The 286,883-nt window shown below is 36.3% G+C and overlaps 1 protein-coding gene and 1 pseudogene across 14 annotated transcripts, besides 7 other annotated features; both read left to right on the top strand.

Annotated features, from left to right (window-relative positions):
• LOC202319 (peptidylprolyl isomerase A like 4G pseudogene) lies at positions 16,958 to 17,699 on the top strand (annotated as a pseudogene).
• Positions 49,809 to 230,397, top strand: PARP8 (poly(ADP-ribose) polymerase family member 8). Of its 14 annotated transcripts, none has more exons than XM_011543634.3 (28): positions 50,515 to 51,064; positions 51,949 to 52,003; positions 128,614 to 129,054; positions 134,029 to 134,066; positions 140,997 to 141,093; positions 143,521 to 143,610; positions 144,170 to 144,240; positions 145,699 to 145,776; positions 147,026 to 147,120; positions 161,947 to 162,007; positions 162,438 to 162,528; positions 172,401 to 172,467; positions 178,085 to 178,210; positions 178,731 to 179,295; positions 180,860 to 180,910; positions 181,016 to 181,111; positions 199,310 to 199,402; positions 205,091 to 205,216; positions 206,213 to 206,278; positions 208,786 to 208,853; positions 210,633 to 210,681; positions 211,822 to 211,934; positions 212,190 to 212,262; positions 213,770 to 213,839; positions 216,659 to 216,732; positions 217,857 to 217,926; positions 218,809 to 218,893; positions 225,844 to 230,397. In XM_011543634.3, the coding sequence occupies exons 5-28, from the start codon at positions 141,090 to 141,092 to the stop codon at positions 225,944 to 225,946; spliced, it is 2,385 nt and encodes a 794-aa protein (XP_011541936.1). In that variant the 5' UTR covers positions 50,515 to 51,064; positions 51,949 to 52,003; positions 128,614 to 129,054; positions 134,029 to 134,066; positions 140,997 to 141,089; the 3' UTR covers positions 225,947 to 230,397. The 14 variants fall into 14 exon arrangements, with proteins under 14 accessions (NP_001171526.1, XP_047273661.1, XP_011541933.1 ...); XM_047417707.1 differs by lacking the exon at positions 50,515 to 51,064 and adding an exon at positions 51,292 to 51,479; NM_001178055.2 differs by lacking the exons at positions 128,614 to 129,054; positions 140,997 to 141,093 and adding an exon at positions 49,809 to 49,947 and having other exon boundaries at positions 50,963 to 51,064.
• Positions 50,358 to 50,507: a silencer, noted in NCBI's record as "silent region_16000". NCBI's record gives its function as "represses an Ori minimal core promoter by ATAC-STARR-seq in GM12878 lymphoblastoid cells {active_cell/tissue: GM12878}" and the evidence as "EXISTENCE:reporter gene assay evidence [ECO:0000049][PMID:35858748]".
• Positions 50,558 to 50,617: a silencer, noted in NCBI's record as "silent region_16001". NCBI's record gives its function as "represses an Ori minimal core promoter by ATAC-STARR-seq in GM12878 lymphoblastoid cells {active_cell/tissue: GM12878}" and the evidence as "EXISTENCE:reporter gene assay evidence [ECO:0000049][PMID:35858748]".
• Positions 50,790 to 51,702: an enhancer, noted in NCBI's record as "NANOG-H3K27ac-H3K4me1 hESC enhancer chr5:49962746-49963658 (GRCh37/hg19 assembly coordinates)". NCBI's record gives its function as "activates a minimal SCP1, AML or CMV promoter by ChIP-STARR-seq in naive H9 embryonic stem cells {active_cell/tissue: H9 hESC(naive)}" and the evidence as "EXISTENCE:reporter gene assay evidence [ECO:0000049][PMID:30033119]".
• Positions 50,790 to 52,337: a biological region, named in NCBI's record as "CDK7 strongly-dependent group 2 enhancer GRCh37_chr5:49963094-49964293".
• Positions 51,138 to 52,337: an enhancer, noted in NCBI's record as "CDK7 strongly-dependent group 2 enhancer chr5:49963094-49964293 (GRCh37/hg19 assembly coordinates)". NCBI's record gives its function as "activates an origin of replication core promoter dependent on BRD2, BRD4, P300/CBP, MED14 and CDK7 cofactors, with strong dependence on CDK7, by STARR-seq in HCT116 cells {active_cell/tissue: HCT116}" and the evidence as "EXISTENCE:reporter gene assay evidence [ECO:0000049][PMID:35650434]".
• Positions 51,310 to 51,639: a silencer, noted in NCBI's record as "silent region_16002". NCBI's record gives its function as "represses an Ori minimal core promoter by ATAC-STARR-seq in GM12878 lymphoblastoid cells {active_cell/tissue: GM12878}" and the evidence as "EXISTENCE:reporter gene assay evidence [ECO:0000049][PMID:35858748]".
• Positions 95,107 to 95,456: an enhancer, noted in NCBI's record as "active region_22543". NCBI's record gives its function as "activates an Ori minimal core promoter by ATAC-STARR-seq in GM12878 lymphoblastoid cells {active_cell/tissue: GM12878}" and the evidence as "EXISTENCE:reporter gene assay evidence [ECO:0000049][PMID:35858748]".
• Positions 230,398 to 286,883: the final 56,486 nt, after the last annotated feature.

Raw genomic sequence — 286,883 nt, forward strand, 5'->3', positions numbered from 1 at the left:
TTTCATCTGCCTGAGTCTGTGCAACAATATGAAATTATAATTTTACTATGCACCTAAAGTTTCCTCAATATATTGAATTATTACAGAATTTGATGAGTCAAATTTTGTAAATTCAGTTACCTTTTTCCACTACTCTAGGACTCATATACTATCTGGCCTAAGGGTTAAAGGTCCACAATTGAATGAGCCAAACTTGTTAATTTGAGGGTAAAGCATGTCAAGAAATCTGGCCTTAATGTCCAATGAACTTATATCATATTAAGTAGCTGGATAGAAACATGCATTCCAAAGTGGATACTATTTATCACGCTCAGTGCTCTATTCTTGAGAGTAAATCCCATGATAGGGTGGATGCTTTAATTGTGTAGTAAATAGTATTAGGTGTAATATCAAAACCACTAAGGGAACACTGATGATGTGAATAGGAACACTACCTGTGGATCTGGGAATTTTCTATAGAAATCCTATCTCTTTCAATTGCCTGTTTAGTGGGCAAGTTGTTTCAGTTCCTATAATATCTAAATTGGAGAAAATCACACCACCTACTTCTTCAGGTGTTATGATAATTATGAGTGATGACATCTTTTTAAGTGCTTAACACAATTCCTCACACATAGAAAGCAATAATAAACATTGGCTAGCATTGTAAGGATGTTTATTGTCTTCTAATGTGTTTTCATACGTTTTCTCTCTGGGATCTTGAGTGAAACATGTGGATCTAGAACAAGAACAAAATGATATTACCTTAATGATCTTTATGTATTTACACTCAAGGTGTCTTAAAATATTTTGCTGGCCAACAAAAGACACCTCCTATTCTAACTGGGCATTGTCCTTTTCTTTAAACTATGCAGACAAACAATATTATAAAGTGAGAACATCAGCATAAAAAACATAAACATAAATCTTAATAGTGAGTTCATGAAAATTCTTACTGACGAAATGGCAGTGTCACAGACTGAATGTTTATGTCCCCCCGAATTTGTATATTGAAATCCTAACCCCCAGGGTATTCGTGTTAGGAGGTAGAGCCTTGGGGAGGTGATTAGGTCATGAGGACAAGATTCTCGTGAATGGGATTTGTGCCCTTATAAAAGAGATCCCAGAGAGCTCATTGGCCCCTTCCAAAGTATGGGGATATAGCAGGAAGTTGCCATCTATGAGCCAGAAGGGTGGACCTCACCCCAGATGATAAATGTGCCTTGATATTGGACTTCCCAGCCTGCATAACTGTAAGAAATTTCTGTTGTTTATAAGTTACTCAGCTTATGGTATTTTGTTACAGTAGCCTACACAGACTAAGACGAGTAGCATTTTGAGGATTGAAATTTCTTCATAAATGAATACAGTATGCCCTGTTAAACCATATTCTCAGCTAACCCCATTTACTCACTGTTCCTCTTTATTTTAGTTTCACATTTTTGCTATTTATCTCTGTAATTTTATTCATTCTTCACAATTTGCCATTCTTATACTTCGAATCATGTTATCAGTTTAAAATACCTCCATCAAATGATAGTCTGCATTTGTTTATCCTTGGCTGATTCAAAACACTTGGCATAATTTCCTTTAAATCATCTTCCTCCCATCTCACAACACTGTATTATTTTCAATTAATTTCCAATAAACTCTTAATTGTCCATGCTCTGTCAGAGTTGGCAGAGTTAATCCCTGTTTAAGCTGATAGGTTCAACTTCTTCAACAAACAAATCTTTCATGAAAGCTGCTGACAAGCCAGAGTATTAATTAAATCTAGTTTTGTTGCTTCTCACTTTCCTTTATCTTTCTCTCTTGTTCTTTGGGAAACAGTCACAGAGTTCTGGTGCTAATAAATACTATAAAAAGTAGGGAATACAGTCTAACGAAGCAGAATATTCTCTTTAAAGTTGATGTGGTGCTTTTTGTGCACCAAGCATTGGCTCAAACGCCCAAAAATTAGGCAGCAAAACTTCCTAAGCTCATCTTCAACCATAAGGCAGAAAAGCCAAATGTATCTGAAAATATAATATCACTGGTACCTTATACCAGCACTAAGAATAAGAAAACCCTGGAAAGTGGCTCGAGTACAATATTTTTCTATTGGAATTAATTTTTCAAAATGGAAAGGACTTCATTGTTATTTTTATTATAAAATTAGTATATGTTTATTATTAAAAATAAGTACAAAAATATCTAAAAGAAAAAGGGAAAAACTACCAGCAGTTCCACATTCCAGAGATCATCACTGTTAGCATTTAGGTATACAAATATCCAAACACTTTTCCTATCAATACAATTAATTTTTAAATTTGATCATTATGCAATGTACACATGCACTAAAACATCACACTGCACCCCATAAACACGTGCAATTATTATGTCAATTAAAAACAAAATAAAAACATTTTACAAAAAATCATGTTATTTTTAATAACTTGTTTTTCTAATTGTATATATCACAAAATAAATGTCTTTACATGACATTTATTTTATGATAATAACTAATTTATTCATTTAAACAGCAAGGTACATTTCATTCTACAGATATACTATATAATATTTACTCTGATCTCTGGATGAGAATTTATGTTGCCTGTAAATATTGTATCACAAACATAAGAATATTCTCTAAAAGGTTTTTTTCCTGTATTATTATTCGGGTAGAAAAATTACTAGAAATAGAATAACTGGGTCAAAGATTAAAAACAATTTAAACTTCAATATATAGAATCAAATTATTCTCCAAAATGTCGTACTGTACGGTATTTGAATTTTGATTTTTTTCTCCATTTTCCCTACTGCCAATAACTTTAATCTTTGTCGATCGATGAGACAAAAAAGACAAATAATGCAATACTATACATAGGGAGATTAATAGGTAGAAAAAGAAATGCAAATGGCCAGGATTAACAGAAGATGTTCAACATCAATCCAATCAAAGTAATGAGTCTTTAAAATGCAATAGCAGTCAATGTTAGCAAGATTGTAGGTATTAGACATTCTCATAGGAATATAAACTAGGGCCATGTTTTAGGATCATATTAGGTCACAGCAATTAAAAAATGTTAAATTCATATGCTCTATAGCAACTTCGCGGGTTGGAATTTATCACATGGAGAATCTTGTAAAATACATAAACCAAGATATGTTATTAATGTTATTCGTAGCCTATTGTTTAAATAAAAAATATATTTACACAATACAGTTTTTAAAAGTAAGAATATCTTGAAGGTAAATTAGTAAACAAAAATAGAAAGCCTAGGCCAGGCGAGACTTTATCTCATGCTTGTAATCCCAACACTTTTGTAGACTGAGGCGGGAGGATTGCTTGAGCCCAGAAGTCTGAGACCAACCTGGACAACACAGTGAGACCTCGTCTCTAGAAAAAAAAAAAATACAAAGCGTAGTTCTGAACATCATTTTGTGTAATACTAAAAGATAAAATTTTATTTTCTAACTTGTTTAAGATCTATATTCTATGTGGGGGATGTGTATTAAGGTCATTTTTAAAAAGATACTCAAGAAATTGTCAACAGTGATTATCTTAAGGAGAGATTCTAGATGTCTGGGGGTAAGAAACTAGAGGAAGGAGAATTTTATATTTCATTTTTACCTTTATTTAATTTTTTGATTTTCTTACTGGGTGCATGAATTATATTTTATGTCAGCATGTTTTATCAGATAAATAAAATTATGAGCTATTTCTGTTTCCTCTCATTTGTTTTATGTTTAAATAAAGGAAAATGAGGTATGTCTTTTTAAAATTTGATAATCTTGAGTCCATGATTATTATGAAAGCCCTCTGTTATCTGTTTACTTCCTTTCACAATGACTGTTTATGTTGTAGAATCATTAATTTCTCAAGACAAATGTCTTAGAAGGTAGATACAAAACATGGTATACATTTTTTGATTCAAGCTAATTTCATGTTATGAACAAAATTACATAATGTAATTTCTAAGACCTTTCTGTGATCTATCAATCCACTAGGTTAAATAGCAGAAATCACTTCCAAAACAAATCCTTTTGCAGTCAGCAAAATGAAACAATTATGTGAATAAGTTTTTCCACTTGGCCTATTTTTCTGTCCATGGTTATTAATCAGTCTCACTGACTACATTTTCCATTTTACATCCCCTTTCAGGCACTACTCCAGGTGGCCAAGCATATCACATTATGTAAATTAAATAAAACAAAATCTTTTCCCATCGAGCAAATGGATATACTTCACCTCTAATGCTTCCAGTCTTTCTCAGATCATTCAAAAAGCGTGATATCGTTTCCATAAAAGGATGTTCATCCCATTTGACTAACTGGAATTTCTTTAAGTAAAATTTTACTCCAGCTAATCTTTACCAAATAGCTGAATTAATTCAAGTTGACACCCTGTTATCTACCAGCTCTTCCAGCCCTTTTGCTTGATTGTTTTGTCATTTTGCCTTTTCTTCTCTTCTAAAGTGTGAGTATGGAGATTGACCCTTCTGAAACAGCTGTGTCACATCATGATCCTTGAGGATACCAGCTCTTAACTGGCTGCATATCAAAATCACTGTTTTCTTTTACCAATACACTAGACACACTCAAGCAGAGATTTTGGATTCTGATTTAATTGACACAGAGTAGGGCCTGGGCATTTTTAAAGCTCACCACATGATTCTATTGTGCCTCATCTATCCTAGCCCTTAAGCAGGACCAAACATTTCTTCTAACTTAATTATTATTCTCTTAAACGTAGTCCAATTCCTTACAACTGATAGATTTCTATATGCTCATCTGCCTTGAGTGATGACAATTGAATGGTTTGGCTCTGTGTCCACACCCAATCTCATCTTGTAGCTCCCATAATTCCCACATGTTGTGGGAGGGGCCCAGTGGGAGATAATTGAATCATGAGGATGGGTCTTTCCTGTGCTGTTCTTGTGTTAGTGAGTAAGTCTCATGAGATCTGATCATTTTTAAAATGGAAGCTTCCCTGCACAAGCTCTCTCTTTGCCTGCTGCCATCCATGTAAGATGTAACTTGCTCCTCTTTGTCCTCCACCATGATTGTAAGGCCTCCCCACCCATGTGGAATTGTACGTCCATTAAACCTCTTTCTTTTGTAAATTGCCCAGTCTCAGGTATGTCTTTATCAGCAGCATGAAAACAGATGAATACAACAATACTGTAACAAATCTACTCACATCTGTACTCTTTATAGGAATTGCAGTGCTAAAACATTAGTGGGTCTTAATTCTAAGAGAGTTAAAAAATATTAATGCTTGTCCCACCCCTAAAGTCTAGGGTGTGACCTGAGCATTAGGTTATTTTAAACTTTTCTCAGGTAATAAACATGTGCAGCCAAGGTTTAGAACCACTCTATGGGGCCAAGATATGTAAGAAAATTCAAATCCTTTAGCTGGGCATGGTGGCACGCACCTGTAGCCCCAGGTACTCTGGAAGCTGAGGTGGGAGGATTGCTTGAGCCCAGGAGAGAGAGGCTGCATTAAGCTATGATCACATCACTGCACTCTAGCCTGGGTGACAAAGCGAGATCATCTCAAAAAAAAAAAAGGAGAAAGGAAGAAGAGGAAGGAAGGAAGGAAGGAAGGAAGGAAGGAAGGAAGGGAGGGAGGGAGAGAGAGAGAAAGAGAGAAAGAAGAAAGAAAGAAAGAAAGAAAGAAAGAAGAAAGAAAGAAAGAAAGAAAGAAAGAAAGAAAGAAAGAAAGAAAGGGAAAGAAAGAGAGAGAAGAGAAAACAAGAGAGAGGAACAAAGAAAGAGAGAAAGAAGGAAAGAAAAGAAAAAGGAAGGAAGGAAAGGAAGAAAGAAAAAAGAAAGAAAGAAAAAAGAGAAAGAAGAAGAAAAAGAGAAAGAAGAGAGAAAAAGAAAGAAAGAAAAGAAAGAAAGAAAGAAAGAAAGAAAGAAAGAAAGAAAGAAAAAAAAAGAAAAGAAAGAAAGAAAGAAGGAAAAGGAGAGAGAAAATTGAAGTCCTGCCTTGTCAAATGTACTACTCCATTTTCCCTAAGGGATCCCAAGGGAAACTTAACTACAGGATAAAGACAGACAAAAGGACATAAATTACAACTCTAGGTGCACATATTATTTTGTTTCTGAAATTGGTTTTAAAATATCTATGTCAGAGTTCATTTCTAGAACTTTATCTCTAGAAAACATATTTTCACTTCTCAATACAGGAAAATGGAGATTGGAAAAATGAGGTTGGAAAATGATTTCCATGCTTATCTCTCAGCTTCTTTTTTCAACTTCCCTTTTTTCATCTCCATATCTTCACTGATACCTAAGAATCTCTGTTACATCACAGTCTTCAAGAGCTTTGATCGCAGCGAATTAGTTAAGACATTAGCTTTCAAAAGCATATGATATTCTCTCACAAGCATGTGTCTACTTTTAATAGGGCAAGCTATGTAAAGATTTTAAATCTCATTCCAGAGATACCACATCTACTCTACCTATTTATGAGAACAGTCATGTCTCTAGACCAAGATAGAAATTCATAGTTAGGAAATAAATCCCTGTAGGGTTTTCCCACAGTCCCAATATGTCCCCTACTATCCTGATTTTAGCAACAAAAATTCCCCATCCAGAAAATCCTTCATTCCTAAGTTGAAAGATTGGTCACCCTATTTCTATCTGTGTCTCTTTCTTTCATAATTGGCTCATAATCATAGCAGTCACAATTTTGAAACATTTTATTTTACTGAATTACTCATTGCTGTTTTCTCATTTTTTAAATAATAAACACTTCTTAAGAAACATTGGAAATATACCGAAAATAGTAAACAATAAAACAGAAACCATTGGCAGAAACAGTCACTATTAAAATCTTACTATACTCCCTTCCAATGTTATTTCTGTTAATGCAAATTTAAAAATCAGAGATTCGCCTCTGTGAACTAGATTTCTTTTTACCTTTAGATATTATTTGACAAATATATAGCTCAATCATCTATCCAAACTTCTCTTTTACAGACTCCATGCCAATTAACCTTCTCCTATGAAACTATCATTTCTTCACATAGGATAAATATGGTTATTGACACACAAGCTTTCTTAGTTGCATTGCGATCCAGATGTGCATCCCTAAATTTATACCACTTGGATTTAGAACGATCATTAATAAAGAGGCTTGGTCTTATCTCTTGCAATTTGCTTCTTCCTTCTTAAATTCAGTTCTTGTAATGTAACTATAATTTTGGGGTATCTTTTTGCCTCATATTCAAATTCTCTTTCAAACTGAGGTACATTTCTATATTTCTGTATTTGTATATTGTATATAATAGTATAGAAAACAATAATGAGATTACAGTGTTTGTAGAAGTTTTGAAGTATAAATATTTAATATATAAATATATTAAATATGTATAAAATATCTGATTAGTAATAAGATAATAATGTATCTACCTCCAAGTTTTAAAACTAGGACTTTGAAATATCAGCAAAGTCCACCTGCTTTGACCAGCATCTCTTCTCCCTGCCTGCTTTAATCATGTCTTGGGTCCTGATAAATTTGCCCCCACATCCCTCCCAAATTACTCTCCAACTCTGTTCTATGTTTCAGGAAAATAACATTTATTTTCCAGTCTCCTTTGCCCTCCATTTTCCCAGTAAGCTATCCAGTGAGAGATGCCGTAAAAGCCTGCCTCTTCTCTGTAGGGCTACTTCCCACCAGATAGCCCCTCCCGCTATGGACCCAATTCCCATTATCTCTAGCAACCTGCCTGAAGTTCTGGCCTCTTGGCTCTGGTAACAGCACCTTCTCCCATTATCGTTCTAGTCCTAGGGGCAGTACTGGTTTCTTGCTCTTGAGCTGCTGACTCACCAAGCCTGATTTGGCTTCCATCACTTGTGTAATCAGTCACCTGTATTAAATCAACTCTGCTTGAAAGTCCAAGAATAGTTTCTGATTTATAAGCAAACACTGAAAGCTCTTCTATTTCTTGTTTGTTAAGCAAGATTTGTCAAAGTTAAATTTTTATTTTATTGAATTCACTTTTTGCCTCTCCTACAATGATGATTTGCTTTTCCTCCTTTAACTTGTTAATGTGATGAATTATACATAGATTTTTTTCTATTGTTAGAAATCCTTGCATTCATGGAATAAACACAATTTTCATACTATATTATCTTTTTTATAGGTTTCTAAACTTAATTTTATAACTTTTAATTTAAAATGTTTGCCATTAGGTTCATGAGGAAAGTTGGCGTCTAATCTTCCTGTCTTACACATTTCTCGTATAACATTGGTATCAAGATTGTATTGGCCTCATAAAATGAACTAACAAATGGACCTTTTTTTATTCTGGAGTTGTTCTTATAAAATGGAAATAATCCATTTCTTGAAAATATTTGATAGAACTCACCAGTAAAAATGTCTGGGCCTGCTGGTTCTCTTCTTCTAAGAAGAATTTGGAACTTATAATTAAAGCTCTTTAATGTGTTAGAAAACTTTCCAGGTTTCCTTGAACATGAATAAATTCCAATGATGAAAACCCCTCAGATATTAAATATAACCTTAAATATAACCTTTCCCCAATTCAATTTTTCTTTTGCAGATCTGATTAGATACTCTAATTTTTCAACCTCTATTTCACATATCAATTTTCCTTTCCTCCTCTGTACTGTCTTCAGCATAATTTTTTTAGTCTAACTTCCAACTCACTTATTTTCTTTTTGGTTCTATCCAATATTGTGTTTAACCTGTCCATTTAGTTTTTAATTTTCATTATATTTTTTATTTCTAAAAGATCTCTTAAATTCAGTTTCAATCTGCTTAATATAAGATACACACACTGTCTCAATTTATATTCCTGGCACACCTCATTGATTTTTTAAACATATTAAACATAGCTTTTATAGTAATATAATCATTCTAATATCTGAAATCTTTATGGGCATAATTCTCTTTCTGCTCATGATGTTTATTTCCTCATGAGTTTTCTAAGAGTCTTAGTTTTTTCTCATTTTGGATGAAATTTTACCTGTGGCCATTCTTTGAGACGTGGGGTGAATGTGGGTTTCTCCAAAGACACTTTGCCTTCGTCTTGTGTTTGGAGGTAATACCAACATGGGATAATGATAAAATAAATTATCAGTTTGATGTGCGGGTTTTTTTTTTTAATTACACTTACAGTGAAAATTTAAACCACAAATTCATGTGAAGATGGCCTTGTAATTTTTCCTCTAAATAGCACCGAGTTTGAGGCAGGAAAATTTCCTGGTTGTCTCCCCCTGAGGAACAGGTTTTTATCTAGTTTATCCTTTCACTGAAATTATAGTCCTTCGTATCTCTGGCTTTCAGGAGTTTTCTCCTGTAAGACTGTTATACTGGGCAGGCACTAGGTTTTGTCTCACACTTTCCCATATTCCAGGTGGTCATAAAAATTGAAGCTCAGGGTACTAGGGCCAGGACTGTCCTTATGGAAGCCTCTGGTTTGGGGGTCTGCATACCTCTCTGGATTTATGTATTCTCCTTATGCTTGGCCTATGTGGTTCACCTTAATTTCTATTCAAGTCAGTAATATACTTTTGAAAAATGACATGTACATTTTATCTGGTATTTGCAGATTTTATATAGCAGGATAGTGATTCAGCAAATCTAGTCTACCACAACGCTAGGAATAGAATTCCCCTAATTTTTTAAAACATTATATCAAATCATGTTTATTGCCATTAATAGTCTTATAAGTGTGATTTTAAGTAAATGCATTTTGTTATAACTCGTTGTGATTGTATATTTAACTAATTCACCCCTACCTCATGTTTTTTGGGAGTGAAGGTTGTACTCAACTCACTATATTAAGTAATACTACAGTAAATATCAATCTATACATGCATTAATAATGATTTCCAAGAAAGTAGTGAAACATGGTCATAATCATCTTTGAGGCTGATGGTATATATTTTCAAATTGCATCTCAGAAATAATGATACCAATGTGTGCTCTAATCAGCCGCATATGAAAGTGTCGTCTTTCTGTTCTCCAACCAATACAACTACCACTGTTTTTGTACCTACAAATCTGGCAAAGATGTGAGAAGGCATCTTATTGTTTCAATTTGTATTTCTTTGGTGACCAATGTACTAAATTGCTCTTTTCCTATTTATCATCCTTTTCAAACAAAATGTAAACCATTTTTTAAATTTTTTTATATTAATGCAAATCCTAAATCACTACTTTATTTATTCAATTTCCTAAGCAGAATTATATGTTGTCCCATTTATACATTTTATATTAGATCATTCTGCCTTACATTTATATGCTAAAAACTGCCAGAATTATATAATAATTATGAACAGTTGATTATAAATAATGTCTTTATTAGGATATTTCTCCATAAATCTAAATTTCATCAATCTTTCTTTAAATATCTCTACACAATTTCCTCTTGTATTATATTACTAATTGCAGATACACTTCTTTTTGCTATTTCTATTAATTCTTTCCTATTCCTATTGTCTGTTAGTCTCCCATTCTTCTCCCATAAAATAAATAAAAATTTTACTATCAGATTCTGTGATATATTACTTCTTATTCCCAGCCTTCAACATTTTAAGAATTCAGATTGACCTTTTCTCCCATTATTTCAAGTTATCAGCATGTCAATACTTGGGAAATCTCATCAAGTGTTTAACAGTGCATACCTTACTGACTCATTATTTATTTCAGTTTAATCTTTCTTATTTTCATTCAATATTTTTCTCAGTAATATGACTTTTTCAAGCTTTTTATTTTCTAATGCATTTCTCCAAATAGCAGCCATAACCCTTATATGCCCTCTTTCAATGACAGCAACAAAAGTGTGCTAGGCTTCTTGGAAGAAAATAATTATACCAATTTAAGAAGGAGAAAATTGATGTACTGATAAACAAATGGGCATCTTAGGATCATGTTTCTCACAAGTAAAGCAGTTCCAGAAATTCCTAGGACCCTAATGGGTTTTATTGTAAATAGGTTAAACATATCACGTAAAAAATTGTTTTCTACAGTTCTCTAATATTGCTTACAATTGTCCACGTTTCCATGTTTATAAACTTGCCTTTTTTTTTTTTTAATGGAGTTTTGCTGTTGTTGCCCAGGCTGGAGTGCAATGGCGTGATCTTGGCTCACTGCAACCTCCACCTACCAGGTTCAAGCAATTCTTCTGCCTCAGCTTTCTGAGTAGCTGGGATTATAGGTGTGTGCCACCACACCTGGCTAATTTTTTGTATTTTTAGTAGAGACGGGGTTTCACCATGTTGGGCAGGCTGGTCTCGAACTCCTGACCTCAGGTGATCCACCCGCCTTGGCCTCCCAAAGTGCTGGGATTACAGGCGTGAGCCACTGCACCCAGCCTTATACTTGCCCACTTTTTAATTCTAAGAACTTGCTACTCAATGGAGGATCCTGGGACCAATACCATCAGCATGACTTGAGGACTTGTTTGAAAGCAGACTCAGAATCTGCAATTTATCAGGATCCCCAGGTAATTTGTATGTGCAGTCTAGTTTGGTAGATCTGCTCTGGCAGACTGGAAGACTCTTCTATCTGCCTCATGTAAGGTGCAGGTGACATAATTAGGTAATCAAGCAAAAGATCACATTTTTTAATAAGAAAGAGACACTGGCTATTATTTTGAGTGGCAAAACAGGTTATTCAGTCCCAGTTTAAAATGGAAATGACAGAGACCAAGATCAAGATTTCTAATTTGAGATGTGCCTGTGATGCAATTACATTTGCTGAATGAAACTGCTTCAGTAATTAGATGCAGGTTTCTTCTCTCTTCTTTTTGAGATGTAGAGAGGACACAATAGGCTCATGGAACTTAAAGAACTCGACACCAGCTAACAAAACATGCTATCCAGCTTCTTTCATTTCACCATATTGCTTTCTTGAAAACATAGTACAGTGCCAGTTTAGCATTGAAAAAAATCAGTTCTCCTAATTCTAAAAAGAGGAGACAGCCAGGCGTGGTGGGTCACTAAAAATACAAAAAATTAGCTGGGCATGGTGGTGCATGCCTGTAATCCCAGCTACTTGGGAGGCTGAGGCAAAAGAATCACTTAAACCCGGGAGGCGAAGGTTGCAGTGTGCTCAGATAGCACCATTGCACTCCCGCCTGGGCAACAAGAGTGAAACTCCATCTCAAGAAAAAAAAAAGAAACAGAGAGAGAGAGACAAACTGTAATTTCATTTCAGAAGTTTTATAGGGTACTATTTCCAGTTCTTTTTTTCTTACTCCATTGAAGTGTAATTAGCAGTATGTGAAAATTTCCACTTTATCCTCAATCAGTAGCCTCTCCTTCCAATTAGCATATTTTTTCTATTAATTTTGTAAAGTGGGATTCTTGTTTTACACATACCCCTGGAAAGTATACTTAAACTGTGAGACCCTGGGATTTTATATTTCCAAATAGAAGATACCATCCTCTTGTATCACAAAATGTACTTAAGATGGTTTGGATTATATTTAAATATTCTTGAATGAAATAGACTTAGTGATTGAAGCCAATTATTATATTTTTCCACACCAAAATAAATGCAATAGGAAAAGATGACAGTACTATCTAGTATTCCTGCTTCAATATTGCACAAATTAGAAACATACATATTCTGTTATGTTATAGGGTCTAGGGCTTTCGGAGGACAAGGCTGCAGTCAGCTGAGATCGTGCCACTGCACTCCAGCCTGGGCGACAGAGTGAGACCCTTTCTCAATAATAGTAATAAAAGTAAAAAGAAATATAATATTTAATCAATATATGCACACACATGGGTTTATCATGACACACATGACATTTGTGTACAGTGAAAAAAAATGAGTAAATCTAGAAACCTGTATTGCCTCAATAGCTAGCTGAGTACTTCAATATGCATGTTTATTTCAACAATTTTGTGTTAAGCTTCAGTGGTAAGTAAGCAGAGTACACTGACCATAATGAATACTTCTTTTGATGAGGGTTATCACTACACAATTAAAATATGATATAGTTGGCTGGGCACGTTGGCTCACACCTATAATCCCAGCACTTTGGGAGGCCGAGGCAGGTGGATCTCCTGAGGATGGGTGTTCCAGACCAGCCTGACCAACATGGAGAAACCCCGTCTCTATTAAAAATACAAAATTAACCAGGCGTGGTGGCACATGCCTGTAATCCCAGCTACTCAGGACACTGAGGCAAGAGAATCACTTGAGCCCGGGAGGCAGAGGTTGTGGTGAGCTGAAATAGTGCCATTGCACTCCAACCTGGGCAACAAGAGCAAAACTCCATCTCAAAAAAAATAATAATAAATATATATATATTATATATAATAAATATATCATATATATGATATAGTTTAGAGTTAAATACTGACTGCTCTCGGGAACTTTGAGGTATTCTGAGGGATATAAATAACATGAAGAGAATAGCACATTGGCTTGCAGCAGATTAGAGTCTGTTACCTGCGTGAATACTTGTTTTTCATGAACTATGAGGATCCCCTTAGCTTTTGAACCACTTCTACTTGTGTTTAAATTTACCCTTTAATTTTGGGGTTTGCTGCCCTTCTGTTCCGCTTGAGTCTGGCTTTTCCTACTCTGACTCACTTTGATTCTTGACCTCTGAATCTTATTCCTATTTTACAATAAACACATGTGGCACATATGCCAATGAGTAGAGTGGAAGAGAGAAAAATTGCCAAGGAACTGTGTTTAATTTTGTTCCTTTCGCAAACCAGATACCATAACAGAAAAATTTTAGGAATATGTGCATGTTCAGTAGCCTTCAATGCAATTACAGTCATTATTACAAAGTGTTGGATAATCAATATTTTTTAAAGATTCACTAGTCCCTTCTCATAATTTTAGAACTTTGGGAAGTAACAATACAAATGTATTTTTAGCTGTGTCCTTTAATCTTTTACTGTTTCCTCTATGTGTGGTGTTTGGTTTGTGTGTGTGTGATAATTATTATAAAGATCAGAGGCTAACAGAGGTGTTTATCACAAACTTTTAAGATTTTTATTTTTATTTTTTAATTCTTTTTAAGAGACAGAGTCTCACTGCGTCACTCAGGCTGGATGCAGTGGTGCCAACTTAGCTCACTGCAACCTCCGCCTTCAAGGTTCAAGCGATTCTGCTGCCTCAGCCTCCCAAGTAGCTGGGACTACCGGAGGGCGCCACCATGCCCCACTAATTTTTGTATTTTTAGTAGAGACGGGGTTTCATCATGTTGGCCAAGCTGGTCTTGAACTCCTGACCTCATGATCCGCCCGCCTCAGCTTCCCTAAGTTCTGGGATTACAAGCGTGAGCCACCGCGCTCAGCTGCATGACCTTTTAACTTGCCTCATACACTCAATATACTCAAGGTATACCTTCCAAAGTGAAAAATTATGGCACGTTGCAGTCCTGACCACTAATTGAGAACTTTGATGCATTGGATTTTGGAGACCTCATTTTATCACCTGGTCCTTTTACTTTATGACTTGTCATGCTGCCATCTTTTGATGGGATTGAGATCAAGATAATAATTCCCAACTGGTCAGGAATATTGTGCCCCTTTGTTTTTATATCCAGATGCAATAGAGCCTCTGACACACCACTACTATGGTTCTTAGGATTTGGAACAAAATGCTTCTTTCTTTGACAAAATAAATGTTTTCTTTAAAGAATTCTTGATTGATCCTGGACCATTGTAGAAACTGAAGTCTTACCAATGCAAAAAAATATGACAACATGAGCTGCTTATCATGAAATAAGTGTTTTCCAGTTAACTATCCTGCTTCATCCGCAGGTAGGAATAATAGAATCTATACCTATGTCTTCATGGGAATTTCTCTATGGCCAGTTGATTAGTGAGGGAAAAATTGAGCCTGATTTACAGAAGTCGCTGTACAACATCACAGCAACAGCCAAAAGTAGATTGCTTAGGCATTATAACCTACTTGAATGCAATTTTAAAAGAAATTCAGCCTATGTAATCAGTTGTCCACGATGTCTAGAAGGAGAGATATTACTGATTTATATGTGGCAGCTAAAAATTTGTCTAGGTAATTAGGGACTTGGGGCCAGGACTGGTGGCTCACACTTGTAATCCCAGAACTTTGGGAGGACAAGACAGGCGGATTGTCTGAGGTCAGGAGTTCGAAACCAGCCTGGCTAACATGGTGAAACTCCATCTTTACTAAAAATACAAAAATTAGCCAGGTGTGGTGGTGTGTGCCTGTAGTCCCAGCTACTCGAGAGGCTGAGGCGGGAGAATCTCTTGAATCCAGGAGGCAGAAGTTGCAGTGAGCCAAGATTGCACCACTGCACTCCAGCCTGGGCAACAAAGCGAAACTCCGTCTCAAAAAAAAAAAAAAAAAGATAATTAGGGACTTGGAAGGACAAAGATTGAAGGATTGGTGACAATGAGTTTTGGGGAAAAATACGTAGATGAACTACAGAAAATGAGCCAGAGTGTAAGAATATTTGTGCTTAATATGAATACTCACCAAACTATCATCAGGAAGGTTATCAAATAAATATGAAGGTATGAAACAACTTCTTTCACCAGGCACTACATTGCTTGCTCAGAAGGCTAATAAACAGCAACATTGGTGGTAGCAGTAGAGAATACATATAGGTTTAGCAACATGTTGGACTTTACCACTGTCCCTTACCAAAGCCTATTTAGCTGTCAAGACTATTAGGTGTCCAACACACAAGCAACAAGGACCAAGGCTAAGCACAAAATAACATATCCTGGGTGAAAAAAACAGTCACCTTTTGTCAGACTTGTTGATTTTACTGGAGCTCCTCTATGATAAAGGCAACAAGGAATGTTGTAAATGGAATCTAGCTTTATATCCTTGAATTACATTTGCTTGACCTGACATCATGTTTCTCTGATCACCACTCTCCGTGGGTACATTGAATGCTTTATACATACTGCCATAATATCCTGTTCTACATCCTTCTATTCAAAGAACTTGTTGTATAACAAATGAGTAGATATTCACTGCACTCACCTGGTCCACCATTTATCCTATCACTAACCAAAATTATTATTATTATAGAATGGCGAATATTTTATTAAAGACTCAATCACAGTGCCAGCTGGAGACAATGGCTTATAAGGTTGTACTCATGCCAGAGGATGTGGTGGTGTATCCTCTGAACTAGTAACTAAGTATAAGCTTGTCTGGTGTCTCCCATATAAAAAATACAACAATCTTTGATCTTTGTTATGAATGTTGAAGTGACTCCTTTTGTCATTACATCTAATGATCCACTCCAAATATTTGTCTCTTGTCTCTGAGATTCTAGGTTTTTGCAGAATTAGTACCCAAGGGGAGAGTCTCAACAGTATTTCATTTTACGATCCATCCTTTGTTAGAGGATGAAAGACTTCTAACTGGCCTTTTAGGTTGCCTGAGACCTTTAGACAAACAGTCAAAAATTTAAAATTTAAAATGTGGCACACTGTTGCATGGGGTAGTAAATCTTGACCTTAAAACTGGTATTTGTAAGAAAAACAGAAAGAATTCAGGGATCCCCTTTGATGGCTCTTAATTCTATACAGTCCTATAAATATTCATGAAGACTAGCCAGGCGTGGTGGTGCACACCTGTAATTCCAGCTACTCCAGAGGCTGAGGAAGAGAATGACTTGAACCTGGGAGGCGGAGGTTGCAGTGAGCTGAGATCATGCCACTTCACTCCAGCCTGGGTGACAGAGCAAGACTCTGTCTCAAAAAAAAAAAAAAAAAAAAGAAAAAATTAATGAAGACTAATTGCCAAAACTTGGAAGCAACCAAGATGTCCTTCAATAGGTGATTACATAAGCAAACTGTGGTATATTCATACAGTGGAATATTATTCAGTGCTAAAAGGAAAAAACTATCAAGCCACAAAAAGATACAGAAAAAACAAATATATTTTGCTAAGTGAAAGAAGCCAGTCTGAAAAGGGTACATACTGTGATTTCAACTATATGACATTCTGCAAAAGGCCAAACTATAAAGACAGTAAAAAGATCAGTGGTTATCTTTGCAGATGCCACCGTCGCTGGGAGCCCTGTACTATCAGCCATGGTCAAACCCATCGTGTTTTTTGACATCGCCGTCGACGCCAAGCCCTCGGGCCGCATCTCCATCAAACTGTTTGCAGACAAGATTCCAAAGACAGCAGAAAAGTTTCATGCTCTGAGCACTGGAGAGAAAGGATTTTGTTATAAGGGTTCCTGCTTTCACAGAATTATTCCAAGGTTTATGTGTCGGGGTGGTGACTTCACACACCATAATGGCACTGGTGGAGAAATTTCATGATGAGAACCTCATCCGAAAGCATACAGGTTCTGGCATCTTGTCCATGGCAAATGCTGGACCCAACACAAATGGTTCCCAGTTTTTCATCTGCACTGCCAAGACTGAGTGTTTGGATGGCAAGCATGTGGCCTTTGGCAAGGTGAAAGAACACATGAATATTGTGGAAGCCATGGAGCACTTTGGGTACAGGAATGGCAAGACCAGCAAGAAGATCACTATTGCTGACTGTGGACAATTCTAATGAGTTTGACTTGTGTTTTATTTTAACCACCAGACCCATTCCTTATGTAGCTCAGGAGAGCACCCCTCCACCACATTTGCTTGCAATATCCTAGAATCTTTGTGCTCTTGCTGCAGTTCCCTTTGGGTTCCATGTTTCCCTTGTTCCCTTCCGTACTAGCTGGATTGCAGAGTTGAGTTAAGTTTATGATTATGAAATAAAAACCAAGTAACAACAACAAAAAAAAAAAGATCAGTGGTTGCCAGGGGTTTGGGGATGGGTAGGGAGATAAATAGTTCTGAAACAGGCGATTTTTAGGGGATTGAACATAGTTTGGTAATAATGTAATGATGGGTACATGACATTATGCATTTTGCAAAACTCATAGGCCTGTACCACACAAAGAGTGAACCCTAATGTAAACTGGGGGTGGGATGAAGGTGAGAGTATGTGAGAACTCTGTACTTTCTGCTCGATCTTTCCGTAAAGCTAAAACAGCTCAAAAAATAAAGTCTATTATTTTTTTAAATGAAAGAAATTAACAATGACCATAGCACGCTCACACAAATAGATTATCGAGGACATTTCTCTGTCAGGAATGAATATTGGGTCATCTCACAAGGTAAAACCCTGACTAGCAGAGGTGTTAGCTGAGGGCACATGGCTGTAGATGCCAACAGTGACCTGATGGCCACTTGCAGAAGGGAGAGCCTTGACATCCAAACACATTGTTTCTCTTGTATTGTCCTGTGCATACTTATGTATCTTAACAAGTTTCCTTCTTTCCTCTTCATTTATCCCTCTTTTTAAAACAGGGCTTATTGAGGGTGATTAACTTAATTTTTAAATGATATGTGGCAGAATGTCAAGAGAGTATAGTGGAGAACTTCGTAAGGAATGGACATAACCCAGAATTCTTAGACTCAGAGTACATGCTGTGATTGAGAATTTTTTATTGTTTCATTGTTCAAGAGATTGTAGGTACATGTTCAATTATTAGAGAAATAGTTGCACTCTGTTAGAAGGTAGCTTGGGTCTTTTGTGTTTACTTTCAAAAGGGAAAGTTTATATTGATATTGAACAAGTTAAAGCATGCATATTTATTATTTGATGTTTGTTTCTGTGTTTGAGGAATTCCTCAGCCTATCAGTTTTGACGAAAACAAGAAACCACCTCCTGCTTTAGAAGCTAAAATGCCAAATGCTTGCTTTCTCAGCCTCCTTTGCAGCTAGGCTACAAGCATATGATTTAGGTTTTGCCAATCTGTTTGCCAGTGCTGAATTTCGACTTTGGAATTAATAAAAAAAGAAGCAGATTCAGTTATGCTTTCTCTTGTTTCTGGTGGAGGCCATGTAGCAGCTGCTACAATATCTGTTGCATAGGGAACAAGTGGGAGTGGTGCTGGTGGCTTTGCAGTTAGCCTAGGATTGAGCAATTGCTGCAACTGTTGCTCTCTGCAGCTTCAGCGTTACTTCTTACTGGTGGTGACAGTGGTTTCCTCCCTGGATGAGTTCTACAGCATGGTTTGGGGTACATTTCCTGGCTGCCTAGCTTTGATCTGGCTTTCTAGCCTTCTCAACAGTTCTACAAGTTCCCCACTATTTCTGTGGTAAACCTATTTATTGTTAATGTCAGCCATAATTGGCTTCTGTGGTTTATATTTTTTAAAATTCCAAGATATACAAATGTAACAGATAGCTCAACAAACATATGTCTTTTTAAATTAAGATATATTCTGTGTCACATGAAGTACAATGGACAAAATTCAACAAATTGAATTGCGCTAAAGACCAAAGATATATTAAGCCTGGCTAGTCTTAAAAATGTAACTGGATACAGCCAGGCATGGTGGCTCATGCCTATAATCCCAGCACTTTGGGATCCTGAGGCGGGCAGATCACCTGAAGTCAGGAGTTTGAGACCAGCCTGGCCAGCATGGTGAAACCCCATCTCTACTAAAAATACAAAAATTAGCTGGGCGTGGTGGTATGCCCCTGTAATCCCAGCTACTCAGGAGGCTGAGGCAGGAGAATAACTTGAACCTGGGAGGCAGAGGTTGCAGTGAGCCGAGATCATGCCAATGCACTCCAGCCTTGGCAACAGAGGGAGAATTTGTTTCAAAATAAAAAAATAAAAATGTAACTGGATAGACCTCAGGTTCTTGAATAAGCAGAAAATAATTTAGGTAAAAACCAAATAATAAACCAACATTCTAAGAGGTTTAGTATTTGGAGGCCCAAATGTCTTAGCTAAAAGTGTTCATTCTAAACTCACAGGAAAAGTGAAATATGAAAATATATAGAAAAATCTTAGGCAGTATTTTTCAATTTTAAGCAACAACTATTTACAGGTTTTTCAATAGGCATTACATTAAAAATGAAATATATAGTTAATAAATATGAAAACTGTGGATATAATCAACACATTTATTTTACTTCTTGAAGTGTTAACATGTGCTGTCTCAAATATCAACAGTGTACACGTGGGAAAAAACATTTTACATAGATTTTCTGCTACAGAAAACAGCCTCTCATTAGATATCCCAAGTTTTTTCATTTGGAACACACGCCCATTCCCCAGTATACTAGGGGTAATAATAATTTATAAAGTTTAATTACTTTTTACTACTAGAAAACTAATTTTATGTTTGGCACAAATTTCTGAAATGACATTCCACTGCAAAGAATAATACCTATATATGGCCAGAATTACTTTTTTTCTGTAACATTAAGATAATACTGGTCAGCCTGAGCAACAAAGTGAGACCTCATCTCTACAAAAAATAAATAAATTAGATGGGTGTGGTGGTGATGAGGGTCTGTAGTCCCAGATACTCAAGAGGCTGAGGTGGGAGGATCCCTTGAGCCTAGGAGGTCGCAGTTGCAGTGAACTATGATCACACCACTGCCCTCCAGCCTGGGTAACAGAGCAAGATCCTGTCTCCAAAAAAAAAAAAAAAAAAAAAAAAGATAATATTGGTATAATTCAGGGTTTTTGCCTCAATCCCCATGCTTCTTCATTTGACCCTCCCTGACTCCCTGATGAATTTTAGTTTGAAGTTTTGCTCTAGTCCAGAAGTTAATTTAAAACATCTTAATAAAATTTCCACCTGCCTAGATATTTCTTGTTTGTTACACTTTAGTCCATGATTTCTACTGCCATTTACATTACCCCAAAAATATGACCTGCTGAATTTCTGCTGTCATGAATTGACTAACATATTTTGGGCCTAAAACCTTTACATTTAGAATCTTTTTGTTTGGTATTTGAAAATAATGTATGTCCTCCATTTATTGGTCAAAAGCAGTGCCTATTTATTTCTACGTTTAATCAGAGAGACTTTGTAATAGTTATTTAATATTATTTATGTTCATTCATTTGTTGTATATAATGAGGTTAATTGCTATGATATTTTTATGTCGTTAATATAATAAAAAATATGTCATCTTTTCTCTTCCAATGAGTCTTTGGGTTATTAATTTTTAACTCAGGTATCAAGCTTGTAAAATGTTTAATGGCTTATAATAATGTCTAACACATAGTATCCACTGAGTTCTGGTAACTCCAGTTTATCAAATTCTCTTTTTTTATACCATTCTCCAAATGCAATGCTATTTGGTTTTATTTTTATTTTTTAAAAATGTGCTGCCTGATTTGAGTCTCTAAAAGTGTGAAATGTTCAGTATTTTCCAAATGTATTTGAACATGGAGTGTTATATTTACTAAAAAGTTAACAAGCAAGTATTCCCCTAAACACTCTAGCAAATACTACTAGTACAGACAAATTACGATCTAACATTATAGTACATTTTAATTTATTAGGTTAATTTTGGTTGCAAACAATAAAAAGCAAAATTCAAACTGGCTTGTATAATAGATTTTGAACAATAGTATAGGCTCAAGATAGTTTAATGCAGAAGTTCAATAATGACACAAAATAAATGTTTCTTGTCTTCCCTGTTTCTTCACTCTACCTTAAGTGGTATAGATTGAATGTATCCCCCCAAAATTTGTATATTTAAATCTAATCCCTAGTGTGATGATGATATTTGGCAGTGGGTCTTCGGGGGGTGATTAGGTCATGAGGACAGAGCCCTCATGAATGGGATTATTGCTCTTATAAAAGAGACCTTAGAGAACTTCCTTGTCCCTTCCACCATGTGAGGACACAGCAAAAAGACAGCGGTCTATGAAACAGGAAACAAGTCCTCACTAGACCCTGAATCTGTTGACAACTAGATCTTGGACTTCCTGGCCTCTAGAACTGTAAGAAATAAATTTATGTTGTTCATAAACCATCCAGGCTGTGATATTCTGGTATAGCAATCTGAAAGGACTAAGACATTAGGTCTCAGTTTTATTCTATGGCTTAAAATATCATGTCATGAGTAGACAACTTCCAATCCTAGTACCTTGTGCTTCCTCTGCTGCATTTGGAAAGAAGGCATTTCCCCCTTCAATCGTGGAATGAAAAAGGTGTACTTCATTCTGATTTGATTAGCAGAAGGCATATGCTCTTTCATGCACCAATTACAATGACCAAGAATTGGGCATGGGACTCATGTCACTTAAACATTGTGAAGCTGAGAAATTCATTATTTGGTTAGGAGTGTGTGAGATCAGGGAACACTGAATGCTTGAGGTACCACCACGATGTCCACTGCAGGTATTTCCATTTCAGTAAACATTTCCATTAAGATAATGCTAGAACAAAATCAGAGGAGTAGATCTTGGTGTCCCCAACTTTTGTTGACCTAACAAAGTGAAGTTGCTTCAACTGGACACTTCTGAACCACATTTATGCCCATATGTTCAGTCCAAATTTATTATAAGCAATTTTCAGGTCCATATGTTTAGGATATTTCATTTGTTTGGTTATGCATTATATGTATACATGTTTTTAACATACACACACCTCTACATATATTTTGCAGGCCTTTACACAAAAGTGTTTTCCCTAAAGGGAGAAGAGAAAAGTTGAATGCAGAAGTAAAAAAAAAAAAATTCATTTGCATTTGTAGTATTTGTATCTAAATATTTTATATTACAGACGTATTAAGATTTTTATCATTTTAAACACTACTTTAAAACAGGGAGATGGTTTACCTTCAAAAAATTTAGCTCTCAACTCAAAGTTATCAAAGTATATCCTAGATGTAGTTTGCTTGTCAGGCTTCTACATGAAAATTTAAAAGGCTCCTGCATTTCAGAATGAGCCTAACATATGTAATTGCACTCATCCACTATGTCTACATTGCCAACCAAATACTGACAGAGAGAGCTATAGAGTGCCATAGAGAGCTGGCAGCTTTTCTGTTTGCATTAGCTTCTACTTTCTTCTTCATCTTTCCTCTATGTCTGACACATTTCATGTTACTGTTTTTAAATGTTCCCTTAACTACAGAGCTAATGTGCTTATATCTGTCAGGGGTCTCATGTGAACCTCTAAATATTTAAAGATTCATTAGCTCCCTGGAGGGCCACCATGATTTCCAAAACAAGTCACAATACCTAAAGATCTAATTGTACAATTTCCCTCAGAAATAGCCTTGAGGAAGAAGTCACATCACTCAGCAATGAGTATTACAATTATTCACAGCAGTTTTCATGGTACTATATAACATCCAATTTACAGAATTAAAGGTAATGTAATTTGAAAGAAAAATACCTGGTTTTAAGGAATGAATGGCCATGTCAACTATTGGAAGCATCTTTGAATTGGAGCCTCTATGTTCAGGTTTCACCAGGTTTATGTTTTTAATTAATATCCTATTCAGCTTTCTGTAATTTCCACTGAGGTTTTCTAGAACAAGACAAGTCAGAAATTGATCTTTAATTATAAGCTAAGAGCAAACTGCCAAAGAACTGAGACAAATTTTGAAGAAAGAGGTCTATCAGGACTAACTATTTTAAGAGAATAAAGACTAATCAGACACACACACATATGCACAAAAAGAGGGAGAGAGAGCACAAAAATCCTACGAAATACATTTTAAAAAATTAATTTTTTTAAGAAGAAGCATTTGATCTGCCAAAGGGAAAACTTAGCAGTTTGGAGATCTGACAGTGCTAATCTCAGGGCAAGAAAATAACAAAATAAGACACCAAAGAATTACCTAAACTGTGAAAGATGAAGTTTTCAGAGTTCTAACAGAGAATTGGGATACTAAAGTACAAAGTTTAAGAGGTGTAATATATTAATGTTTAATTTATATCCCAAATACTTAAAAACTATGTTTCATTGTTATACATATTTATTTTATTATAAAGATAATGAATGCAGTAGGGTTAGATTTAAATAACTCATTGGTTTTAAAATGAGAAACGAAGGTCTGGCTTTTTACTACCTACAGTCTTACCATCAAAGTTAGCTATTGTTAATAATTTCTTGTCCATTCTTGTATGTGTTATGGTTTCTTTCTTAGAAAGAAGTACACTATACTAGTATACATACTATTTATTCGTGAACTTTGCATTTGTCATGTAATCATATGTCTTAGTGGTCATTTCATAATAGATGTCTCTCTTTCCCATGCTGTCAGTGGTGACTGCATGAGGCATTGTACAGACGTACCAGTAATTACTTACTCTGTGTCATATTGATGGTTATTCAGATTGTTTTCACTTTGCCCTTGCAGACAACACTGCAATGAACATCCTTATTCATGTATTATCCCAAATACATCACAGTGATTGCTGTCTGAGAGAAATATACATTGTTGATTTTATTTTTTTACTTTTTATAATTTCAACTTTTGATTTTAGATACAGTGGGTACATGTGCAGGTTTGTTACATGGGTATGTTGTGTAATGCTGAGGTTTGCTGCATGATTGATCCGATCACCCAGGTACTAGGCATAGTAGTTGTTTTTCAACCTTTACCCCCTCCCTCCTTCTACCCTCGAGTAGTCCCCAGTTTCTATTGTTCCCATCTTTGTGTCCATGTGTACTCAATGTTTAGCTCCTGCTTATAAGTGAGAATATGTGGTATTTGGTTTTCTATTCCTGTGTTAATTCGCTTAGCATAATGGCGTTGAGTTGCATCCATGTTGCTGTAAAGGACATAATTTTATTCTTTTTTATGGCTGCAAAGTATTCCATGGCATATATGTAACACATTTTCTTTACCCAATCTACCATTGATGGACACCTAGGTTGATTCCATGTCTTAGCGATTGTGAATTACACTGCTGATTTTAATAGAAACCACTAATTTTTACGCCAAAAAAATCATCAATGTGCACCTGCTCCAAGGCTGTGTGAGCATAGCCCTTTTTCTTGGGATGTCAACAACACTGGGTTTTATCAAAATATAAGTTTTGCCAATTTATTAGTTAAAAAATGCTAACTCAATGCTATTTGGATTTGAACTACCACTGGTGCTGAGCATCTTTTTACATATTCACTGGCAATCTATTTATCTTTCTCTGTTGTTTATCTTTTTCTGTGTAATAATTTTCCTTATCTTCCACTCTTTTAAATATTAAGTTTTCACTGTTTTCTTAATAATTTTTAAGTTTAAAAAGTGACCTTTTGGCTGGGTGCAGTGGCTCACGCCTGTAATCCCAACACTTTGGGAGGCCGAAGCAGGTAGATCACAAGGTCAGGAGATCGAGACCATCCTGTCCAACATGGTGAAACCCCGTCTCTACTAAAAATACAAAAATTGGCTGGGGTGGTGGCACATGCCTGTAATCCCAGCTACTCGGGAGGCTGAGGCAGAAGAATCACTTGAACCAGGGAGTTGGAGGTTGTAATGAGCCGAGACCATGCCACTGTGCTCCAGCCTGGCGACAGAGCGAGACTCGGTCTCAAATAAAAAAAGAAGTGACCATTTTATCTGCTGCATATAATTCTAATGTTATTTCTCAATTCGTTTATCTTTTAACAATGATAATATATAATGTCTTGCTATTTAGAAAGATTTTTAAAAGTATTTTACATAAACAAATTTTATTCTTTGCCATTAATACTTGTAGGTTTGGGATTTTCAGGACCTCCTCAAAGGCCACCTACAGGAAATGCTCTTCAAAGACATTTCACGTTTTCACCACTTGATTATGGAGCAAAGACTAACACTGGCAATGCTTTGAAGTACTTGAGTCAAATGGGTCTCTCACATGGTCATTACTATACTCACTCTCAGGCTCTAATGCAAGTTGTTTCCTTAGGCCAACTACTCTTGCTTTCCTTTAATAGACCTATTCCTCCTGGGCTGTCTGAAACTAACATTTCATTGTAAATAAAGTCCTGCAAATCCTTGGTATCTCAAAGAACCCTCCTTCCATTTAGTTTTAGGAGAACTCTCTTCCTAAAACTCTATTCTTTTCCCTGGAGTCCAGATCCCCATTCCTTGCAACAAATGAACTCTTGATTTGAGCACTGAAGGGAGATAATTGGAAGTTTGACTTTGTGTTCTAGGTTTTCCCTGCCAATATATGCAGCATCTTTAAAACTAATCAGGCTGAGGCAGGAGAACTGCTTGAACCCAGGAGGAGGAGGTTGCAGTGAGCCGAAATTGCGCCATTGAACTCCAGCCTGGGTGACAGAGCAAGGCTCCACCTCAAAAAAAAAAAAAAAAAAAAAAAAAAAAAACAGCAAAAAGAAACTAATTAGGTTCAAGAAGTTCGAATGAATTCAACTTAGACAAGCTCTTAAGCAGACATGTTGGAAGTTTCAAAAAAGACAGTTTGGGAAAATATTTTTATTAAAAAAAAAAACAGTCCTGCAGTTGGGTGTCAACTCTCATCACTCTACTGAAACTGCTGCAGCCGAGGTTACTAGTTATTTAATTAACAAAAGCAATAGATTTTGTTTTTTTAAATTGTCATTATACTGTACTATTTTGTGACATTGTTTTATTGATAAGTCTTTCTCGAAAATGTGTCCTTTTAGTTTTTTTCAAAACATGACTTTCTCCTTGATGTCCTCCTATTTCTCTCATTATTTCACCTTTACATTCTCTGCTAACACCTTTCACCTTACCAAACCTTAATTAAATGTGTGTGCGTCCCAGTGTCCCATTCTTGGCTCTCTTCCCTTCCCTCTTACTGATCATTATTGTATTCTGTGATCTCACTAATTCTCTTGGCTTTAATAATAACCAGATGACTCCAGAAAACTATTCAAAATTCCGGACCTATGGAGACTTTGCACCCAGATATGTACCAACAACTCAACCTCAGTTATCTCTAATATTATCTCATTAAGTGCTCTCTAACAATAGAATGACTCCTCCTTCTGGGTTTCCTCTGCATGAACGGCACCACCATTCAGTGGCCCATGACAAATGTGGACCTCATTTGGAACTTCTCCCTTTCCCTCATGTTTCATTTTCTCTTGGCTAAAGAGTTATTAGATTCTTCATTTTTAACTTTTCTCTAGCCTATCTTCAATTTTATAGTGGACAGTTATGTATACCCTATATCCCAGGAGAGAAGGGATATCTTCTGCTACGCCCCTACTATGAACTAGCATATCCTTTGAGTCCTTTCTTTGTATGAAGCACTGGGGAAATTTAATCAACTTCATAATCACTTACAATCCTCATGGCAATTTTATGAGATAAGTTCTATTTATTATCCCTATCTTAAGGATGAGGAAACTGTGGTTTAAAGAGCTTAAGTAATTTGGGAAAATCATAAAAGAAGCAGTGAAGACAGAATTCAAATCTAGGCAACCTGAAATCTGAGCCTGAGCACTTTGCCACCCTAATAACTATCTCCCTTTGAGAGTTGTATTACAATGTTGACAACATTTAGCAACCCTTATTCCCCTCCCCACCCCCATCTCTCTCCAAGAAATCTGCTGTGAGGTAGAGAATGTGTTGATTTCCTCTGCAGTTTTTAGTGCATAGTGTAGGGCTTAGAAAGGAGAAAATGATGAAAAATGTTTACTAAAATAATTGTTTTTCCTTGATAGTTGTTATAACCATCTAATTGTGAGTGCTTAACAATTACGATAAAGGAGAATGGAAATCACAGATCTTTTCACAGAATTTTTTTTTTTTTTTTTTTTTTGAGACAGAGTCTAGCTCTGTCACCCAGGCTGGAGTGCAGTGGTGCGATCTCAGCTCACTGCAACCTCCACCTCCTGGGTTTAATCACTTGCCTTGGCCTCCTGAGTAGCTGAGATTACAGGCGTGCATCACCATGCCTGGCTAATTTTTGTATTTTTGGTAGAGATGGGGTTTCACCACATTGGCCAGGCTGGTCTCAAACTCCTGACCTCCAGTGATCCACCCATCTTAGCCTCCCAAAGTGCTGGGATTACAGGCTTGAGCCACCGCGCCAGGCCTTTCTCAGAGAATTTATAGTTTACTTGGAAATGTAAACTATATATACTTAAACTGAGGGATATTTACAAAAGAACTTTCTACTTAACCCCCAAGAAGCTGTATTAATAACAAAGCAAATCAAGCTTGTTCACAGGCAACTGAATGGAATGAATGGTTTTGATTGACCTTGCCAGTTATATTTCTAACAAGAGAAAATTCAATGCGAGCCTCAGATTTGGAAACAAGATATTACAGACAGGAAAATTTAGGATTAAGGTCAGATTTGGTGCAACTATGCCAGATACAGAAAAGGCAAATTTTCAGCTCAATCCCCAGCTAAGTACAAGTTCAGCGGCGAAGGCATGAGAAAATGAGCCATTATAATAAGTCTGAAATAAGTTTATGATTCCACTTCAATATGGGCATGCAATATATTCTAACATTTAATCCCTGGAAAAAATGATGACATCACACTGAAATCTTGACTCATAAGAGAACTTTTTTATACTGTTCCCTAAGTCAGTTTATTTCTACTTCATTCTTGTGTTAAGGGCAGGCTCAATTCTCACTCATTCAAAAACGATATCACCTGAAGCTTTTCTTTAAGTCTTGTTTTCTCTGCGGTGAGAAAATTAATCAAGGGGTTAAAATGTATATTAAATTATATATGTATTATATATAAAAGTTATGTAATATAGATCAGGGAAGAATATATTGCATATGTTACAGGCAGAATTGTGTCCTTTCCCCCAAATTCATATGCTGTACCCTGCCCCCTGCCACCTCAGTATATCAGAAGGTGGCTATATTTGGAGATAGAGACTTTTAAGAGGTAACTAATGTAAAACGAGGTCACATGTGTGTGTCCTAATCCAATATCACTGGTGTCCTTGTTTGAAGAGGAAATTTAGGTACAGACATACATGTGCACAGAAAAAAGACCATGAGAAGACAACATGAGAAAATGACTATCTAAAAGCCAAGGAGAAAAATTTCAGAATAAAATTAACACATCTGATGCCTTGACCTCACACTTCTAGCCTCCAGAAAATAAATTTCCGTTGTTTAACTCATCCAGTCTGCAGTAATTGTTATAACAACCCTAGCAAAGTAATATAGGAAGTATATATATATTACATATGCATACACACATAGTCGTGAGTGTATATATATATAAAATATATATTTATAATATATAATATAAATATAAATATATATAATATATATAATATATACTATATAAAATATATTATATATTATTTTATATATTACATATACACACAAATATGTGTATATGTTTATATTATATATTTATATTATTATATTTATATATAATTATATATAATTATATATTTATATATAATTATATATAATTATATATTTATATATAATTATATATAATTATATATTTATATATAATTATATATAATTATATATTTATATATAATTATATATAATTATATATTTATATATAATTATATATAAATATATAATTATATATAAATATATAATTATATATAATTATATATAATTATATATAAATATATAATTATATATAATTATATATAAATATAATAATATATAATTATATATAAATATAATAATATGTAATATATATAATATATACTATATATAATATATATATAAAAAATTATATATTATATATAATTATATATACTTATATATTTATATATATGTATATTTATATATAATTATATATAATTATATAATTATATATGTATATTTATATATAATTATATATATTTATATTTTTATATAATTATATAATTATATATGTATATTTATATATATATAAATTTATATATATATATATAATTATATATTTATATATGTATATTTATATATAATTATATATTTATATATGTACATTTATATATAATTATATATTTATTTATAATTGTGTATAATTATATATAATTATATATTTATATATAATTATATAATTATATAATTATATATAATTATATATTTATATATGTACATGTATATATAATTATATATTTATATATAATTGTGTATAATTATATAATTATATATAATTGTATATTTTTATATAATTATATAATTATATATAATTGTATATTTTTATATAATTATATAATTATATATAATTGTATATTTATATATAATTGTATAATTATATATAATTGCATATTTATATATAATTGTATAATTATATATAATTGTATATTTATATATAATTGTATATTTATACATAATTGTATATTTATACATAATTGTATATTTATATATAATTGTATATTTATATATAATTGTATATTTATATATAATTATATATTTATAATTATATATATAATTGCATATTTATAATTATATATAATTTTATATTTATAATTATATATAATTGTATATTTATATATAATATATTATATATTTTATATTACATGAATGTAAATATATATTATATAATATATATTGTATTATATTATATATTTATTATATATTATATAATATATAATATATATAATACACTCTATATAATATAGTATTATATATTATATATTATACACATTATATATAATATATTATTATATATTATATATTATATATTATATATTTGTATATATATAAATGTAGGGAATGATATAGTAGTAACATTTTCAGAACTAGGGCCTTTAAGACTGAGGAAATACTCCAAGCTCTGAGCAAACTCAATAAGTATAAATCCATATGTAGACATACCACAGTACAATGCAAGATACTAAAGACTAATACAATATTTTCAATCAACCAGAGATGAGAGGCAGATTACCTGCAAAGGAAGGACAATTACATTATCACAGACTTCTCTTCATCAATAATGAGAACAGACAATACAGGAATAACATCTCCCAAGTTATGAGAGGAATAACAGATGACATGAAATTCTACAACCAAATAAAGCATAATTCAATGGGCAGCAGTTAACAGAATTAAGCTGTTTCCGGACGTCTATGGAGAGATTTAACTCAAAGATGTCACTGTAAATTTGATTTTTGAGATGTAGTAATGGATACTTGGTAAGGTTGTTGAATTAAACGATCTTCAAAGCTTAGGTCATGTATCTTCATTAAGCACATGGTGCTTTGCATTTACTAAAGAAGGGCTTCTGCTTTCTCTCCAAATAAATCATTGCGACCTTACCACCCGAAGTGTAAAAACCTCCTTTATTTCTATTCCCGGTCTCTAGTCCCTGCTTATATGTATGCATAAATGCATGACACCGTGCTTCTCTTTTAATTATTTATTTCTAGAGATCATGTCTTTGAAAATAATTATATTCCCAGCAACTATTTAGAGTGGTACTAATTTAACTTGGTTCATGGTGTAAACTGCATAGCAGTTATTTGATTGGCCCATTCCTTTATAAAATATTTTATGCTTGGATGATGAACTCCACATAAATTCAGCCAGGAGAATGCTTTCCTTGGCAATCTTTGGGAGATTACAAATGTTACTTTTTTGTTGTTGTTGTTGTTTTGTTTTTTATGAGATGGAGTCTCGCTCTGTCACCCAGGCTGGAGTCCAGTGGCGCGATCTCGGCTCACTGCAAGCTCCAACTCCCGGGTTCACACCATTCTCCTGCCTCAGCCTCCCGAGTAGCTGGGACTACAGGCACCCACCACCACGCCCGGCTAATTTTTTTGTATTTTAGTAGAGACAGGGTTTCACTGTGTTAGCCAGGATGGTCTCGATCTCCTGACCTCATGATCTGCCTGCCTCGGCCTCCCAAAGTGCTGGGATTACAGGCGTGAGCCACCATGCCCGGCCTACAAATGTTAGTATTAACTCCTCCTTCTGCTAAGAAATAAACCAAAATAAAATTATTCACAAATATAACTGTTTTGATCATGCTTTCAGATGATATGTAAGGTAGCCCACAGAAGGTAAATAATATTCAGGGGAAACAAATTATTACTTAAGAATGGGTGCTGAGAAAAAGAAATATGTGAAGCGTGAGGAAGGAAGTATGTGAAAAAAGCTAGGGCACAGTTGTGGCTTATATTTTTGTTAAAATCTGCCTGTTAAGACTTCCTGATTAGGTAATGGGAATGATACAGTAAAATATTCTTCCTCAGAGTGTCTCACACCATTGTGATAACTTACTACATAAAAGTACAAGTTACATTATATAAAAAGACAGAATGGCCTTGCTTGGTGGCTCACGCCTATAATCCCACCACTTTGGAGGCCAAGGCAGGTGATCATCTGAGATCAGGAGTTCGGGACCAGCCTGGCCAAAATGATGAAACCCTGTCTCTACTAAAAATACAAAAAATTAGCCAGGCGTGGTGGCAGGCACATGTAATCCCGGCTACTCAAGAGGCAGAGGCAGGAGAATCGCTTGAACCTGGGAGACGGAGGTTGCAGTGAACTGAGATCGTGCCACTGCACTCTAGCCTGGGCAACAAGAGTGGAAACTCCATCTCAAAAAAAAAAAAGACAGAATGACTCCAAGAAACTGAGGTTTCTAGATGAGGGTTACACAATGTGGATCTAAAAGCAGCAGGGAAAGGAAAAGGATTTGGGCCTAGAATGTGGGGAAATTTTAGATGCTGCAGAAAGCCTTCTGGTGTCTTCTAGAATGGCTGGATTTTGGTTAAGACAAAGAAGAAGTAACTTTTCTTTTCATGGAGAACAGTAGCATACAGGAGTGTGGATAGTTTGATCATTTAAGGCAGGGATGTGAGGCTTGATGGAATATGTTGATAACAAAGATTCTTTGCTTGGCCAACTTTAGTCAGGCTTCTAAATCTTCAGCTAGGCTAAACTGTGCACTTCCTCGCAAAATCCAGCTTTAGCAAAGAACACTGCCAAGTTTACCAAAGAACCCCTCATTCTCAATATCTGATCAGGTTCTTCATTCTTCACCATTCTGCAGGTGATGTCTGATCACTCTGGCCAGTCTTCAGCAAGAATTCTTTTAGGTCAGTGTAGACAGAATCTCCCTTACTCCTGATGTTTCCTCTTAGTGATTTTCCATTCACTGACCCCTGCGTTGCTCCTGGGCTATAAATTCCCACTTGCCCATGCTGTGTTGAGAGTTAAGCTCATCTCTCTCCCCAGCTCCAAGACTGTGTTGCAGTGGTTCCTATATCTATGGTGATGGTCCTGAATAAAATTTTCTTTACTGTGCATTTAAAGTATCACTGAATAATTTTTTCTTTAACAACTATGGTGTTGAAACTCAAATAGGACAGATTCATCACTGGATCCTGGGCCTCTCACTCAGGACCCTAAATACATGCCTTTGAAGCCTTTGTTGTCATTTCTGACTGATTAGGGATCCACTGGTGAATCAGATTCCTGAGCCATTGCTCCAGACAAAAGCCCTTTGATGGCCAAGGACAGATTTTGAATCTTAAGGGATGAGTATTCTCTCTGAAGCTGGGGTACAGCCCCACGCTTCTTTTGAAAGGAATCCTCTGGGCAGGAAGGTCTTCGTGTGGGCTTCTTGTTCTGAGTGGGCAATTCTCTGAGTCCCTAGACTAGAAGTCTCTTCTTTCTGGCTTCCTTTTTCTGAGTGAGGGGTTATTCCCTGATTCCCTGGCCTATAAATTGTTCTTCCCGGCTCTCTATAAAACCTCTCTGCTCTTTCTCTTCTCTCTATTGGATCCTGCTTCTCCCATGGGAACTCTGTCACCTGAAACCCCTCTTCTCAAGTCTCTGCTGACTATTTCTCTGTCCACTCTTGCCAGACCCGTTTCTTTTCTGCTGAACTTCAGGACTCCTATCCTACCCTCCTTTGAGGGGGCTCTCAAGGGACTAAGAGGCCCCTCAAAAACAAGCACCTGGGGCTGATAATAGGAGAAAAAAAGAAACTATTTGGAAACTGAGAAAGCAAAAAAAAAAATCTTAAAAAACCTCCTCCACAAATATTGGTAAAAAGCTTTAGCCTTTGTTAGGTAGGTCAACTCAACTTATCCCTTTTTCCTCAGAAGCACAATTTGGATAACAATATAAAGTGGAGATAAACCAGCAAGTTTGTATTTTTGTATTACTCTGTTTTACTGCCTCATGGTTAAATTTTTTTTTTTTTTTTTTTGAGACAGAGTCTCACTTCGTTGCTCAGGCTGGAGTGCAGCGGGGCAATCTCGGCTTACTGCAACCTCCACCTCCTGGGTTCAAGTGTTTCTTGTGCCTCAGCTGGGCACCACCACGCCCCACGCCCAGCTAATTTTCATATTTTTAGTAGAGACGGGGTTATGCCATGTTGGCCAGGCTGGCCTCAAACTCCTGACCTCAGGTGATCCACCCACCTCAGCCTCCCAAAGTGCTGGGATTACAGGCATGAGCCACTGCACCTGGCCTGGTTAAAATTTTTTAAATGAAAAGTCCTAAGATCTGGTTACATCAGTCTATACGTTTGTGTATGTGTACGTGTGTGTCTATGTTATTGTGTTACGTATATGTGATATTTTTCTACCTCCGATGTTATTACCAAACTAAAATACCCAAATTGGCTAGGGATAAATAAACACTCAAACAAATAAGAATGTATAAAATTTTCAGAAAAGTAGAAACTGACTCAATATTTTTAAGTTCACATAATCTGGGGTATTCCTTAGTAAATAAAAGCTAGTTTAAAAAATATTGGTAAAATAAAAATAGAAACATTTTCAGAATTGTCAGCATACACTTATTTTACCTGGCTTTGCTGATTAGACAAGTTTGTGTTGTTACTGTTAGATGTTTAAGGCCATAAAACCATAAATTCAACCTAAGAACAGAATATATAGTAAAAGTAAATTGCTTAATTGCCTGGTGTATGTCTGCTGCAAAAGTAAATAAGAAAACATGTCCAGAAGGATTGTGAAAATCTTATCTTGTATGGTCTAAGCTGACTGAGATTGGATAGATTTATTTATGAGGTTTTATTATAACTTAGTTTTAGTAATACATTTATTCAAAAGTAGAATTTGATCTTCTCCATTAAAACGGTAGTTTTCTTGGAATGTTGGTCTGAGAATGTAAAGGGTATTTTTTTCCTCTTAAGTAATTGGCCTCAGAAACACAGACTCTGTTTCATCAAGATAATTTCCTGAGTTTCATGTTGTTTTATTAGGTTTTTGGTTACTTAAGAAAAGTGAGTCTTCTCAATATTAAAGGAGCTAAGTCCTTGTTCACAACTATGTAATCTGAATTTGCCTTTAAAATCTTTTAATGGAGCTTTTATTAAATAGATAACTATGGTCATATTTAATTGTTTTAAATGTTTTAAACTTTTTGACATTTTTGACAATCTTCCCAAAATCACATTCTAAATTAAGTCTTTTTGACCTCAAATTAACTTAAGATTCTCCATATTGGACCCTCAGAAAGCCACAGAGAATATTTTTTGTATGAAAGAGACATTAATAATAATAATAAATAAATAAATAATAAAAGAGACATTAAACTAATTAGATTTATTTAATATGTTAAATTATAAGTGTAGCAGTCAAATAATAAGTGATGCTAAGCCATCTTTAAGTATATTTATGGATATATTATTAAGTGTACAAAAATTGTATGAGATTCCTAGAAATCTAGTATGTTATCAGTCATAATTTTGGTTATTCTGTTAAAATGCTGTATGCCATGCTAACCAAATTTTCTTATAAATTGCATCATTGTAATGAACTCTCATTAGATTTTTTAACCATGGACATTTTAAGTCCTTGTCATCTGTAGACAGTTATTGTTTTAATTTAATTGTTCTCTAAAAGCATTTGAAATTAGCCACAGTCCAAAATGGCTTCTTCTTCAAGGAGATTTATGGAAAATAGTCTTATGAGTATTCTGGAATACAGGTTTCTGAACAACTTTGACATCATACCATTGGACTGGTAAGAATTTCCAGAACTCTAATAAAACTGATGGGTTCATGTAACTACTAACCCAAGATCAAGCAAAACAAGATTTAATTACATGGTACTGAATGAACTGATGAGAATAATTTTTAAAATGACTTTTTGTTTGTAACATTGCTTGTTCTTTAAATGTTTTGTTTTCCAGATTTGAGAAAACTTTTTTTTAAGCTATCTCTAGCTTACACCAATTCAGTAAAGAATACTTTTGTACAAAATGGAAACATTTACTTTTTCTCTCTAACTTATCCCTCCAGAATTTGGAAACTATTTGTGAATATTCTTATTTTTATGGCAATGTATTTATTTGCACAAGTTTAATAAGAATCTGTTGTCTTTGTAACAGGACAAACTGGAAACACAGGTTATATCACCAAGGCTTTGACTGAAACATCATGTTTTCAGATATGACCAGAAGGCTTTATGGGACTAAGGTTGACTTTATGGAACCAATAAAGTACCATCTTGGAAAAACTGGCTCTAGGGTTCCCAGACTTACAGGTGAGTAAAGAATATCACTTCTTGGCAGGTCTGGAAACCTTGGGGTATTTTAGGGACCTCAAGAAGAGAGTAATTTATCTAAATCTGTAAATGTAACAGGTGCAGACTAATGACAAGTTTTGGGCTTATATCCCAGCCTCAAGTGGCTTTTAAAAGTTTAATCTGACTGGAGACAGTGGCTCATGCCTGTAATCCCAGCACTTTGGGAGGCCAAGTCAGATGGATGAGGAGGTCAGGAGTTCAAGACCAGCCTGACCAATATGGTGAAAACCCTGTCTCTACTAAAAATACAAAAAATGAGCCAGGCGTAGTGGCACGCATCTATAATCCCAGCTACTCGGGAGGCTGAGCAGAAGAATCGCTTGAAACCAGGAGGCGGAGGCTGCAGTGAGCCAAGATCGCACCACTGTACTCCAGCCTGAGAGACAGAGGGAGACTCTGTCTAAAAAAACAAAAACAAAAAGTTTAATCTGAGATTTCTTATCTGACAAACGCAACCTTTAAAAGAGCCTAAATGGTCAATCACTACTCTTACTGCACTTGTGTACATAACCAGTACAAGTTTAATGAGATTAAACTTATTTAGCAAACAAATCAATCTGACTTTGATTATCTTTGACAGAAATGAGAGTGAATATAGAGATAAAAGTTATGTTTTGGGAGAAAACTGCAGTGCACCCAATATTAGATTCTAGCCCTGTTTTTTTTTTTTTCCTGAGGTTTTATTATCTACCTGCAATCTGCAATAGATCCTCGATTTTTCTAGTTTACTACAATAGCTACAACACTCCAAATTAATATTTCATTTTTTTCCTGCTATTCTGGCTTGGAATCACTAAAATTATAAACTTTTCTTTTCTTGAAGTCCTTCAAACTGAAACTGGATGACTTGACATAAGCTTCAGAAAAATTACCACAACAGCTTGTGTGTGGCCCATCTTTATGGCTTTCAAACTGCAAACTAATCCAATGCCTCTTCTCACTCCAACTGAAGATACTACAAGCCCAGCATCTAGAAATTTTACTGATCAGCTGCCCTCTGGACTCAGAAACTGTCTTTATAATTCGTTCCAACTATTAATCTTTTTTAATTTTATTTTTATAGAAACTAAACTTCCCACATTGAAGGCCTGATAGCTCACACTATCCAGGAAATATCCTCTGCTACCAAGTCCCAACAGATGATTCAACTGGTCCTTAATGAATAAAAGGTGATCAAACAAGAAAAGAGACTTATATTGTTTGAAGGAAAGATGAATGTCTCTACTTTCCTTAAACAAGAAGTAGTACTAACAAAGATTCCTTGCTTGGCCAAACTTTAGTCAGGTGTCTATCTTCCTTGCAAAATCCAACTTTAACAAAGAACTTTTCTGAGTCAGTTTAGCAAGAACCCCCCATCTCCAATATCTGATCATCCTCCATATCTGATCAGGCTTCTCATCCTTTTATCATACCCCAGGTGATGTCTGATGACCCAGGCCTATCTTCAGCAAGAATCCTATTAGGTTGGTTTAGCCAGAATCTCCCTCTTCCTCCTGATTCTCTTGGTAATTTTCTATCCATTGACCCCTACACTGCTCCTTGATTATAAATTCCCACTTGCCCATGCCATATTTGGAGTTGAGCCCAATATCTCTCTTCAATGCAAGACGCCATTGCCATGGTCCCTATACCTATGGCAATGGTCCTGAATAAAGTTTTCCTTACTGTCTTAGTCTGTTATGTGTTGCTATAAAGAAATACATGATGCTGAGTAACTTATAAATAAAAGAGGTTTTTTTTGCTTATAGTTCTGCAGGCTGCACAAGAAGCATGGCCCAAGCATCTGCTTCTGGTGAAAGCCTCACGTGCTGCTGCATTCATGGTGGAAGGTGAAGGGGAGCTGCAGTGTGCAGATATCACATGGTGAAAGAGGAAGCAAGAAAGAGAAAGGGGGGAGGGGCCAGGTTCCTTTTAACAACCTGCTATTGTGGGAACTAATAGAGTGAGAACTCACTCTCCATCTCCGTCCAGAGAGTACATTACTCTACTCATGAGGGATCCACCCCCAAGACTCAAACGTCTCTCATTGGGGCCCACCTCCAACATTAGGGATAAAATTTCAACATGAGGTTTGGAGGGGACAAACATCCAAACTACAGCACTTACTATGCTTTTTTTTTTTTTTTTGAAACAGTCTTGCTTTGTTGCCCAGGCTGGAGTGGAGTGGCGTGATCTTGGCTCACTGCAACCTCTGTCTCCTGGGTTCAAGCAATTCTCCTGCCTCAGCCTCCTGAGTAGCTGGGATTACAGGCACATGCCACCATGCCTGGCTAATTTTTGTATTTTTGTAGAGATGGGGTTTCACCATGTTGGCCAGGCTGGTCTTGAATTCCTGACCTCATGTGATCCGCCTGCCTCGGCCTCCCAAAGTGCTGGGATTACAGCTGTGAGCCACCGCACCCAGCCTGTTTTGTAAATTCTTGAAGTATTTTGATTTGCACAAATTTGCCTATGACAGTTTCTTTCATGGATCACTCACTTTCATAAGAAGGAAGAAGAAAAATACATTTTTAATGGGTTTAAATTCACCAGGTTTTCCTACAAATGTTTTTCCATGGTAGTAACTAGGGATAGAAATATTCATTCCAATTCCTGGTTCTATTACTTTTTTTTTGTTAGTAATCTATAAGAAGTTTAAACAGATAGAGAAATTATTTTAAACACAGATTCCCCATGTGGGGCAGTCAAAAGGCCAAAGACCCAAGAGAAGAGAGCCAGATTCAAGGCAACTGAGATTAGCAACTGGGGAAAGAGAAGGCACTTTAACTGCTGTAATGTCAAGTAAGAAGTTTTCAAGAGCCCGTATACTGATAACACTTCAGGCTTTCATAAAAGCAAAACTCTAAATGGAAAACAACAAAGTGACTTTGAAAAGAGTGCTCCAATGCAGTTCCTTAATTCATCCAACTTGCATGTGCTGCTGTTGCTTTTACCATTTTATGAGTTACCATCTCAACAATCCTGGGAAGAACACTGCTCCTTTTGCAAACAGGTGAGGCACATCCTGTTCAAAAGCATTATAACTTTCTTTCTTTCTCTCTCTCTCCTTCCTTCTTTTCTTTCCTTCTTCCCTTCCCTTCCTTTTCTTTTCTTTCTTTCTTTTCTTTCTTTTTTCTTTTCTTTCTTTCTCTTTCTTTCTTTCTTTCTTTCTTTCTCTCTCTTTCTTTCTTGCCTTCTCTCTCTCTTCTTTCTCCTTCCCTCCCTCCTTCCTTCTTCCCTCCCTCCCTCCCTGGACTGACTTGACTTTCTTTCTTTCTCCCTTTTTCTTTTTCTTTTTTTTCTTTCTTTCTCTTTCCTTCCTTTCTCTCTCTTTCTTTCTTTCTCATTTTCTTTCCGTCTTTCTCTTTCTTTTCCTTCCTTCCTTCCTCCCCTCTCTCGCTCCCTGGACTTACTTTACTTTCTTTCTCCTTCCTTCTTCTTTTTCTCTCTTTTCTTTCCCTCCCTCTCTCCCTCCTCCCCTCCCTTCCTTCCTTCCTTTTTTCCTTCTTTCCTTCCTCCCTTCTCTCTTTCATGAATAAACTTTTCTCTATATATATTCATAGATTTGGAAGCAATGTGAAAATCTATTTGGTTCATGCCTCTGGTATTAAGCAGGACCACAGCTAAAATAACCTAGACAGAAAAGAAAAAATATGGCTAGGGCTGCCAACCTTTTTGTTGGAAGCTTGCTAATGTCAACATTACGGAGGCTGGTGTGCCAGGTGGTATGAGGAAATAGACTTGTACTATATAAAATATATGAGCTACTGGCACAGATTTAAAGTGGTGCTGCTGTTGTGGCCACACCTGGCCCTGATGGAATCAAGCTTAGATTGGGCCTGGCGTAGTTCTAGGGTAAACTATAGGATAAGATTGATTTGCTAGGACAGGTAATAACTTCCCTAGAACTGCAAGCATTTAATATAAAGTGACTATGCCACCTTCTGCCAAGTTTGCCATGCAAAACTATTGTTGAAGAATGCTAGCCAGCAGATATTCATCAAGTCATGTCATGCCTTCCCTTTCAAAATCTTTCAGTGGCTGAGAAATTTGGATTACTGTGCTTAATTTTTTTTTTCTTTTGAGACAGAGTCTCGCTCTGTCTCTCAGGCTGGAGTGCAGAGGCGCGATCTCAGTTTACTGGAACCTCTGCCTCCTAGGTTCAAGTGATTCTCCTGCCTCAGCCTCCCAAGTAGCTGGGACTACAGGCGCACCACCATATCCAGCTACTTTTTGTATTTTAAGTAGAGACGGGTTTTCGCCATGTTAGCCAGGCTTGTCTCGAACTCCTGACCTCAGGTGATCCACTTGCCTCGGCCTCCCAAAGTGCTAGGATTACAGGGGTGAGCCACTGTGCCCAGCCTGTGCTTAACACTGTCCCTTCATGATTTGATTTCCAGGTACCCTTACAGCAATATTCCTGTCGCCTTCATGCTTTTATATGGTGGCATGGCAAATATTTAATGGTCAGCTCTCTGGCAACAGAACAGAAGCCTTGCTTTGTACCGGCTCCAATTTCTGTGGTGTAAATACTCCCACCATGGCTGACATCCGCCTACCAATGTGAAATCCCTGAGTGTGAAGTTGGGAAGAGAAGTGCACAAGTGTTCTTGCAAGTTTATGTGAGCCAGCTCCAGCGCACCACTGTCTCTATGCCTCCCCACTACCTAGAATGTTCTTTACTTTCTCCACACCTAAATGTTCTTTACTTTCTCCACACCTACTCTTCCTTCCATACTCAGCAACTCTGACACCCTCAAACCTCCATCCCCAATTCAATCTGAGTTCTACGCCTCTTGTCTGTGTTCTATTTTGCACCTTGGAAGGTTTTGATCTTTCTTTCTTTTAACAAGTACGTATTGGGTGCTCTCTGTGTTTCACACATTAGCTTACGTCTGGGAGAAACACTGTTGAAGAGAGCAAATTACTCAGGCTTCAGGCACATTTGCTTAGCCTCTTACAAAGGCAGACAAGCAGTAAATGTGGTAAGTGCTATAACTGGGCTAAGAACAGAGGACGGGCACCGACATGGAGCATAGCCTGCAACTATAATTATTGCACTGAGAGAGTAAAATTAGAAGAAATCCAAACTGTGAGGAACAAAATCATCCTTTTTTTTAAATATGATTCACCCTCAAAAAGATGAGTGGCTATGCCAGATCCAGCCTAGGGAAATGCAGTGAATTGGTGTAGCAAAGGACTTTTAATCAGACTAGCAGTAGACCAATGAGAGATATTGCCTTCACCTTTCCCACGTGCTTCTCAACACAGAAATAGGTACTTGACTTGGGCTCAGCAAATCTTACTACCTCATCCACTTGGCAACAGTGCTTGTCCCAAAGATAGGCCCTTGATCCAAAGTGGGTAGCGAATGGTATCATTTTTATCCTGAGATTAATATTTAGAGTATGGAGAAAAAAAAGTTATCCTTCCCCCGCTGAGTTTACTAAACTGGAATGTCACAGATTTGGGATTACCAAATGACAATTTTCTCTGTTACTTAAAAGAAACTGCTGGCCAGGCAGGGTGGCTCACGCCTGTAATCCCAGCACTTTGGGAGGCCGAGGCGGGTGGATCACAAGATCAAGAGATTGAGATCATCCTGCCCAACACGGTGAAACCCCGTCTCTACTAACAATACAAAAATTAGCTGGGCATGGTGGCACGTGCCTGTACTCCCAGCTACTCGGGAGGCTGAGGCAGGAGAATCGCTTGAACCCAGGAGGTAGAGGTAGCAGTCAGCCGAGATTGTGCCATTGCACTCCAACCTGGTGACAGAGCAAGGCTCCATCTCAAAAAAAAAAAAAAAAAAAAAAAAAAGAAAGAAAAAAAAGAAAAAAGAAAACAAACTGCCAAACAGAAATGGAAAAGAGAAAAGTTCTGGTTGAGTTCCCCGTTCAATTGCCTGAGTCCCTGGGTCCTCCAGCTCTTGCTTTGTCTGCTAGGCCATCCAAGCATGCTTTACCATTGTACATTGTATCAGTCAAGAAACTGTATCTTGTCTTTGTTGGTTTGAGTTACAGTTATGTCATGCAACCAAATGTTTTCTGACAAATGCAGTGACCCTGGATGAGGCCTCAAGGAGGCAAGACTGGATTGTGACTGCCAATAAGAAAATGTACCCCTGGGAGGCACTTGTTCTGCTATTCCTTCAAGCTTCTCTCTCTGCCTTAAATCTGTCTGCATTCCCAGATGTCACCAAGCCCATGGGGCTTACAAATAGAAATAAGAGGAAGTCCCTATGCAGGGACTTACCATTTACTTGAAACAAATGAATCCAAAAAACGTGATAGAAAACTACCAGCTAAACTGGGGAAACAAAGGAGGAATTAGTCAATTGTATAGAAGGGTCAGGAGAGAATAAAAGTGGCTCCTTAATAATAATTAATTCTTTTTATTTATTTATTTATTTATTTTTTGAGACAGAGTCTCGCTCTGTCACCCAGGCTGGAGTGCAGTGGCACAGTCTTGGCTCACTGCAAGCTCCACTTCCCGGGTTCACTCCATTCTCTTGCCTCAGCCTCCCGGGTAGCTGGGACTACAGGCACCTGCCACCATGACCGGCTAATTTTTTGTATTTTTAGTAGAGACGGGGTTTCACCGTGTTAGCCAGGATGGTCTCGATCTCCTGACCTTGTGATCCGCCTGCCTCGGCCTCCCAAAGTGCTGGGCTTACAGGCGTGAGCCACCGTGCCTGGTCAATAATAATTAATTCTTATTAAGCAACTTAGATATTTCTTTTTGCCTGTGTTTATCTCATTTAATTCTCTTCTACAACTATAAAGAGATAGAAGCCTTTGTTCTCCTCATTCTTCAGATGAGAAAACTGAGATTTTATGTATTAAGAAATTGTGTAGCTTGCCCAAGTTCACATATCTAGGAGTTGCAGTCCATTTTACTCCAGTAAAAGTCAGAAGTTGAGTCTGTTTTACTCCAAATCCCAGTCTCCACAAGCCTTCTTGAGATAAGTGTTAAAATTGTTTGACACTTAATATCACAAAGAAAAATAATACAGAAGTTTCTACCTGAATTTTAAAAATATATTTTTGAAATTACATGGAATCCTGTTCCTAAGTAAGCACTGCAAAAATCAACCAACCAACTAAACAAACTCAAATGTTTAGTCAATTAAAACTTTGTGGGGCCAGGCACAGAGGCTCACACCTATAATTCCAGCCCTTTGGGAAGCAAAGGCAGGAGGATCACTTGAGCCCAGGAGTTTGAGAACAGCCTGGGCAACATAGTTGCACCCTGTCTCTACAAAAATTTTTTTTTTAAACTGGGCGTGGTGGCCTGTGCCTGTAGCTGTTTGGGAGGCTGAGGTGGGAAGATGACTTGAACCCAGGAGATAGAGGCTGCAGTGAGCCATGATTGTGCCACTGCACTCCAGCCTGGGTGACAGTATGAGACCCTGTCTCAAAAAGCAAAAACAAAAACAACATTTTGAAATGTCATAGTAGGCATATTACAGGCTTAAAATTATTAAGAGAGAAATTTATTTAACTTTATTTAATCTATTTTCCTCCAAACTTACTTGGACCTAGATCTGTTTTGGGAGAAAACCTCATTACATAATATGAAATTAATATACTATAAAACACTCTTGGGGAAATGCTTCTCTTTTGTAAAGAAAGCATGAAACTTTGAAAGTGAGTGCAAATTAAAATCAATCAATGCATGTATACTGTGTGCCTCCAACCTACTAAGCGTTGTTCTATGGGCTATTTAGGGGCAGTGAAAACGAAGTAGCAGGCAGAATTCAAGTCTCAAGTAATTTAAAAACTACAGCAATAAAAGACAATAATTAAGACCCCCTCTTGTGCATTACAGATGCTCCTCAACTTATGATAGGGTCATGTCCCAGTAAACTCATCATAAGTTGAAAATATCAAAAGGAGAAAATGCATTTAAAATACAAACGTACTGAGCATCATTGTTTAGCCTAGCCTACCTTAAATGTGCTCAGAATACTTCCATTTGCCTATAGTTGGGCAAAATCATCTAATACAAAGCCTATTTTATAATTAAGTGTTGAATATATCATGTAATTTTTGAATACTGTACTGAAAATGAAAAACAGAATGATTGTATGGGCACTTGAAGTAAGGTTTCCACTGAATGTGTATTGCTTTGACACCACTGTAAAGTTATAAAATCTAAAGTCGAGCTATCATAAGTTGGGGACCATTCGTGTGTTAAGATAGTCTCTATGGTAGCCTCTTCCATGGTTACAAAGATCAATAAAAACAGTTCCTGCATGCAAGGAACTTATAGTCTAGAAATGGGGAGTTCAAGGATGAGGGAAGATTAGCGAGTTGGAAAAATCAAGACAGATTTTTTTGAATAAGGTAGCATTTGGTCTGGAGTTGGCTTAAAAATTTTTTTTCTTTTCTTTCTTTTCTTTTCTTTTTCTTTCTTTTTTCTTTATTTTTATTTTTTAAGATGGAGTCTCCCTCTGTCACCCAGGCTGGAGTGCAATGGCGTGATCTCGGTTCACTGCAAACTCCGTCTCCCGGGTTCAAGTGATTCTCCTGCCTCAGCCTCCTGAGTAACTGGGACTACAGGGGCACACCACCATGCCCAGCTAATTTTTGTATTTTTAGTAAAGACGGGGTTTCGTCATGTTGACCAGGCTGGTCTCGAACTCCTGCAACTCAGGTAATTTGCCTGCCTCGGCCTCCCAAAGTGTATTTTTTTAAATTTTCTAACAAATAAAAATTTAAGGCTTTTGTGTAAGTAAAGAGTATCTATAACAGAAAATGAATTGCTATCTAGAATATATAAAAACTTCCTACAAATAAATAATACAAACAAAAAAATTCAATTAAAAAATAGAGGAAATGACAGGCAATCATACAGAGACTATACAAACTGTCAATAAACACTTGAAAAAATGCTCAATATCATTAATAATCAGGGAATTACAGACAAAAACAAGATGAATACTTTACACCTAGCTGGTTGAAAAAAAATTAAAGACGAATGGTATATACTGTTGGGAATGTTGCAGGGAATTAGGTATTCTCAAAAACAGTGGAGTATAAAATGATAAAGTAAATTTGAGAGCAATTTGCTTGTATCTATCAAATTTTTAAATTTGCCAGTTCCCTGTGAGCCAGCCAGTTCCCTGTGAGCCAGTCAATTCACTTCCCAAAGAAACTGCTGAAACTGTGCATAAAGTTGTGCATTTGTTGTAAATTGTTTTAATCACAAAACATTTTGCAAAAGCCAACATGATTGCAGAAGTACGGTTAACACTTATTATACTGCATTCATTCAATATCATTCTCTGCAGTGGCTAAACAGAATGAGCTAGATCTCTTTCCATGACAAAGAAAAAAAGCTCTTCAAGACAAGTAGAAAAATTAAGTTGTGGCCAGGCGCGGTGGCTCATGCCTGTAATCCCAGCACTTTGGGAGGCCGAGCGGGATGGATCATGAGGTCAGGAGATGGAGATCATCCTGGCAAACATGGTGAAACCCCGTCTCTACTAAAATGCAAAAAACTAGCCAGGTGTGGTGGTGCACGCCTGTAGTACCAGCTACTTGGGAGGCTGAGGCAAGGGAATTGCTTGAACCCGAGAGGTGGAGGTTGCAGTGAGCTGAGATCATGCCACTGCACTCCAGCCTGGCAACACAGCAAAACTCCATCTCAAAAAAAAAAAAAAATCAAGTTGTAAAACAATATATATTATGTAGTTCCATTAAATTATTATTATTATTTTTTGAGACAGAGTCACTGTGTCACCCAGGCTGGAGTGCAGTGGCCTGACCTTGGCTCACTGCAACCTTTGCTTCCTGGGTTCAAGCAATTCTTAGGTCCCAGCCTCCTGAGTAGCTGGGACTACAGGTATATGCCACCACACCTGGCTAATTTTTGTATTTTTAGTAGAAACGAGGTTTCGCCACGTTACCCAGGCTGGTCTCGCACTCCTCACCTCAAGCAATCCACCCACCTTGGCCTCCCAAAGTGCTGGGATTATAGGCATGAGCTACTGTGCCCAACCTAAATTAAAATTTATATGTATAAATCTGTCAACATATGTACATCTGTGTGAAGATATGAGAATGCAGTAATGCAAGACATTCCCACAAAGTTATTAACACTAGTTACCTCTGGGACGAAGAGTGAAATTAGGGGTCAGGATAGGTAAGAATTTTCACATTTTACTTTATGTACTAATATATGTCTTAAATCATTTGCGCTGAGAATATATTCATATAGTATTTATGTACTTTCTAAGAAAAAGAAAAAGAGGTATTCAAAAGAAGGAATTAATATGAATGAATACAAGCTAAGAATGAGTTTGTTTGCATGGCACAGTGAGGCATCTCATCTAATTATGGTCTAGAATGCTTCTAGGTAGAAAGGGGAATTAAAATTTTACAGGAAAAATGGATCTAAATTAAAGTGAAATTTGGAACTAGAAAGAAGAGTTAAGGTTTCATCCTGTAGCTTTAGTATTACCTAGGTTAGTTAAGATGCTAGAAAGGGCCATAAAACCTCAACACCACCCCTGTGCCGTCACATTTGACCTTAGTAACCTAACGGGGGGTATGGTAAGAACCAAAATGTGACAAATCCACAAAACATCACCTAAAGTTCTCCTTCAGCTTGTCAAGTTTATTCAAAGTTGACTTTGGTTTTTTACAGTAGACCTATCAGAAGAGGTCAGAAAAGTAGGATTAGTTTCCAAAGGCAGCTTTTTCTTTTCTTTTTTAAGAAACAGGGTCTCCCTCTGTCATCTCAACTAGAGTGCAGTGGTATAGTTACAGTACACTGCAGCCTCAAACTCCTGTGCTCAAGAGATCCTCCCAAGTAGCTAGCACTACAGGTATTCACCCACATGCCCAGCTAATTTTTATTTTATTTTTTGTAGAGACAGGGGTCTTGCAATATTGCCAAGGCTGGTTTTGAACTCCTGACCTCAAGCAACCCTCCCACCTCAACCTCCCAAAGTGCTGGGATTACAGGCATGAGCCACCACACCAGCCAAGCAGCTTTATAAGGAAAGAATTGCACACGTCCCTCTACTTAGAAGAAGGTAGTTGGGCCCTTAGCAGGCATTTTGAATTTTACGGATTTCTTTCCATTACAGAACCACCGCAAGCAGAAGCTATATCAATCTCATAATTAGAAAGAACTTTTCAGATCATCTTCCTTCCAGTGGCTCTCCATTTTTCTCAGATGAAATCCCACTTCCTCACCTTTGTTTAAAGGCCCTTTGTGGTGTCTTCTCACAGCAATGCCTCGGCCCCTACCTTGTCCCTCCTTCACTGATTCTGCCACAAAAGCAAACTGTCCCAGTGCTGTTTCCACATCCCAGCAAGGATGGTAGGCATTCCCATGGGCATTTACCACTGATGACACTATCATGCATATGGCAAAGAAGGCTGTTCCCCTCTTTGCTAATCCTGCCTCCTATCCTCTTCTTAATAACCATGGAATAGCAGAGGTCAGGCTTGTACTTTTCTTAAGACTGTACTAATGGCTGGGTCATTTGGGAAAGGAAGTTGAATGCAAGAAAGGGAAATATAACTGCCACTAGCAGAGGCTATTTTGAGAGTCCACAGGCTTCAGCCCTCCTCAAAATCCATCATAGGGCTTCTTGTCGGCTTCACTCCTGGCCTGCAGCCATTGGCGGGGCGGTTTACTTCCTCGTGTGGCTTCTGTACATATTTATTCCTTTAAGTTCAATTCAATTGCTGAAAGGTTTCAAGAGAGAAAAAAACTTCTTGTAGTCCATGTCTCACCTTAGATGAATTAACCCCTTTGAGCCTGTTTCCTCTTTTGTAAAATGAGAAAAATAACAGCTAGTATATACGGGTTATTGTGAATATTAAATGAGTAACTATATGTAAAGCTTTTAGAACAGTTTCTACCAGTTCTGGATAAATGTTAATGAATTCTGGATAAGTTCTGGATAAATATTAAGTTCTGGATAAATGTTAGTTATTAATACCCACATCACATTATTGAACTTAATGCCGCATGTCCATTACCTTATACTTCCGCAGTTGGGCCTTTTGGCACAGGCAAAAAATTTATATTTTTCACTAATAAATTATATCTGGTGGCTTTGAATCATTATTCTAAACCGGTGGAATTTTTTCAGTAGAGTCTATCATCCAACATGTAGATTATTATCTTCAATTTAGTTTGGGATACCACCTGAGTTCTCCCTCACTGTAAATATTGATTTTATTTATTTAACAAATTGGTGAAGGGCCTCTTATGTGCCACGTTCCTGAATGCATGTGTGTGTATGTTGTATACTCATGAGTGTTTAAGGAGAGATAGAACTGTTTCATCTCAAAGGCGCATATAGTTTTTGATAAGGGAAGTATGTTGAGCACACATAATATAAACATTTAAATATTCGGAGATGGGGCAAGGTAAAGAAAGGATCCTGGATATGGGCTGACTTACTTTGAGCAAAGTGCTCCATAAGGATCTAGCCTGGAAGATCCTTGGAAGGATCTACGTTGGTATAGTTTTTAATTAGAGAAATTTATCTTGCAGAAATACATACTAGATAGGTTTTTATTTTTTAATCTTACTCCTTCAAATGTACAAATATTTATTAAATACATCACACCTTAAGGGCATGAACAGGGTGAGGTTAGCTTTGTTTAACCAAAACAGGGCAGCCCATGAAGCTTAAAAAAAAATCAAATATAGGACAAGTCACAAGAAGGCCTATTTTAAGGAGTGAGTAGTAAACTAAGAGCTCATCCAGACAAAAAAATATTTGGTAGCTTTAAAACTATTTCACATTTATTTGTAGTAAGGGTTCTACTTGGAAGATGCAAGCCTTGTGGCTAGATAACTATAAAATAAATTCTTGTGAGTTAATAGACTTTCAGCCTTTCAGAGAAATTAAAGCACATAATGGAAGAAGAAATACTCATGATTCTCAGTGGTGATGTGGAAGAGAAGAGAGCATTTTTGGCAGCCAAAGGGCCTACACAAAGCAACATATCCAGGAAGGACAAAGGGCTTGAACCTGTCCTACCCTAAACAGGAAGCATTTCAGGAGAGGACTGAGCAGGAGATATAGACTGTTGTGACTGTGGCTTTACTACATCAAAGGCTGCAGTGGATCTCAATAATGCAGAATGTTTCCTTTTGTAACTCATAGTGAATATGACTGGACAAGGAAATTATTTTGTAATTTGTTTCCTGAAAGATAAAGGAGTTAGAACATAGGATCTTTCATTGATTCTACAGAATCTTAAGACTCCTTCAGGGATGGCAGTCATTCCTACCGTGCTGAACATCATGTTGTCACGGTCAGAATCAGAACTAAATTGATTAAGGGTCTGAAACAGTTTGGCAACTCTTGGGCACTTATGCTGATAAGAAAAGTGATGAGACAGGGTAATGAAAAGAGGCTGCAAGAAATGACCATTCGTGCATTCAGCCAACATTTAGGCCACCCTCCTGTATTCCAGGCACTGTACATGGCACTGAGTATGCAAAGCAAAAGGAGTCATGGTCTACTGGCGGGAGCCTTCTCAGTGGAGAAAAGATCAACAAGAAAAGTGCCTGCTGGAGACCTCTCCTAGGGCATAAACCAATATAGAGGTGGGGCAGCTACGTCAGCCTGGGGTGTCCTTAGGCAGAACAGAAAGTGAGAATCAGAGCAGTATCTCATTTCTGAACACCTGGATTGTAGCTTTCCCTTGACTGTCAAAGGAGGTGGTTTTAAAAATCAAGCCAAACAGGTTTCCATCTTTTAGGAAGACCCTGGAACGTGCCAGTTGATTCTGACCATTTCTCATGAACAGAAACACCTAGGAAGGGAGAACTGGTGAGTTTCAAGAGGAGGAAGTCCCTCAAAAGGGGCTGTGTTTCGTAAACGGCGCCCCAAAAGGGCTGAACTACTTCGATCTGGAGGAAAAAGACTCAGGCACTGAGGGAAGGGGAGGGTGCACGTCTGGAGTAATTTTAAGGCCTTTTCCGTGTTATGTGATGTGGCAATAAGGAAAGATTTGTTCGTTTTATTATTTTTTTAATTTTTAAAGATTTTCTTTTCCCCCCTTTTCCCCCTCCCAGCCACTCCGGTTTGGGTTTGCCACAAGACTATAATTCCTTTAGAAAGTGGAGTCGAATTCATAAAAGTGATGGGGGGAGGGGCGCGGAGAGGGAAGGCTGGGAGCCCCAGGGAGTCTTCACGACCGCTCAGCTCCCGGCGCGAGTGGAGGTCGGTGTGGGGAGAAGCGGCTCCCGCCCGGGATGGCTAATACTCTGCGAGCCCCGGCAGCCCGCGGCCGGCGGGGTGACTAGGCGGCGGGCGCGGAGGGTCTGCGGCGGGCGGGCGGCGCTGCAGCAGCCTGGGCACGGCTGCCGCCGCCCGCGGGCGCGAGTGTGCGCGGGTGTGGAAGGCCGGCGTGCGAGCCGTGAGGGGTGTGCGCGCGTGAGCCGGAGCGGGGCTCGCCCCTCGCCGGCGCCCGCCGCCCAGCCGGTGATTGCTCTCTGGCTGTCCCCGGCACCTCGGCCCCCACGGCCGTTGGTCCGGGCGGGTGAGGGAGAAAGTGAGACTTGGTGTCATCACCATCCATTGTCAGAAGGGGAGGAAATTGGAATCCAGCAGCGGCGAGCAGCAGCTGGGCGGTCACATCTGGGAATGCAAAGCCGACCTCCCCCTCCTCCTCCTCCTCCCCCTCCTCCTCCTCCTCTTCTCTCACCCAGGATCACTTCCGAAACCACTTCGCCTTCAGCCCCTGCCTCGGCCAGAGGTTTCATTTTTAACTGAATATTTACGAAAGCTGGAAGCGTGCGAGGGGGGTGGGGTGGGGTGGAAATAGCGGCTGCTTCTTTTCCAGGGATTTATTTAATGGGGATGTGTTCAAGGCAAGAGCGAATTCAGAAGGATATCGACGTCGTGATCCAGAAGTCCAGAGCTGAGAAGGACTGCCTGTTTGCAGGTGAGTTCTTGCTTTTCCAGAACCTCGGACCCAGCGCCCCCTTCCCAGTTTTCTGACCGCGACGTCTGTGGCTGGGGGTGGGGTGGAGGGTTGCACGTCCCCATTCTGGGGTTCATTTGGCAACAGCTGCTGCAACGAGCGCGGGAGCCAAAAGGGGGAGGGGGCGCCAGCCTCTCCCCTTCCCCTCCCCCACCGCCAAGTCTGAGGCAGCCACCAGCTTTGAGGGCAGAGCCCGCGTGGCCGGAGCGGGGGTCTAGGCGAAGGGGCAGTGCGTGGTATTTCCAGCCCCGCGTAGTGCCCGAAGCCTCCAAGCACGCTTCCTGGGTTCCAGCAGCGGCGGCAGAGCGGGGTTGGTTTGCGCAATGGGCTGAGCGGCGGCGGCCGGGAATGGAGCCTGCTGCGCTGCGCTGCGCTTGTAAGCTGCGCCCGGCGCCGAGGACCCCCGGGGGGCAGCGCTCGGCCCATCTCCGGCCCCTTCGGCTCCCTCTAGTCCCCTCCGACTGGCAAAGAGAAGGGATTCCTCGGATTCCCAAGGCACCCAGCGCCCCTGCCTGGGGGTCGCCTTTCGTCCATTTTGCTCCCCCGGGATTTTGCTTTCGCTACCGCGAGCCCGGCTGAGGCTGCTTCCGGCCTCCCCTATCGGGAAATTCCCGCTGTTGCCATGGCACCCGGCACTTGTTGCGGGGGGCGGCCTCCCGCTGCACCCAGTCGGGGGCGCGCCGCATCCCCTCGGACGCGGCGCAGAGGGACCTCGCCGCCCTCTAGCCCTTGCCTTCTGCCCGGCCAGGCCTCCCCTGACACCACCGAATGTGGGGCTCAAGTCCTGATCGGGGTTAAAACAAATCCACTCCAGGGGTAGCTTTTGACGGGACTTTCTGTTTCAGATTTCAGATACTCTGACTCCACCTTTACTTTTACCTACGTTGGCGGCCCCAGAAGGTATTTATGTGTATAGAGTTGCTTCATTTCCTGTTCACACTCTTGTGTTTCCTTTGTTCTTAGCGTGTTCCGTGTTCGGGTATTTTGGTTGCTTGTTTGTTTGATTATTGTGGCTTTTCTTTACCTGCTACCCAAGCCTGACGTCCCTCGGTTTTAAATAGCAGGAGGAGGGGAATCAATGTTTGATTCAGGTGTTTCGAGGACCACGCCACAGGCAATGAGCAGAACTCTTCATGTTGAAACTGTTCTGCTACAGTACTAGATTGCTCTCAGGCGATTTGGGGTTGATACAGGCACGCCGGTGCAAAACTGGAATACTGGATATGAAGTGAAATGTATAAAAGACATAAAATGTCACAAAATAGTTTGATCAGAAGTGTTGATTTTCCTGGTGAGTTGGGGCTGCGTGTTTCCATGTTTTCTGAAGGTTTACATAAACATGCAGCCTGCCAATTCTCTGTACATTTTTTTTTCAATGAGTGGTATTTCGGTTTTCACGTATAGAAATTGGAGACTTATATGTAGCTGGAGTGGATGACTTCTTTCTTTTGGGGGAAGAATGAGAGATGCACATTTCGTTAGTAAATTGTGAACAACTTGAAACAAACCCAAATCCAATTTTGAATTTAGGAAGTAGAGTTAAAATGAAAGGTAGCCATTCAAATACTATGCCTTGCTACCTTCACTTGTTGAGTTAGGATTTTCTTCCTTTTAGCCCTTTAGGGACACAGTAGTTTAAAAGAGCAGTAGCCACATATGAGAAGTACCAGATTTAGCTTAGAGGGAATTCCTTAGACCAGCCCTGCTGTTAGGACTTGACATTCAATATTGTTTGATCACATTCCAAAATATATCTTAGCTAATGGAAACATTTATAAACATATAAATTGCAAAAGAAGCTTTCTTGTGTACATACATTTTTAAAAGCTTGAAATTGATGTGAACTTTTAAAAACACGTAGGATCTGTATTACATTATACATCTCAAAACATTTAAAGTGAATATCATTCCAGTATATGCAATATACCTAAGCCCCAGAATTAGCACATTGATTTACTAGTTGAAAATATAACAGTGAATCACCAAACTTAAGTGTATACTTTTTGGGAGAGAATGAAATTACAGTATTTCTTAATTTACTGTAATGTCATCTTTGTAATTATGAATTAATAATTCAATGAGAGGAGACTTGGTTGATTAAATTAACGCTGGTCCTACACATTATATCTAAAGGATCTTCGTATATGACTAATATCCTCTTGGATTATTTTAACAGTTAAAATATACAAAGTGGCCCATTAAAAACAGAGTTGACTTTTCACTATTGCTGTTTTTCTGGTGAGACATGTGGACAGGAAGGACAGGTGGGCTTTTCAAGTAACTAGCTTTCTGATTTTTAATAAGATACCTCAGTTCTTTTGGCCTCAGTTTACTTATCTGTACAATCAAAGGGTAAATCATATGCTTAATCACTAAGATCTGTTAGATACTGCAGTTAAGATTCTTTATCAGCAAATTATTGGACTCTAGTGTTAACATAGCTAGAGGTGGAAAAGGGAGCAAGGCCAGGTGTTGGGATGAATAATTAAGCGAGATAACATCAGTTTTCACCATAGGAAGAAGTACCATGGTTGCTCTTAAAGTAAGAGATGTTTCCTATTTTATGTAATTTTATTAAAGGATAGTGTTTTCTTTTGTCACTGATTTAAATGTACCTGGCTGTTTCTCAGCCATTTGGCTAAGATCGAGCACAAGTGTACCTGAGCCTTTTATATCTAATCTAATGTAGACCAGCCTGTTAAAAGAGAAAGACAATTGGTTAAACTGCTGATGTGTTGCTTTGTCTTCTCAAAAGCTTGTTCTAAAATACAATATGTAAAAAGTTGTTACAGTGTAGTAACCGTAGATAATCCCTTTATGATTTGTACCTAATGGCGAATACCTTTTATTTTCTGAAAATAACGTATTTGTTTTCATTACCGACATTATAAACCAATATTTATTAATCTATTTCTTATCCTGACATTTCAGTCAGACTCTTAAAATAATCTTGCTGTGTTTTGATTTAATGTGCTTATCAACTTGTAATATTGAATTAATAGTATCATTTTAGGTGAACTAGACTTTATTGAAGGAGGTGGGAGCCTTATGGAGAGAGAGTATATGATTATCTCTATTTGTATTTAACTACCATTTCATCTAACCATTAAGAACATATTTCAAGAATAATTTTAATTCAAGTTGTAGATAAAACTTACTATACCGTTTTCTTTTTGATGCTTTCCAAGAATGAGATACATGGTATTTTAAAGACAAAGATTGATCTTACATGTTACTATTAAAAAAAAATAATAATTTTGTTCTACATTTATACTTTTAATTTTTCTGTGGATAATAAGAAATGCCAAGAGGCGATTGTGTCCATGCTGGCAAGTGGCCTAATAAATTGTCCTTTTATTTGGTGGTCCTCAGAGTGGCAGTTAACATCTTGCTATTCTGCCTTGTGGACTTGAGGTGGAAAGGTTCATGGAATTATATCCTTGCTTTTGGATGTGCAAACTGAGGCTCAGAGAGTTTAAGACACATAGTCACTTTCATCAATTAAATGTTGAAGCTGCCATGTAAACCTGTTCCATCACACTCCTGAGACCTCCTTCTTCTCCATTAGTGTTTTCAAGCTTTTTGAGCATGCAGACACTTTACCATCAAAAAATTATGTAGAGACATAATTGAGAGTTACAGTTTAAAGAAAAACAAGGTGTAATTATTTGGTTATAAGTAGCATTTACATATGCTTGAAAACTTGTGCTATATATACGGTAAGATTAATTTATTCTAGCAATGATCTTGATAATCCCCCTGATTCCCAGACTCCTTGGAATAGCTCCACAGCTATCAGTGGTTCTGCCACAGGTTCAGAGCCTTCCCAGTACTGCCTTCTTATTTGAGAGGTGTGCTAAGAACTATAAAGCAGAGGCTTCAATTGTACACAATTTGGAAGTTTAGGCAAAAGTCATTTCTTCCCTATACTTTGTCATACTTATCTTCTGTCTCTTTCTGTTTTACTGATTAGCAATAAACTCCTTAAAACCCAAAGGTTTGGGCTTCTGTTCCTTTCACTTGCAGTCAGACATGGAGTTAGTGGTAGAAGGAACAGAAGGGGTAACCTGCATGGTGACAGCTACTGAGGGGATGGATAGGAAAGCAGGCTGAGTCCCTGGGGCCAGTGGTTACCAAAGCCAAGGAGAGAGCAAGTGGAGCCCAGTGGGCCTGGCCATGGACTGCTCTGGAATTCCGAGTGTGAACTTTCAGCCAGGAATGTATTGTGAAAGTATAACTCTGAGGTTTTAAAAGTACACAAATAAGAATTGTGTTTTGTAAAAAAAAAAAATAAAAAAAAAGTTAGAAGAAGAAATACGCCAAAAAGAAGAAAGTAAAAAATACATGACTTCTGTCTTCTGTTAACATATTAAAATTTATTCTTTTAGATTTTTATGTGTCTATATACATATAAAATATATATGCATCCCCAAATTGTATTAATACTCTTTTGAGACCTCACATTTTTTTCACCCAAGAATATAACATTAATTTCTTTCCTTTAGAAAAGACATGAGACTAAAGAATGTTTATTAAGTTGAGAGTTTCCCAATTAAGGAGTATGACTCTGTATAATAATAAAGCTAATGTTTTATTAGAAATTATAATAAAATTAGAAATTTAATATTTGGCAGGATGTGTGTTGCCTGCATATGTACACCCTTTATTATATGACTGGACACTCTTTTGTGTGGTCATGGATATATTGGCATCTTTTGAAGTGTATCCTTTTTGTTTCAGGAGCTTCCGTCTAGATAAATAGCACGCGTGACACTAATAATAGTAATGGAATATTCCTTAAAGCACAGGCTCCTTCCTCTTTCTCCTGAGCCTTTGCACATGCTGCCTGGAAAACTCACCCACAACCTGCTTTCCATCCTCTCCTTTGGCTCATCCCTGCTCAGCCCTCTTTGTTAAGATATTTGCTAAGCCAGATTCTCTGAGAAGCCTTTCCTGGCATCTTCGTCTGTATGATTCTGCTAGGTGTTTCTAAAACCATGTCGTTACAGTATATTGTAATCGCCCATTTATGTCTGTTTGACTGTGAGCCTCTTGGAGATGGGAATTCTCTCCTATGCGTTGCAGTTTCCCCAGCCCCTAGCACACTGTCTAGCCCAGTATTCTTCTAAGTAAGTAGGTGTTGAATGACTTACAAAATGAATGCTAAAAGACCTGGCAGACAAGAAGGAATTTCCTGGCCTAAATGACCAGATGTGGAGAAGATACTCAGACACTTCAGGGTCCCCAATCTGGTGATGTCACTTGCAGTGGAATTTCATACGAATCCAGTGTGACAGAAGTTGCCTAGTCAAGTTATAAGTCCACTTCTCTGGGTCACATGTGCAAATACTTTTAGGGGACAGATAATGCAATATTTAAGATACTAGGGCGTGATGAGGACTGTGACACAGTGGAGAGTTTGGACTCCAAGGGTAATTAATTCAGTTGAAAAAATCAACAGCACTCTGTTGATCAAGCAAACTTTCTAGGGGCCCTAATCCACCTGGGCCCGCAGTGTGTAATTCCATAACTCATGGGATGCCATCAGGAGAGACAATCTACTTGATTGCTAAAGGGCCTTTGTTTTCTTTGGAGTTCCCCAGAAAGGAGAAGTGTATGTGTGTGCAGGGGTGAGGAGGGGGAGGGTGAAGAAGCAATGCTATCCCCTTAAAAAGGTTTGTCAATTTTCATTATGAAAGATCAGACGTGCCCACTCCAGAAATCTTGGCATATACAGTTACTTTGAAGCCATTCAGTGTTCTTCAAGATGTCACAATGAAAACAGTGATGATTTTTTAAATAAAAAATTAACATATTTCTCTTGGCAATGGGACTTTCTCACCATACTTTTATGTTATATCACTTATTATATATTCAAAATATTGATTTTTTAAAAGTGTGTTCCTTGGAGTCCTGGGAACCTGCCTCAGGAGCTGGGGTGGCTGTGGGGAGGGAGTGTGAAGGGAGCTGAATGAGTTAGTGAGAATCTGGGTCTTCATATCTTTTTTAAAATTGCAGCTGCTTTTTTCTGTTCTGTATAACAACTCTTTTTGAAAACAGTTTCATTGTTGAGTTTTAAAACCACTGACCTAAAATAACCACCAATTTAACATAAGTATAACTTTATTGAGTTTTTTTGTATTAAAATTTAAACTCCATTTTCTTCATGGATTAAGGTGATCCTATAGTGATATTTATTAAGCATCGTCTCTGCTGTTCTCTTTGCTTGCCTTGCTTTATCCCGTGTTTCCAAAAAACACAAATAAGTATTTTGTCAGCTGTTTTACGTTTTATAGCAGGAAAAACAGAGGCTTGGGTGATTTAAGTAAGTTACAGTTAGTAAGAGCCATAGGATACATTTCAGTGTAAGTCAATGTTTATGTAAGACTTAAGGGACATTGGTTGAATTGGCATGGCTAGAATAGTTGGGAATGTTTGGGAATGGGGAGAGATTGCTAATGGGATGTCTGCCAGGGGCAATACTGAAAATCTGCTGGTTGGCAAAGGTAGTGCCTGAGCCCAGTGCTAACCATAATAGTTGGAAAATTATGTACGTTGGCTGTGGAATCCTTATGCAAACATTTGGCAAATCCATGTAAATTTCCCATCATTTCTCTCTGCAGCATTTTTAAAAAGACATATAGCTGAAATTTTATCAATCCTAAAAATATTTTGTAATTATCTGCCCAGATTTGCATTTGGGTAGATTGTGCTGTAGAAGATATATCTTGCTTTAAGATAGCTGCCACTGATTATTTTAGTCTATTTTAATCAACTTATTGCCTTGTAATCTTTCCTTTTTCATTCTCTAAATTTCTGAAATTCCATCTTTCGTGTTCCCCAGGAAAGACTAGTAAGATGTGTTTTTATTAACAAGACTTACTATCCTCATTTCACCATGACATAAGTTGGGCTTTCTGTTCCAATTTATCCTACTTGAATGGTGGACACTTCCACCTGAGTATTTGTCATTTTCACCTCAACCCCAGCACATTAAAACAATCCCTTCTTAGCTCTTTAAAAGAAGCTTCTGTCTCCAGCCTTTTCCTAGTCAGTATCACATCTTTTGAGCCCGGTATGGGGATTACAGTTTCAGATTTCACCTCAAGTCTTCCTCTTCTGGTTCCTGAAGCTCTGCCAACCTCTACTTTGAAACACTGTTGGCCTCTTCATCCCATCCCATGTCAACATTTAGCCCATGCCCTGTTGGCTTTGACTTAGATCAATCGCCTTAACCTAGTGTCTTAAAATTCTTGATTTTGAGTTTCTTATCCATCCAGTTTATTTACACCTGAACTCTTTAAGCATGAAATTAATCATTCATCTGTTCAGAAGCCTTCAAATGTGACCACAGCTTTTTCCATATAGACCTGAAACTTAACATTCTTGGCCTTTGAGAGCTGCCTTCCCTATCCACTGATACATGTTTCTCATGCTTCCTAACATCTACATGCTTCTGTTTGCTTAGTGACCACCCCCCGCCCACTCATCAACAGTTTGTATTAATTTAGTGTAAAGCTGTGTAAAGTTTATTGATTGATAACATCTGTGTCAAGATCATGGTTTTTATCACAAAGAGCAGTTCATTGTATTTTTTCCTTGCCCACGAATGACATCTCTGTTCATTAGAATACATAACGTTTTACGCATAGGAGGATAGAGTGAGAATATGAGTAGAACAAAGTAAGAATAAGAGGAGAGGATAGTGAAATTTGAGGATAGGATGAGAATGTAAATAGATTTATGTCCATCCATTACAAGATTAATAACCACAATGACAAAAGTCTTGAATGTTATTTATTTGCATATGAGTGATATTTCAGTTTGTGGCTGATACCCTCTTGGTATTAAATGGAAGATGACAAATCATTCAATATTAATTTTAGAGGGAGACATCTATTGAAACCTTTGTGCAGTCAGGTCAAGTTTCTGTGTACAAAAATTAGCAGAGAGGTTGCTGCTGGTTGACTTCCCCTAGGATGGTGTCTTTCTGAACATTTTGAAATGTAGATTGAAAAGGTGGATTTGTCAACTAACTCTGAAGTGCTGTAGTTATTTGTGTTTTCATCATTGTTTTATTGTTTATTTTATTTTTGAGATGGAGTTTTCGCTCTTGTTGCCCAGGCTGGAGTGCAGTGGCCTGATCTTGGCTCGCTGCAACCTCCGCCCCCCGGGTTCAAACGATTCTCCCGTCTCAGTCTCTCAAGTAACTGGGATTACAGGCACACACCACCACGGCCGGCTAATTTTTTTGTATTCTTAGTCGAGACGGGAATTCACCATATTGGCCAGGTTGGTCTCGAACTCAGGTGACCTCAGGTGATCTGCCCGCCTCGGCCTCCCAAAGTGTTGGGATTACGGGCGTGAGCCAGCCATGGCGCCCGGCCTGTTTTATTGTTTAAAAAACAAGTACAGGTTGTTATTATCCAAGAATTGTTGATAGAATATATACTGTATTTGAAGTGTAGAACCAAGGCAGAGGCTGATTAATATAATTAGTTTACATTTGTTAGCCTTTCACATCTGTGAAGGAATAAAGTACAGACAAAAGTGGAAAACAAACCAGGAAAAAAAAATTGTTAAGCACAGAGCTGCTTAAAAGAGTGATGTCACATTAAAAAAAAAGTCGCAGAAATAAGTCAGTATTTTGTTTAGAGACTAGAACTCCAACTCCTAGCCAACTGCCTAGAATATAGTAAATATTTCTAGTTTCTTAAATGACTAGTAATATTCCTACATTATGTGATGGCATTTCCCAAACTGTTTAATTAGATATTAGATTTGTAGCCAAATATGTCTAGGAAATGCTTAAACAATATAAAACAGTTTTAATGATTGGCTTTTTAGAATGTTATATATTAGTGTGCTTTATGCATATCCAAGATGTGAGTGAAGTATTTGGGGTTTTTCAGACTTACTTGATTACAGATCTGGAGTATCTCAAAACAGTTGTTTTGCGGAAAACACTTTGGCAAACTCTGAGTCTTATTCATTAAAAATAGTTTTTGGGTAAACAACAGTGTAATAGAAATGGAAATTACTGATTCATATTGAGCCGGGAAGAATTTATTTTCAGCAATTTTTATAGAAGTTGCTTTATGACAAAGAAAGCTTTGGTTAACTGGCATTTGGCATTTCATGCCCCTAACTTTTCTACATGAGGGTGTATTTCTCTGGTTCTCTCACTCTCTCACTAGTTATACTGAATTCATTTATGTTAAGGGCTCTCAACCTTTCTTATTCATCAAAGCCCTGAAGTTGGCAGAGCCCTCTCTGGTACCTGATTAGAAGTCCGTCTTCCGTCTCATAGGGAAGTGTTAGAGATGGATAATGATTCTGTGTAGCAGAAGTACTCATTATGTCCTCTTAAATTCGGTCACTTTGACTGCAGTAGAGCTTCTTAGTGAGCAGTCTATGTTGGAGTGTACTTTCAGAGAAGCTCGTGGTGGGGGAAATCTGGAATTTGTCTAAATATTTCATTTCTTTGATAAATTACATTAAAAAATCAATGAGAGTATCTATTTGGTGAAATCATTTTCCTCCATGTGACCAAATGAGAAATTTAGTGAAAGATTTAAAATCATTTCTCAGACTTTTTCCACATTAGTCGGGAAGCAAACCCCTTTTTTAAGGCAATGTCAGTTATTAAGCTTTAGGGAACCACATGCCACTTTAGGTAACAGATGATTGGAGAGATTGAAGAGTGAAGTCCCTGCTTTAAAGTGTACTCCTGTGGACACAGTAATACATATACTTAAAATGGTTCATGTTAAGAGTAGGTATATTTCTATCTAAATACTCTGTAGCTTTTGTGATTCAGGAAAACGAGTGGAGCCTCACAGGCACAAGAATCTAGTAAATTCTAGGTTTCTTGTGTGGAAATCAGTGTGCAAAATCTTAACGGAGTGAATTCTTGATTGTTGATATCACATTTGTTAGTCTGTATGTATCTGTGTCATTGATCTCCTTAAGAAGAGACTCGTAGATATTGACTGGGAGACCTAAGCTGAATGCTAAAATCTGCTCCATGGATATAAGCTGATGCAGTCATCATTTCTCATTAAAATGCATCACAGCTAGATATGCAGCAAAAAAAAAAAAAAAAAAGTTAGTCCCTCCAGCTGAAAAGCGGTCATTACTTTATTATCACCACAGAATTTGAAATGATTTCTGTAGTTAACAGTCAGATTTTATTTTTAGTTAACTAAGACAAAGTTTGAATAATTCACTGTGAGACAAATTCTTTCTTGATTTTTCTTTTTGGAGCAGTCCATCGTTATGGGAAAACCAGCCTAGAATGGTGATTTCAGTTTCAGTTAGGTGATTTCAATGAGAATTGTATTTGGCTCAGAAATGATGAGACTGGGGCCAAGAAAAATTTTAAACTTATTTTTTTTGTAATCATATTGCTAGTTTGATTTCATATGAACTTCCTTTGTTGACTTTCTGTGCCATTAATTTAAAATTTCCAGTATCCTCAATATTTGATGTCTTACATGTACAGAATCCTTTCCAGCTGTAAGTCGTCAGCAAGTAAAAAATTTAGTATGGCGATAGTTTTCATAAGAGGTTTTTTAAAACAGAAAAATGTTGACATTGCCAGCCTCTGGGTTGCATTTAGGGATATGCTACATTTCAAAGGTATCTTTCTGAAGGCAAAGACTTTTTCAACATCTGAATATTCTGATTTACAGAAATTAAAAAAAAAAAACCCTGTACATTATACAGGCATATACATTTGAATCAGGAAAATATAAAATTAGCTGATTATTTTTATTCAGTAAAAGTGCCTTGGCACAGAACTAAAATTGATAACTTATGGTTTTAGAATGTAGATAAGTACATGAGAGTAAATCACATTTTTATATGAATAAAAATATCAACTTTATTCATATATAGATTATAAAACTATACTAAACAAAAAGTAATTATTTACTATTACAAAAATTATTAAGAACCATTACAAAAATTCCCTGCCTACTAATTTTCAATCACCATAGAAATACAATATTTAATAATGCTGCTGCAGTACTTACATAAAACATATTAAGAATTGATGTTATATTTCTGTGTTTGAATATTGAGCTTAAACATAAAACATGTTTGAAATGTGTTTGTGTGTGTCTGTCACACACACATAACATGTACATACCTGAAACTCATACTACAATTGCAACACATCTTAAGCTTTTCCTTTTAAACATACCAAGATAACATTCTAAAATGAAGGATATCTATGTCTCTCTTCATACTGTCTCTCTGTGATATACAATTGCTATAAATGTATCTTCATATTTGATATATATAGGTACATATATATGGATAGATAAATATAGATATATGAGAGAGAAATGGAGATTAGAGATCTATGTTTGCGATAAATCACGCTTGTTAACATAAACTATCGGATTAAACTGATATTTTGTGGCCCAAGACCTGAGACATGCAAAACTACTCTTACCAGATAGAATTTTCTAAAAGCTGAGAGCTCATTCTCCAGGAGCTGGCCAAGGACCAGTCCTAAAGGCAGACCTTTCTTGGAAATGTACAGAGTCTGAGCAAACAAGGCCTGCTGAGTTAACCCTTTCCTATACATATGCAGACAGTGTTCAGCACAGGGCCTGACAGAAGTCAGTGTTTGTTATTACTATTCATAGCATTAGCCCAATTCTTGTTGTGAGCAACATGAACAAGGAGACTAAGGGGGAAAAAAATGCCCTTTTGTAGGGTGACCATCCTAACTGATTTGAAAGTCTACAATTTTTTCAGTTTAAAATGATATTTATTTGTAACATGTACTATTATTGAATAACAATTTCTAATAAAAAACTACACTGGTTTTCTGCCTGTGGAGAAGCCACCTTTTTATTCCTTTACTTTCTTAATAAACTTGCTTTCACTTAAAAAAAAAATCTACCCTACATATACACAAAAGTTAAAAAGCAGCAATAGTGTACACTGATCAATATAAATGCATGCAGTTTTCTTTTCTTCAGTGTACAAAGTCCAAGTCTAAACCTTTATAATTTTTAGAGTCTAGCGATTCTCCAGACTCCATACTTTTCGTTATTATCAGATGCCAGCGTTAATGCTTTTCCTTTCTCCTGTTTTGGGTTCCTGATCTTCACCTGTGTCTTTAAAACAGATTATTTTCTTTAGATTTGAAAGGTTGGGTTTTTGTCTCCATTTCTTATTTGTTTAGCCTTGTATTTCCCTTTCTTTAGTTGAATTGTGTTATTGAAAATTAAATAATTTCTCTGTGAAGTCAAAAATCCTGTTTCAGGGTGGGCTCTAGAGCTTTTGTCTTGGGCCACCCTCCCATATCCTTAGAAAGCCTGTGTGTATTCTGATACATTTGGCAATTTCGACTGGCTTTTCTTGTATTGTCTGACCCCTTTTTATTTCAGTGGCGCATCCTGGTTTTACCCAACAGGCAAGTGGTGACTCCAATGCAGGTGATGCAGAGGTGACACTAGAATGAAGTGAAATATTCTGTTGAGGGCTAAGTTCATGTTTCTGCTGACAGTGGCAGATAAATGTCATGGCTTCCCCCTGCATAGTGCTTAGGAAGTTTCTTTTGATATGTGTTTTAGAGAAAACATAAAACTTGTAATCAAGAAAATGCAACAACGGAAGAAATGCTTACTTGAGTAACTAATGTGAGTTAGGCAAAGAAGATACAAATACTTCCCATTTCCTGCTTCTAAATTACGGTCAAATTGTCCTAAGGAAATCTCTCTTTGTCTCCATGTAAAACATATAGAGAAGCCGTTAGAAAAAGGTGGCTGGAACAACTTTATACATACAGCCTGAATGAACTGCCTCACGATTTATATGTTTGAGGAAAGTGTCTGTTTGATAATTTAAATTAAGTTTAAACTGTCATAAATGGAAAGCTGTACAGATTCTGTGGGAGAGGATACTGGAGTACCAGATACTCATTGCTAGGCTGTCCACTCTGCCTTCTTCAATACTCTGGATCGGTGCCCTTTATTCGTTTTTTTCACAACTTCCTCCCCTTTGCTCAGGTTCTTTACAAGCTTCCAGGATTTTTTTATTTTATTTTATTTTTTTCCACAATGACTCTCATGGCTGTTGCTATAGTTGCTATAAAAGGCAAGGTGGGGAACAGACGGGTGAATGAGTACGGAGGTCATTTGTAAACCGTTTGTGGTTAGTGCTCCTCTGTTTACTGTCTATTTGTCTCTCTCAGTGTCTCTGGGTGTGTGTCTGTTTACAACATAAAATATATGCACACAAATCTCCAATTTTTCTAGAGTAACTGTTAACACAGTTAAAATCTGCAGGAAATCTATCTTTTAAAGGAAATACCAATTAGCAAATAAAAGAGTTGATTCTCCCCAACTCTCATTCCCCAAAGTTTGCTTAAGTGTATGGTTCTCACACATTCCATAAATAAAAACATTGCTGGCTTGTAAGTATGCTTCACTTTCATAAGCCTTCCAAATGTTGGTAACTTAGCCTTCTCCTTTTTAAGGGTTAGTTTGTAAGTGATGCTGGAAGCCATGTGGTAAGAAAGAGGACAGAAGTATAAAATCAGACTCAAGTAAGAAAGTAAAATCTGGCATATTTGGCATAGATCCATTCAGCTTTGTATACTTTGTTAGGACCCAAGGGCATGCCTGATTTTCATAAAATCGATGCACTGTTATTAAAACAAACAGGTGAAAATCACTTTTGTTACCCTACTTGACAAGGCATCTGACTACCTTAAGTGTGTTAGAAATTTTGCAAGTGGTTAAGATTTTATGCTTATGAATTCAAAAGATAGACTTTAGTTATCTTAAAAACTAATTTATGTAGATATTTTCCCTAGTAATACAGCACAAATGGGTTTTATTTCCAACTAAAAATAGTATTTATTACCATGGATATAACTAGAAGAATCATACAAATATATGTAATTCCATTAGAAAATATTTTTCTTAAAATTTTAAATGACAAGAACTTAATGAATCTTAAATATCTCTTGTTTTATGTTGAAAAATTGTTTTCATAAGATACAATTAAGCAATTGATATTTGTTCTCCCAGTATCTGAAGATTTTTTTGGCCTTGTTTTGTTTTTTGGATTTTTTGGCCCTAAAATTAGGTGAATTCAGCTTTGGGTCTATTTCATCCATTCTGGAAGGTTCCTTGGGTCACTGATCTGAGGCATTCTTGATGTGGTTAGGACTTCTAAGCATTATTTTTTTTTAGATCCTGTTTATTTAAAATGAAAAGGATTAGCATGAGGGATGGTAACATTCCTTTTTGATATCTGTAGCAGCAAGTTTTCTTATGATTCATTATTATTCTTCTTACAGCTTTAAATCATCTAGGAACTTCATATAAAATGTAATTCCAGTTTCAACTAGTTGTGGAGCATTTGCTCCAAAATAAAATGAAAGTCCTCTCTGAAGTTGTAGAGGAGACTCAAGAATCAGAACAGGGTTTCTTCCAACCTGAAATTCTTTAAGCTGTGAGTTGAAGGACTAGGTAAAAAAGCAAATATCATTTATTGTGATCATTAATGCACATGAGTCATTATTCCATGTGGTTGCTGTCAACTGGTCAGGGGCACTTCAAGCCCTCATCTCTACTTTGTCCTGTCTCCCTACACCCTGTTCTACTTTTTCAGCTTGTTGCTTGTAATATGTGAATGGAAATAAAATAATCAAGCTTGTTAGAATTGTGTTCATGATGACACAAAAGACCTGAGAGAACGTAGGAATGTATAGAACATCCAAAATAAGATATATTTTTGGTTGGTTTAAAACCTTTTTGTTTGTTTCGTTTTCTTATGTGCTTAATGTGTAGTTACTATTATTTCATATCCTTTGACTTACAGGTTTGGCTACAATGCAGTGTAAATATTGCACATGGGACCATTTGTCATATTGGCAGATGGCAATACATAGATGGATAGAATTTTGCTGTTTGATCAAAGCTGTGCCATTGGAAACTTGTTTTCCCAAGTATGAGTACATTCTCCACTTTTCCTGAGTGGAGAAACCTAGATCTGAGCAAAAAGCGTGAATCAATACACCTTGGGAGGCAGGGTGTCGAATATTTGATGCCATTTCCTTTGCTTGTAAATTGTTCATTTCATTTGACTATAAATAAAAAGGACTTCTACCAAGAACATGAAAGTAACATTTTGCCAAGCTAAATTTTAATGAATTCATTTGGACTTTTTTAAATCACTTAATATTTTCAGTTCATGTGCTAATATTAACTCTACTTACTGGAGAGAAAGAAATGGTATTCAATATGATAACTACCTTGTTACTGCAGAAATGTAGAAGTTTGACATTTTAAGTATCAAATATTTTAAGTTAAAAAAAAATTACCAGTGTCCCACAGCACAGAGAGAGAATATATGCTTGCTTGTGTCCCTTTAATCTTTCCCCTGTAAAATTAAGCCTAGGGGCCTTACACTATTTTAAATTTTCAAAATTAGGTCATGTAAATGTTGTGTCAGATTTCCAATTCATAAGTAGTATCCTTATGAGTACTGAATAGTGAAGATAGGGTACATTTATATCCTACTGATTGCTTAGCTGTGGACCAGAGGTGAGCAGAGAATGAATGGTATTTTCACAGGTTAGTAAACAGTTTTTCTATGATCTCTTATATACAAGTGTGATTAACGTTTTTTCCCCCCTTCCTGAACTAATATAGGAACATATGGTCTAATAAGCGTGAGTACATTTGGGGAGGGCAGGATACAATGCTTGAAATTAGGACTGACCCAAAAAATGCCTTGGTCTCGGTATTTGTGGATTAGGAGGAGGAAGGGCTGAAAAGGAACCTTAAAAGCATTAGAATGGTAGAGTACAGATTAGCAGCAACACTCAGGGCTCCATCATGAAGCGAGTGAGATGAGTTCCCATGGTTAATGCAGCAGGGGCTCTAATTGGAAGCCCTCTACCTAGGAAATGATTTAAATCCTTTTATCCTAGCTGGATTGTGAACATTTTATTTACTTTGAGGAAGTTGTTTAACCCTTTTTGTAGATTCCATCAATATTCAGAGTAATGTAAATACATTTTCCCTTTGGCTATTTGACAAGGACATTGAGGATTAATTAAATTTAAAAGAAAGTAGTGCAGTTAACTCCCAGGAGACAGGGAGATGTTTTTCTCATCATTCATTCCTTATTCATTCATTTTACAAATGTTTGTTGAATAGTAATTATAATGAAGACACTATACCAGCTTCCTGAATTGGGAATACAAAGATGAAGGATGAGAGTGACTTCTGCCTTCATTATGTGTTCATATTTTCTTTTTAAAATTCTCATTATAATATGAGTAATTGTGCAGGGATTTAATATTGCCGGTCTCAGCAATAGTTGATCTTTGATTAACATCTCACTGACACATATTTTCACAGTGTGTAGTTATTTTTCCTTTCTAAATTTAGAACTACTCTTTATCTTCTACTGTAAGAGATATTCAACACACTTTTGTTTTTTTCTATATTGTAATCAGTGCAGTTTTTTAACCAAGAATAAACACAAGTTCTAATAGCAAACAGAAATAAACTCCCTACACATTACCTTCTCCGTTAAAATATGTTTTATGCCACATGCAGAATTTTAACATTATATAGTTATTTGTGAAAATATAGCTAAGTAGAAATTTTAAGAAAGAAAGCCTCTAATATTCATATCTTAGCACTAAAGAAGCATATATTATTCTGCAGATTGAATTAAAATGTTAGTTACCAAGATATGAACTTAGACATTTTCGTAAGCATTTATAGGCTATTCTCATATAAAACTGTACACAATTTCCTATGAGGCTGGTGAAGGTTTCTTAGCTTAAGTGGCTTTTTAGCTGGTTCTTGGATTTTATTAAATAATATTTGAATGAACAGTTTTGACTAACAGCCTGAAAATATTAATCTTTCTTCTCAGTCTGAGCAAGTGAAAGTAGATAAATTCATATTGTATGTCTGATTCTCTTTGGGTTTGAAAAGAAATAAAGACTCGACTTCTAAATTAGCATAGAAAAGAGGAGAATTTCTCTTGATTTATTTCTCAGTTTGGGTTTGTGCTTTTGAAAAAGGAAAATAATGGTCCTGAAATCAGTAGCCTTTGTCTTTGCCAAAAAATGTGGACATGTTGATCTTAGGGGGGCTGATTATATAAAACAATAAAAATGCAGTCTTAGATGAAAATCTGTAAAGATATAAGAATGCTGAACTAATATGAAATCAGGGGCTGAAAAAATGCTGGATTGAGAATAATGTGATAATGAAGGTTTTATATATATTCATATATATAAAATATATTCATATATTCTCTTCAACATACATAATGTCATAAAAAGGATAAAATGCCTAAGTCTAGTCTTGACAGAGCACCAGCTTAAATCACATGAGCCTGTCAGAGAACTTATGACAATATTTAGGGCTAAACTGATGTTACTGGTGAACCAGTATCTGGAATGATTTCTATAACTCACTTAACTTGCATATTTATACGTGGACTTTAAAAAATAATTATCAGGATGGCTACTCTGAAGTCAGGAGCTTAGAAAGTGTCACAGATGGTATATATTTGTATTCCTGCCTCATGTCCCTTTCCCTGAAGTGGCATGTGGGGTATGAGGGATTACGGTGTATTTGTAGGTGGTGTGCTTGAAAGGCTATCAGGGGACTTTTGGTTCTGCTTCAGTTCTGTTTCGTGGAGACAGTCAAGTGATTTAAGGTCTCTTGCTTCAGCCGTCCCACTTAGAAAACAGTTGCTTGAGACTACTTCACTGTAAAGCTCCTTTTTTGTTTTTTTTAAAGAAATGCAGATTTTATGATATTCCTGATCATTCTCTTTGCATTTAGTTTTAAAATGTTATTTGCAGTTGATTAGAGAGTGGTGATAAGTAAGCCAGGATTTCTGGAATGCCAGGGCACTGTCCCCATGCATGGAAAACTGCACAAGAGCTTGTATGTCTTGACATTCCCACATGTCAGGATGCCTTCATTTGCTAATGACAGAATACCCAACTCAGACTGGATTAAATAAAAGGGGATTTTCTTGCTTATTTAACTGTAGATTCAGTGGTAAATGGGTTTCTGGGTTGATTGGTTTGGGGCCTAACAATGTCTTCAAGGACTTGGTTTCTTTTCAACAGTCAGCTTTTGCTTTCCTGTGAGCTAGCATTGTTTCCCACGGGATTGCAAGGCAGCTGCATACAACTCCTGCAGTTCTTCCTTTTCCATATCCAGAGGGGGAACATCCTTTCAGAAGCTGATATTTTAGGTGTAAATTCCATGTCCCATCTCTAGAGTCAGGAGTAAACTTAGCAATTCCCAAATGAACTATCCTGAGGAAGATATGATATAGTATTGAATAGCAGGAACATTTTTCATTTTATTTTTATAGAGATAGGGTCTCTTTCTGTAGCCCAAGCTGGAGTACTGTCTTAGTCTGTTTTCATGCTGCTGATAAAGACATACCCATGACTGGGCAATTTACAAAAGAAAGAGGTTTAATTGGACTTACAGTTCCATGTGGCCTGGGAAGCCTCACAATCATGGCAGAAGGCAAGGAGGAGCAAGTCACATCTTACATGGATGGCAGCAGGCAAAGAGAGCTTGTGCAGCAAAACTCCCCTCTTGAAACTTACTCTCACAAGAACAGCATGGGAAAGACCTGCCCCCATGATTCAATTACTTCCCACTGGGTCCCTCCCACAACACATGGAAATTCAAGATGAGATTTGGGTAGGGACACAGCCAAACCATTCTGCCCTGGGCCCCTCCCAAATCTCATGTCCTCACATTTCAAAACCAATCATGCCTTCCCAACAGTCCCCCAAAGTCTTAACTCATTTCAGCATTAACTCAAAAGTCCAGTCCAAAGTCTCATCCAAGACATGGAAAGTCCCTTCCACCTGTGAGCCTGTAAAATCAAAAGCAAGTTAGTTACTTCCTAGATGCATTGCGGATACAGGCGTTGAATAGATGCAGTCATTCCAAATGGGAGACATTGGCCAAAACAGAGGGGCTACAGGCCCCCTGCAAGTCCAAAATTCAGCAGGACAGTTAAATCTTAAAGCTCCAAAATGATCTCCTTTGACTCCATGTCTCACATCGAGGTTACACTAAGGCAAGAAGTGGGTTCCCATGGTCTTGGGCAGCTCCACCCCTGTGACTTTGTAGGGTGTAGCCCCCTCCTGGCTGCTTTCACAGGCTGGTGTTTAGTGTCTGCACAGCTTTTCCAGGCACATGGTGCAAGCTGTCAGTGGATCTACCATTCTGGGGTCTGGAGGACAGTGGCCCACTTCTCACAACTCCACTACGCGGTGCCCCAGTAAGGACTCTGTGTGGGGGCTCTGACCCCACATTTCCCTTCCACACTGCCCTAGCAGAGGTTCTCCATGAGGGCCCTGCCCCCTACAGCATACTTTTGCCTGGGCATCCAGGCATTTCCATACATCCTCTAAAATCTAGAGAGAGGTTTCCAAACCTCAGTTCTTGACTTCTGTGCACCTGCAGGCTCAACACTAGATGGAAGCTGCCAAGGCTTGGAGCTTCCACCCTCTGAAGCAACAGCCTGAGCTATACCTTGGGTCCTTTCAGTCAGGGTTGCAGTGGCTGGGACGCAGGGCATGGAGTCCCTAGGCTGCACACGGCATGGAGACCCTGGGCCTAGACCATGAAACCATTTTCTCCTAGGCTTCTGGGCCTGTGATGGGAGGGGCTGCCGTGAAGACCTTTGACATGCCCTGGAGACATTTTCCCCATTGTCTTGGGGATTAACATTCGGCTTCTAGTTACTTATGCAAATTTCTGCAGCCAGCTTGAATTTCTCCTCAGAAAATGGGTTTTTCTTTTCTATCACATTGTCAGGCAGCAAATTTTCTGAACTTTTATGCTCTGCTTCCCTTATAAAACTGAATGCCTTTAACAGTACCCAGGTCACATCTTGAATGCTTTGCTGCTTAGAAATTTCTTCCACCAGATACCCTAAATCATCTCTCTCAAGTTTAAAGTTCCACAAATCTTTAGGGCAGGGGCAAAATGCTGCCAGTCTCTTTGCTAAAACGTAACGAGTCACCTTCGCTCCAGTCCCCAACAAGTTTCTCATCTCCATCTCAGACCACCTTAGCCTGGACTTTATTGTCCATATTGCTATCAGGTTTTTGGTCAAAGCCATTCAACAAGTCTCTAGGAAGTTCCAAACTTTCCCACATTTTTCTGTCTTCTGAGCCCTCCAAACCGTTCCAGCCTCTGCCTGTTACCCAGTTTCAAAGTCGCTTCCACATTTTTGGGTATCTTTTCAGCAACCCCCACTCTCTACTGGTGCCAATTTACTGTAGTAGTCTGTTTTCACACTGTTGATAAAGTCCACCCCAGACTGGGCAGTTTACAAAAGAAAGAGGTTTAACTGAACTTACAGTTTCACGTGGCTAGGGAAGCCTCACAGTCATGGCAGAAGGCAAGGAGGAGTAAGTCACATCTTACATAGATGGCAGTAGGCAAAGAGGCTTGTGCAGGAAAACTCCCCCGTATAATAACTATCAGATCTCTTGAGAGTTACTCACTGTCACGAAAGCAGCACCAGAAGGAACTGCCCCCATGATTCAATTACCTCCCACAGGGTCCCTCTCACAGCACGTGGAAATTCAAGATGAGATTTGTATAGGGACACAGCCAAACCATATCAAGTACAATCTTGTCTCCTTGTAGCATCCACCTCCTGGGCTCAAATGATGATTGAGGTGGGACACCTCAATCTCTCAAGTAGCTGGGACTACAGATGTGTGCCACCATACTGGCTGTGTTTTAATTTATGTAGAGATGATGTCTTGCTGTGTTGCCCAGGCTTGTCTGGAAGTTCTAGGCTCAGGGGATCTTCCTACCTTGGCTTCCCAAAGCTCTAGATTATAGGTGTGAGCCACTGTACCTGGCTAGCAGGAAAATTTCTAAGAAATAGATATTGGTACAATAACCACAAAGCCGACCAGAGAGAGTTTTTCTATTTCCATTTTATAACTCATTTTTTTCCTTGACCTTGGAAAACCAGGGAACAGTTGGACTTAAGTAAGTAAATGTACTTACTGTATAAGAATACTTCACTCTGACACACAGCATCTGCAACACAAGTCAGCTCAGACTTCAGTAACTGCTGTTAGTATTTCTATCATGAACCTCACAGATCCCTGGTGAGCAGGCATTGCATAAGAAGAAACTTCACAAGAGATAGAGATTCACTGGGAAATATACCAGAATATGTCATAATGAACAAACTCCTTCCAATGCATGTGGTGGGGATAATGATATGTAAATATTTTAATTTTTTGGACAATATTCTACAATTCATTTAGAACTTACATGGTATTATTGATGTAGGTTTCAAACTCACATATATGGCTTAAAATATATACTAATTTGATAGAAATTCAAAGTCAGATAATTCTCATCTTTATATAGGAAGTAATTATGAAAGTTCTCAATTAACATTAATATAAAACCTAGAAAGTAAGTCTAGCTTGACTCTTGAAGTATTATAGTATTTAAATTCTTTACTGAAAGAAAACCTGCCACTTACCTATGATGAGTGGTTATGTACATTTTGTACCTTTTATTATATAGCCTTGTCAGTTTAGAAAATTAAGAACATTATGATGTATTATTGGTTGAGCGGTAGCCCAAGCTACTCAGACAAGAAAATGATGGTTTGAGTGCACTTGATCTTGGACAGATAGTATCACTGAGTACTGCTTCCTTGTTTGTGCCAGAAAATGGGCTGGCATTTGACAAGATGTTTAAATATGAATGAATTTTTTTTTTTTGATTTTTTTTTTTTTTTTTTGGTGAGTTATTTAGGGCATGCTACAGTGTTCCTGGGGGCTCTTAAGCTGCTGTTTTGACCCTCTGGCTTTCTGGGAAAGAGATCCTTAATCCACCTGTTATTTGAGGTGTGATTTTCTAGGAATGGGCTCTTTGAAACTGTAAACTGTGTTCTCTGTCCTTTTTTCCACACCATCCACTCTTGTTAGCTGTCACAGCTTTGATTTTCTTGGCCAACATGGAAGTTTTCTACATTTACTAACTGTAGCCTAGGCTATGCTGCAAAAACAAATAGCTGTGAAATTAGAGCCACTTAATTCTACTGAGGTTTATTTCTTATTCTTATTCTCTGTATCCATCTTCAGCTGGTTGAGGCCTCTGCTCCATTTAATCACTTGGGGAGTCAGATTGAAGAACCACCATCTTGTATGTACATTATCTGGAAACACTCCCTCTTTAATCTCCATTTCAGGGAAGGAGGGAAAATGGGGAATTCCATTTGGGTCTTTTACTACCTCAGCCCAAAAGTGACACACATTGCTTCCTCTCACATTTCATGGACTCACATTAGTCATGTATACCTGACTGTAAGGGTTGCAGTGAAGAGGAGTGAAAGGAATATTTGGGGAACGTTATCACCCATGCTGTATTTTTCTATGACCCAGAAAATGTTGCAGTTTCCGAACACTTCGTGAGGTTGATGGGATCTAATTCATTTTCTTGTCTTCCTCCTCAGTTGGTAGAAGGGTCTCTTGGAATCCACAGATCTAGGTAACTTCTAAATGAGGCATAGGTCCCACCATGCACCTGGATTGCAGGTATTTTCTATTGGAGGGTTCTTTTGGAAATACTATCATTCCAGCCCAAGGCTGCTGGGACTGGCATTTTTGGGAACATTCCACTGTACCTCACGTCCATTCTTGGTTCCTACTCAACAGCTAAAGCTCTTTGATCATCCATCTATTTCTGTTCTCTCATTCCCTTGCTCTTCTACTTCTCTGTGAACCCAAGGGGACAAGGGAGACTTTTCTCTCCTCTGCAACATAGGAAACAAACCAGTAGACAAACTCCAGCTTTTTGGTTTGAGCCTTAGGTGAAGATTGAGCTGTGCCTGAGGCCATCCTTCTTCCTGCAGCCTCTCAGGAGGGCTCCTCATAAGTTCATACCTCTTTTCCTTACAACTAGAAGCTAGGATCAGTGAATTATGTATGATAGTAAAAAGGTTAAGGGATTCCTACTGGATGGTCTCCATTTCTTTTTGGAAGAAGGTAGAGGAATTAGAGAACTTAAGAGTAGAAAAAATTGGAAAAGCCACTGTGAAGAGGTATGGAGGAGGAAGAGAGATCCCTAGTGCTGCTTTATTTTTCATCCTGTGCCAAATTCTCTTTTAAAGTTCTATTTTGCTGTGCCACCCTCTCTCTCTTCCCTCTTGCTGGTCTTTACCAAACTCTTGGTTATTCTCCCTCCTTTTTTGAGGACTTTGGTGCCGAGTTTGAAGTCTTCCAACTAACCCTATTAACTTCCTCTCAATTTTACCTCTTCCTTTTTTAGCTGTGTTCCATCATTTGCCAATGGCAGCTCAGCTTCTTTGTTCTTTTATTCTTTTATTGGACCTATCTAGCAAAACTATGTCTAAAGATCTATTCACCTAGTCCAATCCTATGCCCAGACTGATAGCATTTCTGGAGATAGAAACTCAACAGTGGCAATTGATATTCTTAAATGCATGATTTCCATCCCCAGCCAAACCCTCATATATCAGACACTACATACATGGTATAAATAATGTTAAATAGTGGGAAACAAACACTCTCTTTCTTTGTTCAGTTCTCTCCCTATTATCCATAGTAGTTCTCTATGCTGTTTCTACTTCCCTTCTCTACACTTCTCAAATTTCTTATTTCTCTACCTTCTTCAAAATGACATTGAAATTCATATAGAAGTCAGTATCCAAAAGGTAGCAGCTCTTTCTACTTCTTGCCAGATACCTACAACCCTAACATGTCCTCATCATCGTTTCTTCCTCTATTCAAATCTCACTGGAAAGGAGGCTCTGGCTGAGGCCTGATACCGCAAATCCACTGCGTGACTTACCTTTCACTTACCTTTTTCTCACTAACTTCTTTCTGTCTTGAAAAACATAAAATTCGATAAACATACAAGTAAAACCTCTCTGGTTTCCCCATTTGCCCTTTGCTTCTTTTTTCCTCCCCTCCAAAACCAGATTCTCAGATGGAAGTGTTTCTGTTCTTTTCTGTCCATCCTCAGGTTTTCTCTTCAGCCTTACAGCAGTCTGCCAGTGCCTCCAGGACTCCACTGAAGCAGCTTTCATTTTACTTCACTGGTGGAATGTCTCCTTAGACGGGGTTAATCATGCCCTCCTTTTGGAAGTGCGCTCCTCTCTTGGCTGCTGTGATGAAATCCTGGTTTTTGCCTCACATCTCTGATTCCTAGGCCCCTTTTATAGAACTCCACTTTCTATTTAAATATTTTAAATGACAGTGTAATTTAATGACACCTTCTGTTTCCTCATCTTTACCCACTCCATACATCCGGAAATCTCCATCAACCTTGTGTTGGTTACACCACATTCCAGAGATCCCCCAAATTCCTGACCCTTTGTAACTCTGTTGTTCTTCTGTAATCTGTGTTTCAGCTCAGATCTATGTTCTGTGTATCCACTGCCTACTAGACATCACAAACTGGACAGTTTAAGAATCTTCAAACTCAGCATATTAAAAATGAAACTCGTCATCTACTCACCTTTCAAGTTTCTCATGCCAGTGCCTGACTCCATTAGTTACCCATATTACGCATGTGAAAAACCTGGTGGCACCTAAGATGTCTTCATCTCCCACAGCCCCTACTTACAATTAATGACCACGTTCTTAATGATTTTAACTATTTGTTATCATATCAGTCAAATGGCTGATACTGAATGGTGGCTACTTTCCATTCCAACTTCCTCTACCTTAATTCCAACCACCACCACCGTTTCTTACTTTGACTATTCAAAAGCCTTTTCCAGATTAGTCTCTCTTTATCCAGTTGTGCTTCATTCTATTCCATTCAACCCATAGCAAAATTATCTTTATTGAATATAAATCTGATCATATTACTTCATCTGCTTAAAGCCCTTCCTTGTTATTCTATTGACCGCAGAGTGAAATCTAAAATCTTTGTCATGTCATTCAAAAGTGTCTTCGTGATCTGGCATCTCTTGACCTTTCCAGCCTTAACTCACTAATCTCTATCATATTATTTATAATTTTTAATATATTTTTATTTTGCATTGTCTATTCCTGTTTATTTCAGTGGAAGTCTTCCCTAAGACTCTCAAAATTAAACATCTCCTCTAGGAGCTATCATAGCCCCTAATACTTAGTCATCTGGGGATAGTGATCACATGATTAAAAGTTTCTATTTATGACTTTGTCTTTTTTATTCTTTAAAGGCAGAAAGAAGCTTTTTTTTGGTCTTGTTTCTTAGCACAGTGTTTTTTTTTCTTCTTTGTTAGTACAGTGCCTGACTTAAAGAAGTACTCAGTCAAGGCTTTTGAATGAAGGAATGAATGCTCTTGGGACCTCATTTAGACAACCCTACCTGTGAGAATTCTCTTTGTCCCTATGGTTTCTTTTTCTTGATTTCATAGGCTGGTAAAAAAATAATACTTTTTTTCCCTCTAATCCATTAGACTAAATCTTACTCTCTTAAATTTCAGCTTCAGTAGGCCCACCCGGCTCATCATTCCTCTGTCTTTGAGGCACTCTGTACCTCCTTGGCACCTTGTGTGATCTGTTACAGCACTTAAAACAATTATTTATGTATAATTATTGGTTTTCCTGCCTGTATTCATTCATCTCTTCACTGAGAGAGACTTCAACAGAGAGTTCTTTGAAGCAGGACTTTATATTTTTTTATCTGTGTTTCCAAATGATGAGCTCAGGAAAGGAGTTCTTAAAATTTTTATGATAAGGGTGTTGAGGACCTCCCTTAGGAATTCTTCATATAAGTTAAACATCAAAGTTCTTAAAATGATTACCAAACTAAAATGCCAAAGGAAGATTTTAAGCCAAGTTATCAGTTGATAACTGAAAGGTGTATTTTAAATGCTTTTTTTCTTGCCTTAATTATTTATAACAACTGGCCATAGATTCCCCTACCAATTTTTAAATGGCCTGCCTCAAGTAAAGTTTGAATTAGTATGGGAATTAGCTACTATGGCTCAGCCTTTTCTTACCCTTAGTACTGCAGGTCAGAGGATTCCCAGGCATAGAATGAATGACATTTAGCCAGTGTTTTGAATCTAAGCCTTGTTCTGAAGCTCTTAGGAAATTAAACCTCTCCAGGTGTTGCTGATTGTGTCCATTGTCTTAGGAGGTCAGACCCTATCTCAAGATAGAACATAACATTTATAGAAGCATAAGTTCAATTTAGCATCTAGGGCAATATAGACTAATTCTAAGGTTTTTAAATTATATTCATGTCTACATTGCCCATGATTTCAGAGTTATGCATACTTGTTATGACAATGCAGAAGGATATAAAGAAAGTAAAACTGCCTATAATTTAAGCACTTAATTTATATAATTTATATTAATCTATTACATACATTAATTATATAATTAAGTCACAGAAATCAATCATGTAAATTAAATTATGTAAATTAATCATTTGATTGAATTATATAATGTAATCGTATAATCACATCATATAAATTAATTATATAATTAAGCTATGTGGATTAATTATATGATTGAGTTATGTGGATTAATTGTATGATTAAATTATACAATCAATTATTAATTTATATTAATTTATATAATTATAAGCACCCAAAGATAATGTGTTAACAATTTGATATATGTCCTTTCCCTTTTTTCTGTACACACACAAACACACATTTGCTTTCTCTCACTCTCATACTTTTATTTATTATGTATAAAGAAGGATTATCCTAAACCCCTAAATGGTGTCTTGCAAGTAGACTTTTTACTTAACAGTAGCAGTAAATAATTGTCTACACCCTCTTTCTGTACCATTCTTTATGTTTTAAACAACTATTTGTGAACATTTTATGTTGCTTCCAGTATCCTGCAATGAACAAGGATCCTTGTACTTATATATTTTTGCACTTGTCTATTTACTCATACTATATTACTAGAAGTGAAAATTCTGAGTCTTGTGACACATGTTGTGAAATTGCCCTTATGGAAGTGACATCAACTCCTGCCAGTACTCTCATGACTTAGTGTGGGATATTAGAATTCTTTTTAATTCCTTGTCAGTTCCATAGTCACAAAGTTGAATTTCCTTATAGTTTTAAATTGCATTTATTTGATATTGATTTGATTATTAATTTGCATTTATTTAATTTGCATTTATTTGATAGTGAATTTAAATATGTTTTTATGTTTTCTTTATTTTCCTAGGTTTAATTAGCATTTGCTAAAGGGGTCTTGTAACCACATTTCTTGTGAAAGGGTTTCAGCCCTGCTTTTATAAATTTTGTGGCATTTCCTTAGGGTGGCTTTAAGAACCTCAGTTTTAACTATGAGCCTGACAGTGCACATTGAGATATTACCTTCTAGAAACTGGGACCACATGTACCTGGCTGTATTAGTCTGGGTTCTCTAGAAGGACGGAACTAATAGATGTATATATGAAGGGGAGTTTATTAAGGAGTATTGACTCACACAATCACAAGGTGAAATCCCACAATAGTCTGTCTGCAAGCTGAGGAGCAAGGAAGCCAGTCTGAGTCTCAAAACCTCAGAAGTAAGGAAGCCAACAGTGCAGCCTTCAGTCTGTGCCTGAAAGCCTGAGAGCCCCTAGCATATCACTGGTGTAAGTCCAAGAGTCCAAAAGCTGAAGAACTCGGAGTGTAATGTTCTAGTCTGATGTTTGAGGGCAGGAAGCATCCAGCACAGGAGAAAGATGAAGGCTGGAAGATTCAGCAAGTCGGCTTTGTTCTAGCCGTGCTGGTAGTTGATTAGATGGTACCCACCCAGACTGACTCGGATGGGTCTGCCTCTCCCAGTCCACTGACTCAAATGTTCATCTCCTTTGGCAACCCCCTCACAGACACACCCAAGAACAATACTTTGCATCCTTCAATCCAATCAAGTTGACACTTAATATTAACCATCATACTGGCTATGTAGAATCTATGAAGTAATCAGCTCCCAAGTGTAGAAATGGAATGAGAATATTGCATTGTAGCAAGTGCCTTGGTAATAATACTGAATTGTCAGTCATCATGTAGATCTGAACTGTAGGTGTCACCATGACCTGATGTAGCACACCCAATGCTTAGAAAATTACTGAAGTAACAACCTAGTGCAGGTTCATACTTAGTCATTCAGGCCTCCTAAATTAATGAACTAGGTTGTAAATGATTGTTGGAGTCTGACCAGCTTAGCTAATTGAGTATTTATTAGACACACTTCATAAAAGCCGTAATTTGTACTAATAATGTGCACTAATTAATGATTATTGTCAATAAAAGGGCAAAACAGTTATATAAACTAATCTTTTGTGGCTCTTTTAAAAAATAAATATGGTCATTTATATCCTGTGATTATTTTTCGATTTCATTCTAATATTTGCATCCTTGCTTCATTGTATAGTTCAGTAATGGACTATTTCTAAATTTTTTTCTAATAACAAATTATTTGGATTTAAAAATAACTCATCAGGTATGGAGTTATTATTCCTTGAAGCACTGCAATTTGATTTACATTTGGATATGCAAAATTCAAGCTTTAGTGTACCTGAACAATGTTTTTGTGATTTAGAGCTGCTATGGGAATTATAAATTTCAAAATTTTTCACTTGGATGAATTCAAAATCATTCTCCTCTATGCATTATCTTGATATATTTGAGTTGAATTTACTGTTAATTTTTTAACAAAGACATGATTTTGAGGTGAAAGAAATATATGCTCTTTATTGTTAGGAATTATGTAAATCTTAAAAGTTAAATCTGTACACCAGCACTGTGAAAACATAATTTAATGCTTATAAAGGAGAGAGTAAAGATTTTGCTTTTAATGAAGAAAAGAGAAACAGTTACATCTAATTAATCTTAGATATATAATGTAGCCTAGGATTAAGGCGAGTCAAACTATACCATAGCTCTTTCTGTGGGTTAATCTGTCTTTTATTAGTGTATCATCACTTTTTAGACTGTTTGGGCTGTTTTACAGAAATAGCAAAAAGAAAATACATTAAATCAGAATTTATTTAATCTTTACCTAGGTGAAAGCTAAAAGTTTTATGCTAAGATTAGTGTAAACTTGGGTAACTGAAAAATTGTCCCAAGTTTTGAATTAAATTTGGCCACCCAAGGTACCATAGTTTATTGTGTGTGGAAGTATGCATTAAATTTCTTGAATAATCCTCATTCCAGAAGCCCATAATCTTTGTTTGGAAAGATGAAAATGATAAGGCAGCCATAATTATATTATCTAAATACGAAGTAGGATCCTGTTACCCACCAGTAACTTCTCTTGCTCTTTCCCTCTGCAACAGCGTTTCATGCTCTTCATTTTCCCTTTGCTCTGATATCTGTCCTTTGTCCTTACTACTCTGATAGGCCACCTTCTATTTTGCATCTTCATTTTGAAAAGTCTTTTTTTCCTTTGACTTAACTGACATCACTTTCTCCTAGTTCTGTTTGTTTCACGCCATCCCTAATCACTTCTCAGGTTTCTCTATTTCTCTATTTGTACTTCTTTATCTGCTTGCCCCCTAATCTGTTGCTTCTTTCTTAATTGACTGTAGCTTTTGGAATTTCTTCTTTTGCAAATGTAGCTGCCGTCAGCCCCTCAGGACTTAACCTTCCTCTGTAACATTGGACTTAACTGTTCTTGCCTTGGGTGTTCTTTTTCTCCTTTATGGTAGTGAGACCCAACAACAGCTGCCACTCAGCTAGGACATTAAGAAGAATGAGTCTGTGCCGGGCGGGGTGGCTCATGCCTGTAATCCCAGCACTTTGGGAGGCTGAGGCGGGTGGATCATGAGGTCAGGAGATGGAGACCATCCTGGCCAACATAGTGAAACTCCTTCTCTATTCAGATACAAAAATTAGCCAGGCATGCCTATAATCCCAGCTACTCAGGAGGCTGAGGCAGGAGAATCGCTTGAACCAGGGAGTTGGAGGTTGCAGTGAGCCGAGATTGTGCCACAGCACTCCAATCTGGCGACAGAGCGAGACTCCGTCTCAAAGAAAACAAACAAAAAAAAAGAATGAGTCTGAAAACAAGTTCATATCCTTCGGAATAAAAAATTCTCAGGTGTTTGGAAAGTTATTGAATGAATAGAATCCCAGAATCTTATCTGAAAATCCTATCTCATATTTCAAATCCTGTGCAGCAGGATTTTAAAGAAGAAAATCAGTACTTAAATCAGTATGTTAATAAATTAAAAGGCTTATCAATTTCAGAAAGAATCCAAATTATATTTATCGTTATCTTTTCTTTTCCTTAAAATTATTTTCAGACAAGATCTTGCTCTGTCATCCAGGCAGGAGTGCAGTGGCACGATCATGGCTCACTGCAGACTTGAACTCCTGGGCTTAAGCAATCCTCCTGCCTTAGCCTCCTGAGTAGCTGGGAGTGTAGGCACATGCCATCATGCCTGGCTCATTTTTAAATGTTTTGTAGCGGCAGGGTCTTGCTTTGTTGTCCAGGCTGGCCTTGAACTCATGGCCTTAAGAAGTCCTCCTACCTCAGCCTCCCAAAATGTTGATAGTAATAGACGGAGGATATTCAAAGCTATATCTTTTAAGTAATATTCTCATTTGTCTTCAATAATGTGTTTCAGCATATGGCATATATACTCTTGTTACTTTAGTCAACTTTACTAATAATGAAAATAACCACTGTGCTGGTCCAGTGGCACCACTTCCTTTTTCATCTCCTTTGTATTCTTCAGGTTACATCTTCAGTGTCAGGAAGAAAAGCCTTCTGTCTCTCTCTCTCCTTGTGATTAGGTTAAATCTTATTGGAGTTTTCTCATACCATTGCAACTGCAGTTTTACACATTTAGATATGACTATGGAAGATATGACCTTCATGAAGACTTTTGGTGTCATGGATGTAGATGGGTGCTCATGGAATATTTCTCAGTCGAATACACGAGTTAATAAATGAATGAGTTTGGGCTTCACAATTAAATTGGAGGTTTAGATAAGAAAACCTCAGAGAACAAAACATGTATAATATTTTCTAATTGATTTATGTGTCTGCCACTCTGGCAGATGATGAATTCAACATGACCTTTGTACTTGAAGTGTTCATGTTAATCTAAAGCATTCCTTATTGTTTTCAGGGCTACCTGAGAATCCTAGAACATTTATGAATATTATAATTGAAATACTTAGGAATGAATTTCTCTCCCAGCAGGTTCTTCATATCCCCTTCTTATTCCTTATTATCTTCTTACTTCTTATTACTGTGATAAAATGACCCTGTGCTTTATATAAAGCCATAACTTATACCGAGAGTTTTAAATGCAGCAGAATCTCAGTGGAAATAGGATGATACAATTTTTTCCCCCCAAAGCACAGTGGAGAGCAGGAGAAAAGCCAAGGACCACTACCCAATGAAAGAATAATCAGTCTTTTATCCTGATGAGATAGTACCTTTATCCCTTCTCTTAATGGATTGAGAACCCACTGGAAAAACTAAAAGTGAACCAGAAAAATCTCAAAAGGAAGCCATGGGACCAGGAGTTCCTTGAAAGTGTTCAGGGAAAGGAAAGAAAAGGATTAGAAGAGTAGATGTTTAATAAACTATGCCAGCCAAAATGATCTTTAACTTTGAATTAGTTAGCTAAAAATGTACCAAATAAATGTATTCAAGACCTGTTTCCCTTCCCCTAGGGAAGAGTTAGAGCAGGATTTTACCTTGTTTTACAAAAAAGAAAAGTTTATTTTGAAAAAAATTCCAACCTTGCCTCCTCCGAACTATAGTGAAAAGATAATTTTCCACATCCCTTTGTTCAGGAAATGAGGACACAGTGGTGTCATTGGGTTTTGATTGTCCACTTGGAAAAGGTTAAAACCTGTCCTACAGTCATGATGACTTCAGTTCCATTTAAGTGGGGTCCTGTCTCTCTCACTCTCCACCGACTGTACCTTTACTATAACATGGCCTTATATAGATAGCTTTGAGTAAGTGTGTGTTAAATGACTGCCCAAGTGAATGGAAAATTGAGAAGGGCCTCCAGCACTGGAGTATGGAAAGGAGCACTGGGTTCATTGACTCTTTGGATTTCTCCCTTGCTACGTAAGTCCGTTCCCTAAAGGACATGGATCTTGACAGTGTTGGAATCTTCAGAAATAATTGCAATACCAGAAGTTATTTAAGATTTTACCATTTTCAAAGTATTTGTACGTAACACTTTCATATGTTTTTGTTTCCTAGCTACCTCAGTTTCCCTGTTGGCTTGAGCAGATTAGTGTAAAGAGGTGGTGACATCAGGGGAAACAGGTTTACTCAGCCATCTTCATTACCATATTATCACTGACTTGAGGCTCCTCCCACATGCATTCCTTAAGAGGTTATTGTGGGTCACCCAAATTATTTACAGCCATCTATATTATCAATATATTGAAACACAAGTGTGCTCTATGGAATAAATCTTAGGCTTGAATGTGATTATATGGGCCTCTGTTGAAATGCAGATTCAGATCTATTGAAAGATCTGAGATGGGCCAAGATGGGATGGACATATTTTTAATAAGCTCCTAAAAGTGAGCTGATGCTGCGGGACTATGGACCATATTTTGAGTATCAGTATCAAGTTGCTAGGACATAAGAGGTCTCGGTTCAGCTGAGGCCTGTTGGTTTCTACTCTGCCTGACACATTGTTGACAGGATAACATCATCACCCACTGGATGAGTAAAAGTTCCATTAACTTGCAAAAAGGATAGATAGCATGACTCATGGAACCTGTCTTCATTTAAAATTAGTGAAGTAAACTAGACTAAATAGTCATCCATTTTTAAAAGTCCAAATATTAGGCATTCTGGTGAGAAACATTAGTCTTTGATGGTTCACTTGTTCAAGAAAATAGTGGGATTTAAGTCTTAAATCATTACTTGTCCTCTTTCCTTTATACCAAGGCCCAGAAGTGCCAGAATCAGCTTCTGGAAAAAGTAATTGCACTGGTTTAGGGGTGAAAAGGTAGTATTTTTTATCTGTTGCTACTATGCTGAAAAGTGAACTTACCTTTAAATGGTTTTCCTCTTTGAAATTCTCTGAGAGGATAAAGCTTCTCTGTAGCAAAAGCCAAGTTTCATCTAACTATTGATTATTCTGTAGATAACTTCATTCACAGTTGGGAGACAAGATAATAAGTTTAAAGATAAAAACTTCTTTCCTTGAGTAGCCTGTGGTTTCTAATCGTAAATTTTTGTTTGATCCCACTATTGTGGGTCACCCAAATTATTTACAGCCATCTATATTATCAATATAATGAAAACACAAGTGTGCTCTGTGGAATAAATCTGTAATGCAGTGAAATTGGAGACTTAATTTGAGCAACTACAAGGAAATAAACATACTGTGATCTAAATTTACTAAACAATGCTTTAAGGCAAGTATTTAAATTGGTAAGAATTGGATTGGTTTTCTCTTAACTGTTTGCAGTCTCTTGACTATTGCTTATATTTAATAACTGAATATTTGTGTTGGGGCATAATTACTCAAAATTACGTTTTTCTTCCTGCGAATACAATGTTAATGTAGTAATGCTAACTCAGCTACTCTTTCATAAACTTCCATGTCTTTTTTTAATCTGGCAAAAGCCTTCTCTCAGGATAATCATTATGCTCGGTAATCCTCACCGTCATACTTGAAGTAGTTAATAGATAATCCTCCAAGCAGCACTCCAGATCCATCTGAGTACCCAGTAAAACACTTCTTGATGCTATTGGAGTTTTCTGAATTTCTTTATCTGGGAGACAATGGAAATTCCATGGAGAATTTCTTCTATTAGAATGTATATTCAAATCTTACATTGTTTGAGTACCCTCTTCTAATCTTAAATATGGTTTCCAGATGTGAATTGACTTTACAGATTTTTAATCTTGGAGTCCTTAATGAACACAGATTAAAGATTTGACAGCCTACGTTGTTGACTCCCTCTCCACTCATTTCTTTTTCTTAAAAGAATGATAAAATGGAACGGGTTTCATATAGTTATTGTTAATAATAGGAGACTGTTCTGGTAGTGGCTATAAGGATATGTATAAGTGGATGGATTGAAGAAACATTTACTGCAAAATTATCAGAAATTGGTGTTGATTGGATGTGTGGGATACGGATCATGGTACATCAGTAAAATAAAGTTATGCTTTGGCATAGTGAATTTGGTTATCTGGGGATAAAGTTTTTAATTCTTCAAACAAAAAGAAAATGCTTTTTATCTGAATTCTCTTTATAATTATTTATTTGCTCCCCTTTGCATAGTTTTCATAAGTGGCATGCAATATATATGGATTTCTAATTATGTAACTCCATTTACAGTTTGAATAACTATTTTAGAAGTGACTTTGACTAATAAGATTGGTTCTTTTAAAATCTGGAAAATTCATGAGGTTGTTAAAGAGATAAAGTTAGTTTGGAAAGGCCATTTAAATAATGTGTTGATTAATATATCCAAAATAAACTATTTGCTTTTCTGCGTAGATATAGCTACATCCTACAAAAATCTTGCTTCACTCAAGGGGCTTCAGATAGGGTACCTGCTGAGTTTTTTGTTGTTGTTGGTCAGTAACATGGTTATATACAAGCATTTAGAAATTCTTCGTTTCTTATTTAGAACCTAAGATCCTTTTGTATCATAATTTTGTTTTAAAACTTCAAGAATTTGACCTAGTTCTTATAGTTCTGACTCACAAAAATAATGGCCGTAATTGGGGAGTTATAATCATTTTAGCTTGGAAAGATAAACTATTACATTTTTCTGGTTTTGACAACTGACCTTCTTAATAAAATGACATGAAGTTTTCCTGCAGAAATGTAATTTAAAAACTGATGAAAATGTATTCCTATTTACTTGTACTATTTATGTAAGTATTCGTTTGCTTTTTCTTTAGAAATAAAAGGAACATCTCTTAACTTTTAAAAAATAACATTTAACATCAATTAAATCTTTTTTAATTACACTAAGAAAGGACAATAAATTAAGTTTTTTTTAAAAAAGATAAGTATTACATCACAGTTGATCACATAATTGCAGTAATTTACTTATCATGTGACAATAAATAACTTGATCTGTGATCCCTGATAAAGCATAACAGTAGAAAAATCCTTTGATGGGATAAATATGTTTCTGTTTTATAGGTGACCTCTAGAAACTATCACCTTTAATCTCACACCTGCCTGGAGAGTTGAAAGTAGTCTGAAATGATGATTTTCAGGGCTTCTCATTTTGATATGTGATTTTCTAGGGCGTTTTTATTTTCTAAAAAGTATTTGAAATTCATTCTAAGTCAAAATGCCCTGATTCACTCAAAACTTAGAAGATGAGGCTCTTGCTTTTGACATCTTAGTCTTAGCACTACTAGAAAATGTATAAAATCTGTAATTCCATTGCTGTAACACTGCTCTTTCCCTCCACTTAGATTCATTTTCTACTTACTTTAACAAATATATTAGAAATTGTGTTTTTAATTAGTGTAGTGTCAGCATTCTTTAATTCTCCTGTAGAGCTAATTGAGGTATCACATAGTACTTAGTGCAAAAACAACCATTAGGTAAACACGTCCGTTACACAGAAGAGGAAGTGGTGAGGAAAATATCTGTCTTTAATTCTCCTATCGTTCCTTAAGTGCTTCCTCTGTGCTGGGCACATGGCTGTAGTGGTGACAGGGCTGCCTGGAACCCTGTCCTCATGGAGCTTGGCATCTAAGTGAGACCAGCAGACAGAGAGTTGTACAAACAAACCAGATAATTACAGAAGATAAAAAGTGTTATAGGCCAGGTGATGTGGCTCGTGCCTGTAATCCCAGCACTTTGGGAGGCTGAGGCGGCAGCATCACTTGAGCCCAAGAGCTCAAGACCAGCTTGGGCAACATGGTGAAACCTAATCTCTACAGAAAACACAAACAATAGAGGGGTGTGGCAGCCTGCACCTTAAGTCCCAGCTACTTGGGAGGCGGAGGTGGGGAGATCGCTTGAGCCCAAGAAATTGAGGCTAAATGAGCCATGATCACACCACTGCACTCCAGCCTGGGTGACGGAGTGAGACCGTGTCTCAAAAAAAAAAAAAAAAGTCTTGTAAAGGCAGATTAACATGATGATATCATAATCACTGGGAAATGCTATTTCTGATTAAGAAATAATTTGTCTTCATCATTTATTCTGTATGGATATGAGAGATGATATTTGAACTGTCCTGCTCAATGAGATCATTTCTTGGAGGTCTCCTTAGGGGGGTTTGATTTCTTCCTTGAAGGATTCATGATTATTATTACTGCCACAGCTTATTCATCATTCCACACATACTTATTGAGGGCCTGATGTATTTCAGCCTCTATTCTCGCTTGGGAGAACAAAGCTGTGAAATCCCCTGATCTCAGTGAATTTGCCATGTGTTCTCTACTGTTTTAATAAAACCCACTTTCCAGGCTCTTCAGTTGTATAATGGTCTAACTCTATACATTCGTTTTCCAACCTGGGCAATGCAGGGAGACCCTATCCCTACAAAAAATTTAAAAGTTAGCCAGGTGTGGTGTTGTGCACCTGTGGTCCGAGCTACTCTGGAGGCTGAGGTGGGAGGATTGTTTGATCCCAGGAGGTCGAGGCTGCAGTGATCACTGCACTCTAGCCTGCATGATAAAATGAGACCCTTTTTTTTTTTTAAATTTCATTCTTCCAACATGAATTTTCCATATTTAAACATGATTTGTAGGAGAAAGCACCTGCTATATACAGCAAGATATAAAATTCAATTGATTACTTATTATGATCTATTTTATTGTTGCTAATCTTTTGACATGTATTTAACATTTGTTTAACTTGTTTTCTTAATTCACATTCAGTCTTTTTTTTGCAGTAAGAAATTGTCCAGCTTGTGCACTAGCAGAGAGGTTGCCAAATCTGCCTTAAGCTGGAGAGTTTAGCTTCCTTTACCCTTTGAAACTTGAGGCACATCTAAGTCCCGAGAGATGTGATATTTATTACTTCTTGTGGCTAGCTCTTGTGTATAGATATCCTCACAATTTTCCTTGGTATATGTAGATCCTGGTCACCAATCTGACAGTCAAAAAAGGCCACTTAACTATCTTCTGTCAGGACATAATCAGAAAATGTTGTTGATTTTTCTGCCGTCTTTGAAAAACTGCTCTGACCAAGATATAATTACCTAAGTGAGCACGTGCTCACTTACCTTATTTGAATCTTCACTCCTTATATGCTCACCTCTAAACACTTGCAGTGATAATTTTAACATTTTATTTCTGAAAGTGATTTCTTTACTCTACCCTCCCCCAAATGGTAGCCACTAGCCAAAAGTGGCTTTCGAGCACTTAAAATGTGACTGGATTGAGACGTGCTGTAAGTGTTAAAGTACACACTGGATTTGAAAGACTTAGTGTAATAAAAAGAATGTAACATATCTCATGAACATTGTCATATTGATTGTATATTGGAATGATAGTGTTTTGGCTGTATGGGACTAAATAAGGTATATTATTAAAACTGATTTCATCTACTCTTTACCTTTTTAATGTGACGATTTAAAATTGCCAACGTAGCTTGCAATATATTTCTTTTGGACAGTACTGCTTTAAAATAGGAATGCATATGGAATGTTCAAAATGGTTTTGGAAGCCTGGATTCGTTGATCTATTTGAAGAGTTGCAAGATTACTCTAGAGCAGTGTAATGTGTAAATTTAGAACTACTTCATGATCAATGATTTACTTCCTTGTAAAGCAAGTGAAAGCTTTAATATTGCATGTGGGACAAATATGACATTTACAAATGGGCAAATTTCAAACTGGACAAAGCAGTGTCTTCATTGCCATCCAGATTATCTGCTCAATATAGATTGAAATTTTAAAAGTAAGTACCTTTATTACTTTCAAAAATAGTTTACTGTTTAAAACAGTTGCTCTGTCTTAGGCAGCATGGCTCAAGAGAATATGTGATTTTAGGAGTAAAAGATAAAAAGAACATGTTAATGCTTTTTGGTCAAACATCTAGAAACTATTTTCTGTAATATCTGGCTCTGCTATGAAGAAAAGAGGTGAGCCAGGTTGCTGACAAAAATTGGTGGGCAAAGAAATAGGGATAGAAGTATATTATTTCAAGTCACCAAGGTGCAAAACAGTTGAAAGATTAAAAATAATAGTGTCTATATTATATATAAACAATGTGAAGGTGGTAAAATAAGAAGATATAAATGATATGGAGAAAACCGGAGAGGAGCTAAAACTAAATAAATTTAAAAGGAATTGATGGGGCCAGTGCGGTGGCTCACACCTGTAATCCCACTTTGGGAGGCCAAGGCATGTGAATCACTTGAGACTAGGAGTTTGAGACCAGCCTGGCCAATATGGTGAAACCCCATCTTTACTAAAGATACAAAAATTAGCTGGGCGTGATGGCGTGCGCCTGTAATCCCAGCTACTCGGGAGGCTGAGGCATGAGAGTCTCTTGAACCAGGAGGCAAAGGTTGCAGTGAGCCTGATCAAGCCACTGCACTCCAGCCTAGGTGACACAAGACTCTGTTTCCCAAAAAAAAAAGGGGGGTTGATGGGTCTGGGCTAGGACTTGACTTTCATCATAAACTACTTATACTATTTGATTTGTTGCCATTTGCCTGCATTTCATTGATACTTTTATGTATCCATTCTCCATATGGAGGGTCAGTTAGAAGGTTTTCACCCATTTATCATGCACAGTCCTTCAGTGAGAATCTTTGTATCTCCTTGTGTACTTGTGCTAGACTCTCTTGAGGGTAGGTTTTAAAATGGACTAGTTGGATTAAGATATGCTCCTGCTTAACAATTGCTTTCTAAATTGGTTCTATCAAATTCTACTCGAGGTAGAAAGGTACTGTTTCCCCCATTCTTGCCAATAACTGATGTTATATTTTAAAATTGGTATCAGTGTTATATGTTAAATCATATCCCATTGTTATTTTAATTTGTACCTACTGATTATTAGTGAGTTTGGGTTTTTTTCAGTTTATTGAAAGTTTGGAATTTTATTTCTGTGACGTTTCATATGCTTTTACATATATTTTATTGAGTTTTAAATATTTTTTTCTGAGTAAATTTTAGGAAACCTTTATGTTTTTCAGATGGCTGGTTTTTGGGATGTAGAAGTTTTCATGTCTGGTATCAATTTTTCTAGCCTGAAAAATTATTTAATTCTCTTCCTGTCCCATTTGACCATAGCTGGAGCCTTTTGATGGTAAACTTCTTAGGATTGTTAATATCAGAAACAAGCCTACTTAACAGTAATTTTAGTGATTAAGATTTTAAGAGCTCAAAAGTTTGGATTTGAGTTCAAGATCTTCATCATTTTGGGTAGTTATTTATTTTATTTTTTGTTTTTGCATTTAAGACTATTTTCTCAGCATATTATACCTGTAATTGAGTAGTTATGTAGTCTTTCCAGTTTCTGAATAGGAATAACAATATGTTATAGTACACATAAGCACACACTCACATGTACAAATACCGCAGAGCTTGGGACAGTATCCACAATAATTTGAAGTAATAATAAGAAGAAAGAGAATAGCACCAAGTATGTTCATTTTTTGAAAACAGATACCTTTTACCAGAGTGCTTTTACTTAAGTAAAACTTGGTTAACTGATTAGCATTACCTAATTCAGATTCTAATAGTGCATTATGATGCTAGCATACAGTGATTGATTTCTGTAATTTTCATATACTAGCACGCATATATCTTGCTTATGGAAATCATTACTCAAGAGTTTCACAATTTACACAAAAATCTATATAGCTGCTTTTTTATTGGATAGTCTTAAGTGTTAGATTTGCATATATTTATGTAGCTCACTAAATCAATATGTTCTTTGTAAACTGATATAAAACCTTTTTTGTACACATAAGAACATTTACTGATTTAATAAATCAGACGCTTGTCAGACATGCATCAGTGTAAATTGTTGTTTATATATAATGTAAGCACAATTCTTTAGATACAGTATATAATTCGTCATTCAATTAACATAAAGATATAATCAGTCAGTAGTTTATCTCCCAAGGTTCAACTCCTGCAGGAAAGAAACTGTCTTTGATACATAGAAATTAAAACATTTAATGATTTTCCTAAAGTGCTTTTGTATTCTGTAGAGCTTTAAATTTAGATTTTTTATTTTTTGTACTCATTTCACAGTAACAATTAAGTAGACTTGACAGCTACCTAGAATTCATAATCTTTTTCTCAAAAACAGTGGCAAATTGTGAAGGTTTGATTAAAATTCTTAAGTCATTAAAGCTAACCTTTTAAAATCTGAATGTAATTAATTGAATGATTTGAAGATTTACCCTTTGGAAGATATTCCAAGGAGATATGAGATAGAGAGATAGAGATAGATAGGGGAGACAGAGAGAGAGAGAGAGAGAGAGAGAGAGAGAGAGAGAAAATGCCAGTATTATCCTGCTTTTATTGGCATGCAGTTGCCTGATCTCCTCTTGTTTTCTTTGGGGAGTTAGGCAAAAATTTATGTATTTCTTCAAGTAAGCACATATTTGATTACAAAACCAAACAGTACTAAGAGTCTTATATCAACCTTATTTAACGTATTTTAGAACAATATGCGTGAGTTGCACTTTATTGACATAAGTTTTAGACAGTTTCTATTGAATGCCTGTTATATTATTGAGTATTTATCTTTCTTACATTTCCTTACCACACGATCTCGCACCATAGCCACTTCAGAATTTTTGGTTGCATCACTAATCAGCATATTACAATGACTGTACTGTTACACCATAAGTATATATTTTTTCTTCTACTTTTTATTTTTCCTATAGTTAAAAATTGCTTATCATTTTTCCCATTAGCTTGTATTTTGCTGTGTGTCCATTATTGTTTTTTCCCTAATAATTTAAGAACATTAGTCATGGTTCTCAATAATTTTCCTAAATAGTCTAACACATCAAATAAATTATCAATAATGAATTAGTTTTGCCTTCTCCTCCACCCTAGAGACCTTCCCAGAGCTCTCCTTTTTTCTTGAGTCTGAACCATATTCTCTGAGAGTATGATGCACATCTGTTGTCATGTGTCATATTCTCTTTTCTGGATGCCATATTCTTCTTGTTTTACTGAAACATAGCACTCTTTGTAAAGAAAACTTTATTCTTTGTAAAGAAAAGTTGTATCGAAGGTCATTTTTCTTTTTTTTAATCTCTGCATGTCTAAAATACCTTTATTTTACCCTCATTTTAATTAATAGATTGAGAAGGTATGGAATTCTGTGTTAGAACTCATTGTCCCTTATAATTTTGAAGATTGCTCAATATCCTACTACTGTGCAGTGTTGCTGGTTAATCTAGTGCTTTTCTAATTTCTTTATATGTAACTTACCTTTGTATATCTTTGAAGTTTATCAAATCTCTTTTTCATCCCTGAAGTTCTGAAATTTCACATTGATATGGCTTGATGTCAACTTATAAAAAATACCTATCAGGCTTGGTGTTTACTGCAAAGCCCTTCACTGTGGAGACTCCTGTCTTAGGAATTTTTTTTTTTCAATTATTGTTATTATTTTTTAGAGACAGTGTCTTACCCGTCAACCAGGCTGGAGTGCAGTGGCATAATCATAGCTCACTGCAGCTTCAAACTCCTGGGCTCAAGCAATTCTCCTGCTTCAGCCTCCCAAGTAGCCAGGACTACAGGCACTTGCCACCATGCCTGGCTGATTTTTTATTTGTTATTTTGTAGAGACAGGGGTCTCAATATGTTGTCCAGGCTGGTCTTGAACTCCTGGCCTCAAGCAATCTTCCCACCTCAGCCTCCCAAAGTGCTAAGATTACCAGTATTAGCCACCGTGCCAGGCCAGGACATTTTCTTGTATTTATATCTTTGATAATATTCTCTTACCTCCTTCTACTCCTTTTTTGGGGTCTACCATTGAAATTCCTGTAGTGATACTCAGTTTCTTATATTTACTTTCATATTTCCCACCTCTTCATCTCTTTATTCTGCTTTTTCAAGATTTCTTCATTTTTATGTTCCAACCATTTTGTTGCATTTTTAAGTTTTGACATATTTTAAATTTCCAAAGGCTCTTTTTAAATTCTTTCATTTTTTTCTTTTTCTTTTGAAAATGCTTTTCAGAGCATTTTGTTCTTGTTTCATGTGCCAAGTATATTCTGGTTATCTATATTTCTTTTAAGTACATTTAAGTTTCTTCTGTTCCTTTCACTGCTTCTGTTTCCTCCAAGTGTCATTTTTTTTTATTTCTTCTTGTCTTTCATATTCATGTTGTAGGCTTTTCTCAAATGTCTACTGATCTTTCAACTGTCTATTCACATTTAAGAGTAAGGTAGTGGGAAACATATTTTAATAATAATGTAAGCACCATGGTAGGAGATAATCAGTAAAATTCTTGAGTGCAGTAGCCACAGGCTTACAGTGTCTTCACTCTGACTCATCCAGAGATTAAATTTGCTCGTTCCACAAAAAAATGCCAGTGTTATTAAGCCCTGGTACTGTTGCAAAAATATAAAAAGGAGAAAAGAAAAAGACCAAGGAACCAAAAGAGAGATAAATAGACAAAGAGTCAGAGATGGATGGATGGACTGTTTGTACAAGAGTGTGTGTGTGTGTGTGTGTGTGTGTGTGTGTTTGTGTTGGGGGGGAGAGACTATGAGAATATGAGGTAGAAAGAGTGTATATATATATATATATATATATATATATATATACACATACATATATACACACACACACATATATATACATATATACACACACACATATATACACACATATATATGTATGTTTGAGATGTTTGTGAAATATGCTTAATGACCCTTTAATAAGGAGAAACTGTTTAGATTTTGGACAGAGACAATTCATATTAATAATTTTTTTCTGGGGCTAATTATTGTGCTTTCATTTTATTACATCTTTGTGCTCCTGATGTATTTTCTCAGTTATTTAAAGGTGTTGAAACAAGCACCTTCCATTAGTTCATTACTTAGTGCACATTTTTGCTGCTGTTATCATAGGGAGATCCAGTTGCATGTCTGGTTTAATCTGAAATATAAATTGATTGTTTTTGTACTTTCATGGATCTTTTCTTAGAATCCATCTCCCACTGACTTTTATCTATATTTTGAGGTGAGTTTTGAGGCAGTGGTTGCTTTTGCCTTAGAACTTTATCAGCAATAGTAGTAAAGAAGTAGTCACATGCTTCATGCTTCTTATTTATATCTTTTTTTATTTAGAAGGAAACCTTTTTTAAAAAAGTTTTTTTTCTAAATTAAATAAACCTTTTTTATTTAGAAGAATCAGAGATTAGAATGGGTTCAACACCTGATGGTCTGATGGTACTTAGATCTTACTGGGTCCTGCTAATTCTCATTTCTGGTCTGGTAGGAACCTTTTAGAGAGAAATAAGGATCAGCTTGTTTTTGTGTGGATGCTCTTTTGTTGTGTGAATTGTCTTGGACTTCATTCTCCCTTTTCAAAGTATCAATATTTAAATATAACAGATTTAGCAGTGTAACTCTGGTGTAGACTTTTGAAAAAGAACACAATTTTTGTTTCTGTGTCTGCAACCTACATATGTGATTGAAAATTTTTATATCTAACAGGTTCTACTTTTGATGACTTATTACCTAGCCACAGTGTATCTGTTTCTATCTGTAGCTTTATAACTATCTGTCAATCATTTATCCATATCTATGTCTCTATCTGTACATAAACACATATACATATGTGCCTGTGCATACAATCAAATGTGTATATTTGAATGCTTTCCTAGCCTCAGCATATATTAGTGTGTTTAACTACCTTGTGGTGAATTGTTTGTTGCTACTGGTCGTCTGTAAAATAGCATCTTGATTCCTCCTCTGATAAACACAATTATGTTATTATGAAACTTTCCTCTCTCGTTTTACCTCCTTAGAGCTTGGGAATTAGGCCAATTGTAGAGCTAAGTCTTCTGATAGTCTTGCTGTTTTAAATATTATTGTCTATCAGCCATTCATTACTACCTTTTTCCATGCAAAGGGAACACCAGTGTTGTTCAAGAAATCATACCTTAGTGAAAATGCATGGCCCTCTCTCCAGCTCAGGAATAAAAGCCTATTAGTTTAATTCAGTCATGTGACTTGTCCCTCTGGCCTGCCTTCTCCCTCCTCCCCTAACTGATTGATTCAGGGCTGTCTAGGAACTTCTCTCTGGCCTCTGAAATGTGAGGAGTTTGCTCTGTGGCTTCTGGGGCTGACTTTCATTTTCATTTCTGGATGTGATATTGGGACTGCAGCACCTGTCATGTGGGCCACACGGGAAGTTAGCCCAGATGTAGTTTGAAACTGCTGCTATACTGTGAGAAACAGAAAGACAAAATGGGCAGAATTTGAGTCTTTGGGAATGAGTCCTTGGTTGAGCCGCTGAATTAATAATAGACCTCCTCACCCCGCCCTAAACCCCAACCCTCCTGCCCATAATCCAACATACATTTCTGCACTTATATGAGAAAATCAAGGTCCTTATGTTTAAAGTCAATTCAGTATAGGTTTTTGACAGTTGCAGCCAAAAGCATTATTGCTGAGACACATCACTGCTTTACCTTTTATTTCTGTTTTCCATAGTGATTATTAACAGCTGTTAACTTCTCTTTTCTCTTTTAAGCGAGTAGAGTAAATCATAGGCCAGGCTATTTATCTAGCATTACTGTGATAATAATAAACCTTCTGAGAAACAAAAATCTAAATGATTTTTCTGCAAAGTTGATTTATCTGCATCCTGAAGGACCTCATTACTTCTTCCACTTCTGACAGATATTTATGGTGCAATATAAGTTTATTCTTTATCAATTTTAAGAGTAGTAAGTTTTATTAATCTTCACTTTATTCAGAGTGATTTGAAATAGATCACAAAGTGAAATGGCAGAAACTAAATTATGTTATGTCCAAAATAATAAGAACAGCATATGCTGACCTTTGGCTGTTGGTTACCATTTTGTAGGCTCCTCCCAGGATTATATATTTAGAAATAGATATTTGGCATTTTATACTTTAAAAAACCCAACTTCTGGGAAATCTTCTGTTTCCCTACAATAAATATGTACAGTTTTGTGGAGCACCTATAATACAACAAAATGAATTGGTCATGTTTTTCATGCTTCAATTATTGTACCGTTGATGGCAGAAACTAACAGGAGCTTTTTAGAATCTATTCAACTTCATATTGTTTTTGTGTTAATATCAGACAACATTTTATTATAAGAAATGTACAAAATAGTAAAAGTTGCAAAGATTCTTGGCAAAACAGTTGACCAGATTTTTAAATTATTGTAGTTCATGATTTCCTCATTTACTCATTCAGTAAGCACTGAGGACCAGGCTCTGCAGGCCACCCTGAATATAGAAGAGTCCCTGTCCTGAAGGCATTCACAGAGCAGGGATGAGATAAAGCAGCAAACATTATAGTATAATGTCATAAGTGACAAGATAAGTGCAGGGAGCCACGGGAGCATGCAGGGTGAGAAAGAAACAAATATGGATCTGGTGGTCAGAAGGAGAAGAAAGATATTTTGGTATAAGGACTGTTTAAAACAGGAAAGAAGGAGGAACAAGGTTTTTTTTTTTTTAAGTTTTGTTGCTAACATTAGGCTTGATTTTATTGTGTTTAGGAGATTTTTTTTTTATTTATGTTAGTGGCATGAGGTAAAGTATTATAATAAACTCAATACAGAGATGTAATAATAACAACTAAAATTTATTCAGTGTTTCTGTGGCAATTAAAAGAGTGAGTATAAGTGCCAGATGGCTTGACTTTCAAAACCACTCATGTCAGATATTTGCTGTGTTATTAGGTTTAGGTATATTAATTGTGCTTTATTTTCCCCATTTATAAAATGGCTGTGAGAGTCATCTATATGTTATAGATCTGTGGTGATGTTTCAATAAGTTAATTATCCAAAGGACTTACAAGAGTGCTTATTCATATTGAGTGCTCAATAAACTTTAGATATTATTATTATTATTATTATTTTGAGACAGGGTCTCACTCTATTGCCCAGGCTGGAGTGCAGTGGTGTGATCTTGGTTCACCACAACCTTGGCCTCCTGGGCTCAAGCAGTTCTCCCACCTCAGCCCTCCAAGTAGTTAGGACTACAGGCATGTGCCACTATGCCTGGCTAATTTTGGTATTTTTTGTAGAGATGGGGTTTTGCCTTGTTGCCCAGGCTGACCTTGAACTTCTGGGCTCATGTGATTTGCTCCCCTGTGCCTCCCATAGTGCTGGGATTACAGGCGTGAACCATCACACCCAGCTATTATTATTATTTGGATAATCTCATTTAATTTTTTCATTAATCTGATAATATAATGTGGTAGACAGAATAATGGCCACCAAGATATCCACATCCTAATCCTGGAACTTGTGAACATATTACCTTATATGGCCAAAAGGAATTTACCAATATGATTAAATTAAGATTTTGAGATGGGGGGATTACCTTGATAATTATGTTGAGCCCAGTGTCATCACATGGATCCTTAGAAGAGGCAGGCGAGTCAGAGAAGGAGATGGGATGAAGGAAGCAGAGGGATAGAGTCAGAGATCTGAAGATGCTCTGCTGCAGCCTAGCAAGATGGAAGGAACCATGAGGCAAGGAATGTGGGCAGATTCTAGAACCTGGAAATGAAAGGAAATGGATTTTCTCCTGGAGCTCCTGGCAGGAATGTGGCCCCCCTGACATCTTGATTCTGGTCTGGTTGAACCCATTTAATTGGAATTCTGACCTACCAGATCTGTAAGATGATACATTTGTGGCATTTTAAGCCACTGATGATTTTTCTTTTCTTTTCTTTCTTTCTTTTTTTTTTTTTTTCCCCAGAATTCATCAAGCACAAAGTTTATTTTGAGGGTATCTGAGTCTGGTTTTCAGAAGAATGCCTAACCCATGTTGGGAAGAGCCCCACATTTTCTTCTCTGTCAAGACTTTTTGGAACTCAATACCTTACACACAACAGCTCACCAACACCGATTGCTGCTTGGCTCAACATAGACAAATAAATTCAAGCTAGGAAGAAGGGATAGGAAATAAGACATTGAAATTCTATCACTATCTTTCCATAATCCTCTTAGAACAGAATTACAGTTTTTCTTTTCTATTTTTTAAACCATTTATTTATTTAATTTTCTGTTTTATTTTACTTTAAGTTCTGGGATACATGTGCTGAACATGCAGGTTTGTTACATAGGTATACATGTGCCATGGTGGTTTGCTGCGCCTATCAACCCGTCATCTAGGTTTTAAGCCCCGCATGCATTAGGTAGCCACTGATTTTGCACAGTATCAATAGAAAACAAATACAAATAGGCATTATTTCCATGTCACAAAGGAAGGAATGTGTTCTGGGGGATTAAGTTATTGCCAAGATTATTGGAAGCTGTGGGGTGCCCACAGGGCTGTGGACTGATAGGCTTTATGATGGAAGCAGTCACACAGAGAAGGAACCAGGGCTTTCCAACTCTATGTGCAGCCTTCCAAGCAGCCCCTGATTTTAGCCTCCCTCCTGCAGCTGACTGTGTGTACAAGACTGGGGCTTTTCCAGGGTCTTTAAGGCAGCCACTGCTTCTGTTATCCTTAGCTGTCATTCCTGTAAGAAGCCCACCACTAGCTTTTCCACACTGTTAGATCACTTCACATTTTTCTAGCCCCTTGTCTTTTTCTAAAAGTGGTAGAAATCTGTCTTCCATGGATTCCTCTTTCATTCTTGCTGTCTTTGTGAATTTATGCTTTTTTTTCCTTTCATTTTCTGTAATTTTAGTAAGAGTTCATCAGGAAACAGTCATCAGTGGCCAGCTAACTATTCCCAACTCAAGCAGCATATCAATTTTTGACCCATGGCAGTGCCTCCTCTCACTTCAGCACTCTCAAAAGACTGCTGCAAACAGTAACGTAAATTCACCCAACATGACCGCAGTGCAAAAGCGTCTCACATGGTCTTTATGAAAGCACCCACAGTTATCGCTCTTTAGTAACCTTTCCATACAGTAGAACAGTAGGCAGGAGGCAAAATGCTCCTCCACACTCTGTCAAAATATGTGTGATGGATATGTTTCATATTTTGGATAAGTTCCTATGAATTCACCTATATTTTTATAACCGTTCTAGGAATTTATTTATACTTTCATGAGCTCCTTCCTCATATTTGAGGAGAGAAGGGAAATTGTAGTGTATACTTTTTGTGGGGGGTTGTGGTGTGTGTCAGAGTGTCATGGTATTCATGAGGATCTAGTATAAAAGCTTGTGATTACTGCAAATAAAGATGACCAAAATTGGTCACTTAATAAGTAACAGATAACATGATTAATCAAAATTTTAAAATTTGTGTTTTTAAACAATTATTTTTCAGACCTCTACACCACAGACAGTAGTAACAAGGGGAACAGGTAAATATTGAGAGAATATAAAAAACTTTAGTGTTTAAATTATAATACATAGTATGTTTACTTTTTAACTTATGTTAGCAAATTTCTATGCTTGTATGAAATTGGCAGTTGAAACTATTAGATTTTTTACAAACAGTTATGTCCAGAGCTTCTGTCTCCTTCTTTTCAGTCTCAAGAATAATATAACCTTTTTTAAAAAAATACTACCTTCTTCATACATAATGGGTAAAGATAAGCACTATATTGGATCCTTATTTGAAGTGTTCAGTTCCCAGCTTTCTCAGTGTAATTCCATTCCTCTTTAACTCCCACTTGGACAAAAGTACATATGAATGAATAAAATTGATGTTGTAGCAAGAATCCAAAATTTACTGTGCTTTATCGAAATGAGTAATTCTTTCCAAAAACTTGCTGTGATTCAAATGATCATGTTATATCCCCATGTTTCCACATAGAGGCTGAGAATAGTTAACTTGGAACCTTCTATGGAGAAGGGAAGAGGCTGGTTATTCCTTACATTAGAATACAAAGGAAGTTAAATTACAAAGGAAGATGACTATGATGTGGCATAGAGTTTTACAAGTGAGATAATAATTATACGATATAGGGTAGTTCTGATTATCAGAGAACAAAGTTCCAACAAATTGAGTTTAATGATCTAATTGGCTTTTATTAGTGATTCATGGATTGGGCGGCTTCTCCTCTGTGAAGTAGGAAGGTGCTCTGCTGAGCTGAGCAGAGGGAGCTGGCTTTATAGGCAGAAAAGGACTGAATTAAGAACAAAAAGTAGATTAATTGTTTCAAAGTTACTTTCCCTACAGGGTAAAAACAGAGGGGATTTCTTTATCATGCTGGCTCAGGTAGACTAGGCCCTTTTCTGTTGGAATCTCCTATTTTATTTTGAAAATTGGCCCATTTTAAAATTCAGCTTATGTGACACCTAGCATGAATGACTCCATTTTAGTTTTGTCTGGTCTTTGGGCTTAGTGCAGGAGCTTAGTCCAAAACAGTGGCCTGTGGTAGGAAATTTCTTTAACATGGTTTAATACCTGTGTCAATACAGTGAATATTATCTTTAATCTGCTCATCAAAGGGTTTGATGATTAAATGAGCTAATGCCTACATAACATTAAGAGTCTCAGATTAAAAGAGTGCTAAAATATTTAGTTTCTTCCTGCTAGTGAATGTAAGCTGTGTTTGAATAAACATACTGTAAGTTTAGTATGTGTTTTATATGTATTCCATCCATAAATTCATTTAACAAATACTAATTGCACACTGATCATGTATCAGCCACTGTTCAGTGTGTTTGCAATACTGTGTTTACAGCAATGAACAAGGCAAGGTAGGCAGGGGAAAGAATCTGTAGAGCATATTAAATAATTTGGATTTTATTCTAACTATGAAGGAAGCCATTGGAAGATTTACTGTAGGAAAGTTACATAATTTGTAAATATATACTGAATTATATAATTTGTAAATAGAAGGCTGTATTCTCTGCATGCAATGAATTATTTGGAAAAACGAAGTTAACAGTCTTGGGGGAGGCTATTAGAGGAGTCCAGGGGAAAAATGATGGTGGCTTGAGTTGGGGTTAAAAAAAGGGGAAATGCAAAGCTGCAGCCCCAGAAAGTAGTGTCTATGAGACTTACGATGGAATGGACAGATATAGGGGGCAAAGGAAAGAAAGGAATCAATCATGAGAATAATGTTTTTGGCCTGAGCAAGTATGTAGATGCTAAAGATAGAGAAGTATGGGAAGAACAGATTTCAGGAGTGGGGAATCAGCAGGTCAAATCAGAAGTTAGATTTCTAGTCTGGAGTTCAAGTGTGAGGTTAGTATATAGGGAAGGTAGATTTGGGTTTCATTGCAATAGAGACGACATTTAAAGCCCAAGAGTAGATGATACAATATCTGTGCAAGCAGAGAAAAAGGTTCCAGGACTGAACCCTGGAATATTCCCATAATTTAGAGGCTAAGCAAGAAGATGGGTTCTGCAGTTGAAACTAAGGAAGGACCATAGGCATAGAAACTGAGAGATCATGGTGTCATAGAAGCCAACAAAAGTGTTTTGATAAAACAATGAATCTTTGCACATGAGGTAAGTTGACCTCATGACTTCCTTCTCTTCATGAAGCAATTTTGCATAATCATTAACTACTCATTGCTACTGAGAGTTCAGCTGTGACAGGGAGAGAGAAGTGACTGATGGATTTAGGATCATGGAGGTTGTTGATTATACTAACAAGCAGAAGCCCAGTTTGATTGGTTTAAAAGGAAAATGGAAACTAAAAAAATGGAAGTAGTGAGTATGGGGACTCTTTCAAGAAACGTTCGTAGGAAGTAGAACAGAGAAATAGGTTGGTAGCTTGGAAAAATTATACTAGGTTATATCAGAAAATAGATTATACTGGAGTGCTGATTATACTACAGTATGTTTGGAAGCTAATGGAAATGATCTAAGAAATAAGGGGAATTTTTAAAAATTTCACAAGTGAAGTTGAAGAGGTGAGAATATAATCATCAAGGAATTACACAGTTGTGACCAGTTGAAAATTCATATTCTGGGAGTTTGACATTAGGTAAGAGCTTTGATAAAACAATTTTAGTGTAAAATTATTAAACAATACAGGTAAATTAACCTTATAACTTCTTTCTAAGAAGCAATCTTGCATAATGACTTCTTGATAAAAATTGTAAATGTCTTATTGACTAAATAGAAACTGCTTTTAAAACCATGGAGAAAGCATATGTACACATATGTGTGTGTATGTGTGTGTGTATACGTGTGTGTATGTATATATATACAATTATATATGTAATTTTTCTCCCTGAAGATGTGCCAACAGTAATTTGGTTCAGTTTTTTTTCAGCTCCGACATATGAGTGAGAATATGTAGTCTTTGCCTTTCTGTGACTGGCTTATTTTACATAGCATAATGTCCTCCAGTTCCATCCATGTTATTGCAAATGACATGATTTCCTTCTATTTTATGGCTGAATAGTTTCCCATTGTGTATCTGTACCACATTTTCTTTATGCATTTATCTATTGATGGACACTTAGGTTACTTCCATATCTTGGCTATTGCTAATAGTGCATCAGTAAGCATGGGAGTGCAGATAGCTTTTTGACATACTGGTGTTCTTTCTTTTGAGTATATACACAGCAATGGAATTGCTGGATCATATGGTATTTGTATTTTTAGTTTTCTGAGGAACGTCTGTACTCTTCCATAGTGGCTGTACTAATTCCCACCAACAATGTACCAGGGGTCCGCTTTCTCTGCATGCTCACCAGCATTAATTATTGCCTGTCTTTTCAATAGAAGCCATTTTAAGTGGGGTGAGATGGTAACTCATTGTAGTTTTGGGTTGCATTTCTCTGATTATTAAGGATGTTGAGCATTTTTTCACATACCTTTTGGCCATTTGTATGTTGTCTTTTCAGAAATGTCTATTCAGACCTTTTACCCATTTTTAAATTGGATTATTTGACTTTCTTTATTGAGTTGTTTAAGCTCCTTATATATTCTGGATATTAATCCCTTGTCAGATGGGTAGTTTGCAAATATTTTCTTGCAAATATTTTCTCCCATTCTGTTGGTTGTCTCTTCACTTTGTTGATTGTTTGCTTTGTTGTACAGACACTTTGTAGCTTGATATAATCCCATTTATTCACTTTTGCTTTGGTTACCTATGCTTTTGATGTCTTACTTAAGAAATCTTTGCCCAGAACAATGTTCTGGAGTGTTTCTCAGTGTTTTCTTCTAGTAGTTTCATAGTTTCAGGTCTTAGATTTAAGTCTTTAATTCATTTCGATTAGATTTTTGTGTATGGCAAGAGATAGGGATCTAGTTTTATTTTTCTGCATATAGATATCCAGTTTTCTCAGCAACATTTATTGAAGAGACTGTCGTTACCTTAATGTATGTCCTTGGCACCTTTGTCAAAAATAAGTTGACTGTTAATGCATGGATTTATTTCTGGGTTCCCTATTCCATCCAAATATTGGCGGTGTTTTTGGCTCCTGTGTTGTAGATTTTAAGAGGAATCATATTAAAATGTGTGGCTTCCTTTTTCTTTTAGAAGTTTGGTAGTTTAAAAGAATAAAGAGAGAAGTTATAAAAAGAAATATTTTCACAGCTTCTCCAGAGAAAGAATACCCGTTGGTAACAAAACACGCAGTACATCTTCAGAAATGATTTTCATTATGAAAAGTCAAAGCCTATCCTAGATCAGTTTTATGCTGTTAATTGAACTTCTAAAAGACTTAAGAGAACCTGTAGTGTCTTGTCAGGTATAATTGTTATAAAGCATAAAATCCTCAGGCAAAATTAAAAAAAAATCTGACATGCTTCTATCCTTGTTATGAGTCCCAACAACCACAATATATTAATTTTCATTGGTGGAGAACCTTTCAAAAGCAATATGTTTAGGAAATCTTCCTTTATTGCTTCTTATATAATGAAAGCATCCTTATATTGTTGTTTGCATTGCTTACATGAAAAGAGACATTTGATTTATCACTGTCAAGATCTAACTCGCGGCAGCAGTTTGCATTCAGTGGGGATTTGGGAAGTAGTACGTTTTGGGCCCCTCTTAACTCCTTTTGTGTGTTCTCAGTTCTTAAAGCTGCACATCACAGTTTGTTGGCAATTATAATAATAAAAAGCTGGTGATAACATCACCCTGAATAAGAAGTGTTTTCCTTCTGCTTTAGGTCTTTCAGGCCTGGTCTGATCACTCTATTCAGCAACCCTCAGCCCTCTTTCAGCTCGCCTCTTCCTTATGGTCCTGGGTGGTATCCCTGTTTCTGACAAAAGGGAAGAATGGAAGAAGAAGGTGGCAGAGACATCTGCCAGCTGCCTCTGAAAGGAAGATCCCAGAAGCTGTGGCAGAATACTTTTGTTTGTACCATACTGGGCAGAACTTAATTATATCATAATTCTTTAGAGCAGAGGAGCCTGGGATATATAGTCCTGATTCAGTGCACCATATTCTAAGCTAAACATCAGGTTTCTATAGAAAAAGATGTAAATAAATATCGGGGTCAACTAGTAGTAACTGCCATACTCCTGACGCCACAAAAGCCTGCTTTTCCATGAAATACACCATGCTTTTGAGCTGACCTTTGCTCCTCCTCTTCCCCTTACCATAACTATTTGACATGGAATCTTTGAAAATGGGAAAGGGGCATCTCTTCTTTCAGACCAACCTGTGCTAGGTTGCAAGTCTTATTGAGCAGAACACAACTTAGATAGCCACTTCCTGGGAAACCTTCAGCTTGGAGCCCTTGTGCTCCAAGTCTCCAGGGCCATACATGACAGGCCTGTTTCTTTGTTCTGATACATCTCCTGTGTCCTCTGCTACATGTCAGGAGAAGGTCATCTAATGATCCAATTAAAATAATTGTTTTTTTTTTTTTTACCTTCCTTAGGGGGTGTGTATGAAATATTTCTGAGATGGGATAAAGTATTTTCAGTCATCTTATAGCCTTCAGTGTGAAACTTTCCAATGGCAGCATTCCTGATCTTAAGAAAAGTCTGTCTCACCTGCGTATAGTTTTCATTAGGAGGCTGCAGCTGGGAGTGCTTCCTCTGAGAAAACATGTCATTTAAACACCAATGGGTGCAGGAGACTACAATTTCATCCCCCATCACCCCAGGTAGAGTTTGTAATGCTACCATATTTGAGATGATTTATTGGCATATAAAAATTGGCCAGCTATTTCAGAAGCATTAAGTTATTGTGCCTTCTGTTGTAGTCCATGTATTTTGTAATTTATCTCAGAGTTCAGAACTGACAGAGTTGAGAGAGAATATTCAATTCAGTGAATCTTCCCCTCCCATTTTTTTCTTAATTCCAAAAGTCAAGGACCTGTGACTTACTAAATAACCGATTGTATTGTTCTGTGCCTTTCATTTCTGTGGCCGATTAATTCAAGTGGGTGGAGTATAGCTGCAACAGCCTCCACTATCAGAATGAGATTGATGATGTTCTGTGGCTGAACCTGTCTCCCTTTTGGTAACTCTTTATATTTTATTTTTAAACATACTAGTGTCTTATTTAGCTAGAAAAGGTGAGTGAATTAATAAAAGAGCTTTCTCATTAGTAGGAAAAAGTTCTTATTGGTTGGTAAGAACTCATGCCTTTGTACGCAAAACTTAATGATTAAAAAACTGCTAAAGCAATTCTGATTTTTTTCTGTCTTCTTTTTACAGGTAATTCTTATAAGATACTCTGTTCTTCTTTTTATATTTTATGTTCTCCTGTATCTATATCATGCCCTAAAAATGTCGTAGCTTTGTAATAATATTAAGAAACATGACTAAGTAGCTGAACCAAATTTTATTTTGTGTGCCCAAGCTGTTCCCTTTTTTGTGTGTCCAATTAAAATATGTTACAGTTTTCTTAGTGAATGTTTTATTATAATATTTGAAGGATGAGGGACAGCTGGACTGAGTAGTTGTTTTTGAGAAAGTTTTAAGGCTTATGGAGATCTGCTTTAAAATTATATATAGTTGTTTTTCTTTGCCATTCATTTCTCATTTGTGTCACTGCCGCTGAAAACTGAAGTTCGATAGTTAAGGAAAGAGTTTTTCAAGTAAATATTAAGGCATTTTATAATAAGCCAAATGTATGACTAAGGTTAAAAGATATGGTATATACTTCTATGTGTTTACTAATCCCTCTCCCCTCGGGCACAGCTATGTTCCATTTCCCAGCTTCCCTAGTAGTTTGCAGAGGAGGATGAAGCCTTAGCCGATAGTGGGACACAGCAGTCAGCCAGCCTGGGTCCCTCAGTGACTGTATGGAGCTGAGTCCCCCACTCTTCCTCATATAATATGATGTGTACAAGAAGTCAGCCTGTATTGTGTTAAGTTTTTGAAATCTAGGTTTATTATAGTATTACCTAATGTCATATCAGAATTGTTCCAAAAAACTATTTGCTTCTCAGACCGTTGGGCCCCTGGAATCCAACTGTGTGCCCTGGAGGAAATAGAAATGGGATTTGGTGAAAATAGAGTGTTGTCTCTGACAGACATTTTGTTAAAATGTTCATGTGTGGATGTTATATGTGCTTAAAGATTCTATGCATCTGGTATGACCCCAGCTCTCTCCTAACCCTGTAATGTGGTGCGAGTTGTATACTCACTAGGAGTGTTTGGGATAGTCCAGCATCAAGAAGATATTTCAGTTCACTCTACATTATGAATATTTCTGCAGCAGATAATTAACTTCTCTAATTGTGTTGCTTTATAGCCTGCTTACTGGAATGATCTGTAATGCAGCTTGGCAGCAGTGAATAGTTATCAGATGCCATTTGAAATGATTTGCTGATTAAAGATGAGAGTTATTAAATCTTGCCCAGCCTTTTCACTTGGTGAATGTTAAAATATATTCTCGCCTCTTACATATGATAATAGCTTTTCCTTTACATGCAAATAGTAGTAGTAAGCTAAACATTTCTTTCTCTTGAGAATCAACTTTTAGATGACTTGAATGATAAATTTTTGATAAATTAAAAAATATTTATAATTGTGTACATCGAAAGTCTCATGTTTTACAAAACTCACTCCAGAATTCTAGAGTGAAGTCCTGTCTTTCTTAGGAAGCAATGGAAAGGTATTAAATATCTCTCAAGTGTTTAATTCATTGTATTCTCTACTAGGTATAGATTGTTGTCTCTCAGTTTCTAAATTAAACAGTTGCCTTCTCAAGACTTTGGTGATGATGATTATGATGATGGCAATTACAATATTAATATGACTGAGTGTTTGGATATCAAAGATGAGAAGAGGCCTTTCCTTTCTAAAAGAAGTGATTTTTTTTGTGTGTGGTTGATTTGTATTTAATTTCATTTAGGTAGGTTTGGTTCTGGATGGATACTAGATTTTTGTGCTAATTGTGTCACCTTCTTATTGTGTGACATTAGATAAACCTCTTAACCTCTTTTTACAATTAGAGGAAAAACTAAGTTCTTAAAGGTATGTAGAAAGAACATCAAAAGACAAAACTAAGTGACTGAAAAGGAAACATAAGAAAAAAGTATATATTAGTAAGGAATATTTTCAGATTTTGCCAAACAGGCTTTTTACTATTCTTTATTAGATTTAAAAAATATTCTTTTAGGAGGAAGGTGAGAATTATTAAAAAGTTTTCTACTTGGTCAAAGTTTTAAATTCGTGAGGCATTGAAATTATTTTCTAAAATTTGTTGATGAGAAATTTAGTTTTCCTTTTAAATATTAAGTAGAGAATTTGAAATCCTCCAGGAGAAATTATTCTCTTTAGGCAAACATTCATTTTTAAATTAAAAAAGAATCATTTTCACAAAGAGAGGGTCTTGCTGCATTCCCCAGGCTTGCCTCAAACTCCTGGGCTTAAGTGGTCCACCCTACTCGGCCTCCTGAGTAGTTGGGACTATAGGCATCCCCTCCTTCAAACATCTAACTGTAAAATGATGTGCCTATAAATATTCTTCAGGACCAGCTGTAGAAATTCTTGAAAATACGATTGTCTGTTTATATTATATGCCTTTCCTTTCTGCTTTTGGAATGAACAAATAAATATAGCTCAGTGAAATTATATTATATATGTGAAAATTGATTCTTTACTTTTACCTACCTCATTAAGCATGCAAATTGCTAAGTTTTCAGTAGATGCATTTAAAATAAATTATAGCTAATCAAATGTGTTGCTTTATTTCCTTTTAAGTGACACAGTGTATGTGCCAGCACAGCAAAAGAAAAAAAAATCAGTTTGGTTATTCTTTACTGAAAGCAGAAGTTGATTGGTTCAGGGAAAAAAATTGTAGCTACATGAATTGATATGTAGATGAGTTTCCACAATTTGTCAGAAATGGCTGCTTATGATGTATGGTGAAATGTAAGATAATTCTTTCCTCTTCTGCCATCTGTCTACAATTTATTCTTTTATTAAGGAATGTATTGTAATTATGTTGTTTTTAATTTTTTTTGGTAAAAGCAATACATATTACAATTTTGACTATATTATGATGCTCTCTTTTTATTGGTTTTTGTTTCAGTAGCTTTGGGGGTACAAGTGGTTTTTTTTTGCATGGATGAATTACACGGTGGTGAATTCTGAGATTTTAGTGCACCTGTCACCTAGGTAGTGTACATTGTACCTACTGTGTAGTTTTTTATCCCTAGACCCCCTTCCTCCCTCCCACTCTGAGTCTCAAAAGTCCATTATATCACTCTGTTTGCCTTTGCGTACTCGTAGCTTAGCTCCCACTTTTAAGTGAAAACGTATGGTTTTTGGTTTTCCACTCCTGAGTTACTTCACTTAGAATATGGCCTCCAGTGCCATTTATGTTGCTGTAGAACACATTATTTTGTCCCTTTTTAGTGGCTGAGTAGTATTCCATTGTGTGTGTATGTGTATATATATATATATACACATATGTGTATGTATACTATATATGTATAGATATATGTATGTATGTATATGTGTGTATATATATATATATAAAACATGTTCTGTATCCACTCATTAGTTGATGGGCACTTAGATTGGTTGCACAATATATTATGATACTCTTTAATATATTTTATTTAACATTTGTATTGTTTTAAAGTACTTAAATGCCTTTTAATTTTTGTCGATGTAATAGTTTAATACCAGTAAAATAAATTTCATTATTTTACATGAACAATCTTACATGTTTGTGTTGCATCAAATGATGGCTAATGTCTAAAGTAAGAAAAGGCAATTAATGAATTATTCATCTGTACTTGTAGCAAGATACTTAGTTATACACAGGTTCAAATAAAAATCTTATGTTTAAATCCTCACTTTTAATCTGGGAAAATATTGGCTAAATATTGCTCCCTAACATGAATGCATGTTCGGTCAGGGTATCTGTGAAATTCAAACATATTTCATGTGTTCACTGCTAATATGGCTGTCAATTAAAGCAAAATTAGTGGGCTAGCTAACAGAAGTTAAAAGATATTTTTTAAATTTGCTGATTGTTTTTTCCATGGCAAACGGTTTCCATTATTTATACAGTATACAACACTTGTGCTCAGGCAACTGTCTGTAGTTTAGTTAAATTGCAATAGAAGTAGATCTGCTGGATCTTAAGATAGTCTTTCTAAAATATAATCAGTGTGTTCTTCTCTGTTGGTTTTTGTGTTTTGAAATGACACTGCTAATGTTGGCATTATCAGCTTGTAAGCAATACTGCTTAGATAGTATACAAAGTTAGTTTTTCTGATTTTGTGCATATACACAAGATTTCCTTCAAATCATGACCGGAGACGCATCCTGTAGAGCCTGAGCTGTTTATGGTTATGCTACCTACTCCTATGGTATTGTGATGCCTCATTTTTGAAAGCTGACAACTTGATTGCTTTATATGTGGTTATTCCACAGCTTATGCCATGTTGTTACAAGTCGTCCTCCTCCCTACTTATTTTTTTTTTAAATTTTTTATTTTTTTATTTTAGCTGTGTGTCAAACAGACCTGGGTTTGAAGCTTCACTTTAATTCCCTTAGTAGCACAGTGACTTTGGGAGCATTTCTAAACTTGGGAGTCTGTTTCCTCGACTATACAATAACAGTGAATTTATGGTGTTTTATTTAATGATGTCATTAAGTGCGTAGTACAAAAAAGGTGTTCAGTAAAAATCTATCCAATGGAGGATGTATGTGTAATCTAGTTCATTAGCTACTTTTCAAGCTTTACTTTTTTTCCCGCATTTTACAAATATGTTTTTATTGATAGGAGTACCTCAGATCTGATCACGAACTCTAAGAGGGGAAGCTGCTTTTTCTTGTTTAGCCACATGATTAGCATCACTAACCACTGTAAAGCATATTGTATATTGCCAATGATGTGTCAATTAAAAATCCACTGGGAACAAAGCCCCATTTAACAAAGTTGTCTTGAGCACAGCGATGATTGAGGAAATTCCTTTACCCCAGTGTGGGAAATCCCACAAGGGAGCTGTTTTGCCCACTGGTCTCATGTAGACTTGCTGGCTCCTGAATATTCTCTGAGAAGGGCAAAACCACTGGGAATTGTGCAGGCTGGTCATATGCAAGTACAAAGGAGACGGTCTAGGGCCTGTCAACTGTGGATCATCTCTGTCCTCATGCTACAGGCCATTCTGCTTGCTTCTAAAGCAAGACTGCTTTATTTGGTAGGTTGGGTGGAAATATTGTAGAGGAAATTTGTATTTTAGAATAACACATCTCTCTGTTTCCTATATTAATTCTTTTTGTGGAAATAACCCAAAGATTGTGTCGTTAGGAACTACTCTCTCATTTGAGGACTAGGCCATCTCATGCTATCTGGTAAAGATGACATTTACAGTCATAAATCAAAACCATCTGAAATTTTCCAGGGTCTTTCTGAAGGTTGTGAGAAAAACACAGGCAATTCCTTTGTATAGTAGTATTTTGTGAGGGACAGGGCATAGCTCTGATAATAGTTTTTGGTAATCATTTTATCTTTAGTTTTCTACCTATCAGTGGGCTGTAGTATTTTTATGACTTCCTTTACCCTTCTTTAGATGAACATTTGAGATACTTCCTTGTACTAAGAACTGCAGGCACATTTAGACACGTTGTGAGTCAGACCTGGCTTTTGCGTGCCAACTACTCCCTTCTGTTGTTGGAGTGTACCCAGTCCCCGCTCCTGCTCCCACTTCCCACCCGGACTTGGTGTTCTTTTGAAAAAATGGACATGGATCCACTCAAACTTTGTCCCTGTTTTCATATTTTTGTTCTTTGTTTAGGTAGTATGTCAACTGCTTTGATCCAGCTTTTGGCCAGAGTACGTGTGGACTATATTGTTCAAAAGTAAAATACTTCTGTTAATGTACATGGCTTGTAGGCTTGTTTTTAGTTAATTTTGACAGAATGTGTGAATGTCAGTTATGGTCTATACCTTCCACTGTGCCAGGGGCTACATAGAGAAATAAAATATAATAACCACTAAAGGGAAGTTTGGATTCTACATTTAATTTGGAACTATAAGGCTGAAAAAGTGAAAATTTTGAAGAATGAGGATGGTATATTCAAATTCCGCAATTATTTTCTTTTACTCATCCACGTATTTTTGTCCCATCATCGCATCCTGCAGGAAACTTTCCTGGTACCCTTTGTCAAGTTATGGGGCCCTTATGTGATGCCACAATACATGGTGTGGTCCGCCTTCAGAGTTGAAAATTACAACTATAATTTTCATTTATTTGGGTGATACTTTAATTGTGTTTTCCCTTGCTGGACTAGAAACTTCTGAATTCAAGGCCCCTGTCTATTTTTACTTTCCACCTGTGTTGGCACAGAGTGGGTCTTCAGTAATCATTTACTTCATAATTGGTTGAATGAATGTGTGAGTTCCAACTACTAATGATCAGTGAGAGTTAATTTTTGAATTCAAAATTCTTGCCAGTGCCGAGACCTTGGGAGTGCCAGCATTGATTGCTTCTGTGTCATTTTTCTAGGTAGAAGTAAATGATGGCTTAAGTATTTCCTATCAATTCTAATGAATATTTCTAAGGCATTTCCCTGTTCCCTTTATTAATTGACAACATCCAGTGCAGAAGCTTCATTGATATTGTAATTTTAGAGTTGGGTATAAGTGATGAATTGATGCTATTGCAATTAGACTGACTTGAATTTATCTGTGAATTAGCTCATAAAAATGATTCTGTTGATCTTAACATTTTGAGTTTTGAGAAGGTTTTAATAGCATTTTGATTTATCTTTTAAAATTGACATCATTTTCATTTTTTTGTCTCTATGACATTCAGAGTGCAACTTAATTTGCAGTTTATCAATCTGTCTATTGTTATGGTGGGCCCTTGTTTTCATAGGAATCACACGTTTAAATTAAGGTCCCATAGTTTCCTCAGTTCCTAAAGAACTACACAGAATTTTTTTTTTTTGGCACCCAAATAAGTCAGTTACTGCTCTCCCAGAATTCGTTGTCTTTCCTTTCCTTTTTTGAGACCACTATTAGAAATATGTCCCAAAGAGAAAACAAAACTAATATTTTAATATTTAAAGTATTTTAATATCAAGGAAGTTAGCTGTTTTTGAGTTGATAACTTCTCCATCAAAGTTTAAAATGTTGCATAATGTATAAAGTATAATTTTGATGTCACTCTTAAAATGAAATTGTATAATAAATATTTTAGACTAAGTTTTTCCATATTTTATATTGGAGATATATATGTACCTGAAAAATACTTAAAAATGTGATGAGACAAATCAAAGATGTTTGTTGATGTTGAAAAAGGCAACTTATTATCTAATTTTTATTGGAACTGACTGAGAGTTAAACATTTTTTCTCATAAATTTACTTAGATATGTGATAATTTTATGGTCCAGTCTTATGGAACACATTAGTGTGCGGTTGTTCAAAATTGCTCCTCTTCTAAAGTGAAAATCTCATTCACCTAACAAAATAAAACTAGATAAATTTTTGTTTTCCTACTGCTTTGGTGACTATGAACTAAGTAAAAATAGTTTTTAGTAGGGTCATCTCATTGTTATAGGAACTCTGGATAACTAATCAATTTGCAAAAGTAATGCCAAATGGAGTGAGATATGCCTCCTTTCACAGAATTTGCTTTGCTAAGGAAAGAGCATACAGGGGAAAAAACTTTTTTTTCACACTTGGCTATTTAATACATTGCATAATTGTTTTAAATTGATTTCTGATGAGTTGCTAAATATGCTGTACAAACTGAATTAAACAAGTGTTGAAATGATAAAATGTAATGAAAGGTATTTGGACCAAAGGAGAACTAAGTTCTGGACCAAGTGCTGTGTAACTAGGACAAATTGATAGACCTCTCTGAGCCTTAATATTCTTGCGTGTAAAATAAAAGGAACAGATAGATGGTCCATTTTGTAACTCTAGGTCTGTGAGTGTTCTGGGAATAAATTTTGTTTTTCTTGCCGTTCAGAAAGCTTACTCTTTCTGAGTTATTTCTTTTCAGTTAGGTGTGAATATCTCCTCAGGCATCTTCCATCCATCTCTTCAAGATTAGCTGTCTCAAATGTTTTTCCTTCTCTTCTTTACTGATAAATTTGGACTCCTTCTTGACACTGATGACAGCTTCAGTATCCTTCTTGTCACCTTGCAGACTTTAAACATAAAAATACTCATTGGTTTTAAAAGGAAAAAAGTATACATTAGGACTATTAAGCTTGGCCTTGAAACATTTTCTATCTTTTATTAAATGTCGGTTAGCTGAACAGAATTCATTTTACAATGCAGAGTGAGAAAAGAAGGGAGCTATATGCATTTGAGAATGCAAGCATTGTCAAATAAACATTTTAAATGCTTTCTTAAAGTGAGCACATACAGAAATACATTAAGATATTAGAAAGTGTTTTTGCTTGTGTACTACTAATTAGGAAGCACCTTGTATAGTTCCTCTTCTAAAATTGAAGTAGATTTTAAAAACCCATGTAATTTAATTGAGCTCTCAGTTCAGATTTTAGGAGAATTTTAACAGGATTTGGTTTTGTCTAAATTTTGTCAATTTTTTTAGTTAATCTGTATAATTTTATAAATGTCAAACTGTATTAGTCCGTTTTCATGCTGCTATGAAGAAATACCCAAGACAGGGTAATTTATAAAGGAAAGAGGTTTAATTGACTCACAGTTCAACAGGCCTGGGGAGGCCTCAGGAAATTTACAATTATGGCAGAAGGGGAAGCAACCATGTCCTTCTTCACATGATAGCAGGGGAGAAAAGTGCTGAGCAAAAGGGGGAAAAGCCCTTTGTAAAACCATCAGATCTCAAGAGAACTCACTCACTATTATGAGAACAGCAGCATCGGGTTAACCGCCTCCATGATTAAATTACCTCCCACCGGGTCCCTCCTATGACACGTGGAGATTATGGGAACTGCATTCAAGATGAGATTTGGTTGCGGACACAGCCAAACCATTTCACAAACCAATTCTTATTTCTTAAAAAGAGCTGATGTGATTCAACTGAATGTATTATGTGCTAATATGAACCAGTACATTAGTTGATGGAATATTTATTGAAAACCAGAGATTATTGAGATATTTTTGTTATATTTTAAGTGATTTCCTTTGAAAATAATTTTATACTTTTTGAATAAGATTAAGTTGTTTTGTTAATAATGATCAAAGGTGAGGGTTAATAGATGAAGAAATTACTGCATAAACTTAGGCATATTAATCAGAAGACAAGGAAGTAATGTGCAAGGGCAGATTACCCAGTGAAGTTTGGCTCACATGGGGCAGTAACTTTACACCGTTGACTGCATGTTCAGGAATACTTTGAGCAAGAAAGATTAGATCTTGTCACAAACTAATCAGAAGTTTCTTGCCGTAAGCAAAAAAGGTCAGTGCGAAAAATCACAAGAGGCTGAGTGACTTAGAGGAAATGTCAGAAAACCTGGCTCTGCTTCTGGTTCCGCATGGAATTGAATGAGTCTCTTTAAATTTATGTTTGTTCATCTGTAAAATAAGGGATGTGCAACTGGGTGATTTCTGACTTCTGTTCCAACCTAACACTCTGTGAAATCAAGATCACATGTACATTTTTTTCCAAATTTCCAAAATTTTTATTCTTTGGCCTTTAGAGAGTGAAATCAAAAATCTCTCAATTTTGAATTTCTTTTTTCAATTGAGTTCTCTTTTGCTCTTCTGTCCAAAAGAATGAGTGTGTTGGTCTGTTGGACTTGAGTCAAATGAAAATGTAAAATAGGAAATTCATAGCAGTGTGCATTTGCTTGTACAGGTCTGGCTCATCTAAATCTGGGAAATATGGTAGAGTTTAAATTTATTTATATGCTAAAGAAGAAAGATGTGCTTGTACCCTGAGTAAAGGGTCGCTAAACAGCTTTTTGTTATTTCCATTGTAAGGATATATTCATCCTGATCGTAGTATGATGGGAAATGTTATTTTTTTGGATGCAGTCGTTGGGAAAGCATGAGGTATAGGACTCAACCCTTTGGTATATATTTATAGATTTCTTACTATACTCAGTTATGCATTTGCTTAATTACAGAACTTAGTCTCATGAGTAATCTTCTTAGGTATTAAAACTTGAAATATATAGGTTGGATACAGCTCCTTATCTAGAATTTCTGATTCTTAAAAGCTCTGAAAATTCAAGCCAGGTTATTTTGTAAATTTGCTCCAAACATATTTAGCGGTAAACCTATTCGAACAGACATGAGATTATATAAAGTTTGCCCTCTCCATAAATATCCCATACATTTGCCACATAGTGGGAGTGTTCATGCATCTCCCTACGGATATATTATTGTTTTTAATGACACGGTTTCTTACTGAGGGTTTTGTGTAAAATATGCCCTCGATTATTTTTCTAAAAAAAGGAAATTTCTGAAATTTGAAGCACATTAGGCCACCAGGGTTTCATATCACAAACTGATGGTAATTAAAAGTTCAGATAATGACAATCTTTATCATCATAAATTTTCCTGAAGAATTAGTATGTGAACATGAGAACATTGGTTTCTTACTCATCACTGGCAGTAGAAATACAATACGATACATAGTAATTTAGTGAGTGGTTCTAAGAAAGATTGGAATTAGAATCTGGAAAAATGAATTATATACAATATGGAAGGGAACCTTATAACAAGCACAAAACATATGATAGTATTATCTGTAGAAATTACTGTATATTACTTATAATTTTTAAAACCAGTTTTAAGTTATAAATGCAAACAATATTTTGTAATATTTGCTAAAAACGGTTCAAAGAAAGTCTGAATAGAAGTAGTAGATATACCGACTGATATTTGCATAAAAAACTAATTAAAGCACTTCTTTGGAAACAGTATATAGTTGACTAATTTGGCTTTGAGAACATAGTAGTAAAAGTTGTTATTTTAATGATAATGTAAATGACATGCAATAGCTTTGACTCAGCAGATTGTATTTTTTTCTTTTTTTCCTTTTTTTTTGAGATGGAGTCTCGCTCTGTGGTCCAAGCTGGAGTGCAGTGGCGCGATCTTGTCTCACTGCAAGCTCCGCCACCCGGGTTCATGCCATTCTCCTGCCTCAGCCTCCTGAGTAGCTGGGACTACAGGCACCCACCACCACGCTCGGCTAATTTTTTGTATTTTTATTAGAGACGGGGTTGCACCGTGTTGGCAAGGATGGTCTCGATCTCCTGACCTCATGATCTGCCAGCCTTGGCCTCCCAAAGTGCTGGGATTACAGGTGTGAGCCACCGCGACCAGCCGTATCTTTTAAGTGTAGGAAATGAAACTGTGAATAGTTTTCACATAACAGTGCTTTTTTATTTCTCATCTGTGGTCATAGATGACATTAAAAATGGGTGAAAGGCCGGGCGCGGTGGCTCATGCCTGTAATGCCAGCACTTTGGGAGGCCAAAGCGGGTGGATTGCCTGAGGTCAGGAGTTTGAGAACAGTCTGGCCAACATGGTGAAACCCAGTCTTTACTAAAAATACAAAAAAATTAGCCAGGCGTGGTGTTGTGTGCCTATAATCCCAGCTACTCAGCAGGGGAATTGCTTGAACCAGGGAGGTGGTAGTTGCAGTGAGCCGAGATCGCGCCACACCGCACTCCAGCCTGGGTGACAGGCTCAAAAAAACAAAAAAACCAAAACAAAAAAAAAATAAATGGGCGAAAAACTTGCTCCTGACCTAACAGATGGTGCCTATTGGGCAGCTTGACTTTTAAAAACTGAAAATTCAAACTGTTAGTACCAATAGTTTTTTAAAAATACTTTTTTCTCTTAAAAAATCTTTTTCACATTTTAGAATTCTTGATGAAGTAGTTTTTTAAAGCCTCCTAAATGATGTCTTGATTTATTGACTTTAGCTAAATACCTTTAAATTATCAATTTTTGAAAAACTACACTAAGCTATAGATAGCAGTATTTATGTCAACTAAACTATACTCAGGGACAGAAATCGTGGTTGAATAATTTAGAAAATAGTTACTCAGTTATTGACTCAAAACCTCACAATTGTTGTATTAAATTGTATAAAAGGGCAATTTTTCTATATCTGTGGTAAAATCTAATGTTTTTACATCATATTCAAACTTTTTTTTTGTCATGTGAGGCTTCATTTTAGTATTTATTATGATTATTTCCTTCTTACCAAGCCAGATTCCCTACAGTTTCTTACAGATCTGGTTCCCCTACTTGTCCATCTTTTCCTTAAATCTCTACTACTTACTTGTTTCTGGTACGTTCTCAAATACTGCACACTTCCCTCCAAAAGCGTAACTTAAGTTGTCTTGTCTTATGTATAGCATTTCCTTATTTTCTTCATACCGTGAACAGTAACTGATAACTTTACTAATGAGGAAGATGAATTTAAGTGACATACTTTGTTATGAAAAATACTTTTGGAAGCATTCAGAAAATCCTATGATTTAATGTTGTTAAATATAAACATATTGAAAGAGTGATAAAAAGGCTTTTAACATTGAGCTCCATCTTCCTTTTTTACGGCGGTTTTATTTCAGATCCCATTTGGATGTTTATCTTCTTGTCAGTTGGTATATGTGAAATCTATATGTTATTATGGATCTCTTTTTTGGGGTTAGGATGAGCATTGGGAAATCTCATGAAGGAAATTTTATCTTTTCCTTCTCTTCATGATTCCCCAGCCCTTTTCAGAAAAAGAAAGGGAAAAAAGGAGAAGGAAAGGTTTGTGTGATGGTGTAGGAGTGTCCAGTTCTTCATTTGCTTTGGGCTGTCTCTGGAGAACTAAAGTCATGAGGATTAAAGTCATGATAATCATATATTTAGTCCTTCATGATAACAAAGGGCAGGATGTAGGTGAATGCTTTGCTGGAAAAGACATAATCATTCAAACAAATTAATTTGTCAGTAATATATTTACTAGTATATAAAATTGAGTCTCTTTTCCTTTTTTATGTCTTTAGAGCTATATAATTCTCATCTAAATTGCAGATGTCTCCGGGATGGCTAATATATATTTTCTATCTCAAATTGATTGATCAAATAAATATTTAGTGCTCTCTCTTGCTGTCTGCTTTTCCCCCAAGTCTGTACCCTGAGAAATTTCTTCATTGACTTATCTGCAGCTAAAGATATGTTTATTTTTAGACATAGAGAAGTGAATTTTTCCTGAGTATTGGAGTTTTCTCATTTTCTTCAGTGAATTCATAGTGCCAAAATCAAGGAGGCCAAGACATGGATTTACTCTTTAACCTGCAGTGCCTAGAAAGGGAAGCTGAGACAATGGGATATTTATGCCCATCCTAAAATTCAAATCATAACAATTAATATTAAAATATGCAGAATAATATATAGTTATAATATCTAGTAATAACATTACTATAATAGAAATTCATCATGCGCAATGTAGGGTATGTAGTGACTGGAATAACATTTTTATAAGATAGATTGATGCTTGCTTCTCTTGTGTGTTAGTACTGTACTATAATAGGATTCTGGTGTACTTTTGTTTGGCTTCTGGGTAGCTCCCCAAACAGAATATATTTTAAACATATTTGCATGGCCTACAAATATTGACATTTCAAGACTTTGAAGTGCCCTTTGCTGCTTGTTCAGATTTTATAATCAATGTTGCGAATATCAAGTGTAATATTTTCATGATTTTGGGCTTGTTGAATTATAGATAAATGCACTTGAATGCTCTGCACATAATGTATACATGGACAATGTGACTCCTTTGTTCTAATTTTACATTATATGGTACAATCAAATTCTCTTACAATGATTTGTTTCATGCAGACACATCATAGGCCAAATTCTAACCCTTAAAATATTATATATGCTGAAAATCTGTTTCTGTGAGTGAAAGACAAGTATTATTCATCTCTCCTAAAATCAGGCTTATAAACAGACTTCAGTTAATTGGATTCAGGTTGTTTATCTTTGATAAGACATAAAATACTTTTTATTCTGCCATTTTTAAGAGTCATTCAATGTCCCTGACAAGGGAGCTATACATATATTTTGAACATCTCTTAAGATGCAACCTGCACATATATTGAGCATCTGGGACACAACAGTGAATAAGATACATAGAGAAATACGATCTAGTGGGAGAAAGAAGCATTAATCTGATATTCATCCAAATTACAACTAAGAAAAGTTTTAAGTGGGGGTTGGTATAGGGCTTTATAAAGGGGATTTAACCTTATCTAGGTCAGGTAGGGCAGTGGGGGTGGAAGCTGGGGGAGGGCTTAAGAAAGTAAAAATGTAAACTAATACCTGAAGGATGAGTAGGATCAAGCCAGGAGATCTAGGGGATTCCCCCCCCCCCTTTTATTAGTGAATGTATTCTCATTTGAAGGATGGAATTTATGTTTTGAATTAAATCTAGTGGTGTCCCCCTGTAAATATGTTGGATTACTGTTAATAAAATTGATTCCCAAAAAATTAGAAAGAGAAGGCAAACACCATCAACAATAACAACAATCAATGAACCAAGAAACCTCCCCCCACCCACCGAAAGCATACCCTGCAAAAGAAGTTAAAATTATAAATCCATACAGAGGGTAATTTGTGACACATTGATTTATGTCCTTAGAGACACTTTTCTGTGCATTTGTATGCATTTGAGTATGCATTGTTCTTAACAGAGATGGGGTTATAGCCTCATTAAGCTAGTTTTATATCTCTTTTAGTGGCTGCAGCATCTTTGTAATGGTGCAGCATCTTTGTAATGGATATGCTATTACTTAACCAATGCCTATTTGGAACATTTTAGTTACCTCTAACTTTTCAAAACCCAGAAATATTTTAAGCAAAGTCTACTGAGTTTACAAAGTTAACCTAATCAGTTCAGCACCTAAATTAATCTGAAATAAGGAGACATTTATTTATGGATACCAAAGATTCTTTGCTTATGTTTGCATACTAAATGAAGATGGTTCAAATGAGCATTTGGAGGTACAGGCATTTAACTTACTGAGATACATATTCTTTAGCAGACAAAATTTATTTGTAATGCCATGAACAAGAATCACTTACATTATTACCAGTTTTCTATAATTTATGCCTATCATTCCAATGGAAAAACACCCAAGATCTTTTTTGCCCTTTTTCAAGGTTTTTACAGTTTTTCCTTTAGAATTTCTCTCCTGTGATCATAAATAATTTCCAAAGGTAATTCTTCATCCAAAACCAACCAAACAAAAAACCTGCAGTGAGAGTATTCATTAACCATGTAGGCTTCTTGGAGTTTGCAAATCTAGAACCATGATCTGTTGAGCAGCTACTGATCAAGGTGATAAAATTAACTTTTCCTCTGAAATTTTCATAAGAAAGATGGGATTTGACTTTAAAAAGTGCTTTCTTGAGGCTAGAAAAACAAAATGAAGAAACTCTCTCCACCTGATTTTTATCTTCAGTACTTATGTATATAATTGGTGAATTTCTTTCTGGTTGAGGCTCCCAAAATTTACTAAGATTCCCATTTTGCCAGAAAGTGGCCTTCCTCACCATCTGTAAGTCTGGGAACCTATCAGCTAGTTCTTAGGCCAGTTTTCTTGGGAGGGGTGTGTAGGCATTTATTCCACATATAAAGTCATTCCTTGTTCCTTAATAGTTGCTTGCTATTCCTGATTAAATGAAAATTATTTTAAATATGATACTCCAGGGATAGCCTTGGTTACCAAATAGAGTTATCCAATGACATTCTGGTAATAAAAGAAGAGATATTCTTATTCAACCTGTGAAAATAACTATATTTGCCATGAGAATAAGGGTACTCATTAGGAGTTTCTGAATTCTGGAGTAATCAGTGAGAATCATATGCTGTTTTAAAATGTTTATTTTAGTTTAGAAAAGCAGCATCCATAAAATTCAGAATTAAATATAGCTTAAAAAGAACTTCTTCATCAATATGTTAGAAAATAGAATATTAAAACAGTATCAACAGTATCTAGACAAATAGCCACAATTGAATGTCCCTCACCAGTTATTTAAATCTTATGTAGTTCTTGTTTCATTGGATCTTGGGTCAACATTCTGTCTTCTGCTTCCGTATGAAAAATCTACATTTAGAGCTTAGTTTGGACATACATTCAAAATTGGCATTGTAATCATAACTGTCTTGTTAAATGGCCACCTTTACTTTGGTAAGACCATACACACGGCTGTCTTAGATTTTTGTAACTGAGGCTTTTAGTTACATATTCATTGGCTTAAGAATGAGTTGCATTTGCTAACTAAATACTTACTAATCAAAATATGTCATCAAAATATGTCAGATTTAAGCACAGTGCCCTTATAATTCAAATAATTATACTTTACACAATCTTATGAGAACAAAACATGTTCTGAAAGCTTAATGAATAGTGAATGGCTAACTGATTTTAGTAACCACTTAGAAATACCATTCTGGAGTCTATAAAAGTATTACTATTGCCCTCGTTAGTTGCTGTTCTCCCAAAAGACTGTATCCAAAAAGAAACAAGAAAAGCAGTGGATAGGACTAGGGCTTTCCAAATGTAGCTTTACATACATATAGTATTTAAACAGAGTAATGAATCAGTGCCTGTGAAGGCCTGAAATAGCATGTAACCACTAGGGGAAAAATTGTTAAATCATGAAGAAAATGATTTTATCTTTGGCGAGCAGAAAAATATTAAAACCTGTGCGCTTGCAGTTTTTTCTTATGTAATGTATAAATGTCTAATTTATTACAATTGTTTTTAGATCATGACCTAAAATTTATTCTATAAAATTTATGAATATTGCTTGAAACTCTAAACAAATTGTGTATTTACTACATTAAAATAATCAGGTAAAAATCATAAAATTAAATCAAAGCTATATGTTTACATTCAGTTTTTAATGCAAATAGCTTATAGATGCTTACACTGAAACATCTCAAGCACTTTAACAGGTCTGCCTAAAATTAGGATGATTTCAGTTGTAAGAAACAAAAATATTTGTTTTGGCTTAAACCAATGGTGTCTAATCTTTTGGCTTCCCTGGGCCACAGTGGAAGAATTGTCTTGTGCCACATATAAAATACACTAATGCTAAAGAAAGCTGATAAGTTAAAAAAAAAAAAAAAAAGAAAATAGCAAAAAAACCTCATAATGTTTTAAGAAAGTTTACAAACTTGTGTTGAGTTGCATTCAAAGCCATCCTGGACTGCATGTGGGCCACGGCTTGGACGAGCTTGGCTTAAACAGTAAAAAGGATAGTTATTTGTTCATGTAATAAAAAATTTATTATTGATAATGAGACGTAGGCTTAGTTTACATCAGGGCTCTGCCTCTGTCTCTGACATTTTCTAAGCTCCACATTTTTCTGTATCAAGCACATTCCTAGACTGGCTTCCCAGTGGGTGTGAGAAGGCTAACCAGCAGAGACCAGAGCTGTCTGCTTCCTCATTCACATCTAGGAGGAGCAAGAGACTTCCCACAGGTATTGAATCAAAGTCCCAAGCTCTACTCTGAATGGAGCACCCTGAACCAACAACCATTGAGGCCAAAGTGTAGGACACAGGCTAGGTAACTCCTTTCCTTCCATTGCAGGGGGATCTGTTATCCTGATGGCTTATCCAGTCATTCAGTCTTCCTCTCCACCTGGGAGAAGGGATTCTCCTCATGAAAACCTTAGGGCTTCCATATGAAGAAGGAGAGGAATGAGTGGAATGGATATTGAGGAGGCCTTTGGATGTCCATTACAGATTTATTCTGCTTTTACTCATTCGTTAATTTTTTTTGTGGGGGGATGGGGGTGGGGAGGGAGTTGAGAAATCATTTTTTTGATCATCTCCTCTCGCTACATCAGCTGCATTCTTCCATATTTCATCTTCCTTGTAATCCTCTTCACAACACTAGGGGAGTAGATATTATTAATCCAAATAAGCAGAAAGGAGTTAGCCAATTTAATTTTCTGAGGTTTATATTGTAAAGGCAAAATTTAATTCAAGCCTATCATATACTAAAGTCTGTGCTCTTTCTCCTGGTTATAAAATAATTCTTATTTACACAATAATTTTGTAAGGAAGGTTATTCAGACTTGGAAGATCAATGGGTATATACATATATATATATATATATATATATTTTTTTTTTTTTTTTTTTTTGAGACGGAGTCTTGCTCTGTCACCCACGCTGGAGTGAGGTGGCACGATCTTGGATCTCTGATCTCGGCTCACTGCAACCTCCACCTCCGAGGTTCAAGCAATTCTCTGCCTCAGCCTCCCGAGTAGCTGGGATTACAGGCACCCACCACCACGCCTGGCTAATATTTTGGTATTTTTAGTAGAGACGGGGTTTCACCATCTTGGCCAGGCTGGTCTTGAACTCCTGACCTCATGATCCACCCACCTTGGCCTCCCAAAGTGCTGGGATTACAGGCATGAGCTACTGCGCCCGGCCTGGGTTTATATATTTTTAGTAAGCATTCATTCTACGTATATTTATAATGTTCCCACTATGTGCTAGGTAGATGGTAGGTGCTGGAAATACAATGGGAAGAAAACAGGTGCCTTCTACTCTATGGATTTAGCAGGGGAAGCAAATATTAATAAGTCATACAATCAGCCATATTTACAAACTGTGTAACTGCTCCGTAGTAAGATCTGATCAAGTCTGGGAAAGGTCATCAAAGTTTTTTCTTAGGAGATGACATCTGAATTGAGAACTGAAGGATGAGACTGAGTTAACCAGGTCAAAAGGAGGAGGGGAGAGAGAATTCCAGGCAGAGGGAACACAACATGCTCAAGAACTGAAAGGAGTCTTTTTTGTTGGAGCATAGAGAGAACAGTGGAGCATAGAGAGAACAGTTGGAGCACAGTGAGGCAAGACAAAGATGAGACGCATAGATAGGGAAGGTCTTGCGGGGGCTTTAGGTGCTATTAAAATTATGTTTGAGCATGGCATGGCGGCTCATGTCTGTAATCCCAGCATTTTAGGAGGTGCTTGAGGCCAAGAGTTTGGGACCAGCCTGACCAACATACTGAGACCTCATCTCTACACTAAATTTTTTCAAACTTAGCAAGGCATGGTGACTTGGGTCTGTAGTTCTAGCTACTTGGGAGGCTGAGGTGGGAGGATTACTTGTTGCCAGGAAGTCGAGGCTGCAGTGAACCGTGATTGTGCCACTGCTCTCCAGCCTGGGCAATAGAGTGAGACCTTTTCTCAAAAGAAAAAAAAAAAAAAGATTATATATTTGATATTCCACAAGAAATTAACTTGGAAAGAACTTATTTTATTTGCCTTAAATATTTAAGATGCTGAGGGTTGTATCATACTATCGAAGTTCTTTCTAAATATTTGTAGTGTTTGTTCCCTTTCCATGACAAAGCCTTAATTGAGCTATAGAGTTATTCAGTCGTATTTAGTTTTTCCGTCTTGGTATGCTGTGCAGATCATTTATAGCCTCTTTAAACTTTTTATGACCACTTAAAACTTGAACTTAGATATAAAACAGTGAAGGTAAAAACATCTACATGTTAGTGAATATTTATCAAAAGAATACTGAATTAGTTATAGTTACAAAGTGTTCAGTAAAGAAAAGCTCAGATATTAAACTTTCGGGATGCAATATGGAAATAATATTTATATAATTAATTTAATCGAGGTGTTAGTGTTTGATGACATGCTCTATCTACTATTCATATTTTATTGGAATTGTATTGTTGTCCTTTTATTTGTAGTCATGAGTAAAGAAAAAGAGAGAAGCACAGCTTTATTTAAATATGTTGTTGTCTTTTGCATGGAACTAAGGTAGTGTAAAAAAACCATTTTCTCACTTGCTTTTAAAAATACCATTATAAAGCTTGCATCAATGTTACTAATCAATGTCAGACTTAGTTCTCTCAGGTTCCTCCCTGTTGAGAAAATAGCTTACTTAGAAGTCCAGACATTTAACTTACAGTGTAATATTTAAGCGTAGAAGTTGCTGACTTGGCCACTTCCCTAAAAATCAAACAAACAAAAACATTACTTTTGATCCTGTTACTTCACGTGCTGAAAGTATAACTTAAAAAATTACCAAAATAAGTTTTGAAAATAGGAAAATATATTATTGAGAAACTAACTTAATGTTTGTTGGGCAAGAGTCTTCATCCTTTTACCTTAGTAAAGGGTAATACGTAATTTATTTCATAGGTGAGAAAGATGTGTTTTCTTTTCTTTTCTTCTTTTTTTTTTTTTTAGGTAGAATTTCATTCTTGTTGCCCAGGCCGGGTGCAATAGCGCGATCTCAGCTCACTGCAACCTCCGCCTCCCAGGTTCAAGTGATTCTCCTGCCTCAGCCTTCTACTAGCTGGCATTACAGGTGCACACAACCACGCCTGGCTAATTTTTTCTGTTTTTAGTAGAGACAGGGTTTTGCCATATTGGCCAGGCTGGTCTCGAACTCTTGAACTCAGGTGATCCGCCCGCTTTGGCCTCCCAAAGTACCGGGATTACAGGCGTGAGCCACCGCCCCTGGCCGCATTTTATTTTCTAGAAGGAGAACTTAGTGTTCTTGTCTTCATGTTGAGTGGTTCCGAATAAGGGAGGGGGCAGATATTGTGTGCAGTAGTTCATATAATCCTATTTTTGGCAGTTTGGCTTAAAAACAAATACATTTGTTTATTTTAAATAATGCTACCATTAATATCTTTGTGGCTAGTTTTTTTCCCCACTCACATAGTTACATATGTTTGATAGATTTCAAATTGTGAAATTGTTAGATTAAATTAATAGAACAAAGCCCCAAATGGAGTGTGGGTTTATGAGTTCTGTGCAGCAAGTAGATGGATTAATCTTAGATTACAAGGACAGATAATTCCTTCTTCCTGGGTACAAGGAGAGGAGTATGAGCTTGTAGGTGGTTGGTGGGAGACAGAATAAAGGGAATGCCTTGAGGAAGTAACCATATGATAATCTCTCTTAATGTGGAAAGAAAGCATTTTGATGAGAGTGAAAGGGTAGGTTGTTATACGGTGTTTGGAAAGCTGTGAAAATTTGCAAAAACAACTAGGAAGAAAAAGTAAGGGGGTTTATGAAGAATGGGTTTCTCAGGTTACTGAGCAGAGTTGTTAATAGATAATATTGAGAACCACATGTCTGTAGGGCACCAGGCCCCTTAGTTTCATTGTCCTTTCCAGCAGCATTCAGAGCCCAGGTCCAGGAGCTGAGCATGGCAAATATGACCTAATCTGCAGTTTGGAGCTGGTAGGATCAGGTAGTCTGCAGGGGCAAGGTAGGCGCTGCACATTGAAGGAGTCGAAGATGCTGTGGAGAGAGCAGTTAGGTATCTAAAATCATGGGAAGATGAAAATGAAGCTCAGAGGGACTGGTAAAGACACAGAGTGAATGCATTGTTTAAGGATGTTAGAAGTAAGAGGAAAGGAGTGAGAGCTGGGAAAATTATAAAATTGTGGTTAGAAAGTGGGACATGGGGGTTTGAGATTTTAGAAGGGGAGCCATTCACTCCAAATCAAGCTTCAAGGTATAGCCATTTGGAGATTTGGTGAGCTAGTGGTAGGGAAAACGAGGCCATGGAACTACGTGCAGCTTAACGTTGTCCAAATGGATGGGAGTGATGTCAAGATTTTTGGTAAAGAGGAAAAGAAGGTCCTAGAGCTCCCCAACCCTGGATAAATGACAAAAAGATTGTAGCTCATAGTGGTGAAGAATGAGGATGCTGTAGCTGATTGACCTGCACAATTTGAAAATGTTTTTAGAGGGTGAAATGATGATGAACATGAAAGTGAATGTTTTGGGAACTGAATGGCATTAAAGTAGCAAAGGTGAGCTTCTAGTATGCCCCAAATTACCTTCTAGCTTGAGACACTAGAGTTGGGTCTGGAGGTGGGTAGTGGGACAGCATCTCTTTCACTCTGCAGCACTTGAAGAGTAAAGAAGACAGAATTAATAAGTGCTGGAGTGAATTTTCTTCTAGAAAGCTCCAGTGTGTCTGGGGGTGAGATGTGGTCTCAGGTTTCAACTGCTGACTTGCAAGTGAACAAAGACTGAGACCTAACCAGGCACGATGGCTCAAATCTGTAATCCCAGAGGTTTGGGAGGCTTGAGGCCATTGCATTCCAGCCTAGGTGACAAAGTGAAACCTTGTCTCCAAAACATAAATAAATAAATAAATAAATAAAATTAAAAATTAATTGATTAAATAAAATTGAGATCTGTACTCCTAAGCATCTTCGCTAGGGTAGAGGATTGTTTGTCATGTGCAATTTTTTGTTTCTGCCTTTTGCTTTTTCTTATTTAAATTCTTAAAGTGGGATCTAACTGGGAGGGATAAAAGATACGAGGATGTAGTTTATTGGAGAAATTGTTTTAAATATTAGCAGGTAAGTAAAAAGGTAATGTGCAATAAAATACTGGTTTTTACTTGTTCTGTCAAAACCTCTGGGTGTTGTTGAAAAAGCATGAACTGAGGATCCAGGAGTTTGACGTTACAGATGGCAGTTATGGGCCCTGCTTGTAAAATCAGATAATGAATTGGTGCATCGAAAAACTCTTTTAAGTCTAAGATTCTTTCATCTTCAAGCCTAAATTCCAATCTTTATTACATAGAGCTACCATCTTCCACTACTTTTGAAAGACTCTCCTTAGATCCATGAACTTGGGAGTTCAGACCAGACTCTATCTGTTCTTAGCTCATTGCAGACATTTCAGAAGGAAAAGGATGGTAATGGAGTGATTGGGAAGTGTAGATACAAGAATGACCTTATTAAATGGTTCCAGTTATAGGAGTAAACAAATATATGAACAGAATACAGGATTAGGTAGATATGGAGCAACTGACAGCTGCTTTGGGAACTCCTTTAGAAGTTGTTGGCTATTGGGAGATGTCTTTGGTTGGGCCAGATGCTTTCAGAGGAAAAAGAGGTGAAAGTAACCATTTTGTTAGAAAATTATTGAGGTGCAATAAAATAATTTTTAGATTCTGGTTTCAAAGTTGTGACTTTAAGAACCATGCATCACACTGTTCATATAATATATACCAAACACATATTTGACTGACCTGAGTTTCTGGCAAAGCACCTCAATGTAATTAATTGTAAGTCAGCATATCCCAAAATTCTGAAGGCTTTTTTTTTTCTCTGAATAGGAATTCAGAGCTTGCTCCAGGGATGTGAGGACAAAAGATGAGTATGACTTTTAAAAGGAATTCAGAACTTGCTCTAGATTTTGCTTTCTTCTCATGTCCACCTTCTTTCACTTTCACTTATGCTTCTTGACAATATTTTCTGCCTGCTACATGGCATTTATTATGTACAGCACATACTAACAGTACTCTGCAATCTACTTAAGCTTTGTTCTTTCCACGTTTTTTTGGTACTACTCATTAGATCCTTGAGCCAATCATCCATGTCTGTTTGTACTAGATTGTTTCCCTTAGAACTCTGCAAGTCACAAAGTGAAACTGATTAGGATTTTACAGTCCTGGTGATTTTCCTTCTGGTATACCACTGAGAAAATGCTGTCGCACAAGGGGCTGATGAATCATTTTGCAGGATTTCTGTTTGCTATTTTCTATTTGAAAAATTAGGTACGTTCACGAACATGGGAATGTCTCCTAATATCATGAGGACAATACGACCATAAAATAAAATAATCAGTGTTGGTTTGGGTCTCAGATAAATGTAATATATTGTACTTTTTAGCAAATTGAGTTTTCCAGAGAACATTCATTCATGTAAATTTCACTCCTATAAATTTTAATTGCTTGTATTGGAAGCTGACTAAAATTACTCAGCACCTGCTGTTATGTGTCTGGCATTGTCCTGGGGTCCTTGCACCTGTTAAGCCATTAAATCATCACAGCAGGCTCTTAAGGTAGGTATGGATTCTTCCATTTTACTAAATAGAGATTGAGTCTGTGAGTGTTTAACCAACTTTTCTTATGCCTCCCAGCTAGTAAGCCTCAAAGCTGCATTGGACTCCTATTTGTCTGTCTTGAACTACAACAGGCCCTCTAACTGGAGGTAGACAAAGGAATGAATTAAGGCCTCATTTTGGATTCAGACATTGATTTAGATGAAAAATGAAGCAATTGCCATTGGTTGAGATGGTAGGCTGTTGGGAATTAATTCAGCTTAGTACTGAGTATAATCTCTGGCATTGCCAAGCTTCTGTCACATAGCACTGCCAGATCAGAAGGGTGCCTTGATCATCAGTTTTATTTCTACATAGTACCATTCGACAGTATAAAGGAATGGATCACGGGAAAATGAATTCATATGGGGTCATAGTGTACATTTCCCCCCAGCTTGTTTTGGGGCACCATTGTCATGGATATTTTATCTTCTAATGTTTGGCATGTTGATTCAGGGCCATGATTTCCAAAGCTGCTCTATTGGCTGAGGTCCAACATCTGCCATTTGTTCCTGCATTCTTATTCCCAATACATACCTTTTCACTGATATGTGCTCATATTTTACTACTATGATAGCTTCTTAATCTGATCTCTCTTTTCTTCAATCTATCCTAAATATTAGCTATCAGAGTATATTGTTCAAAATACTAATCTGCCTGGAAATACTGTTATGCTTCATAATCTCTGATTCCATTTATGTATTATTCTTGAAATGATAAAAAATTTAGAGCTAGGGAACTGATTAGTGGCTGTTGGGCTTAAGGATGCTTGGGTGAAGGGAGATGGATATGTCTCTAAAAAAGGTAGCACAAGGGAAATTTTTGTGTGATCAAATAGTTCTGTATTTTGTTTGCTATAATGGGTATGTGATGCACATGTGATAAAGTAACATAGAACTATACTCAAACTTTGCACTAATGTCAGTTTCCAGGATTTGATATTCTACTGTAGGTACATAACATGTAAGCAATGGAGGAAACTGGGTAATATACATGACACTTTTGTACAGTCTTTTCAACTTTATGTGAGTCTATATTATATAAAAAGTAAAAAAAAATACTACTGTGCTTTAAAATGTTCAAGTTCCTTTGTCTGTCATATTTATGTATCATATTCTCTGGTTCCCTCTAAATTAACCATCCAAAGGTGTTACCTCTGATATATATATTTTTTTCTGTTTAAATCTTATTTGGCATTAACACAATGTTTGGCTCATACCAGGTTACCAAAAAGTGTTCCTTGAATTAAAACTGGGATTAATGGTTTTAATCCCAGTGCTTTAGAAGGCTGAGGCAGGAAGATCACTTGAGGCCAGATGTTTGAGATCAGCCTGGGCAATATAACAAGACCCCTGTCTCTATCAAAAATAAAATAAATTAGCTGTATGTGGTGGTGCAAATCTGTAGTCCAATCTACCCAGGAGGCTGCAGGGGGCAGTTGCTTGACCCCAGGAGTTTGAGGTTACAGTGAGCTATGATTATGCCATTGTACTCCAGCCTGGGCAACAGAGCAAGACCTCATCTCTAAAAAAAATTTTTTTTAAATGGAAAAAATTTGCTTTATGAAATAAAAATGTATCAAACTTGGTCTGTTTACTAATCATACTTCTTTTCTACTCATCTACTTATTCAGTTATGGTTTTTTTTGTTTGTTTGTTTTGTTTTTTTTTTTTTTTTTGTCTCTTCCTAATCTCTTTCCAAGTACTGAGCAGCATGCCAGGGATTTGACTGGTGGAGTTGGGAACTCTTTTCAAGGACTTAAGACTCAAATGTCATAAGGGCAAGATGAGCCAGGGAACCCAGGGTATAAGCTATGCTGACTCATGTTCATCCATTCATTCAAATTTATTGAGATTTGTGTTATAGCTCAGTATATGATCTATCTTGATATTCTGCAGTTGTAGTGTTCTATGAAAATCAGTTTCAAATATTCTGTGTTTTTAATTTTTTTTTCTTTTTGGTCTGGTTCCATTAATTACTCAAATTATGATTGTTGAGTTGTTCATTTTTCCTCTATTTCTGTCAGGTTTTGCTTCATATATTATGAGGCTTTGTTATTAGGTACATACACATTTATGATTGGTATGACTTCTTCCTGACGAACTGACACGTTTATCATTACGAATGATCTCTTTATATCTTTAGTCCTCAGTCTTCTGATGCTTATTGTTTGCATGGTGTATCTTTTCCATTCTTTACTTAAATCTATATGTGTCTCTATATTTAATATGGATCTCTCAAAGATAGGATAGACCTTGCTTTTTTTTTTTTTTTTTTTTTTTTTTTTTGAGACGGAGTCTCGCTCTGTCGCCCAGGCTAGAGTGCAGTGGCGCGATCTCGGCTCACTTCAAGCTCCGCCTCCCGGGTTCACGCCATTCTCCTGCCCCAGCCTCCCGAATAGCTGGGACTACAGGCGCCTGCCACCGCGCCCGGCTAATTTTTTTTGTATTTTTAGTATAGACCTTGCTTTTTTATCCATTCTGGTAATCTTTTCCTTTTATTCAGTGTGTCTTGTTCCATTAACATTCAATGAAGTTATTGATATGATTAGATTCAGGCTCTATTTACTTTTTGTTTTCTATTTGTTCCTTCTGTTTTTTGTTCCTCCTTTCCTGCTTTCTTTTGGATTAAATGATCCAAAATGATTTTTAGAATTATTGTGTAATTTATCTATTAGCTTTTTAAGCAGTTTGTGTGTGTGTGTGTGTGTACATGCTATAGGGATATTTCCTTTTCTGATAGTTATTATTTAGGGTTAATATATCATTTTACATCATATGTAAGGATTTTGCAACTTCATTTTACATAATATGCAAGGACCTTGCAACTGTTTAAGACCATCCTACCCCTCCCTGTTACAACGCTGTAATCATATGTGTGTGAAGTGCTATAATTTTACTTTTTAACAGTCGAATGTATTTTTAAAGCATTAAAAAAATAGTGTTTTATATTTACAGTTTTCGGTGCTTTTCATTCTTTTGACTTTCCGTCTGGTATTATTCATCCAGAAGAGCTTTGTTTAAGACTTCTTATACTGCAGGTCTGCTGGGGACCAATTTTCACAATTTTCTTTTATCTGAAAGTTGTTTTATTTTTCCTTTGTTTTTGGTGGATCTGTATATATAATATATGGGCTGAATAGAGAATTCTGGCTGAACAGTTGTCTCCTCCCCTCCCCAAAAGTCAACATTGGTTCTTATCACTGTTTCCTTGTGTGTAATATGTCGTTTTATTTTTCTCTGACTTCTTTTAGAATGTTTCCTTACATTTGGTTTTCAGCAGTTTGACTGCATGTACCTAGGTGTAATTTGCTTTGTGCTTTCCTGTTTCAGATTTTCTGAGCTTCTTTATTCAACACATCTTTGTCTTTCACTCAAATTGGGAAATTTTTAGCTCTTCTTGATATTTTCTGCATTATTCTTTCTTTCTTCAGCCTTCTAAAACTCTAATATACAAATGTTTGCTCTTTTGCTAGTGCCCCATAAGTCACTGATAGTCTGTTTTTGTTTGTTTCTGTCTTCTTCAGATTGGTTTTTCCTTTACATCCTTAAGTATACTTATGATAACTGTTTTAACATTATGGTGGGCTAATCCCAACACTTGGATCTTCTTTTCTCTTGAAAATAGGTTACATTTTTCTGTTTGTACATATATTAAGTGATTTCTGATTATATTGGATTCACCCTGTGAATGATGCTTTGAGTAGATTCTGTCTTCTATATGTTCCTTTAAAGAGAATTAGTTTTTTTTGTCTTAACAGGCAGATAATTGGCTGAACACAAACTAAAATTTGACTTTTCTGTGGCAGGTGGCAGCTTCACTGATGCAGTCAGATAGCTAATGTTAAACATGTGCTGTGTGTCATGCACCAAAGTAAATGATGACACTGCAAATATAAATAGACGTAGATCTTAACCTCATGGGGCTTGCTATCTAGTTGACAGAGATAAAAAATGAACAGATAAATATGTTCAATTTTCGTATGTCATATGAGGTAAGTACATAGAGGCAGCAGGGTTACTGAGAAGTGAGTTGTGCAATTGTTAAAATATAATTTAAAAATTATTTTGAAACAACTCAATCCTTATGAAAATAGAATAAAGTTTATTTATATATACGTGTGTGTGCGTGCATGATGAAAGATTGATAATATTACTTATACTTCCATTATATTTTGTTAATTCTTTTAGAAAAAAACCAACATTATCAAAAGTACTTCATATTTTGGGGAAACTATTAAAATGTTTAAATTCTTGGGTGCTGTACTAAATAAGAGAAATACTTTTTTGGTAAGAAAAGATGATTTGATGAAATCTGAGCAAAGAAAACAAATGATCATATAATAGGAAAAATAGACCTTGTTGAAATAAAAGACCTGTCTATACTAAAAGAAATATCCCTGTTGGGAGAAAGATATTTCAAAACTGTTAGACTAAGACCCATTTAGACTAATGGAAAGTATATTTTAAAAACCTGTGTTTCTTATGGCGGATATAAAAGTGGTTTTCTAATCTGTTTTGGAAGTTTCCTGTTTATACTTACATCTTTATAACTGAATGGGTAACATGGGTTTGGTTTGTCTTTTTTTTATAAAAGCCTGTCTACCTTAGCAATAACTTGAGCCTTTTTTGTTTGTTTGTTTTAACAGTGTATCCTACTCAGTACATGTATCTGAAGATTACCCAGGTATGCTTTTCTTGTTTTATTACAGATATTCGTATCAGGGTTCCTTTGAATATTTTTTTCTTCTGGAGATGTAAAACGCATATAAATATATTGAGGGGTGAAACACTGGTAGAGGAAGCCTTAAAGCTATAGAAGAATTCTGCTTACTGCCTGCAAAGTACATGTCTTACTCTGAGACACAGTGCAGAATCAAAATAATTTCCCAATGAAAAGTTCTTTAAAGATCCCTATGATAGTTCCAGCCTGTGCATTTACATCATTACAATTAAAATAAAGAGATCAATGGTCTAATTGTTAGTTTTGAACATCATTTGGCCTTTCATAATGTAAAAATAATAGGTAACATTTATTTGTTTCAGTCAGTTTTCTAAGTGTGTGTGTGTATCTATTTTTTCTTTTTAGTATTAAAAAATAGTAATTAGTTCATAGTTTGGTATGGAGATAATGTAAAACTTACTTGTTTAGCATTTAAGTATTTTCTGCGGCAGTTTGCATTAAGCATTTAACCATTTTATAAGATCGTTACATTTGAAAATACTTTCTTAAATCACAAACTTCCTTACAATTATTTTGCTATGCTCTCCATATGTTTTAAGAATAGTATTCTATAAAACTATTGTACAGTTATACAATGAAGTTATTCATTAAGGCTATGCCTATTTTTAATAGTAATACAAAAAGTGTTCTAGAGAAATTTTACTGGAAGAACCAATACAAGAAGTATTTATAAGAAAAATACTTTTTATAGATGGTTATGCAGTCAGCCCTGTCTGATAGTGTAGCATGTTTTTGATGCTATGTTTGCCAAGTATGTTATGAAATAAAAGCCCCACTATTTATTGTAAATACAAAAATTAATGTGCTTCTCATCTGAGTCAGATCATAGAGATGTCAGCCATGAGAAGTACAGGACTTTAAGTCAAGGTAATAGAAATAATAGTACAAATTAAAGCCCAGGTTGAAGACACTAAGTGAATTAATCTGTAGCACAGGATGTATGGTAGAAGATGCCTTTAGTAAACCAAGTGGGCCAAGTGTTTAGCTCCCTCTTGTGGCCAAGAGGTATTACTTGGGCTTTTTCACACTTTACGGGAGCCCCACCTGGAAATGCCAATATACAAACATTGAAATTCTAAAAAAAGTATTGATTATCATTTGTGCTCTTTTTACTGAATTCTCTAACTGGAGCAAGTTTGCAATGAATTTTCAATATAACTTAATTTCCAAAAGGAAGGAGTGTAAGTATATATATTTAATCTGTTTGGTGAAAGTAGGTTGTTATGCTGCAATAAAATATGATCACAGAAGACGGAGATTAGTGCATTCTGGTTTAAATACCGGGGCAGAATTTTCAGTTGGCTGATGTAACCAGTATATCAAAATACACTGTCCAGTGCGCAGTATACCAAGTATTTGCACATACATAATTTCATTTGATTCTCAATGCCGGTCTGTAGGAAAGGCAGAACAGGGCAGTTTATAATATAAATTCATACTTAGAGAAGTGTGCTGAGAGATGGTAAGTATTAAATAACATTTTCCCAAAACATGTAGTTTGGTGATAAAATCAAGTCTGTAATTCAGTTCTGATTCCCGTTGCCTCTGGGGAAGTAGTGTTAGTATTTTTATGGAGCTTTCTTCACAGTGAAATTAATATGATAATGTTTTCCCCATTATTAAATTTTAATCCACATTTATTTGTACTAAGAGTTGTTGGTTAATATGCTTGACTTTTTAGGTAGACATCTTGTTTTATAACTTACGTGTTTGTTCTTCCTTTCCAACATTTATACCTGTTCTTGTTGGCACTGGAATAATTTTTAATAATAGATATGAAAGTTGGCAGCTTTGTCCCTTTTTTCAAAATTAGTGAGCATGCTTCCAGTTGTTTTCAGAAAGGAAATTACTCTTTTTCTCATTTACCAAGCTTTTTTTTAAAAAAAATGAATATTAAATCTTTATCAAACTATTGTTTGGCATCTGTTGAGGTGTCATATCTACTTTTTCCTTTAAACAATAAAGTAACAAATTGTATTAGCAAATAACTCAATGTTGAGCTATGAGAATTATGTGTTTTGTCATATACTTTAGCATTAAAGACCTTAAGTTGCTGAATGAATTAAACAACTCTTTGAGCATTTGCTAGAACTTGCAAACAAATCTGTCTGAGCTTTTTAGGGATGGTTCTGGGTCAGTTGTCTTATTTTTCTGCCATGATTATTATCTCTTCTGTTTTTCTGTTTCTTAGTCATTTTAAAATATGTCTTCTTACTGAAAGTTTCTATGTTGGTGAAATGTCCAAACTTTTTAGCAAAAGTATAGTATTTGGTCCGTAATTGTAAAATTCTTCCATGTCTCTGGTTATTTCTCCTGGCCCATTTTTATTGTTCATATTTGTTCTTGTTCTTCCGTCCGTTGGTTTGTCTTCCAAATAGTTTAGCCATTTAAAAGATTCTTTCAAACAAATAGCTCTCTTTAATGTTGCATTCAATTTCTAAATGCAGTAATCTTGATACTACATTTATGAATTCTTTCTAATAATATACCTTAGGCTTCCCCTCTGCCTACTTTTCCTGGATTATTTGGATCAGTTATTAAGTAATCATCTAAGTTTGAACATATGAAATTTTCTTTGCTCTATGAAAATATATCAGTATTATCCTCCAAAGTCAAGATTACATCATTCTAGCTTATGTCCCTAGGAACAGATTTGTCCTTTTATAATTGTGATCTATTAATTAACTTGTACCATCTATTGAAATTTATTTCATACTTTTAGTGAAATGAAAATTTAGAGGGCCTTTGTTGAGTCAGCATATATAATAGCATGTATATAAATGAAATACTAAATGATATGTTGACTGTTCATGATTAAGTGAAGAAATAGAGAGGCCTTGTGATTTACTTGTACTTCTTTGTAGATTTTATTTTGAAGACAGTTTTTTTTTTAATGTCAGAGAATGAATTACACAATAGTTGTGTATATTACAAGTCACAGGTTGGCTCTACTATAATGGCAGAGTTCTTTAATTTTCTCTTTCCACTTTTAATTAGAAAGGCTTACCTACTGTTGGGAGTGGACTCTCTTATCCCTAGTAGAGGAATGAAGGGATACTTTCTGGATCCTCTGGCACCTGTGAGTCTAAAGAGTCTTGACCTACATGATATACTTGAGCATTAGGTATAGCCTGTGAATAAACCTCTTAAGTGAGAATTAGAATACTATACAGTCTATATCAAATTATAGCCCCAAAAATATAATTGTTTTTATACCTAATAAACATTTATATTTTATAAGACATTGCAACTTTTTAGTGACAATACTTTCCATATTTGAAAAAGGACATGGTATAGTGACAAATCATTGATTTTTGGATTCAGGCAGATTCAAGTTTTACCACTTACTAGTGTATAGTTAGTTAATTAATAGTATTTAATTTCTCTGAGCCTTAGTTTCCTAGTATTTAAAATAGGGATAATAATTGACTGCTATAGGGGATGAGGTGAAATTATGTAGAAAATTCAGCAAAAATATCCAGAATGTAACATGAAATCAATATAATTTTTTTAGAGTTATAATTATTATTTATCTTAAGTTACATCAGTGAGGGATGGAATGACTTGACTTAAATGGTGCTGTATTTGGAGCAGAATAAAAGCAACAGTTTAAGAAATACTTTTGCACAGTTCTATTCATCTCTCCCCAAGTCTCAAGTGTTCATGAAAGTTCTGGTAATGCTTTGCATAGTGTTAGAGAAGTGAAGAGAAAATATCTTGCTGTTAACAGCCTTAACAAAGATCTGTAGGTCCTCTATAAAACATACACATTAAAAATCTAACTGTCCCCAGAGGTTTTCAGAAAAAAAAAAAAGAGCTTAGAAGTCAAGATGGAGAATTCCAGTGAAGGAATTTGAGTTTGAAAACATTCATATATATATATATATATATATATATATATATATACACACACACACACACACACACACACACACATATATATATATTTTATTATACTTTAAGTTCTAGGGTACATGTGCACAACGTGCAGGTTTGTTACATATGTATACATGTGCCATGTTGGTGTGCTGCACCCATTAACTCATCATTTACATTAGGTATATCTCCTAATGCTATCCCTCCCCCCAGCCTCCCACCCCACAACAGGCCCCAGTGTGTGATGTTCCCTTTCCTGTGCCCATGTGTTCTCATTGTTCAATTCCCACCTATGAGTGAGAACATGTGGTGTTTGGTTTTTTGTCCTTGCGATAGTTTGCTGAGAATGATGGTTTCCAGCTTCATCCATGTCCCTACAAAGGACATGAACTCATCATTTTTTATGGCTGCATGGTATTCCATGGTGTATATGTGCCACATTTTCTTAATCCAGTCTATCATTGATGGACATTTGGGTTGGTTCCAAGTCTTTGCTATTGTGAATAGTGCTGCAATAAACGTACGTATGCATGTGTCTTTATAGCAGCATGATTTATAATCCTTTGGGTATATACCCAGTAATGGGATGGCTGGGTCAAGTGGTATTTCTAGTTCTAGATCCCTGAGGAATTGCCACACTATCTTCCACAATGGTTGAACTAGTTTACAGTCCCACCAACAGTGTAAAAGTGTTCCTATTTCTCCACATCCTCTCCAGCACCTGTTGTTTCCTGACTTTTTAATGATCGCCATTCTAAGTGGTGTGAGATGGTATCTCATTGTGGTTTTGATTTGCATTTCTCTGATGGCCAGTGATGATGAGCATTTTTTCATGTGTCTGTTGGCTGCATAAATGTCTTCTTTTGAGAAGTGTCTGTTCATATCCTTCGCCCACTTTTTGATGGGGTTGTTTTTTTCTTGTACATTTGTTGGAGTTCTTTGTAGATTCTGGGTATTAGCCCTTTGTCAGATGAGTAGATTGCAAACATTTTCTCCCATTCTGTAGGCTGCCTGTTCACTCTGATGGTAGTTTCTTTTGCTGTGCAGAAGCTCTTTAGTTTAATTAGATCCCATTTGCCAATCTTGTCTTTTGTTGCCATTGCTTTTGGTGTTTTAGACATGAAGTCCTTGCCCATGTCTATGTCCTGAATGATATTGCCTAGATTTTCTTCTAGGGTTTTTATGGTGTTAGGTCTAACATTTAAGTCTTTAATCCATCTTGAATTAATTTTTATATAAGGTGTAAGGAAAGGATCCAGTTTCAGCTTTCCACATATGGCTAGCCAGTTTTCCCAGCACCATTTGTTAAATAGGGAATCCTTTCCCCATTTCTCACTTTTGTCAGGTTTGTCAAAGCTCAGATGGTTGTAGATGTGTGGTATTATTTCTGAGGGCTCTGTATTGTTCCATTGGTCTATATCTCTGTTTTGGTACCAGTACCATACTGTTTTGGTTGCTGTAGCCTTATAGTATAGTTTGAAGTCAGGTAGTTTGATGCCTCCAGCTTTGCTCTTTTTGCTTCGGATTGACTTGGCAATGCAGGCTGTTTTTTGGTTCCATATGAACTTTAAAGTAGTTTTTTCCAATTCTGTGAAGAAAGTCATTGGTAGCTTGATGGGGATGGCATTCAATCTATAAATTACCTTGGGCAATATGGCCATTTTCACGATATTGATTCTTCCTATCCATGAGCATGGAATGTTCTTCCATTTGTTTGTATCCTCTTTTATTTTGTTCAGCAGTGGTTTGTAGTTCTCCTTGAAGAGGTCCTTCACATCCCTTGTAAGTTGGATTCCTAGGTATTTTATTCTCTTTGAAGCAATTATGAATGGGAGTTCACTCATGATTTGGCTCTCTGTTTGTCTGTTATTGGTGTATAAGAATGCTTGTGATTTTTGTGCATTGATTTTGTATCCTGAGACTTTGCTGAAGTTGCTTATCAGCTTAGGGAGATTTTGGGCTGAGACGATGGGGTTTTCTAAATATACAACCATGTCATCTGCAAACAGGGACAATTTGACTTCCTCTTTTGCTAATTGAATACCCTTTATTTCTTTCTCCTGCTTGATTGCCCTGGCCAGAACTTCCAACACTATGTTGAATAGGAGTGGTGAGAGAGGGCATCCCTGTCTTGTGCCAGTTTTCAAAGGGAATGCTTCCAGTTTTTGTCCAGTCAGTATGATATTGGCTGTGGGTTTGTCATAGATAGCTCTTATTATTTTGAGATACATCCCATTCTTATTCTATTACTTTAAGTCCTTTCTTTAACCCTTTTTACGCTCCACATTCTTCTCTAAACAAATTTTTTTTTACAAATGTCAAAATAATTTGAGGAAGATTTAGAAGTAATTAAGCAAGAACAAAAAGCCAACAGAATGGATTCATACAGATGGGATGATCATCAAAGATCATGAGCAAACCTCTCATTTTATAGCTAAAACTGTGGCTTAGGCTAAAGGAGATCAATAGCTAGTCTGCAGTAGTGTCTAGATTTTTCTTAATCTTAAAATATTTAATTGTCAAATAAAGCTTGATTATAGTCAAGTTATACAACAGGATGATTTGATATATGTATACATGTGTAGTAATTACCACGATCAAATTAATTAACATATCCATCACCACCCATGTTATACATTAGGTCCCAGAACGTGTTCATTTTATAGCTTTAACTGAAAGTTTGTACCCTTTAGCTAACATCTTGCTGTGTCCCCCAGCCCCTGGCCACCATTGTTCTTATTCTCTGCTTATACTAGTTCAACTTACTTAGATTCCGTATAGAAGTGAAATCATGCAGTATTTATCTTTCTGTGTTGTCTGGCTTATTTCACTTGGCATAACGTCTTCCATGTTCATCCATGTTGTTGCAGATGGCAGGATTTCATTCTTTTTCAGTTGCTGAATGTAGTATTTTGTTGTATATGTGTACCTCCGTTTCTTTATGCAACCATCCATTGATGAACACTTAGAACTTAAGAAGTTGTTTCCACTTCTTAGCTATTGTGAATACTGCCACAATGCACATGGTGGTGGAGATATTGCTTCAAGATCCTGGTTCCGTTTCCTGTGGATCTCAAAAGGATTGCTGAAATGGGTAAAGTAGAAGAAATAGATAAATTCCTAGAGACCTATCAAGACTGAATCATAAAAAAAAACAGGCCAATAATCAGTAAGGAGATCAAATTAGTAATCAAAAATCTTCCAAAAAGAGAACAGAGTGCTTTGAATTCAGAGTGAAGTGAATTCTGTCAAATAATTGAACCAGTTTTCTAGGTTTGATGTGCTTTCTTTCCTGTTCTATGTTTCTGATCATAGATTGGGTCTATCTCTGTGATCTGATCTGGCCTATTATGTAATAACGGCAATTTAATAAATAATGTCATAAAACCTGGAAACATTTTTATTTGGGGTAAATTAAGCCAAAATAGGAAATTACATGGGTTCTAATTCCTAAACACTAATCAAAATACAAACTATACAAAATCTTTCAGAAAATGATACGTTTGAAGGCATAATGCTGTCTAGCCTATGCAACTTATAGTCACCAAATTATATTCTCTTGAATCAAATCTCACTGTCTTCCAGTGTTGACACTTTATGTAAGCCATTTTGATAGAAAATCCTTTCTATTTAGTTATTCACTCCCCTGTTTTCTTAAACATAATGTCTTAATTACTTACCTCTTGGTGTTTTAGTAAAATCTTCGTCATTCTATGATACTGTAAAATTGCATGATGCTATCCACCTTACGGATTCTTCTGGATCTTCCCTTCTACTTGGTGGCCAGCTTTTGTTTCTGTTGGTCTAATGGTGCCTTCTAATACTCTTTTTCTCCTAAATGTTAGCTCCAGGGACTCCATTGTGCACAGGGAAAACAGATAATTAGGTTTTATATTAAGTAGCAACCGACTTCAAATCAGTGAGACTCTGAGTGAGGATTTAAGACATAATAAAAAAACATTGACTCTAATAGGCGTTTTTGATACTTACTGAAAGTATGAGGTTACTGGCAGAAGAGACTCTAGATAAGTGATCAAAGTCTCAACTAATGAGATAATAATTAAGTTTATATTAAACCTGTTTCTTAATCTGTGGTCCCACTCGATAAGCATGAAAACCTCACATGCTCCATGAAAATATTGGAAAACTAAATAAAGCAAAATTTGTGATTGCACTAATCCAAATAATGAGGCAAACATCTTTTGTCTCAAATTTAATTCATATCCATTCCTGCTTAGCTCCCTGACTGTTAAAGCCTTAGGTCTGTTGAGAATCTTTTGCAGCTAACCTGTACATACAGATCACTATCATTCACTCATTACTTGAGGCTAAGAATGCTACAGATGTTTCTTTGGAAATAATGACTTAGAGATGTATTAATTAAAAATTGTGTTCTCATTGTACCGACACAATATTATGAAAACTGGGCTCAAAAATATCTTTTAATGTGCATTCCCTGCGCCATAAGAACAACTAATTTCTCCTAGCAGAAATTGATCCATGCTTCTATTATGTGTTCGTGGTATTTTATACTATTTAGTAGGTCATTGATGAGTGCATTATAGGACCATTATTAATGAATTGATGAAGTGTGGGTCAAAAAGCTCTTCTGAGAGATGCCCTGCAATCATCAATGAGCAAAGAAAAATAAATACCTAAGAATTGTATTACCATATACTTGGAGACCTGTATTCATTAGGGAAAGAGTGCTAAACTCATAAAAATGTTATTTTTTAAAGAGGAAACAAATAGTGAATAAGAAATTTAAGGACCCTGTAGACTAACTTAGTATTTTGTGCACTCAACTTGTATAATGCATGTAGCTAATTTAATTCATGGAAGAATGATAATTGTGAGACTTTATCAATTTAAAAATATGTATTAGAGCAATATGGAAGGTATGATTTACAACAAAGTCTTCAGCTCAAATTTTTGAATGATTTGATAATGAATCTTTCCTTATTTTTATTTTTTATTTTAGAGATGGGGGTTTCACCATGTTGGCCAGGCTGGTATCAAACTCCTGACCTCGAGTGACCCGCCTGCCTAGGCCTCCCAAAGAGCTAGGACTACAGGTGTGAGCCACTGTGCCCGGCCCACTAATAAATTTTTTTTTTATTGCAACAAATGCTCTTTTTCAGTTTTCTCTCTCCACTCACTAACCCTGCTTCCTATAGTAGATGCTGATATTGGGAAGGACCTTGTCCAGTGAGTTAAGGCACCCAGTTGCATCCAAATGATTCATTGCCATAAGGGATATTACAGATGTACCTGGATAGTCTCTATTCAAAATCTGTATTTCACCAGGAGATACAAATGTCTTTAAAGAGACTATTTACAATTACTTCACACATAAATCTGCAATTTACTTTATCATATTTTTTGAGTTTAATCAAACAGTAGTGTATGCTTTATGAGAGTTGGAACTAAAGTGATGTGCATATAAATTAGCTATTATTTTTGTAAAGGATGTATTTTTTAAACTTATGCCTTTCATTATCTTTTTTTTTTTTTTTTGCAGATAATACATATGTGTCAAGTTCAGAGAATGATGAAGATGTGCTAGTTACTACAGAGCCAATACCAGTAATTTTTCATAGAATAGCAACAGGTAATAGTAGTATTATTTTTTATACTAGGTTAATTTTTTAAATTGCATTATCTTTTTTTGTTTGTTTGTTTGTTTCATTTAGCCAGTAACAGATATTTATCTTCTGTGTCTATAAATCCAGTCTCCATACAAATTTTCTATCTAAAGTACATTTTTTAACAATTTTGTAAATGCATAAATTTAAAGTAGTTGTAAAAAAATTCTGTGTAAATGTATTATGCTGACATTGCTGTTGTAAAAATATTTTCCTACATAGTGACAGACTGAATATTTTAAAACCACACTTACAGCAATGAAGACACCATGAAATATAGAGTGAGAGCTGAAGGAATTTGTAAAGTGGTGGTTTAGTTTAATCACATCTTTCTGCACAGTGAAAAATCAGAATAGCTTGCGTATTGTGTAACTCCTCAACATGACATGATTTCAAAATATCCCTTAATTCTTTTTCAGAGGAGATGGAATCACCTAAAGGGTAGTTTTATACCAAAACTTATGAATGCTTGGTAAATAGCATACTAAGTATCATAATATTTTTTAAATTACAACTTTCTTTCAGAATTAAGAAAAACAAATGACATTAACTGTTGCTTATCCATAAAATCCAAATTACAAAAGGAAAATGGGGAGGTATGTAAATTATATTTTTTATTTTCTTGAAACAGTATAGATATATTTAAAATTTACTGGGTTTTTGTAGTTAATAGCATCATTAGTGAGACTAAAATGGTATATGGTGAATGAAACTCAAGCTAATGGCTCAGGGGTGTTTGGTATGGTAGGAAGTGGCCTAAAATTAACTCTGAGAAGAAAGTTCCCCTTAAAATCATAGAAAGAAATGTCTGGTTTAAATCTAAATAAAATGTATATAAAGCTTAATTTATTCTGTATTCTTTCATCAAACACTGTAATTAGCTGAGGAACATTATGTAACTGATTTATAACTGCACGTGGCTATACATAATTTTGATGGGATCCTTAAAATTTTAAAAGATGATTTCTTTAGCCAAAGTAACACTGAGGTTGTACATAGTCTTATTTTCTGTCAGTATTTAAAAACACAAACTCATCTTTTCTCTCCATTTCCAAAGACTTTACTTGAATCTATAAATAAATATCAGGATATTAAACAAACAAAATGAGTGCAATAGGACCAGCAGTTCTTTGCTTTCAAAATTATGCATTTGATCCAATCCTCCTCTTCCTGTTAGTGTTGCACCATTCATTGTTCCCTTCTTTATCCACATTGAGAATTATTGGTTGAACAAAAGGATTGCTGAAACCAGAAATGGTTAGAATTTTATAAAACCCAAATTTCCTTTTGCATATTTTTTTGTTTGTTTTCCTTAAGAACTTGAAATTCAGTGTAGAAGTTTAGGGATGGTTACAAAACACTGGATGAATGGATTCCTGTGTCCAAATACCTACATTTCTCCTGTGTTAATAGGGCCAGTGATAGGAATACCCCCATGAATTTTCATTGTTTGTACTTCAGACACATGGCAGATGTGGCTCAGTTAATTAGAAACTCAAATTTCAAGTTGAAGCATATTAAATTAAATACCCTTTTGAAATCTGAATTCTGAAACAAATAATTTCTGTATATCAAAAGTTCTCATATGTTTCATATTTATTTTCATAATTTGATTATATATTATTGCATTTAAAGTTTCTTTTTTTTCATACCATTGTTTAGAGTTGGCAGGGGAAGTGAGAACAGCCTGGGACAAATAATGCTGAGGAGCTTTTTAATAAAATTGAATTAGTATAAGCTTGCCAAATGTTTTATCAGAGCAAAACTGAAGGTATAATTGATTATACATAAGTTTTTAATATACATCAAATATTGAATTGTGCATTTCCTGTAAAATCAGTGAAAGAGAACTTTTAAAACAGGTGTGCTGCTGAATACACTCACAAAGCCATTTGTCTCCCACTACCTTTTGTTCTGGGGTTTTACTGCACCAAGATGTTTTATATATAAAATCCATAATATATGCTCAAGACTTGCCTATTATAGTCACTTGCTATTTTAGAAAGGTAAAATAATTTGACCATTAAATTGTTTTCTTACTTTATTATTTTAAGGAATCAAGACAGAATAGTACAGTGGAGGAAGATTCTGAAGGTGACAATGATTCCGAAGAATTTTATTACGGAGGGCAGGTAAGGAAACCTGGTCTTCCAAATACCTAGTCTTAAAGTTCTAATAGCCATGTTGTCCTAGTGGTAATCTGTGCCTGAGAGTTAAGGGACCTGTGTGTTGTTCAGGGTTCTGTAACTAACTAGAAAATCTATATAATTTATCTTTGCACATTTTCTACCTATTTTTAGAAATTAAGGTTCCCCTGCAGTCCTTTCAATTGTAATCATTTATTTACATTGAAGTCATCTTAATTCATTACAGCGATTTTGCAGATAGTATTTTATTATGCTTTTGACTTGAATTTCTTAAGCATGTTGTGTTCAGTCACTATTCTGAGATAATGACACTTGTAATAAAAGTGTATATTGTTAGTTTTAAATAGAAGCTGGTTAACCTTTATTAAATTTGATGGGCCCACATTACTGAGCATCTTCATCATTTGTTTATTTGTATTCACTGCCATTGAATTCTTGGTGTTGAAAAATTGTTATGAAGAATCATCATAATTTAAATATATGAGAATAGCCTAGCCACATATATAAAAGAACTCATCAGAATTTTTCAGGATAATGTTAAAATTTAAAACTGAGCAATTGATTTTAGGGTGTGGCTGTATAATATGTGGTTCTGTTTCTATAAACTCCTTGAGCAAATGTGCTTTATAAGTTGGATAGTATAATGGGAGGGCAATATGTTAAAGAAGGACGTTAAAGCCAAAATTATGTAAAAGAATGCAAGTAAATTTATTTATTCAGAATGAAAAATTAGCAATTTGTCAATCAAGCATGTGCAAGGCTACAGAGAGATGGATATAATAAAACGGGCTTTCCTCTCTCCAGGAATGTCTTTCTAGCAATAAGATAGTTTTCCCAACGAAATGATTCCTTTACCAGTATAACATTTTAACATTATGCAAAATCATTCCTGTTTGATTTTTGTTTACACAACTAATTCTTACAGAGGGGAAGTAACTGCTTTTCTTCAGTCTTGATGTTCATTCTAGAAGTTTTTTAGATTATCTGCCAGACATTTACTTCACTAGTTTTTTACATTTGCTTTTTCTTTGTATTAATATAAACTAACTTTAAGTTCCAACCATAATCAATTTTTCTAGTCATATGTGAACCTAAGGATATTAGTGAATATATTACTTTATTGAAGCTAAAAATGCCCATGGCAAAATGCACAGGGAGACCTGTCTCAAAAGGTTGCTTAAGTTTTTGATTCTGTTCACTTCTGAGACACTTTTAAATTATCCCTTTTCATCAGGTGAACTATGATGGGGAACTGCACAAGCACCCACAACTGGAAGCTGATTTGTCAGCAGTTAGAGAGATATATGGGCCACATGCAGTTTCTCTCAGGTAAATAAGTATCACTGGTGAATAAAATTAAAGTTTTATGGTAAGTCATTGAAATTTACTTTTGGAGTAATTTAAAGGAAAAATTTGGGGTTTTAATTGTATTTTAAAGTGTTTTAGAAAGAGTCTACTGTTTATCCTTACACAAAATGACATATTTATGGCTATTTTTTTGATACATGTGGTTTAAGATTACATTGATTGCATTAAAAATTATTTTGGAGAGTTAGTTTGAAGACATATCAATCTTAAGTAGTGTCATAATTAATTCCTAGAATAGATTTGGCCAGCTGGGCCCATGCTGTTATCATAAATCATGGCCACATGCTTGTGAAGGATAAAAGTAAATGATGCCTACCCACTGGTATCCAAATTACATTGTCATCTGGTCCCTAAAAAAAAAAAAAGTGTAACTTTGCACAGTACTTGTTTGAATGATCATGTATTTTATTCTGTAGTTACCTAATATATTATTTGGTGATAAATTTACACATCATTTTTATTGCTTTTAATACTTCAGAAGACCCCACCATCCTTACTTTTCTTTTTTCTCCTTAATGTAAGAAAAAGCTTTTTCTGCCACCATAATAGTTTCCAGGAGTCAGCTCTGGTTATTTCAGATTTCCATTCTTTGCCTACACTGTAGTCTTGAAGTCTCCATGGAATTCCAGACCCCTTTCGTAGCCTGACCTCAGTCTGGCCCCTTTATGCTCCCAGACTACCCAGATATGTCATATTCCCGCTTCACGTTGGGCATTTGCATAAGCCGTTCTTTGATCAAGGAATGCGGCTCTTCAAATCCCACTGCTGTCTGTATTTAAGCCCCAGTCCATGGGTCAGCTTCTCTCTGAGCCTTCTTGGAATCTCCAGTGCAGATAAGTTACTCTGTTCTCTGGACTTCCATCACATTTGGCTCTTACCTTGTTTATTATTCGTCTCATGTCTTTTAATTATTTGGCTTACGTCTCCCCCTGTAGACTGAATTCAGTGAATGGTTGGGCAGTGCTTTTTCTTGTTCGTTTTGTTTTGGTTTGGTTTTTAATTCTTCATGTATTCTGGTACCATCATGGGACATGCATGAAATATAGGCTGCCGGCTTCCTGATTATTTTCAGTGGCACCATCTGAAAAAAGACATTCACATTATCTGGTTGTAACTTCTTCAATGGACATATGCATATTTTGAGAGGGCAAACAAGTAATTTCAATTGGGAAGTATGGCACAGCTGTAATTTATAATTGCCAAACATTTTATTTTAACTGCAGAAATAGAAACTCCCTACCATCTGCAGCCTAAGATAAACTGGGATTGTGTACCCAGGCTGTCTCTGTTCTATTCATGAAGGTATATTAGGCTACAATTGAGTGAAAGTGTTGGGATTATATTTGGAAAAGCAAGTCTTCTCTTTGCAGACTTCAAAGTTTTAGCAAATTAGCTGCAATAATTTTACATTGATCTCTGTTATGGCTCCAGATTAGGTAATATGCATATTTATAAGTGTTATAGAATGCATATATGAAGAAGGCAATTGGGACTATCAATACATAGTCCAAAACAATGGCTGTGTTTTTTTCTTTTTTTTTTTTTTAACAGTAATTGAACTTTGCTTGAAAGCTTAAAACTTTAATTTTAAGCACAATAATCTACATCTCGATATACACCAAAATATGTCTATGGGATATAACAATCATAATACAACATAGACTTCAACTTCTTTTTTTTTGAAATATATATTTTGGTTGCTGGGCGCGGTGGCTCATGCCTGTAATCCTAGCACTTTGGGAGGCCGAGGAGGGCAGATCCCCTGAGGTTGGGAGTTTGAGACCAGCCTGCCCAACATGGAGAAACCCCATCTCTACTAACAATACAAAATTAGCCGGGCATGGTGACAGGTGCCGGTAAACCCAGCTACTCGAGAAGGCTGAGGCAGAAGAATCGCTTGAACTCAGGGGGCGGAGGTTGCAGTGAGCTGAGATCGTGGCATTGCACTCCAGCCTGGGCAACAAGAGCGAAACTCCGTCTCAAAAAAAAAAAGAAAGAAATATTTTTGTTTAGTGGACAACTTTAGCACATGTTTATTTCTTTTATAGTTAAATATTTTTCTAAAACATCTTTCCATGCTGTCTAGGCCCCAGTCATATTGCCATGTATAGATGAAGGTCTTTTTTTGTTCCTTCACCAAGCATTTGTTAAGTACCTATGATGGTCTGTATCAGTATTTTCTATTATTAATTAAGTTAGTGATAATTGTTAGCTGCTGAAATTAGATTAAAAAATGTTTGGAAATTCAGTCAAATGAAGTATCTAAAGTCATATCAGTGTTTTGAATTTTTTCCCCTTAACCCTTTTCACTTGTAATAGTTTTGATCCAGTTTAAATCTTAATGAATGTAAGCCATGTTCCTGCCTGCTCTAGATTTTCTCTAGCTGTAGAGGATATTTCCAAAATAAATATCTTCCTAGAGTCTTCATGGTACAAAGGTGAATCACAGCAGGACTAGTTTGATTTACTTAAATGGGAATGAATTTACTGTCTAGTTTCAAATACTTAGGCTTGGATTCAAGGGAAAAGAGGTGGGTAGTTAGGCAGAAGGTCTTGAAATCATCTTCCTTGCAAAGTTCTAAGTCTGTTGAAAACAGACTGTTCTAATTAGCTGTTCTTTTACCTAATTGGGGCTTACAAGAACTTAATGAAGTTTGAAGAGCAAAAGTAACTCAATATGCACAACAGGCTATTAGGAGTAATTTTTTTTTTTAAAGCAACGTCTAATGAGAAAGGCAGCTAACCACATCTAAGTTCTCTGTAAGAGATGGAAGTAACTGAGATTGCCTAGGCAAAATCCTGAGATTATTGAGGCAAAATCCTCTTAAAGAAGGCTGAAAGAAGGTGTAGAAAAAGTGAGTGATGATAGATATATTACTTAAGTAGGTAATGACAATTCTACCTCACCATTCTATCCAAAAGCCTACTACTGGCTGTTGAATCATACATGTAAACATTGATGATAATTCTGATTTATAGTCTTTTGTATAGGAAGTGAGTTAGGTCTTGGGGCAACATGAACTTTGCGATCAGTCTGAATAAGTCTCATCTTGAATCATTCAACAAAACGCATTTTATGTTTTTCATTGTAAATGTACCTCCCTATATATTTATGAAAATAAAATTGATCAGTGTCATTGGAAAATAAATTGAAATTAGTATTTTTAGAAAGGGAATTACAGATCAGAAAATTCATATTTGTTTAGGAAAGAAATGATTCTGATAGTTTCTTTGTGAAATTTAAAACTTCCATTTAATATAAAATATTCTTTACCTTATTATCATGCCATCTTTCATTTAGAAAATTTAAGTCATATGAGTAATAGTCTAACCTTTTTATTGTGACTAATGCTTAATGTAGGCTGGAAGCTTCTAAAATTGTGACTGTTCTATTGTGACTGTTCTATTGTGAATAGTCAACTGTTGTGACTATTTCGATCACTTTTTGTGCACAGACAATTGTAATTGGGCCTTTTGAGGGTAACGTTTGGGAAACGAGCATTCTGAGAATTTGGGGTGGCTTAAGGAACGTATATCACGTTACTCATACCCACCAAACATGTATCTCCTTTAAAAAACAAAAATGGTAAATGAAAGGAAAGAAAAAAAATGCATACCTCAGAATGCACTGCTTTACATTCTCTGGATTTCTGAATTCTCATTTGTAGTGGCCAGTAGGACTGCTTACATATCTTCTGGTTCTCCTGTTCTGGTCTTATGGTAGGATTGTATTTCCTTTCACTCTTTAGTGTTAGGCATGGATATATCACTAATTTTGGCCAGTCATATGTGAGCTAAGTGCTAGTGTGTTAGTTCCCATGTCCCCTCAGCTCTGCTTCCTTGGGCCCCTTAGTGACGACAGTGAGCTGCCCCTCCCTAACCCCCAATTCTATATTAACAATAAGGTAGGAGTGAGATAGAAATCTTTTTTCGTTTTGAGCCACTGAGATTTTAAGAATGCTTATTACCACAACATACCTCAGCCTACATAGATGTATATCATTCATCAAAAAAAGATCTTGGATTGAATATTTTGTAATCTCCTTTCTAGCATATTGAGTCTTCATCCTCTGCCTCCAAGCCAAAGAATAAAAACAGTCTGACTCTGAAAATCAGGGAAGTGATGACAGGAGGCACAGAGGGGAAAGAAAGGAGAGAGCATTTTCCCAAACCACGGGGACATAATCTAGATGTAAGCTTCAGGTGCTCAGATCCTAGACACTAACCACTACTCCCAACGCAAGGGCTTTCTCCTAGCAAAACTGAAGATTTTTAAGCTGACTGCAGAGTTGTAGCAGTTGTTTATACTGTACCTCTTATGCACAGTTTTACATGAGCTTCCTTTCTTATCTGGATCTAATTTTTAAATTTTTCTCAGCCCTGTTGTTCTTTAGAGAAATTTATAGCTACCTTGGATGCAGTCTTGCAAATGCTTTAATCTGCCAGAATTTCTTCCTGACTACTGAGTTTGCATATTTCTTGGCCCATTCACAAACATCTCTCCCACGCTGGGCAAAAACCACACATTGAGTAGGCATGCAGAGATAGACATGCAAGCTGTTGAGTTTCAGATGACATGGGAAGGTGTATGTATCTTCACAAAATATCTGTCTTCTCAAAATATAACCATCCAGTTGTTGAAAGAAGAAATAAACAAGTAGCAATAGAGGCTTACTTCCTAGGAACATGTGGTAGAGTTGCATGCATGCACGTATGTGTATATACATATATGTGTGTGTGTGTGTGTGTGTGTTCCCTGACAGTTAATAAGACAAGGCTAGATATCTGAAATATATTTTCATAACCAACACAATGACTGCTGATTTTGATCAGGTTTCATTATAAAACATCATAACAGTGTAATGAATAAGCTGAAGTTTTATAGACAAAGGAGGACCAACATAGATGCTCCAACATTTAATATATTGTAAGTGTGTATGTGAGTGTCTCACGAGTGAGGATATTGTCTTGAGTAGTTCCATTAAAAATAGGAGAACAAATTGCTAAGAATTCTAACACAGTGGCTCAAAGTCCATATTCATTGAAAAAAAAAACTTTATACATATATGCTTAAATGAACTAAGTCACATTTAAATATCCAAAATCAAATTACCAGATTTCAAGAAATGTAGATTAAAAGAGTAGCTCACCCTGAATTTAATATGTCACTACATGTCGGGAAAGAACATTTGTGGAGGCATTCTTTTCAGACCAGAATGAAGCAATTTCGTTAGATCATTTCTGTATTGTTTCCCTCATATTAAAAAAATTTGAATTCATCAATTTGATGTGATCTTTTCACAGTGAATAAATATAGGCAGCACATGAAATTATTTTGAGTTATTATATACCGAATACTGCATTCAGGACACAATCAGATGTCTAGCTTCACAATTCAAGTTGTAGTCATATTTCAAGCATTCAACTTGATTCTGCATTTGCTATTCATGAGATCCTGGGCCACTGAAAGTTATTCAGATATAGAAGCAATCCTGATGACTGGGTCGCTGCATCTGGACAAACTGTAATCACGCTTTGTAATCTCTCAGTGGGAAATATGAAATTACTGGCATTATATAAAAAGGGCATCACAACGGAAATGGGTTTGCATATACACAGCGTCATTTGTGAATTCTTTGAAATCTGGCATACAAAGAAAAAAGTATAACTATTTATAGATCTACACCTGCAGAATCCAGTTAATTGCAAACCTTTAGGCCTCTGCCTCCTTAAAATTCTTTATTCATGTTCTGCTATGTTGAAGAAGAGGAACACTTGCAACCCTTCATTTCCTTTTTTTGGAGTGTTAGAAATTGGGAAGATACTTTTAACCAAAAGGTCATTTAAGACATCATATACAAAATACTTAGAAATTCACATGTAAGAGGTTTTAAAAGCATATATGCACGTTCTGATTATTCCTTTATGGTAAATTCTGTTGAAGTAATCTGAAAAACTATTTATGGGGAAAACAGTTGTAGATAAGGGTCGTACTGATTTTTTTTTTTAATCTTCCTGCCTGTAAACGTACCAGCGTTTTGCCAATGTAAATAAGTTCAAAAGAAAAAAAAAAGTTGTTTCCCTCCCATAAAATTGGCAAAGATGGGAGAAAAAAAATGTCTGATGATGATGAGAATGTAGGAAAAGGTCATTGTGATAACCTGGCTGGTGTAATTATAAGTTGTTGTAACCATTTAAAAAGTAACTAAACAACATACATCAAGAATCCCAAATATGGTTATAATGTTTATTTAACCCAGTAATTCAAGAAGTGATTCTATGAGAAGACAGATGCACATAGATTTTTTTTATCCAGTTGCTGTTTACCAATATTTATAGTGTAAACAAAAAAGGAATTGTGTTGTATTTATATATATTATAAAATTATGCATTATATTATATAAAATATAATGCAATATGGGAAAAACAGCTGATGATAGAAGAAGTGAAAGAACAGAACCACAATCTTTATATATTACACTGTATAAATCTTGTATACATGGAAGAGACTGGAATGAGATAAGCAAAAAGAATCATCTCCATATTGTGATAAGACAGATTATTTTTGTGCATTTTAAAATTTCCCACATTTTATATAATGAGCCTGTATTACCTTTTTAATCAGAAAAAGTAGGCATATGTTTTTAGAAAATACATAACATTTTTCATAAAATAAGTTTTACACACAATTTAGAGTTGATATATAAGTACTGTTTTTACTCTTGATTTTCCTGTTTCTATTTTCTTAAAAATATCATTTTAGCTTCCGTGCTTTTTTGGTAATCTGCTTATCAGTATATTTGCAACATTTCCCCCAGGATATGAATATTTTTGTATCGACTCCTTCACTAATGGGTAATTTTTTCTCCTATCAACATGCTATAGTTTACTTAACTATTTCCTTATTATTCTATATCTATTTTCTCAATTTCTGTTCTTACCCACATGGCTGTAGATAAGACTTTGAATATATTTGTTATTATTTTCTTAGGATTAACTTCTGTGAGCAAAGTGTGGTTGTAGACAGGGCCCCTTCACACTCCTGAAACTTTACTTGAACATCATTCATCATCTTTCCTCATCATTCAGTTTAGTGGCTCTTTCTTTTTACATGCCTCACGATTTTATTTATTAAATATTTGCCAGTGTTCAGGGTCATTCAAATTATGACCATTGGGCTGTGAGGTTTGTTTTGAACAGATCTGTGAACTACAAATGGTTTTGCTTTTTAAAAGGGTTGGAGAAAGAAAAGAGAGAAAGAGAGAGAGAGAGCAAGAGAGAAGAAAAGAAGGAAAGAAGGAAAAAAGAAAGAGAAAGAAAAAGAAAGGAAGGAAGGAAGGAAGGAGGGAGGGAGGGAGTAAGGAAGGGAGAAAGAGGAAAGAAAGAAAAGAAAGAAATAACGAAAGAAAGCAAGCAAAGAAAGAAAGGAGAGAGAAAGAAAACGAAGGAAAGAAAGAGAAAGAAAAGAAAAGATGGATGCGGCAGAGACTGTATGTAGCCTGAAAATCCTAAAATATTTACTCTCTTTACCTTCACAGAAAATGTTTGTGGTACCCTGAACTAGAGGCAGAGATGAAAGTGTTCATTTGCTTGGCCCTTATTCTTGTCATACTTTCTGTATACTTTCATACCGAAATTTGCACATAATCTTATCCTTTAAGATTAATGTTTATCATGTAGTACAGACATTATAGATGCTTTGATGGTTTTTAAAAATTAATTCCTATGTAAATATTTATTCATTTATTTATGTAACCTATAAAAATATTACCATGAATAAAAAGTGCAATTTCCTTAAAAATGGAAATGTGCTCTCTCTCTCTATATATATATATACACACACACATATATATACACATATATATAATATATATATATTCATTTATTTATTTTTTGAGATAGAGTTTTGCTCTTGTTGCCCAAGCTGGAGTGCAATGGCACGATCTTGGCTCACTGCAACCTCCACCTCCTGGGTTCAAGCAGTTCTCCTTTGTCAGCCTCCTGAGTAGCTGAGACTACAGGCATTTGCCACCACGCCTGGCTAATTTTGTATTTTCAGTAGAGACGGGGTTTCACCATGTTGGTCAGGCTGGTCTCAAACTCCTGACCTCAAGTGATCCACCCACCTCGGCCTCCCAAAGTGCTGGGATTACAGGCGTGAGCCACTGCGCCCAACCAATGTTTTAATATATTTTTAAGGAGAGGACAGAGAAAGCACACAGGCTACCTTATATTTGGATATGCTGACATTATTTTGGTCATAGATATCAAAAAGCAAACAAATCTCCCACATTCCTTTTCTTATTAAATTACATAAAACCATTTAATCAGTACAAATTTCTTCTCTGAACCCTATAAAAGGGATTATATTCTATTACTTGAATAGTCGATAGAAATTTTTATTTAGTGCCAGATACTGTGCTTTACACAATTTTTAAAATTTTATTTTTAATTGACACATAATAATTGTGCAGATTTGTGGTTTACAGTGTGATGTTTCAATACATATATACATTGTGTACTGGTCAAATGATGGTGTTTAGCATATCCACCACCACAAACATTGATCTTTTTTGTGGTGAGAACATCAAGAATCCTTTCTTCTGGTTAATTTGAAATATATATCATACTAGTGTTTACCATAGTCATTCTACTGTGCTATAACTTATTTCTCCTACTGAACTGTGATTTTGTACCCATTGACCAGTTTCTCCTCCTCATCATCTTTCCCTTTATGCTTCCCAACCTCTGGTAATCTACTCTGTACTACAATGAGATCAGCTTTTTTTAGATTCTGCAAATGACTTACATCACGCAGTGTTTGTCTTTCTTTTCCTGGCTTACTTTACTTAAGACTGTGTCCTCCAGGTTTATCCATGTTGCTGCAAATGACAGGATTTCCTTCATTTTTTTATGGCAGAGCAGTATTTTATTGTGTGTATGTACCACATTTCATTATCCATTCATCTGTTAATGGACACTTAGGTTAATTCTGCATCTTGGCTGTTGTGAATAGTGTTGCAATATACATGGGGGCACAGATATCTCTTGGACAGACTGATTTCATTTCCTTTGGTTAAATGTCCAATCATGGAACTGCTGGGCCACATGGTGGTTCTATTTTTAATTATTTGAGGAACCTTCATACATTTTCCATAATGGCTATACCAATTTACATTCCCACCAGCAGTGCAAAAGGATTCCCTTTTCTCCACATCCACATCAGCATTTGTTATTTTTTAATCTTTTTGCTAACAGCCATTCTAATTGGAGTGAAGTGATATCTCACTGTGGTTTTGATTTGCATTGCCCTGATGATTAGTGATGTTGAACATTTTTTCATGTACCTGTTGGCCATTTGTATGTCTTTTGAGAAATGCACATTCGGGTCTTTTGCCTTTTATTTTTATTTTTATTTTTATTTTTATTTTTGAGACAAGAGTCTTACTCTGTCACCCAGGCTGGAGTGCAGTAGTGCCATCTTGGCTCACTGCAACCTCTGCCGACTGGGTTCAAGCGATTATCATGCCTCAGCCTCCTGAGTAGCTGGGGCTACAGGCGTGTGCCACCACACCTGGCTAATTTTTTTGAATTTTTATTAGAGACAGGGTTTCGCCATGTTGGCTGGGCTGGTCTCGAACTCCTGACCCAGTAGATCTGCCCAGCTTGGCCTCCCAAAATGCTGGGATTACAGGCATGAGCCACCACACCTGGACTTTTGCCCCTTTTAAAGTCAGATTATTTGTTTGTTTGTTTGTTTGTCTTTGTTCTTGAACTGTTTGAGTTCCTTATATATTCTTGATATAAACCCCTTGTGAGATGCATGGCTTGCAGTTATATTTTCACCCATTCTGTAGGTTGTCTCTTCACTATGTTGATTGTTTCCTTTTTAGTTTGATGTAATCCCATTTGTCCATTTTTGCTTTTGTTATTAGTGCTTTTGAATTCTTATTCAAGAAATCCATGGCCAGACAAATGCCATGAAGCATTTCCCCTATGTTTTCTTCCAGTAATTTTATATTTTTGGGTCTTACATTTAAATCTTTAATCCACTTTAAGTTGATTTTTGTATATGAAGATAGGGATCTAGTTTCATTTTTTTGCATGTGCATGGACAGTTTTCCCAGCACCATTTATTGAAGAGACTGCTCTTTCCTCAAGGTGTGTTCTTGGAGCCTTTGTTGAAAATCAGTTGGTTGTAAGTGTATGGATGTATTTCTGTGTTCTCTATTCTGTTTCGTTGGTCTACATGTCTATTTTTATGCTGGTCCCATGCTGTTTTGGTTACTATAGCTTTGTAAGGTAGTTTGATGTCTCCAGCTTTGTTCTTTTTGCTCAGTGCCTTGGCTATTTGGGGTCTTTTGTGCTTTCATGTGAATTTTAGAATTCTTTTTCTATTCCTGTAAAGGATGTCATTGATATTTTGACAGGGGTTGCATTGAATCTGTAGGTTGCTTTGGCTGGAGTATGGATGTTTTAATAATATTCTTCCATCCATAAACAAGCAATTATCTTTTCATTTTTTGTGTCCTGATGAACTTATTTCATTAATTTTTTTTTTTTTTTTTTAGTATTTATTGATCATTCTTGGGTGTTTCTTGGAGAGGGGGATGTGGCAGGGTCATAGGATAATAATGGAGAGAAGGTCAGCAGATAAACACGTGGACAAAGGTCTCTGGTTTTCCTAGGCAGAGGTCCCTGCGGCCTTCCACAGTGTTTGTGTCCCTGGGTACTTGAGATTAGGGAGTGGTGATGACTCTTAATGAGCATGCTGCCTTCAAGCATCTGTTTAACAAAGCACATCTTGCACTGCCCTTAATGCATTTAACCCTGAGTTGACACAGCACATGTTTCAGAGAGCAAGGGGTTGGGGGTAAGGTTATAGATTAACAGCATCCCAAGGCAGAAGAATTTTTCTTAGTACAGAACAAAATGGAGTCTCGTATGTCTACTTCTTTCTACACAGACACGGTAACAATCTGATCTCTCTTCCTTTTCCCCACATTTCCTCCTTTTCTTTTCGACAAAACCACCATCGTCATCATGGCCCGTTCTCGATGGTCACTGTCTCTTCGGAGCTGTTGGGTACACCTGCAGAAAGGCTGTCACTTCACACTTGGAAGATTGCACAGCGGCCAGGCAGAGGCGCTCCTCACTTCCCAGCCAAGGCGGCCGGGCAGAGGCGCTCCTCACTTCCCAGACGGGGCGGCCGGGCAGAGGCGCTCCTCACTTCCCAGACGGGGTGGCCGGGCAGAGGCGCTCCTCATTTCCCAGATGATGGGCGGCCGGGCAGAGGCGCTCCTCACCTCCCAGACAGGGCGGCCGGGCAGAGGCGCTCCTCACTTCCCAGACGGGGCGGCTGGGCAGAGGCGCTCCTCACTTCCCAGACAGGGCGGCCGGGCAGAGGCGCTCCTTACTTCCCAGACGGGGCGGTGGGGCAGAGGCACTCCTCATTTCCGGGGCAGAGGCGCTCCTCACTTCCCAGACGGGGCGGCCGGGCAGAGGCGCTCCTCACTTCCCAGACGAGGCGGCCGGGCAGAGGCGCTCCTCACTTCCTAGATGGGGTGGTGGCCAGGCAGAGACGCTCCTCACATCCCAGACGATGGGCGGCCGGGCAGAGGTGCTCCCCACTTCCCAGATGGGGCGGCTGGGCAGAGGCGCTCCCCACTTCCCAGACGGGGCGGCCGGCCAGAGGCGCTCTTCACATCCCAGATGATGGGCGGCCAGGCAGAGACGCTCCTCACTTCCTAGATGGGGTGGCAGCTGGGCAGAGGCGCTCCTCACTTCCCAGATGGGGCGGCCTGGCAGAGGGGCTCCTCACATCCCAGACGATGGGCGGCCAGGCAGAGACACTCCTCACTTCCTAGACAGGGTGGCAGCCGGGCAGAGGCTGTAATCTTAGCACTTTGGGAGGCCAAGCAGGTGGCTGGGAGGTGGAGGTTGTAGTGAGCCGAGATCACGCCACTGCACTCCAGCCTGGGCAACATTGAGCATTGAGTGAGTGAGACTCCATCTGCAATCCCAGCACTTCGGGAGGCCGAGGTGGGCAGATCACTCGAGGTCAGGAGCTGGAGACCAGCCCGGCCAACACGGTGAAACCCCGTCTCCACCAAAAATACAAAAACCAGTCAAGCGTGGCGGCGCGTGCCTGTGATCCCAGGCACTCGGCAGGCTGAGGCAGGAGAATCACGGGAGCCCGAGGCAGGGAGGTTGCGGCGAGCCGAGATCAAGGCAGTACGGTCCAACCTCGGCAACAGAGGGAAACCGTGGAAAGAGAGAGAAGAGAGAATAGAGGGACAATTTTTTATTTTTTATTGTAGAAATCTTTCACCTCCTTGGTTTAATTTATTCCTATGTATTTTATTTTTCATAGCTGTTGTAAATAGGATTTGTTTTTTCATTTATTTTTCAGATAGTTCATTATTGGTGTACAGAAACTACTGATTTTTATGTGTGTTGATTTTGTATCCTGCAATTTTACTAAATTTGTTTATTAGTTTTACAGTTTTTTTGGTGGAGCCTTTAGAGTTTTTTATATATACGATCATGTCATCCACAAACAGGAACAATTTGACGTCCTCTTTTTTAATTGGATATCCTTTATTTCTTTCTCTTGCCTGATTGCTCTGGCTAGGACATCCAGTACTGGGTTGAATAAGAGTGGTGAAGGTGGGCATCCTTGTCTTGTTCCCATATTTTAGAGGAAAAGCATTGAGTTTTTTCTTATTCAATGTGATGTCAGCTGTAGGTTTGTAAATTTGGCCTCTATTGTGTTATGTTCCTTCTATAGCTAATTTGTTGAGAGTTTTCATCATGAAGTGATGTTGAATTTTATCAAATGCTTTTTGTCTGTTGAAAAGATCATAACATTTTCTTCATGATTCTGTTAATGTGATGTATCACGTTTATTGATTTGCATATGTTGAATCATCTTGCACTCTCTAGGATGAATCCTACTTGCTCATCATGGTGTATGATTTTTTTAACGTGCTATTGAATTCAGTTTGCTAGTATTTTGTTGAGGATATTTGCATCTGGTTCATCAGGAATATTGGCTTGTAGTTTTCTTTTTGTTGTTGTTTCCTTGTCTGGTTTTGGTATCAGGGTAGTGCTGGCCTCATAAAACAGGTTTGGAAGAATTCCTTCCTCTTCAGATTTTTAGAATAGTTTGAAAATAGTTTGCAAAGCACAGATGTTATGATGCTTTGATGGTCTTTAAAAAGGAATACCTATGCAAATCATTTTTATCCCTTTATGTAACATTTAAAGATATTACCATGAAAGAATAAGAGTGTAATTTCATAAAAGTTGAAAATGTGCTCAATGTTTTAATGTATTTTTAAAGGAGAGAATGGAGAAAGCACAGAGGCTACTTTATATTCTAATATGCTTTGGTTTTTGGTCATTTATATTAGAAAGAAAAAGATCCCCTAGATTCCTTTATTCATTAAATCACATAAAATTTTTCAATCATTAAAAGTTTCTTCTCTGAACTCTATAAAAGTGCCACAATTATGTATTATAATTCTATTACTTGAATACATAATAGACATAAATTTTTAGTGAGTACTTAACTATATGCCAGATACCATACTTGACACAGTTTTAGAGTTGGACATATATTCAATTCCTGACTTCCCCACTAACTTATTTTTCATTTGGCAACTTTTTTCACATCTTTAAATCTTAGTTTTCTCATCTGCAAAATGAATGTCGTAATATTATCCACCTCACAAGGCTGTGATGAGGACCTAATGAGATCATCCATTAATGCTTGACCTGGTTTCCAACACAAAGTGCTAGTTTCTTGAATATTAACTAAAATACATGTATTCAAGTCTCAGCTCTGCTATAGAGTGATGATTGATAAGTTACTTTGTACTCTGGGCCTCAATTTATGCATCTGTAAAGCGGAGATGGCAGTAGTACCTTAGGTGTTTTGTGAGTACTGTATTAAATTATCACATGTATGTAAGATCTTTAGAACAATTTCTGGCACATCAGTGCTGAGTAAATATTGGTCATTAACTTTTATCATTTCAGTTATTTCTGTGGTTTTTATCTCTCACTATGCATAGCATTTGTAACTTCAGAATTTTATAAGAATATCAAAAATACAGATGTGTTATATATGGAGAATATTCAAACTTGTTTTTATATTCTTTCATTCGCTTAAGAAGTATGTTGGTTCGTGGCAGTACCTGTGCTGTACAAAAGTTGGTCCTCATAATTCCTTCCTGTAGAATATACTACAGTTCCTTTTTTTTTTTAATATCAGACTTTTAGAGCTGCCCATCAAAACACTGACATTTAAGTGGCAGAACACTTGGATTGGTTTCTGAACCACTGATGCCTAACTAGAAGGAAAAATTATGGGTGCATTATTGTGTGTCTTCCCTATACTCCTTCCTCATGTCATCAACTCCTTTCTTGTCTTCAGAAGCAGCTCCTTATCCTCAGAGTGCTGTGAAAACAAAGCAGTCATATGGGAAGATTGACTAATTTGCCACAGAAAACGGAATATTTAAAACTATGAACCAAGCAACTCTTGATTTTATATATGCATGTGCGTGTACAAGACAATAGAAAGATATCAATGTGGTATAAACAGAAAAATGACAGTCCAACTAGATTATTAGTTATTTCATATCCACAGTTAGATGTGAGCTATTTGTCAAAATCAAGGATGAGAATTAGTGATTTAAAATTTTAAATAAAATAACCTAACACACACCATCTTTTAAGCATCATTAAAATGAAAAAAACAGTGTTAATTTTTGCTTTCAGGGAATATGGAGCCATTGATGATGTAGATATTGATCTGCATATCGATGTTAGCTTTCTTGATGTAAGTATCAATTTTATGTAATATGAATGGTGCATTTAAAATACATTTTATTTTATTTTTGGGGGAAATTTAATTTTCAGTTTTGTCTTATAATACTATTAGTTACATATTGACTGTTAAGGTGCTTTGTGAAGAATTGCTGTGACTTGTCAAAGAAGCAGCGATTTTGTAAACATATATTTGCATTGGTTTTTCTAATGGTCTCTGAAATTTATGGGCTTTTACAATACTTCGTTATATTTTAAGTATTCATTTTTAGTTCTCATACATAGAAGGCCAATATTTTCACAAAACAGTGGGTTTTGAGATAACTTATAGGCCTTCATGTTATATGCATTTTGCGAACACAAGTTTTAAAAGTTTGTGTGTTTTTTTTTTCATTTTGAACTCTAAAAGATGATTAATTCATCTTTTAAATATATTTGTGCAGGAGGAGATTGCTGTGGCTTGGGAAGTAATTCGAACAGAACCTATAATTGTTCGACTACACTGTTCACTTACACAGTATTTAAATGGCCCAGGTTAGTTTTATTTCTTTATTTATTATTTTGAATATTAATTAGCTGTGCACTATGCCTTAAGCAAAATGCGTGTTCATTTGTCAGTTCTGAGCAAAAGTGCTAAATATCTTGATAATGGTATTTAAAGAAGCTTGCAGTCTAAGAAAGATGGTTTATTGCCAATATAACTTATGGAAACAGAAACGTAAGATTTCATTTTATAGATTTTCAGAAACTGACAAGTTTCTGAGACACAAACATTTAAAAAACCCAAAAGAGTACTTTGCATGTAGTAGAAACTCAGTAAATATATATATTTTGGGTTTTCCTTAGATATAATTATTTCTGTCTTTGATTCTGAGATTCAATTTTAATGCAATATAAATTCTGTCTTTGAACATGGAGATTATAATAGTGTATTTGTTTGCTGAATCTTTAAGCGACAATGTTGCTATTTTATTTCAACTGATAGCTGTTTACAACAAAGGACCCTATCATAAGTCTTGCCAAAATTTACTTGGTAAAATGTTTTTTCCTACCTACTACCACACATACACACACATACACACACACACACATGCATGCACACACACGCATGCACACACACACAATTGTATCTACTTATATTGTTCCAGTTATCTAGTGTTACATTTAAAAAAAAATCCTAAAACTTAGTGGCTTAAAAAAACTTCTCTCTCACTATTCTTTGGGCACTTCTTGCTTGCAGTCTCCCATGATTTGCAGTTATGTGTGGGTGGGGCTGGGGCCAAATCAAGGCCTCACTGGGTTGGATACACACAATGCTGGACGTTCAAATGGCTAGCAGTTGATGCAGGTGTCATCTAGGGACTCACCTGAGGCTTTTGGCTAGAGTGCCTGTCCGACACATAGCTTCTTCATGTGGTTTGGACTTCTTGTACCATGGTGACTGGGATGCAAATGCAAGTGTTGGAAGAGACAGGATGTAGAAGCTACTGGGAAAAGACATAGTGAGTCTTTCATTGTATTCTGTTGATCACAGCAGTTGAAGAGCCCACCCAGAATCAAGGGACAGGAACATAGACAGCACCTTGTGAAATCATGGGCATCTTTAATCTGACACACATGTTACTATGATGTCTGCATGTTTTTCCTTTAGGCATATCAGGGAATATACATCTACTGTTTGTTTTCACATAGGAAACATACTTGTTCTTTCAAATTTATAAAATACAGGAAAATCTTTCATTTTTAAAGTTAGTCACTTGTTTTCTGTCTTTGCATAATACATTCTATTTAAATTAATGCATAATATAAATTACATATTCTAACTGATTTAATGCTGGACAAGAAAAAATAAATGTTTAAAATATTTTTATTCTGATAATTTCAGATATATAAATATGTAATAAGAAAAGGAATTTCTCATAATTCTTGTAATGAGAAAGCTAAATGGCTTGGTGTTGTTTCTGTTTTCTATGTGCATATGAATTTATTTTTATAAAGTTGACAATGAATTTTATAAATAGCTATGCACCTTAATGTTAAGTCATGAGGCTGTCTTCAAGTCATTAAATAAGCCATAAGGGAATGATTTGTAATGTATGGAGAATATTTCAGCCCATAGTTGTATGTGTTCTTGCTCCTTCCCCACATATTCTGCCATATGGCTAACTTTTTTCTTATTTTAGTGATTTGAAATATACTAATTTGATTTTATTTTAATGGTGGTTAAAAGAAAAGGAAGTCCTTATGTCTGAACTTTGTTTAGGGTTAGGAATGAAATTGGGCTGGTTAATCTCTACTCACCCAAACCCCATCTGTATAAGATGATACTGAAGCATGCTTTTATGTAATCTTACCTCTGATACTTATTTTTTGATATAATCTTGAATGTAAGGGAGATATTTTCCTTCACAATATCTCTTTAAAGATTTTTTACATTTGCGTGGTTTTATAAATATTTTAACACTCATTTTAACTCATGGTTAGATTATTTTAATGTTCAGTACAACTCCTTTAGTGTCACAACTCATCTGCTCTTTCTTTCATCTGTATTGGTTGATTCATATATTTTACAATTTGGAAACCAAGGAAACCTGAGGGTTATGTTTTCTTTTTTCATACCTGATAATGACTTTTTGTTTTGTGAATGAGACAAACTTGTCCAAGTAAAATTAGCAAGGTCATGATAGTTTTCCTCCTACGAAAAGCAAAAATGCTTTAGAAACTTCTCATTTTGTGCCTGAAGTATTTTAACTTTTTTTATTTGCAAGGAATCTGTTTTGATTTGTTTGTGTTTTGTTGTGTACTTTTTGGACTGTTTTTTTCTTCTTCTCCTTGATACTATTTTTTCTGTATTTATTTCTGCATGATATACCTGAGTCTTAATTCACCTCAAGTACATTTTATGTAATTATTTATTATTCCTTCTTTACCTGCTAATCCCAATATGCTGGTTGGATCTAACTCTTTTGTCCTCCATGTTTTTCATTTCTCTAATTCTTTCATCCTTCATATCTGAAAACTTTATATGTTTTTTCCAATCTGTCTTCTGCTCCACTGAGTGAATTTTTTTCGTGATTTCATCTTAAATTTAATGTTCCCATTATATTTTTAATTTGGCCACATTCTTTACTGATTCCGTATTATTCCCTCTTTATCACCAGTCGCTTTTGTTTTATTTGTTTAGTGTCGTTTTGAATTTTGTTGTGAATATCAATCAGTAATTGTCAAAGATTTATTATTTTATTCCTATAGATGGAGTTTTGTTTTCTTCAATATTATATACAGGCAAGAGTTGAAATTGTTCTTCTTTTGGAAATTAGTGTGATGTGTGAACAGTTCTCCCATTAAGAAGAGGAAAGAAAGAGAATTCCACACTGACCCTACTTTAGAGTCGGCAGCTCTGAGATCTGCCCACTGGAGGGGAGGGCTGTGAGCTCTGCTGGTGCCCTACCCTGTTCCCCTGGGTCCCCTTTCCCAGCTCTTGCTCCCATCCCCATTTCTGCACCCTTGGCTGCTAACAGCTCCACTTGAGACCCTCAGTAGCTTGTCCTTAGACAAATAAGCTTTCTTTTTCCTGGGGAGTGCAGATAAGTACTTGGCAGTTTTTTTAATCTTCCCTTCACTCTTCAGGTGTCACTAGTGTGAAGGTACAGTGGCCTAGCTACTCTGTTTCAGGTCTGTACAAATTCTAAGTTGTAATGCATGCTCCAGTTTTACCTACAAGATGGGGTGGAAACTAGAACTTTCCCTGGATTTGTACCCTTGCTTGGCTTTTTCTCTTTTCCTATCTACCCTCGTCTCACTTGTTCTTATTGCTTCCTCCTGAGAACAATTCCGAATACATTATTTGCCCCTTGTCTGCACTCAGGGTCTGCTTCTGAGAGAACTTGACCTAAAGATGGTGGGTCTGGGGTCAAGAAGAAGGCAGCATCTGCTGAGGGAGGAAGCCCTGCCAGACCAATCCGGAGTGTCCTCTCTGCCTTAGGGTTCATTTGCTCCCTATTTTGAGAGGCACCAGCAGTGGTTGACTTTTATTATAGCATCTATCTCTTTCATAGAATGGAGACTTTTGCATCCATCCTGTAGGGCCCCTTAAGATTGATTCCATCTGCTCTGTTTGTGCAAAATTTGCTGGGCATTTCTCACATGGGGATGGCATTACTCCAAGTTTCTGGTCTTTTCACTGGTTTTCTCCTATTTCTGTTAGGTACTGGTTATGATTGTGTTTGTGCAAAAGTATTCACTCACATTACCATCTTACTAGTAAACTCCCCAAGAGATTTTTTTTCTTATTGAAAATTTGAGGAAAATATGATTGAAAATGTGCAGTAATGTATAATATATGAATAGAACTGGAGACAGTGTTACTAAAAAGGAACCTTTAACTTATTATTCCAGGAGAATAATTAGGTTTTATTCTAGCTTATGATTAGGATTATTGCTAGCAAATAAAAAAGAAAATATTTATGAAGAGTGTTTGTGCTATGCCCATAATGCCTCTGCCTGTCACAGAATACCATTATTTCAGTTTCCATCTGTAAAGAAGTTACCACCTTATTAAGGTTAAGCAGATGAACTGCCCAATCTCAGTATCCCATTTTACGGTGTGTTGCCTGGGACCACTCCTAATATTTGATACTACATCAGTTAGAATCCAATCAGAAAACAAACCACTCTAGTATCTCAGGTAAAAAAAATAAACATAAGGCATTAGTTAATCCAGTGGCTAAAAAGTTGGGAAGAAAAACAGGATGGTGAGGCTCATCAGAGAGTGGTAGGAGGAGACCACTAGGGAAGATGACCGCAAGAGATCACTACAGTCCCTTGGGGCTGGAATGACACGGGAAAGGGATGGTATGCAGCAGAATCCAAATATCAGGGAAATCTTACAGGTTCTAGAACCATGTCAGGAGTTGCTCTGTAGGAGTTAGGGCCACAGAAATAGGACATGTCTGGTAAAGAGCTGCAACCATGGAGAAGATATGGCAACTGCTAAAAAGTGCCCACACAAGACAGAGAGGAGAGGAGAAGGAAAGAGAGATAAGGGAATAGGAGGGAAAAGAGAGAAGAGGGAAGGGGAGACAGGGAAGGGAGATGGGGTAGAAGGGAGGAGAGAAGAAGGGAAATAATACCTTGATTCTCTTTCTCTTTCTCTTCCTCAAGTCCAACCAGCGCTTCCATTAGTCAAACCTAACCGGAAGGTAGTTGGCAAGGGACCTGTGGAAATGCAGCCTAAAGGTGGAAGAATGAGGAATGGACTTGAGAGCAAACAAAACACAATGGCCTATGTGTATATCCTTGTCAAATGCATAGTGCTGTTAGACATTTTTTGATTTACATAAATGCTATCGTGCTATAGATTTTATTCTCTTAACCACTTCTGTTGCTAAGATAGCAACAGAATTGTTGGCCCTGTTGCTCTATGTACACTAATATATACTATAGTATAGATCCACTACAATTTACATATTTGCTTTCTTAGTGATGGCCACCTACATTGTGTTCAGATCCCTGATGCCATAATCAGTGCTGCAAAGAATGCCCTTAAATAACTTATTTTATGGACTTTATGACAGTCAACTTATGAAGAATGGAATTTTTATGGGTTGGTCTAATCTGAGCTGAGAGCACATACTCATCTTCATCATTTCAATTGCGTGGCTCTACTTATTAGAATTTCTCCAAATATCTGTTAACCATTTAGAATTTTCCTTCTCTGTGTTGCTTTGTCAAACCTTTATTTTTCTAATGTGTTTCCTGTCTTTGAATTTTATTATTGTTTATCTTACAAATCCCTTTAGTATGTTAGCTGTTGATAGCTAGTGGGTTCAATTCATGCAAAAGTCTTTTACAGTGATATTTACAAAAAGTTGATATTTTATGTTTTTTATGAAAACTTTTTGAAATAACAATTCAGTGATTTAAAAAATCGGTGATTTAAAAAGAGTGTTTGCAATGTGTCTTTGGAAGGTATCAGCATTTATAGTAAAATGAAGTTGCAAAAAATGTATGGCTAATTCAAGATTTAGACTGACCTACTTAACAGTTCTTTTTGAAAAGGATTTCCTACATTTTGGAAATGTATAAATAACAGTTATTTAAACATCAATATTTGGCTACAGCTAATCTGACAGTATATCTGTGAGAGAACAGAAATGATACGAATTGAAGACATATACCTCCTTATCCACTTTGAAACTAAAGATAAGGATTATTTGTATTATATATGGGGAAATATGCTTTAAATAAAGATATGATATAATTTGTCTCTTTTATGATAATGTATATTTTCTGGAATTACTGATATAGAGATGCAGTTTTTCATCTCAAGGACAAAGCTGTTTCTAGTTGAAAATGATAAACAACTAACCTTACTTTAAAATGATTTCTGTGCATATCATCTCATTATTGGTACCTCTGTGCTTGCATGATCAGTGCATTAGAATAATTTCCACATATCTTGGGCAGCCCTCACTTCCCAACTGCAGTTATATGAGAGATAAGAAAGCATTGAATAACTTTGACCTTTTTTAAGAACATGAAAATATATCACTAGTACTTTCTGTCAAGTTCTTAACTTTTCTTATAAAAGAACATTTGTTTGTAGTTTCTAGTTTTATGTATCAGTACAGTTCTGGGGATTTTTGTTGTTGTTGTTTTTTGTTTGCTTTTTTTGCTTAGGTCACTAATTTTAGCTATATTTATTCCTGAGTACTTATTTGCATAATTAGACTTTTGTAGTTCATTTTATTTTCTAACTCATTATTATCAAGAAAGTATTAATTTTTTAAAACATTGTTAAAAATGAACTTAAAAAGTTTTAAATTTACAGAAAAATTGCAGCTAGTACAGAGGTCCCATACACTCCAAACCCCTGTTTCTCTGTTTATTAACATCTTTCATTAATACATTGAATATAATTAATTACATTTATTTTAATAATAATATGTGTTTTAGAACTTGAATTTTGGAATATTTTATGAATTACAAATTGCGAATTTTGGAAATTTTAGAATTTTGTGAACTCTTAGTATATTCCAAAATTATAGGTCATTTAGATTTTATGCTATTGAGTCAATGTTTGAAATTTATGTTTTTCTAGAAAATTTATTTTGATAAATATTAACACTTTCTAGTCATGCATAGTATGATTAAGTTTTGGTCTTTGTATTATTAATTTATAGGAATAATTTCTATGTTCTGGATAAACATTTGTGTCTAGTGTTATATAACCCTTCTTTCTCTCTTTCTACATATGTATCATACGCAGTTTTCTCCGGTAAAGGCATTAGTTCTAGTGCATTTCGGATTTTTCTACATTTTTGTAGCTAGATCTCTTTTGTTTCTCTGCCCTCATCTTCCCACTTTTTCTGTCTGCCTCTGAAGAGACTGTATCTTCTTAAATCTTCTTAGAGAAAATACAGTGCTTTCTCATTTAATTCCACTGAGGTTTTCAAGATGTTAGAATGTTCTTATTCACTTTTGAATTTTGATAGCCATGGGTTTAGGATAAGTGGGATTGGAGTGATGTTTACTCTATACCTTACTCTTTGTACAAGGATTAGGGAGTTCTTAGGAAACGAACTAATTTTTTGGGGATACAAACACCCAATTTCCTTGATTGATGGAGCATTTGTGTCCCAGAGTAGTGGCCAACAGGGGATACCATTTGGCTTACAATATAGAGCATGTGTGATCTGAGAAGGTCCTATGAGCAACACAATCTTTGCTCTAATTATCTGCTGCCCCACCTGTTGCTGTGAATGGCACTATCTAAGCTCTTATATGTCATCTTTTCATTTGCACACTAGTCTCTGTTCGCTTTCACCTAATTAGGACACCATCCCAGCAATTCAGTTCTCCTCCTCCTCCTTCTTGTACTATTCATTTCTCTTTTTCTCTTAGAAGATTCACATCAGCAAATATTTCTCTTGTCTTAAAAAAATAAAATAAAAACCCTCTTGACCTCAAATGCCTCTTCAGTTTGGACCCTAACACTCTGCTTCTTTTGACTGTTAATTTCCTTGATTAGAGTTGTCTCTATTAGCTTACTTCATTTTCTTTTTTCTTTTCTCTCTTTGAATCCACTCAAGTCAGGTTTTGGTCCCATCATTTCTCAAACACTGCTCTTGTCAATGTCATCAGTAACTTCATTCTTGCCAAATGACTCATAACCTATTTGGGTTTTCATCTTAATTAAGTTAGCAGTATTTCATAACAGTTGTTTACCTCCTCCTTGAAAATCTTTTTTTTTTCTTTTTTTTTTCAGATAGGTTCTTGCTCTGTTTCCCAGGCTGTAGTAGAGTGGCATTATCACAGCTCACTGCACCCTCAACCTCCCAGGTTCAGGTGATCCTCCCACCTCAGCCTCCTAAGTAGCTGGGACTATAGGCATATGCCACCATGCCTGGCTAATTTTTTTTTTTTTTTAAATAGAGATGGAGTCTCTCTATGTTTCCAAGACTGGTCTTGAACTCCTGGGCTCAAGCAATTCACCTGCCTGAGCCTCCCAAAGTATTGGGGTTACAGGCATGAGCCACTGTGCCTGGCCTGAAAAACTTCTTTGAATTTGTGTCTAGATAGCAGCACTCTGGAATCTTCCATCCGCTTGGCCATTCCTCCCCAGCCTTCTTTGCTGAGCTGGGCTCGGGGCCTAATCCTCACATTTTCTCTCTCCTCCACCTACATAGACTTACTGAGTGGTTTCTCATTCAGCCTCATGCCTTTATATATATATACTCTGTTCCAAATTTATATCTTTAGTACATTCCTCTCACCTTTAATGCCTAAATGCTGGGCTTCTCCAATTGCCTTCTTAACGTTTCCATTTTAGTATCAAATAAGCATCTTAAATTTAAAGTATTTGGTCAAATAACTAGTCTTATCTGCCTTTTCAAACCTGTGTCTCCTGCAGTCTTTCACATTGTAGGAATTGGTAAATTTCATCCCTCTGGTTGCTCAGACCATAATCTTTGGATTCATCCTTAACTCTTCTTTTTTTTCATACCTCAAATCCAGTCCACCCGCAAAATCTGTCCACTCTCCTAGAAGTGTGAATCCAAAATGTTCATCACCTCCACGGACGAAGTTCTATATATCTTGCTTCACTTGTTGCAATAAGTTCCTGACTGATTTTCCTGTTTTTCCCTTTGCTCTTTGACCAGTTGATCCTGCAGAGCTCACCAGGTTCCTTCCCTGCTCTCATCTCCTGACATGAGACCTTGTTCAGTCCTCTCCCTACACTGTTCTCCAAGCTGTTCCTAGGATATTTCAGCATATTTTCTCTTCAGGGGCTTTGCCTTTGTTCTTTGCTCTGGCTGGGACATTTTTTTCCTGCTTGTTCTTATCTAACATTTAAACCTCAGCCCACATAGCCTGCAGCCCATATATTTTTCCCCATCTTTATTTTTCTCCAGAGCCTTTATTGCCATCTAGCATTGTATCTATTTTTCTATCTGTTTTTCATCTTCCTCCTCTTACTGGACTTCAGACTTCATGGGTGCAGGGATATTCGTGGGTGTGTTTTTACTCTTCCATCTGAAATGACTGGAGCGATGAGTGCAAGAGATACTCTTTAAACCAGTGAATAATGAAAAATGAGCGACTTTTTTGAGAGAAGTTATTAATTTAATTAATATAGTTACTGATTTAAAGAAATATATGTATATATGTATTTTTATATATTTAGTTACCGATTTAAACATATATTTTTATATATTTAGTTACATATTTAGTTTAGTATTTTTATACATTTAGTTACCGATTTAAACATATATATGTTAGTATATATGTATATATGTTATATGTACATACATACATATATATACACACACATATATACACATATATATATACCTGGTAAAAGTACGAACCACGTGAAAAGGAAATCTCCTGTGCCTTCTCATCTCCCATTGTTTTATTCTAAAAATGATGTATGTAGATGCAAACATGTTGTCTTTCTTCCACTTAAAAAATAATGCACTAACTGTCCTACATGTGGCCAGTTCAGCTGTTGCTTACTTTGGAGATCATTCTTTCTTACATTTACATATATTATACATTAATATATAATATATTAATGTATAATATATATTATTATACATTATACTGTATATTATTATACAGTATAATGTATAATGTATACAATATAATGTATTATGTATTATACAATATAATGTATAATGTATACAATATAATGTATAATATATATTATACATTAATGTATAATGACCAATAATCTCCTATGTGCATATAGCATAAATAGCATTGTTTAGGACTGCATGTACACTGTTTTTAAATGTGTATATGTATATGCACATATATAATGCGATTTCAACCTTTTTCTGGCTGATGGTTGAGTTTCAGTTTCAAGTCAATATGTGACTGTGATCCTTTTTCCTTTCCAGTGCCCACTGTTGATGTCTTTCAGATTTCCACAAAAGAGCGATTTGGATTGGGACATCAGCTGAAAAAGTAAGTTTGCTAAAGTGCAAAAAATAAATTTCTGCTAAAGAGAACTGAGTTCTCATTTTGTTCATTAAAACAAACAAACAAAAACCTATTCAGTAAGAACTTTTTGAAGCAAGTCCCTCAAGAGAGGAAATCATCATGATGCTAAGAGCTGCGTTGATAATTTATTAGCAGGGCTCAGTTTTCCACCTGGGCCAGAGTCCTTCTGTTGCTATCCAAGATCCACTCTCTTTCCTCCAGCACCCTGCTCTCTACCTGGGGAGGCTGACCTGTGTGGACACAGGCTCTGAGTCCCTAACATGACCAGTGGAGGCAGGAAGGAGAGTAAGATGGAAGTACTTACTGCTCTGGTTTCCTTCCTAGGAGGTCATCCTGAGCCGACCAGTCCTTCCACTGAAGCCTGCTGCTCTGCTCCAGGCTGCAACGTGTACATGACTTTCTCTCTTACTGGGCTCTATTGAGGGCTTCCACTGCTCATTCCTTGGGGCCCAGAGGTGGTATCAGTTTAGCAGCCACCGGCCCTGGACTCCTGCACTATCCCTAATTGCCATTCCTACCGCTTTGAAACATTGGTTTTTTAACTAAACACTTTATTTCCTGTGTGGACCTTGATTTTGTTTTATGATCTTTAAGTCTATTTTATATAAATATCTATTTTTAAAAAACAGAAAAAGAAAACACTGATAGAGCCAGGATACAATGGCACTAGAAAGAAAAAAAATGCATCTTAGAAGTAAATAGAGAACACTGATAAATTACAGACACAAGAATTGGCTCTCAAATTTTTCTAAAATCAGAAGATCACTGATGTGATCTAAGGCACAGAACTTTGGGACCCACTGGCCTGTGTTTTGGTATGCATCCAGAGGGCTTGTTGTGGTTTTCCCTGAAGAAAATAATGATGCCATCCACATGGTCTCCTTCGCCAGCCTTCCACACAGAGGGAATACAGCTTTCTCTTTGAACATAGAGTCTAGATGAGCCTTGATTTCATACGAAGACATAAAGCCACGCCATTTGAACTGAATTTTAAAATTTAGGCACGTACCTCAGTTCGCCATGGTCAGAATATAAACATTAACTTCTATACTTAATATCAGCTTTAAGAATTTGTGTTTATGGAGAATTCCTAGAGGATTATTCTTCCAAATCTGCAAATTTAGCTTAAATGTAAATTTGTCAAGAAAGACCATTAGATAATTGTATGCTTAAAGCCTGGTTTAGGCCTTTCATAATGATGCAGTCTATATGATCACTTTTATTTTAATGAATTTAAATTTGGCATCATATGTGGGCTTCTACTGAGCAATATTCTAAGGGAAAACATATTGGAACTATATTTGATATATGAAATAGAGAACTTACTGAGGTCATTTTGCCTGATGTAGGAAGCCACATATATGATATCTAGGATTTTGTACGTATTACAGAGCTCTAGAATTTTCTCAAGTTTTTATGACTTAAATTGGGGCAGTACTACTCAAATGTGAGTTGTGTGCCTACCACATTTGAAAGGAAAAAACATTCTTATAAATTCCCAGTGTTGAGTTCAAAGATATGCAAATATAAAATTAGATAATAAACCCTTAATGTTTAGAATTCTGCCTCTCTAAAACTAAATTTAATTTACAATATGTGTTTAGCATATTATATAATGTAGTGTTCTCTTATAAGGACTCACAGGATAAATTTTCTCAGTTTTCCATTCTAGGGTCAGGTATGCTTTCCCAGGACACTTGGTTGTGTTTTTGTGATTGGATTTTGTTTCCTGCATTGTGCCCATATCCTGCGTGTCTTGGAGATGAGCATGGAGCCTGCCTCCATGATGAGCATGGATGGCATTATGCAAGTTGGGTACCATTTCACCTTGACACATTTTTTTTATACTATGATTTTTTTTCCTCACTCAATTTCCTCCCTTGTTTTTATACTGTTCTACTTTGTGTACTTTTGCAAGACACTTACAAACTTTTATTTTTAAGTGGCATGGAGCTGATCAAAATAAGATAAGATTTACAAAAGTACACAGGTCTAGGAATAAATAGCTTTCTACCCTTAGTGGCTTCTGGGTACATTACATAGGCTCAGCAAAAGAAATCATGTATATAATCCCAACTCTGAGAAATTAAAGAAAGCTATGTGCCTTTTTCACTGTTTAAGTACCTAGTAACATATATAACATATTTAATTAATATCCCTATCCGAGTGATTAATGTTTTCAAAGAGTTACTTGCTTTTAGGGATAAATATTAGCTATGTGGAAAGTTTGTTAATATAGATTAGAATTATTTTATGATCCTTGAGAAATTTTGGTCTGATATGTTTGTTTCCCTAATTATAAATAATTAGATTTGGCTATGATCCTTAAGGTCACTGCCAGCCTAAAATCCCATTATTTTAGCAATCTAATTTCATCCTCACAATAATTTATAAAAAGAAACTAAATATAAAGAGGTTATTTTCTTAGAAACATACAGCAAGTTAGGAAGGCAAATTTAGAATCTAGGCCCCTTGTTATCAGTTGGTTTTCAGTAAATAGAAGACACTCTTATTTACTGAATAACTTTTTCACAGGAAAATTTTTTTCTGGTGATTTCAGACAGCAGAATAATTTTATCAACAATAGCAACAGCAAATGCTTATGCAGTACGTATTATATGTCATGCACTATTCTAAGTGTTTAACATATAATAAGACATTTAATCTTTACAACAACTCTATGAAACAGGCCTTGTTACTCTCATATTTCCTAGATGTTGAAACTGAAGCCCAGAGAGGTTGAGCAGCTTGTTCACAGTCACACAGCGAGAAAGTGATAGAGTCAGAATTTGACTCCAAATCAGTACTTACAACGCATAAACTAATCTGCCTCTCATATAATCCTAGATATTCCTTTGCTTGAGATGAGACATGGAATATGTGTTTGGCATTGAATGAATATTGAGAGAATGTGAAGTCAAAATAGCCTAAAAGAAAAAATATTTATGTATTTTCTCATGGCTGACCTGACACAGATATCACAGATATAGTGATTGGTCTTGTATAGGGTATCCTATCATTCAAAGGCTCAGCATATCACAGACAATGGAAATAATCTTCGACTTTTGTATGACTTTATGTTGAGTCTGCACTGATCAAACCTTAGTTGTGTTTAAGGGGGGAAAATATTGCAGATCTTCAGTTTTCCCTTAAATTTATGTGTAACATAAAATTAGGTATAAATTTTTTGTATGTAGAGCTCCACATTTGTAAAACGAAATTCAATTTACAACTTAAAAGTGCGAATCAAAATAAAATACTTGAAATTCAAATTAATACCATTAACTTGGTTTATGATATTATTTTGCTAAAGCTGTTTCACCACCACAATTAGAATATAATACTGACTGCTCTAGTGCATAGTTTTTTGAAATCAACATGTAAAACAGTGTGATGTCATCCCTATGTACTTGCTTTTGTCCACTGCCCTGGAACCTTTGTTCACATAGTTGGCCGTGATATCATCTGCTCTTGACGCGATGCAAATGTATACTTTACCTTGAAATTTTTTTCTTTTTTTCCCTACCATCAGCCAATCACTGGCAATGGTAGTAGTTCCTTTTGGTGCCAGCACAATAGTAAACACAAACTCAAATGTAAATACTGAAGTCCCTTCATGGTTCTCTATTATAAGGAGGTGGTTGTTATACCAAATGTGTTCATATGTATACTCCAGATTACCCCTGAAATTAAACACAACATTGAATGTCTTTTAGAAAACAATTTCTTTTGCATCCAAGGACAACTAGGTACCTGGGTATTCAAGTTTAAGAATTACTGATTTTAGATGTTGAATCACACTTTGAATCCTAATGTAATATATAAGTGGGAAAATTTTTAGCCATTTTGACCTGTTTTTTTTTTTGTTCCTCTTAGCTTATCAAGATTAGGCAAGCACTTGCCGTCTTTCTTAAAGAATGGTGCACAGGAGTAGCAATTTTTTATGGGAAGAAAATCTGCTTAATACAAAGGGTTGTGTCAGTGGAAATTTCAAATTAGGTACAGGGAGAAATGATGATCTTATTATTACATTTAAATCCTGCTGAAATTTTGGGTAAAAAAAAATTCAAACATGAATAAAATGTTTCTCGTGCTGACTGAGCGAATTTACTGTGAATTTGGAATCATGGCATCACTTATTGAAGTTTTATTCCCCTTTTCTCACCACTTCCACTGCTAAAAGGGCCCCAAAATAATTGAGTATGTAACTGTTTATTCTTCTGAATTTATCAAAACTAGCAGAAAAAAGCCTAAGTGATATACTTTCTGGCGATCTGAGTTAGTTTGTTAAGACCTGAAGGATCCTGAGAACTTAGTAACTGGCGTTGTGCTAAGAGTCACATCTGTCCCTTTTGAATAGCATGTGTTATACATATCAAAACCCATATTTGATAATATACGTACTACTACTCTGTCACTTGTATCTATGCTAACTTGGGCAGATTTCGTTCTCTTATTTGTGAAATGTGTGGAATAACAGCTACTTGCTGCGGTACTCTGAAAATTAGAGGCAAAAATGTGCATATAACATTTCTGTTTTACTCTGTGACATATTGTAAGTGGGAAACAAATATTGGTATCATTTTCCTGATCCCAAAGCAATGTGTTAGAAATAACTGAAAAGAGCGTGAAAAACAGACAATCCTGAAGTTATTTTTGAAGAAAAAGAAACACATTTAATTTATTGCATGCTTGATGTTTAATTGTAAAATTTCATGTCTACTTAAGTATTAGTGTTGAGGGCCACTGCCATGTGGAAAATGGAGATACAGAGAAGCCATCCAAGCCAAAGACCTTTCCCAAATAAGAACACTGTGTCCAAGTCCACAGTTGGCATTCCAGAATTCTTTACCATAAAGCACTGATGGAGTGATTTTGACATAGAAAATATCGACATTAGGAGTTACCAACATTCTGCCTTATGATATTAACTAAACAAACTTAAGGATACCCAGTTTTTAAAATTTAGTATAGTATCTTCAAAGGTGAATAGGCTGTGTTGAAGATATAATTTGCTGACCACATATTTCTACGTAGAGCCAGTTCTGCGTGTTTTCTTTTTATGTATGATTTTATAGCTTTGCTTTCCTTTTCATGAAGAAGATATCGAAGCAAGTCAAGTAAAAAGAAAATGGCTTTACTTCTATCTTAATAAATAGCATTATAATTAGTAACAAAAATTTTCTTAAAAGTTGATTTTCTAGCACCAAAAAAAATTTAGATTTTTTTGCCACTTCAGCTCAAGTTGTTGATCCTGAAGGCCGTCTTTATAATTCTCTTTATATCTTTATTCTTCTATCATTTGAATTATCATATCCTGGTAATATTGTAATTTAATTATTTAAATAAATAGTAATCATTATCATTTACTGTGATATAACCAGTCACAGTAAAGCTCTGCTAATTTGCTATATGATGCTTTCCTACATATGAAAAATCTTGTATGATTCTAAATTAGCGTCTCACTGATTTCTATGTGTTTGCATTTATTTGATAAATGCATTTTCTACATAATAAATACAGTAACATTAATTGAAATTGCCTTGGAATGGTGATAACAGAATTACCTTTGGATTGACAGAATCATGCAGACATTTGTTACACAGCAGTGGAAACAGAGCAAAGAAAAATCCAATTGCCTGCACAATAAAAAGTTGTCAGAGAAGAAAGTGAAGTCTCCCCTGCATTTATTTTCTACTTTGCGCAGGTTGGTAACAGGCAACTTCGTCATTGTCTTACTGAATGCTGAGTGTGTGATGTAGTTCATGCTTACAGCATTCTTTCTATAGTGTTGGCATCTGTTTATTTTCTTTATAACCTCTAAGAAAAGACTGAGTTAGATGCATTCCATCAAAAACATATTCATTTCTATGTTTAGAGTTTTTATTAATATTTATTTAACATTGGTTACATTTGCTAAAATTACATTCTTTGCTTTCTAATCACCTAGAGTTTTTCCTACCAAAATTAGTTTCATTATAGGGCTTTGGGATAGATAGGAGGGAAAAAAAATCTTAGAACCTTTTTTTTGCTTTTCAGGAAAAATGGGATTCAAGTCCTGTGATCATTCTGCACATACCTTTGATTTCAGTTTTGACTGGGTAGGCTATATTAAAATGAGGTGGTAGAATATTTATTAGCACAGTCGAGTTTGAGCATGACAAGCTTTCTTCATGGTCTGATGTACCTGTGATTTGCCCTGTAGTAATTGTTGTTCAATTTTGAAGGTCGCCAAGTTATCCTCCCCCTGGTTGTGGCAAAAGCAAATCCAAACTGAAATCTGAGCAGGACGGAATCTCCAAAACGCATAAGCTGCTGCGGAGGACTTGTTCCAGCACAGTCAAGACTGATGATGTGTGTGTCACAAAGTCACACAGGACCTTTGGCCGCTCCTTGTCCAGCGATCCCAGGGCGGAGCAGGCTATGACAGCAATTAAATCGCACAAACTTTTGAACCGTCCTTGCCCTGCAGCTGTTAAGTCAGAGGAATGCCTAACTCTAAAGTCGCATAGACTATTGACTCGATCTTGTTCTGGAGATCCACGATGTGAGCACAACACAAACTTGAAGCCCCATAAACTGTTAAGCAGGTCTTACTCTAGTAATCTCAGAATGGAAGAATTATATGGACTGAAAAATCACAAATTGCTCAGCAAGTCCTACTCCAGTGCCCCCAAGTCATCCAAAACTGAGCTTTTCAAGGAACCTAACGCAGAGGGCAGGAGGCTCTCTCTTACCTCAGGGCTTATTGGTATCCTAACACCATCTTCATCTTCATCTTCTCAGCTTGCTGTGCGTAAATATTTTCATCTTGAGTTCTTAAATGTTAGCTAAGGTGCAGTAGAATTTTTTTTTTCTTATAAGATCTGGTGGAGAAAAGAAGCAAAACTTTGTTTTAATTTACTGTTTTTTTAAAATCTTTTTGGATATTGTTTTGCATCCCATACATTTGCAACTGGCAATGAAATGTAAGCTTTGGTTCTGAAAAAAAATAAATGTAGCTATTCATTTGAAGTCCAGTTCAAATTCTTGTCATAGTAACAAATGCTACTAAAATCAGAAGGAAACGCATTGGATTCACAAAGCCCTTACTTATTAAATAAGCATATAATTTTAATGTTTCATTAAGTAGGTGTATCTAATCTCTGGTCTTCTCACATGAGTGGTGGAGGACCACATTTTTCTTGTGGTTAAATTGAGAATAATTCCCTTTCAATTATATATAAGAGCACTCTGCCCATGCATGTTTTTACCTGTGGAGAGAGGCAACATTTACCACTTTATCCCAGAGCCTCACTTAAAGTTGTTCTTAGTGTCCATTTTATACTGAAGTCACTTTATGCTGTAGCCGTTTTTGGGGGACATGGGACCAGAAGATGACTTCAATAATTTAAGTCCTTTTGATGCTATTTATCAAGAGTAACTCTTACACAAAATTTATCGCTAGCATGATTGGCATGATAGCCAAGTTCATGCTAGTGATAAATTCATAGACCTATCTTATGTATATTATTAACATATTCAAAATAGTTGATGAAAAGTTTTGTTTCCTTTTGCTAAATATATATGTGTGTATGTTGGGGGTGTGTGTTTAGCTCTAACCATTAATGTGTAAACACTCAGCAAGAGATGAAATTGAAAAAAATAAGATGTTTCAGGAAAGTAATGTTATTCTTATATAGGTTTATTTCTAAAATTAAATTATAAACTATACTGTATATTTATTATCTGAAAAGTTGAGTATGTTGACAATTTCACATGAGCATCCTAGAAGCCCATTCCTACTCAAACATACGTTTTAAGGACATAGAGCAAATAATGTAGAACAACTGCACAGTGGAATGTTTCCCATGTTAGCTTCATCCAAGAAAGATCATTTCAGACATTCTGTAAAAGAAAATGCCTTAATAACCTCTGATATGGCTAAGCATAATTCATAGTTTTCTGTTATGACACTTTCAGTAGCTGTCTAATATTTCTTTGGAGGAATAATTGTATCTGATTGTAAAATAAGACTGAAGTCTCCTAATGAAGAGGTATGAGCATTTGCTGATTAGTAACAGACAAATGAGTTTTTGTGATCATGTAAAGATGCCAGTAATTTTTGCTAGAAGATCAGCAGCTAAGAGTGCTGTTCATTTACTGTAGGCAAAAATTGCATTAGTAATGGTAGAAAGGGTATTTATAATAGAGTGAATAAAAAAGTTTTTAATTTTGATGTCATCAGTGACTCAATTCATATTTCATGTGATCTTAAATCACTTTCGTATTCACTATTGCAAAGAGTAAAAGCCTGTAATTTATACATTTTTACATTTAAAAAAATTATCATTTTTTTTTACTTTGCTTTTTATAGCCAAATGGTGCAAAATGCATTCCAGTACGAGACCGTGGCTTCCTGGTGCAGGTATGAGCCAAAACTCTATCCATTGTACAAATATTTTAGTTCTTACGGGGTTTTTAAATCATTTATGAGCTTGTCTTAATTATTTTTCCTTACTGTTTTATTCAGACAATTGAGTTTGCTGAACAGCGGATCCCTGTATTAAATGAATATTGTGTGGTTTGTGATGAGCCACATGTGTTTCAAAATGGCCCTATGCTTAGGGTAAGTTCTTGCTGATAGAATGTCCGTGTTGGTTTAGAATATAGAAATATAGAAAAGATTTGAAATATAAAAATAAGTAAATAAATGCAGTTGAAAGCAAATACTCTTTATTGAGCAAATTATTTACATATAATTTTGACAAAATAGTATTACTTCTAAAGTAGCCTGTGAAAGAGCAGTTAGTTTGATATTAGGAAAATGTTTCTTATTATATTTTTTACATATGTTTATCTAACAGCTATTTATCCATCTACACCTATATCAACGTTAAGCATCTTAAATTGTGGAATTTTGAAGAACCAGTGTTTACAAGGTTATGTGACAAGGATGCTTAGGCAGTGTCCCTTCAAAACTCCACAATTTAAGATGCTGAATATGTGAGAGGAGAGTCTTGATCCTATGCTAGTTAAAAGAGGTACACAGTAGTAGAGAGAGGATCCCAATAAAGATTTCCAAAGATGCTAGCATCCTGACACATTTGGGATATTATCAAAGGAGTATGAAAATAAGAATCAGTGTATACGTGCATTTTGGAGAGAACGATTCAATTTTAAAATGATTTTTTTTGGAATTTTTATTGCTAAAATATAACTTATAAGTCACTACTTAAAGTATACAATTCAGTGGTTTTTCATATATTCACAATATTATATAACCATTACAGCTATTTAATTCCAGAAAATGGAATTTCCATTATCCCCAAAAGAAATATTCTGTTACCAGTCACTCCCAATTTCCGCCTCCTGTCATCCCCTGGCAATTATGAAACTGTTTTCTGTTTCTATGGATTTGGTCATTCTGGATATTTGATATGAATGGAATTGTACAGTATGTGGGCTTTTGTTTCTGACTTCTTTCACTTATTATAATGTTTTCAAGGACCATCCATATAGCATATGTCAGTACTTTTATTTCTTTTTATGGCAGAATAATATACATTTTATGCATATACCACATTTGTTTATCCAGTCATCAGTCGATGGAATTGCTAGAACATATGTTAACTCTGTTTAACTTTTTGAGGAACAGCCAAACCTGTTTCAACAGTGGCTGCATAATTTTACATTTCCACTGGCAATGTATGACAGATACAGTCTCTATACATCTTCCCCACGTATTATTCTCTATTTATTATTATTTTTAATAATTATAGCCATGCTAGTATGTGTGAAGCGGTTTCTATTTTTTTTGTTTTTTTTTTTTTTGAGACAGAGTCTCGCTCTGTCACCCAGGCTGGAGTGCAGTGGCACGATCTCGGCTCACTGCAAGCTCCGCCTTCTGGGTTCATGCCATTCTCCTGCCTCAGCCTCCCTAGTAGCTGGGACTACAGGCACCCGCCACCACGCCCGGCTGATTTTTTGTATTTTTTTAGTAGAGACAGGGTTTCACTGTGTTGGCCAGGATGGTCTCGATCTCCTGACCTTGTGATTCACCAGCCTCGGCCTCCCAAAGTGTTGGAATTACAGGCGTGAACCACCGCGCCTGGCCTGAGCCACCGCACCCGGCCGAAGCAGTTTCTTATTGTGGTTTTCTTATGCACTTCCCTGATGACTGACTAAAAGATACTAAAATATTTTGATTTTCTGCTAAAAAATTTTGAGCATCTTTTCATGTGCTTATTGGCCATTTGCATGTCTTTGGAGAAATGCCTATTTAAATCCTTTTCATATTTTTAAATTGGGTTATTTGTATTCTTATTCATGAGTTGTAAGAGTTCTTTATGTATTCTGAATACTTTATCTTTACCACATATATGATTTGCAATTATTTTCTTCTATTTTGTAGTTTGTCATTTCATTTTTTAAAGGTAATCTTTGACACACACAAGTTTTTAATTTTGATGAAGTCTTATTTATCAATTTTTTCTTTTGTTACTTGTGTTTTTGATGTTGCGTCTAAAAAGTAATTGCCTAATTCAAAGTCACACAGTGCACTTATGTTTCCCTCTAAGAATTTCACGATTTATGTCTTACATTTAAGTCACAATACTTTTTGAGTTAATTTTTGTATATGGTGTTAGGTTGGGGTCCAAAGTCATTCTTTTGCATGTAGATACCCAGTTGTCTCAGCACCATTCTTTGAAAAGACTATTTTTTCTCTACTGAATGATCTTGGCACCCTCGTTGAAAATTATTTGACTATAGATGTTTTGGTTTATTTCTGGACTCTCAAGTCTTTTTCCACTGATCTGCATGTCTGTCCTTAGGCCAGTACCACATTGTCTTGATTAATGTTGCTTTATAGTAAGTTTGAAATCAAGAGGCAGAAATCCTTTGTTTGTGTTTTATAAGATTGCATTGACTGTTTGGGGTCTCTTGCGTTTCTCTATCAGTTCTGTGGTTCATTTGTCCATTTCTGCAAAAAGGCAGTTGGAATTTTGATAGGGTTGCATTGGAATTGTAAATCGGTTTGAAGACTGTTGCCATTGGCTATAGACTGGATGTGTTCCTCCCAGAATTCATACATTGAAATCCTAACTCCCATGTGATGGTGTTAGGAGATGGGTTGTTTGGAAGGCGATTAGGTCATGAGGGTGGTGCCCTCATGAACAGGAATAGTGCCTTTGTAATAGAGCACAAAGAGCTCTCTCACTCCTCTACCATGAAAGGACACAGCAAGAAGATCAATTTGTGGCCTTACTGTCACTCTGGTCTATGAATCAGCAGATGGGCCCTCATCAGGCACTGAATCTCCTGACATCTTTATCTTCCCAGCCTTCAAAACTGTGAGAAATAAATATTTGTTGTTATAAGCCACCCAGCCTATGGTATTCGATTACAGCAGCCGGAATAGACCAAGACATCATCTTAACAATATTAACCTTTCCAATTCATGTACACCAGATCATTTTATTTATTTAGGCTTTTAAAATTTTATTTCAATGCTATTTTGTAGTTTTCAGCATTCAAGTCTTACACTTCCTTGGATAAGTTTGTTTTTAAGCATTTTATTATTTTTGATGTTACTGTAAATTAAGTTGCTTTATTCCATTTTCAGAACGTTCTTTGCTATTATATAGAAATAGAAGTTATTTTTGCATGTTAATCTTTTATACTGCAACATTGCTGAACTTATTTGTTAGCTCTATTAAGTTATTTTTGGATTCTTTGTTTCTCTATATAAAATTATGTCTCTTGCAAATAGAGTTTCACTTTTTCCTTGTTAATCAGGATGCCTTTTATTACTTTTCCTTATCTAATGTGCTTGACTAGAACTTCAATACAAGACTGATTAGAAGTGGCAAGAAAAGAAATTTTTATCTTGTGATTTAGGGGGAAAATGTTCAGCCTTTCACTGTTTGTTGGGGATTTTTCATAGATGCCACTTACCAGGTTGAGAAAAATCCCCTTCTAGTCCTAGTTGTTAGGTGGTTTTATAATCATGAAAGCATTTTTGTTGGTTTTTGTTTTTCTATGTCTCTTGATATTACTATGTTTTTCTTTTATGCTATTAATATGATGTATTACACTGATTTTTTGATATGCACTAACAACTATCTGGGCCTGGAGATTTCTGTTTTAGATTTTTTTTTTTTTTTTTGAAACAGGGGTCTTACTCTGTCACTCATGTTGGAGTGCAGTGGTGCAAACATGGCTCACTGCAACCTCAACCTTCTGGGCTTAAGTGATCCTCCCACCTCAGCCTCCTGAGTAGCTGGGACTACAGGTACATGCCACCATGCCCAGCTAATTTTTAAAATTTTTTGTAGAAATGGGGTGTCACCATGTTGCCAAGGCTGGTCTTGAACTCCTGGGCTCAAGGAATCCTCCTGCCTTAGCCTCTCAAAGTGTTAGGATTACAGGTGTGAGCCATCACACCTGGTGAAAAATTTTTAATTTATGAATTCAATTTCTTTATTAGTTATAGGGCTATCCAAATTATATATATATATATTTTTGAGATGGAGTTTTGCTTTTGTTGCCCTGGCATGATCTCGGCTCACTGCAACCTCTGCCTCCCGGGTTCAAGTGATTCTCCTGCCTCAGCCTCCGAGTAGCTGGGATTACAGGCATGCACCACCACACCCGGCTAATTTTGTGTTTTTATTAGAGACGGGGTTTCTTCGTGTTGGTCAGTCTGGTCTCAAACTCCTGACCTCAGGTGATCCGCCCACCTCGGCCTTCCAAAGTGATGGGATTACAGGCGTGAGCCACCATGCTAGGCCTCAAATTATCTATTTTATTTTGGGTGAAATGTGATAGTTTGTGCTTTTAGAGGAATTGGTCCGTTTTGTCTCAGATGTCAAATTTATGTGAGTAATTTATTAGTATTCTCTTATTATCCTTTTGATGTCTGCAGAGTTTTAGTGATACTCTTTGTTTCATTCCTGATGTTGAACATTTGTATCATCTCTCTGTCAGTCCTGCTACAGGCTTGTGGATTTTAGTTACCTTTTCAAAGAACAGATTCTTCATTTCATTGAATTTCTCTATTTTCTCTTTCAAATTCATTTATTCTTTGTTACCATTATGAAAGTGGGGGTATTGAAGGCTCTGACTATTATTGTTGAATTGTTTTTACCTTCAGTTCTTTCAATATTTGATTCATGTATTTTGGGAAATCTGTTGCTGGATACGTATATGTTTATAAGTGTTTTATCTTCTTGATGTTCTGACTCTTTTTTCATGTTCTTCTTTGTCTGTAATAGCAATTTTTGTCTTCAAGTCTATTTTGTCTGATTAGTGTAACCACTGCAGCTCTCTATTGGTTATTATTTGCATGGAATATCTTTTTTCATGCTTATGTTTTTATCCTATTAATGTCTTTAAAACTAAAGTGAATCTCTTGTTGATAGCAAATTGTTGATCTTGGTTTTAAATCCTTGCTAATCTTTTTACTTAAACATAATTACTAATAAGGAAAGACTTCTGCTATTTTGCAATTCATTTTCTATTTGTATTATGTCTATTTTGTTCCTCTGCTTCTCCCTTACTGCCTTCTTTTGTGTGTTTAATAGGCATTTTCTAGTGTACCATTTTAATTCCCATGTTGTAGCTTTTCAGTTTGTTTTCTTAGTGATTGCTCTAGGGATTACAATTAACATTCTAATTTCTAAAAATCTAGTTTGGATTAATACCAACTTGATTTTTTTTTAATAAGAGACAGATCTTGCTCTGTCCTCTAGACCGGAGTACAGTGGTGCTGATCATAGCTCACTGAAGCCTCCAACTTCTGGGCTTAAGTGATCTTCCTGCTTGCATCACCCTCGCAAGTAACCAGGACTGCAGGCACAAGCCACTATGCCTGGCTAATCTTTAAAAAAGTTTTTTGTAGAGATGGGGTTTCACTATGTTGAGCAGGCTAGTCTTGAAGTCCTGGCCTCAAATGATTCTCCCTTCTCCCGAAGTACTGAGATTATAGGCATGAGCCACTGTACCCAGCCTTAATAATATATAAAAACTTTGCTCCTACATAGTTTCAACTCCACTCCCAGAGTGGAAGTACGTGTAATTGCTGTTATATATAAATATGTAAGTTATATCTTTATATTATGTGCCCATCAACATAAATTTATGATTATTGCTTTACGCAGTTGTTTTCCAAACCAGAAAAAATCAGGAAAAAAAATCAAAGTCAAATGTATCAATGTATTATATCTATGTTTAAAATTTAAAAATATATATATTTGTGTGCAGTCCTTTGTATTTACCTGTATGCATGTTTACCTTTACCCAAGCTCTTTATCTCTTTATGTGGACTATGTAGTGTCCTTTCCATTTTAATCTGAAGAACTCCCTTCATTAATTCCTGTGGGAAATCTCTGCAAATGATGAACTCTGTTGGTTTTTACCTGGGAGTGTTTTAATTTCTCCTTTATTGTTTGAAGGATAGTTATGCTGGGTATAGAATTCATGGTTGGAAATTTCTGTGTGTGATGGAGGAGGATTTGTGCCGTTTTCAGCATTTTGAGTATGTCATCCTGCTGCCTTTGGGTATTTGTGGTTTCCCATGAAAAATGACCTGTTTTCTTGTTGAGGATTCCTTGTTATGTGATGAATTGCTTCTCTCGCTGATTTCGAGATTTCTTCTTTGTCTTTGGTTTTTGGCGTCTGGATTTTGATGTGTCTAAGTGCCTCTTTAAATTTATCCTATTTGGAGTTAATTGGGTTTCTTGGAAGTGTAGATTAATTTTTTTCTAATGAATTTGAGATGTTTTAAGCCATATATATTCAAGTATTCCTCTTGCAATTTTTCTCTCCTCTTTCCTTCTGGAATTTCCATTATCTGTATGTTTGTATGCTTGATGGTACCCCATAGATCTCTTACACTTTGTTCATTTTTTTCATTTTATTATTCTTCCTCTTCCTTAGATTAGTTAATCTCAATGGACCTATCTTCAAGTTCACTGATTCTTTTTTCTGCCTGCTCAAATCTGATTTTTTATTTCAGTAATTGTACTTTTCAACTCCAGAGTTTATTTTTATAAATTCTATAAATTGATACTCTCTGTTGACATTGTCTTTTCTTCATTTATTTAGATATGATATTCTTTAGCTCTTGAACGTTTTAAGTATAGCCAGTTTAAAGTTTGTGTCTAGTAAATTTAACATCTATGCTTTCCTTGGGCCCCTTCCTATTAGTTGCTTTTTACCCTGTGAATAGGTCTTACTTTCTTATTTCTTCGCATGCCTTTTTTATTTTTTTATTGAAAACTGGACATTTTAAATACAATAATGCTGGAACTCTGGGATTTAGATCTCGCCAAACTGTTTTGGCAGTCCTTAGCCTTCATTCCTGCTTGTACAGAGTGGTAAGATCAGCCAGAGGTGAGATTTAAGGCCTTCTAAAGTCTTTCTTGAGCATGCACACAGTCATGGGCAAGCACATGGCCTTCTGGATTTCCAGAAATATATGTGAGTTTTTCATAGTCCTTATGGACATCTCTTTTCCCAATCCTTTCTTCTAAGCTTTTTGATTATTCTGTTGTTTGCCTCAGTTGTTATCTGTTGCCTCACACAACTAAAACGCTTACTGTAAATGTTTTCAATCCCCACTCCAGGTAATGGTTTAGTACTGGGTGAGTTCCAAGTCAGGCAGAAATAAAGACAAGTGTTTTCAGCGTGTCTTCCAGAGAACTATCAGACAGCTATTTGTGAATCAGTTCCGTTCTGCTCCCTCTATTATTGGAAATACAGGGCATTGTTTTTAAGGCTGCCACTGAGCTGGCGAATGGAAGATTGGATTAGGGTAAATTTAACCCTTTTCCCATTTGCCCCAACAATACTTGCCAGTAGCACTTGCGGCTACAGTGTTTACCCGGAGATAACTTTGCCATGAAATCTGTCGCTTATATTATTATTTCTGCATGGCTCTAGTATATCTACTTTGGAAACAAAATACATCATTCTACTTATAGCATTTTGGTTTTAGTAGTGGTATTTCCATTTACAAAATATAGTAGTAATTCCTGATCACTGAACTTGTCAAATCCTAGAAAATACAGCATTTGTACGCGTAATGTTAACATTGTTCTAGAACAGCGGTTGACTGAAGATTCATTTGATGAATCTGATTTTTCAGAAATAGAGGATTCTAATGATTCAGACGATTCTGATGTTAGTTCTGTTTAGAAATAGCTCCGAGAACAGTTTTTATATTTTATTTTCACATTGATTGAAAATCAGATTTGCTTCAGCCTCAAAGAGTGCGTTTACGTAGAGTTAAATAAGTGCTGACAACAAGCTGCAGCTTTTCTTTTTTTTTTCCAAAATGGAAAGAAGGTTAAATGTCACAAGTTTTACGGTTCTTACCAAGATTCAGCTGTTGATTCTGAGTAAGTACTCCTTGGGTTGCTGCAAGTTTTAAAATTAATTTCCAGAATACCAAAAGAGTTGACTCAGGCCATTTTTGCCAGTTTCTTTTAAAGATTTTATAGAGAGGTGGAAGTTTGGGTTCCTCACTCAGCTTTTTTGCTGATATCATTCCTTATTTCAAAGTTTTAAACAAGCAAGTTCATTGTACCATATCTGCATAGTATTCAAGGTCCAGCTTTTGAGTTAAGAAATAATAAAATATAGATAAATATGAAAATAATGATTGAGCTAATATCTATCATAGTTAACAGAAGAAAGGAGGTTATTGAGGGTTGTGTGCCAGGCACTGTGGGTAGATATTTGGCCTATTATTTTTTTATTTGATCATCACACAACTCTTGTGGTTTAGGTACTTTTGCTTTCATGCTGCAAATAGGGAGACTAAGATTTATAGAGGTTAAGCAGTTTGTTCAACACCACCCGGAAAATATAGGTAGAAGTTTGGCTTTGAACCTAATTCTCTCTGACTTTAAAACTGCATCACAAACATTTAATTTAATATTTGATAAGTAGAAGGCACCATGCTAGATTCTGTTACACTTTTTAAAAGAAACCTGTCTTGCCTTTTGGAATATATGTTTGAAAAGATAAAACACAAAACTTGGAAAGCAATAATTTTATTAGACCTTTTTTGTATTTCAAGATTTATACTTTTAAAAAACATGTCTTGTAGCCATTTAAGAACACAATCATCTGTCAGATATTTTATTTTATTTGCTTAAGGGAAACAATCCGTGTACTATTTTTTTGCCAGTCAACTTTTCTCTCAGAGATATGTTATTCTGAAACCAAAATCAACTAAATCAGCATTTAATTATGAAATAACTGCAATTTTGTCATTTCCATTTGTTACAGAGAAATGTGTCCTTATGAGAATAGGGGGATTTCTCTGGTCATCTCAACCTGCCCCACTTAGATGCTATGTTTTCACTTTGTCAGTACTCACCTGTTGATATTGATCTATTGCTTGTTCCATAGCATTGCCATTTCTACCACAAAAGATAATAGTAATGTTATCAAAAGTAAATGCTTTTTGCATGTTTTCTTTGTGATCTGGGTATTCACAGTTCTTTATGTGGATTTTCAAGTGTAATCCTCTTAATAACTCTCTGAGGTATATATTATTACTATTCTCACTTTATGGTGAGAAAAATAGTAATTTGTTCAGTGTTACTGTGCTAGTAAGTAATAGAGATAGGATTCTAATACTGACAGAATGGCACCAGGCAGAGGTTCCTACTCTTGACTTGTGGACTTGAATTGACTACATTTATGTTCTGGAAATGTACCACACACATTGTTGGGAGTTCACTGTTTGTGGTTTAATTGTGGGCAATTCATTCCTATAGTAAGTAGTGGAAATACTAGTTACTATTAGTATTCTTGGTGTCTCACTCCAAATTTTGTTTGACTTTATCTATATCTGCAACAATAAATATTGCTATATTTTTCTAAAAGTGGCTGTGCTTTTTTATAAGCAAGAGAGAAAACATTTTCTAAATAAATACGGATGATTATCAGATGGTTTATTGTTGCTGTGATGCAGACTGATACCTAAGGAAATCAGAAAACGTTCTTAAATAGTAAGATAAGTGACATAGGAAATCAGATGAGGAAATGAAAATTAAAGAAACTTTTCATGTTGAAAGGAAGAGAGATAGACACAGGAAGAACTATCTCTTGGTTCTGTGAAACAGATATTTTACCTAAGTTGGTCCCACTAATTTTTTTCTATATCTTACTTGTATTTACATTGCAATATATTTTGCTGTAAATTCAAGAGTAATGTATAAAAATAATATATAATTTCTTATGGGATATTAACCAATTAACTGATTCATTGACCATTATTGAGCCCATCTGACACATTACAGTCTGTAGTAAGTCTCAGAGACATAAAGAGTGTAAGTTATAGCCCACTGGTGATTAAACAGGTTAAATAAAACTCAGGTTTCTATAGAATTCTATGCCTATTCTATTTTATTACATTTGCATTTGTTAGATCTCGCTTTCCAAAGTTAGACTGTCCCATGTTTTTTTTTTTCTTTAAGCCTGATTGTTTTTTGATGACATAAATCCTCTTTAACCTTTATTCTCCAAAAGTCCTAAAATTTTAGTCACTGCTTTTATACTATCTGTCACTCCATTCAGAGGTCTAGGTTAGCATGTCGCACTCTCTGCAATACAGGGAACTAAACTACTTACTTACTTAGAAACTCCCTGCTGCTCCTTCTTCGCTTTTGTTTACAAAAATTATAAATGTCACTCTCAGATTTGAGTCCTGACACATAACATTTTGCATCTGCGTAACGCTCACATTAACATCCCAAGAATTGTTCAGGAAGTCCTGGATTTTCAATTTAAAAGTGTCATTTATACTCTCATCACAAAACCAAACCAAAACCAAATGCATAGTTCTCTCCATTGTGGAATCAACTAGAGTGTTAATGCAGCAAATTGTTTTAGAGATGGTTTTTAAATGTAGTTTGTGTCTTCAGGTTGTTTTTGAAAAACAATAAAACAAGGACTTATTGTCAGAAATGCCAGTTTTATCAGCCTCTAAATTCCTAATGCCCTTTTCTGTTATACTCACCTTAATCACCTCAATCGTGGATTGGTATAATGGTGTGAACTGCTGAACTCTGCTAGAGAAAACCATGTGGTTATGTGAATAACAGTTCCTGCAAAGCTGGGCTTCTGTCTTTGATACTTGGCAATCGTTCTATGTGTCCTTGACTAATAGACTTTCTCATTTCCCACATCAACATGTGATATGAGAATTATGATCTCATTCTCTTCTCCTGTCATGTGAAATGTCCTGGGTTACTTGCTCTGAGTGGTTTGACAAGGCATGAGATTCCAGTCTGCTGATTCCCAAATATGTTTGCACATGTCTGTCACCCACTTAGAGTAATGCTCATTCTTACTGAAGCAAAGCCAACTGAGAAACCTGAGAATCTATATTTTTGTGTATCCGGCATTAAGCAGATGTTTGTAACTAAGGTTCTTATTTTCCAAGTGAAATTAAGAACACCCAGTTATAATTTGGTCCAGTTTTAGGTGTTAACCAAAAAATGACTGAGGCAGGTCTCAGTCGATAAAGATTTATTTAGCCACGGTTGAGGATGGGAGATCCAGGGAGATCAAAAATGCGTCTGTGACCCTTTTCCAAAAGGGATTTTGGGAACTTCAGTATTTAAAGGGGAAAGAGCAAGCAGGAGGGAAGAAGAGGAAGGGCAGGCAGTGAGGCAAATGGTTACATTCTTATGAGGTTCTGATTAGCCTCAGTAAATCTACATTTTATATGTGAAAAGAGGGAGTAGAGGAAAAAGTTACGTATTAATCACAGGGTAGGCACAAGGATGTCTCTGGTCTTGGTCCTTGCTCTCGCCCTGTGAAGATAAGCTAATAATTGACATTGTCAGGATGAGATTCAGCAGAACTTGGTTTTAGGGCTAGTTTACAGTGGGTATGTCTCCTGAAAGATTTAGGGGCTTCAAGGAATTTCCTTGTGAGGGAGGCCATCTGGGGAGATGTGTGACCTTCTATTGTTGTGGAAACCTGTCTCATGGGTGAGGCTATGACACGGAGCTGTGAAATTACAGCTATCCGTTTGGGAACAAAAGGAAAGCAGTATGGCCTGACTCAGTTCCCAAACTTAACTTTCCCTTTGGCATAGTGAGTTTGGGAGTCCCAAGATTTGATTCTGTTTTCTTTCACAAAGACATTCCCATGAAAATTGATGAGAAACTGAGCATGAGGATAAACCTAGGTATGTCCCATTTTACCTTCTAAGAGTAAAACGGGTAGGTCTGCTTGTATTTAGACCTGACTTTAATATTTGAAGAATGGATGAAAAAGCACAACCTATTAAAACCCTCCCCTAACCTTCAACATGGAAGTTCAGATATCAACTTCTGAAATACTAACTAAAATAATAATTATGCCAAAAAACTTTTAGTTCAAAAACATGGTTTAAAAAAAAATCCAAACTGAATAGAAATTAGTTTTAATACTCAAATAACATCTTTAGTTTTATGAGACAAATAGAGACTACTGCATGTTTAAGCCTAATTAGACCTGATCCTGTATCTTACTGTGGATCTGCCTTAATTGCTGTGGGATTCTCTCTCTCTCAATGAACGGTACACCTTTCCTCACCCTGAATGTGTGTCTTGACCACAAACAGAACCCAAAGCATTGACTATAAAACTGTAAATACAGAGAATTAAAGGCTTCTAAGTTTGTAGTTCTAGAAGATATTCATATAATTATTCTTGCATTTTTTCAATACCAGTTTTTAAATAGGAATTTATATTTACTCTGCTTATTTCATTTTTAGTAAGAAAAATCACGGCAATAGTTTTAAACAGTGGATATACAAATCAAAATGCTACTTCATAATATGCTTCAAAGAAAACTATTTTTTATTAAATACTTATCTTTGTATACACATTGAGTTAAGGCAGTAGAGCTAGCTTCTCCAGGTTCCCTTATATTAATACTTAAACAGCTTTCCATACCTCAAGGATATTTTTTAAACCTTATCTCACTTGGTATTTTTATCAACTTGAGAGCTAGATATTATTTTTATTCCCATTTTATAGATAGGAAAAATGAGCTGTACACATGTGCTCCAACAGGAATAAGCTCCACTTTTATCTGTTTTGTATATTGGACTTATGTGAAATATTTTGTTGAAACAAAAAGACCATGGCAAAAATATTTGAAAACCACTCATCTACACCATGCTTTTGTTGAAACAAAAAGACCATGGCAAAAATATTTGAAAACCACTCATCTACACCATGCTTTTCTCTACATAAATACATAGCTAGATTCTTAGAGTTGTATTATTTCTATTACCAGTAGAGGGTAATTTAAATTCATGGAAAACATAAATTTCTTAAAATACAATTAGGTTCTAAAATATTCTTCAGGGCTTAATACATTTTTTGAAACATGTTTTTGTTGATCACATTTAAATTGCTTTGATTCAAATAACGTTAAAAATGTTTTCATTTTAGTTGAAAACTTCTAAAATATATCTTATTTTAGGGACATATATAAATACATTCCTCATGCTTTTAAATCGTGCCTAATGAATATTTTATAGCAAATATGTACGTGTTGATAATAGAGGGACTTGCTATGGTTTTACAATCTAAATTAGAGTGGTTAATTGCTTCCAGGCAATATAATATAATATTAAGAATAGGTAGTATTTTACAAATTGGGACTAATAGTCTTTTTGTGAACTCAGAATGAATTAATAAGTAATATAACATTTGGTTTTATTTAGGCATACATACTTTGTATTAAATTATGTACAATAAAACATGGCAATACACTTAACTGGTAATAGCTCTTAAAATGACTATGTGCGTTTTGAATTGATGCTAGCACATTCTGTGTAAATAACATAGTCATAGAATTTGTCAGGGTGGAGGATTGGGTGGGAATAGGATAAGGCTAGCCCACAATATAACTACTTGTGTGTCTTTAAGGGAGTGATTCAGTTTCTCTTCCTTGAATAAGATGTTCCTTCTGTGAGCGAGAGAGACATCTAATCACTTAATGTAATTTGAGAACTTTCTTTTAGTGCAGTATCTTGTGTTAACACTTTGAACTTCTCGGAAATAAAGTGTGAATAAACAAGGAAAAGGGAGAATTACTACTCTACAAAAAATAAATATACAAACACCTCAAAACTAAAGTCATTTACGTCTTACATCTTAAATACTACTTGAACCTTCTAGTAAAAATGAGCAAGAGATACAGAATCATTATTTTAAGAATTTACTAGCATTTACTTAGTATGGTGTATGGTATATAAATTAATCACATTATGACGTTTGTAGTTGCTGTGTTAAAAAGGAAAGATAAAATTATTTTTATAAGAACGTATTCCTTACTTTTACTTCTCGTTTTTTAGTATGATGGCAAAGTGTTTTGGTTTTTGTTTCCAAAAAGCAGATTTTCTAGGGTGCCTGATTTCTGTCTGATTTCCTTCTTCAAACTATTGGAGTAGCAGAATATACCTAGAAATCTGCCTTATTCACTTGAGTATGGAAGAGGGTTACTTTTAAACCAAAAACATACAGGAAAGAAAAGTGTTTCCATAAAGTAATCAAATCATAGCTTCATCCTGAGGAATGCAGGTGTTTTATTTAAAATAATGAGTCAGTTGACAAGTCAATAAAGTTGATTTAGAACTTTCAAGATTGGAATATAAACAGACCAGGGTTGGGGGGCACTGAAACAGAAATGCAGAAAAAGGCTTTATAATAAGCACTGAAATTTTGCTTGTTTGTTATTCGTGATAGGAAATAGAGAGGTCTCGGTGAAATTGCCAAAAATCATTTGCGACAAAGTCAGAATGACACATGAATACCTAGGATTGGTGACAAAGTGTGTTGATAGAGATTTATAATAACTGTGTCTATCGCATTTTTCCTTTTCTTTGAAATTTTTCCTGGATTGAAAATTACCTGAAATTTCAATCTCGCGTAGTAAGATATTTTATTTCATTTTATTTCCATTGGGTGTTTTTTTTTTATTCTTTAAGTTCTAGAGTACATGTGCACGAAGTGCAGGTTTGTTACCTATGTATACATGTGCCATGTTGGTTTGCTGCACCCATTAACTCATCATCTACATTAGGTATATCTCCTAATGCTATCCCTCCCCCATCCTCCACCCTGCAACAAGCCCTGGTGTGTGATGTTCCCCACCCTGTGTCCAAGTGTTCTCATTGTTCAATTCCCACCTATGAGTGAGAACACGCGGTGTTTGGTTTTCTGTCTTTGCGATAGTTTGCTCAGAATGATGATTTCCAGCTTCATCCATGTTGCTACAAAGGACATGAACTCATCCTTTTTTATGGCTGCATAGTATTCCATGGTGTATATGTGTCACGTTTTCTTAATCCAGTCTGTCATTGATGGACATTTGGGTTGGTTCCAAGTCTTTGCTATTGTGAATAGTGCTGCAATAAACATACATGTGCATGTGTCTTTAGAGTCGCATGATTTATAATCCTTTGGGTATATGCCCAGTAATGGGATCGCTGAGTCAAATGGTATTTCCAGTTCCATCCAGATCCTTGAGGAATCGCCACACTGTCTTCCACAGTGGTTAAACTAGTTTACACTCCCACCAACAGAGTAAAAACATTCCAGTTTCTTCACATCCTCTCCAGCACCTGTTGTTTCCTGACTTTTTAATGATCGCCATTCCAACTGGTGTGAGATGGTATCTCATTGTGGTTTTGATTTGCATTTCTCTGATGACCAGTGATGATGAGCATTTTTTCATGTGTCTGTTGGCTGCATAAATGTCTTCTTTTGAGAAGTGTCTGTTCGTATCCTTCGCCCACTTTTTGTTGGGGTTGTTTGATTTTTTCTTGTAAGTTTGTTTAAGTTCTTTGTAGATTCTGGATATTAGCCCTTTGTCAGATGGGTAGATTGCAAAAATTTTCTCCCATTCTGTAGGTTACTTGTTCACTCTGATGGTAGTTTCTTTTGCTGTGCAGAAGCTCTTTAGTTTAATTAGATCCCATTTGTCAATTTTGGCTTTTGTTGCCATTGCTTTTGGTGTTTTAGACATGAAGTCCTTGCCCATGCCTATGTCCTGAATGGTATTGCCTAGGTTTTCTTCTAGGGTTTTTATGGTTTTAGGTGTAGCATTTAAGTCTTTAATCCATCTTGAATTAATTTTTGTATAAGGTGTAAGGAAGGGATCCAGTTTCAGCTTTCTAAATATGGCTAGCCAGTTTTCCCAGCACCATTTATTAAATAAGGAATCCTTTCCCTATTTCTTGTTTTTGTCAGGTTTGTCAAAGATCAGATGGTTGTAGATGTGTGGTATTATTTCTGAGGGCTCTGTTCTGTTCCATTGGTCTATATCTCTGTTTTGGTACCAGTACCATGCTGTTTTGGTTACTGTAGCCTTGTAGTATAGTTTGAAGTCAGGTAGCATGATGCCTCCAGCTTGTTCTTTTAGCTTAGGATTGTCTTAACAATGTGGGCTCTTTTTTGGTTCCATATGAACTTTAAAGTAGTTTTTTCCAATTCTGTGAAGAAAGTCATTGGTAGCTTCATGGGGATGGCATTGAATCTATAAATTACCTTGGGCAGTATGGCTATTTTCACGAAATTGATTCTTCCTATCCATGACCATGGAATATTCTTCCATTTGTTTGTATCCTCTTTTATTTCGTTGAGCAGTGGTTTGTAGTTCTCCTTGAAGAGGTCCTTCACATCCCTTGTAAGTTGGATTCCTAGGTATTTTATTCTCTTTGAAGCAATTGTGAATGGAGTTCACTCATGATTTGGCTCTCTGTTTGTCTGTTATTGGTGTATAAGAATGCTTGTGATTTTTGCACATTGATTTTGTATCCTGAGACTTTGCTGAAGTTGCTTATCAGCTTAAGGAGATTTTGGGCTGAGACGATGGGGTTTTCTAAATATACAACCATGTCATCTGCAAACAGGGACAATTTGACTTCCTCTTTTCCTAATTGGATACCCTTTATTTCTTTCTCCTGCCTGATTGCCCTGGCCAGAACTTCCAACACTATGTTAAATAGGAGTGGTGAGAGAGGGCATCCCTGTCTTGTGCCAGTTTTCAAAGGGAATGCTTCCAGTTTTTGCCCTTCAGTATGATACTTGCTGTGGGTTTGTCATAAATAGCTCTTATTATTTTGAGATACACAATTTGGTACTGAAAAAGCAATGTCTATTGTTATAGTCCCTGGAATGTGTGTGTATATGTACACGCACACAGACACGCACACACACACACAAATATACGTATTTAGATGTTCACAAAGTAAGCATAGTTCAAGGTTCAGATAAAAACTAGTCATAACTCATGTCAGTAAATGAGCCTTTGAGATTGATGGATTTTAATCATATAAAAGTGATGGTTATTCTAAAAGAGTATTGTTAAAAACAAAGTGCCCTTTGTGTCACTGTTTACTTCCTCAGTAGTTGATAAAAGAATAAATTCCCAAGGCCTTTTATGATATCTAAGGTTTATCTTCTCCTTGGATTCTTGTTTATGTACTGTTTCATTGTATTGAAGCACCAGAATAGCATTTGACACTATCGTAAATATGCAGTAAGTGGTTGCCACTCTTATATCATACCATGCTCTAAGCCCCAGAAAATGAACAAAAGAAGCAATATAATATCCATGGGGAAAATTTAGGGTAAAGCATATAAACATATAGATACACAAAAAAATTGGAGAAGATTAAAAGTAAACACTCAAGTTAAAGGAAAAGTTGTTGAAATTGAACAGTTTGCTCTATGTATATCTAAATATATATTGCAGAGTGTGTATAGCTTGAATCTGGATGAAGAACTTTCTCTACTTTCTCTCATGGTTCTGAAGTTTCTGAAAATGGAATCAAATGCACTTTTAAGTCTGACAAAGGAAATATATAGATTCATTTTTTTTCCCTAAAATTCTTTTTGGAGCAAAGTCAACCAGAAAGCTTTGTATTTGGACAGGCTTTCTATCTATAAAGCCATGCATATGGGCCAATTCTGAACATAAATGATGTTCAGAATGGGGCCATACATCCCCACTGGTTAAGCAGAAGACCAAGTTGGCCTCTGAAAGAAGTAAGCGTAGGAGCAGTGGCACTAACAAATGCCTTTTGTCTGCTGTGCAGAGGCACCGTGGATTGCATCGTGTTAGGCTTCATCAGCTACCTAATGCAATGTAACTTGGGAGATAAGATAAATCAGAGGAATGACACTGTATTAGATTTGAAAGATGAGAGCTCTTCCAAAGTAATTGCAGAGTGTATATTTCAGTGCTGTTGACTTCATGAGGTTATAGAAGTCAATAACCGTTTCGTTTGCAACAAAACGAGTCTTTCAAGAGCTGAGTAGCAAGTAAACAGAATCATGCTATTTTTTTTTTGTTTTTTTCCAACAAAATTTCCCAGGAAAAAGTGGAATTCTCCTTTATATGTTTGTTTTATACAGCTTTCATATTTAAGCTCATTATTGTTATATCACCAGCTTAGGTATTTACATTTTCTGTGCATCTCATGTGCAAATGTGTATGAAAGCACGAGAGATAAATTTTCCTATTTAAGGATATTTTTACTGCTAAATTGTTCTGAGTGTGTCTAAAACTAACTGAAAAGGATCTTTTTTATAATATTTTTTACTCTATATTAGTAAATGACTCTTTACTAATTGTTACCTAAATTTAAGAATTTATTTCGTATTAAAATGGTATGATTTCCTTTTTAAAAAACACTTAAACCTTGCATTTTCTATTTATTATGTGAAATGTTGTGAATTTAATTTTGATATTGAGAGTTGGAAAAAAGTTTTGTGATTGATTCCTTTTTCTTTTGTAGCCTACCGTATGTGAACGGGAGCTGTGTGTGTTTGCTTTTCAAACCCTGGGAGTAATGAATGAAGCTGCTGATGAAATAGCAACTGGAGCTCAGGTAGTAACACAGGATACTAATTATTTCTTATTTTGCTTTGAAAAATTTGTTCCAGTCCACTAGTTATCTTCATTCTGCTATTCTTTGGGGAAAATATTTGATAACTTCTAGTTAAGTGGCAAATTGGCATTTGATTTTTTTTATATGTAAACTAAATGTGATCTCTCCATCTAATGTGTGTTTCGTTATTTTGTGATTGCCAAGGAGAGAAATTAAACCAACTTTCCATTGCATGAAAAATAATTCTAATTTCTTCTTACACAGTGAAGTGGAGATATTGAAACCCTCGTGCATGCTTTATGTAAAATTTATTTGTAAAGATAACTGCCATAAAATGGAAGCCAATTTATTTTTAAAACTTAGGTGAAAAGATAATAGGCAGAGTATGTAATAAAAAGAGAACATTCAGTTTTACAGAGCAGTGTTTCAGAGATAGGAAGAAAAGCAATTCCATCAAAATTTCCAGATTTTTTTTTTCCCTCTTAACCTGACTAAACTACTAATTCATCTATAAGAAAAAAAATAAAAGAAAACTCTAAAAAATTAATGAACATTAATTAAGAGAGACTAGACCAACCACATACAGAAACATATATGCAGTGCTATAACGTTTTAACAAAATATAGTATTGGCAAAGAATAGTATGGCAGATCAATGGCAGATTATCCCCCAAATGGATCAAATTATGAATAAATTTAATGTATGTTAAAGTAGGTTTCAGCTCCTCACTTACTGAAGCATTATTTAGTAAGGGAAGTAGAAACAAATGGCCTGTAACGGGGAAAAATTGGTTTAGCGCTTTACCTTACACTGTGTGCAAAAACAGATTTCAGATAGCTTAACGAATACCTAGTTTTAAAAAATTATTTGCTAATACAAACTATAGGACAGTAAAATTTAACATGCACAACTTGAGGCAGTGCATCAGGCTTATGAAGGCACAACAGTTTAATAATACAGATGGTAGCCTAGAGCTTAGGAATGTACACACTCCTTGGCCTAGTCATTTTAATTAACTAAAACTATTTTGCATCCACCTGATGAAATATTTAGGGCAGTATTTTTCATATAATTGAAGTATAAATGAAACAAATAATACAAAGAGTAGAATGTTGGTCTTATATGATATGAAAAAAATGATTCCATGATTAAAATAAATTTCCAAACTATAGCTTCGTATTTCCCCCACACCCAACATGCACACATTTGCATATTAACGGTTCTGAGCATCCCTATAACTAAGAAAATAGCTAGCCTATACTTAGAGGGTTACTAAAATATATCTGACTATGGAGAGCCTTTTTCTTTTCCATCCTTCTTTTTTAAATGTGAAAGTTTTTCTTGTCCCTTGGAAATAATATTGCTAAAAGGAAAAAAAAGGTACTTTAATATGTATGGTATTTATAGCTATGTAAAAATAATTAAAACCTTACAAGGGATATGTTGTATGAGTATGCTCACATGTATATTTATATAGATTTGTGTATGTGCATATATGTTAAAAATTCTTCAAGTAGTATACTTAAAATTCACACATTTTACCGTATGCAAGCTTCCCTTTAAAAAAGAAATTAAAGGCTAGTAATAGTAAATTATAAATTAGAAGGAAAAGTAGTATGCTAACAGTATGGTATGTTGATAGAATAATAGTTGGCCTTTTAAAATCATTGTTACATCATAAAATTAATGGTTTTGAATAGAAATGAAATTCAAATTATATAATGATTGATACAAAGCACAAGTATTTGATCAGCTCAATTTAGTGATGTAATTCTAAAAATCAATATCAAAAGATCAGAAAGTTTAGTAATTCTACTCCAAAGACAGCATTTTTTTCATACTTTATTTCTTAAAACAGGTTCCCCAGTATTCTGTCATAATCCTAACGATTACAGGGAAATCACTTCTTTTTCTAAACAAAAAGAAACCACCTCAGGATCTCATTGCCTCAGTTTACCCGTGCATTTTAAGTGGTGCTCTGGGGGCTGCAAAGACATTCCTCAGGACCATTGCAGGGGACTTGCCTGGAGCAACAGTGTCCTGTGGTCTAAGCAGCTGCTATTCCAGCACCCCAAATACTACTTCAACAGAATAGTTCCATTTTATTTGTTTAGATATTGGGCTCTCATCTAAGATTTTTTTTAAATTACTATTGCAGTATTGGACAATGATTGGTTTATAATTCTGAATCTGCTTCCTTTTTTAGACTACATTGTATACCCTTAGGCTCTTCCTATAGGTGCCTTTCTTAGTCACATGGACTTCCAGTTATTAAAAGACTAATGACTAAAGACTAATGACCGAATTTTTCTCATTTGCCTGAAAGGGGTGTGTGTGGGGAGGGTTGCTCTGCCAGTTGAATTGTAGGTAATGTAATGTCCTTTGGAGGCACCTGATTCTGTAAATTCACAGACCTTTTTATCTTCACTTATCAAATGTCCTAATTTTTCTTGCTTAAACCTAATATTTCTTTGCATTTCCATCCTAAGTATCTTAGTCAACTGCCAAATTGCTTCTTCATTTGTATCATTCAGTCAAAGAAGGCAGATATATGTGTGTAACTTGTTGTCCATAGCATGCATCATATATACTAAGATTCTATTTAGAATCTTTAATTTTAAATCGTTGGGAGTGGGGAAATATATCATTTAGCCCCCCCCCCCCCAAAAAAAAGAAGTCATAGTTGTGTGCTCTTTTTTATTTTTTCTTTCTTTTCTTCCCCCTCGAGAGAGCCTCTTTCTGTCACCCAGGCCAGAGTGCATTGGTGCAATCTCAGTCATTGTAACCTCTGCCTCATGGGTTCAAGCGATTCTCCTGCCTCAGCCTCTCTAGTAGCTGGGATAACAGGTCCATGCCACTGCACCCAGCTAATTTTTGTATTTTTTTGTGGAGACAGGATTTGGCCATCTTGGCCACGCTGGTCTTGAACTCCTGATCTCAAGGGATCCTCCCGCCTCAGCCTCCTGAAGTGCTTGGATTACAGGCATGAGCCACCATGCCCAGCCTCTCTTACATTTTTATTTTTATTTGTTTTTTTGGAGACAAGGTCTCACTGTGTTGTCCGGGCTGGTCTTGAACTCCTGGGCTCAAGTGATCCTCCCACCCCCGCCTCCCAAAATGCTGGGATTACAGGCCTGAGCCACCACACCCAGCCTTTTATTTTTTAAAGTGGATGTTTTAGTCCATGAGATACTTAGAAAAATTAACATATGCAAAGGAATATAAATCCAAATTGTATTATAAATGTTTTTCTTCTTAAAAAGTCTAATGCTAGCTTCTGTAACAGATAAACCATAAAATCACGGGCAGCTTAACATGGTAGCATTTTGTCATTCACACACTCCAATTAGAATGTTTGATGGGCCACTTTCTGTGTGGTGACCGGGGGGACTGGACCCCTTCGATCATGTGGCCCTGCTGTCTTTACTATATGCCATGTAGTAGAGAAACTGAGGAAGACATACCTTTCTTTGCATCAGGTCAGCCCCTTTCCACTGATGATCTGGTGAAAGCCAGTGGTTAAGACCTTATTCAGACAAAAAGGTGGAAATGTGCTTTGCTGAGCAGCTGCTTCCAGGTATTAGCGCTGTGTCCTGGAAGTGAGCAAGGAGTTGGAAACTTTGGTGCATCCCATGTAATTGAGTCACAGTAGTTACACTTTTTTTTGAAGTTAGGCTAGGACATATATTAACAGAAATATTCTACCAATTAAATTTACTACCCATTATTACATTATAATTTACTTAAATATACTAGTAAAAATATTGGTCAAAAATGCATGGACTTTTATAAAACTTCAATTGCATAGTAGGACATAATTTTTAAAGGGTTTTAGTGAGAGCATATCCATCTGTGTCATTCCCCTCCTCCCTACAAGGTCTCAGAAAAGGCTATTTTATCTTCTTTTTTTTTTTTTTTTTTTTTTTTTTTTTTGAGACGGAGTTTTGCTCTTGTCACCCAGGCTGGAGTGCAGTGGCGCAATCTTGGCTCACTGCAACCTCCAGCTCCCGGGTTCAAGCAGTACTCCTGCCTCAGCCACCCGAGTAGCTGGCGCTGCAGGCACCTGCCACCATGTCCAGCTAATTTTTGTATTTTTAGTAGAGACGGGGTTTCACCACATTGGCCAGGCTGGTCTCGAACTCCTGACCTCAGGCAATCCTCCCTCCTTGGCCTCCCAAACAAAGTGCTAGGATTACAGGCGTGAGCCACTGCGCCCAACAAGGCTATTTTATCTTACTGATTCTTCTTTGTCAGTTCTTGTTTGGGTTTTCATTAGAGACCAGATAATGCTGAAAACAATCTGTATCAGGGTTAATGTGCATCTCTAGAGTAGAAGGAATGTGAGGGTGGGAGAGGAAGACAAAAAGGAGGGTTTTATTATGTCCTTATTATGTTTATTGCTTGGAATATAACTTCTTGCATATATCTATATATATGTATGCATGTATTTACATACACACACACAAATGAAATAGTGTGTCAGGAACATTAGATGTTTCCATTCTAATGTTTTCAGAGTGTGTCTTGTGGATATGCATGTCTATGTACTCGGGGCATGTTATGTCTGGTGTCTTGAGCGTTGCTGATTATTTTAGGTCACTGGAAATTCTGGATGCTATGATTGGGTGGGTGTGTTTTGTGAGTACCCACACAACATAGTCAGCTCTGCTGTCATTAGGTCACAATACTCCTCTCTTAGAAGCAGGACAATCAAAAATTGGCCCCCTCTTACTGTGCATTTTTTAAATGCCTGTCTAAAGACTTTCTAGAAATAGCTTTCCCTATAAAGATATATATGCTTCCTTATTAAGTCACTTGTGTTCACACTGTAGATATGTCTGTTCAGGTGAACTCTGACCATTTAGGCAGTATCAGTTTTCTTTATTCAGTGGCCAGAATATATTGTTTTGGGGACTGGCAAGGGGAGCCATGCTATCAAACTGCTATATAGTACTGCCTCTTAGTAGATTGTGCAGAAGAATCATAGGATAACAGGATAACACAGGAATAAAGCCATTGTCTTTAGCCAATCAAAGGTCATTAGTGGACTTGGATAGAGGAGAATAGGAAGAGGCAAGATGTTGTCAGGCAATTAGCTATTCCTGGAGCATGCCAAAGTCTTTTCCTGCACATGGGGCTTCCTTCCCCTGGAACAGCTTCTCGCCAGATGGTCGCATGTCTCCTTCCTGACCCCGTACAGGTCTCTGTTGAGATTCACCACCTTTCTTAGCCACTCTAAAACAATGTCCCTTTCTGCATTATTCTCTAGTGCCTACTTTATTTTTTTATAACATTTAACAGTATCAGAAATTCTATTGAAGCATCTATTTGTTTAACTGATATTTTATTGTGTATCTTCTCCCCTAGACTATCAGCTGCACCAGAGCAGGGACTTGTCTGTCTTGTGCCTTGTCTTACCATAGGGTCTAGAACAATACTGGCATATAATGTGTGCCTTTGAAAAAGAGATATTAAGTTGTGAGTAATGAGAAGCAGCACATGTTTGTTATTTTGAATTGATGGTAAAGTTTGGTCAAATGTGGTCTCAAGTCTTGCATTACACATTTGAGAGATTGGTAGCAGTCCTGATCTTCCTCATTAACTTATGCTACCTTGAGAGGGAGAAACAATGGCAAAGCACTGGATAAAACCTGAAGGGTAGTAACTATCTTATGTGTATATTTCAAGGTGGTAGATCTACTAGTATCCATGTGTAGGTCTGCGTTGGAATCTCCTAGAAAAGTTGTGATTTTCGAGCCATATCCTTCTGTGGTAGATCCTAATGATCCTCAGATGTTGGCCTTCAACCCCAGGGTAAGTTGTTATCATGGCACACCAATCACAAAGTTTTCTTTAACAATAACAACAATATTGAGATTGTAGTCTCATTAGGTTTCCTCTTTCTATCTAAATCTCTATCTCATCAAGCATATCCATGAGTATTTAATTTCATCATATATTTTTGGGGATTCCGACTTACATAACCTCATTTTGATTTTAAAGATCATGGGTAAAGGGACAAGTTTTCCTTTCTTTTCTGCATTTTCACTTCAACCCTCCTTTCCTCTTTCCCTTCTTCCTCCCCAGCTATCTGAAGGTTAGTGAAAGTTTAGTTCATACTGTTAATGGACTGGCCTTTCTTAAGGAAGCAGTTTTATAAATGTTCCTGAAGATAAGGCAGAATCCTTTTGAAATTACAAAACTTTCAAATTGCATAAGAGCTGAAGTTGCCTCAGTTTCTATTACTACTCAGCTTGAAATAATTTTATAGAAACAACTGTATACAATTTTCTTGGAAGAACTTTATTTCTTCATAAATGGCAACAGCGCACATATTTAGATCTTGCTTGAAAATGAATTGTCAGCTATGTGACTGTATGCTATCATTTGTATACTGTCAACCATACTCTTGTTAACAATATTCAACTCAAAATAAAATAAAAGCGGTTGTGAGATTTGAAGTGGGTTTTTGTATTTTAGGATTCTATGTTGACTTTATTCATTATGGCTTAGTGTTTTAGTGGTGAAAGCCTGAATCAGGAGCCCCATAACTTTTTTGTGTTTCTAGATTTTTTCCGCCATGGCTTATAGAAGGATTGGCATTGTTTTCTTTGTTTCTTTTCTCTGACTGAAGTCCTGGAGCCATCTTATTATAGTCTTCCCTTTTATGTACACCAAACAGTCATTTCTTTCAAATTGACCCCAGTGGAAAATTCACATATGGAAATAATATATTTCTCTAGTGATATACAGACTTGCAAGAGCTTATAAGCAAATGCTGTTTTTTAACATCACTTTTTCATTAAACAGAAAAAGAACTATGATCGAGTAATGAAAGCACTGGATAGCATAACTTCTATCAGAGAAATGACACAAGTAAGTATGTCATCTGGTCTTGTACAGTATATTTTTAAAATGTCTGAGAGTTCTAGCTATGTAGTGAAATGTAGACTTCTCTATAATACATATCATTTAAAAATTTGTGCGGTATTAAGATGTTTTAATTAAATCACATCAGTGTACTAGCATGTAACACTGTGACTTCAGGAAAGTAAGTGGATAATTATAAGATAATTATACTCCTAATACTCTGCCCTCAAACTCGGGCAAGAGCTTGGGTACATGTAGGTATGTCGGGATATTTTAAGGCAAAGGTTAAATCTGGTACCATTTTCCTAGACTGTCAATTTTAATTGATGGTAGCAATTTCAAAACATTATTTGAGTATTAAAAACAGAAATGTTCTTTAAAATGGAACTTTTCCATAAATATTTTATATAATGCAAAATCCCAAAACCACTTTGGAAGATGCCAGGCTCCCGGAGAGTATGGGTTTATGTTTTTGGTCATTAAGGGAGGCTTTGGTGGAAATAGTTTGATGAGCAAGGATCGGGGTTTGTTAGGAAAATCTAACACATCCCTGGGCTATAGTCCAGCATTTGGAAAAGCACACACTGTTGAATTATTGAGACCTTTCCACTGCCAAAGACTTGGAGAGAGGTTTAAAACTTATCATTGTAAGTAGAAATTAATAATCTGAGATTGACAACGCACATTATGTGTGCAGCTTGCATGTAGTGGTTTCAAGGATTGCACTGCCTTAGAGACCCTTGCAGGCTTATAATGAGTATTACCCTGGGTCCTTTATTTTCTCTGGGGAGGGAATAGGGGAACCCTCCTGTCCCAGGGCCCACTAAGCTGCTATGCAGCTTTCTCCCCGCCCCCCACCAACCCCCAGAGTTATCGCTACTGCTCTGTAGGAAGACAGTACTCAAAAAGTACATTTTTGCATTTCCATTTTGATTCTTGATTCTTTCGATCATCATTTATTCATGTAGTCAAATATTCGTTCATTCACTCAATAAATAGTGTGTGTCTGGCAAAGAGTAAACAAGAGATCCTTTAATTCACAAATGTTATTATTTGCTTAAAAAATCACCATCCCTTTGGGTTATTTTTCTATGCCAGTACCTTTCTGTATTATCTGAATTCTTTCTCAGACAAGCACTCCTTATTTGTATAGGGAAAGAAAACAATAAAATGTATTTCCACCTAGGAGAAAAAAAGAACATATTGGAATATCTTATACAAAATCATATAAACATTTTTAGTCATGAAAAAGACTTTGGTATAAGGTATACTATACCCTAGACCTTGATTATTTTTGGATTTAAAAATAGCTACAAACTCTGACTCTGGAATCAGCTCTCTGCCAAAAATTGCTTTCTTTATTCTGGGTCATGTGTAAGCTATTTTAATAGAAGGGAACGTAGACGACTGAGCGTCAGCCTAGGAAGTTAAGAAGCCAAAATTGTATAACTGGCTCATCAATGAATGTGACCTGTGACCTTGGGCAAGTTGCTTAATTGCTTGGCGCTTCGCTGTCAAGGTGGAAGTAGTAATGCTGCACCCTGTTTCGGTGTGTACTTCATAGGGAAGCTCTCAGGTTTTATTGTGTCAAATTCTTTAAAACTTTCTGAATAAATACAACATTATACTGTGCTGTTTTCTAGAATGTACTGTCCTATACGTAGCCCTAAATTGTCACGGAGAGATTGCTCTTTGTTCTGTGAAATGGTTGTTGGTTAAATCCCTTTAAATACTTTTTAGAGAAGGCTTCGTCTTAGGTAAATTGTGTCCAATTTTTTAATGTAAAGGTCTATACCTAAGTCTGGACTCTCAGATATGAGCATTAGTAGTGGCCCTCACAAGCTTTGCTTTCATATTGGTTATTGGTTAAAATGGTCATTGTGAAAGAGAAACTTTACAGGACACTTGTAAAGGTGGCAAGACAGATTTATTCAGAGCACTGCAGTGGGGGAGAGAGACTGCAGCATAAACTGAGCTCAACTTCAACTAAGACAAAGGTGATCCAGGTTTTTAAAGGCAGAGGAGAGGAAGCAAAAGGCGCTACAAGTAAGTGAAAAGGCAAGGAAAAGAAGATGGGACTAGAGGAGTTATGTAAAAATGGAAAGTTACAGAAGGGGATAAGTGGAGAATTACCAAAAATGGTTTGGCAAAGTGGGTTGGTACAATATACATTTTGTGGTTTGGGAGCATCACGTTTTCTTGAGCAGAAACTCAACAGGGGGCTGGAGAGTGGTCATCTTTAGGGACATAGGCTAGTGTAAATGGAAGCCAGGCTAAAATCGGGACAAGTCTTTTAACACAGTGTTTGGGCAAGTCATTTTGGTGGCATGAAAGTTCACAATTCCCATCATCTTGGGAGAAAAGACTAGGGCAATTGTTGTTGTTCCCATGTTAAGTCCATAAATTTTTAAGTCTTACTAGATTAGGCATATCGTTTGGTCTGATTTTCCTTTTGTGAAAACGGAAAAATGAATTTTTATGAAAAATCAAGAAGTATAATGACTTTTTTTCAGGCACCATATCTGGAAATCAAGAAGCAAATGGATAAACAGGACCCCCTTGCTCATCCCTTACTGCAATGGTATAAAATTCTAGTTTTCCTCTTAATGAAAACAGCATCCTTTTCTACTGCTTGATTTAAGGAAAAAAACCAAACAAACAAAAGTAAACCTGTCTTACAAGCCCTGCAATGCTATAGTTCTACAAGCTTATGAGACCTGGTGATTTTACAACCTTAGAGTCCTTAATGACTCTCACTTTAATTAAAACTTATACATCACAAGGGGAAGAGAATGCTGTCACATGCACTACCAGGGATAAATAGTGCATTTGACAGCAGTTTGCCTATAGTTTTAAAAGATGTGATTAACTAGCTTATGTGGCAAAAGCATTTTGGTTCATTTAATTTTCTAGTTCAGTGAGGACTAAGTGATCAAACTCAGTGTTTCAACCTTTATTATTGAAATCTTTCTAATCTAAAATAAATGTTTTATATTTTGCTCCCTTAACAAGGCAGTATAAATATGATTAACTCTTAACTCTCTGCTTGCTCAGTGCAGAAGATGCACAGTTTCAGAGTGAGCCTGGTGAGGGATGTAGTGTTACCCCAGCATGAATTCTAGAAGGAGGGCTAGACTGTGAAGAGGAGAGAAGTCACCTTGCTGTGATGCCCATTTCAAATAATTTGCCCTCTTCTACTTCTAATAATTTCCTCTCTTGTTTCTCATTTGCAAAATGAAGACACTAGTTTCTACTCAACATCCCTTATAAGGGTTTTATACACATGTCTCTTTGAATTAACTTTGAAAACTCCAACTCCGTGAGATTTACCATACAGTAATACAAATGTAAGGCTTATAAGAGATTGATATGAATGAGCACTTATACCATGCTACGACCAGGAAGTTTTAAAAAAATATGTAAAGGTGGGCAGATGCAAAAGAATCTGGCTTCCTCAAGATTCTGATTACTTAACTTTCACTTCATTAAAATTTTATAGTACACATTTAATTTAGTCTAACAAGATTATAACAAAAATTAGGTATAGAAGCCTTCCTTCTTTGTATCTGTTATGATCTGTTACTAAATTCTGAAACAATTAAGTAAAATAACACTAAATTTCCATTGTAACCTTTAAATTTTTCTCATTGTTATATTCAGATTGAAGGTAAAAATTGCATATATCTAGTTGCTTTCTTTTTTTCCTTGTAGTCAGATGGTTAACTTTTAATTCTTGTGATCATTTCCTTCAGCTTGTTAGTCACTCTTCTTTCAAGATGAAGAGAGTCTACCAAAACTTATTATTTTGTGTGCTTATAGAGCAGTTCCTTTCAGATACTTCAATTTAATTTTTTTCAACTGCAGAGTCTACGTATGTTGGATTTTGTATGTAAACCATTGTATATATATCAGCTCAAAGAGATCCTCAAATATTTAAAGAAAAAAAATCTTCATAAGAACTTATCCTTAATTTAAGCAATGTAAGAGAGGAATAAAAGAAGCAGATCCATGACTCACTGCTCTTATTTGTATTTGGATTATCATTATTTGAAAGTACATTCAGAAATGTTCAAATGTTCATTTTGCTGATACTTGAGGTTATGCTTATTAAAAACTATGTCTTAAGTTTTAGGGAACAACTTCCTAGTGTGTTTTCTCAGATTAAAATATTACCTTTTTTGTTACATAAGCTCTTTAAATTGTTTCAGGAAACAAACCTAAATTATGCGACTAAATGAAATTATTTCCAAGTTTAGTTTATGGCACAGCAAAAATAAGTTTTAATCGGTTGCCAACTAAGAAAAAGAACTTTAAATATATTTGGCATGTATTTGTGACTAATGGATCATTTTAATTTCAGGGTTATATCAAGTAATAGATCACATATTGTGAAACTGCCAGTTAACAGGGTAAGTTGTTTTTTTTTTTTTTACATATGCATACAGAAATGGGAGGAGTACTTATCAGTTGGGAGAACCTACCTTGTAATTTTTAGCCAGACTCTCCAAGAATTGAAGTAAACCCAGGTTAAATATAATTCTTTAGTTTGAAATAGCCATTGCTCACTAGCTCCAAACCTTTCCAAGATAACAAATTCAAATTCAGTCTGCTGTCCTGACTTTTTAAGTGAATAAAAACATCAATATGAAATCATTTAGTTATTCCACAAGCAATTGAAAAATATTATATGGAGATTAACCAGAAGGAAGTTAATGTGCTTTATAATCGTTGTCAGTTTCATGTTGGCACATTTCCACTTTTCTACAGCTGAGAAGCTATTGACCTCAGACAACTTATTTATCAGCCTAGTAAGCTTAAAAAATAATAATTTGTAAAAAGCTAATAGACTCTGGATTTCAGTTCTGATCATCACCTAAGATCTGTACCTAAAAATCTCATTTTTGCCATCTGTGAATCTCTAAATGTGAGATTCCTATGCATTATATTCCTGCATAACTATATTCCTAAGAGAAAGGGAAACACTTAGAAGATGTTTTCAAGCTATTAATCCAAAAGATTCTGCTTTCATTTCTTTCCATGACCAAGGAGGAGACTATATTTGAATGTAGGCAAAAATTCTCAATTTTATAAATATATGCAAATAAAGCATAATAATAATTTTTGCAGTTTTATAAACTTTTCTTTTCTGCTTAGCAAACTCCAGAATATTTCCCCAATTGAATAGCTAGTATATACTTAGGGACTCAATAATAAAAATGTTAAAAGAAATGTAATTAAGAAGGCAGATCTGCTTAAACATGATTGCATACTGTATTCCAAAGCTAAATATAAATGGCTTTGGATTGTCTGTTTCCTATTCCTTTCCCATTTGCCCAAAGAATTGTTCTTCATATTTGCAATTCCATGTGACTTATCACTTGCGTAGAGTTTTAAAAACATTATACAAATTAGCTTGCTAATGTGGTTAGTGGAAAATTACTATAGTTTGAAAGTGGGTAATTCTTAAACCAATAAAATTTGAAATTGTCATCAGCCTGAATATATGTTAAGTTTTACATGTTTTTGTTTGTCTTTATCTTAAATGGCAGCAATTGAAGTTTATGCATACTCCACATCAGTTCCTTCTTCTCAGCAGTCCACCAGCCAAAGAATCCAATTTTAGAGCTGCTAAAAAACTCTTTGGAAGCACCTTTGCATTTCAGTGAGTAAGGCTTAATGTTAATGGGGGTGTGCTCCCATTAACATTTTCCAGAAATGTATGGGGAAGATATCACTGTCTTTCAGTAAATGATCATTCAGTAGATGGTCATTCAACAGATGGTCATGTAGTCAACTACATAATACTTGATTTGGCAATCCAGAACCTTCAGAAGGCACCATGACTTATTATGTTTTGACCACTTTGAAGATAATTAATTTTCTGGTTTTGCTTTTTCCTTTCCGTCTGTTTTTTTAGTGGCTCACACATTGAAAACTGGCACTCCATCCTGAGGAATGGTCTGGTTGTTGCTTCTAATACACGATTGCAGGTAGATTTTCTGAATGCTTTCACAAGACTTCATTCTTCTTCAGAATTGAGATTCAGTAAGCAACCCTGTTGTTAGGTTTAACTTGCAAAAGAGGAAGCATGTGAGTAAGACATTATATGGAATTTCTAGTAGGCATACTAGAACTGAAGCAGAACTGATCTATACACAATGATGTAAACACAAAATGGATCACACAATGAAAAGAAAAAGAAAGGATGGGTGCAGTGGCTCACACCTGTAACCCCAGCACTTTGGGAAGCTGAGGCGGGCAGATCGCTTGAGGCCAGGAGTTTGAGACCAGCCTGGCCAACATGGCAAAACCCTGTCTCTATTAAAAATACAAATTATATATATATATATATATTTATCCAGGCGTGGTAGCACATGCCTACAATTGAAGCTAATTGGGAGAATAATTTGAACCCGGGAGGTGAAGGTGAAGGTGGCAGTGAGCTGAGATCACACCACTGTACCTCAGCCTGGGTGACAGCAAGACTGTCTCAACAACAAAAAAAGAAAAAAAAAGAAAAGAAAAGAGAGTTTAATTCCCTCTGAGAAAACAGTAAAACAAATCACACTTTTTACTTAAGTAGAAAAACATTATCATGCACAAAGTAAAATCATACAGGCATTCTGTTAATTCAATGTACATTTCTAGAGCACTGGGCCTCAATATGAATGCTTTTAGAGAATAAAATGTAGAAATAAGTGAAGATTGCATGCTAGAGAGCCATCTGATACCTGCTTTTCCGCCTCCAGGACAGTACTTGGTGTTAGCAGGATATCATGGCAGTCATCTTCATCTTTATTTATGCCTTTCATCCTGCACATTTCACTTCACTCTCCTGCAGCTGAATTTTTTTTCATCTGACAGCATAAGGACATAAGGAAATGAGATGCTTAACCCAGTCACTTGAGCTAGATCTCATATTATGATGACATTTTAGATGATTCAATTAAATGTTAAATGTGTTTAGTATTCAATTCATACTAATAGTGTGTGAGGGCCCAGAACACAGAGATAATAAGAAAGAAATTTAGTTGATCTGAGTATAGTTTCAGTTAATGAAACTTATGTAACCTGAAAAATGTAACAGGATAAGAACAGGATGACAGATAGTATTATTAATGAAAATCTGAGCAGGACGCTTTGTTTATACACTAACATATAAATCCTAATCAGAATGCGTTACTGTGTCTTTCGGACCAAGTTTAGTTTCTGAAATTTTAGATCCATTAAAATAAAGGCCTACTAGTGTACTTTATAATAAATGATTGTCTTTATTAATGGTAGGATGGAAAACATTTATCAAGAATATTTTTCCTCTAGATACCATTTTTCTAAGCACAAGGATATTAGTACTGTTTTCAAATTAGACCTTGGAATAGAAGCTCTGTCATTTTTTTGTAAGACTGAATGTTCTGACATGAAACTGATTGCTTTGTCAAATATTATCATTTAAACCATGAACAGACCTCTCTCTCTCTCCCACTCTTCCCATCTTAGCTCCATGGTGCAATGTATGGAAGTGGAATCTATCTTAGTCCAATGTCAAGCATATCATTTGGTTACTCAGGTAATTCCTGTATTTCATTTCTAAAGTCACATTTATTAGGTTTTAATTTTCTTATTGTTTATACTCTATTCACAGCTTTCTATTGTGCCTTATTAGATATATTTTTATTAAATTTGTTTGCTAAATGTCAAAAGCAAAAACAAAGCCCATTTTCAAGATGAATTTATAATACTCTCCCTAGTGTACAAGATGGAATATATGTTTCATCAATTTAAAAAAATATTTAATATTCCTTACATTTATTCCTTCCACAAATGAATATTGAGACTATAATATATGCAAAGCACTATGTAGGGCACTGAGAAGTACACATACATAATATCTTTAAGTGTAATTCTATATCATGCTAATTTCTTATCTTTGTAATATTATTCATAAAGAAGCTTTGAACATTGTGGAAACATTAGAGTAGAAAAACACCCTCAAAATCATCTTTCTTGTTAACAACTTTTTGTAAATTTGGTGAGATTGTGGGAAAAAATACTTTGGAAAAAATTGAAAACTTGTGCTGTGCAGGAGCCTGGTGAGTTCAAAATGTAGAAAGAATGATCACCAAATTGTTAGCATTACTTATCCTTGGTGGAATTGGTGATGTTTTCTTCTTTGCACTTAAAAAATTTTTGGAATATTTTACAATGATCAGCATGATTTATATAACAACTAACCTATTCTGGTTTAAATATAAAATAATTATGCTCATTGTATAAATTCAAGCTACACAGAATTTTTGAAGTAGCAGATGAAAATTTTCTCTCCTTTACTACAGCTTCAGTGTTCTGTGTATGTTCCTTCACACTTTTAAGTGGTTTTATATACATATAACTGCATATGTAATTAGTTTTGCTTGTGTGCTCATGCGTGTGTGTGTGTGTGTGTGTGTGTGTGTGATTATGTGATCACGTTACACGTTTTAGGAGATGTCATTCACATGGTGCCTGAATGGTGAGTCTTAATATCCTCATGTTATAGGAAAGGATATTTAGAGAGGTCTGATAACCAGGTGAACATTAAAGAGAACTACCTAATTTATTTACCAAAGTTCATGTTCTTCCAACCATAACAAGTTGTTTCTCAATGATAGGAAACTTGGAACGCTTAAAACCAGATTTATAATTAGAAATACTAAAAGAAATCAGCAACATTGATAAATGGTAAAATGCTGATGGAAAGAAAACTTTAAAAAATGAGAAGGTTGCATGTTAACAAAAAAAGAAAAATTAGAAATATATGAAAAATTAAAACATAATTATTCAAGTAACTATTGCTGTTCAACAAACACCTTAACCTTAGGGCAAAATAACAGCTTCATTACGCTCATAGATTCTTTGGGTCAGGAATCTAGGATGGGACCTGGCTAAGTGATTCTTTAGCCCCTCAAAGTATCCACTGAATGCCGCTCAGCTGATGGATGGGCTGCGCTGGCAGGCCTGAGACAGCCTGACTCATATTCAAGAGTTGGGGAATTGGACTCCATCTCTTGTTAGCAAAGAAATACTGTTTCAGTGATCTCTGAAAATACAATATGCCAAAATAACACAAAGAAAATAAATACCAGGAAGTGTAAGATACCGTAGAGATAGGAAATGGAGTTACAAAGAAGAAATCTATTAAAATCAGACTCTAAATCTTGCTAAAACAGTACAAAATAAAAAGCTAAGAAACCAGCTGAAATAAATAAATACATTCTCAGCATAAAGAAAAAACACAGCAAATCATCAAGTACTGTAATTTTCTGTTTTTTATACTGGTATATAGACTCCTTCAATGGGTACATGGAAAGAATTGTGGAAGGGTTTACAAACCATGTGAATGGATGTAAAAATTTGTGTTATATGTGCTTTTTTTCTGGAGAGGGAGCACTTACCTTTCCTCAAATTCTTGAAGGGCTCTTGATCTAAAACAAATGTAAGAATCACTACAGTAAGATGACGTAGCATCTGTCGTTGATTTTGAGGGCTGAAAGTGTAGGGGTAAGAGAACAGGACAGCTTCTCTGCATATATATCCTTTGCTTTTTGTTCAGAATTGGCATTTGAAATCCAAGGCCTTCTCCTCAACCTGTCCCCATCCACCCCTCCACCTTTTTGGAAGGCCTGGAAAAGTTGGATAAATGTACTTTGCAAAATTTGTAAACAGGCTTTTCCCCTTCTCATTAAGCCATTTGCTGAAACAACTACAAAAATCAACACCTATCTCAACTTCTGGTGTAACAGTAGATGAACACTTTCTAATAAAGTGTAGATACAAATCTACCTATTCTAAAACAGATGTGTATTTTAGTTCTGCTTTTCTAAATTATTCACAGTAAGAAATTATGGCATTTACAGAGTAAGCTAAAATTTGTGAATATTACAGACAAAAAAACTTACATAATTTGTCTTAATTAGAAGAAATGTTAAATTCTGCATAGAATTTAAGAACAAATAACAACAAAAGTTCAGTTGTAATGTAAAAATATTTTTCTGACATTGTTCACATTTCCCACCCTTTATTTTCTCCTTCTCCTAGCCAGATAGTGGGAATGAAAGTTAGGTTCTAAAAGCCTTTTAAAATCAAGTTTTAAGAATTTTTAAATTATATTAATTTTATGCAGAAGAATTTTCGATCCTTGCTTTCAATGCAAAAAAATAACTTTCCCAGGACTTCCCAAACCCACTGATCTTCCACCTCAGGGGCTAAGGGCACAGCCCTTTGTTACTGTCTCTAGCCTAATGTGATCAAACCTTTACCTAGAATGGAACTTTGCATAGTAGGTCGATTGTACTTTCAGCTGCATCAGACAGCTTTGTCCCTAAATTATTATTTTGCCGATGTTTTCAGGGATGAACAAGAAACAGAAGGTGTCAGCCAAGGACGAGCCAGCTTCAAGCAGTAAAAGCAGCAATACATCACAGGTGTTGTAGTGACTTTAGTGACTGCTTATGATTAGTGAACTGTGGCCTCATCAGCCAGCAGAGCATGGAAAAATAGGCTTTTTAAGTCTGAAAAATTATTTAATGTGGTCATTACTTATAAAGGAATAAAACTCACTCTGAAATGCAGTAACTGAATTGCCTCTATACAATAATTAATCAACAGATATTTATTTATCTCCCACTATAATACCAGAGATACTCCTAGGCAGTAGAGTGTAGTGATGGCCAAAAGTAGACACATATTCCGTCTCTTGGAGCCTACATCCTACTGAGGGGTATAAATAAATTAAATACATATTTAGATAGATAGAATGCTAGATATTATGAAGAAAAATAAATCAGGGAAATGAGACATTTAATGCTGTCAGGTGGAAGAGGGATCTGGGATGAATGTTAAATGGGATGGTCAGGAAAGGATACTCTGAGAAGGTGACATTTGAGTCAAGACCTACAGATGATGAGTGCGTGAGCCATGTGACTCTCTAGGAGAAAGAACATTCTGGGCAGAGAGTAGAATGACCATCAATCCCATGTTGTTTCAGAGAAAACAAGTATATTCTGGGAAAATTAAAAAATCATCTGATAAGTAGTGTGACTTTAAATTTAAAAAAAGAGAGTATAGCTAATCTAATATCTGAAAAAAAAAAAAATCCCAGATTTTCTACATGAAATGTTTCTGTAACCTCCGTGACCTAGTACATGATGCTATTAAAAAAATGGGTTGGTTTTGGAGTAGGTGATCTGAAATAATTGATTTTGATGTTTGAAAAGATCAAGCAAATTTAATTTTGTTTACCTTGAAATAAAGAGGCCAAGCTTTTAGTAAAAATAAATTTGAGTTCTAATTCTGTGTTGTAAGATTATTGAACCCTAATTTAGCATTTTTCAGTTCACTTATCTCAAGAATAATTTAGTAATGATGATGTACAGAAATTAAAAATAACTTAATATTAAGAGAGTGCAAGGAAATTGATGCTAGTCTAGATAGGCTTTTTTTTTTTGACCTGGAGCCATCTTAGTGACTATTACTTTTTAATGATGAACAGCTTTTTTCACAAAGTGTTTCATTCTGACTCTAAGTTTTAATTGTTTTTGGAATTTAGTCACAGAAAAAAGGACAGCAATCCCAATTCCTGCAAAGCCGTAACTTAAAATGCATAGCCTTATGTGAAGGTAAGTTGAAAGTTTTACAAACCTCATAGTGTTAGTTCCTAGCTCATCTATAATTAAAAATATAAGTATATTTACAGAGTGCTTACGGTGGAATAGGGAAAGCATTATTCCTTATGATCATCTCAAAGGGCACAAATGCAAAAACGGGTACCGTAGAGATCATAAAGGTTCAAACCAAATTGCAGAATTGGCAAGAATTCAGAGAGTGATATATTTTATTTCTGGCAGATATTTCCAGAATGGTAATTATATCTTTCTGATCAAGTAATGCTTATCTCTTTAGTTAATGTGCTACCTTCCTCTTAAAGTTGGTATTTGAATATATGATACTATGAAAAATGTGAAAGATGAACCAAGCACTGAGAAGATAACCTATTAGGTCTTTCTGTTCCTGCACTGAAATTATTATATTATTCTGTACTGAGGACAGAAAAATTGATGGGTGATTTGCAAGATGATATACTTTTCTTTGTTCTTGCTTTAAAATATGACTGCCTAAAAATTCATTTTTTCTTCTTGTGTTAGGAGTTTTAGTAGCTGCTGTCAACTGTCTTTTAAGTTTTCAACACACGGTAGTTATATAGGACATGAACTTGCTGTCTACATAGTTCTTAAGTCAGGACCTATCTGCTTTTGGTAATACTTAGATGAGTCCCTTTTTATTGTTATACCAGTTGTTATTCAAATTATAAAGTTGTTACATGGTCTTTCACTGTTTTTATCTATATTTCTTCATAGACAATAAGGCTAAACAATTTTTATGTGTTCATTAGTGCTTGTATTTTTGCTTTAGATTTCAACGAGAAGAGATATATTAAGTCGGAATGGACTAGGATTCCTTTAGAATAAAGTGGTTCTTTAATTTTATTTTCCACTTAACAGTGATCACCTCATCTGACCTGCACAAACATGGAGAGATATGGGTTGTCCCCAATACTGACCATGTCTGCACACGATTCTTTTTCGTGTAAGTGGAAATGCTCAAATTTGTATATTACTGTCTTTGCCACAAATGGGTTAGTGGTGACTGAATTATCGTTTGGTCTCTTTAGCTGCCAAAATATAACAGGTAATTGAGTTTAACATCAACTAATGTTTTTGTTTTATTTTCAGTAAGCCATTAAAAAAATCTAAATAATTTTTAAATGCTGTTAACTTAGAAGAGCTCATGAAAAACACCTGTTAACTTACAACTAAAAAAAACACCATCTTAGTCAAGCCTGGTGGCCCACACCTGTAATCCCAATACTTTGGGAAGCCGAGGCGGGTGGATCACCTAAGGTCAGGAGTTTGAGACCAGCCTGGCTAACATGGTGAAACGCTATCTCTACTAAAAATACAAAAATTAGCTGGGCGCGGTGGTGCATGCCTGTAGTCCCAGCTCCTGGGGCTGAGGCAGGAGAATCGCTTGAACCCAAGAGGTGGAGGTTGCAGTGAGCCAAGATAGCACCACTTACTCCAGCCTGGGTGACAGGGAGAATCTGTCTCAAAAAGAAAAAAAAAGAAAAAAGAAAAACACCATCTCTGTCTCTCTAGCCATCTCTCTGTATGTATATATGTATACATGTGTTTATACACCTCCATACACACATATACTTTTGTTAATTTTAAAAATTTAGAACTGGGATGAAGAATACAATAATGAAAAGGTCTGTCCTATAAAAGATTGATCTACATTCCATATAATACAGGCTGGCAATGCAGTACATGTCAATGTGGGGTTTTTTTTTGGCACAGCTGTATCATAAGAGTTGCATTAAAATATAAAAGCATTATTTTTCATTCCTAAATAATGGGTGCAGTAGACCAGTCTAATTTTCACTCTACCCTTGGCTTCCAACCCGTTTCCCATGCTGTTCCCACCTTATCCATGATCTTGTCACAGAAAGGATTTCAGGGAAGAGTTGAGCATATCTGTTTTGTACTTTATGTAGTATATTTAAAAGAAACTGAAAAATGGAACTGTTAAGGTTGCTTCGGTATACTGTATATCCTGAGTACCCTGTGTATTCAGCATTGGATCTGTTGGCTTGTTGACAGACTATTCACAGTGAGACTTACAAGCTGCCTGGTTTTCTTTTGGATGATTTGAAAACTGTGATTGTTCTTACCATAGATATTTGCTGACTATAGATTTCTTTCTTAACAGTGAGGCAGCAGTGAGTATAGGAGAAGGAGCCCGCTTTTGATCAGATAGTTTGAATCCTGGCTGAATAGTAATTAGTAAGATGATATTGCCTGGTTGTATAACACGTCTAAGCTTCATCGGTAAAATGATAATAATATACCTGTATCAGTCAGAATCCAAACAAGAAACAGATGACCCATGAAAAATATTTTTGGGTCATCCACAATTAGATTATTTACAAGGGTATGATTATAAGGAAACCGCAAGTCCAGTGTAGTAACCTGGATCTATTAGCACCAGAGCTGTTATACATTCCCAGGTACAAAAGGACACAGACAGGAAGCAGTCCTGTTGGGAAGCCCCATTGGCCAAAGCCTGCCAGAACTAGAGAACAATGAAGCTTATTGAGAAAGTCCTTACAGGTCAGGCTCCTGGGGCAGAACGAAGGCAGAGAAAGACTCCAAGAGGATCCTGGGGGCTCCTAGAGAAGCTAACTGCACACAGTACCTATAAAGTTTATTATGAGGATTAATTTAGCACAATGCAGGTCTTGGCCACTGAAAAGCTTATTAAATATTTTTTTCTGTCTTCTTTCTTAACTATCTTGATTGTTATCCACTATTAGATGCTTGGCCTTGCAAAAAGAAGCTTTCAGTCACCAAGTTATTTCACTGAGAAATCTTGAGATTTTGGCCGAAAAGTAACTCCAGAGTGCTTTCCTTAGCCTGTCATCTAATCAGTTCATCTACTCCTTCTGCATCTTGCTAAAATTCAAATTAATTGAGCCAAATAAACAACCTTAGATATTTAAATAGGCAGTACCATTTTTAGTATTATTTCTTTTGAACTTTTAGATAAATTATACATAAAGCCTATCTGTAGGGATGTACATGTTGCGGGGGGTGTTTACTGGAGAAAAGAATTTCTGTATTTCATAAGCAAAAATTGAGGTTAAATCATGTGAATAAAAGAGAAGTACACTCAGATACTTCCTAAATAATACAAGGAAAAATTTCGTGTTATCATATTAAGATAATTGTCATTGCTTTATGAACACAAATGAGATTTCATCCTTTTTGCACCCTCAGGAGAGAAGAGACTCATTAAGGAAAATTGATAAATTCAAAACACATCAGAAGGGGAATCTGTTTCATTAATATGCATTCTAATTACAACCATCAGTTTCTCTATAAAAGATATGATCACAGAGTTCTATTAGTAGTGAGCCACCCTAATGTGTGGTAACACCTAGAAGAAGAATAAATCGATGAGAATGAAGATAAGACAAAAACTCAATTTCTGTTCTTTTTATTTTAATTTTTTGATACATTATGTGATCCTGGATGTTAGAAGCTTTGCCTAATGACTAGGATATGAGTTAACATGGTTACCTTTTTTAAAAGTCTATTATCAGGTAACAATATTAAAAATTAAAATAACTCCCATGCTAATCTGATTCCCACAGTTGAGATGATAAAACAGTCACATAGTATGCTAAACACATGTTTTCCAGCAAGTAAGCAGCACAGAATGAGAGAAAAATTGGAGGGAAATTTTAGGGAACAGGCTGGTGCATCAGAAAAAAAATGGAAGTAAAAATTTAAAGGAAGATATCAATTAAAAAAAAAAGAAGAGAATTAGAAGTTCAAAAAATTTTTGTTGGAAAATTCCAAAATGAAGAAACTTAATTAAATATAAGTGCTCCAGGCAAAATGTAATAGATCAGATGTTATGAACAGATCCAAGCCAATTCCTAGTTTCTAGAAACTGTGAGTAAAGCTTGATTACATGACTAACCTTGAAACGCATGTGTACTAGGACATTGAGACCCATATGTAGAAATTAGGAAGCTATTTTCAAAAGGGCTGGAGATGTGAATGTAGGAATGAATAAAATGCTCACGTTATAACTGTTTGATGAGTATTTGCCCTCAAAAAGGGCTAATACCTCAAAATCAATATACAAATAGGAACCCATTATTTAAATTCCCTGGCCAACATCTCACCTTCTCCAGTCTGTGCAGTAATTTTATACATCAAAGAGACTCGAAACCTGAGCTGTAGTTTTCCATTTCTTTTTCCTTGCTCACTACAGTAGTCATCAATTCCCAAGTTTATCTTTTCACAATTTTGTCCCAATGCCTTTATTCCCATGGATATATTATTCTCTCCCCTAGAATATATCAAAAGGTCATTAGTTCTCCCTGCTTCTACTTTCTTCATCACTCTTAGCCTCCTTTGTGCAATGCAAGACTTATTAAACATTACCGTTATTACACTAGTGATATACCTCTTTAATATTCAGAAATTGAAGATAAGCCAAAAAAAGGAGAAAATTTTCCATATTATCCCCATTTAGAGTTAACTAGGATTAATCTTTTGGTGTACAGCCTACATTCCTATGCATATAAAATTCTAAGATCATACTATTTATACCATATTCATTTCCCTAAAGCAGTGTTTTGATTATTCACTGCCCAGACAGGCTGATAGTTAAATAGAAGCATGGCATTCTCCAACATATAGAGTCGCTTCTACCTTACTTCAGTTACATGCACAAACCACTGATTAAGTGAAATTCTTGTCCAAGCTGTTTCTTTAAAACAACTTGGAGTTGTATTTCCCACTATTGTGCCTTTGTTCAGTCAATCCAAATGATTTGGCCTTCTTACCACCTAGACCATTAGCCTATTTTTCAAGGCTCATTCAAACATGGTCTTTTCCTTGGCACCTTCCCTGACCTCCCAGTCTGAAATGATTCTGTCTTTTCTCTGAATTCTGCTCACCCTATGTTTGGACAGCTCAGGCTGCCTTGTCATTTTTTTTAATTTGTAGAGATGAGGTCTTAGCTATGTTACTCAGGTGGGTCTCAAACTCCTGGGCTCAAGTGATCCTCCCACCAAGTTGTCAATAATTTCAAAAGTTTTTATTTATGAAATGTTCTTACATACCTAAGAAATTTCCAGGCAGCTAAGTTTCATCTAATTTCCTAGTTTCTATTATTTTTAAAGCAAATTGGTTAATTTTTCGTTAAAATTTTAGTAATCTTTTTACACTCCTGGGAATATGAATAATTCTTGTCTCCTTTTAGACGTTTTCATTTTTCATTCTACCAAAACCCAGTCCAATGTATCATCTCCCTAGTGGTTATCATTCATGTTCTATTTCTCTTAAATTCTGTTGCTTTCCAGACATAAAAGAACTTTACTCTTAAATCATAAATAGCTGTGACATGTTCTGTATACCCTATTGTAATAAATACTCTAATACCACTAGCAACTTATGTATCTAAGCCTTGCCAGTTGCCCAAAGTAAATGGATGTTTGATTTTTCTTGATTATTATATATGCATCAAATTTAAAACACCTGAATGCCTTTGGTCAACTTTGTCCTTCAACCCATGACTGTTGTGCTTCCTTGTGGGTTTCCTAGACAGTAGAAAAATATGCATTTTATTTAATACTTTTAAGCATACTGTCTCTCTCTTTCTTTCTCTCTCTCTCTCTCTCTCTCTCTAGTTCTCACTCTTGCCTTCACTCCCACTTTTGCTCTCTGCTCTCTCTTCCTCTGTGCTCTTTCAGTCTTAAATTATTACAGTTTATGCAAAGAATTTAAATCTCATATCTTCTCCACTAACTTCTAATGCTTTTTAAGTGTCAGGGTACATATAATATTTGGGTAGACAAACCCTTCCATCTGACTGAAAAGAGTGATGGGGGAGTGATGGGGCATGACTGGAGAGGAAATCTGTATTTGAATGATGAAGGAACTCGTATTGCCAATAACTTGGATTTTGTTCTGTAAGTGAGATGGAGGCCATTTTTCTATCGCTTTTGCAGGGTGGAGAATAGATCTTGTAGGACAGATGATGGGGATAAGTGTAGAGACAGAGATCAGTTATAATGTTATAACAACATTCTAGGTCAGTTTTTCTTACCACAAAAAGAAATGTGTTTGACATTGTGACTTAGAAAAAAATAATTCTTTCTATCTGTGGTGAAGTCAATGTTCTCTATTCTATTCTATTCTGTTTGATTCGATTCGATTCAATTCTATCTTAATCACTTAAAATGCTGGTCTGGACAACCTAAATTAATTTAAAAACCCACTAGTTATACACAATCTGCAACTTGAAAACCACTCATTTAGATGAATGACAATGGAGGCCTAAACAAAGGTAGAGAGAAGATTTAAGAAAATGGAAACAAGATAGCTTGGTGATTAGTTGGGTTTAGGCACAAAGAAGAGCCAAGAATGACTAAAGGTTTTGTGTTGCTGGATGACGGTACATCAAATTGAGATATGGAGAGCATAAAAAATAGCAGTCCTAGGGTCAAAAAATAAGGGCTTTGAATATACTGAATTTGTGTTATCTGTAGCAAAGTTATATAGAGAGAAAAATTTAAGGATCGGAGATAGAGCTTTAGGAATGAGCATGTGGGTGATAGTTAAAACTTGAACGGGGCTGAAATCATTGATTTTGCATATCATGAGAGAGAGAAAACTGAGGTGTGATTCATGTATAAAACCATCATTGAAATGAGAGTCCAAGGAAGAGGATGCAATAAAAGTCATGGAGAATTAATCTCAGTAACAGAGCACTTACTGTCCTGAGAAAATATTTGTAATTGGGCTGTGTACCACATATCCCATTCTTTTTCTTAGGGTAATGTTTCACCATGAGGTGTCATTTCCATGTATATGTAAGTTGAAACTTGCTAAGTATATCTAAAACAGCGATAAGAATTAGCCAAATAGACAACCTTGGGTCATTTAGTTAAGAATTTAGACTTGGTACAAATGCAGTTATCACTTGATGGTTAAGCAGTGGATTACATAAGGAGCCAAGTTCTCTCTGCTGTATGTCATCTTTTCATTTTCCTTTATTTTGCTATTTCAGGAAAAGATAGTGGCTAGTATTAATCTTTGAGATGCTGTGCTTATATCCCTGGTTATCTGTTTTCAAGTAATTACCACTTTTCTAAAGCTTCTGTCTTGAAGCCATTTTTATGAAGTAAAATTAATTTGTCACTTGTTCCCCTCTGAATATGATCATGAAAGCTTGAAAATTCATTCTTAAGAAATTCTTATTGCCCAAGTAACTGTATTTGAGAAAAATGAATTACCATCTAAAATGTAACTATTTCTTTTTAAAGAACTTAGTAATTGCTGTTCTTTAGTATTATATTTTCCCTTCTACTGATAAAGTAAACTTAGCAGGCTTGCATTCTTTTATGAACTGCCAGAATAAATAAGAATATGTTACAGTCAGACTAAATAGTGCGACCAGTGATAAGAAAAAAGGGCAGCACTGATTATGGCTGAATAATTATTAGAAGGCAGGCATGGCAAAGAAGCAGTGGTAGAAAGTGAAGTGTCTTCAGTCAGAAAATAAAGAAATGATCGAAGTAGGAGTAGAATTAAGAAGTCCAGAATCTTAGCAACATAAAGTTGAAGCTGTTATATTTTTTTATAGTAGACTTCGTAGCAGCTGCTATGGGAAATGCCTGCAAGGCCAAAGACACTGAGAAGCTTCTTGCAACTCAGACAGTCTTTTATGCGGGGATAAAAAAAAAAAATGGAAGAAAGGGGAAAATTTAGGCATGACATAGAATGGGCTGTTCTGTGTTTCGCAATGAGAACACATTGTTAAATACACCTGAAAAACAACCGTATAATTTGCTTTTGATTCTCTTGGGCTATATTTTAGGTATCAAATAGCATTTCTAAGCTGTTTTAAATGCTGCCATCTTTTAAAATGTTTTTATATTTTTATGTTTTGTATTTCAGCTATGAAGACGGCCAAGTGGGAGATGCAAATATTAATACACAAGAAGGAGGCATTCACAAAGAGATCCTCCGAGTAATTGGTAATCAAACTGCTACTGGTTAAAGGACCACCATTTAATTAACATGATTCGAAAGCCTTCCTCGGGTTCAAAGCTGGATTTTGAACTGAAGAAGATTATAAAATTATTTATTGTTATTATAAACAAAATTAACCCTTTGAATACTGATTTTTTTTCTTAGTATTTCTAAGTATCTCATTAAATACCTAAAATGGTATAAGATTTATCAATTGTAGGGTTATGGAATCTAGTAATAAAATTTCAACAGCACTTAAACTGAAGTTTGGGTTGCTCATACAATAAACAGATTGAAAAAACTGTTTTGTGCTGATATTTTTATACTAAACTCTTTAACTGGATATTTGGTATTATATACCGACATTTTAGGTTACCAAAATAGAATTGAGAACATTTTATAATGGCATCTAAATCTATCAGATACTTTGCAATAAGTATACTGTTTGCACATTCTGATGTGCTATATCATTAGTAGTATGGGCATTCTAATGTTTTGGAAGGGGTGTTCCCTATTCTATTTTTCTTCATAAAAAAAGAAGTAGGTCTTAGAAGCAGTGCTTTGCCAAAAAGTATGTAATATACACATCTATACATTCATGCATCAAAATGTGTGGTTGTGAATATATTTGTGTATATTCACACGTATGTTTTGACAAGAAAGATGGCTTAGCTTCACAATTCTATCCTCGTTTAATGGAAAGAAGATAATATTTAGTAAGCAATAAATTTGGACATAAATCAAGATATGAGCCAGATTTACCACCATTCATTCACTGAAAATATTTGCAGACAATTTTTCTGTTTGTCTGAAGAAATTCAGCCCTTTTAAAATGTTATCTAAAAGTCATAATTTGGGGAACATACATGGCCTGGTAGACCGAATCTATATTCAAATGATTATGTATTTAAAAGAAAGACCTCAGAATTTAAAGAAACCATATATATTTTTTATTTACTACAAAAAAATTATACAATTTTATTTATGCCACACCAGCATTTTTATATTTGTTCATCTAATATCTCTGCTTATTTTTTTCATATTGAGAAAGAACACAAACTTGATGCTTCTTTTATATTAAAAGACCACAAATAAGTTTATAGAGAACAGTAACACCAGCTCTCAGCATTTCCTTTTCAAGAGTCATAATTTCATCAAAATCATTTCTTATTCTTTGAGTCCTAGAGTTCTTATTCATCAAGTTTTAATTGACAGTGTTTATTTTCCCACATGTTGTCTTTGGAATAAGGCCATTCATGAAAGCAGTTTAATTAGTGAGTCTGCCACTCTATTCAAACCCTGAATCAAGGCTCTATCTGATTTTAATTTATGTAAAAAAAAATAAAAATGTATAGTCATTTGCAAGTATAATGTGATAACTGCTGTGTTTATTTCCTTTGTCTGGCATAAAAGGTGAGAAAAAGGTCATACATGTTGTTAAGGGTAGCAGTTTAGGAAGTGTTTTCTAATAATTTGTTTTGTTATATTGCAAATAATTGATATGCCACTTATTTCTGCAAGAAAAATAGGCTTGAAGTGGTTGGGATATTAATCATTTTGATAGTATCTACTTAAAGCATTGATCTGTTTTGACTTGTGGCTCTGAACCCTGGGCTAGGCTGAGGGATAATAGTAGTGGAGTAGGGCAAAGATATAATATCCTATCCAGTGTTTTGTGACCACTTATTTGAAGATTAGTGTGGGACATGAGGACCTTGCTACTTTTTTGCCAAGATGCTGCAAGTCTCCCAAATCACTTCAACTGTGTTTTTAAAACATGTTTAAGCAACAGAATTATTTTTTTGAAATTAGTCTATACGTTAGACAGTCTATACATGACAAACATGAAGATCTAATATCAAGATTTGGGAGACGGGATCTTGGAACTCCACCTGTTTGACCACTAGGACCACTGAGGCACCTCCAATAAGCTCTGTAGAGTGCCTCCAGCATAATTCAAAATCCACTGACCTAATCCATTATGGCTTTACTTAACATTGGAGTGATCCGTAAAGAATATAGTATTGGAGTCTGAACTGGAACGGTAACTCGTAAGACTCAAGAAAGACCGTTTAAGGAAAATTGGCATAATACAAACTGTTCCTGTTGACTTAAGAATAACAGTAGGTTCACCTATCTGAGGAAATTAAGTAGTTGATAGTTTAATGCTAGGCATCTTTTATGATAATAAAGTAAGATGTCTTCTTATGACAGTTAATTGAGTTGTATCATGATACAGAATGACAGATTTTGTTTCAAACAATTGCGTCAGAACCTTTGTAAGCAAATATTCTAAGGAGAATCAATCTTATTTTTTAATTGAACTTTTTGAAATTAGGGATACTATAATAACTGATAAAGATGAATTTCTGTGTTTCTAAAGAATCTAATTTCAATTACTACCATTAACATATAAATGTGCTTCCAAAATCCAAGCAGGTCCATACAATTTAGAGATTTGAACACTGTTATCATGCTTTAATTCAGTCATTCATTAAAATATTATCTATTCACTTATTTGATGATTCCAAACATTTGATATTGTATTGTGTTTTTATAATTATTTGAAATCTGTTCACCAATGCTTTGTAATGGTTTTATTAATTGTGTAGCCATTGCTACTTAGATAGTAACCCACTGAGCAAAGGCAGTCATTTATTTTCATCCTTGAAGTAGGGGAAGAAAATTATTAATTTATTAGTTCTACTTTTTCCTGCATTGCTTATTTTGTAAACATTTTACTATGAATAATCTGTTCTCTTTCACTGTATTAAAAGGAGAAGAAAATGAACATTTGAGAATGGAAAAAAGTAATAATATACAAATAATCTAGTGCTATAAAATGCATTATAGTAAGACACTTTTGGTGTCTTCGAGTGCACTATGTTGGAATAAATTTTATACTTGTTGCTTAGTAAATCTCAGTCATACGTTTGGTTTGAAGCTGTTTTTTTTTTTAATTTGAAGTTTAATTTTAAAAGTGCCACATTGTAAAAGTTACCGTTAAATACTATGTAGTATAAAAAACCAACCCAAGCTATTGTTAATGCTCTGAATGTTTTTCTTTGAAAATTTAAGTTTAGAGAAGAAATTCCTTCATTTTTCTCCCCTTTGCTAAAAGAAAGAAAATCTATAATATGTAAGTCTATGAATCTTTAAATAACTGAAGGAATTTTAGCAGTACTTTGTATAATAAAAATATTTTTTAAACTATAACTTGCCTTAGAGCATGGGGTTTCAGAAAGTTTTGACGAAAAACTCATCTTCATTAAAGAGTCTGGATAACTTCATCAGATGGTAATTTAATATGTCATGAAGGGGACACTCAACATTGGGTCATCTACCGTCTAAATAAATACGGATTTCATGGTGGCATTTGAAGCACATTTTGCAAACATTATGATGTTCTATTGTCTTGCTGAATTCTTTATTATAACACTACCTCAAGACAAATGATAGACTGTTGGTAAGGTAAATTGGGTTTTCAATGTCAGGAACAAATAAAATTTTGCAAATAGAAGTCATCAAATAATTCAACAGGAAGACCATACTGGACACAGATGTTGTCAGTTACTTCTGGACAATGTGGTAACATGGATATTTCAGTCACTGGTAACAATGTCAGGGTTAACACCCAATGAATTATTTGAAACAATTTGGGTTGCAAAATTTGAAATTAATTAGTCTATTTTGAGATTGATTTTCTACGTGGGCCAATTTTATGTCCATTACCTAAAGCCACAATCTCCCGCTCTAAGGAGTTAAAGGATGAAAACACCCAACTGCTACACTGGAATGGCAGACTGGATATTCAAGCATTTTGGCATTTAATGCCTGCTAAATTTTTGTCCGATTATATATAGATTTGATGTATATTATTACCCAGTAAATTCTTCTTGGGAATTTTGTATACATTATGGAATATTAGGATAAGTTTTTGTAGGTCAGAAGAATTTCAAGTAGTTTTTAGACAAAACATATCCATGAGTGTGAAAAAAGCTGTGTTGACGAATAGATTACATTTCACATTTACCAGCAAGTCAGTAAAAAATAGTGCTTATTTACATAGTCAATATAATTTAATGTTCTAAAAATAATATCTTCGATCTGCCCAATATTTAATGTATCATTTGAGATTTTTAAAAATGCATCCGCTCCATTATGTAAACATTAAGATATGCCTATGTTTCTTTAACTATACAGCCTCTTTACAATAAATTTCTTGATTTTTGTGCACAGGATAGTATTGCAACCTGCTATTTAGCCTTTGGTGCCTTAGAATTATTATAAATATTTAACAATATGTACATAATGTAAATACTGCCAAGAGATCAGTAAGGCCAAATATTTTCTCTATTCACTTTTTATTGCTCTTGCTTTCTATTGCTACTAAAGCCTCTTTTATCCAGCTTTGTAATAGTTCCAACATTGTAGCGAATGTAAATGTTTACTTTCAATAAATCTGAACTTGTTCAACAAGTACGGTATATGTGGGCAGTATTTTGAAAACTCAGTTAGGCTTTAGATTCTCCTCTTGATGAACCTTGCTTCTAGGGGCTATGTATTTGAAGGTCTCAAGAAACTCTAAAAATGATGTTGCCCTTTTTGTTTTTAAAATGAGGGAAAAAAAGAAAGTCTTTTCAGTATTCCCCAGGTATTTTCAATAGATTTAAATTGATTGTATGAGTGCCGTTTTAATTTCAAATTCTCTCAAGAAGTATAGCAGTGAAACAAAAGATTCTTGTATGTTTGTACGTGTTTCAGTTTGTAACATCTGGCCATGATATCTAAAGGAGCATTTCAAATGAAATGTCCTGAATTTTCTAAGCATTTTTGACCTGATAAGTAATCAGAAAATGATTTTTAAAGCACCACTTTTTATAAGATACATCTTATTAACTGAATAAGATCTCAGTCCATAAATAAATATGGTCCTGTAAACCCATTAATAGTAAAAAATTATGAAGACCTTATTGTATATTCTTACAGTAAGTAAAATAATTTTTTATTCATGATATATTCATAACTGAGAAGCTTTAGATAGCAAACTTCTTTTGTTTGACTTGATTTCAGTTACTCTAGAAATACTTGTTGGGAGTCTAGTATGCATTTTTGACAGTAAGTATAAGGAGTAGAGAATATTAGATTTTGTCTTGCCCTTAAGGAAACTTCAATTTTTTTGTGAAAAGAAAGCAAACACATTTGGAAATAATTGTAGAATAGTACAAGATGAACAATGCAGAATGGAAAAGACAAATGCAAGCAAAACTTGGGGGAAAGAACAAACCATTGCATTCACTGAATGAAAACTGCACCCTTAATATCTTGAATCCTTAAATTAGTACTACTGAGTAATGTTGTTAATATTATTTCCATTTACTTATTCACCAGACACCTCACAACTCTAAAACAAAACCTAATACTCTCTTGGCCCTTATACTGACTGTCAAGATGCATCCTAGGTTCTTAACAAGTATTTCTAGAGTGATTGGAATCAAGACATGTACTTTGTTTTTGATAATACATATATTAGAAAGCACTTAATTTTTTGTTGATTTTTTAAATTTCTAATGATGTTTGTTACTCCCGTGACACTTATCTGTCCTCCTCATGGAAGCTGGCCAGAGCATAGTTCTAACTCTCCAGTTAACTTAATTTACCTTTCCCAGTCCCCCCACTTTTAATGACCACTGGCTAGCCTGATAAAATCACCTGTGCTTTTAAAAACCATGCAGGCTGCTTTATTGGAAAGTCAATGTTAAGAATTACTCAAAGTGTCTGAATTTATTTGGCCTCTATTTCTGTTCCCAACTTCTGGGTCCCTCTTTTTAATTATTTCAAATAACAGTGACTTGTAACATGGATCTAAGAAGACTGATCTTTTCAAAGATATCCAACATGTATATATTTTTAAAAAATCATGTATTCTTCATTTTCAGATAAAAGTTTTGATTAAACAGTTTTTACTTTATATAGCACTTTATAATTTAGAAAGCACTTTCACATAGACTGTCTTATTTTCTCTTCAAAAATAAGACAATGTAGAATGTACTTAGTAGGTATCCTGGTATCACAGATGAGAAGCTAATCACTTTCCAAAGAGGTCACTATGCTCCAAAGCTAGCATCAGGGATTCTGAGTCTCATCTCTGAGCTTTCTAATAAACCAGGTTTATTACTGCTGAGATCCCATCTTTGCAAGACTCATAGCAAAGGTAAGAATTATAGGAGACTAGTGAGAAGAGTCAGTGAAGACAGAGTGCTGACTGCCTTCAAGAGCTGTATCAGGGAAACCTGAAATACCATTGTATAGGCTGGGTGTGATTTTATTCTAGAGAGCTTGGAAGGAAAGAAGTCTGCACTTGATGTAATTGGCAATGGAAAAATCATTGTCAGCCCTTGGGTGAGTGACATGAAAGGGGGGGTTTAGAAGCATGTTGGCAGCTGTATGCAGAGAGGATTTCTGAGAGGGAGGCAGAAAGCAAGAAGAAATATTAGGTATCTCTTGTAGTAATTCTGACAGGAATGAAGACTTAAGAGAAGAAGGACTGAGAAAAAGGATGGATATAAGAAACAGTAAGAGAATATTTAGGAAAAAGAAGTAGGAAACGAGATCCAATTTATAATATAAATTGAGAATAATTTCCCTCTTGATTTTTTATTGGAGATCGATTAAGATTCTCCCATAGCATTTAGTATTCCGAGAAGGACTGACTGAAGACAAATGACTTGGCTATGCTGGCTCTACACTAAGAAGCCTGTGAGCACATATTCAGCCATGTGAAGGGAAAGAAGAGAGAAGGAGTATTCTGAATCACATGGAGACATGTTTGAGAACAAATCTCCCCTACACCTGTAAAACCAGGCTTACTAAATACTGAGATCTGTAAGAGAATGGTTGCAGTAGTGCAGTAAATCTCCTTTCTGTTTTAATGTGATTTATTATTTCCAAGATCTATCGTGTGTGTGTGTGTGTGTGTGTGTGTGTGTGTGTGAGAGAGAGAGAGAGAGAGAGAGAGAGAGAGGCATTTTAGCCTGGGGAACACTTAGGACTCACCACCCAGAATGGTGGCATCCTATTCTTTACACTCAACTTGAAAGACACAACCCACTGTGAATGGCTCCAACTCTGACCTGTAGTCTGATGAGTCTGATGACTCTTAAATCTGCAGCTCTTCTTTGATCTTTCCCTTGAGCTTCAAAATTACATGATCAAATACCTCCAAACAAACATCTCTTCCTGAATGTTCCCGGGACACCTCAAACAAACTCTAACAAATGTCCCCACCCCCCACCATTCTACTCCTCTTCTTGCACTGTTATCAACGAACCAAAGAATGGCCACACCTTCCACCTGTTTGCCCAAGTGAGAAGAGAAATTATCCCCTATCCCCTTCCCTTTCACCCAGTCCCATCCTCCAATCAATAGCTAAGCCTTGTTAATTTTTCTTGTTGAGTGTCTTGATGATGTGTTCAACAACCTCGTTCTCTCCTGTGACTTCCTTTGCTAACATTCATGTAGGTTATAGCAGTATCCTTGACTTAATCCAGTACCCTTTACCGGGAACAAATTCAGCTAGCACATAGTACACTTACGATTGGTAAAATACTGAATGCCTCTGTATGTTAGTAAATAGACATCCAGCCCCATATTGCCCAGATGCAGCAACAAAAATGTTAGCTTAACACACAGAGGACGGACCTTCCTCCTGTACTTTGCCCCCTGCTAAATAGGCTATGACTGGCTCTACCTCCTTCCTGACCCTTTGCCCTCTCTTAATGCTGAAGCTAAAGTGATCTTACTGAAATGAAAATCCAATTTTGTAATTCCTTTGTTTAAAATCCCTTCAATATCTCCCAGTTTCTCACTCAGTAAAAATTTCTCATCAAACCTTTCACACATGACCCTTCATGGTCAAGCCCCTGCTTCCCTCTCATCCCTCTCCAGCCTCATTTTCCACCACCACCTTACACTCAGCATTGCAACCCCACTGAATTCTTGGCAGTTCCAAGAACAGCCCATTGCTTCCCACCTCTCACTTGCTTTTTCTTTCTGCCCCAGTCACCATTTCCAATTTATACTTCTTTTGACTCTCAACTTATTCCCAGTCTAAACCAAATGGTCCTTCTAGATCTTTTCCAAGTATCTGGCCATAGTTCATCTATTTCACTTAGCACACAGTGTTGAAAATGTTTATTGATTTGCCTGCTTTTTCCCCCCAACCCGGCTACCCTTCCTCCATACCACCATGCACAGATTATTTCCAGTACCGACTAAATGTTTGGGACTTAAGTGGGTGTACACATACACAATATTACAAATGTCTATCTGAGAAAAACAGTCTTCAAATAAAGTGGCATTAAAGCTGAAAATCTTAGATATGTCTTCTATTGGTACATACTAGATTCATACATCTAAATAAATACCCATGGTGGGGACATGTCAAGCCAAGGCTATCACTGTTCTGATCACCATCATCACTATCATCCTGGGCATCATTTCCAGCTCTATCACCTGCAGGAAAATGTAGGAACCTCATAATGTTGGCAACATCTACACTCTCTCTTACTCTTGAAGTATATATTTGCATTTTAACTTTAGAGCAAGCAATACCTGGATTGGAAGGTCGCTTTGAGGGCCCAGAATGAAACATAAAACTAGATACTTACAAATTTATAACTTAATGTCAGTAATTTGCATAACCAAAGGATCATTGCTTTGCTAAATAATTACCTTAAATAATGAGCTTCCCTAACATACTTGAGTTCATTTACAGGTCATTAACTACTTGACATACAAGAAAGAGAGCTACTTTAAGCTATAGTACTAATATTCATTACTAGTAATAATAAATCAGTGATGGAATTAAGCACATCTGTAACTATAAGTCAATGGGAAAATACAGTTTCTTCCAAGGGAATTGCATTCTTCTAACATAGTATAAATTGTAACTAACTTGAATTTTATTACACATTTTTCTCTGTCAACCTCTAACTTAATTTTTGCTGCCCTGAAATTGGGAACATTTCTATTCTTTATGTGTTTCCTGGTTAACTTCTGGGATACATATTTCTTAATAGTTGTAGGCTTACAGCATAGTCAATTTTCTAGTTCTAATAACAGCAGCTCAGGAGTGGAATAGTTTTCTGTAGTGTATTATTTGGATTCTTTTTCTTTGAGTTGCTGCCTGTTGCAAATCTACCCATAATTCAAGGTCAAGTTCATGTACCCCTGAGTACATGAATACTTGTACTTTTCATCTAGCCATAAAAGATCTCTCTCTGCTCCAAATACCTGAAACATTTTGTAGCTCTCCTGGAGCACTGATTTATAGCTATCACTATTTCTAGGGCTCTTTTTGTAAAAAATTGCATTCCTGAACATAATGCTCTACCACAACTAACAATTTCTCTCTGTTAATGTTATACTTAATTCTGAAAGTTTAACCTGTTAAATATTCAGCGTTTAACTTTTTAAAACCTTGTAATTAAATAGCATTTTACATTTCAGTTAGTAGTATTGAAGGAAGTGACACAGTGAGTCCAGACACTGAACTGAAGGCAACCACAGTCTCTTCACTTATTTGATAATGTCTCCACTTCTACACCACCAGGATGATTTGTAGGGAGTAACAGGGCAGAGTTACCATTGAGCCCCATACTGTAACAATTTAATGAATAACAGATCCATCACTTTTGTTTCATCCTTTCTATGGGAGTTTTCCTAAATTTTGGGGGGTAAAATAGTCTGGTTTTTCACTGGACCTGAGGCAAGATATTAAGTTGCATATTGACACTCAGAAAACATCTGACAAATGCACAGGTTACCTTTTAATATATGGAAGTTTAAAAAATATATGTGCAAGCAAACATTAAATTTCATAAGCATATTGATTTAGTTTTGTAATTGATGTCATCCATTTATACAGATTAGGCATGCTATTTTAGCTTGCATTTTGAGGGTTTGGAAGAGTGTGCCAGCACATTTTCCCATCAAAATAGCAGTGACAATTTCTTACTATCTTATTTCTCTCCAAGGTACCACCATCCAAAGTCACAAGGTTGAAAACCATTTCCTTGCCTTCCCCATCCACTCAGCCCCCAGGAACTGTCAAGTATCTATCCAAGATACCCCTGACTTCCCTGGACCGGTACAATATTTGTCAGCTCTGATATTTTCACTTATTTATTCAAAAGACTTTTTTAGTCCATGATATGTACCAAGCTCTAACTAGTATTCTCTAAAAGCTCATCTTTCAAAAAGTAGTTCTTGCCTTAAAAAGAATCTTCAGTCTATAAAAGAGTATATATGAGAAGCAGTTACAATCCAGTATGATGCATGATGTTGTAGGGTAGGTACATGGAAGGAAACCTCTCATTGAGTCTTAAAGACCTTGTCAAGGTACTGTCCCATGCAATAAATCCTGTGGCTGTCATTGCTATAAAGACTACACATCCTTGTATGTAAGCCCTCTATGAAGAAACTAAACTGTTCTCCATCTTTTTTAAAATGTGTGACAAAATCACTTCATATACCTTTTATTTTCAGTCAAGCCAGGGTTCCCACTAATTCCAAATCTACAAACTATAGACTCTCTTAATTCTATGCCTTTCCTCACTCCGTTTCTCTTTTATTTGAATCATTCTACCCATTCTCACTGTCAGAAGAGTTGATTTTAATTCTCCTTCCTTAAAATCTCAAAGGAAATCCAACTTCCTGTCTGAAGCCCCTCACCAGGCATAATCTTTCTTCCTTGCAATCTCATAGCTATTAACACAAACATATCTTGGGTCTGGGGGACATCTGCTGTGAGTAACAGCACCAGCATTTCTTCCACAAGCTTGGAAGCTCCTATGGGTAAGAAACTGTATATGTTTATTTCCTGGTGTCCTCCACCACCCCAAGTAAGTAGTGTGTTATCAGCAAGTATGTTGGAGTGAATAAACTTTTAAAACGTAATTTGAAAACTCTGTAGACAAAGCAGTATTATTGTATGCCATCATCACATTCTTATGTGATTTCTGCCCTTCCACACCAATGGTACCAAACTAATCTGAGGACAGATAATATATCTAAACTCTGTTTTACAAATTGAGTACAGCAAAATGGCTGCCTTTTGTACAGATAGCAACTGGAAATCCCCTCTCAGAAAAAAGGAAAAATGTCGAACCTCAACCCAAGATCCTGATTGTTCTTCATGTTTCTTATTTTGCCTTGGGCATACAGCTGTCTGATGCCTTCCTCACAGCAAAGCTTAGCCTGGCCTGGTTGAAATTAACATGTTTGTTGGCTACAGAAGTGAGAGTCAAAAGGAGAAGCTAAACCCTGAGACTCCTTTCCTGGAGAGCTCTACGGCCTCCAGTCTCTGCTGACTCCTGCCCTCATCTGCACTGGCACAGACTTCCTGTTTTAGCTTCCTTTATGAAAGTCTCAAGAGACTCACTGAAATGGATACTTCGGTCTCTGTGTGGCTACTTTTTCTTCTGCAGGTGAAGAGTCTTGCGAAGGGGTCTTGCGAAGGGGTCTTGCGAAGGGGTCCCCAACCCAAGAGGTTGAAGTTTTCTTGGAGAAGAAAACTTTTGGAGTTTTCTGAGGGCATGATTGGAGAAGCCCTTGGAAAACAGCAATGTATTTTCCTTTGTTAATGTGAAACATTAACAGAAGAGCAGCCTTGTGTTTTCCTTTGTTGATGTGAGGTGAGAAGCTGAGGGAGGGTAGACGCCTGAATTTTATTCCTCACACAGGCAACAGAGGAGGGAAGCCCAGGTCAAAAACAGCAGTGAGAGGGACAGAGACGGAGCACATGGAGGCCTCTGGGATAATCTGGGCACCCTTTGAAACCAAGAAGAGTATCAAGAGAAATTTGTTTCTCAGCCCTCTACTTAGAAGCCCCATATAAACCCTAACTCTATTCCACGCTTATTTTTCATGCTACTTTGTACAAATATTCAATTTTTGTTTAAATGCTTAGTAACTTGCTTGGTTGTCTTCATAGCTCTGCTGCTTTTATTCCTTTGAAATTGTCAAGTTATTCAAGTCCAAAAAAATTACATGTTTATTTTTCTGTGATGTTTCATTTTATTTATCTGTATAAATAAGCTTTTTCCTCAGCATGACTATAACCACACGTCTACACACATCCTCACCTCCACAACTGCCCTGCAAGCATCTGTGTTGTCGACGTATTTTCAAAAACATCAGTCTGCAAGGTGACAAGGTAAAAGGTTGGCCCATATTGGGTTGTGACACTGTTGACAAGGTGTCACCACCTCAGGAGTTGCAGACAAAAGGCAAGCAATGTGAGTACAGCTTAGGAATCCAGCAACCAGCGTGATTTTCTACGTGACCACCAATAGACCCCACAACAACCGAGAAATCAAAGTGAAAATGTTTAAAGGCAGTGACGGTGGCTGACGTTTAATAAAGGTGGCAAAGACAAGAAGTTAAATATTAAGTTCAGGCTACAAGATAGCAACTTCTCTTCACAATGGAACTATCTAGTATATTCAGTTTGTCAAAGAAAACCTGTAATTCACTTATTCACCTTCTGTTTTCCTGGAAGGTGTAGAATGGGCTGCTGGGCACAGAGTATGCATGAGATACTCTAATTAATTATACAGTTTTTTTCTGAGATTTTTGAGACCTACATGATTTGATCCCTCCCATGGATCCAACCTTATCTCCTATCACCTCTCCCTCTCAACTCCCTGAACTGAATCATTTTCCTTTTTTCTGTATGTCCTCTCAACACAACATGGGCCCATTCACTCTCAGGAGGCCCCCAAGTCATCTTCCTTGCTTAGAGGGTCCTCTTCCTCTGTCCTCCAGGTACCAGGTTCCTGTAAATACCTGCAGGCCTAAGCTAAGGTCCACCCCCTCCATGAACTCTTTTTAAACTATAACCTCTATTGTTTAGAGGGGCATTGTGAGTTTTTATTTTCTCTCCCTAATATTTTATAAAGTCCTACATGGAAAGAAATATCATTTATACTTTAGATTTCTGCAAAGGTCAGCATACAGCAAGAACTCAATAAACAGTTATTGAATGAGCAAACTGAATTGACCAGCTAATTGAATGTTAAGAGAATGAGAAAGTTAGGATTTGAGGAAGACTGGATATGTAGCCGAAAAATGTCTATATTAAAAACATTTAGTCATTCCTACTTCTCTGCCCACACAGCACTCAGATATACTTCTGCTTAAAGTTTTCTCACAAATGTAATTCTTCATACAATGATGTCTCTTTGTGTTTTGTGAGATCAAAGCACTGGAGTTATTCACCTGTGTCTTGTGCTTTAGCCCAGGGCCTGATACAGACAAGGCACTCAATATACCTTGATAAATGAGCTAGTTACCCAGTGAAAAAATAAATTAAGTGAAAACAAGATCAAATTTGGAGGCCTCTAAGCAATACCTACTCACGTCTATAAGGAGATTATGTCGTGTATTGAAATTACTCCTCTGGGTCCCAGGGGAAATACATCCTTGGACTAAAAAGGATAGTTAGGATGTGGATGCTTGGAGGAAGGAGGGGGCAGGTGTTCTAAGTAATGAGACCTACCTGAAAGCCTTCATGAGAGTGGAAACCCTTAAAGTGTGCAAGCTTTTGGAAAGGGTATAGTTTCCATTCATTCTATTCCTTTTTGGTGCCGGGATTTGTGTCATCTTACTCTAGCTCACTATGTTTACTTTGAATTTGCCTTTCTCATCATTGGTGGCTTCCCTTGTTGTCTCCACTCTCCTCTTGAACTCCAATTATCCAGAAATGCAAACTGAAGGTGGACAGAGAATGAGAGATCCGGGAGTCAGCCTAAAGGCCAGGATGCTGGGTTAAGGGCTTATTTCTCCTGACTGAATGAATCAGGGATGAAAATTAGGGCATGTTCTAATAGGATATAGTAAGCAATTTGAAGCATTTCACTACATCTGAATAATTTTTAAAAATGGGAATAGCTACTGTGGCCCAGGTACTGTGCTAGGCACTGGGGGGATGCAAAGGTGGAGGCGCCTCAATCCTTGCCCTTCAGCAGTGTGCAGACTCTGCAGTGCTTTTAAATAAGGATGACGATGATGATGACCAACACTATGTACAAGGCATTGTTCTCACCATGCCACATGCCTTAGTTCATGTAATAGTTAAAATAATCTTTTAGGTTGATACCATTATTATCCCCTTTTTATGTATTAGAAGACCAATGCAAAAAGACAGCAATTTGCCCTAGGTTACATATTCAGTGAACAGTGGAATCAAAACCATCCAATTCAAGCTCACATTTTTAACTGCTCTGTGATTTTGTCTCCCTCACCCTCTGCTCAGCACAGTTCCAAGCACAGAATCCACATGCCAAAATGTTTACTGAACTGAATCATTTTGTATGCAGTGTTCATACAATCTCTCCATCCATATTTTTTGAATCAATTTTGGCATTTAGAATGGCTCAGAAAAAGACATTGGCCAGGGAGAAAATCTTTATAGGAATAAGAGGAACAGCTGCTAATCTAAATGCTACTCATAACACTCAGAGAGTTTGCCAACAAGTTCAACAGAATCTTGGAAATGTCTGCTCCAGAAAAGCTTGCGATCAATTCCAATGCCCATCTCATGCCCAGATTGCACAAGGGAAATCCAGTGATCCTCTCATAGAGTGTTGAATGCAACATCTGCAAGAAGGGCTGTTGGGACAGGCTCTGTCCTGCAAAATACAACAGAATGAAACCTGGAAATTGTCACAACAATTTACATCACCTGGAATACAGTGACACTGATAATCCTCAGGACTATGAAGCCTTGGAATGATATGAGATTTATGAGGCCTAAAGCAAAACACCAGAGAAAATTCAATATGTATAGAGAACTCAAATGCCCACACGAGGGAAGTGAAAGCTATGTTCTGCTTATTTGACATCATGTGATAAAACTGCCATTCAAAGTGTCTTCCTGTGAAGCAGTTTGTCAGAGTTGTGGAAGGAACCGTGAGATCAAAATGACTATTTATTTTGTACCTGTTTCCATTTATCTATTAAGGTAATCAAGATGTATATTGGCCACTTATAATGTGCAATTGCCACAAAAGGAGTTAGGAATACAGAGATGAAATAGAATGAAATGCTTAGACTGTTTTGTGAAGGCTGAGAAAATGTTTCTGATTTTTCACCACGGTTCCAAACCTGGGCATTTTTGCCTTAGAATCCATTTTGCACTCTTCCTCTGCTGTGCTCTGTACCACTGCGAGTTACAAACCTACAGATGACACTTCTCAGGCTCTTTTCATCGAGGGTTTCCAAATTAACTAATAACAATAGAAAGGACTGATTGATTGAAGAACAGGAGAAAGGAGCAGCCAGGGTATTTCTCCCTCAGTTTGTTCCTGTGATGGCCTCTCCAATAGAAGCTGTTTCTCCCACATGGTTTCAGGTAGCTTTCAAAGGCTAGTAGCTTTCATAGGCAGGTAGTCATGGTTCCAGTTTATGAAGGGTGACCACAGCTCCTGGCTCTTGCAGCATCACCTCTTTCAGCTTCCCCAGTCTTGGGATGCTGGTGATTTCCTATTATTAACTTCTGGCTGCTTCCATGGGCCCTGTTTGGATTCTAGTCTCCTCCATCACCTGAATTACCAATACTCCGCTTTAAACCCCCTCTGTTGTAAATATTCAAAATACTTTCTATTTTAGAACCTGATTAAGATAACTGCTGTATTTTCTGTGCCTAGAACAGAGTCTACCACATGTTTATTTGTGAGTCTACCACACACACACACATATATATATAATTATTTTTTTCTTTTTGAGACAGTCTCACTCTGTCACCCAGGCTGGAGTGCAGGGGTGTAATCTCGGCTCACTGCAACCTCTGCCTCCCAGGTTCAAGCAAGTCTCCTGCCTCAGTCTCTCGAGTAGCTGGGATTACAGGTGCAGCCACCATGCCTGGCTAATTTTTGTATTTTTATTAAAGATGGGGTTTCACCATGTTGGCCAGGCTGGTCTCAAACTCCTGACCTCAAGTGATCCATCTGCCTCTGCCTCCCAAAGTGCTAGGATTACAGGTGTGAGCCACCACACCCTGCCCTAACACATATTTAAATGAACAAATAGATAAATGGGGTGAAATAGTTGTACAGGTTGTTATAATACATACACATTATACATGATTAAATGGATATGCACTACAGGGACATAGAAGAAAAAAATTCTTGGTGTGTTTGAGAACTTAGGAAGATCTGAATTTTGAAGAAGAAATTTTCAGGTGAACAACAAGCAATGCTTTTCAAGTATTGGAAAACATGAGTCGAACAAAAAGACAAAAAAGAGAAAGGTATGAGAGCTCAGGACCCTACTTAGTATTTCCTCACAAGTAGGATATAAAATTACTGTCTGAGTATTATGGGAGTTAAATTAAAAGATGATCAGGTTTAGACTACAAAAGAATTCATGTCCAACCTAAGGAGTTTAGATTTATCATGAAGAACTACTGAAAAATTACTAGCAAGGAAATTACATAAGCACGCACAAAAAACCCTGATATCCATGATATGCCCATTCTAAAAGCAAACAAGCATTTTATAATCATTGAATGTCCACTATTTTATTTTGTGTCACAAAAAAACAACTTGGGGAAATATTTTATCTAGTTAAAATGATTTTCAATGGTAATGGATATTTCAGTTTGAAGATGCTTTTATAAATACTAATTAGTTAATACTCTCAGATTTTATAAGATTGTATTACAATAAACATCAACCACCTTTTGTTTTGTTTTTAACCACTGATTCATCATCTTATAATGTCAGAGTTGTGCTTCTTAAACAGGCTGCCAGATGGCTGCAATATGACAGTCACCTAAAACTCCACAAGAATGTCATCTACAGACTAAAATTATAGAGAAATTGGGAAAGCAGATGACAGGTTATTAGGAAGTCTTGTTTTTACAAATGTGTTAATCTGGAAGCTTTGCTAAGTTTACATTGTAGCCCCAATTACTGGAAGGAATACCTGACTTATTGCCTGTGCATATGGAGGAGTGGTAGCCAATAATGATAACTTGGATTTGTGAAGCACAGAGACTGTAGCATCACCTGCTTTGAAAGATTTTTAAAAATATTTTGTTGCCATTTGAATTTAGATATGATTGGCTTAAATGCCTAGGTCAATGCACTGTGGAAATCCAAAGCCTTACTCAAGATTTCTGTAGACTGTTCATGTAAAGAGATCTCCTTCACCTCCTGGACCCTGATGTATACAATTTCTGTGCTATTAAATCCTTTCAGCCACCTGTCCCTGGGGTTTCCTCACTGGCTCCTGATCAGCTATACATGCCACTATATTTCAGCTTCCTCACTAGAATACTTAATAAGGAATTTTAATGATACAATTTCCAGCTTCTTAAATGAATGTATCTTTATTCTAGCTTATCTACCATGTCCCATCTTAACTCAAATGAGGACAAAACTTCTCAAAGGAGTTAATTCAGCATATGGCATCAACGTAAGTCACTGTATCATTGGTGATATTACCATGGTTTAAATATCTTTAGGTCCTGGATCCCTTGAGAATCTAATGAAAGTATTTGACTGTCACCTCAAAGAAATCCACATGGGGAACAAATTGTGCATACAATATTGGGAAGTTATGGACCTTTCTAAAGTCCAACCATAAACCAACTTTGTGAGGTCCATGGACCCATGTTGGATAGGAAACTTGCACTGCTACTCCAGAAGGAGTGTCCACCATCACCCTAACCCCACTTGGTTGCTATGCTATCTGGAAATACTTGCACAAAAGCATTAATTCAAAATGAAGGATACGTTTGCTGGTGACAAACTCTCTTAGTTTTCCTTTATCTGAGAATGTCCTTCATGAATTGTTTCCAGTGGATATCCAAGGATTCTGGGTTAAGAGTTCCCCTTCTTCAGCACTTGAAAATGTTTGCTACTTCCATGTGGCTTCATGACTCCTGATAAGAAGTCCATTGTCGTTCAAATTGCTTTTCCCTACAGATCAGGTGTCATTTCTCTTGAGCTACTTTTAAGACTTTTTGCCTTTGCTTTTCGGAAGATCAATTGTGATGTGTCTTGTACGGATTTCTTTGGGTTTACTTCACTTCTGGTGTCTGTAGGTTTATGTCATTTGCCAAATTTGAGAGATTTTCAGCCATTATTTCTTTGAGTATTTTTTCAACCCTGCCATCTTCTTTCTCTCTTCAGAGACCCACAGTGACAGGAATGTGCGATCTTTTTTTAGTCTCATGGGTCCCTGAGGCACTGTTCATTTTTCCATTTTATTTTCTCTGTTATTCAGATTGGATCTTTCCTTTTGTTCTATCTTTCAGTTCACTGATCCTTTCCTCTGTGCCCTCCATTCTGCTGTTAAGATTTTTATTTCAGTTTTGTATTTCAGATCTAACATTTCCTTTTGGTTCTTTTTTAAATATCTTTTATTTCTCTGCTAAGACTTTCTATTTCTTTGTGACAGTTTCTATTTCTTCATTTGTTTCAAACATGTTCATAAGTACTCAGTGAAGCATTTTTATAATTGCTTGTTTAAAATTCTACTGTCTCTGCCATCTAGATGTTGACATCTGTCTTTTTTCATTCAATGTGAGATATTCCTGGTTCTTGTATGAGAAATGATTTTTAATTGAAACATAGACATTTTGAGTGTTAAGTCATAAGGTTCTGGATTTAGCTAAAGCTTCTATTTTACTTTTAGCTGTTTCTGCACCACCCACCCCCCCCCCCAGCCCACCACCACATCTTTGGCTGGGGAATGAGGGGTGCTACCTATTTAGTGCGAGGTCTGGTAGAAATTCAGGTTGCCCACTCAGTCTCCATAGAGACTTGAGCAGGTGGAATTCTGGCTACTGTTGGATAAGCGGGGAGTTCTGGCTCTCACTAGGCCTCCACAGATGCTTCCCTGACTGAGAGGGACAAGAGTGCCTTGCTACTGCTTTCCATATAACCTTCACTGAAACCATGGAGGGGTGTTGTCCTCACCATTACTGGGCCATAATGGAAGCCCTGACTCTACTAGGTATCCTTGGATGCCACTCATGTCTGAAAGGGTACTTTCAGACATGAAGTATAAAGGGTACTTCATGTCTGCCAGATGAGAATGAAGTATAGGCTCCCCACAAGGTCTGTGGCATGGGCTTGTCAAGGATAGAGTGATTATTACCTAAAACTTCTCTTTCATGCTAAGCTGCCTTTTTCTTGGTTCTTTGACTACAGAGAACAGGCTCTTGTTTGGGCTTCATTTGTCTGTGTCTGTTGATGTTTCCAGGTTACTAGCTTTTTCAGCTCCCAAACCAGAATATACAAGAAAAAAAATAAATCCTAGAGAACTCACCACTATTTTGTCACTTGAGTTCCCAAGTCACTAGCCAGTCTGCCACCTTTGGTCCACCTTTCATAGACTTATGTTTGTTTTATAGATAATGGTTTTTAGCTGTACTTCGCAGAGAAATAGGGAAAATAGGTCTACTTCATCTTCCTAGAAGTGGAAGTCCACTGATTTCTCATTATTTAAGATTTTTGTTTTTATTCTTTCATGAATGTTCTGCTTAAGATCTTTATGTTTCTAACTATTGAATTATCATTGCTATTTTTTATTTCATTACCTATTTATTGTTTAAGACTACTAACAATGCCATATTGGTGCAAATATTTTACCAGCTTTTTGATGGACCTGAATTTCAATTATAATGTTGATATATAAAAGTTTTAATATTTATGTAGTCAAATCCTTTGTGACTTTTCCCTTACATAAAATTTCAAAAGTCTCTCCTTCTCCAAATATCAGATAAACAGTTGTCCATATTTTCTTTTAGATTTTAAAAATGACTTTATCATTTTCTTTTACTTTTCACCCTTTCATCTATCTAAAATTAATTTTGGCACATCGTCTCAGGAGTGAAAATTTTTTGACTATGATTTTAGGAAAGGAATTCCTGACTGCATTAAAGACTTGACAATGTTTCCAAATATCCTACATCCAGTACAAGATCTTGATGCAATAACAAGAGACCGTGACATTTACTTCCCACATGGACTAACATCAGTACTTCCTAAACATGCATCTGCATTCACCTCAGATCATGATGGGGATGATAGGGAGGTAGACTTGCCTGAGCTTTCAATGATGTGCTTTAGCACCATAGGAAAATGGCCAAGCTGAGAAGCCTGCGTGAATGATAAATGATGAGTGATGCTGTGATCTGGACTATTTGAGGATATTGGCTGAGGCATCATGCCACATCTCCTGTTATTCAACATACCATTCCAAGCTCAGCAACAGAAGGTAGCTCTGCTGAAATATTAATGAAGTGGTTTGTTTCAAGCACCTTGATTCAATTTCAAGCAAGATTTGGAAGACAGGTGCATATTATGGCTCCTTTGGTTTCTCTGACAAGTGTCAGTCTGTATTAAGAACGGTAGTCTGTATTAGTCTGTATTAGGCCTGAACCAAGGTCATTGCCACTTATTTGGAAGCCAGGGGACTCTATGACCATTTCCCAGATGCCAGTGGACTAGTGTGGTGCTGTCATCTTGAGACACCAGGAAGAGATTCCTAGTAGCAGGCATAGCACTGAAATAAACCTTTCAGAGCTCCCTGCCATGGCTTGTTCCCTGGCCCCTCACCCCACCTTTTTTTTTTTTTTTTTTTGAGATGGAGTCTTGCACTGTTGCCCAGGCTGGAGTGCATTGGCATGATCTCGGCTCACTGCAAGCTCCACCTCCTGGGTTCACGCCATTCTCCTGCCTCAGCCTCCTGAGTAGCTGGAACTACAGGTGCCCGCCACCACGCCTGGCTAATTTTATGTACTTTTAGTAGAGACAGGGTTTCACCGAGTTAGCCAGGATGGTCTTGATCTCCTGACCTCGTGATCCGCCTGCTTTGGCCTCCCAAAGTGCTGGGATTACAGGCCTCATCCCACCTTTTGTGTTTCTAAGCCTTCACTAAAGCCACAGACTGAGTAAAACAACAATTCTTCTGTGCTTAATGCATCAAGTAAAGAAGAGAGAACTCATAACTCTGTATCAACTAGAGTAATTCAGAAATGGGGTCACAAAAGGAAATCTCATTGCTGAAGTAAGATAAAAAGCTATATTAATATTAATTATGACAGATATAAAGACTTCATAGAAATATGGAAGAGATTTCTGGGATACAGTATGTAAAAAAAATCAAGATGCAAAATAATGTGCTCATCATATTAGGAAATAAACTCAAAGTATGGTAGTAGTAACTTGCAAGTGATTTTTGTTTCTATTTGTTTCTATAACTTATGTAGTATTGAGTATTTAGAAGATATCCTAAAATTACATTTTTACAATTGTTATTAATTAAGGAAGGGGAATTTTACAAAGGAGGGAGTTACCTTGGTGTCTGTTCTTTATTGTTGTTCCCCGGAGTTACAGACCAGCTGATTTTAGAGTAGGGCTTACATGAGCTAGTTCCCTGGCAATAACATACTGTTTTATTGAAGGTTGCCTCATCATTGCCTGGATTTTTATCGCTACACAACCCAAGAGTGGATTAAAAATAAATCAAATGTTATAGGGCTTTATAAATTTCAGTGTTATTTTATAAGCAAAGCCCAGATTGAGGAGACTACAAGATAAAAGAGCTTCAGCTACTTCCCAAAGCGGCCCCTCTGCTGCTGTCTCTGAGCTGTGTGGAAGATGTTTAAAACCAGTGAAACAAGAAAGTATCGGCAGGGGAGATTTGTTTCCTTGGGGTGTGCTTTTCACAGAGGCAATTGCCAGGAAACTCAGTAGACAGAATTTCTTTGAGGCCAATTTCTTGGCCTTCAACCATGCCAAGAATTAGTTGGGAAGAAAACCCCAGAAGCATTCTATTCTCTAGAAGGCAAATTTTGGTGCAGACCAAAGGCAAATCTATGGCCACTGTGTATCTCCATGGCAAGTGAGTTTCATGCTTCACAGAAGAAACAGCAAGCACAAGTATTGTTTGCAAGTTGGGAACAGAAACTATATAAATAGTTGCAAAAGAAAAAAAGAAACTTCATAAGTAGCACATAAAAATGAAGATGAACACAGGTGCTGCCCCAACACACACACACAACACACACACACACACACACACTCTCAAGGGAGGGTGGGTGGGGGTTATAAACATATTTGGCAAACAGAAGGGAAAAGCCTCCTGGAACCAAATGATGGTTAAACAATGTATAAAAAAAGAACAGAAGCTGAAAGAGTAGAGGTGAAGGAATGGGAGGAAAAATGTTTGACACCAAGTCCCAGTCATGTCCCTAGGTCTCTGGATAGACATTGATCCACTCTCTCTGAAAATCAACTAATGCAGACTTTTCTAGTACCTCTTGAAGAGTCTGTATGTATATATGGACAGAATCTTAAATATGAAGGCTATATGTTTATTTTACATTTATCGAGCAAATACCCTATTTGTTACAAGTCTTTGTTAGGCAAAAGTCTTGAAGTTCTTTAAAAAGACTTGTGAATATTGGTGTGTGAACTGATGGCACTGAAATGCGATGCCTACAGAACACCCGATCCTTCCAGAAGAAAGAGAAGACAGAAGATTGGCAGCAACTCAAAAAGAAAGACTTCACATTCCTATGTCTTACTTGGTGCTCCTGAGAGCATTATTATTGTCATCATATGTCACTGTTAAGATAAGGAGTCTCACAGACTTGCCCAAGGCCACAGGCTAAAACAACTGAGCTAGGAATTAGAACACAAGTTCTCTGCTTCCTTGAGCTCAAGTCAGGTTTAATGTATTTATACTTAGTTGCATAAATACCATACAGAAAAACCACTCTGGTTTCATTGCTCCAGTCTCTACCCCAAAGGGGGAGAGTCCTCTGGTACTGATCACTGGACACCAATGACAGAACACAAAAAATTCTCACCTCTGTGTTGTGTCAGCTTCCACTGAGGTCATTTTAATTCTATAACCAGTCCTTTCTTCTTATGTTCCCTGATGGGTAATTTACATGGCAAACCAGAGCCTCCTATTAAAAATATGCACACAATTTTTTCCAGTAAGACTACACTATGTATTTTTAGTGTAGAAAAATGAAAAGGCTGACGTAAATTTTCCAGATCAGTATTTATCTAGGAAACATTCACCTATGTATTTTTTTTTCTGCTTGCCTCATTATTTTTCCATATTAAAGTAATCCCTAAATGCCACCAGGATTCTGGTATGTGTCATTATTCACCTGACACGTTCTTCTTGTTGGGACATTCCATTTGCATGCAATTGCATTATTCCACTGTTGGTGTCTCTATCAGATTCTGCAAGTGTTAATGTTGTATCTGCCACAATAACATTCAAAAAATAAAAATAAATAGTGGAGGCTTGAAGCTTCAAAAGTAATCAAAGAGATACTTCCATTATAATCTGTTTTCACCTTCAAATGCATTCATATTTCTTTTGGCCTGAAGTGAGTTTCACAGAGAGTGGATAGAAGCAAAAGAAATGATTGCATTTAAGGAAGTTTTTGTCTATGCAGTTTCTCCAATTTCTCCTTTTATTTGTTCTTCTTTCCTTTTCATTTCTTTTTATCAATTTTCTCTCAACAAGGTATTATTTTTAATACTTTGAATGTATCATTTGCAGTATGTTGAAAAGGCAAAGTTGGCAAATATGTTTGCTTTCATAAGATTGATTTTTTTCTTGCCTATGTTTCCATGAGTTGAATTTCTAACTCAGCCTCGTTCCTCTTATCTTTGTCTTGGCCATTCGCTCAGAAAAAAAGAGAAATAAAGGCTACATTTTCAGATTTAAAAATGCATCATGGTTTTTCTCCTGAATCAAGAGCCTGAGGCCAAGCCTGGAGCAGCTTAAGGATGGAGCCAGCATTCTCAGGTTGAGTCATTCACAACATGTGCCCCTGTGGGGACCTCCTCAAATTGTCTTGTGGGCACATGGCTTTGTACAGTCTTGAGAATTTGGATGTGGGGAGCATACAAAAGAAACTTGAGATAATGGTGACAAGTGGATTGGCTCAGCATGCAGCAAATATTTGAAAGGAAAGAGAACAGTGGTAGAAGGTTTAACGTTCAGTTCAGAGTGTCCCTATAGAAACACTTACAAGTCACTCTAAAGATGATCTTAAACTCTACAAGCCTGGCATGGATTACATAAAACTGACCACATACTATAACAAATTACAAAGGTTCTTAAAGAGTTTAATTTCTCTCTACATAGAATAGATTTCTTACAATATTGTACCCGGAAACTCCATGTTGAAATTCTAGAAATTTTGCCTATTTTAGAACTGCAGCTTCTTTCTACATATGGTGTAGAGTGGTGGCAATAAATTCCGCCTTTTGTTTAGTTTCTGTTTAATTAATTAAAACAATGTTTATATTTACTCCTCACTCTCCTTACACAGTCTAAAAGTAAATGGCCAACTTACATATTTTTAGTTTCCAGAGCAAATCAATTGGGCTACCTTGGGTTCCGAATACCACTTCAGTGTTTGTTGTTGTTGGCTTTGATTCATACTTCTTATCAGTTTCCAAGTAGAGACATCACTGCTGAAAGATCAACTGAAAAGTGCTATCTTTGTCTTCTTTCTTATCTAATTTGGCTTATCCCCATGATATATCTGGTATCTCTAAACCAACAGTTCTCAAAGTGTGATCCAAGCACCTGTCTGGGTCCCTGAACACCTTTCAGGAGTCTGTAGGGTCAAAATTACTTACATAATACTACTAAGATGTCATTTGCCTTCTGTACTCTCATGCTCTTTTGAACCTACTGTGGCATTTCCCAGAGTCTGAAAGGTGTGCGATTACTCAGATGAACTGATTTCATTCATATCAGCTCAAATGCAGAGCAGATATGAAAATCCAGCTGTGTTCTTCTCGGTCAGGCATTAAAGAAATTTGCAAATAGATAAAACAATGCCACTTTTCTCACTGTCTTTTATTTGGAAAACAGTTATTTTTCTTTAAACTCTTATTTATGTTAATATATAACAGTTTATTGACATGATTTTTAAATGAATAAATTAATAAATATTTTACAATTTTTCAGTCATGTTCTTCTTAGGTAAACATAAAAAAATAAAACCCACACGAACCAAAGCTTTTTTGAATCATCAATAATTTAGAACATGTTAAAGTGCAGCCAAAAGTTGGTGAACTGCTGCTGTTTCCTCTACCCTCATTTAATTCCTTATTTCTCTATTTTGCCTTTGAGTGACTGAATCTTATTTGTGAGGCACACATTACATCTTTTTCTTTTCTTTTGTTCACAGACCCAGATTCTTCCCCCGCAACCACCACCCACAGGCTTCCTCATAGAGCGCACCCACAGGGGTTTAACCAACTCATTTACGCTCAGCAGAGTGTGACACTGGAAGAAAATGAAGGAAAAGGGCTAGTGTAATAGAGCACTAGATGTAGTTAGCAAGTGTGGGCTCTGGTCCCTCCACCAGGGACACAAATTAATGTCCCTTTTCTGTAAAATGAGAGAAAAGATGAGTTATTTTAAAACTGCACATCACAGAGCTTTAGGACTCTGAAAATGTGACATTCCAGTGGGTAAGTGAAGTGACTGAGTGGATAACTACATCCTCTCCCGATTCAACTAAGCAGAGCCACTTCTATGCCATCTTATGTATCTGTGTTCAGAGTAAGACCACATTTGATGAAAGAAAGTTTGCATTAAAAAGTTTGGAAACCACTTGTTTAGGTGATTCCTGAGGGCCCTTTCAGCCATAACTTGACAGAAGAGCATTGGCTCCTCATAAGAAAATGTGTTATTCCTACTAAGACAATGTGATTTTTTTTGTTGCTGTTCTGTACTTTGTGAGTTAAGGAAGGACCTCAAATGAATTTGAGATGGAAGCCATGCACAGATCTTATGTGAAAAGGACTCAGAGAGAATTTTAATGTGCTCTATTTGTGATCAGTGTTTCTTCAACATTTGAATACAGCCCTCTAACCTGAATCTCACTCCAACACTTGGCTGTACTCTCTTTAATGGGGCCACTAACTTCCAAAAGCAATTTTACTTTGAAGTGGTAGAACACGACTGAGTAACAAATTCAGGAGCATGTCAGAGGAGGTTTCTTTTCTCCACTGGAGTTTATGAAACGTTCGCTTTGCTGTTGAGATTGGGAATGAAAAAAAAAAAAACCTGTAAGATCTAAACAAACTATTGAAGTAGAGGAATCAAAGCAATAAAATATTGCAATCAAGCAGTTTTTTTATTTTTACTTTAAGGAGTCTTTCATGTATAGCATTTCAGTTTTCTTTTCCTCGACTCAATAAAATATTTAGACAAGATGTTCTCTCCATTTGACAACTTAAAAAACTGAGGCCTACAGATGTGGAACAACCCATGTCGATTCACTAGCGATAAAGAGACAGCCATAATGCAAGGATTTTGACTCATCACCTGGGTTCCTTGTTTTACATTCAGGAGAGTGGATTTCTTTCCAGTTCTAGGAAGCGGTCTAGGAATATATTTTTACAAAAGGAAGTATTTCCTGGAGAAACAATTCTCTTAGGTAGACCATGTCTGTTTTCATTTCTGGCCCACTTTTCATCTTCTTCCCCAGGAATCTAGCTCTCTCCTCCCTCTCTTTTCTTGTATAAGCATTTTATATATTTCATGTGAAATAAGTTTCAAGTAAGCTATAATTACCATTTTCATGAGAGAAAGTCTATCCATTTTCACTTCCATTTTATAGTTTTGATTATACTTTGAAAAGCTCTAGCATTTTCAAATATTTATAGTTTTAAAATATAAAGAAAAATGCATGATCCTACTGTCATAGGTTTACCACGGAAGGAGGCAAAACAGGGACATTCTATGCTGATTTCAATTCCAGGTAAATTATTTTTTGAATTCAATTTCTCTGGAATTAGGAAAGCTACCATTTAAATGCCTAGCTTTTGAGACCCTTTTAAAACCCGTCACGATTTTGTTAAAAACAAGATCATAAGGTTTAAAAATATTCAATGAAAAATGATTTACAAAGATTTTAAGAGATTTTTCTCATCAGTCACAGTGATGCCTCTTTCAAGATGTGCTTTCTAATCCAGTTCTGTCCAAATTTATGACCTACTCTACAGTTTGATTTTCCTATCATTTAATGAGTGCTCAGTTTTTTCACTTGAATCATGAAAACAAGAAAACGTGAAAGATAAACAGCACTATGGAATTCAGAATCCACACTGTTTGCTGTTCCACAGAAACTAGAATGAGTTCGTCGTGTCCTGCATTTATTGGTGACCTTAATGAAATCACTTGATGAAAGTCATGCTACCGCAGTCAGTTATTTTGAGGGGTATTTTGGGAGTTTTTTGTTTGTTTCTTTGGACCAGTTCTATAGTGAACTAAATTAGTTAATTAATGTCAGCTCCTTCTTCTCTAATTTACATATAACCCATTTTTGTATGCTTATCTGGGAACAATTCATTATTGACTTAGCTTGGAACAGATATAATGTACTCATCTTAGTCATCAGAAATATGCCCTACTTGGAGAAATTTTCCATTTACTTTATTTCTCAAATCCACAGACCACTTTGAAAAGTCCTTATCTACAAACAACAGCGGGGAGCAGCTTCACACTCTAAGAATTCATCACAAGCCCCTGGAGAATTTGACATATCCTTATGCATCTAACTTCTCTGCCTGAAGTAAATTTCAGCATCAACCCTTACTTGGTGAAATGAAATTCACCCGACCATTTATTTGCATAGTTTGGAGATTATAACAACACTGATGGCTCTATTTTGAAAGGAAAAAATATGGTCTCAATTGCTGATCAGACACAAAACAAAACAAAACTACTTCAAATTTTGCAAATTCTTACAAGGGTCTAGATTTGGAATGGAAATGAATTACTGCTTCCCTTTTACAGCTTTATCTTGATTTCCCAGTTTTATTTTCTCTTTTCACTCTTCCTCTCCTTCACAGAATTCCTACCTTCCTTTGGCCAATCTGCTGCTATATGTCAGGCATCACCCTTTCTTTCCACATTGCTCCTCTTCTTCATTGTTCTAAGGAAATGCAATCTAGAGAATGAAAAGATGAGGTGTATCCAACTGAATATTCCATCAATTGAAAAGGTCACAAGAAAAATGTTTCTTGCTTTAGAGAAGTAGAGTTTTAAATAAGACTTTTGCTTTCCTATGTTTTTGGTGAAATCCTCACTAGGTAGCAACGATGGATGTTGTCCAGTGGGGTCTCATTTTTCTCTCCATATAAACACTGGGATGTTAAATCTGGGATGTAGCAGGAGTGGTGTTATCACAGGAACCTGGAAGAGCTTTTCCCTTTGTCCTAGTATGAAGTAACACTCTTCTGTATCCCAGAGGTCACCGTGTATTCAGTGCTACTGTTCTGATTTGTTTTGATTTATGTAATAATAATAATATTTTGGAGTGAAGTAACTCAAGTGGAAGCCATTGACAACACATCAGCTTATTGGCTTCTATATTTGGAAAGAATCATTCACTCTTAATCAGAGGAAGAAGCTAGATTGAAAGTAGATATCAGCTAAGTTTGGTGTTATATAAGTCAGGGCTTTACAGAGAAACAGAATCAATAAGGTGCATGTGTGTGTGTGTGTGTGTGTGTGTGTGTAGAGAGAGAGAGAGAGATTGATTTCTTTTAAGAAATTGGCTCACATGAATGTGAGGGCTGGCAAGTGCAAAACGTACAAGGCAGGCTGGCAGGCTGGAGATCTCAAGAAGAACTGATATTGTAGTCGTGAGTCCAAAGACAGACTGAGGCAGAAATCCTTCTCTCTTCAAAGGACCTCTTAAGGCCTTCAATTGATTGGAGGGCAATCTGCTTTACTCAAAGTCTACTGATGTAAATTTTAGTCACATCTAAAATATACCTTCACAGCAACATCTAGACTGGCATTTAACCAAACAAGTGGGCATCATAGCCTAGCCAAGTTGACATAAATATAAAATTAGCCGTCAAAAGTGGATTTTACAATACAGTGGTGGCAACTCATTGTGACACTCTGTCCAAGGGCACCGCTCATGTTCTTGCTGTAAGTTAACCACTGCTAAGCATCTAATAAAGGTAGCAATGTCAGACAATCTGTTGTACAGCCATGTTACTGTGGAAATAATTGGTACCATAATGATCTCTTCTACATGCACTAGCTACATAATGCATCCAGGAAGGATACACAAAGAATGGATATACATACTAAATGCTTGCTTCTTGTAGGCACAGAACCACACAACACAGCCTCCTGCATTAGTCTGACTTTTTGAATCTGTTATATATCACTGAAGACGTGATTTCTGTCTCATCATCATTTTAAAGTAGTGGATTCACATTTTCAATATAGGGGGCTTCTGAACCCTTCCTTCAAATGAAATGTTTGGAAGTACAGCAATGAAATGGAGCACCAACCATGCCCTGGTGCAAGTGGATTCTTCACAACTTGGCCTCACTGCCTCCCCACCATTTAAAACACCATACTGTAAAAACAGAGAAAGACCTTGTTTTTCTGTACTTCACATACTGGCAATATCAAATCTTCAGAACCAAACCACACACAAAAAAGCAAACTTTCCTCTGATAATTTGAAACCGTTATTGTAAAACTTCTGCTTTATAAACCCACACGTCATCGTTTCAGCCATCATGTGTGGCCTCACTGGTCCCAATTTATTCTTCTATCCTTCACCAAGCCCAATTAGGTGCCTTCTCAGGCCATCACATGCTGTGGTGGTAAACAAACCTCTTACTTGGAAAGTAAGGCTACAAATGAAGTAGCCTCTTGGGTCTTCCACTCTCTGACTAAAAGGAAGCGATAGTTTCAGGGAAACATGATGAGAAGAGAAATGGCAGAGGAGACACAGGTGGGGAGTTCACTAGACAGAGTCACTGCATGGTGATGGATGTTTGTGTTGAAAATAATGAGTCAAAACTAATTTAATTTATAGTCAGTAGCCTCTCTTTAAGAGAGCAAAGGAGTATATTAGAAAGCTTCCAAGTAGATGAGTTAACATTTTTTAAAAAAAGTTTTTAGTGTACAGTATGGGTAAAAGTCAGTTTGAGAAAACTTCTTTTACATAAAACTCAGATTGCTAATTAAATAATGCACTTATTTATATGATCATTTTACTCTCATCTCAAAAAATGATTTATTTTTCCAGTTCAAGCTCAATTTCAGAACTGGAAACACTGTGATGTTTATTTTTCAGGGGACCTTTTACTGTGATTATGGAAAAACAAGTACATATAAATAATTGCACTTCTTATTTACATGATCATTTTACAATCATCTAGAAGAATGATTTATTTTTCCAGTCAAGCTCAATTTCAGAACTTGAAACACTGTGCTGTTCATCTTTGAGGAGGACCTTTTACTGTAGTTACAGAAAAACAAGCACATTTAATTTGTAACTAAAATAAAAAGACAACAACTATAATAATCATTATTTAACAGTTACCAAGTGCTTCCTCTGGGTCAGGGACTGATCTAAGTATTTCACAGTAATGAATTATTTAACCCTCCCACAACCCTCTGAGGTACATAATATTCTTCCCCGTTTTGCAGCTCAAGAAACAGAAGCATAGGAAATTTGGTAATTTAAGACGGTATTGCTGATACATGGAGAGACAGGATGAACATGCAGCCAGTCTGGCAAGAAACTCCACGCTCAGGCACTCGATGGCATGGGGTACGCTACACCCAGAGTTTTCTCAGTGAAGCCTGTGGATGAAATGGTTCTTAGTCACCGAAGGAGCATTGATAGGTAGTAGAAAGGTAAGAAGGATTACACAATGAGAAATAGCAAAAGCCCTCAAGGAGAAAGGTGCAAAAAAGAGTGGAGAAAAGACTTCCTGGGCTGAATTGAAGTGTTCATGGGGCGTTACAGCAAGGAGTTGGGAGAACGATGACAGAGATGGCCAGTTGATGCAGGATCTCCAGTCAAGAGTCCAAATTTGACACTGAAATCCAATAGGACGATTGGAATCCACTGGAGGCTCATGAGTATGGGAAGTTTATAATGGAAATGACTCGGGAGAAATAAATAATCTTGGGAAGTTGGTACCATAGAGTGAGGAGAAGTTGATTTGAGGAAAGATCTGGACTATGCTAATGTTGTGCCCGAATGCTGTTTGCCAAAGAACACAGGTTAAGGTTTACATGCTTTCCCAGCAGCTCAGTGAGGTGCATTTCCCATACTATCACCAAGGTGTCCCAGGGCATCTCAGGAAATTCATAGGGGAACAGCGAATATTTTAAATTTTCAAGGGACGCAAGACCATATCTATCAGACACAAGCAAATTATTAGCTTAAAAGCATTCACAGTTGCATCACTGAATTGTATTATATTCCTCTTAATGTCGTGTCTTTGAAAAGTTGAGTTTTCTTAAGGACGCTGTGATAAAAAGCAAGTAGCATGCAGAATTCAATTTAAAAGAGGAAATAAAGGTGGCAGCGTCCAATCTGCTTACAAGGTTTGAGAAGCTGTGAAGTGCCCAAGAGGTGCACACATGCAACCCATTAGTAAATGGTATTGGTTAAGGATGAAATAAAATAAAATTGTTTCCAGTATATGTGTGCACACATATGAAAATATTTTTTGAGACACCAAAGGGTACCATCTTAGTCTGTTTGGGCTGCTATAACAAAATACCATAGACTGGGTGGCTTCTAAACAGCAGAACTTTATTTCTCACAGTTCTGGAAACTGAGAAGTCCAAGATCAAGAAGGCACCAGCAGATCAAGTGCCTAGTGAGGCTCTGCTTTCTAGTTCATAGAAGGCACCTTCTTCCTGTGTGCTCACGTGATAGAAGGGGGAACAAACTCTCTGAGGCTTGTTTTGTGGTGGCACTAATCCCATTCATGACAGCTCTTCCCTCACAACATAATCACCTATCTCCCATACCATCACCTTTACGATAAGGGGTTCAATATATACATTTTGGGGAGACTCAAACATTCAGAACATAGCAGGAACCATGAACTGAGAAAGTGTGCAAATTTCTATCCAAGAGATTATGACTGTATTTACTACTTGCTACCAGTTGAAGAATGAGTTTCAAAATGTGCTAAATCTGTAGTTTTTTCAAGTGTCTGTGTATGAAAGAGAGAAAGTGCATACATGAAAGAGAAATAGAAGTTTTGCATGCATTTTGACTGTATAACACTCCTATTTTAAAAAAAGAACATTTAAGTTTTAAAAGCATAGTGACATTTACTCTTACTTCAAAATCTCCTTCTCTTTCCTTATCTAGTTTGTCCCACCTTGGTAGAAATGATTTTGCTATCAAATCAGAAACCTAAGCATATCCTTTATTCTTATCTCTTTGTTACCCTTCACAGTGAACGTATCACTGAGTCTTGTTGCTTCTGCCTTCAACATGTATCTCAAGTTCATCCATTTTTCTCTGGCCCCATGGCTCTTTGCCCAATCCACCCTCCTTCCTCCCCTAGACCTTGATGACCTCAACAGCCTCCCACGTGTCTTTCTGCATCCTTCCTTCCCCTCTTTCTGTTCTCAGCAAAACAGCCTCAATAATCTTTTGAAAATATGAACAGAATCAGGTTATTCCCTTACTTGAAATCTTTGGTAACTTCTCATTTCATCTTATGCTAAAAAAAAGAAAATCTAAGCTACTTACCATGGCTTAGACAAATCTTCATAATTTCTTCTTCTCTATCTCTGTATCTCTGTGACCTCACCTAGATCTGCATCACATCCTCAGACTCCATGCGTCAGCCCACTATCTTCTTTCAGTTTCCCAAAGACACTGTGCTCGTCTCCCAGTTTTTATACCTCTTCCTGGAACACATCTAACCGTCATCACCAATGTGTCTGACTTCTTTAATTCTTCAGGCAACAACTTAACTATGCCTTCCTCAAAAAAACTCCCTCTGACCACACTGCCTTAAATAGAACGCTTCTAAACATTCTTAAGCAGAAATAGTCTCCTGGCCTGAACTAGTCACAGTTTTTATTTATAGTTGTCCATTTGCTTCTTTATTGCTTGTCTGGCTCCACTAAAACTGGAATGCTCTACTAGGGTAGGTGGTGGGTCTTTGCATTCAGCAGTGTATACCCAGTATCTAGCAGTGTCTTTCGCAGTATCTCTGGCATTATAAATGAATGAGGAAATGGGAGAGGCACCTCCTCCATCAGATGTGTGGGTTGGGGTGTAGGAGTTGTCACTTGATATATACCCACTTGATATATACTGGCTATTTTATCTAGCCTGGGTTCCTGGTCTTTGCCCCCAGATCACCTGCAGAATGGAATTTTATTTTATTTTATTTATTTGTTTGTATTATACTTTAAGTTCTAGGGTACATGTGCACAATGTGCAGGTTAGTTACATATGTATACATGTGCCATGTTGGTGTGTTGCACCCAGTAACTCATCATTTAACGTTAGGTATATCTCCAAATGCTATCCCTCCCCCCCTCCCCCCACCCCACAACAGGCCCTGGTGGGTGATGTTCCCCTTCCTGTGTCTGTGTGTTCTCATTGTTCAATTCCCACCTGTGAGTGAGAACATGCAGTGTTTAGTTTTTTGTCCTTGCTATAGTTTGCTGAGAATGATGGTTTCCAGCTTCATCCATGTCCCTACAAAAGACATGAACTCATCATTTTTTATTGCTGCATAGTATTCCATGGTGTATATGTGCCACATTTTCTTAATCCAGTCTATTACTGTTGGACATTTGGGTTGGTTCCACGTCTTTGCTATAGTGAATAGTGCTGCAATAAACATACGTGTGCATGTGTCTTTATAGCAGCATGATTTATAATCCTTTGGGTATATACCCAGTAATGGGATGGCTGGGTCAAATGGTATTTCTAGTTCTAGATACCTGAGGAATCACCACACTGACTTCCACAATGGTTGAACTAGTTTACAGTCCCACCAACAATGTAAAAGTGTTCCTGTTTCTCCACATCCTCTCCAGCACCTGTTGTTTCCTGACTTTTTAATGATTGCCATTCTAACTGGTATGAGATGGTATCTCATTGTGGTTTTGATTTGCATTTCTCTGATGGCCAGTGATGATGAGCATTTTGTCATGTGTCTTTTGGCTGCATAAATGTCTTCTTTTGAGAAGTGTCTGTTCATATCCTTCGCCCACTTTTTGATGAGGTTGTTTGTTTTTTTCTTGTAAATTTGTTGGAGTTCATTGTAGATTCTGGATATTAGCCCTTTGTCAGCAGAATGGAATTTTAAAGTAACCCAATAAGGCTGTAAGATTAAGTTGAATTTAAGGACACAGATAAGGAAGCACAGTACTTTTTCTTCCGCCTCTGAATAACTCTCCAAATCCCCTAACTTTTTGAGTACATAATACATTAAGGTTTCAGATTGTTTTCCTTGGATTACTCTTTTTCCTGTCCTAAGAACATGGCTACTTTAATACTTCCTAAATGATTTGAATATTTACCTTTTATACAAGATTTCCTGAGCAACTATTTTTCCTATGTTAAAAATTATATCCTGGCCTTTCTATTTATAGAAGTTGTGGCGATAATGTTCATGTGAATGAAATAAGAGCAATATTTCTCATGCTATCTGCTACATACAGCATGGAAGATGTTGCAAAGCAATATTTCAGTTTTCTGAAAATAAATCTTATTTTTCAACCATCTACTCTATTAAAAATGTTATTATGGTTCAAAATCCAGGGGAAATAACTTTATTTGGTTCCTGAAAATAAGAAATGTGTACATAAATGAATCATAACAGTCAGAAAGGAATTTTGAAAGAACACTAATTTGCCCTGCATGTTTTTTATTCATTTTAATTTTTAAAAATCTTAGTGAAATTTGTTTATGTTACATCAGTTTAACATTTTGCAAGTACGAAATATTTATTTATTAAATACAAGGGGGTCAGACTCTATAGTAAACACCAAAGAGAAAATAAAACCGCCTAAGACCTGGTTCCCACCTGCCGAGAGTTTACACTCTAACTGGAAGGTTAGACATGTATATACAAAGCTATACTATGATGTCCTTTGGAATATAATTTATTCTCACAGAACACATAATAAGCAATGCTGAGATAGGAGGGGTTTCTTTTAATTCTTTTAATTAATGAAAATGCCATGGTAAATATGGGATGCTTACTAGTCCTCGAAGAGTAGATTTCTTTATACGTAGAATTTCAAAAAAAAGTATTCTATAGAGAAGGAATGTGCCAAGAATCAGAGCTATCCTTGGAAAATATTACAAATGGATGAAGACAAGAAGCAAATTTTAGAGGTCTCTATTAGTGGCCTAAGCTGGAGGATGGTCCAAATAATGACCCTTTATCTGCAACTGACATCCACCTCAAACATCAGGGATACATTTGGCTTAATGATGCCCTGGTGGTCATGGCCGCCTCATTTTTCCCACTCCTGCTCAGCAGAACAACACTGAGCCCTTATCTGACACTCTTCCACTCAGAAAAAAATGAGCAAATGGATGCATCTTTTTTTTTTTTTTTTTTTTTTTTTGAGACGGAGTCTCGCTCTGTCGCCCAGGCTGGAGTGCAGTGGCGCGATCTCGGCTCACTGCAAGCTCCGCCTCCCGGGTTCACGCCATTCTCCTGCCTCAGCCTCCCAAGTAGCTAGGACTACAGGCGCCCGCCACTACGCCCGGCTATTTTTTGTAGTTTTAGTAGAGACGGGGTTTCACCGTTTTAGCCGGGATGGTCTCGATCTCCTGACCTCGTGATCCGCCCGCCTCGGCCTCCCAAAGTGCTGGGATTACAGGCGTGAGCCACCGCGCCCGGCCATGGATGCATCTTAATAACTTCTTCAACATAAAAGATTCAGTAGGGAAGACACTGGCTTTTCCCTCTGACTCTTGCTGATAGACTATTGGCCTGGTCCAGGGTGCTCTGTGATGAATAAAGTCCCAAGAAGAGAATGTCCCTGAGCAGATAACCAGGGTTTCAGTGACACAGTATCGACCAAGTGTTTACCTTAATAGCTTTACCCAGAAGAATCTTGGATCAGCATCTCTTAGTGGGTACTCCCACTTATCCTTTGAGAAGATTGTTCAGATTAGGGAAAATTGTTTCAGAGGAAGGGATAAATTCAAGTGAAGCTGGCAACAGAACCTAGGACTGCTGATTGCAACTTTTACTTTAGGTCTGATATAATTTTGTCTTCTATTTTACTTAAAATACTTTAGATTTAGTAGAAAGCTGAAGGTTTAATATTTTATAAAGATCATCCAAAATTCGAAATAGACTCTCCACAAAATAAAGAAGGGTAAATAGCACTGTGTTTATGCCCTTCAGTGTTCAGTTGGAGGATTCAATTTAATCTAAAAAATGCAATTAAAATGTAAGTGCTTTACACCCAGTTTAGGTCAATAGGCAAATGATGTTACTATGCAGAAGGTAACATAAAAATAGCTGTGGAGGATGTAAAGAGTTTAATGCATGGTCTCTGCCATCACTTGGAAAAGGCGATATAATCTCAGGAAATACAAAATATATAAGGCAATATGTAAGCACCAAGTTAAGAGATTTAGCAATTTAAATTTAAAGATTGAAAGCCTCATTTTCATTGCAAATTACATAATTGCATTTTCATGTTTTACAACAAATGAGTTGAATTTCTCTCCAAATTGTTCTTCTCTTGGAGAAACTACTTGGCTTGAGAAAGCCTATCCCCAAAGCCAGAGCCAGGCATCTTAGATGAAAGCTTTGCTGTTCTGGAACAGCACAGCCCTGCATGTGTCTTCGGGGTTGGGGGGACTGAAAGAGGTCTGATTCGATTAAAAAATGGAATATGCCATTTATATGGATAACTAATTTGGAGATCAAGGGAAGACTTTCTCTTTTCTAGAACTATGAAAATGAGTTACTGTGTTTTGTCAGTAAATAAATGAGAGAATTAATTTACAGGAAATTACACATTGGTGTATAAAATTACACTTGGATATTTGAAGTATTTGGACAGGAAGAAGAGCTATGGCTCAAATGTGTTGTTCAAAGGCAAGAATTCTAAGGTAGGTTTTGCACAGTGGAGAAGGTGTGGCAGAAGGCTACATTTTATTACCTACCTTTCAGTCAGTATGGGCTTGGGGTATTTTCTCTGATATGCAAGAGATCTAAACCATGCAAACTATTCTATTATTATAAATTCAAATTATTAAATGGATGAGACTTTCTGGGTGAACTGTACAATTACTATTTTAAATATTGAGAGGTTAATTTATGCAGTAAGGTGTGAGCTTGAACTCATGTTCAGTTCATTGGTGGATGTTTAGGATTATCTGACAAGTTGAAAAAATGGGTGGCATCCATTCATTTATATTTGTTGATTATCACAGGAGCGAGTTTTTGTGCAGCAAAAAAGAAAGGGAGGGAATTGGGATGGGCATCATAATATCTGACCCAGATATGTGTCTTCACAATGAGTCGGTTACGGTAAGTAGCAGGTCACACATGAGCAGGGCAGAAGAGGGCTGCCCCCGGCCCACAGGCACACATCAGGAATGTTGGGCGACTATCAGGTGATGGTCAGGCTGTTGTTAACTGTCTCTCTAAAATAATAATTGGTCACAGCTTGTTCTAGGGAAAGGCAGGCTCCTAACAGATGAAACACCTGAAACCGGTGATCAGCAGCTTCCTGATAAGATCTCAGGAGTTGGGAAAGTGTGCTCAAGTATGTGCATGCAGACAGCCCACCCCAAAGGAAGAATCAGGGGAGAAGTAAAGCAAGACCCCGGAAGTATGCCAAGGTACAAAACCCCAAGTTAAAAGGTCCAAATGCGCACTTGTCTTTCAAGTTGTCCACTTGGCCCTCTTCCAAGTGTACTTTCCTTCCTGCCCTAAAGTGTTTTTTTTTAATAAACTTTCATTCCTGCTCTAAAACTTGCTTTGGTCTCTCCTTCTGCCTTATGCCTTTCAGTCAAATTCTTTCTTCTGAGGAGGCGAGAATTGAGGTTGCCGCAGAATTGAGGTTGCCGCGGATAACAAGCCGTACTGGCCATTTCCCCTTCTTTGAAATCTACTCTCTTTCCCTGGAGGTAGATGTCCTGTAGATATTCTGTATGATAGAATCCCTTTGTGCCTGGAGTAGACATCCTACTTAAGACGGGTCATTTTGATTTTCTTTCCTGTTAATCTGGAATTGGAGAAATTCCAGAACACTCAGGAAGTCTCTCTATGGAACTCAATCATATAAACGGTTACACTGTAGTCACAGCAATAGAGTCTGCCAAGTAAAAAGAAAGCAGGAAAAGCTGGGTCAGGAGAGGGATAAAGAAGAGTGATATTGATACACTAGAAATCTGAGGTCACAAGAGGTACACCTATGGTTGCCGGTGACAAAGGGTAACCTAGAGAGGAGGAAGGTAGTTTTGTATTTAATGTGGAACCACCCTGAGGAGACACCAGTACTCTAACGGAGGGCACGGTGAGTGGTGGCCGTGTTCAAGAACACCTGGAAGTGACTGAGGATCAGGTCAGTAGATGACAAAAGGAAAATCGTGCTGACAGACTGATGGATGAGTATCACCTAGAGACCTCAAGATACAGCTGGATAAGATTTGGAACCGTCCAGGTGCGGTGGCTCACGCCTGTAATCCCTGCACTTTGGGAGGCCAAGGCAGGTGGATCACGAGGTCAGGAGTTTGAGACCAGCCTGGCCAACATGACGAAACCCCGTCTCTACTAAAAATACAAAAATTAGCCAGATGTGGTGGCAGGCACCTGTAGTTCCAGCTACTCAGGATGCTGAGGCAGGAGAGTCACTTAAAACCAGAAGGCGGAGGTTGCAGTGAGCCAAAATTGCACCACTGCACTCCAGCCTGTGCAACAAGAATGAAACTCTGTCTCAAAAACAAACAAACAAACAGAAGATTTGTATCCATGAGATGAGGATGGTAGTGAGCCCCTGAACATTAGCTAACTCTAATAGTATTATAGTGATCCCTTTAGTACTAATAATCAGTTAGGCTTAAGGAACCTTGCAATCGTGTAAGAGCAAAGGACTGTATTCCAGGGCAATTGCTTTCAAATAGTAGCAAAAGAATACAGCACAGTGGTAGCTTTACATTCAGTTGCACTATTCTGAAATAAGTGTCACTCAATGGCCAGGTGGCCTTGGCTAAATCAGTCACCTTCTTGGGACCTCATTTGCTCATTTATAAAATGAAGCATCTGAGCAAGATGATTCATGTGATTTTTTTTCTTGGTCTGAAATCAGTATTTTTGTGAAGCTATGACTATGTTTCATTTGTTCTCCTACTCCTTCAAAAACATTCACAAACAATATTTTGGGGTAGATAATTCATTATGTTTTTCCCTATGCTTAGAGTTTTTGTCTATATGTATTTTATTATAAATCAACATTTGTTTCAATCTTTCTTATAAGCTGAAGTACAAATGAGCAACTTTCTTAAGACAAAATTTCAAAAGAGCAGGTTTTTTTTTTTTTTTTTTGCAAGAATTTAAAAAGAAGTGTACTGAAATGAATCTTTCCCCTTTGAAGTATGGGACCCAAAAGCCATTATAAACGTGCCTCTGGTACATGTCAGTGGCTCAGCATTGGAAAGAAGCAATTTGGCTGTTGTCAAAAATCTGATTTGTGTTTGTTGAAGTATTCCAGGCGCCCCGTGTATGGAAAGCTTCCTGAAGCTCTGACCAGCAGCAGCATTGCACCAATAGAGGCCTGGAAAGTGAAAAGCTGGTGAAAGCAGTGGAAGAAGGAGGATAATTAATGCACCTAAATCTTAGACAGGTAATGGAACATTATGTCCTTCATAAATCTGAGTTTGGCAGAGGAGTCAAAAGAAAAAAAGTGGAGGCACAAAAATACAGACACAAGATTTCTACTGGAGACACAAAATTCCTTATAGACTATCCTATAAGGAATTAGGAGGACAGTTTAGGACTAGCCCTAGGAAAACCTTGAAGGAGACAAAGTGTGTTTGAGATTATCTCCATTATGCTTTAAAAACTAGACAACTTATTTTCTGTGATATAATTTGTGTGTATTAAAGTGCCATCTGAAGGCATGAATGAGGCTTGAAAATGAATTGCGAAGTTACCTCTACTATAGAATCGGAGTTGTTCAATATTTTTGAATTACTCTTTTTGCTAGCACCACAATCTCTATACATTCTGTAAAAATATGGAGATGTAATGACAGCTTAAGCACTAAGTGTACTAGGTTAGTAGGTGATGGAAGACAGGGAGACAGAGAAAGGAAAGAGAAGGGGAAAGAAGGAAAATTTTAGAATACTAAAAAGGTATCAGGAATGCTGCTGGAAACATTTATAAATGTTATTTAATTTTTTTCCCATTAAAAAAGACTACATTGAATGCTGAGAATAAAATGGAATAAATGTTATTCCTTTGGGAGAAGAGTGGAGGTTTTCAAACAATGTTATTAAATGTCAGGGGAGGCAATATAGAATATCAGTGAAGGCCATGGATGTAGGAGTCTGGGAGGTGTGGGTTTGAATTCAAGATGCTGCGCTTGCTAGTTGCTCAAAGCATCAGTTTCCTTGTCATCAAAGTGATCCTAGTGACATCTAGTTTTTATAGGCTGCTGGTCCCAGAGTAAGCATTCTTTACCCATTATCTCATTTAATCCTTACAATTGATATCTGAGGTAGATATTGTTATGCCCATTTTGCCGAAGGGGCACCTCTTGCTAAAAGTAACAGCTGGCCAGTGGCAGGAAACCCAGGTTTTATGACTCCAAGTCTAGAGCACTTTGACTTACCTGGGATTTTGACCAGAGAAGTCAGAACAAAAACAGGCAGAATGAAAATGGCATGCCACTGCCATGTTCTTCAGGGCCCAGGTGTCTTCTTGGAGCTGGTAGTACTATGTCAGGAAATAGAGGCCCTTGAGTGAGGCCTTCCTCTTCTTGCCACTCCATTCAAATTGACCTGTGAGCTAGTCCCTGAGCATATGCTGTCTATTGTGGCAAACTGGAGGTGGGACTTCATGTCAGGACACTATCCTATAATAATAGCCTCATCTCAGGCCATGGCAATGATTCAAAATAAATTCAGAAGTTCTTGAAATCTCCCAAGCTTTGCTCCTTATTCTCCACACACAAGGTTATTCTTCAACCCACACAGTCAATCAAGGGGCATGGTTAACTGACACCATATTTGCTGCTGCTATTGTCTGCTTGAGGCACGTGGCCCTGGGAAGCAGGCCTTTGGACCAGGCTGGACTCCTGTTTGTAACTGTTTTCCAGCACTGGGTTTTCAGAGTGGTTTTCTCCTCCTCAGTCAATTAGTATTTATTATCCCCTATGAACTCATCATTAAGGTAACAGAAAAACATTAAGAAGCCATTATCTTGATATAAAGGACTTTATAGTGTTCCCAAATGAAGGTTGGGGTGGAGGGTAGGGGGTGAATTGATTATTTCCAACCATAATGACTGCTTGTTTCTCTCTTTCAACTAGTTTTTAACCTATAGAACTGATTCAAGCAAATCGTAGATATTGCAGCAACATAGAATGCTATTGAACAGAGGAAAATATAAGGCATCAACAAAGAATGAGTTTGAATTCACTTTCTAGCCTTCCAAACCTGCTAACAGACAGAATAAGCAGAATTTTAAAAGGCTCGTCATTGAAACCATAACTTAAAACATAACACGTATATTCTAGTTTTTGATCCACTCATAAGTAGTTGTACATTCTTAGATGAGTCGCTTGACCTCTCTGGATCCTAGTATTCTTTTCTCTAAAATAAATGAAGCATAATATGTGAGAAATTATACACCTATGTTTCTTTCAGCTAGAGCCCTGAGCTTCTGGGCCCCCTCACCTAGAAATATATTAATTTTAATTATTGTGGCAGGTGGGTAGGCTAGGCTGTTGCTGCAATCTCTGGTCTTTACTGAAGTTTCAAGTCTCTGCAAGTTGGAGGGGGCGACTTTGGGTTCCACAGCAGGGAAGGGCCAAGGGCCAAAGGCCCCACCACTGGCCTGTGAAATATCCCCTAAACTGACAGGCATCAGACTACATAAGAGTTTAGACACTTCTAACAATAATTACAGGTTAATAAAAATGGATTCAGAACTAGAGAGCTTTACTCCCTGTTCTGACAGTAATTTGACTTACTGCTTTAGACAAGCTACTTACACTGCCAATTTTACATTTTCCCCCTTGGCCAAAAGGGAAGAATCATATTGATTCCAATTATTTTATCAGACTGTTGTGAGGATCACCCTCACCCCACCCGTGCATTGTACCCAGATATAAAAGTACCTTCAACATCTGTGGGGTTTGTGGTGGCAGATCTCATTTATCCATAATAGATATGTCACTCACTAGCCTTTCTGCATGATTATTCCTAAAGAACAACTCTTAGCTTGCCACTTCCCTATTTTAAAACCTTCTATGGCTCCCATTCTTGATGAAGGTAATCTGAAAAACCCAAAACGTCACAAGCCAGATGATATGGTTTGGCTGTGTCCCCACCCATATCTCATCTTGAATTGTAGCTCCCATAATTCCCATGTGTTGTGGGAGGGACCCAATGGGAGACAATTGAATAATGTGGGTGGTTTCTCCCATACTGTTCTCATGGTTGTGAATAAGTCTCATGAGATCTGATAGTTTTATAAAGGGAAATCCCTTTTACTTGGCTCTCATTCTCTCTCCTGCCTGCAACCACGTAAGAAGTGCCTTTTGCCTTCTGCCATAATTGGAGGCCTCCCAACCACGTGGAGCTTTTAGTCCATTAAACCTCTTTTTCTTTATAAATTACCCGGTCTCAGGTATGTCTTTATCAGCAGTGTAAAAATGGACTAACACATCTGGTTACTGACAAGGTCATAGAGACCAGATAGACTCAACATTTGCCAGCTCAGTCATCCTCAACTGTGGACAAACAAGTCCTCCGTGCTCCCTTTTTTCCACTCCTATTTCTTCAGACACTTCCACCAGAGGCTGCCAATGATCTATCAGATCAGTGTGGGCTTCTAATCCCTTCCCATTGTCTTCCCACATCTGTTCTCCAACGAAGAGTTGCCCACCTGATCTGGTGCAGCCGCTGCCTCCAACTATCAATCAGTCCCTTCTTGAGTATCCATTTCCATTGCATCAACTCTGCTACTCAGCCCATATGACCACCGGCACCCTGATTCCTCTTCCTGTGGTGGCTGCAGTCACAATGCTGAAGTCCTGGGATACTATCTAAAGTCCTCAGCAGTCTGATCCCAATCTGCTCCAGCTGTGTTGCCTAGTTCTCCCTACGGGAACTTTGTGCTCAGGGCAAAATTTCTTTCTTAACTTCAGACATCCTTCCTGCTTAGGGTAACCTCTACTCTATCATCCCTTTTATATGTTTTTAAGCTTTGTCTTCTTTCAAGCTTTAATCAAAACCTCACCTGCTCCAGGAAGCCATTCCTGACCCCCTCATTGAAACTCAGTAGCCTTTTCTCTCAACAGCATTAATTTTATTCCTTGCATTCTACGTATAACACTTAAATGCTGTCAGAACTGTTTGTTTGTTTGTTTGTTTGTTTGTTTGTTTGAGACAGTGTCTTACCCTGTCACCCAGGCTGGGGTGCAGGGGTGAGATCATAGCTCACTGTAGCTTCCAACTCCTGGGCTCAAGAAATCCTCCTGCCTCAGCCTGCTGAGTAGCTGGTACTACAGACTCATGCCACTGTGCCTGGCTAATATTTTAAAAAAACTGTTGGCAGAGACAGGGTCTCACTATGTAGCCCAGGATGGTCTTGAACTCCTGGCCTTAAGGGATCCTCCCTCCTTGGACTATCAAATTGTTGGGATTATAGGCATGAGCACACTGCAACTGACCAGAGCTGACTTTTGAAGTCAGGACTCAGTCCTAGTACAGTCTTTGCAAATCTTACTGTTTAGATGATGTCTTAAACTCATTTTTCTAGAAGTGCTACTAAAATACATATTACTTGTGGCAAAATGTTGGATACTAACAATATTACTACTCCTTCAGGTCCTGGTGGGGGATGAAAGGATTTGGTGAAATCCTACATTCACCAAATACCTAGTGAGCATTAATTATGTATCAGCACCATGCTGAGATTAGGTGGTAACAGAAAAGATGCTGTTCCTGTCCCAAGGATCTTACATCTGTGTAGGAGAGAGGGATATTAAAAACAAACAAAAAACCCAACTACCAAATAACTGTTATGTCACAACAATTTTGCTAAGTGTCATGGAGGAAAACTATAGTGTATCAGAGGGTATATTAAGTGGAATCTAATCTGAATTTGGCAGTAAAATGTGTCCTCTATGGAAGTGGCATGACCTCAGACTGAAAAGGTGAGGAAGAATTAGCCAGGTAGAAATGAGATGAGACCATTGCCCAATGAGAAAAGAGCCCCTGTAGGGTACTGGGGTGGGAAGGAGCATGGGGACTGGGGTAACAGAAAGAAGCTGTCTGGACAGAACAGGGTGATCTACAAAGGGAGTAATGGGGATGAGGCTGCACAGACTAGCAGCCAGTGGCTGGATCATGGAGGTCTTTTAGGCCATGACATAATTTTGATTTTAATCCTAAAAGTGAGGTGACACACATGCCTAATTTTAACGGATGCTATAATCATACTGAGGTTTTTTTAAAAAGATAAATCCCAAGAAGAAATGTTTTGGGGTGATGTAAAAAGTCAACTAGATGCATTCTTTAACAAAAGAGGGATTCATAAGAGAGAAAGTTGGGGCAATATGAATATCTGACTTCCCCCAATAAACATGTCTACCAGAGCTGGCCTTTACAGTGGCCCACTCTCAGGTTCATTCCTGCTGTAAAGTTCCCAAGCAAATTCCCGCTGTAAAGTTCCAAGTTCCTGCTGTAAACTTCCTGCTGTAAACTTCCCAAGGTAAGGAAGACTCCTGCTGAGGCAGCAGACTGCTGCAGTTTACCCAGCCAGACTCTCTCTGACTCTCATGGAGAGAAGAGTGTGACAAGGGGCAGGTAGAAAGAATGATTGTGACTTGGTCCTCTCCCCTTCATGAAGCTGGACAAGCAGCAGTTACCCTCTTGCCCACTAGTAAAGAAATAGAACTGATTATTCTATAGATGGTATCTTTTTTTTTTCCTCAGTATCACACTAATCAACTCCCTGTGGCTGTGATGATGAGAGATGCTAAATTGCTGAAACGGCAGGCTTTCAGAGGAGATAAAATTGAGCACCTGCTCTTAGGTCCATAAATAACTGAGGGTTATTTTCCCTGGGGACTCTGATGCTGGTCCTAACATTCCCACCAAATGTTAATGTAGTCATTACACTGTGTCTGATTGAATTATCATTGTAATTTCAGGAGAAAACTTTGGTTTGGCCAGAGCAAAAAATATACTTTAAGAAGCACTAGTTTATACCTGAATTAGGTTTTGTGGCTGAACATCTGTGAATTCACAAAATCCAGAAAAAAAAATCTGGCTTTAGTTGTTCACCGTTTTTTGTACTCAAATATGCCTAACCTAAAATCTGCTTTGTTGTTGTCAAACGAGCATGGGTCCATAATTATTATCAATTTTATCTTATTCATAATAAAATAAGCATTATTGAAAAATAAGCATTATTGAAAAATAAGCATGTCTAAAACTATCCTAACAGTCAATCCTCTTCCACCTGATAGCTTTTTAAGAATTGACCTTGCCCATCTACTTTTCTAGTGAAATAATTGCATCATCACTTCTTTGCTAGGTAACATAGGACATATTTGGCGATTCTGTCTGCACATGGAAGGACTTTCTCTTCTATAGCTATGAAGTATTCTCTCTTCTGGTGGCCTTTGACGTAAGTATTATAAATCTACCAATTATCAGAAGTGTGTAATGTTGCCCAGTTTCCAAATCTTCCTTAAATGCTTGTCCACAGAAATATTTGAACAATTGAATAACACTCTACTTTTCATGAAGACATTCCAGAATCATAAAGACAAGCCCTAGGCTCTTTGATATTATTCTTTACTTGAAAGTGACCTTACTGTAATAGGCTGATGCCTAGCACCTAGCAGTTATTATCTAGAGTTCCTAAGAGCTTTTCCCAATATCTTTCTTTCATCCTTCATTTCCGCTTCGCTTGAGATTTCCCAGCCTCACTATCACTCTCACCACCTCTCATCTGCCATGTGGAAAAAATACTTCATTGGCGTTCCTACTTCCCTGCTCAATCACATGCAAAGTTCACCATGAATCATAGTTGTTAATGGTTCCCCTCTGCCTTTTGTACTTGTTTCAAATTCTGCAACTCAGCCTTCAAAGCCCCTAATTAACTGGCTCCCATTGAACCATCTTCCACAGTGCCTCAAAAGAACTCTTATTCTTTCATCAGTCTGATTTTCCCATTGCATCTGCCCCTCACACTCCCAACACATACATATAACTCATATTCATTCCAACTGCATGAATTAATGAATAATATGTCCCTCCATGCAATGTTCTCTTTCCCTTAGTTTCACTACTTCAAATAAAAACTCACTGCATATATTTAATGTGTATTTGGACATATGTATACACATGGATACCATCACCATAATCAAGGCAATAAGCACATCTGTCACTTCCAAAGTTTCCTTGTGTCTCTTTGCTTTTTAACTTTATTTATTTTGTGGTAAGAGCACTTAACATGAGGTCTGCTGTCTTAACAACTTTTAAGTGCATACCACTTGTATTGTTAACTATAGACACTACAGCAGATATCTAGAAGTCATTTATCCTGTAAGACCATTAATATCTTAAATTTTATTTCTTTAACTTTATACCCAGCTGATAACTCAGTTACTTTCAGAATTCCAAGTTTGATTCATTTTCTTTCAAAATTTTGAAGGCTTTACTCTACCATGTTCTAGCTTCTAGTTTTACTTCTGGGAAGTCTAATGTCATTTTGATTCTCGATCATTTATACAGGACATACTCTTAATTCTCTTTGGAAGCTTTAAGATCTGTTTTCCCAGTAACTGAAATGTCATCATATCATGACTTGGTATGAGTCATTTCTCACTTATGATGCTAGGCTCTGAGAGAGCTCATTCAAGATGGAAACTTGTGCCTTTTACTTCAGAAATATTTATTGTTTTTGTCATTATTATTATAATCATTACTAAATTTTCTATATTCTCTTTTTATTCTGCAAGTCCTGCTATTTGGATACTGGATATCTTACAATGATCCTCTAAATCACATACTTGGACTCTTCTATTTTCAACCTACCTGTTTTGGGTTTTACTTTTTGAAATATATCTTCAATATTGTCTTCAAAAATTATATACAATTTTTTAACAGGTATCACATTTTTTGTTTTTCAAGAGTTATTTTATCTTGTGATTTGCTTATTTCTTTTGTATAGATTTATGTTATTAAATAGATGTAATATTTTATATGTGCAGTGGGGTTTTGTGTATCAATTATACCTCAATAAAGTTTTAAAAAAAGAAACTAGAAAAAATACAGTTGACCCTTGAACAATGTAGGAGATTGGGAGGCTGACCCCCTGTGCAGTAGAACATCCACATATAACTTTGTACTACCCCAAAACTTAACTACTAATAGCCTACTGTTGACTGGAAGGCTTACCCGTAACATAAACAGTCTATTAACACATTTTGTATGTTATGTGTACTATATATTGTATTCTTAAAATAGGCTAGAAAAAAGAAAATGTTATTAAAAATATCATAAGGAAGAGAAAACACATTTTTACATTACTGTATTGTATTTATCCATACTGTAAGTTTATGTTGCCTATTTACAAGATACGTTGTCTATTTGCAATGGCAGGCAACCGCAGCTGCAAATCTTATCCATGATACCTATCAAGCAATCCAACTTTGCCTAGTAATGTCATTACTTTTCTCTGCTTCTTGGGAGCACGTCTAGCATCACTAGAGGTACTTCGTATGGGTCCTATGTTGTTATTCAAGGTTTATGGCATTACACTATACATGAAAAATACACCAGAACCACAAGAGGTCACTTTTTACTGTGATTCACATTTTACTGGAGAGCTGAACTGCTCACAGGGAGATGATGAGCATCACATGGCATTTTAAGAGGATACTTGGCAACACTTGAGCTCATGGCAAAAGCAGCAGGAGGTGGCCACAAAATTATTACAGTAGTACAGTATGTACTACAGTTAATTTTATACAGTTATGATTTAGTAATACTTTAGGTTTCTTTACATTTATGTTTCTTTACATTTCTCTTGACTGTGAATGGCATCATGTACAGTCTGAGTGCATAAGTTTTAATAAATTTTAACTTTGGTAATGGATCTGTGCATGTTTTATGGTAGTAAATGATAAAATAGACTAATATCTATGTATAATTTACACATTGATGTCACACATAATGCTTTCTTGTTTTTTTTTCTGTATTTTTAGCCAATGCAGTTTGTTTGCAAGTTTCTTCAAATTGTCACAAATCTCCAAAAAATTTCCAATATATTTATGTAAAAAAATATGTATAAGGGGATTCATGCCATTCAAACTTGTGTTGTTCAAGGGTTAACTGTAGAGACCATAATGGTCTAAAAAACACCTAACTTTCCATGTACTCATGAGTAGCTATCTGAAGATTTGCTCCTTTTTAAAATTGAGTTATTGATTTTTTAAGTAATTCAGTTGTAGGAGTTTCTTATATATTTTGGAAACTAACTCCTTTTCACATATATGGTTTGCAAATATTTTCTCCCATTCCACATGTCAGTTGGTTCCTTTGCTGTGCAGAATCTTATTAGTTTTATATTGTCCCACTTAGTTATTTTTGTTTTTGTCTTCTGTGCTTTCAGTGTCCTGTCTATGAAATCATTGTCAAAACCCATGTAGTGAAGGTTTTAGGTTTTATGTTTAAGGCTTTCATCCATTTCGAGTTGATTTTTGTATAAGGGTTCAATTTTATTATTTTGCCTGTGCATTATTTTATATGTATATTCTTTTGCAGTTTCCTTGGCACCATTTGTTGATGAGACTATGCTTTCCTCATTGCATATTCTTGGTACCCTTGTCAAAGATCAGTTGACCATATATGCAACAGTTTATTTTGCGCTTTCTATTCATTTCCTTGGGTCTATATGCATGTCTTAATGCCAGTACCATACTATTTTGATTACTGTAGCCTTGTAATATATTTTGAAATCATTATGTGTGATGCCTCTAATGAGTTAAGGTCATGAATAGACATGTCCAAAGAAGATGCATTAGTCCATTTTCCCACTGATATAATGAACTTACTGATGCTGGGTAGCTTATAAAGGAAAGAGGTTTCATTGACTCACATTTCTACATGGCTGGGGAGGCCTGAGGACATGTACAATGATGGTAGAAAGGAAAGCAGGTACATCTTACATGGTGGCAGGTGAGAGAGAGCGTGTGAAGGAGGAAGAGTTGAACACTTATAAAACTATCAGATCTCGTGAGAGCCCACTCACTATCACAAGAACAGTATGGGAGAAACTGCTCCTATGATCCAATCACCTCCCACCATGTCCCTCCCTTGAAACATGGGGATTGTGGGGAATACAATTCGAGATGAGATTTGGGTGGGGACACAGAGCCAAACCATATCAGAAGATATACAAATAGCCAAGAGGTATGTGAAAAGTCATTAACATTGTTAATCATCAGGGAAAGGCAAATCAAAACCATGATAAGATATCTCCTAACACCTGTCAGTATGGCTATTATCAAAAAACCAAAAGAAAACAAGTGTTGGTGATGAGATGAAGAAATTTGGACTTTTGCATATTGTTGGTGGGAATGCAAAATGGTGCAGCTGCTGTGGAAAACAGTATGAGATTTCTCAAAAAAATAAAAATAGAACTACCATATGATCCAGCAATCCTGCTTCTGTGTATTTACCCAGAAGAATAGAAATAATGATCTCAAAGAATATTAGCACTCTTTTGTTCATTGCCTTACACAATAGTCAAGATGTGAAAACAACCTGAATGTCTATTGACAGATGACTGGATAAAGAAAATATAGCATATACATAGAATGGAATACTATTCAGCCTCAAAAAACAAGAAACTTCTGTTATATTCAACAATATGAACAAATCTTCTTTTTCTTTTTCCTTCTCATCTCCTTCTTCCTCCTTTCCTCGTCCCCCATCTCTCCTCCTCCTCTTCCTCCTTCTCCTCCTTCTCCTTCTTCTTCTCCATTTTCTTCTCCTTCTTCTTCTTCATCTTCTTCTCCTTCTTCTTCTGACAGAATCTCACTCTGTTGCCCAGGCTGGAGCGTAGTGGCACAATCACAGCTCACAGCAGCCCCTACCTCCTGGACTCAAGCAGTCCTCCCACTTTAGACTCCCAACTAGCTGGGACCACAGGCATGTGCTACCATGCTCAACTAATTTTTAAAAATTTTTGTAGAGATGAAGTCTCACTTTGTTGCCCAGGCTGGTCTCAATCTCCTGGGCTCAAGCAATCCTCCTGCCCTAGACTCCTAAATTGTTGAGATTTCTGGCATTGAGCCACTGCTCCTGGCCAGTATATGGATAAATCTTGAGAACATTATGCTAAGTGAAATAAGCCAGTCACAGAAAAACGAATACTGTGCTGTTTTATTCTACTTATATGTGATATCTAAAATAGTCAAATTCATTCAAGTGGTTGCCAAGGGCTAAGTAGGGGGGAAATGGGAAGTTACTAATCGATGGGCATAAAGTTTCAGTCAAGCAAGATGAGTAAGTTCTAGGGATGTGCTGCATGACATGGTACCTATAGTCAACAATAATGTATAGTTCATGTAAAATGTGTTAAGAAGGTAAATCTAATGTTAAATGTCCACAATACAATCAAATTAAAGAAAGTTTACTCCAACAAAATAAGGAAATAAACCAAAATGAGAAAAAATCAAATGCAAGACATGGAATAGTGTCGCCAAACAACAGCTCCAGCAGGCCTGCAGTACGATCAGAACGAACTAATAAGGAAATTATCTAAAAACGTCTTCAATTCAAAGACCAATATGCATTTGGCTTCATTTTTTAAAGCTAAAATACATACAACTAGAACCAGCTTATTTTTATTGCTCTGTAAACTAGCATGGGACTACGCATTTCCTATGAATTTATAGATGAAATGTGACAAATGGCAAACTCTAAACGTAAAAACAAACAAAAATTGGTAAAGCTAAACACTGTTTCAACCTTATGTTTTACAAATGCAAGTTATTTCCCTCAATTCGACACAGAGTTTCTGTTTGCTTGTTTTCCCCAACATGTTTGCCTGTGTAAGCTCATTCCACACTGTAGGCCCACAATTAATGCTAAGACATGACCAAGTGAGCCTTTGTCACTTGCTCACTCTGTCCCTCTACTATGGTCCTGCCTCTGACCCTCTTCCTCCTATTAGTGTCTACAGATTTCTCCCTCTGCTAATACCTGCCCTCTGCAATTCCTCTAACACTAGGAAAAGTGTTTGGAATGTCAACAACTTACACATCCTAGGAGCACATCTTTGACAAGAATCAGATTATTCCCTCTTACTCTCTTCTTCCCCCAAGAGAAGACAGATCCTTCCAAAAATTGGTGCTACTACTTAAATGTCATCATTTCAAGAGTTCCTCTGGCTGTTATTCTCAAAACTCTTGGGAAAGTAGAGTTGTGAGAATGATTAGAAACCTTGACAATAGAAATTATATCAGTTTCTTTTTAATTTCTTGATCAATGAAAAAACAAACAAATAATGCAAGGAATTGGGGGTTTGGCTGTCTTCAAGAGGACTTAATGTAGACAGATCTGATTACCTTAAAAACCATCCTGTCTCTTACTTTATCTTTTAGTGAGTTTGTCATGTTGATTTTAGATGATGTTGATTTAGATGATTTAGATTGATTTAGATGATGTTGATTTAGATGTAGCCAAGGGCTGCAGCATCAACTTAATTTCATTTTGTTATCCTGTCAATTTAGGGGTGTCTTTACTTTTTAAATAAATATAGTATGGTTTAGTTTTAAATTTCAATTTGGGATAATTTATACCTGTTTAGGATAATTTATACCTGTTTATGTGCCAGTGAGGTAGGTAGTTTTTAGTTCTTGCGAGATGGGGAGATTTTAAATGATATCAGGTGTTGGTGTTGCAATTAATTTTCTATTAGTAAATCCAATGGAATCTTCTTCCTTGGCATAAAATTAAGTTAAAAAACAGTTGGAAGTTCAATACTGTGTGGCTCAATATAATATATGTGAGTATTAATTTGAAGAGTTACCACCCTTCAGTAACTGTTGAACTCAGAGTCAAAAAGCCTTCTTTGGTTAGAAACTCAATATGTAACATTAAGAAAATCATTTAACTTTTCGAGATATCAACTTCTTAGCAGTAAAACTAAAGGGTTGGACAGAATTATCTCTAAGAACAATTTCTAGAAATACCTGATTTTACACTTTCTATGCTTGTGATTGAAAAAAAGTGATAAAAATAAGAAAGTTAAAAAGTCTTACTTGAAAAGTGAATACAAGTGACTGACCTCAAATTCATTATCAAGGTATAAATGATTCATGTGTTGCCCGAGGAAATTATTGTGATTAAGAAAAAAATGTGGCTGGCCAGGTGGCTCATGCCTGTAATCCCAGCACTTTGGGAGGCTGAGGCAGGCGGATCATGAGGTCAAGAGATCGAGACCATCCTGGCCAACATGGTGAAATCCCGTCTCTACTAAAAATACAAAAATTAGCTGGGTGTGGTGGTGCGTGCTTGTAGTCCCAGCTACTTGGGAGGCTGAGGCAGGAGAATCGCTTGAACCCAGGAGGCGGAGGTTGAAGTGAGCCGAGATCACATCACTGTACTCCAGCCTGGTGACAGAGCAAGACTCTGTCTCAAAAAAAAAAGAAAAAAATGTGAAATGAAAGGGATCTACTTCCAAATTGTTTTCCTTTTGGGTATCATTACAAGTTTTGAATCTTATAGTTCTTATTAGTATAATATTGGGCTCATACTTTTGCAGTAATTTAGTTTCCTAACCCTCATCCATTGTTTATTAATAAAAGCTATTACATGTAGAGGCGTATTATGAGCTCTTTAAGGAACATTTTCCAATTTAATTCTCATATCTATATGAATATAGTATTATCACCAAGATTTTGAGGAGTAAAACGAAGCAAAGTGAGCTTGGATAATTGTTCAAGATCATAAAATTAGCTAATGACAGATTTTTTTCACCTGGAACCATCAGACTTCACAGCCATCCTGTTAACCATGGTGTTACCCTGCTTTTATTTCTCCATAAATGTTCTAGTAAATGTGCTACAACTTTCTCCTTTTTCTAGTCACTGTCTTATGGACTGAATGTTCATGTTCTCCCCAAATGTACATGTTGAAACATCACCCGTTGTGATACTGTTAGGAGGTAGGGCCTTTGGGAGTTGATTAGACTTAGATGAGGTCATGAGGGAAGAGACGTCGTGAATGGGTTTAGTATCCTTATAAGAGTCCCTAGAGTGTTTTCTTCTCTCTGCTCTCCATTACGTGAGGACACAACAAGTCCATAGTCTGCAGCCAGGAAGGGAGCCCTCACCAGAACCTGACCATGCTGGCACCCTGTTCTCAGACTTTCAGCCTCCAGAACTGTAAAAAATTAAATTTCTGCTATTTATAAGCCACCCAGTCTATGGTAATTTGTTATAGCAGCCTGACCTGACTAGGAAATTCTGTAAAACGTTGGCAAACTCTTTTTTTCTTCTGAGCAACATTCTCATTGTTGCAAAAAAAAAAAAAAAAAAAAAAAAAAAAAAAAAGTGCCCTGCCATTTAAACACAAATGAAAATGTTAACCATAGAATAAAGATATTTCTTTGCCATTTATATGTGAAACAAGCAGAAAATTAAATCAAAAGACTCTCTTGACATTGTTTATTTAAATTTTTTTTTTCATGAACCACATGAAGCTACTTTATTAGGTACAGAGTCAATGGTGAGTTAGAGATTAGTAAGTTTGCAGAAGGTACAGGTTACTTCCCCACTCAAACCATTAAAACAATGCAGTATCTAGTTCCAAAAGAAAAGATGTTATCTCATAGCCAGTTGACAAATTTTACTGGTACCTTTCAAGTGAAAAAACAACCATAACTAAATCTTAGTTTTTATGTCATTCATGTGTTATGGGTTAAATCATGTCCCTCCAAAATGACAGGGTGGAGTCCTAACTCCCAGTACCTCAAATGTGACTTTATTTGGAGATGGAGTCTTTGCAGTACAATTAATTTAAAAGTTTTCTAGGTCATGGACTAAATTTGGAAAATGACAAGATTTAAGTAGCTACTGCTTTAAGATTTAGTACCATACTTTCTACTATCCCAAAATAGTTTGTTCTTAACCTTTACCTTCTACCTCTGAATATGTTATAAACAGTCCACTTACATTTTCAAAATTAACAGCTATCATGAGTACATTAAAAGGGCACCATTGTGAAGTTTGTTTTATGTTTCTTTCCATTAAAATGTATTATTTTCAACTTCTTGCTGTTTTACTTCTTTTCCCTGGTGTGGAACACAATTACCACCATATTCTTATGAGTGCTTTAAAGCCCTCTTTCTAGCTAAAAGCCACACTATATTGTTAACTCCACGAGGTCCAATAACATTTTCCCAAACATGCTGTGACTGTCACCACTGGAGAGAAAGGCTTTTAGGGAAAAATGTGGAGTTCTTATGCAGCACATTCCTTTCTTTCTTTTATGCTTTCCTAATTTCAGGTAATTATTGAGTTGAAGTTTATTAGCTAATTGTATACATGCTGTGGTATTCAAGTACTTTCATTTATGTGGTTGACAGTAACTAGAGTTTTCTTTCATATAGGTATTTTCTTCAGATTTGGGAGGTGAAACTCTAATTTTGGTACTTGGAAGCCTAGTGTGACTCTAACTAGAAGTTAATCAGTTGCATTTATTAGAGAATTGTTCCATGCAACTTGGGGAATTAAAATAATTTTTCTATACTAGGATATCATCCAGTGAGTGCTACACTGAGATGCCCACAAACCATGGACATTGTTTTGCCTGTAACACTGGGGACAAAGTCAGGAACAAAAACTTGAACCACTTGAATCAAATAAATGGGTTCTGGTTCAATATAGTGGTGACGTTTGAACATTTCTAGTTCTGCTCCTCTCAATCGTTTCAGAAAACATATAACTCGTTTCAGTTAAAATTAATTTCTTGGGCACATACTTGAAAAACCCTTAGCTTAGTTTGAATTGACTTATTGATCACTAAAAAAGAGATTTTATAAATTGAATTTAATTTCCCTGGTACCTTCAGCAAAGCTTCGTGGCATCCCTTATTTTGAGTTCAAAGTGCCATTTGGTGTAAAGCCCTGTATGAATAGATCTCTTTGGTAGGGATGAAAGTTTACCAGACAAGATTAAAACTTGTTCATTAATTCTCAAAATTGTCCTTGGACTAAATAATTGCCAGTGCTTTTCCTAGGATTTCATTTAAAGTTTGGTCATGTGACAAAGTGTACTTCCAAGACCATGTCCTGGGAGCTGAGAGAAACCACTCAAAAGGAGCCCAGGGGTTCTGACCAAGATCAGGTGAGAGAACACAGTGATTTCAGACATATGAGACAACCTATGGTTCTTCTTCTTCTTCTTCTTTTTCTGCTTTATACTGGATATATAATATATTGCATGAAATGATTTATTTATTTTCAATTAAAACTTTTTTTTTTTGAGTTGAGGTCTTGCTCTGTTGCCCAGGCTGGAGTGCAGTGGTATGATCATCACTCATTACAGCCTTGAACTCAAGAGATCCTCCCACCTTAGCCTCCTGAGGAGCTGGGATTACAGGTGCATGCCACTGAGCCTGGCTAATTTTGTACATTTTTTGTAGAGATGGGGTCTCACTTTGTTGCCCAGGCTGGTCTTGAACTCCTGGCCTCAAGCAATTATCTCACCTTGGCTTCCAGAAGCACTGATATTACAGGCATGAACCATTGCCCATGCCTGCATATATTTGAAACTTATAATTTGATCAGAAGCCCACCTCTTATTCCCAAAAGATTCCTCATGCCTGTCTGTCATTCTCCCTCCCAATTCTCTACCTGCCCCATTCCCAGGAAACCAACAATTTGCTTTCTGCCATGATAGATAAAATTTTCTCGAAGTTTATATTGATGGGGCTCAGGGCATGCCACCCCCAAATATGGCATGTTGGCATTTGAAAAAATAGCAAAAGCAAGAAAGTCACTCTCAACTTCCCCTCGCCCTTCCTCCCCTGAAGTAGGCCATAAAACCCAGATGATCTTTTCCTAAAGTAGGTCATGAAACTCTCATTCTAGAGATGCCAGTCCTATATTTCATATCCAGAGGAAAGATACATCCTTATCCTTGAAAACACAGAGATATCAAAAAGAATCTGAACAAACAGGCCCAAGATCCCCCTAGTTGATCACCATTAGGTCATACCCCTTTGCCCAATCATACTTCTGCACAATTGTCCACTGTTCCTCAAACCTAAGCCTAAACAATACACACATTTCCCTATTTCTTTGAATCTTCATTTCTCAAGGCTCCCATGCCACATTATTAAATATATTTGTATGATTTTTCTCTTGCTAACCTGCATTTTTGCTATAGGAGCCTCAGCCATGAACTTCGTGATGCATGAGGAAAAGATGTTACCTTTTCTCCCTGACGATAAAAATGGAATCATACAGTATATATTCCTTTTTGTTTGGCTTTTGTCACTCAGAATAATTAGCTTTAATTTCACTCATGTTATTGAGTGCATTAAGAGTGCTTTTATTGCTGAATCACATTCAACTTTATGGATATACCATGATTTGTTTATTCATTTACCTATTGATGGAAGCCAGAAAGAAAATGAGCACCTTAGCCCTACAACCACAAGGAAATAAATTCCATTAACAACCTGAATGAGCTTGAAATAGAAATCTTGAGCCTTAGATAAGTTTGCACATATCAACCTCTTTTTTTCAGTCTGGTGAGACTCTAAGCAGAGAACTCAGTTAACCTCAGTTAACCAGAGTCCCAATTCATGGGAACTGTGAGATAATAAATTTGTCTTGTTGTAATGCTCTATGTCTTTTGTGATTTGTTATGCAGCAGAAGTCAAGAAATGCTGCCATGAGGAAGGAACACATGAAGGTGTAGACTTCTCCAAGGTGACACTAGGACAGAGGCAATAGCCTGCTCAGACACCCAGTGGTAGAAGGGAACACAGAGTGTTCAAGGGAACCAAAAGTATGCTCTGGCTGGATTGCAGCTACTCAAAAGGAGAAGGAACTGGGATGAGGCTAGAGATGTAGTCAGACCCTATAAATTTTTTTTTTTTTTTTGAGCATTGAGACCTCAGGAACAGGTTTTAATGGGTGTTTGCTGGTGGAGGAGAGGGTGGAGTGACTTAACATGATGAGACTTACTGTGTTGGAAAGATTATTCTCACTGCAATGTGGAGGATGGGCTTGGAGAGGGCAACAGTGAATGTGGAAACCAGTAAGAAATGCAGTGTTGTAGTCTCAGGGAAAGAAGTTGGCAGTATGAATTTGGGCAGTAACAGTGGAAGCTAGAAGTGAACAAATTTGAGAAATATTTAGGAAGAACCTTGGAGACAACCAGCCACATGGAGGTATTGGGTAGAGAGTTGCATGTACTGATTCAAAATACTCTTTTCAAAATACTCTTCTTTTGGCTTCCTTACCACTTTCTTACCTTGTATACCTTTGGTTACTGAATTGAATTTAATTTCCCTGGCACCTTCAGCAAAGCTTCGTGGCATCCCTTATTTTGAGTTCACGGTGCCATTTGGTGTAAAGCCCTGTATGAATAGATCTCTTTGGTAGGGATGAAAGTACTGATTCAAAGCTAAAAAGGTAAGCCCACACTGGAGAAAGACTCATTGGCCTGTAGAGGGTAACCAAAGCTGCAGGCGGGTATGAAATAATCTAAGATACTGAATGTTTCAACACTTAGTTTCTGCAAAATAATCTTGTAAAGGAGACTTTCAGTAACCAAAGATACACAAGGTAAGAAAGTGTTAAGGAAGCCAAAAGAAGAGTATTTTGAAAAGAGGATTTTGAAAATGAGGAAATGATCCACAGTAAAAATAAATGCTGAAAAGTCAAATAATATGAGATTTGAAGATGTCAGTTGTATTCTGAAGCTCTTAGAAAGAACTGCTTTGGTGTGATAATGAGGGTGATGAGAAAAACAGGAACACTGTAATTTGGCCAGCATGTGGGAAAGTTTGTGGAAAAGAGGATGGAGAGGCTCTAGCTTAGAGAGAAGAGAGGTCAATGAGACTTTTTGTTTGTTTTTTGCTTGTTTGTTTAAAAATAGAAAATACGTAAATAAAGAGATCTAGTTAAAGAGTGAACCATTAAGTAACTCATTATTGCTGTGTTTTTATTGCTTAGTGTGACTATTTATCCCATGGAAAATGAAAAAGTTTTTATTTAACAGCATAGTCTTCAAAGGCATTCAAGCTATTCTTCTTCTACCTTATTTTTTAATACCCTGCCTTAAACTTAAATCACAAATGATTCCCAGGAAGGTATTTTTGCAATAAATAAGTAAATACAGAAACTCATTTGGAGCTCACAGTATTTGTTTTTATAGTTGTTCCATGGCATGAGTTAATCAGTTAACAAGGCAGTAACTTTTAATAGGAACCCCTTTCTTCTGAATACTGTCTAAGCATTTGTGATAATTGTTCAGGCTCTAAAAGAAAAAATTGCTGCTCCCCAGGAGTTCAAAATTGAATGGATGAAGTGATGAATAAAAGCACTGAAAGGTTTGTGGAATACTAATGGGAAGAAAAACTGAAGGATAATTTATCTTTCCTGTAGTATCATTAAATCTCACTTTAAAAACGAAATCCTTGTCCTAAGAAGTTTATACAATTTTTTTTCATGACATATACGAGAACTAAAGCCAAGAAATTCTATTATTACCACCCTTAAAATTGGGCTGTATCCATGCCACACACACAAAAATGTTTTTAAGAAAGCATGATAGTCATTTGTTCATTGATTAGTAAACTTTATGTATGAAGTCAGTCTAGCGACGAACTTTTTTGTTCCAGTAGGATAACTGCAATCTTCACCCTCTCAAGTTTCTATTTTTCCTCCTGAAATTACTATTATCATTCAGGCAGCAGCCAGGACTTTTCTGTATATCCTACCCTCAGGGTCTGCTTGATATTGTAAAACTGCTGAGTCATCACTTACATTGTGTTTCAAAATAAACTTGACAAGTACAGCAGAATAAAATACAGCTTTGAAATAAATAAACCTGGATATTTTGATACCAAGTCCAAAGTTTACATCATAGGAGACTAATAATAGATGAAGAGAACTGAAGGTCCCCAGTCAGCTCTGTTAGGCTGCCTAACTCATACCATATCAAGTACCATCTTTCCCAATTCTAGAAGCCAAGTGAGAGTCAAATTGGCTCCTAAGGTCACTCAGTGACTATTCATGAATGTGTTTTCTGAGCATTCGCTGTGCTGGGCAAATCTTCCTGTGGGTACCCTGAAAAGTTTTTTCATGGTTAGCATCTAGCTCATAGTCTATTGATCGTCTAGCAGGGGAGACAGACAAGTGTACAACTCAGTTATTTTTAGTGTATTTGCAGAGTTGTGCCCCCATACCCATAATCTAATTTTAGAATATTTTCATCACCCCCAAAGAAACCTTGTACCCATTAGTAGTCACACCCCTTAACCCTTGGTGACCACCAATCTATTTTCTGTCTCTAAATTTTTCTTTTCTGGGCATTTCATGTAAATCGTATCATAGAAGACATGGTGATATGGTTTGGCTGTGTCCCACCCAAATCTCATCTTGAATCTGTTGTGGAAGGGACCCACTGGGAAGTAACTGAATCATGGGGGAAGGTCTTTCCCGTGCTGTTCTTGTGAGAATGAGTAAGTCTCATGAAATCTGATGGTTATTATAAGGGGGAGTTTTCCTGCAAAAGCTCTCTTTTCTTGTCTGCCACCATGTGAGTCGTGCCTTTCACCTTCTGCCATGATTGTGAGGCCTCCCCAGCCATGTGGAACTGTAAGTCCAATAAACCCCTTTCTTTTGTAAATTGCCCAGTCTCAGGTGTGTGTATGTCTTTATCAGCAGCGTGAAAATGGACTAATACATATGGTCATTTTTGACTGGCTTTTTTCACAGAGTTCATCCATGCTTTAGCATTTATCAGTACTTCATTTCTTTTATTATGTTTCATGTACGACATAATGTTCCGTTGTACACATAACCACTGCATCAGTTGCTGCACATTTGTATTGTTTCTACTTTTTGGCTATTATAAATATTGCTGCTATGAACACTTTTGTACATGTTTTTGTGTAAACATATGTTATCATTTCTTTTGGCTAGATAGCTATATAACACATGACAATTTTTAGCAACTACCACTGAGAGCTTTAGACCTCTATAGACCTGGTGGTTTGGAAAGGTCTCATTCTCCCAACCCTTGCCCTCACGTATAATCTATGCTGGGTATATGAGGTTTCTCCAGAGAAACAGAACTAATAGTATATATGTACAGGAAGAGATTTATTAGAGGAATTGTCTTATGTGATTATGGAGGCTGAGAAGTACCACAATCTGCTGTCTACAAGCTGGTGACCCAGGAAAGTTGGCAGTGTAATTCCAGTCCAAGTCCAAAAACCTTGAAAAAAAACAAAGGAGTCAAGGGGGTAAATTTTAATCCAAAGGCAAGAAAAGACCAATGTTCCAGCTCAAGTAGGTAGGCAGGAAGCACAAAAGGGCAAATTCCTCCTTCCTCCACCTTTTTGTTCTATTCAGGTCCTCAATGTCCACCCACATTGGGGAGGGCAATCTGCTGAGTCCACTGACTCAAATGTGAATGTCATCTGAAAACACCCTCATAGATATACCCAGAAATCATTTTTAATCTGGGCACTCTATAGCGTAGTCAAGTTGACACAAAAAATTAACCATTATACTTTGCTAAGATTCATCAGAATTAGAGTGAGCTCTATGCCAAGAACACAGTGTGGTGAACTTTTTTCTGTTTTTGCACAGATCATTT

The sequence above is a fragment of the Homo sapiens genome, chromosome 5, assembly GCF_000001405.40.
Source record: "Homo sapiens chromosome 5, GRCh38.p14 Primary Assembly".
Lineage (NCBI taxonomy): Eukaryota > Metazoa > Chordata > Mammalia > Primates > Hominidae > Homo > Homo sapiens.

Excerpts from the sequence above, each read along its gene's own strand:
- PARP8 (NM_001427055.1), top strand. The coding sequence starts at position 50,764 with ATGCAAAGCCGACCTCCCCCTCCTCCTCCTCCTCCCCCTCCTCCTCCT. Across the intron at positions 144,241-145,698 it reads TACAAAAGGAAAATGGGGAG|GAATCAAGACAGAATAGTAC; the intron begins GTATGTAAATTA and ends TATTATTTTAAG. Across the intron at positions 172,468-178,084 it reads TTGGGACATCAGCTGAAAAA|AATCATGCAGACATTTGTTA; the intron begins GTAAGTTTGCTA and ends TTGGATTGACAG.